Source organism: Apteryx mantelli, chromosome 2 (genome assembly GCF_036417845.1).
Source record: "Apteryx mantelli isolate bAptMan1 chromosome 2, bAptMan1.hap1, whole genome shotgun sequence".
In the NCBI taxonomy this organism is placed as follows: Eukaryota; Metazoa; Chordata; class Aves; order Apterygiformes; family Apterygidae; genus Apteryx; species Apteryx mantelli.
The window spans coordinates 149,625,512-149,913,869 of NC_089979.1; the positions used below are offsets into that span (position 1 = coordinate 149,625,512).

Below are 288,358 nucleotides of genomic sequence, written 5' to 3' on the forward strand. Positions count from 1 at the left end.
TGTTGTGCTTGCAGAGCTATTTGTGTGGCCATGGGTAATGTAGATTGGACAATTGTTATGGCTGTTTTTTTTTGTCTTTCCTCCTCTGAGTCAAGTAACTGTGAATTCTACTAGGAAATCATTCCTCTGCCTTCCCTAGGCACGCTCCTGCCCTGTTCTGTGTTAATACAAGTCATACAAGACTCATCTGCAGCTTCTAATGTCCTGAGTCGGGTGGTGGGGTGTGGGATAGATAGAATTCCAGTCAATTAAAAGTTTGTTTTTCATGATTCTTGGTGTTGTGTGGGAAGTTTTTTTTTGAGGAAATTTACAATAAAATGCCATCAAAAGAATAAGTATGTAAAGTCAAGCACTCAAAAACTAGGAAATGACAGAATGGAGGTTTTCAGTACAAATTAATGTGGGCTTACTGTGGAAGGCTTTTGGTCTATTTTGGTTTTGGGTTTGCATGCCATCTTTGCCACAAGCCTTCTCTTTTATTTCATGCAGAAGATAGACTGTGCCCGCAAGTGAATCAGAGTTGTATTTAAACCACTGTCCTTCCCTTGTGGGCCTGGGCCTCAGGCAGACTGAAATGTTGTGTGATTAATAGGATATAGTAGTGTAGGAAGAGAAATAGTTTGGGCAGCAGATCAGTGCCCTTGAGAACTCAGCTTTGCCTCTCCTGCAGAATTCATCTGTCACCTGGGTAGGTCCCTTAACAGACTTTCCTGAGATGGCCCTTTTGTGTCTATTTCTGGTGCTCAGACTGAGACCTGAGCCAAAAGGGTCTGATTTGGCAAAAGTACTGAGCTTTTATAACTTCTGTTTAAGTCACTGAGAGCTATGCCTTGAATATGTGACTATATAAATGTTAAGATTTCACAAGACCTATTGCTAGATTTTCCAGTTGTGGGATCCAAAACTTTCAGGGCCCTGAGGGTACCTGGGGCCTCCACTGGCCCCCTCTGCGCAGAGGCTCCATTTAAGCTCAGCCCTGGGCCTTCAGTCCCTTCCTGAGCTTCACTGTAAGAGTGCTGGTCTGCAGCTGAGCCACAGCTGTGCCCATGCCTGGCCATGGGCCTTGTTGGTCTGGTCTCTGACCTGTGGACTGACTTCCTGGCCTGACTTCGGATCTGCCTTGTCGCTGTGGCCCTGCCTGGTGATCACTGGACTGTGTCCAGCCCTTGGTACCATCACTGGACCTGATCCTCGTTTGCTGACTTGTGCTCCTGGCTGACCTGCCTCATCACCATGGACTTTCCTGATGATCTGGGCTCTTGGTTGAACCTGGCTACCATCCCAAGGCCTGCCCGGCTCACCTTGGTCGGGGCTGTGGAGTTGGGCCCTAGCTGGACAGCCTCTGCTCTGCCAGCCAGGGCACTCCGTCCATCATGCTCCCTGTCCATCAGGGAGCAGCCAGCCCTTGTTGCTCCCTGACAAAGCTATTTGAGAATTCTAACAATTTGGCTTTAAATTTTGTGTTTTAAAGTCCTATATGTACAACTAAGAGAATAATGCCACCTTGCCTCACAGTGATGTAGTGCAAATAAATTAGTATTTCTAACAAAATAAGATACCAAGGTGGGAAGACCAGAGAAAGACCCACAGGGAAATTAAGCGAGACACTAGAGAGCCCCCACTTGAACATGAAAACAACAGATCTGATCTTAAAGTAATCACGTGGGAATGAAGAACTACCTGTTTCTCTCTTCACTCTTTGCTGTTATCCTAAGCAGCCAAATTGTTTAAAAACTAAGAGGTATTTTGAAAGTTGCTAGGAGTGTTAGCTATTCTGTAGAACTCAAAATAATACTATACACTGTAATATTTTTCAGTGCATAGCCTGTTAGTTCCCTTAGTTCCCTCTCCCAAACTTTTTTTTTTTAAACTAAAGTGGCAGAGATGACATTCTGGCCCTATTGAAGTTAATGGGAATTTTCCACTGACTCCATGAGAGTCAGCATTTCACTTGGCGGGGGTGGTGGTCCACTTCTATGACTCCTTAAATTAAGCCAAGGTCAGTACAGATTTGGTGAGCCATAGGTGCTACAGCAGCTGTTTCCTCAAGCCTGCAGATACTATGACTGTTTTAGGTAAACCAAATTTTGTTTTAAATTCCAATTTCCGTAGCAATCACAGATGTGATAATTACCACCTATGAGTAGGAAACTATATTTGTGTAAATGGGTTAACATGCTGTCAGAGCTTTATCCAGAAAAGTGTTTCATGTTATGGAAACAATATTTAATAGGGAAGTTTGATATTACTTTTGGATTAGATCTTAGTCTTTTAGGAATAGGTATAGTCACTATAGCTTGTGTTATCACTAGTTCACAATCATTCTGCAGAGATATTATTTGCTTTGTATATTATTTGTATTAATAGCATTATTTGTATTAATAATTTAGAATTGCTGTAAACTTGTGCTTAACTATGGGGGGAAAAGTGATTTGGTATGGTACTTATACTGCTGGTAGCATTCCATCTATGAATTTGTAGATATTATTTATTAGCAAATAGAGTTTCATTAGAAAGCATCACTGTGCAAGTATCATCGCCCTTGCCCTTAAGTCAGACTTTGCCTAGGTAGCAACATCAAAACCTGCTGAGGCACGCACCAGGATGGATGAGGAGTGGTGCTGCTTCTGTAGTGCCTGGCATTGTTCTAACAATATGCGAACAGCAAGCAAGCCTCTCTGGCCTTCTCAGTAGCAGGGCAAGGAGTGAGGGTGAGCTCCTAAAGAAAAGAGGACACTTTCCCCGAAAATGTATTTTCTGCACTGGTAGTGACTTTCCCTTGAGTACCTTCCCAAGCAATGAAAAACAGTTAATGAGATGCAGAGATCCATTCTGCCCAAGCATTTGTACCATCTTCATTGCCAGAAGCTAGCCATTACTAGATGTGCTGATGTGCATCCTGAAATCTCAACCCACGCTTTCTTTGGGTTGAAAAAAGCTGTTGTTGTAACAATGCCCTGTTTTATATCAACTTAGAACAGGAAGCCAGGAGAAGTACTGTATCCAGTTGAAACTGCAGGGGGCACAATGTCATTACTAGAGTTGCAGTTGGGCCAGAATAATTAGATGCTGTTAACTTGCCTTCCCTAACAAAAAACTAACGTGGGATGTTTAATGACAGAAATTCATCAAGTCCTGGGTCGATGACTCATCCTTATAAAGATACGGTGGTCTTTAATGCTGGTTTGGTGCGTTAGTTCATTGCCAATCAAAAGAGTGATACGTATTGGAATAACATCTTCACTTCTGGTGGCAGTAGGTCTTTCAAGGCACTCTGCCATCTAGGCGATCCTTTGGCCTCACCTGGTGTAGCACAAGGTGGTGCCACTGCAGATGTGCTAGCAACTGTCACATTGGAGTGGGACTTGAAGTATGGGTCAGCCGGTGCAGACAGACAACATGCTTAATCAACGCAGTGCAGTTCTTCCAGCAACTGAAGCCGGTGATAAACCGAGCTGCAGCTCCACAGCCACCAATGCAAACTGACAGCAAGGCCTGTCAAGAAGCCCCGTGTCACATTAGAAATAGAACTGCTGACATCCTGTAACACAGCATTTGTTCCTCTGCTTGTCAAAAGGAAAACACGATGCAGTGGGATTTGGTAAACACCCAGCACTAAGAATTTGAGGGAATAGGTTCATTTCCCCTTTAAAAAAAATGTTAAAAAGCACTGAATATAAAATAGTTATTGTTGATTATAATCCCTTCTGCTGATAAACAGTACTTTGAAGTATGTTAGTTTGGAAGCTGAATATATTCCATGTTACTTTTGGTGTATTTTTCTTACATTCAGCTGTGAAGAACACATCCTTCTCACCTATTCTGATACAGCAGTGGGAGGGATTTGTGCCTGCTTTCTGTGTGGACATAGATGTGGTCATTCTAATGGTATCTTGTTTTTTCTGCAGAAATACCTTGTACAGCTGATATCACGAGTTCAACAATATATAGTGCTGAATAATTGTAAACATGTTTGTCCTACTTATTCCCCTAGAGGTTTTTTCCACTTAAAATATTTAAAGAGATATGTACTTGCTGTGATGATTGTATATTTCAGAAATACTATAAGATTATACCAATGCTGTAGTTCATAGTTTTGACAATGTTTTTCCCACAATTAAAAACCAAAAAGCTTTGCTTGCGTATAAAGAACTCTTCACCAGTTCAAAATGTTATATTTTTCCAAGCAAAACCATTTTTATTTAAATGGAAAGTTATCATGCAATATTAAACACGTGTGTTAAGAGACTGTTTTATGGTCTTAGAACTGATAAATTAACTTTAGAAACTTTTTGTTCTCAAGAGTCTATCATCAGTGCCTAAAGTACAGCTAGGTAAATGAGCTTGCTGTTGCTTGAGAGCTTGCTTTTTCTATATAATGTGATAGGTTGTAGAAGCCTTTAACTAATATTTCTCTGGATGGATCAGAACTGAAAATAGAGATTTTTTGATGGTTTCTAGGAAAAGAAAAATTGACAAGAGAAAATCACTGAAAATTTTAAATAATAGTAAAATATAAGGATTTCTTGCTCTTGTGTAAGGTTAATATTTATCCTTGGGAATAAAGAAGAAAAGAAAGAGTAAGTGGGAAAATGGTGTTTCCAGACCTGCTGGCAAATGCTGTTAATAGTTTAATAGAATTTAGTGTAACATTTGATAGAGTTTAAAAAAATTATTAAGACAAATATTAAGACAAAGTTAACCTCCTACTTTTGTTTTTGTTTGGTACTAGTGTTGTTTGCAGATTAGTGGTCAAATAAATATCCTAAAAGTGTCATTCAGATAGTTTCCCACAAAGCCAATTCATTAAAGAAGTTCATTAAATATTACCTAAAAAATAATGTTTGTGCCAGTACGGTAATTTGAATAATTTATTCTCCTAGTCCAATAATAGGAAACTTCCATCTATCTATCATTTCTGTAATATTTTACAACAGAATGATACATTTCAGTTGGTAGAGATTTCACATATTTAGGTGGCTAAATTTTAAGTAGTAAACTAGTGAAATAGAGAAGAAACTGCCAAGTACTTGTAGGAGATGGAGATACCTAAAATCTGTTTTTAAACTAGAAAGGTTCCTGTGATGACAGGGAACTGATTAGAGAAGGTATGCATTGGTGATTCCTGCAGGTGAATTGTAGCTTCGAACGCAGAGGAAGATTAACCTTCCCCAAGGTCTCTACCCTCTGACTTGAAAGAAATATCTTACCCCAAATCTGGCAAGCTGTGTAACTGTAAGCGTTTGAGCAGCTGCACTAGGCAGAGACCTGAGGGGATTCTTTGTTCCACCTTGGTTCTGTTCTGTCAGCACCTTTCTACAGCTGTGGCCAATCTCTGGTATTTCTGAGGAAAACCAAAACAAATAATTCTGTTAATCTGACTTTACCAGTTCCAGCACTTTCTACAGCTTTGTGTTTCGTGATTGATTATGAGCCCTCAGTGAAGCTTTGCTATGAATGGGATACTCATGTTGTGCCTTGTTCAGTGCCTAATATTTTGAAGGATCATACTACAACTTTCCCTTGTGCAGGGTGCTTATGGAGTCCCCCTTCTATATGTGAACACCTGTTTCTATGAAAATATGTAGCAGTTTTGTAGCTCCAAGAAATCCGTACTCTGTCAAATTTGGTTGAAGTTGGCCAGAGAATTTGAAGGTTTACCGGGTCATACACTTACACAGACACATGGTGCCTGTGCGTCTTTGTTTCCTTAGGAAACGAAGCTAAAAATGACATCCGTATCTTTTCCTAAGATCAGAAGCCAAATTATTACATCTGTGTGCGTGGAGAAATCTTTTCTTTATGACTCCTGTACTTAGTGGCTGAAAGCTTAAACACAAAACTTGAAAAAATAATAGCTGTCTTAATGGGAAGCTGCAAAACTTATGAGCCTGGCCAGTATCCATAAAGGAACTGGGTTGAAAACCAACTCCAAGATCAAAAAGGACAACAGCTATCCAGCCCAGCCTATCTGTGCATTTGTTCTTTGGCTCAAACTTTTATGAATTGTTTTCCAAATTTTTATCACTTTTGTGGAACTCTCTGTAAGGAAAATGAGAGAATTTTGACAAGTGGACATCGGGAATGAACACGGTAATGGTCTTAGGAATGCGCTGTACTGAGGCAAAATAAATTCACTCAGTATTCCCATTTGGACCTTGTGCCACAAGCTTGTGCTCTGGTGCTTATTCACATCGACACTTCTGCTTCCCACTGAGAAACTGATTTTCAAAGTAGTCTTCCATCCTTCTGACGTTACCTGCATTTCTGATTACCATTTGACTGTTCTGAAACATCTTGTAAGGCTGTGACCATTTAAGACAGTTCATAAGAATAGCATGTTATCTTCATTACTTTCTGCACTCTTTGCTCTTAGTGCCTTCTGCAGACTGTACTGACCAAGATCTTAAGACATGATGTAGATCATTGATAAATACATTAAAAAGCAATAGATTGAGAACTAGTCCCAGAACGTTCACTCAGGAAAGAGTCCGAAACAGACATTTGCTCATTAAACTACATCTTATGTTTTGCTATTTGTCAGTAAGGTGGTTTTTAGTCTGCTTAATGACTGCCTTATTAACTTCACAAAAAGCAAGTTTCAGTTGTTACGTGGTATTGAGTCAGATGCCTGGGAGAGGTCCAACTGTACTGTACCAGTGCAGCTGACTTCTGGTTTCTACTCAGCTGTCTGCTGGTGTCAGGCCAAATGGTTCATAGTTTCCTAGGTGTTTTTCTATGTCTTAAAATACAGAAGCACAATTTGGAATTTTCCAGTGTTGCCCAGGGAATTGGGGCAGTCCAGGCAAAGGGTTTTTGTTGAAAAGCTTGAGCTGAGACCAAGGGCTGTGGGTGGGAAATACGGGCCTGGGCCTGGAACACACTGTGGAGGGAAGGGCAGAAAGGGGGCAAACTTGAGCAGAAAGGGAGGAAGTGTGCATTCATTAGATGACACTTCTGTTCAAAGCAGGGATGGGAGCTAGGGTTCCTAAATCTCACCCTTGTTTTACAATTAGCGGTTAGCTGAGTTCATTGGTGCCTCTCGTTCCTTTCCAGTGTTGGTCCATGTGGATATAACAGCCTACTCTTGCTGTCAGTCACTTTCTTACCTCAAGTGGCGGATGTGTTTGTGGTGGGTTTAAGGATCTCAGCTGCAGTGGTGAGCCTTGTGGGTCGCCACTCTGATACAATTTCTGTTTTTTTTCATCTTGTGTTTTTAACGTAAAAGACTTAATGTGTAAATCATGTATAACCATGCATAAACAGTGTTTGAAAGAGTATTACTAAAACTGTGAAGCAAAGCAGTGGAAAAACTAAGTAACCTCAGAAATGAGGCTAACTGTGCAGGATATTAGTTGGCCATTTTTTGGGTTATTCTCTGTATGTGGCCTTTGATCACATGTTGATATATGACATTTTCCATGAGTCTCATTGAGTGAGGAACCTATTCTAGGGATTAAGCAATGATATACAGTGAAAGGGGCAATGGTCTGCAGTCCAATTTCTTCATTTGCTTTAGAGGTGCTAAAACCATTATTTAATGATTAAGGCAGTTGAATAATGTTTTGGAGAGCTGGATTCTATCCTTGCCTTTGCTACAGAGCTCTGTGTGTTGCTGGGCAGATTACTTAAATCTACGTAATCACTGTTTTCATGTTTGTGAAGTAAGACTTGGGGGAACACTAGTCACTCAAAAGCGAAGCTGTTGTAATGAGAGCTGTGCTTTGAATCTGTGAAGTCCTATATTATGTCAAATACTTTGAAAAAATCAGGCTCTTGGCATCTCAAATTAGTATTTATTTTTTCCCTTAGTCTGTCTCCAGTTCATGGTCTGTAAAATGGGAGTAAAAATGCTCTCTACAATCTCCTAGCCTAAGAGGAAAAAAAAATTAGTGAAGCATTCTGATACAGCGATGAATGCCCATAAGGAAATATGAGATTCTTGTTTTGATACTAGAGTTTTAATAGCATATAACAAATGAAGTCTTGGGTTATACCTTGAGTAACAGGGAGAAAACAAAATGCTAAGTTTCTGTTAACGGAATTTAGTGCTGCCTGCACTGAAGAAGGTAGAGGTCATGTGGAAGAGCAGTATGTGATCATGTTATCAGAGATTGTATATTAAAGTCTGATAAATATGTATGCATCTGGAGGCAAATCAGAGTTGCACAGATACTTAATCCTATTCTTTTCCCCAAATCAGTGTAAGTAATCCACTAATATGTTAAATAATTTCTCCCCAAAAGCTATGTGAATGCTTATTGATCAGAAAAACAATATGAAGAACATCATGAGCTATTTTTTATGTCCATTTCTACTTACTCCCCTCCATGCCTCTTGCCATATACATATCATAAATCCTTTACAATGTTGCTCTTCAAGGAACAGTGCAACTAGTTCATTGTTCATATGTCAGTTTGCATATGCAGATGACACAATGCCGTACATTTGAGCAGCAGAAAAATCTGCTCTGTAACCAGGAAAAGTAGCAATTAATGAGATGGGACTAGGAGGAGATATGAACAGCAGGCTTTTGTACAGTTTCCCTATGACTTTTCCTGTACGTACTTCGTTTTTAATACTGCTCTATAGTTAAGGTAGCCCCTGGTTGTTGTCTTCCTGGTTAATTCTGCCTTCCGAGTGTTCAGCCGTATGTCAACAAGCAATTGAAAGCTCATTGACTTTGAAAATGAATTTAAAGGTGGGGACACTTGATTTGAAAAAATGTGTAACTGAATAGCAAGCTTTTAGAAATCTCATTTCCTCAGCAGATGTGTTGCTCTTCAGGCCGTCTTACAGCTGAAAGAAGGAAAATATGAAACAGCAACAACTGAGGTAGACTTTCACCAGAGGCAAGCATGTGTAAGTGCTGGGAGATGCTGCAGAGAGAACATGAAAAGGAGATGTTGCCTTCTGGAGGTTTGCTCTGCCGTATTATGCCATATATGCTTCTGCATAAACCCTCAATTCTACCATTTTTATCTAATAGCAGTCTACTCCAGTATAAACCAACACATTTTACAAATGCTTCTGGATTGTACCATGCTGTTTAAAAGGAAACACAGATGTTAAAGAACAATTCAGAGAGGAAATGAAAAGAGGAAGAGCATCTGGAGACTGGAGCTCTTGTTTGTTGGTTGATTTAGGACTTCTGGGCCTTCTCAGTCAGATCTGGCTTACTTTTGAGTTGGTGCCCCCAAGTTTTCCCCAGAATATCTGCTTTTTCTTTGGGCATAGTAGAATGCACAATGCAAATTTGAGGATTTGGAGAAAGACAGTTGAATTTCTTTGACATCAACTCCAATTGTAACATTCACAGCCATGCATTTTAGATCCCTTTCTGTTCCTATCAACCTCTTGGTAATACCGGTGTCCAGAACAGCTGTCTGCATTTCGAAAAGTTTGGCAAAGGACAATCATCCAAAGAAAAGGGAGTCTGTGACTCTGTCTACTAAAAAGTTTTGTGTTTCAGTCATTTCTTTGAGTTCAGGTAGAACTGGTATCAAAACCTGCTCCTTTTGTAGATTTAATAGAAATGCTTGAGAGCACCTGTAAAACAAACTGTTTTACCACCTGTGGTGATGATAAATATTTTATTTTCTGCAGAAGCGAAATTGTGTCTTAACAATACTCTTAGTTGTAGTTGTCTGCATGTTTCTGTTTCATTTGTGTATGTTTACGGAGTTCACGTACTATATCTGCACAACTGAACAGGCTTGGTAGAAAATTCTTGCCTTTATTCTGCTTCTCTCAGATGCAGAAATATAGAGTTCAGAGGCAGTTTTGTGTTGGAAATGAAGTAGTGCAATGTTGTCATAATTTCTTGATATTTGGCATGGGTGTTGTTTCCTTAACATTCCAGTATCCCTGTACTTGCCCTCCCACAATTTCTTCTTGTCCTCAGTGAAATATTAGAATTAATGAACTCCGAGGTTTAAATACATAGTAACTCTCTTTTCTAATCTACATTTTACTATTTAAAGAAACATTTTTATATTTTGCACTGTTCCTTTGATTTTGTTAACACGTAGTCCTGGAAATACTATGTGAATTATCTTTTACTATCAGGGATGTAGTTTTATGTCTCCTATTAAGTAATATAGGTGTTGTCTATATTTAATGAAGATATTTTTTCCTTTTCTTGAGCTTTGGTGCTGCATATTGTATGCTGACTAGATCTAGTCAAACTTAAAACCAATATAAAAAGAGAGATGATGGAGATCAGCCTTAAGGTCAGTTCTTTGTTGTATTTGGAGTTTTGACACAAATGGTTTGAAGGAAAAGATACAATCAGTTAGATGGGAAGGTGCATGGATTTTTTTCCCCAGACTTTTTCCAATTTATGTTTAAAGTGATCAAAAAGTTTCATTAGCATAAACCGTAAAGACAGAAGTTTCTTTTCCTTTTTTGGTGTGGTGATTTCTTCCATTTTGCTCTATTAGAGGGATATTTTTTTCTGCTCTGAGATATTGACTGTTATAATCCTCAAAACACACTATTCAAACCTCGGAGGTTTATTCCAATACAGCTTAATTCAGGTTTCTAGGACTGCAGTGAGAGAGAAGTATCAGAATATGTGCAACACTTGTGGAGGGCAAAGGTATGAATGGATTCAGGGGATGGGAGGTCCACTGAGGGCTATTAAACATCATGGTCCAGATGCAATTGTGTTGTGAGCAGAGAGGTGGACTATAGATGCAGAACTGATTGGTTAGATCAGGAGATTTTGAAGTATTATATATTTGGGTTTGAAGATGCTTTTATTTAGTGTATGTCATTTTCTAGATAGCAAAATCATATCTGAACATTGCAAATACATCATTTTTTTCCTTTCTCAAAAGATGGAAATGAAAATGTACCCAGCTGTTTATATTCTTTGTGAAGCTTTCTTTAAATAATATGACATACAGGCATACTATTGCACTTTGCTTTATTGTGCTTCGCAGATATTGCGTTTTTTACAAACTGAAGGTTTGTGACAACCCTGTGTCAAGCAAGTCTGTCGGTGCCATTTTTTCCAACAGCATGTGCTCACTTCATGTCTCTGTCACATTTTGGTAATTCTTGCAATATTTCAAACTTTATTATTATATTTGTTATGGTGATCTGTGATCAGTGATCTTTGATGTTACTATTGTAATTGTTTTGGGGTGCCATGAACCGTGCCCATATAAGATGGCAAACTTAATCAATAAATGTTGTGGGTGTTCTGACTGCTCCACTGACCGGCTGTTCTGCTGTCTCTCTCCCTCTCCTCAGGCCTCCCTATTCCCTGAGACACAACAATATTGAAATTAGGTCAATTAATAACCCTACAGTGGCCTCTAAGTGTTCAAGTGAAAGGAATAGTTGCACATCTCTCACTTTAAATCAGAAGCTAGAAATGATGAAGCTTAGTGAGGAAGGCATGTTGAAAGCCAAGACAGGCCAAAAGCTTGGCCTCTTGTACCAAACAGTTGGCCAAATTGTGAATGCAAAGGAAAAGTTCTTGAAGGAAATTCAAAGTGCTACTCCAGTGAACACACAAATGATAAGAAAGTGAAACAGCCTTATTGCGGATATGGAGAAAGTTTCAGTGATCTGGATAGAAGATCAAACCAGCCACAACATTCCCTTAAGCCAAAGCCTCATCCAGAGCACGGCCCTAACTCTCCTCAATTCTATGAAGGCTGAGAGAGGTGAGGAAGCTGCAGAAGAAGAGTTTGAAGCTAGCAGAAGTTGGTTCATGAGGTTTAAGGAAAGATGCCATTTCCATAACATAAAAGTGCAAGGTGAAGCAACAAGTGCTGATGTAGAAGCTGCAGCAAGTTATCCAGAAGATCTAGCTAAGATAATTGATGAAGTTTGCTACACTAAACAACAGATTTTCAGTGTAGACGAAACAGCTTTCTATTGGAAGAAGATGCCACCTAGGACTTTCATAACTAGACAGGAGAAGTCAATGCCTGGCTTCAAAGGACAGGCTGACTCTCTTGTTAGGGGCCAGTGCAGCTGGTGACTTTAAGTTGAAGCCAGTGCTCACTTACCATTCCGAAAATCCTAGGGCCCTTAAGAATTATGCTACATCTACTCTGCCTGTGCTCTGTAAATGGAACAACAAAGCCTGGATGACAGCACATCTGTTTACAACATGGTTTACTGAATATTTTAAGTCCACTGTTGAGACCTACTGCTCAGAAAAAAAGATTCCTTTCAAAATATTACTGTTCATTGACAATGTACCTGGTGACCCAAGAGCTCTGATGGAGATGTACAACGAGATTAATGTTGTTTTCATGCCTGCTAACACAACATCCATTCTGCAGCCCATGGATCAAGGAGTAATTTCGACTTTCAAGTCTTATTATTTAAGAAATACATTTTGTAAGGGTATAGCTGCCATAGACAGTGATTCCTCTGATGGATCTGGGCAAAGTAAATTGAAAACCTTCTGGAAAGGATTCACCATTCTAGATGCCATTAAGAACATCTGTGATTCATGGGAGGAGGTCAAAATATCAACATTAACAGGAATTTGGAAGAAATTGATTTCAGCCCTCATGGATGACTTTGAAGGGTTCAAGACTTCAGTGGAGGAAGTAACTGCAGATGTGGTGGAAATAGCAAGAGAACTAGAATTAGAAGGGGAGCCTGAAGATGTGACTGAATTGCTGCAATCTCATGATAAAATTTTACTGGATGAGGAGTTGCTCTTATGGATGAGCAAAGAAGGTGGTTTCTTGAGATGGAATCTACTCCTGGTGAAGATGCTGTGAACATTGTTGAAACGACAACAATGGATTTAGAATTTTACATAAACTTAGTTGATAAAGCAGCGGCAGGGTTTGAGAGGATTGACTCCAATTTTGAAAGAAGTTCTATTGTGGGTAAAATGCTATCAAACAGCATCACAGAGAAATCCTTCGTGAAAGGAAGAATCAATCGATGCGGCAAACTTCACTGGTGTCTTATTTTAAGAAATTGCCACAGCCACCCCAACCTTCAGCAACCACCACCCTGATCAGTCAGCAGCCATCAACATCGAGGCAAGACCCTCCATCAGCAAAAGATTACGACTTGCTGAAGGCTCAGATGAGGCTTAGCATTTTTTAGCAATAAAGTATTTTTTAATGTATGTATATTGTTTTTTTAGACATAATGCTATTGCACACTTAACAGACAACAGTATAGTGTAAACATAACTTTTATATGCATTGGGAAACCAAAAAATTTGTGTGACTTGCTTTATTGTGATATTTGCTTTTTTGCGGTGGTCTGGAACCGAACTTGCAATATCTCTGAGGTATGCCTGTACAGGAAAGTGTAATGACTACAGGTTTAGGCAATCTAGACAATGCTCTTTTTTTGAGTGACCTGATACGTTCCTTTTGGAAATCCAGAAGAATTTACTGACCTGAATAGGGATTGAGCCTTAAATGATTAAAACTTAGCAGTACTAAATACATGAAATTTAGATAGACATAGATTATATACATTAAAGAAACTGAACTGAGTATCACTAGCAGAACAAGTAAAGGAGTGTACAGATGGACTATAGGGAGCTCCAGCACTTAGGGGAAAAAATAATGAAAAGAAAGAAGAAAAGCAAGCTGCTTATGGAAATCATTTTCAAGCTATCCTGAGTCATAAATAATTTGTGCCAAAACATGAAGCACTAAAAATATATTTCTTCAATGCAGGTTTGACTTTTCTAGTAATGGACCAAGCAGATATGTTTGAACAACCATTGTGTGCATAGATTGCAGGTTGCATAAATCTTTTTTTTTTAAATTGTTATCCCTTATGCTGTACTGGTATATCTGTCAGCTAGGCCACAGATACAAGTTTGTAGTTTTTAACATTTTACAACAACAAAAAAAGAAACTGCACACACACAAAAAAATCTTAATTTCTTCATAAAACCAAATGACACTGTGGTTTACTCCATGTGAACAAGAACATATGTTTGTGGTTTTTTTTTTTAGCCCGTATCATTGTCTTTTAAAGATAATGCAAGTTTTGATGGTGCCTTTATTTCCCATCATCCTCTACATAATGTGAAAAATGCTTTCATGTTTCTGATAGGGAAATGATAATTTGCAATCTTGAAGAGATTGTCACATAAAGGAGATGATTGCATGTACTCAACTGCATATGCTACACAGATGAGGTAATGTCTGTGGTGCACACTTTAGATCAACCTGGTTGAAGCATAGAATACCATTTTAATGATGAATTAAAAAACAAAGGGGTGTGTGTGTGTGTGTGTGAACATATTACTTTGGGCAAAAAAGGTGAAATCCTTCTCACAGAAGGTTAAGCATGAGAGAAAAAAGCTATGCTGCAGAAATGAGCTGGGGGATTAATGCATTGTCAGGAAGAGTTTGGAGAAAAAGACTATCTCCCCAAGTTGACATATGACTTAATGAGGGGCTGAAGATATTTAGTGGAGGTGTAGAGGGGAAACAGATAAAAATAATTCTAGTTGCCTCTTACCATCAGAATTCCAGCTGTTACGTGTTTTCTTTGCCTCTTGAGTCTAATAAAAGACTTGTGGGAGTCAATGAAAATATTTTTGTCTCTGTGTTCTATTTTTCCCCAATAATAGAAATTTTGAGAAAAAAAATGAAACACCATCGTAGTCCTAAAGGCATTTCTTTAGAAGATGTAGATTGAAAATTATTTCCTTACAGGAAAAGCAGTATAACCCTGTCTCATAGTTCAGCTTTTAAACCAATTTTGATCTGTTTTCACAAAATAAGACTTTAAGAAATTTAATTACCAGATGGTTTCAAAATCTACTTACTATCACATGTGATAATCTATGTTAAAACATACTCATTCAAAAACAATTTAGATATGATCAGTGAATAGACCTGTATATATTACCTGAAAAAAAAGTTTTATATGCAAAATGGGGGAAGAGCATGTTTCATAGATTACTGGGTTGAAGCTTTAGAAATGTGGCACAGTATTGAATATCTGTATCATTTTTAGCAAATGCTGAGAGTTTGTAGCTTAATGACTGAGAGTATTTACATTTTCAAGATGTCAGGAATTTCAGTCTCTGTTGTGCAGAAAACCTTTTTGCTTTAATTATATGCATTTCTTTTAAACTGAAATCGTAAGTTGTTTCACTTTCATGCTCCATTTTCAATTACACAGCATTCTCAAGAGTTGCATCTTCAAGCATAGATTTTTGTAACTGCAGAAGTGAGGAGAAAGGCTGCAAGGTAGTTTTAATAAAGACGGTTAATCTTGTATGGTAAACTTCTTGTGCAGATAAACACAAATCTGAGCAAAACCACAGTTGTCTGCTGATGTACCATTACCATGAGTTATGATGAAATACATTTTTATTAACAATCTGAACAATTATGTTAATATTATAAAAGTCCTAAAATAAAGTCCTAAATTCATAATGATAGAATATCATTCTTGATAGCCAAGTGGAAGAAACACACCTAATTAAACATCTGTATTTAATTTCAATGGTTTTATGCCAGTCAGTGAGAATTCTTTCCTCTGGGAAGATAACTAAAAAATACAAACAAGCCCATGAAGGTTGGTAGATTCTAAATCATGGATTTCTGCTTTTAGTCAAACTGAAACTGTAAGTGAAATCAAAGTGATTTCAATCAATGCACCTTCGTGCAGAATAGCTAAAGAAGTAAGTGAAAGGAGGTATTATTCCTTGTTTTGTTTCATATTACATTTTAGAATACGGATTATTCTCCTTGTGTCTGCCAGGCCCAACACCGTCAGCAAAGCAGCTGCCACTATGTGTTTCGTTTAGCCGCTGAGTGAAGGTTACCACACCATTTTTTGTGTGCAGGGGATTTCCCAGACAGAAATCTCTACACTTTTACTGTGCGTAGCATGTACAATGAGCCTGAGGCTTCTGGGAAGTGTTGGATTTGCTGTAAATGTGCAATAAATTTGGCACTCGGGGGGTGTTTCGGACTTACTGTGAATGTGTGAATCAGCTGTGCAGTGTATGAATGGCAAATTTGAAGCTTCCAGGCAATGTCTTGACTTACTCTGCATGTGTAGTTGATTTGGGGAAGAACTTTAGAAATACACTGGATTTCTGAATGTCAAGTAGCTGGAAAAAGAAGACATGTTTGGGGAAATGTGGACTAGGGTGGCTCAGTGCAGATGTTGTGGAGCAAGTCAGCATCTTCCGGCAGCTGGGGAGGCTTCAGGCTTGTTTGTTGTTCCTCAAAGTGAAACTGGGGCTTGCTGAACTGAAACTTGTATGCTTTACATAGAAAATGCAAACTCCTGTAGAGAGATTAACAGGCTGTATAAAGTCAGAAAGAAATAACCATAGGTGTTTTTTTCAGTATGGCTTTGCATTGCCTTCCTGTATGCTGGTATGACAATGCTGGAGTGCAGAGCCTGGAGCTGTCAGCATGGTCAGGGGCCTGTTTGGGGTGGGCAGGTCTGAGTCCTGTTTGGAGCTAGTTCTCCTTGGGAAAGCCAGTGCGCTGCAGTCTCACTCTGCTTGTGTTTTGCCTGTTCTAATAAATCAGCTATGTAATGGATTTTTTTTTATCTGATTGGGAATCATTTTGCTGCATAGTCTTGAACCCTGAGGCTATTTTTAATTTTAAGAGGATTTCTCTCTTGATGAAATGATAACCTAAAATGGCATGGGAGGATCTGATGCGCCGTGTTCCCATTCAGGGTCTCTGTTTTACAGCCAAGCATAGTGATGGGAAAAGGAAACTTGAAATTTTGATGTTAACGTTATAGAGCTAAATATGTGTTCACTTTTCTGCAAGCGTGTATGTATGGTTTTGAACATTGTACTTCAAATTACATGCCAAGAAATGCTTGGATCTCGTGCTGTCCTCCAGAGCTCAATGGGTTATACATTTTCAGATTCTTATTTTATGTGTATAAATACACATCTTGTATAAAGAGCAGCTCAGGAAAAGCTAGGGAAAACAGCCTGGCAGAGGACAGGCGGGGATTTGAGGGTGGACTCCTAACAAAACACTGAAGGAGATTGGCACTAATTACCAGGCTAAAGCATGAACAAAAGCAAGAGGGCAGAAGGAGTGTCACCACGTTTGGAAATATGCATTGACAGCTAATACTGCTGCTGTGGATGGACGTGGCATGCGCAATAGCGGGTAGCTATCCCAGGAGCAGCACAATTGGTGTTTCTGCCCTACAAACGCCTGATTGTGGGTGGTGAAATTGCTGCTTCCTGGACAAGTCACTCCACTACCATCCTTTTTCTTTCCCATCATCATTTCTGCCTAGAATGACTGACTTCCAGGGGTATGTTTGCTAATACTTCCTTGGATCCTGCACCAAATGTATCTCTTATTTTTTCACTCTGTTTCCAGAACAGCTTCCTACTTCCTTCTTTCTGTTTGCAGTCTCCCCTGAGGACATGATAGTAGGCTGTGAGCTTCTGGAGTCAGGAATCGGTCCCTTAACTACCATAAAAAGCGTAAAAAGAACCTCAGTGAACTTGGGCATATTTTTCTAATTGATGTGAACAAGATGAAAGGGATAGCTGACTTCGTGACCTTTGCAGGATAATTGCGTATCATGTGTTGCTTGAATAAAGAGGAGTGCTGTAGCTGCAAAAATGTGAATTGACACCATTCTACTCTAGCAACAGCCATTGGTGTATATCGTCAAAGTGAATTAACAGCTGTCACCCTTCATTTCTCTTGTGTTCACCTCCCACATACTTAGTTTATTGTATGGTGTGGCTCTGGGGGTTAAAAAGTTTAGTACTTAGAACTGTAGAGACTCTTGCTCCAATTTCTTTTCATTACTGCAAATGTACATTATTATTCTGATACTCCCTCCATCTTTACCAGAGCAAGAGAGCAGAACAGATTCAGCAGAACACCAGGGCAAGGTGTTAAATGTTTTGCTGCATTGAAAGCTGTAGGAGGAATGCACTGACATAGGTCTACATTACAGATAGGCTCTTCAGTGGTGTAAACCACCATGTACATTGCCAGGGTTGAGATCCACCCTCCAGTTTTTTTCAATAAAAATTCTTTGATCTGATTATGTGGTATTTCTTTCTCAATCAAAAATGAGTAATGTTGAAAAAGCTGTGAGCAAAATTGGTTTTATACTTTCACATTTGTGAAAAGTATGCTTTCCATGTTTTGATTTCATTGAAGTTTTTGTCTGGCTTTAAACCAAGCTTCTGCCGTGTCTTACTCCTCATTGAAGTATTTAGAGCAATCCAAGCTGAAATGCATCACCTTAATACATTGCTTCAGTGCATTCAAAGTTGAAATGTTCATGTTTGTGTTTTAAATTATGTATTTAAAACGCTTTATTCTGGAATTGAGAAGAAGATCTAATACAGACAGTATCAGACTTCTCTCCCTTATTAAGTTAAGGTAACAAGTTATCCTGTTGAATAGAGAAGCTGTATGGGACTAATTACACTGTAGGAGAGCTAGCACATATTGTGTGTGTTGGAGCTTGATTTGTTCTGCTCTCATCTGGTCTGTGGGAATTTCTTTGACAGTTGAAGGGATGTCTGAGCTGGCTGTTAAGTACTATGGGAGCATTAGGCAAATGGGGCTGAAGATACTGTTCAAGAGGCCTGTCCAAATATGTGATTGATTGCTAAGTGATTACACTTAATACAGTTGTACCCAGTAAACCTTTTGGTAAGTGATTTGACTCTACTTTTACGGGTGTAATTATGCTGCAAAACCTTTAGTACAGAGACAATCAAATTTGTTATTCTAGTGCAAAGCAGAGTGTACTTCATTAAGGATCCCAAATAAATACTGGAATATGTGTTAGCAATATAAGTACTTTTACCATGATATATCCACATCCATGATAAGAAAGATAGGAAATATGAGTTCATATGCTGGCACTGTTAAAATAGCAACGCCCTTTTAGTTTCACAAGGACTAATTGGTGTGAGTAACGGATAATGAAAATGTTACGCTTGAAGGGTCTGATTCAATACCTATTGTATTTAGATGGAACCTTTCCTGGGCTTTGGATCAAATTTTAATTTCTAACTTAACATATTTGTTGTAAGTTGTTTTGTAAGTTAGAAGATATTTCAAATGCCTCTGGATTTCTTTTGATGTCTTGAATGTGTTCTCAAGTGTAGAATGGCTCAGAGGAATGGCTGGTGCTTGACAGAGTGCAATTCTTGCTTTAGAAATAATACAGTTTACTTTTTAACACTGTAAATCATTGCTTTAGAAAACTCATGGTTAAAACAAACATGATTGTGAATTTGAGGAGGGCAATGCAAGGGAAGTAGGTGGGTACTTTTTCTACTATAGCAATTAAAGAACAGCAGTGCACTTCTGTCTGTAAATTGGTTTGGAAAGGTAACATTTCAATTTGCGGAATAAACAAGAATGGGTTAAAGCACTTATTGTGAGTGGTTTACTTAAAATTAAGCTACATGACAGGTCTGTTTAAAACCACCTTGTTTAACAGAAAAGAAACCATTAGGATTAAACATCTAAAACTAATTTCCCAGCTGTGACTTCACGGTAATATCTGTGTCATGTGAAAGATTTAAAGCTGAACATTAGTCAAAAAATCTAGAAAATATTCAGAAGGGTGTTTGTATGTGATCCTTGGCTTTGAACTAATTGAACTTTTCCACCTTTCATTTCCAGGATCAGCTGTGAAATGTAGCCCTTCAGTTACAGCATGGCTGTGAAATTGTGTTTTCTACTAGCTGGAAAGTCTTACAACAGGCTAGAGGCCAGTTCATGTTCAGACTCTCTTCTTTGGTAGCTCCATGTAATGAGAGGACACATATTTTGGAAACAGCGTATCAGGTTAACATTGGCCTCTTGACTACTCCTTTTCGGCATGTGTCTCAGATGCAGCTTGCAGGGTTTTATTCTACAGCACAGCCCTTGTCTTTATTTAGCCTGTGGCTGCCTTGCAAGAGCTACAGTATGTGCCCTGATGACAACGTGGCTCAGCTAGTGTGAGTCGCTCCTGGCAGGGCTTTCAGCAGGGCTCCTTTTGCTCGCAGCTTGTGCAGAATGCAGCAGCTCATTTACTCCCTGACTTGAGTTACCAGGATCCTATTACATTCCCAATGCACTCTTTACATTGGCTCGCTGTAAAGCATGGATTAATTTAAACTGGTAGTGTTGATTTTTAATAGTGTAAAGTGTTGGCTGTGTTTGAAGATCAACTTCCGCCTTCGCCTTCTGGGCATCTGTGCTTGGCCATGGCTCATTGTTTGATAGTCCCCAGCCTCTTGTGCTGGGTCAGGATGCACACTCATCTTCACCAGGGTGAAACTTGTTCCACCTCTCGTCTTGTTGGAAAAGCTTCCTTTTATTTTTAGTGTGTAATGGAATTTGATTACTGACAGCTCCCTACCTTCTTTCCCTGCTTCTTTCAAGCCATGTTTGACAGGAAAGCCGCAGGTGCTGTCTTGGCATTCTTGCTAATACGTTTTCAGTTGCTCAGCGGTAGGTAGGGCACTGCACCTTTACAGAGCGGGCTGTCAGTCTGTAGAGTGAACCCTGCTCCCCAGCACAGGAACGTAAGAGAGACCAGCTCTTCTTTGGAGGTTCGTAAATTCAGTTCATAAGTAACTCCATTTTGGGTAAGCATTTTGTCTTTAAAACATTTGTGTTTTGTTATTCCAGAATTAGCCATGTGTGCAAAGCATGAGTCTTCAACTGCAGCATACAGAAGTCAGACTGGGTGTCTTCTAGCAGATCAGCCATGATCTGTTCTTTCACTGTAGCAGTAGTTGCATCTACTGGACTGGTGAGATGGATGATGCCTCTTCCCCAGGAAGGCCATTTACAACTTTGCTTAATAACCAAAGGTTGTATTGAGGGTCCTAACCCAACCCCCAGTTCTTGAGAAGGAAGAAACTGCTTCACTGAGGATCTTAGGAGAATAACATCCTTTCACATCAGTGTTGTAATGTGAAGAACTTGGGACTTGCTCTCTGGGGCTATCGTAGCTAGAGCTCCCCTGTCTCTGGCTGGGCAGCAGCTCGCTGTCTGGTTTCATCAGGGGGGCAATGCTGAAGGCTTCAGAGGAAGAAACCCTTTAGCTGGCTCTTATGATCTAACCCTAGGAACAGCATTTTCTCTCTTTCTGCTTGGCTCTACTTATTTCTAATCTTAAGCATTACAGCCCCCTTCACATTATTTCATGTGAAAAAAGCCCTGTTGTTTTATGAAATGGTACTATGGTGTTGTCAACATAATATTTTATCCTTTTCTGTATGCATCATAACTTTTATGGTCCAAGATTTTTCCCTGCTGCTTGAGCAGAAATATTTCCGTGACTTTCCACTCTGACAGTGGATTTGGAGCAGCCGTAGCTAATGCCAAACCTAGGCAGATTCAACAGACCTGCCCCTGCTCAGGGATCTTGTAGCGTGTTCTCAGCAGTCTCTATTTATTTTGTCTTTCTCATTCTCAGCTTTATTTGACTACTGGTCTCAATACTGACTCTTACTTGTTGCTTCAGGAAAGGTTAAAATTTTTGTTTTATGCCCTTCTCTTCCCCTACCCTGCATGCTTACTATTGCAATTTGTAGCATGAATTTATTGCTTGCCCAAGACGTAGATCAATTAGTTCTCATTTCAGACTAGTCCCATTTGATTAGCTCCTCTAGCAAGAAAGAGAGGTGCTCACCACCGGTCATGGCAGAGCCCCAGCTGTGTTTCCTTCCAGAAAGGGTGAGAACTTGAAGCATGCGCTGGGTCTGTCAGGTGGCATCATGTGTGGAGGAGCTGCATGGGCAAGGCAATCGTGTAGGAGCGCAGTAGCGGTCTTCTGCCTCTCCTACGTTTGTCCCTCGCTGCTAGTTGGGGTGGTAGGTCACTGACAGAAAATGGGGGAGCAGGAAGTGTCCCCCCCCCAGTCTTCCTTTCTGTATTATTATTATTTTTTAATATGAATTGAGTCATGGTGGACTAAACTAGGTGATTTTATCCCCTCTAAACTGCAATTTGGTGGAAAAACAAGATAGTTATATTTCTACCTTTAAATGAAAAGGACAGGAACAGGAGAATCCAAACACAGACATAAGCTGCGTGCACGTTTTGCACAACGTGGTTGTGGGGAGTGTGTCTGAGGAAGTGATGAAGTAGCCTGTGGGAGAGAGCAGGCTACGTAGGACATGAGAAAATGTTTAGAAAACATTCAGAAAGCATCTAAATTACAGGTGAAGACCAACTATTTTCTTCCACCTGCCAACACTCGGGGAGCTGCAGTGGCCACCAGTCCTGGGAGCATTGCCAAGCCTCTCCAGCACCAGTGCAGAAGGTACTGTGGGTGCTGTAGGGCAAAACAGTAAGAGGGGAAGGAGGGAGCTGCCTTTTGGTTTGGTCGGATTAGTGGCTAACAGGTGAAGTGCTGCAAGGTGTGATAACAGGACTTTTTTAAGGACAGCACTTAAATCAAGGATGTTTAGAGGGGCAATTTCAAACATTACAGTTCCTTAAGTGACATTAGGTTATACAGAAAGCATGTTTCCCTCCATTCAGATTGGGGTCTCCAGAAGTCCCACTGTGGGTGATACAGCTGAACCTGCTTTTGAAGCTACACTCATTTCCCACCTATACCTTTTCCCCGCTCCTGCCACAGACTCTATCCCAACCCACTCGATTGCATCCTGCAGTGAAACTGCAGATCAGCACAGAGATGGTGCTACTAGCAAAACATGAAACTCAGCTTGGAAACTTCTGTTCTAGAGCACATTACAACATAATCAAATCAATCAATCAGTGTCATTTTTTCTTCCTCAAAGAGCTTTGCTATAACTGAAGCAGTGGAGCAGTATTAAGTAAGTGCTGACATGTTCATCATAGTGTTTAACTAAAAGCAGAGTCTACTGTATCCCTATAAAAAGACGATCATAACTGCATGGTACAATTTAATAGTTTAACACCCCCTCCCAACCCAAATACAAAGTCTTTGATGCAGCAGGTGTATAAGGTCTATTCAAGTCTGACCACTGAAATTAGTGGAAATACTTATCAAGTAAAGCCCTTAAAGACAGAAAACATTTTTTTGTTATGTAATTATACAGTGCAAAGGGTAATAGGGCCCTGATGCTGACTGTAAGTTCGGTTTAGCATGATATGCCTGGTTAAAGACAGCACTAACTAATTGGACCTGCTTGGGCAGAAAAGACTCCTAGGCGTCATTTGAACCCAAGCTGCTGCAATAAGCAGGCTTGTCGTTGGAACATGGGACTCTCAGCCAGAATCAAACATGATCCTTTTAATCCTCAGTTGCTGGAATGGTAAGTATATTTTTAGCAGCCCCGTAACCACAGCTAGCCCTTGCATTTGACTTTGTATGCCAAATATGCTGGAAAGAGACAAGTGATTGCGAAATTCTTATAATTAAATGTTTTTATGGATCCACTTAGAGATATATAAAAAGGAAAAGAAAGTAAAGTGCTCTAGCCTTGGGCTTCTTACACGTAGGCAAGGTAAAATTAGCAGGAATGAAGAAATGTAATGAATTAAATCATTTTCCAGGCTTGCATGAAAGTGACAGACCTCTTCAAAACACACAGTTCTCACAAATTCCATTTATTCCAATAGGATACACATAGCTAAATAAAAATGAGTCAGTATGAATTAATCAGACTGAGTGGGAACAAAGTAGGAGTTCTTTATGAACTCAAAGCATATTGGGTGATAGCTAAAATGTGTACAAATACTCAGAGAACTAGGTAGGAACGAATTCATGCCAACTCACAAACAAGTGTTTCTTTTATCTTAATTACCTGCTACCAAACAATTATTTTATGCCCTGTCACCGTCTTGGAGATGAGCCTAGAAGCTGTGAACAGGGAATATAATTAGGAAACCTAAAATCATAATATCATTTTCTTTGGGAAAAAAGAAAACTAGTTAGTATTTTATTGCCATTATAGCAACTCAACTACCGGTAAGCAGTAGCTGCATGCCTATTTTGAATTCACATTCTGTTCACATGGCAATTATTACAAAACTTCTGGATTAGATTGTAAATGCATCCATTTCCATTAGGAAATTCTCAAACTAGAAATATGTAAATCCATTTATAAAATGTAGCTGAGAATTAAGAAGCACCATTTAATGTGTGAATATTCTTTAAAAAAATTATGCATTACAAAAAAAAAAGGAAAGGTCATTCTTTCTGGCTTAACCGTTTTGATTATTTTGTTAAACAAGGAAAGAGGATATTCAATTTAATATGTGCAAAAGTTAATATTTACATTGTTCAGTACAGGAAAGCAGGATCATACTAAGAAAAACTGAAAGTGGAAGAGAATAAATTGTTCTCAGGGAAGAGAACAAATATTAATGGACTTAAATTGCAGTAATATAGTCAAGCAAGGTATTAGAAAAAATCTTTCTAATGATAAAGCCAGTGAGGCAAGGAAAGAGCAGACGGAAGCTGTGGAACTAGCCTCACTGGAAAAGATTAAACCAATCTTGCCAAAGTTTATCTGCAGTAGAATTAACCCTTTCTTCATGTCCTTTCCAGCCATTTTCTACTGCTGTTAGAAGGCTATAGTTACAGTGTCTTTCATCTCGCACAAGCCTTCCTTGCCACTTGAAGAAGCTTTTCTAAAGCTTTTCCTCAGTCATTTGTTCATGCACATTCCCTTACTGTAGCATAAAACTAGCTCTCTGATTTGTCTCATGCAGGAGTAAACACTCGTCTAAACTGCATTAAAGATGGCACTGGTGTAGCTGCACTGCCTCTGCTCTTCTGCGCCCTGTTGCTTTGTAAAGGTGTGCTGAGTGCCAGACACAAGAGCAGCCTTTGAGAAAGCCAGACGGAAAGGAAGAGACAAAACCAATTTCTCTTCTAAGTTAACTGCTCTCTGTTTTTATTTTTTTCCATTACACTTATGAAAGCTTTGAAAGAAAATGAGAAGAAACAGTGGACAGCACATACAGAACAGACAAACTGGATAAAGGTGGGGAGATGAGAACAGCAGAATGCAATCATTCCACTTGGTGCATGAACTTGCCAACTAGTATTACATTGGAAAAGAAGAGGTAAGATCAAGAAAGGGAGCAGAAACTTCAGATTACACATTTCGGTCATGTAGTTTACATATAATAATATTGTTTCCAAGAATTTTTAATTTAAACCTTTCTTTTGCTGCAGTCTTTGCATTAACAAGCCAATTGAATCTTATACCTTGAATAGAATCACTGTTTTCAGGGTGGTTTTTTTTCAGGTGAGAAGAGAGAAAACATCACAAAAGATACTATTTTCTTATGTATTGTCATAAACATGGTTGTACTAAAGACAAGATCCTTCAACTTGGTAAAGTCAGCAAAGCCTGTCAAACACAACGTACCCTGTAACAAACTCCAGGGAGCAAAACGGCATTTGGCCCTATTGGTGTAGAACTGGCTGGAGGGAAACGTCACCAGCTGCAGTTTGGGGATGCCCCTGCGTTGACAGAGATGGGATGAGGGGGATGCAGTTTGCCCACAGATAGCAGTAGGGTCTTGTAAATCTTAGCCACATACCTGCATGAAGATGACTCAGAGTGACAACTAGAGAACAGTGCTGTAAAAGACTGCAGGAGTAATTCCATGAAACCATCGTGCCAAAAGACAGGGTTGGCTTAAAAATTTGAATGCAGGACACTTTTCAGAAAGTTACATTTGAGAATGTCCAGAAGAAAGAGAGGAAAGGGAAAGCCTCACTTATGTGTTATAAACAACAACTGACACTTCAGTTGCTGAGTAGTTCGTTGGAGCAGGAGAACTGGAGGAGGTTTTCAGATCTGTCACATTCTGCTTGTTTTGTACATTAGAAGCTTTTATTTTATGCTGCGAGGGAAATGGCACTGAGAAATTACCTCCTAACAGCCCATGTATATCCATATTACAAAAGTGGCACAAGAGTTTGGCAGCCTGTTCAATGGGTGCTGTAGCTTGTGAGAGAGGCGTGCACTGAGACCCAGCCAGAGTGCTCGCTGGCCACCGTCGCTGACACGTCCCAGTAAGCTGAGCAGCGCTCCTTGAGCACCACAGGCACACTGAACCCTAAACAGCTGGAGCAGCTGTGTGAAGTGCAGGTTTAGATTAATACTAGAGAAATCATTAAGTAAGTAATGACATTGCTGATTCTCTCCCCTCCCTATCACTTCACCTGTTTTTAGTAGAATGGCAACTCAGCAATCTTCCCTATGGGAAATATTTACATTTTCATTAATTCTATCATGTGGATTTTATAGATCTAAATATTGCTGAAAATATTGTCTTGCTACATCAGTGCAATAATACAAAAAAATTCAAAAGAGAAAAGTGTATTAAGAGAATTAGAAGTTAGAACGAAGGAAAAAGGCCACTTCTCTGCCATTTGCTTGAGATGTGCAGCACAGGCAGTATCATCGTGTCAAAGCCCTGACAATCAAAGCCGTGTAATTCTAGAACAGAAAATCCCCCCCTGCCACCTCCAGAATTACTCTGACTTATTTCTGAAAGTTTTTTTTAATAACTGGTTTGGCTTAAGGTCTTTAGCAAACTTCTGCCAATCTTTCTTTAAATTAACTATTGTGGAAGACCTTCCTTTTTTATAGTAACATTAGGATTTAGTCCATTGAATTGCCAATTACAGATCTCTGTATTTGCTCTCAGAGCACAGCCTACGCACAAAAAACAAAGGCAAAATGTTTCAAGCCACTTAAAATAAGCATGGAAGAAGCAGGATAAAATCTAATGAAAAACTCTTAAGTTTCTTCTTGTTTTTTTTCTTTGCGATACAGGTTACAGGTTCATTTCAGCATCCAAAATTCATCTGTAAGTGATCAAAAACATAGTCGAAACACAGGAACAAAGGATTTACCTAGTGAGTCATCAAAGTGCTTTATTTTATAAAGCCTTGCTCATGTTTGGAGTGTAATCTAAGCACTAAGATATACAATAATGAGTCCTCCTTGCCCTGTCCAAATAAACAGTTTATCAACAGTAACAAATGACAGAAACTGTTACACAGACAAAAAGAATGCTTTGTTGCAAATTTCTAAAATTGTCTAAAAATGTACACTAATCGGCCACAATTAAATATTTACTCAACCTCATTTTTACTTCAGGGTCTCCCTGTGGTCTCATACTTTAAGAAGCCACAGCATACTTCAGAAAATAAAACTTGGGTGATATTGCAGACAGATGGGCAGAGGACAAAAAATATCAAGCCACAGTACCAACTTATTTAAATACAGACAATACAAAAGTGTACACATACATTACAGTGCTGCGGACATCACTAAGTCAAACATAACAAAAAAAAAAAACTCCGTAGGGAAGGTAGGGAAGGGAGAAAAAAATGAATACACAGCAACAGGGACAGTATTGCCTTTGGCCACTGAAGAGAGTGAGATGGGCTGCTATTGTATAGGCTTCTCTGAAGTGAAACACTACCTACGTAATGCACAGTTGCAGGCTGAACAGCACTGACATTAATTATGGAGAAGGCATGCTGGCACTCCTGATTTGTGTTGTAAATGATGATGGGGAGGGTGTGACTTATTTTAAATTGCCTACAAAATCTAACAATTTCAATAAAGAAATTTTAAAGGCACAGCTTTAGCACAGTGTATAAGTAGATAAACTTTAAGCATATGTAAATTTGTCTTTTTCAAGCATGGAATCTTTTGGGGAAAAATACAAGAAGAGAAGAAATACAATGGTGTTTAAAAATTTTAAACAAGTTAAACAAGATCAGCACAGTTTTAGGCAATGTACTATACAATCAAATTTGTGTAAATGATAGGACAGGTCATTTGGATGATAAAAGACGACCTTGGGAAAAATCCCTCTGAAACATCCTTTCTCATTTTATTGTAAAAGATTCTATCAGGGAGGTGAGCGAGACATTCACGTTAGTACACTACTGCACATTACACCTTGGGAGGTGACAAACATTACTTCATTTGTACTTCAAAATAACTTTACATGTAAACTCAAAAATCATATATTGTACACAGCTCTGAAATTCAGAAGTATCCCTGCTTTCCTAATAATGTAAACAGTAAAATTCAGAGTTAATTTTTAAAGGGATAATCCATAATAAAATACCATTGTTTAAACAGTACAACACAAGCATTTAAACTTCAAATTCCCATTAAATTACAGGAGAATGGAATTGCTATCAGTGTGCACATCTTTCAAGGGTGAAAGATGAAGCTACTATTGCCCAAAACTATGCGCTTCCTCAAATAAGCTTTTTTCCACTTGTAACATTATTAGTTCCTATATTGCAAGAATATAAAACAAATTAAAACTTCAGGTAACAAAGTGAAACAAGCAAGGTTTTCCCTTAACATAAGTTTACCGTAGCAAAAATGTACACATAGCATGAAACACTTGTTAGCTCTTTGCAAGGTAAGAGACATTAGCTCTCAGATGTCTGAGAGTCTGAACTTCCTGATGCAATGATGTGCTGAAAAGGAGGAAAAAAATGGGAGAGGGAGAAAAAAGGGAAAAAACCCAACTGCTATGAACCTAACAGGAAAATCCTCTGGCACCAAGGGCTTACTGTGGCAGGTATTTTTTTAAGGAGTGCCAGTGTGCAAGTTGTAAGTGTAACATTCGTAGTAAGTTTTTTATTATTATCATTATCATCATGAATACTGTCATGTATCTTTTAGTTCAAAAAATAAACCGATCCACAGTTTACAATTTGATACCAATATTGTAGATTTAACATGCATTTACTCTTCCCCACCCTCACCTCTTTGCTCATTTATTCCATTTCAGCTGGTAGCATCAGAGTATTACTGTCACAGTGCACTCTGAATAAGCTGATCTATTTAATTTATTTTAATTTTTTGCACACATAAAAGAGTCAGAAATAGCTAGAACTATGCTGGGAATATCAGGCAGCTGTTAAAGCGCGTATTCCACCCCACTTCAGTCATCTTTGCCAGCAGATGTAACAAAGGGGTTGCTTTCTGCAAGATGAGCACTTCTCTGAGTTCCTTTTTTCCCTACACTTGTAGCCACTGCTGCTGTCCCCAGGTCTTGTGTCTGTCCCATGTAACATGATAGGTTACGTCAAGATGTTGGCAATAAAGTCCAAGAAGCGCTTTGAATACTGTTCAGGATTAACAGTTGAAATTTCTGCACCAGCCTATACAGAGAATTGAGGAGGAAGAGAAGGAAGAACCAACATTTTATCTGATGCTTTGGCACTGATAGTGTTATTTACTCAAATTTTATCTGCAGTCTCAGAACCAGATATTATAAACACAAATTATAGTGGCCTTCAAGCAGAACCTTGTCCTTTTAAGACTTCACACAGGTACAGTGATATTCTGTACTCACCAGCCTAACTGTAGGATATCCAGCTTCCCTTTCTGGAAGTATTCTCATTCCTTTCTTTACTTCTCTGTACTTTTCATTGTACTTCAAACTCCTGTATAATTTCTACTACACACTTAACCGTTCTACCCACAGAGTCATCAACAGATTCTGGTCTGTTTAGCAGCAGTGTCTTTGTATAGAGAAGGCTGAATTAGCATAGTCAGATCTGGTGTGTCACTGCTTGTTTAATGTATATTGCTATCTGAATGCTAATCAGCCTGCTTTGGAATATATGGTAATAATGAGTAACATTTTTTCAATATATATACATTTAAATCCTGACTCACTGAATAAGCTGTATAATTGCTATTTTACAATTTCATCCATATTATTATTTGAGGTTTTCAGAGCCTTAGCCACATTTGTATCTATATTTTCCTCATTTAACAAAAGTGAAAAATTGGATGCAATTAAGGAACAAAGTTCAGTTTCAGGTGGCTCAGGATGTTGACAGTGAAATAAATGAAAATGGTTGTACAAAAGTTCAGTAAAAAGATCTAATCACAGTCAGCTTTAATAATCCTAGTTGTTATTTACAACATATTTTTACCCCTTATTTAAGCCAGAACTGTGATTTTTAAGTCTGCTACATTCAAAGTTCCTTAATAACTGCCAGATAATGGCTGCATATGGTCTGCATCAACTTTCAGCTGCTTTGCAAGCAGAGAGAGTAATGAGAGCATTGTTTTGGAGAGACAAAAAATATCTTCCACAAGCCTGTGCAGGGCTTATTGCTGAGAATTCTAAATCACTTCATATTGTAAACTAAAAAGCTCCAAGTTCTTTGGTTAAAAAAAACATAATGGCCTGATCCTTCAGATACTTAGACAGAGAACAGATTTTAGACTCACGAACGATTAAGGTCTTGTTTGAAGAGTTTATGACATTTGAACCCTAAAATCACCGTACAGTGATGATGAAAGATATAATCCTTAACTCCATAAGACTGGGATACTTCACCATGATTTTCTGGTATCTTCTGTTAAGCAGCAATTTCAGTCAAAATAAAGAAATTGATGGCAGTCAAATAGTAGCCTTCACTGAATGGTCTTGAAGTATTTAGTAAGTACATTTTATGCTTAATTTTGCAAGTTGTACTTTTTACAAGTCTTGCAAAGCGAGCTATGTTATATGTCAAGGAATGAATTTTCAGGATGGCTGTACCAAATAATGAAACCATCACTAGGGTCCTGCATGTTAAATCAGATTCACAATAGCTTTCATAGAGCTATATAAGAATCCAAGTATCTGTGAACAACTTTCTTTGTTTCCAAGAATAAGGTACATCTCACAAATTTAGGACAAAGTCCTAAAAAGGCAGCATCTCACTAGCATTCTCTATGGGTATGAACACTGCATACAGCTGAAAAGGGAGCTTTACTCTCAGTATGTAATGTGTAGCAGTTACTCTCTATTTTTGAATTACACGGTAAACTAGAAAAAAATGAAACAAAAATCTGATCTATTTCCTCCTTTCCAAAGATGTCCTGAACTGTGCTACATCAAAGTCCTAAAGAACAAATACGCATAAGTACCAGTGGAATCAGAGTGAAAAAACCAACACAGCTACTTACCCCATGCTTAACCGTTTTTGCAGCATGGGCAGCTTTCTTTTTTGCATCATAATGAGTAAGAATGTCAATAATGGCCATAAAGTATACTTCCTTCCGAGGTGCATCTGCAAAATGCAAATACATGGCAGTAAGAATGACTTTCCAGCAAAGGAAACTTCATAAGGATCTATCAGCAGCTAAGACAGGTTGACATCAGTCAGAATCACAAATATGTAAAGACCACAGGCTCAAGCCCTTTCTAATTGAAAGATTAACTGCATTCATATATAATGCAAATAAAAGTAAATGAGTGTAAAATAAAACACCAGCATAAAGAAATAGGAATTATTGTTCACTAGAAGTAATATGGATTACATGTTTTTTCATGGTTATATATAAGTATAGAAAAACTATGAAGTTTTATATGAAAGGTGGTGCTTCTGTGTCAACAAACAAGATCATATTTTATTTATGAATAAAAACATTCATCTATCAATGTACATACTTATTAAAAAAAAGAGAGATAACATTCCTGGTCCTGAACAGTCGAAGGTACCTAATCATACTTAGTTTTACGCACTAACATCAAACACACTTTCAGACTTCTTTGCAAAAGAGCACTCCTTATAATACTTTCTCTGCTGCAACACAGAACTTGGGCATGAACATACACAAATTTCCAAAAAATAACAACAACAAAAAGTGAAATACAAATTGGAATGCTTCTTGCTAATTTTTTTCTGGAGTGCTTTTAACAGTATTAACTACCTATCAGGAAAAGAACAATTATATACACTAGATTTCCTAAAAGGAATGAAAAAAAAAAAGAATTATCTGAGAATCACTGTGTGTAAATAGCTCAGCCAGTATATGAGTTGCTTGTGTAGTCAGTGAACTACTTGACTGTAACCCCACATCACAATACATAAGAAATACATTCAGCATCAAAGCTGAGCATTATAGGTGTCTTCTGCTTTCTGCTGCACCAAAGAACAACTCATTTCCTCTTCTACAGAGTGAATTATATTGGTCAATTTAACTTTGCTTTTAGGTGGTTACGAAGCCTTTAGGATTCTGAGGTAAGAATCAAAACATCTTAACGTAAGAATATTTATTATTGCTTACTTTCATGGGATTTTATTCCATAAACATCAATAGCTGGATCAAATTCCCCCGGAGCCAAAGGCTGCGAGCTGTTGAGTGTATTTCCTGGGCTGTCTGGAGGTGTTCCAATAGGGTGGGTGCCATCACTCTCGCCTTCCTCTTCTCCATCATTCTCTTCACACTCTACTTCTTCCTGTTCAGCTCTTTCAACATCATGAATCCCAACCAGCAAGCTGTAGTCCATGAGTTTTAGCTGAGCAAGAAACTAGAAAGTGATAATAAGCAATTTATCAATATCACTGAAAAATGTAAGCTCCAGTTACAAATGTGGGAAGTTATGCAAAGATGTCATCAGTCTAAAAAGCCAGACACTTCTAAGAGAGAGCAAAATGGAGGATTAAGTGCTAAATCTAGCAGCAATATACTTTATTAAGATGTATTAACAGCACATGGGTCACTTACAATTTAAGATTATAAAAAGCTGTAGCACACTCTTCCAAAATCCTCAGGGAAACATCGTTTTTCCTGTAATGAGGATCAGTCCTGTGTGAGGCAATCGCTATCGCTCTTGCCTAGGGTTTCACTTAGGGCTATTTTGTTCACTGTGCAATGTCCAGACCAGCCTCTGTGCTATCAGATGGGTTGTGTGCTACGATCTGGCACTAAATCCAGCCCCCCCCCATCCAACCCCCCCCCCCTTGGTAATCCTTATTAAAGAATCATGAAAAAATGTTTAAATATTCTAGCAGTAGTGAAGTTTTATGTTGTGAAGAAATGAAATGATGCCATATTCTCTTCACAGTGAAAGGCTCACAGTTTAAATCAGGTAAGCAAAATGTGAATGTGAACAGATATTTTTGAGAAAAGATTGAAGATGAGAGTTTGAAGAAAAGTGGAAAGTGAATATGCTTGATGTATATACAAAGTGTTATCTGAGTTGAGGGGAACAGGATAAGGCAGAAAGGTAAGAAAGGAAGATGGAAATAAGGGAAGCAGAAAAGAGAGAAGAAGGAATAAACAAACAGTTCAAGGGGATGAGGGGAAGGCAGGGCAGAGCTGCGCTGCAGCTTGAAAGCAATGCTGGGATTTTGAACTTCCTATACAAAGCGCCGTGGAACCAGTGCTTCCGATATGCGTAGAAAGAGACTGAAAGAACGAATCATTTCAGTTTTCAGAGACTCTACAGGGCTATAAAAAAGAAGTTAGAGCAGACCAGAGAAGAAGGAATTTAAGCTAGACTTCCTAACGGATGAAAGAGATGAATATAAAATCACTAGAAAAAGAGAAACAATACAGAGTCTGTCAAAATCCTCTTTGTGAGGAAAGACAGAATTCAGAAATAACAAGACTGTGAATTCAAGTGCTACAAAAGATAACATGAAGAAGGAGAGTGAGAAGAGGTTTTAGGAAGAAAGAAGAAATTGGTTTCTACCAGTTTTAATATAATAAAGCAAAAGACTGTTCACAAGACTAGAATAGATTTAAGTTTGAAGAGACATCAAGGATAGATAGAGCAGCTGACTTGTGATCAGCACGGAGGTAATGAATGACATACAATAAGAACAGATGAGATAGGCCAAAGGCGATGGAGTGGAAAGACTCCAGGCATATCATTAGGTATTTGAGAAATACTGATGGAGGGAGGGAGATAGAGAGAGGGAGAGAGAGAGAGAGGGAGAAAGAGGGAGAGAGAAGGAGAGAGGGAGAGAGCGGGAGAGGGAGAGAGAAGGAATATCTACCAATAATCATAAAGGAAGAATAGTGTGAAAGGGAACAGACCCTTGGGAAAGGAGTGGGCTGCAAATCAGAAGAAAATAGGTCTTGGGAAAAAGTGTGCTGCTGATGACAGCAGAGAGATTTAGGAAAATCAGCACAAAGAAAAGATCATCACATTTAAAGTGGAAAAAAATACCCTTATGTGCTTTTTCTCAGGGCAGTTTCAGTGGAATGAGCAGGCAGGAAAATGAGGCAGGAGAGAACTGAAGATAGTGCTGGACAAGAAGATATCAAAACAGCAGTAATAGATGTTCGTCTGTTTGAACATATGAAAGGAACATAAGACTTGATTATGAGAGAAATACTATACAACAAAAGTTATGTAATGACGAACAAAAACGGATATAAAGCCATATATTTGAGCACATTACTCCAAAATACGTTTAACTATAAATAATGTTTGATAAGAAAATGATATGTTAAGTGCAGTGCATTTTTTTAGATTGCAGTGAAATCTGAGTGCTTAAGCACTGGGTACAAACTGCATACTCTTAGTTATCTAACAAGAGCAGAACAACCAATAAAAGGAAAACACCGTTAAAAACTGGCTTCCCATTATTAAATCGGATGTCACATCACTTCACACTGGTGGTCTATGTGTATACTTAATGATGCTCTGTATAAATTTCAAAACCATAAAAAATAGCCTCTCAGAACATGGTCTGTCACTGTATTTACAATTACACTGTACTTAGAATTTACTGTGATGTAGAAGACAGCACAGAATCCACATGTTGGGGCAACAGAGTATCTCCTACATTCATTGCACATATTTAAAATCTTGTCTGAAACCTACCTACTGTAAAAGTTTTAGTCAGCAACAGCACTACATATTAAAAGAGCACAAAATTTAAGCCCAAATTAGCTTATCTCTAGAACTGTGAGACTGACAGAGCAATTTGCTAGCATAATATATTTGAAATATAAAATAAAGGCACATTGATATTTCACAAAATACTTATGTTTTTATAATTGTCATTCAATTGATGAAAAATTAGCTTTCTTCAAAAGCAAATTATTGGGTAAATTCTAAAGTTACACTACTTTGTGTGACTATGCAGCAGCTTTTGAACAACACTCAGATACACATCTGAAGAACTAACAAGTGAATTCACAGAGTCCTTTTGATATAAATAGCTGAAAGTTTATTAAGCGACAGAGCCATTTGATGTCAGGCCTTGTCCAACAATGAAAATGGATTTTAGGCTTTGAGTATAGGGACTGCACAATATTGTCTTTAGTGTTAATACAGGAGAATTGTGGAACTTGAAGCCAAGTTTTGCGAACTAGTTAGCCCAATATTTAGTTTCCCTTATTTGCTGAGTAGCTGTATCAGTTACAACAAAATATTGTATTAAAATCACATAGTAAAACAACACTTTTTTACTGAGTATTGACTATATTCAATCTATTACAGATTTACAAGGCAAGACTGCATCAAGATAATGAGTGCAACTGCTGTATACAAATTTCTGAAGCACTCCATTAGTGCGATACTAAAGATGATTTAAAACTGGATTACTAATATGAAACAGAGCAGGCACAGCTGTGAGGAGGGGAACCTACACTGTCTGTTACAGTTTACAGTCCACATATGGCCTTAGCTAAGGTCAATAGCTTTGGTGCACCTCAACATTCTCCATCTGTAAAATACCACTAACAATACCTACCTACCCCTCGGGGGCATTTGGATGTACTATGCTTGCAAAGCACTTAATGCTAAGTAGTGCTGTTACCATCATTTTAACACCACATCATCAAGGCTGGGACAACGTACGACAACCAGCTATGGCATCAAGGTTCTTTACCGTGTCAACAAAGCAGCGATCAACTCCTGAAATTTTTAACTGTTTCATTTAAAAGAGTCAATGCTTACAGTCTCATAAACAAGAGTTTTCATTTTATGAATTACAGCTATGAGTTCCTAGGATATCTGTAATTTGCTGCATATTTTAATTACATATAACTGACCAGGTGCATTCTTACCTCAACATCCTTTTTGAGTTTTTCAAGGAACATCTTTTTGTTGTTTTCATCAATATGAATCTTTTGACCATCATTAATAAAATCATTGTCTTTGAACGTTGGCAACTCTTTGGCCTAAAACAAACCAAAACGTACAGTAAGAGTCGGAACACGAGCAGGAGTGCAATGAAATTGCTCGTTCAACCTGGTCCACAGCAAAAGCTCACTCAACCCCACTGGGAGCTACAAGTTCAAAGCTTCCAAAATGCAAAAGGTTCACTAACGCCCAAAAGAGGGCATTAGTGAGCTATCACAGCTGAAAGCCCCACCTCTGCTTTTGCAGTGGAAGCAAATATACCTCCATTGCATGCAGTTCTTCATAACGATAAACAGATATTTGGTTTCTTAGTTTATCCATGCTGTAACTAGCCTTGTAGGTATAAATTTACTGGGAAAGCAGTAAATTCAACTAAGGCAAAATACCAAACCCAATACTTCTGCCATCTACTGCTCAAGTCTGCGCTTCTTCCAAGCTGTCATTTGTCAAAAGTGACTGAAAATAAGCCCAAACACAATCTATACCTCATAACAAAGTGCTATCACATAAAATCTAATAGGCTTTAGATTACATTTTGCATAGCTGTTGTGAAGGTTTATAAGTGCCTAATACCAAATAATTATTAAAAAAAAAAAATCAAGTGAACAGGAATTATGTAATACTGCCCAGAAGTGGTAAATGCCAGAGAAGATTACTGCCTTCTAAATATTCAATTAAATATTCTTGATATTGGAGACTTAGTCGATTATATTCATCTTTAACTCTCCCACGAAGTGAGCTGCAACAGCATTAAGGAAAGTCAGAAAGTTACATGACCGCTGCAGATAAAGTAACCACTGGTTTCAGTACCCAACTTAAGACCCCTGAAATGTGCTGTCTTCAGAGGGCAAGGACTGGAAGTTCACTTTAAAAAGTCAAACAAATAAAGTCCAATAACAAACAAACAAAAAAAACAGTCCCTTCAAGGTATTTGGTCAAGGAACCCAAAAGTAAAGTAGCTTCTGCAATCAGAGTCTTTAATAGCCTTCTCCCTCTCTCTTCCCCACCCCCCCCCCAAACTACTAGGGAAGATAGGGAAGAACAGGTTTTCTTTACAAAGAAAATGTAACACAACAGCTGAGCACTACAGTCCTTGATCCCCAAGAACTAACAGGTACTTTGAGTAAAATCATTTCCTTTTAATATGAAAGTCCTTCCGCTAGGAATAATGGGCAGCTAACATGAGCCTACTGGAATGTCTTCTGTAAGTTTAACTTGCATGACATTGCTTATAACCTTCCTGACGACAATAATTTGAATAACTTTAATTAATTTTATTTAAAAATATTTAAAATATTTAAAATATTTTTTTAAAAAATTAATATTTAAAATTAAAATATTTTAAAAATATTTTTAACTGTTAATATTTTTAACAATTTATTTTCTTCCTGCAAACACAGTAAAGAAGAGAATCTCAGAGGTTCTTCTGTCTTCTCCAAAACTTACTTCTTGAAAAGCACAGAATTAAAATGTGTGATCATGGCAGACCTTTCAATGCCTTTATATATCTTCGCAACAGTCTAAAGCTTTTTGCTCCTGGGCTGCATACAAAGGTGGATGAAATGCTCAGTTCTACAACTGTCCAAATTTATTTTCTTGGACATGGAATCTGTGGCTCAAGAGCCCTCAGTGCTGCATTTGTTTAGGAAAGTGACTCTCTCTTCCAGTAACTGCTCAAAAGCATTTAAACAATTTAATTAGATTTTAATAGTTATGAATCCATCCTAAATTCATTCAATCCTAACACCTAATGAACTTTGGAAAAGGCCAGGTCTGAGTTTGGCAGCTCTGAATTAATTACTGTGTTGTATCTAGAATATTCTTATGTGTTAAGTTACCCTCTAACTTTGCTCCAGAGTCCTACGTTAGTTTAAAAATAAAAGGAAAAACACCCTAAGCAACTCAGATGGAAGGATAACTGCTATCCCTACCAGGATCCCTTCCATGGGGGAAGCGCTCTGCCGATTAACTTAAAGACACAGAGGCAACGTGTTAGACACTGCTTAAAGCGACAATGAACTGTTTACTACAACGCGACAGCAGACTGTGCATCGATTTTCTTTCGGGCCTACTCAGTGAGTGGTTAAGGATGAAAAAGAGTAGAGGAAATATCAGATAAGCATTCCAGAATCACATCTGTAGACAGTATCATACACAATTGAGGAAACCATCCCATGGATGTGGGCTAATTCTGCAGAGGTGGGACTGGGGATAAAAGGATGTTGCCAACCCCAGCGGCTGGAATCCAGTGAGTGGGATGTTTAAGAATGGAGAGGAGACTTGGATGAATTAATTTAAGATGAAACAGTAATGAAAAGAATGCAAGAAACCAAGTTCCCTTCATTCCCAGCAACAAAGTCACTAAAAGTCCTCATCTTAAGATATTTTTATATCTAGTACATCCAAATTATTTATTAAACTAGGCAGAGGTTAGGTGAAACAAACCCATTAACAGCAAAAACCTTTATTAATGCTGTTGAAAATAAAGCAGGGAGGTGGTGGGGAGGCACAGAGGAAGGATGTGCTTGTGGTTAAGACACTGAGATGTAGGTTTATTTCTAGACTCTGCCACAGACTTCCTGTATAACACCAGACCAGCCAATTAGACCTTGTTTGGGTGAGGGGGAAAAAAATGTGTTTTTCCACTTGAGACAGTGGTCTTCTCAATAAAAATAAACTTAAATTGCAGGTGGTGATTTTTTTGGAAGATATGAGAGCTGGTATTCCCGCAGTCCAGGTGCCATATTCCGCTTCAACATTGTCTGCCAATCTATTTTTAATGAACCTGAGCTAGCAAAGCTGACACAGCCACCTTTCTGCCTGTCATCACAAGACCCGAGGGGCGCTCTCAAGGAAATTCAGGGCCGCGAGAAACTCAGCTCTCCCCAAAAGCCAGACTCTTCACTGCCTGGTGTGCAGGCTCCCCCGGTCCTCAGTAGCCTCTGTTCAGTTAGTCACCCAAACACCCACAGCAGTGAAGTTTTTGCAAGTACAGAATTGCACAAATTAAAAGCCAATACTCAGGCATGTAAACAAATAGGAAGCCCTAGAAATAAAAGCAGTGGGTCCAATATAAGAAATCAGAGCTAAAAAGCCATGTTCTAGGGGTTGCCCTCACTACATTTGTGTGATGCTTCCCAGCCTACATTCTTCCCTCTTATTAAGTGTTATTAGACAAAGCTTTTTTGTGCTAGGCAACATCATTCTCCATATTTATATAAAGCTGAATATCACTAGGATACTGTTTCAATCCCAAATGTTACTAACAATAGTCAGTACTAATAGCAATTCACACAGGAATTAATGTCTTAAAAAGTGATTTGGGAGTTTAGGAATTAAAACTAGGAGGGGCTTTAGTAGTCATTTAAAATCTATAATGTATGTGTTCATACTGAAAAATTCTAATGTATACATTTTCATCTTATGTACCTCAGTAAGTAAATACAGAAAAAACATATTGTGGCAGTTTAAACCACCGTATCTGAATGAAAAAATGGAGACTTTGCTTTAATGAAATAATTGATACAATTAATTTTTAATGCAGTCTCAAATATTTCCAATGAAGCAAAATCCTTGTTGGAAAAAGAATCTCCTATAATGTAATTCATTATAATGAACATATTACTATCATTAAAGAACTAAATATTTTAAGAGCTGCACAGGAGATGAACATCTAACTACTTCCACTAAATTAATAATAGATTTTCTTTCTGAACCATCTCCATCACTTTTAATTCCCTACTTAAAGATGCAAGAAAGGCATAGTAGATTTTACAAATAAGTATTTATTTATTTAAAAAAAAGCATATTATTTACACACTTCTGCTTTATGTTCTAAATATTGCCACGGTCACAGAGAATTTTAATGGCAGGAAGATCTCACTGCCTTTGAAAAGGCTGAAAAGTAATAGACGTTTCCTTGACTTAGAAGACAGAATATGTAAGGCCTGTTTCAAGCCTAAAATCACAAAGAATCAGTCCACTGCCTTACTGGAAATGTTTCTGAAAAAGATTTCTTGAAAGATAAGAGCCAGATGTGAAGATTTTTTCTATGTGAACATGAAAATAGTTTTTGCACATTTCTTATACATCTCAATTCAGCATCCTAGCCTAAGTGTTAAAATGAAGATTAGTATTTTTTTTAAAGGGATTTCTGTGCACCATGACCTAAAATAATGGTCATGGTTAACATTAATTTTGCATCTTGGAAGAAGCCTGCTACAATAGCTGTAGCCAGTAAAGTCTCAGGATGAGTCTTAGACTGAAACAGGAAGAAGACTAATTGTCTTCATAACCTGGCAGCAATTTCTCACCTGATAGAGGCAAAAAGAGGTTGTAGGAGAAATGTTGCAGAGCAGTTTTATTGATTGTTTTGGAACTTGACTCATTAGTCAAGTTATTCATGTAGCTAAACACTTGCAAAATTGGGTTTACAGTATATAACCTCTGAAAATGGTATGAAACATCTGCCAACAGTTAAGTTCCACACCCTAGCTTTCTCTTCACAGTGAATGTTTAACATGTACTTTTTTTTTCAAGTTAAATACATTAGACTAACTTTAGACTTCTTGTGCTCACAGCATACATGGAAGGTAGTATTTTTAAAAAAGGGTATTGTGCTACATATAGTTTCCAATAATCTTGCACAGGCAGATTTTGGACTGAATCAAAAGTCTTAAGTCCCTAGTTCTAAAAAGAGGAAGCATAACTAGAATCTGCTTTGGCAATCTGAAGACTGTAGCTCCTTTCCTCCAGCAGTTATGGGAGTTGGGCCCAAGCTTTTGTTGCACCAGTTGCCTTGTCCTAGACAGGGATTTCTAACCCACCTAGGGCCTGCAGCCCCGCTGGGCATCACGAGCTTGTGAATGGCAATGGAAATGGAGCCATAACCGCAGAAGGAGGGGGGGCTGAGAGGAAACGTTGGAACGGCTTTAGTAGGTGCAACTGGGATTTTTGTAGGATTGTGCAGGAAGTTTTAGATGGATTAGGAATTCACACATGGATGAAGCAGCACTAAAATAGTAAGCATACATCTTTTCAATGCTCAGGGAATGCATTTAGAATTACAGCAAGGGTTAATGTTTTCCTGCTGCAAAATGAACATTCTACATATAAAACGCAAGACAAAGATTCCATTTTTATTTTTAAACTTATTTTAACATATGGAAAACAGACTTTTAAACAAAATAAAACAAAGAAGGGGGAAAACCAGAAATTTGTTTTGAAAAACAATAATAGGGTTGGTGTCATAAAAAGGCTAAATACTGAAATAGCAATCTCAACTCTGAATGCCTATTCCTGTTTTTGGTATGTATTGCAGCGTGATGTTTTGAAAGTCATAATCTCTGTATATGTCAGCCTGAGATTCATTTCACAGACATGTTTCACATATCTTGTGTGAGGCATGCATATGAAGCAGACTGCAATCAATAAAGGAAATAAGTAAAAAAGAAATGGAATAAGTAAAAAAATACTGTTCTGGAAATAGAGATTTTAAATTAGCAGGAAGAAATACGCCAGATTTTGGAATAATCAATCTTTAATCAAATTTTACTTACTGACATCAAAAGAAAAAAAAAATTCAAGCCTGAATGAGCTTGCTGCTCTGCTCCTGTACTAAAGTCCTTCTTCCATTAGTTATAATTGAGCTCTCTGAAATCTGGTAAGTTAATTACTATATGTTGTAATGTATAGGGTAAAAAGTAAAGCATAAAGCTAAAAAGTGATTTGTTACATCTAGCAGCATCTTCCAATCTAATTATCAAAGCTAAGCAATTTGCATAATTTTAACTAATATGTAATGTAATAGCTGTCAACAATAACTTTTTTCAAAAAAGAACTCCAATAGAAAATCCTTTGTTCAAATGAATTTACTGTCATTTTTATGTATTTATGTTTATTTATGAAACAACAGATATATCACTGATGTAGCATTTCAACCAGTTACAAACTGACGTAAAACATACGATTATCAAGCTATGAGATTGCTCAAGGAAGATGACACATGGTAGGCTTATGTTCAATTCACTTGGGTTTTATTTTTCCTCTCCAAATTGCCTTCTGAGCTGCTCACTCACTAGCAACATGCTTAAGTTCTTTAGAAGTACCAGCACGCTCAGCTGTAATGGCTAATTTCATGTCATACTGAAAGTATAGCATAACTGTGAACAGAGGGACCACCAGGAGAGTTCTGCATTATCCTTGTTTCACTTAAGAGGGCAAAATTGTCCAAGGAAAGAATAGAAAATGCCCACTATTAATAATAATAGTAATAATAATAATAATAATAAAAGAGAGAACTAAAGACTAAAAAAAAAAATAAAGGAGCAGCTGTCAGAATTTGACAACTGTTGAAACATACTGCTCTTTTTAAATTCAAGACATCTGTAAGTGCATGTTATGATACTTGTTGCCAAGAAAGTGATGCCTTTATTATTAAAATAACACTTATAATGCAAATGAGAGGAATCGTGTGTTAAGGTGAAATATAAGGGATGGAGCTTGTCTCCACACTGATTATCACAAAATATTGAAATGACAGTTTCAGAGCTTATCATCAATATGTTAGGATATTAAACAGTTGAAAACAGTCAAACAGAAGATAAACTGAGAACAGGACAGAAAGTAACATTCTCAAAGTCATTCCAGCCAGCTTTTCTTCCTAGAAACTGATTAAAAAAATGTTTGAACCATAATACCTATTTTACACTACAAAACTAAAGTAGAAAAAGACTCTTTTCTTTCCGATTTGTTATTTTAAGGTCCATTAAATCTTTCTGCATAATTGACTGCCTCTTATTTATTAACAGAGTAAATACCAAAGAGTAGCGGGATAAAAAAAAAGAATTCAAGAACATCATCATTTTAGCCAAGTTTGCCATTTCAAAGTAATTTATGTAAAATTTTCAATCTGCATTAGCAAGTGCTAATGCAAGTGACTGAAAGATTTGCTCTTCTGGTTTCTGAGTTCCACAGCTTTAAATGAAGCTAACATACTATGTTCAGTATTCTGAAAATCATTTGATTAGTTGAATACTGACATTTGAAATTAAAAATTAATTACTTAAGGGCCCATTAAAAAAAAAGCATTACCAGACATTTTAGCCCTATATTTTATCACCCAAAGCTTCGTGCTTTGTATTACTTTTCTGTTTTTCAGATGTGAATAGCAGTGGATGCCTTTAGAATATGTAATTAAATAATGCTGTCATTAATTTGGATTCTATTATTATTAATGTCATTTAGGAGGAAATTAATAAACTGATGATTTAATTTGCCTCTGGCTAAAAATTAGCTAGTAAGTTACCACAGCAGATAAGTATTTGAGATTTTCTGTTTTTGTTAAATCATTCAAAGCAATTTCTTGAGACATGATAAATAGGAGATGTCAAAAGCTCTTGAGAGAGTTTGCTAAAAATGCCTTTTTTCCCCTTATTGAGCTAAAATTTTCCAGGCATTCCAATATCTTCAAGACTGGCATGAAATTCCTACAGAAGACAACATACTAGAACAGAAGAAAAATTTAAAAATAGTGACAGCTACGTAAGACAAAATGAAAGTGAAAAACATGCTACAGAGCTCTTACTTGCCAGGTTTGAATAACGGATCCATCTACATACTTATGTCAAGACAATCCTCAAGGTCCTGAACTTGGTGGCACACATGCATAGATATGTCTCATGATTGCAGGGTTGAAACCCCAGTCTTTATCACTGCTCATATAGTTTCAAGACCAAGCTTTCCTCGCCTATTCATAGAAATACACAAACACTTTTTTATATAAGATTAAAAATTGTGCTTTAGAACTACTTGAAATAGTTTACATAAGTAAACTGCTACAACTCTAATGCCTGTTGCAGGAGAGACTCAGATCACAATGACTATGACTATTCGAAACATCTACAATGAAGACAAATGACAGTGTATCCTGACCTTTTCCAAATCAAGAGAGAAATTCCAAAATTTACACAGAAAACAGGTAATAAGCAAAATATTATTTCCCCCCTCCTTGGAATAATTTACAAAAGTATTTATTAAAGCGTTTGTAAAATACTGTTCCTTCTGCGAAGCTAGTAGTCCATCCAGTTCATTCACTTGCTTCAAAATGTTTATGCTGAATGCTAGCTTTTCCTGTCCTTGGTGCACTGCATTGACTTTTGAGGGGAACTAAGGGTAACAGAAGTCTGTTTTAACAGACTGAGGCTGGCTGCTTACAACACCAGTAGGCTTAATGTGGCTCTGTCTCCAAGAAGTCAAATTCCTTTAACAAGAAAATACTATGTGAGCTGTTAAAATATCAGAAGCTGATTCTAAGGGCAGCAATTTTACATGTTTCTTTCAGATAAGTACTAAAAAATGAAAGCAAAAGTCCTAGATGTGTTGAAGCTCATAGGAATTTTGTCATTGGCTTCAGTAAAGTTATAGTTTCACCTTAAATTTAGAGAAGAATTTTTGTATATAATTCTACAAAACTACAGAATTTTTTTTAAACTTGGCTATAATTAACTTCAATCGTAATTTGCCACTGGCTTGCATGGGAACAGAATTAAGCCTGTGTTCGAGGTTCTCACTCAATAACTATATAATATCAATGTAGTATTCTTCATCTATTTATGATTATGAAACATATTCCTAAAACTCCTCAGAAAGCACAAGCACTGAATATCTGTACAGGATCAGTTATTTTATAGCTGAATATATGTAATATTGTTAAATTTTACGTTACTACTCCAAGTGTTAATGTTGCGATCTGAGCTCTATTCACACTCAAATAATTTGCCTTCCTCATTTATATCAGATTATTCTAGTACTATCAGCAGAGCTTTTTAGTGATACTGGCTATCATTTGTAAGTCACTGAAGGGTTAATCCCTCTGCTTTAAAAACGCTAGTAGCTGTGCTACAAAACAAGAACAAAAATAGACTGTAAGAAAAGAACAAAGACCATTCAAGGCATGATCTTGAGGGGCCTCACACAGTACAGCAAAAGAGAACTAATGCAGATAGATGATTGTAACTTCAGTTGGCATTTGGGACAGGTTAGCTGGATAATGCTGGGAGAAGAATTTACATGTTCAGTCATACCTCAGGAGAAAGTGGGAAAACTTAACCCAAAGCTTTTCACATAGCTAAAACTGTAGCACTGACTGCTACTGCATGTCTCTTACTCCTTAGTGTAGTTGTGGGACTTGTCAAGGATTTAAAGAGGCAGGTATGGTACAACTAATGCTTAAGAAAACAAGTATCATGTGTTGCTAGACTTCACCGAAAATCCTGAAATCTAAGAAGTCTCACATGACAGAGACGATGCCTCATCTTCAATTATCTGTAGCATGTCTAGACAAACATCTTGTAATGTACCACCAGCGTATTTTACTGAAATCTGAGAGAAACGTTTATTTTGAGAATACTAAATTTTCCAAATGAACCAAAATAGGAGATGTAGAAAAACAAAGTGACCAACTTCCTTTTAAAGTAAAACTGCAGCTACAGAATTTGAAGGAGAACCTCTCTCATTATAGCTACATATACATCCAAGTTTGTCACGGGGACAATGGTTTGCTTTTTTGCACATATCTTTATGTACCCGGCAAAGGTTCTCACAAATCAAAGTTCAATTCAACTTTACATTCACATTACAAGTGATGCCATGTCACATCATTCCATTAATTGACATGGAGTATCCATAAATGTCTATTACTAAAAAGCAAGAAAAAGCAAGATGAGAAGCAGGAGGAAAGAGAAGAAAGTTCCCAATGTTTTTCTACCACAGGCAGGTTCTGAAGAAGCTAAGAAGGGAAGAGAAAAAGGGAAAAGGAGGAGGTGGAAGATTGGCTCACTTACCTCTGAACTCTCATCACCATCACAAAACAATATTCAAAGGTCTTCAGTAAACAGAGGAAAGATAAAGCAAGGAAAGAGGCAGAACTCAGGAGGGAGCATATGACAGAAAACAAAGAAAAGGGGCCGACCAGCACTGATTATGCATGTCCTGAGACTAGCTAGCAGTTTAGATAACTGAAAAATAAACAGAAATGCACCATACCTTTTCTTTGTCACTGGCTTCTCGAGCCACAGTAGAGCCCTGAAACAGAAAAAATGAATCTAAAAATGTGCATATCTCAGAAACTAATTTGAAAACTTCTACAATAACGGGTCAAGAAGGAGCTGAACTGTATCCTTCTAAACTTAAGAGCTGTTTTAAAGAAAGGTGATACAGTAGGTAGAATGCCCTGGGCCCTTGAACTGCAATCACTTGAAGAAGATATATCATGAGAGAAGAAAGATGCATTAAATCCTCAAATGCTCTACATCTGTTGTCTCCCCCCACTGCCGGCATTTCTTCCTCACATCTCATCCCAGTTTTGAGAGAATCATCTTGGAGGTTCAGTTTGTTTGGCAGTCTTCTGACCTTTTGGTGCCAGTTTAGCTGCATTGTTATGGAATAGTCTATTTTATATAGTTATTTGGACATGTTTAATACACACTTGAAAATGATATTGCACTATATATATTAATACATAAAAGATCACAAAGTATAAACAAGAAGAAAGCATCTTAAAGCAACACGAAGTCAAAAAAGAGAGATGGGAACAACAGTAGATTTATCAAGATTTTGTCCAGTGTTTGCCAAAGACATTTTGAATGCTTTAAAAGACTTTTTTTTCCCTTCCTTAAAACTAGCAAGCTATATGGTGCTTTCTAAATAAGCTGGAGGTGACAAAAAACACTGTGCATGTTTCTCTGAAAAGGCAGAAATATGCCTTTTCACATACCCAGAGTTTATCCATCACATAGTGGCACTGCAAGAAATAATAACTGTAGTTATACCTTTATAACACAAAAATACAATATGCTAGCCTGAAAGACAGGTAAATTAGCTCTGTATTTTGTTGGAAGGTGAGCATTGGGGAAAGAAGTGCTGGAGTAGAGTTGCACTACTTTAAAGAACTTGAGGAATCCCATACACACCTCAGCACTTCAATGTTTTGTTTTGTTTGCAGAGAGAGACTTAGTTATTCTGTATGGTACAGCAAGCAGGGATTTCATTTCACTGTGAAAATAAAGCTGAAAATGAAGCCTGGTAAAAGTGTTTGATAATTGAGTTCTTTGAGGATGTACATTTTATTTTGTATTGTGTTCTCCTTCTGCTACAATAGACTATTGGGCCTGAAAAAAGGTCTGCAGAAAACTGAACTGAAAGAAAAAGAGGATTTACAATAGTCAAGTTAGGGAGATTGCCGAATTTGATATTTATGCCATTTTAATAAAATGACTCAGTGGCCCAGGACAATACCTGTGAAATCCTATGCTGATCTGTAGTCTCTTGGTATCCATACTCTATTGGCTCTCCTGCCAATAGTACTAAACACCAAGAGGTCAACTCACGATAATCTGGAAATAAGTTCTCAGAAATCAGCTTGAGTCAAATATCTACCAATTTCTAGGTAGATACTTCATAGTAGGAAAAGATGGTGTAATATGTAGCATTACACACCTCTTAATATGGAATGCTAAGTAACCATCTTCAAATGAGCTTGCAGATACATTTACGTAGTTTAACACACAGGAATTAAACATATTAGAAAGAAGTAGGTTTCTCAGGGGAGACTCTACGGAGGAAATACATACAATTCCTTAGGTAGAGAGACTGAGAATATATTTTGGGCATTCATTCTAAATCACTGTATATTAATAATTGGCAAAATTGCAAAGAGGAATTTTGGAACAAAACCTAAACACACTTTATGATAAAAGCAACAAAAATTCTGTATTTTAACATCTATTTTCTTTTTTACTTAAATTTGATGAAGGTTTTGTAGTAATAAGTGAGATGTACTTTGTTAGTAACATTTTATTTGTTTAAACGATGACATTATTTAATCATTATATAAAAGCTCTTTGCCAAATCAGCTGTGGCTCTCCGCAATGTTGATAAAAACATATAGCAAGCAAAGTTGTTATTGTATATGTCTGAATGTTTTTTTACCTTTAACCATTAGTAACATTTAACAAGCATATCTGGTTAAATTGCATTCTTTAAAACATGCACAAGCTACACAATTGTACTGAAATGTACAATTTTAATAAAATCATTCTTCATTTTTGCTAAACCTAAATTTAGAAGTAAACCACCTAATTTTGGTTGTTACATAAAACAACTTAAATTCATTAAAACATTGAGCAATATGCTATTATCAACAGAGTCTAACATTTACATTAGAGATTTTAAACTGCTTTATCAGTTATTTCATTAACAGTTATTTCTCACCTTTAAATCATATTTTCTATAAACAGATAAACGATGGCTGAACACATTTCTTGTAACAATCATATATATTTCAACTCCATCAACAGTAAGCCGGTACATGCCCAAAAACTGGGGAAGAAGTGTATTCCCATGACACTCCACAATAAACTGCAGGAACAAAATAAAAAACAGAAATAAGTGTGTATATATGTATGAATATATATTTCTAAATTTTTTAAAGATAAAACACCTAGAAACAACACATCTATTTGCTGAATACATTTGTGTGGAGACAAACCTTCCAAAAATCATGCCAAAGCAAAACCCTTCATCAGAAGATTGTCCTACTTTCAGGTCAGTGTTAAAAATGAATAAATAAATAAATAAATCTTGAATTTCTTAATTTAAAAGTCTTGGCTTCTGCAGATGATCTCATAGAAAGAGTAGGCTCCTTTTGACAGACCTGTGCACTTTTACGGTCCAAAAGAAAATCAAATGCAGACAGCGTATGTGGTACTGATCTCAAAACCAATAACTATTACTTTTTCAAACATCACACTGCTGTATTTTGTAATCTGTTGTCCTAAATTGTATTTAATTTGAAATTTCTCAGTTCTCAATACTTGTTTATCATAATGAACATTTATGGTGCTATGTCACCAACAAGGGATATTATTTATTATCACCAACTTTCTGCTAGTTCCCATGTGATGCCTACCTTTCAGGGTCAATACAGTTGAGCAGCAAAGTGTATGATACTTGTATTTTTTTTTTTTTTAATTTTACACATCACTGTATTTCCTTAAGGTCTTCTTATTCCATTACAAATGGACTAATAACCTTGAAAAGATTTGCCACCTGCACTGGATGGTTGCCTTTTTTTTTTTTTAAATCACCTGCCCTACAACTAACAGTTCAGAGTACTGCTGAAAGACTACTGGTGGAAGCAGAAAAAGTACACACTACATTGACAACAAGAACTATTGAAGAATGAATATTTAGTCTCAGAATAAAACCCTCCATATTATATTAATCCTAAAACCAACTCTAACATCTCCACTCATATTATATGGAATCAAGAAAAAGTTAAGTGACAACGGTGTAAAACAGAGAAGGAATCAAGAACCTTCCTCTTTCTTTTACTACCAAGTCTCAAACAGAGGAAGTTGGAGCCCTAAACAGGAAATGAAAACACTAACAAACAAACAATTTTAAAGCAGATCAGCTTTCAGTTTTTGCTGAATACTGAAGCTTCTGCTTCTTTTCTGTCAAAATGACCTGGTTATTAAAAGCACATTTTTTTTCTCAAATATAGGTGACTTTAGAACAAGTTAACAGAACAAGCAATTTGAATCCTTTAATAATGTTGCTTAGCGTTTGATAAGAAACAATATCACAAAGCTTTTGGAAATCTGAAGATTTTCCAATTTTGGCTCCTCTGGTAATTTTAAGGAATTCCTCTTAGTCTCACTAACTTTATACTGGAATCTGCACATATCAAATACAGACTTCTCTTTTTTAAACTGCAAAATCAAAAATAGCTTTTAAGAAAGATTTGAGAGTCCTGAAAGCAATCCTGTCCAGCAAGAACCAAAGTGAATGAACAACAAAGCTTGAAACTGTTGACTGTGAATTGAATGAAATTATGACTGACAGCTCTGACAGATGAGCTCTGCTGGTCTCGCTGCAACAGTTTAGGATATTGCACCACCTTCTGCCTGCCCTGTTGCTTTCCTGGAGGTTACAACCCCCCAAGCAGAGAGAGCACATACTCATGCCACAATTGCTCCAGTTCACAGTCCAGCACTTTAAGCTCTAACTGCCTAGGAAGGGGCAGAACACCTTACTTTAAGAAAGAAATAAGTTTATATGCCCCAACATACAAAGAAGCTTGACAGTAAAAGGTCACAAAGGCAAATTCAGGACTGAACAGTGCACAAAGATTGATCATTTTGCATTTGAGAAGCACTTTTGCTTTGTTTTTAACAGACCAAAAAGCTTTTAAATCAGAGTTCTTGGATTAAAGGATTTTTGATCATAGGATGGTTAACAACCTCACAAAGCAGTTATTATGTGTTACAAGATACATAGCTCATTCTGGCCGCCAATAATTTCTCTTAAAGATGTGATCACAAATTGAAAGTAGAACTATGAATGCTGGGGCTGCAGAAAACTTGTTTTTAAAAAAGTAATCCCTATTATTCCAACTGCATTGATTATTTTGTTATAAACATCAAGTACTTGGCATATATTCTAAGGGTAAATATGTTTCTAATACTTTGGAAGGCTGGGAATGTTGTTCTCACAAAAACATTTACTGAATGATTTCCCCTCTAGGATGATTAGTTTCTGCAATGATGATAAAAATGAATCTAGTTTCTGAGTTTAGTGCCACAGAATTTCAAGCCATTCAACTGCTTAAAGGATCCATCTATTTCTAATCTTAAGGCTCTTAACTACAGAATTTGAATGCCTGTGTAGTAAGAGAAATACTATGATTCCCTTTTTCCAGATGGGGAACTGAGACACAGAACTTAGGTGTTTATTCAAAATTACACAGAGTTTGTGCCACATGAAGGAATGGAGCCTAGATATCTTGCCTACCAGACTAATCCCTTACTTGCGCAGTGACCTCTCCTCTCAGTTGCTAGGGCATAGTCGTGACACTTAAATCAGCTCTTCAGCCCTAGCTCTTGCTAACTCTCTGATTTTAACCTTTCTGGTCCTGAGTGTCCCCATCTGTAAAAGAGCAATGGCATTAACACAGAACATGTATAACATACTCACTGTAATTACATTAAAAAAATTCTTTGGTCAGCAGAATGCAACACTCTCCCAAACTATTTTCTATTATGCAACAAGAAAAAAAGGCAATTCCTGAGAATGGCTTAAATCCTAATTATAAATTAGGGTTAGCCATTTGCTAACGCTGTTGTTGCATTTTCATGTTTTGCAAACAAGTCAGTACTACTAGCACAGACCACAGGACATGAGAAGCACTGTTAGTACAGCTCTTCATTTGATAAAAATGGACTTGGCCATGTCACTGCAGACTTCTCTAAGAGGCCTTCTCCAAGTAGTTGATATACTGCAACAATTATTTCCTACTTGGTGCTGACTGTGGAGACTTATGCCATTGCCATTTAAAGAAAACCCCCTAAAATGATTTCAGTGTTTTCCATGACAGTATTTCTTATCCTGATGGGGAGACATAAAGGGAAGAGGGAGGAATGCCACTTGCTTTCAGAATCTACAAGGTTGGTCTAGAGCTTCCTACCTTTGAAACTATCAATCCCCCATATCTGCATCACAGAGGAAGCAAAACGTGTCATCTGTTTGGGTGGGAGTCCAGCAGGACTTGCACTGGTGACTGTGGTTGGCAGATTTTCAATTTGTCCATCTTGATATAAATGAAGTAGCAATTTAGTCACCTCAAGGTGCTTTTTAGGAATGTTTTCCTGAAGTTTCTCACTCACAGCTGGAATAAAAGTGAGCCTAGAAAATAAGCCAGTACATGCTTAACAGGACTGCTAAATGTCAGTGAAAGAAAAGACCTTCGCTCCTTTATGTTACTTCTTTCTAAAAAAGAACATTACAACAATTCTATCAAGCAGCCTTGCTAAATATATCTATAATACTTAGCTAATACATTTACAAGTCCTTATATGCAGAAACAAAATCCATGTTTTTTAAAAGTGTTATAAACACCCTATCATTTTTCCTTGTTAACTCAGATAAACAATTTTGATTTTTCTGCACAGCACAAGGACAATATTACCATTAACAAAATAAAGTATCATCAGCACGTTGACACATTTGATCAGCTGTGCAGCATATAAGCTTTCAAATACATAATTTTCTGAGCTCTCTTGAACCCCATGCTTAAGGTGAAAATTAATAAGAAATTCTTTATGACCTTAAATTCTCAGTAGCTGTTGTATAAATACAGCTTCAAAATTCCTTAATAAAAACAGAACTTCTTCTATCTCATTTTACATTAAAAAAAAGATTCCAGCCTCTTACTTCCCCATGGTAACCCTAGTAAGCTACAAGGAAGACTAAAAGAAAGCATAATGCATATAATTATATGGGCAAACAAACTATTTTTGGCTCTTTTTCGAAAAGCAGAGTATAAAATTTTCCTGTTTCTCCCATTGTTCCTCCCCTTGAAGATAGTCTGGGGAATAAGTTTGACATTAGTGAAGACTAAATCCTGAGTTATATCTATCTCAGTTCTTATGTGAAAACTCAGCACTCCTATTTCTGACAGGTAGCTATTTTGCAAATGTTAATTAGGAAATACACAAAATGCTCACTCTGTTACTCCTTTAAAATAGAGATTCAAGATTTCTATTTCTTCAAGATTTTCTATAACATGATTAAGGCAACACTGAGCTTGACTTATCAAATTCATTAGGACACTTTCATTAAAGAAATTGAACGCCATATGATACAATTACTTAGAAACATTTTTGACATTGTAAAGGACAAGAGGTTGTTACTACTTTTTTGGGCTCAACTTTCACATCCTCTTGCCTGTAATGAGAAAATATCCTCCAATGTGCTGTGTGCGCGTATGTTCACATGTGGAATCACTCCCTAAAAAGGAGATTGAGTAGTTGTCCAAAGAGTTTTGTCAAGTTTCAGAATAATGTGTTCATCTACATTCACTCAAGATTACTGCCATTTTCTCAAGCCCTAGTAATTTCACAGCTAATTATCTATTGGGTACATGTGACCCCCTGAAAGAATTAATTAGCTGAATTAAAAACCACAAAACCAGCATGTTATAACAGCATTAGATGTAGATTTTCAAGGCATATAAAGTTGATTTATTCTAGTAAGTCATGTATGACAAAGTAATTTAATTTAAGGAAGAGTTCAACAAATTCACAGGTTTTAGGATACAAGCCCTGTGATTCACAGCCTGACATTTCCTGTTGTTTCAGACTTGGGCCAATGTTAATTTTACTTCAGCATAATCCAAATGTGACCAGCATGTGCAATTATCTAGGCTGCAGATCATAACACTTGATGCTGCATTTAAATAATAACACATTATATTGTCTTGCTTTACCTACCCTTCCTGTTCTTCCCCTTCCTTCTATGGTACATACAGATGCAAGTCATGAGGAAAGCAAAAAAAAAAAAAAAAAAAAAAAAAGCCTTTGGTAACCCATGACATGGATGGAGGATGTACACAAACTTAAATGCTGCTCTCCTTTAGCAGCCTCCTGGCCTGATGCCAGCCTATCACCGTGCAAATCCCTTGACTTCCTTACTTTCGTTTTCAGAATCTCCTCCAGTTTGTGTTGTCACCACTTCTGTGATAAAATTGCTTTCAGCCTCCAATAATGGTTTTCCACCTACTTGTGATGTTAACCTTTTTTACTACATCTCATTCAATAACCTTGTGCTATTCCTTGATTTCTGAGCAGCCCTGAACCATGCTCTCAGTGCAGTTTCCCTCTTCCCCCCCCATTGTCTGTGCTTTTCCCTTTCATTGTCTTCCTGTTTCTTTTCTATTTTTCCACTCCAGAAGCTAATGTCCTATTCTTGCTGCTTTTGTTTTCTCCTTTCTGCTGTCGTGTTCCTTTTTAGCTCATTTTTGTCTTCTCCATTTCTTTTCTCATTCCCTCGCAGCTGGCTCAGCGCTGGCCGCCCCTGCAAAGCGGGTAGTTTCTGCCTGCTGCCCATGCACTAGGGCTGCCCGTCACCATAGGGATGAGCTGGCAGTGCACTAGGTACTGGCTCTGTGCACAGTCACCTGGGTAAGGAAGGGAGCATGCAGGCAACAGGCACAGCTACCTACAGACCACCTGCAGGGTACCTACACTCGCGAGTGGTTTTATATGGGAAAGCTGGCATACCAAGTCCCTCTCATCCGCTTGCTTTGAGATGGCTTCTCAATTTCCTTTCCTTACAAATGCTAAAGTCTCCTGGCTGTCAGCACCGGGCAATAATAAATCCCCCTTGAAGCCCATTTCAATGAAAAAGAAGAAAGGTGTGCAAAAACTCAAGTTGCCTTTTTTTTTTTAATTTTGATCCAGCCCTTGACCTATTCTCAAAGAGCAGAAGATTCCACTTTTACATCAGTTTACAATAATTTAATCTTTAAAGCAAATTTTACTCACTGGGAAGGACAGGGTGCCTTGGTTCAGAAACGAGAACATTTATCTACAGAATTTCATTCAACTGACACTGATTTCTGCCCTTGAAAATCATATTTTTAGTTTATAAAATATCTAATTTATACTAATATCTGCACAGTATACTCTCTGTTTTATGTAAGCTACTAGATTAACTTTTTCCACAGGACCATACACCCACAGGAGGCACATAAATGTAGCCTGAAAGTATATTGAAAGGAAAAGTTTTCTTTTAGGGAGAAGCAGGGTATTACCTGTTCCTTACATAGAAGGTGAAATCCTGGCAATGTACAAATCATAAAAGATGACCTTGCAGAGTGACATTTTAATCTGAAAACCCCATCTCTAAAACATGCGTTCAGGCTGAAGACACATTACCGTTTGTGTGCACAAGAGACTGCACACACTGCTTCAGTCATTTTAGAACATCCTGTCATTGTGCTCCTTAAAAAACCCCACATTTCTTTTTCTAAAAAAAGACTGTGCAAAGACTGTGTAAAATACTGTATGGGGAATATGTATCTAACATAATACACATGAAGATAATACAAGTTACTAATATAACTTTTTGCATTAAGAGGGTTTTTTTTTAAACTAGCATTAGTATTTTAGAGTTTTTGAAATGGTCTAAAGTTACTGCAGTGTTTGCTCCAGTCACTAAAGTACCAAATGCAAATCTGCATGTTAATAACTTATTAATCAAAACAGCTGTTCACATTTTTCTCCCCTATATTTATGTCAGTAACAAAAAAGTGACATTAAGCTAACACAGCTGTTTGAAGGATGTGTAAGTCTAGTGTTCAGTCCTAAAAGAGGAGAATAATCTCCTTTTCAATGTATTATTAGTGAAATGAGGGAATGATCCAAAGCACTTACTCTGGCACTTACAACAGGACTGAGCCTTCAAACTCAATCCAGCAAAGCAATACATCAGTTCTCCAGGCCGCAGTAACTGCACAGCCTTGAAGATGCCTCCACCCCTACACTTCAGGGAGCAGCGCTCCTCAAATGCCTCACCACAGAGTTGCCCGACTCTGAGCAGCTACGTTCTTATCTTCGCTCTTACAACCCAAAGCAGGAATGATATGCAAATTATCACAAGGATTCAATTCAGAGTGCAACTTGGACCAGAAAGCATGGTAGAAAAGCCCCCATAAATTCTTTAGCCTTGAGATAACACTAACTCTAGAAAATGGAGATACAGATTTGACTCTGCTGAAGCTGCTGAATGCATCTCTAGTGGTTAGAGGCACTGTCCAGGAGCTGTGTCCTGAACCACAGAGGGAACAGGCATTACCTCTGCCAGGAATGTTTTTAAAGAGGTAAGCACTGCTCAGTTAGTTACCTCTCCTCAGAAGAGAAACTTCCCCCACAGGATCTCAAGGAGGTGATGTTTGATGTTGCTCCCTTTCTGTACCAGTTCCAAGGGGAGGCAAGAGATCAGCTTCCCTAAAAACACCACCAAACCTACCACCCACCGTTTCTAGGGGCTCCGTCTGCCCAGCACAAGGGCTTTTTGGACAGACCTTCCCAGGAGCTGAACTCTCCTTTAACAACACCAAAGGGAGCTGTGGGCTTAACTCCAGTTTACTGATCCATCCTCTTGGGGTCAGGAGCATAAGTTTTAAACAATACAGCACCAGATTTGGAGGCATTTGAAACGAATATTTGATTTTGCCCTTGATTACTATTTAAATATACAATAGCAAAAGGTCTATGATTAATAACATTAACATGCTTGATTAATTAAAAATTTTTAAATGTCAAACTGCTTCTGAAAGTAGGTAAGCAAAAGTGCAAAGACTTTTCCAATATTTCAAAGTCTGATTTGAGCATATTGCAATAGGTCTAATGTATTTGACAAGTAAATGATATTCAGCTGAAATAATGTCTGAAGAACAGCTAGAAGAGTTCTACTATTAACTGATAGTGTACCAATAATATAAGCAGTCCAAAACAGTTGCAAGTTATCAACAAGATGTGACTAAAAGCAGCATTTCATACTATGTATCAGAAAATACTATAGCAGTTAAAAACTGGCTAGCATGGAAATACACAGCAGAAAAATTTGTTATGTCATATATATTTGTATTTACCACAGTGTCTAGAAACCTAGCCGGTTCATGACCTAGGTCATTCTGTTTTCAAACGTATATAAAAAGCTGGTGCATGCAATAAGGACTTCATATTCTAGGCATAAATGACAACATCCTTTGTAACTTCAATTATGGAGAGAGACAGACTGGGCAGCATCCATTCCTCCTATTTGTTTAGGCCACAAGTGGTAGGCTTAGATTTTTTTTGAACTTTGCAAGAGAAAATGATGAGCTCTAGTGTTTTTGCTCAGTACTAAAAGCATCAGACTCATCTGATGGGTTGACAGAAAGCGTTCACCATCTGTTTGAGGTTGTAGGCTTGACTGCCACTAAAAAGAGAAAAAGCCGTCACTTCAGACAGGGTAAAGGATGAATGCAACTCACGATTTTGGATAGCAACTATAATTTGCAAGTGTCAGGAGTACTATTTACAATCCTACAGTTTTAATATGGAATTACTATATGTATTTACATACTGTTTCTATAGTAACTTCTCCTGATACTCCTTCAAGTCTGGTTCAGTTTTAGTTATTTACAGATGTTTAATATGAGGCCTTTGATGCTTTGATGTTTTCCTTTATTTTCTGCTACTTTACATAAAGTTCTTAATTTTAAATAGTAGTTACTATTGGGACATCTACCTTGATTACTTTTGAAAAATGCCACACAATACTACAAGAGAACTCTATCCAGAAAGATGAAAGCTATTAACTCAGGCAAAATAAATTCCTTTATTTTTCCCTCCTAGCAAGTTACTAGCCATTTTATTTCCTGCAAGTAACCTGATTTCTCTAACTGTACAGTGCACATGTCCACTGTGACTTTGACTAATTAGAAACCAGGCACTCCAAACTTGATACTTTTAGATCTTCGAGTGTTTATATGCTTTGCACTATTCCTGCTCCTTTTGTAAATACCTAGGTGTACAGATTGTATAACCATAACCTCAGTTCCTTACAGCTTCAAAGAGCAGACATGCTACTACACCTTCAGACAGATGAGAGGAAGGATGGCAAGTATTGGATAGGTTTGTGAACTATCCATCTCCACGACCTGCAGTTACTGATAAAATAACCTTTACTTTTGCTACTGAGCTGTCTTTTTCCTAAGAAATCCCATCTTGGTGGTACTTCTGTGTGTTCCTTAGCAGTTTAGCCTCTTCAGCTGCAGCAACAATTATAAATAAGGAAGACTTTGCATAGTAAGAGTATGTAAATCAACATAGGGAACTTGACATTTACTCTATTGGCAGAAGAGAGTACACCAAAACAGAACTGAACTCAAGAGAACTCGGTTTATTGACAAAGGCTCCCACAGGACAACCAGTGCAGTATCTGAAAAGTCTTGTACTACTTCAATTAACCATCCAGCAGGACCAGAAGGTTATATGTACATTGGTAAATGGGTCTTGGACTGTACTCTCGCATCAATTCTAGTTGGAACAGAATAGCCCACACCAAAATTATTAAATTTTCCTCCTTGAAAACAGGATGGCCATATTCAAACTCCTAATTAGGAACAGGCCTGAGTTATCCTTGAACCTTGCCTAGAATTATTTGGGAAAGTGCTGGCTGGCCCAAAGCAAAACTACAACAGGGACTATTCCAATGATTTATTATAAACAGTTGGGCTTAAGTGCCAGGGGATTTTATGTGGCATTGTATTGTTTACTAGTACAAATGTAGTCTAAGGCCAATCTGTGTGGGAAGACCTAGTCAAGAGAATCATTTAAAGACCTTCACACCAGGGCAATGGGTTCCCTAGACTCTGTCATGCAGAGTAAGATAAGCTTCACTCGTCTGAAAAATGTCTAGAAAAATGAGACAACAAGCTGCTGCACTTAATAATGGCAGGCATTCAATTTCCAGCAACAAATTACAGGACCTGGTATCAGCCATGTCACCAGGGTTAATGGGATTTAATTTAGATTTTCTTTAATTATTAGAACTATTTTGTTCCTTTAAGAGTACATTATTAAAGACACTGAAATAAATTCATTTCATTAAAAGTCCAATTATTAAACTGTCTCTGTACTTGAGTTCCTCAGCATTTACAAAGCTTTGTAAAGTGCTCTGAAGTTCTTAGACAAAAAAACCCACAAGCTGTATCTTTATGAATGTTTTGGAGGCACCACTGAAAGCTATTTGACTTAAGCTATTTAAGATACTAACGTAATAATGTCATAGATGATAAGATACTTAGTATTAAGTAAGTGCATACTTCCATTCTTATAGTGGTATTTTGCTGGTATAAAGTGAAATCAGATGCCTGATACAGATAACTTACAAAACATTATTACTTGTAACCTAACCTATTATGATCCCTGATGCTTTCAAAGCATTAGTGAAAAAAATCCCAACAATGAATTAGAAGTTCATTCATGTCAGCACTATCTTCAGTGACACTCTTGAAAGGACACGACCATTTTGAAAAGCCATATGACTTTTCCACTAGCTTAAACATCTCAAAATCTGAATCATTAATACTAGCTTCTGAATGTCAAATAAGAAATGGACTAAACCTCTAATTTTGCTGCAGTGCTTCACAGATCAAAACTTCTGAGATCAAAGCTAAAATACTAAGTTTGGAAACTCTGATAATAACAACCCCAAAATTAAAATTAGATAATTGTTTAAAATTTCTCTTCAGTAAAACTGTAGTTAAAAGATAGTACTATGGACATTTATGACAGTGACATTACTTATCTACATTAAAATATAAACATGCTAGTCTTACATTTTAATTTAACAGAAGAACAACATGCAGAGACAGACAAGGGTTCATATCTAACTCACTGAATGCTTCACAAGCTACTCTGGATTTGATCAGAAATCACAGATCTCTCTTGAACACAAGAAGAGCAGAGAGGGAGACAGCCGAAAGCATCACAAAGATAGCTGGCAACAGGGTCAATCCCAAGCACCCAAGAATCATGACTTAGCCTCCCTTCTTCCTCCAAAGAAGGCTTTAAAATGGGCTTTACAAATGTTATAATACTAAAAAAAAAAAAAGAAAAAAAAGTGGTCAAGCCCAAGTGGTTTGCGTTCACCGAGTGTTGAGACATAGTTACTTCTAAAATGGAGTTTGAGATTCCTATTGTGTTGGCTGAAACTGTCAGAAAACTACTAAACATTGCAAGACAAAAAAAAAAAACCTGCAAAAAATGGAAACGCTGAATTTTAAATTGCTTGAATCTCCTGAAGTCTCTACTTGAAATTCCAGCCCACAGAAGTGAGCAGAGGTTGGAAGGGAGGAAAAAATCCTCCTTTCAGGAATCATATTTTAGACATTTTTTAGAGGCTTTCCAGGTTTATGCACTTTGATGGCTTATTCAAACAGATTTGAGGCTAAGAAAACTCACACCGATTTTTATTAAGGCTTCTCATATTTCTAAAGTGTCTGCCCTTCTCCCCCCCACCCCCACAACTTTGCCATCCTCACAAAATATACACTGGCACATTGTGACAATTATCAATATTAATTTGAGGGATTTCTACTGTTTGCTCTTGACTTTAACGTGGTTTAACATAAATTCACATTGACAAAACCTGTCCATTTATTAGCAGGTATTTTATGTAAATTATACCCAATTTTTCATTTCTCATACAAGACAACATTGACTATTTGCAATCTGTTGTTGGTGGAATGCACTGAACATTCAGTGACTGGAGGGGCAAGGGTTCATCTGTACCACGCAGATAAATGCATGCAGACATTGCCAAGCTAGGCCAGAATAAACTAGTGTCAAGCCTGGGCACACGCTAGCTGAAATAAAGAGCTTCTTAATAAGCTAAGGAGCTTATGGGCTCCAAATCTGTAACTCTGTATCATGTAGACATATCATTTTGCTTAGATATTTAGAAGAGTGCAGCCTTGTGAACTGTAGATGCATAACAAATTTCTGGTAAAAACGAAAAAAAAAATCTGAAGTGATCCTTTTGCCACAGTTATTAAGTTTTTAACATTCTAAAAGAGATTGGCACCACACCAATAATCCAACATTTCTGCAGCTGATATAGTACACATTTGAAAACACTTTCACTTCATTTATCTCACACACACACACATTTTCCCCTCCTGCCCTTGCATTATAATATTTAAGAGGAGATCCCATACCCTGATAGTAATTACCTGATGGTATTTCTTCAGAATGTTGTGCATTTCTGCTACATCTTCACTTGTTATAGTTTTGATGATATATCTTTTGTCATAAGATGTATGAAAGCGGGCACCACTGCGTGCTTGGGAATCATTGGCAAGTGGTGCACTTCTTGTCAAGGAATTCTGTCAATTAGTTAAAAAAAAAAAAAAAGCATCGTCAGACAAAAATATGCAAGTTTTAACTAAAACAATTATACAACACTTACATTTATTTTTTAATCTTTTTCACAACATCTGCACCTAGCTGAACTCCACCAAAGCACGTATCTCAGATCGACAAATCACTTCAAAAATATTTTCAGAATAAAGGAGTGTTTGGAAGAAGGTATTGACCATCAGTAACTTAAAAATCACTCACAAAGTTGAATGAGTTTACTGCATGAGAGTTACATACATGTTATCATCCTTTTGGGTGAAGCCATGTAGTCATAAAGAAACCCAAAGAAACACCATATTACACCACAATAATTATACATACAGGTTTCATCAGCAGCAACAGTATCATTTTACGACTGAGCAGTGTTTTTCTTGAGCCAGTGTGATTTGGTACGTAACACAAGACAAACAGTTAGATTTCGAGTTCTAGTACCAGAGCTACTCCAACGATTTGATATCTAGCTTATTACTGCACAGTTCCTCCTTTTGTAAAATAGACCCAACTACCTTCCTACAAGCTCAAGAGGGGCAGATTAGTTAATGACTATATGGTAGTTGGAAGAGAAACTACAGACTAGTGGCCATTTTTAGACTGGAACTTGAGGCTACTTGTGCTTCAACAGTAGCAGAAGAAACTTTCTGCATCTTACAGAAAATAATCAGTATTTAGATAAAAATTTTTACAATTAAAATCAGTAAAAAGTAAATTAGACAAAATATAACAACTTGCTTTTGACTGTAAAATCTTTCATTACCATTAATTTCATTACCAATTGTTACATATTTGAAAAACACACTTTTCTTTTTTTTTAAATAAAAACAGCAGTAGCACAGCCATGAGAGAATACAAGTGCATGTGTATTTTCCCATGTGCACTTGCATAAAAATGGACCATACTCTGGAAAGATTAATCAAGTTAAGTATGCACTGCTGGAATATAGTCAGGGACTGTAACACTTCTATGATCATGAAATACACTTGCAGTATCCTGTTAATATATCACTACTGGTAACAGAAAAATCCAGCTCCTACTGTCATTTCTCATTGTGCCATACTGCACAAACATCTGTTGCTAAATTAAAATACACCTCCCCCTTCCTCACTCACATAGCATAATGTCTGCCCCACAGGAAGAAAAGCCATTTTCACAGAAATAAGTTTTAATAAGATTGTGTATGTAGATGTAAGCTTTGCAACTTAAATTTACAGATTCCTAAATAGCAATAGTTGAATTCCAGCAGCAACGGAATAGGATATATTCTTGTGATACTGTGAACAAAGTCACATGACAGATTTACACTGAAAGAACGAGGATATTTTCAGAAAGTAATTACATATAGGCTCAGTCTACCACAACTTGGTACCAAAACCACAAAAGTTTACTTTTGTAGGAGCTGTATCTTATTTGGAAGAGAAGGGTTTTGTTTTTTTTAGTGGACTATTATTTTTGCTACTCCAGATTAAATGCACAATTACTATGTGTAGAAAATGAACTTCAACTATCAACTTTGAAAATACAACTGCAGTTGTTATATCTACTATATAGGACATACACTATAATTATTATAACATTTCTTTTAAAAATTAATATTCATAAACTAAACTTCAAATTAATCAAGGAAGCAGACCACTTTTCTGTACTAATTGAATCACTGAGGAAGAGGTACTTATGTTTTCATTCTCAGCAATGCAGGGAACTGAAGTGTGTTCACAGAAGACCAACACAAGTTCTGCAAACTTAAGCAAGAGTTGAATATGCAGATTCAAGGAAACTGTTCAACTCCAACGTCAGAAGGTTAGTGTTGCAGGCATTTATTATTAAGTAATAACCTCAACTGTGAAATGAGGGCAACCATATAGCTTGAATTTAAGAAGCCACTTGAACATATACAATTACATGTTCGTATTTCAGACTCTTATACTTTTTAATTGTGTACAGGAATCACATTGGCCTCAACAGGCCTTCAGCAAATTTAAATCCTATCATAGCTGTAGGATGCTTTCTTAAATTAGTTTAATATAAGGTAAAAAAACATTTTCCCACAAGGTTTCTTGGTTCAACTGAAATATTCAGGATCAGTAGGAAAAACAGGATCTAAATGTACACAACTTTATAAAGTTTTACTGGAATGAAAAGCCTAATTATGACATTCATGTAAGAGAAACAAATCTTTGCACACTTCTCCCTTTTTATGGCTAGGCTCAAAGAACTAGAGCCATTATTAATGTCCATGATTAAAAGTGATGTCTTCTTCCGCTGTCCTCTCAATTTACTACAGAAAGAAAAGATGTGGATGTTCCCCTAATGCTTGTGAATAACCAGTTCTTCTAGACTCATGAAAACAGAGCTTTTGGGACAAACACTGCAGACTCAGGACCTTCCCTGCACTGGCTTTTGATAGTCAATTTTAACAGATGAGAGTCCTAGTAAGACAGTGACAACCATCCCTTCCAGTCCCAGCCTACCTCCCCCAAAGTTCTCAAAAACCTGGTACAGCATGACTTCACATGCTATTGAAAACACTAGCTATGGGAATTTAAGTATTACTGCAGGTTTCTATTTTCTATTTTGTATCTATTTTCAGATGTTCCTCCTTCAAATTCATTTCCCACTCCTCCACCACTGCAATGTTTTTATATACTGATGAAGTCTACTCAAGAGAGCAGGTATCATAAATGAATCAAATCCTCTTAATGTTACACTTGTTGTCAGTACTCCATTAGTTTGAAAATTGAATTATAGAGTTAGTCTTAGAAAACATCCTTTGTAGAAACTCTCTGGCTTCCAGAGTCAGAACAAGACCTCTTAAGAAGGAATGAAAAAGCAAAGATGATACAGAGGACTCAAGGTAGCATTAAGGTAAGACACATTAACATTCTTCACCAAAAGACTTGTCAGAACTCAGTATGAAGGAAAAAAACTTCAGAATAGTTTCATTACAGTAGAAACATGCTGCTTCCAAACATGTCTCTCTGGAGATCAACAGTGCAAGCAGTGTCTTAACTGAGGTACAACACCCTGGAGATGCTTCTTCTCTGGAGTGTTCTATTGCTGAAACTCAGTTAGTAATTCTGTGGCCATAAAGGGACAAAAACAACCCATTTTTACTTCAAACCCTCCAAATGCTTATGCTCCCACAAGCACAAGCTGCTTTCATCTCATGATTAAAAAAAGAGTATCTAGTATTTAGTATCTAGGCATGTTTATATAGCGACCCATCAAAGACAATATACATTTATTCAAATATTTAATATTTTAGATTTTCATGTTGGAATATGATATTTGATGCATTTAAAAGTGTGGACAGCACAAGCAATAAAAAATTCTGACTTAAAAAGCATGGCAGTTGTTAAAATAAGAATCAACTAATACTCCTTTTACCATGCTTCTTTCATTACAATTCAGGCTACATTAAAAAAGAAACTAGCCAGATTTAAATAGAAATTAATAAAGTTAGTCATATTTTAAATCAACAGGAGGAAACCTTGATATGTCACTGATTTTTCACTGATTCTTGTTTTTTCCAGCCATAGCTGTTTTTCTAATGGAAATGAATTCTGGCTGATTGCTAACTATAATGACAGCTAATTTGCAAATACAGCTATCATACTATATATGCTGCTAACAAGAGAATATAATGCATCTGTAGATAATTATTTAGCACGCATTTAGTACTCTTTCTTAATGCTTTAACAGGTTAGAAATGGTGATGCATTTATTTTTGAGTAGATGGCTATATTATTATTAGTTATCTATATCAAGCTTAATAGGAATTCACAGAACATTTTACCATATAAATAACTAATTTCTTAGGAAAAAATCAATCTTATGCTAAGCAGTGCTATTATATTCATGCACAGGTAATCCAAATGCCCTCTCTGCAATACTCTGACTTTAGTAATAATTAGAGTTTAAGATGGGATGTTAAACATTAAATGTGTTTAAGATAAAAATAATCTCTAATTTAAATCTTTGATATTTTGTCTTTACTAACCCTCCATCCCTGTGATAACTCTCTCAATATGATTCTCTCTTGAGATACAGAATATAGTTGCTTTAAACTTTGAAAGAAGTTGGAAGGTAGAAAATATTGTCTGTACTACTGCTGTTTGCTGTACTTTATTTTCATACTTGCGTAAGTTTATTAAATAAGCACATTTTAAAAAGTTGAAAAATAACTGAATTTCATCAAACTGTGCTGATTGCTAGTAATTGTCTATTTGAGAAATGTTATCACTTTCTGGTGCTGCTAATGTACGGCTGTGTTCTGCCTGTGGACAGTTTTATTTGTGACAGTTAATCCTCGTTTCTGCGAGCGGAGGAAAATTCAAGTATCTTCTCAGGGAAAGCTTCTATGTACCATGCAAAATATCTTATTTCTTGACTATACTAGTTATAATCCTTTGTATTTAAAAACCTCTAAATATAAATTCAATAAAATACATTATACTGTTATCTGATCATGACAACAATCAATCTTTAAACAGAAAGATGACAAAAATTGGCCTGCACTGGATAGGTCATTATTAGCAAGTAAGATCAAAAATAACTTTACTGAAAGAATCAAACTGGAAGAGTTTAGTAAATTCAAAGTAGAAACAATATGCCTATTAAAAATAATTTAATAATATTATGATACTTTCCTTCTGATGTAGGGGAAGATAACTTAAATGTTTAACCTAATACTGCGAGTATAAACCAAAGCAGTTTGCGCCCTACAAATTCAGCTATGCCAAATACTAAAAAATAAATGGTACATACACAGGAAATGGAAGAGATTCTTTGTTGGAAAGTGTGTCTTTTGGAAGCTAACGCACAAAATAGCCAAAAATATCCTATGTAAGCCTCTTTGAAACACAGCTACCAGTAAACCTACAACTAGCAAGAAATCTCAGTCTAAAATACCAGTAATACCACATGCGACATCCAATTTGCATTGTATACCACACGGATCATGAAAAGTTTATGGAGTTTTCTCTGTTAAGATTAGATATTAGGCCCATAACATGTCTAAATAAGGACAAAAGTGTTACTTATTCTGGGTTTAAGACAACCATCTTTTTCTTAACATAGACAATTATAAAAAGGTTATGTAGTAGTGGTCAGACAACAGACTGAGAATATGCATTTATTTAATTGTAGTTCAGACTATTAACAGGCTTAATGTATAGACTTGTTTTTTACTATCAAATGCAGTACAGCTTTGTGAGACAGCATATGTTAAAATACTCCTATAATCAAGATGACTTTTGCCACAACATAAGCATAAACTTCAGTGATAATTTGTACAAAAAGTGAGCAAAACAGGATAATAAGATGTACTTTAGACACCTGGGCACAAACACAGTGGGAGGAAAGCTGACTCAACCTGCTCAAAGACAGCATCACAGGTCTCTTTCTCTCCTCTTGTGCTCAGCAGTAAACTCAGCCAAACAAGGCCAATCCCAGTGCCCAGCTGCAATAGCTCCTCCTTTGGTGGGGCTTTTGTAAGGGATTGGGAAAGAAATAAAGAATGAAACTCAAATATATTCCTTTTCTCAAGAATTTCCAAATACACAGCAGGTTAAAAAAGGAACAAGAGAAAGTATATAGGCAAGGTTGAGGGAGGGGGAAAAGGGACACAGAAAGAGACACATCGTGGCAAATACCAGATTGAATTCCCTCTGGCTCTGCTTCTTAATCAGGGGCAGGCTACGCAGAGCATGAACAGATGGGAGAGAAGCCACTCCTCACTTAGAACAGATCTATGAGCCACCCAGGATATCTTTCAGATACAGAAGAAAGCTTATCCTCTCGAGAAGATACAGGCTTGATGTTCTAACAAGCCTTTTATCACCACTTACTGCTAATACCTAACACTTTCATATTGCGTGAGGAAACTGGAGAATTTATCCAGATCTAAGATGTTGCAGCCTTAGTCATAGTAAGTTAACAAACATCACCAGTTTATACTATATTGCCAGTGAGTACAAAATTCAAAAGCAAACTAGAGAAGAGGGTCACAGAATCTGTCCACTGCAGATTGCCACAGCCGTCTCAACTTGACCACGGCATGCCTCAGCCCCCTCTCACAACACAACATCTGCCAGCCACACACACATACTCTGTTCCACTTAACAGCTTTACTTAGCAACTCACTTGAAGTCTACCGCTCTGAGTGCTAGTGTTCTGTCAATTCCCCATTCACTTCTAATTTGTGAAGTTTTAATCTTGTGCCTGCTGCTTTTTTTTTGTCTTGGGAGAATGAAAAGGTTTTGTACTTTTTAAGTGTGAATACTTCTATGAGGTCATTTAAAGACTATGCTAAATTATTTGTGTAATTACTGACACAACTGAAGACACATTTAACGTGCCAAGCTCAGAGATACCTCTAATGGATAAATTTCTCTTTTATATACCTCTCCTCCTCTCCCAGACTGTTTCCCTCTGAGAAATCACTGGCTGAAAGTGTCATTGCCCTTACACAGGCCAATATAAAAAGGATCACCTGCATTTGCACTGAGTAGCAGGCAATCAGAAATACTCATCCGATCTTCAGTGCTGACAGGCTATGAATCGCAGAGAATTTGCCCCCTATCACAGAATTAATTACTGATAAAATAATCTACCTATAGCTTTAAATATAAATGGGTGAAAGCTACACTACTTATTAGGATTTCATTTCCCAAAGTGTTCTTGATACAGAAAGTTAATCGGCACCCCTAAATTAGAAGTCATCATTTCACCTATGATAGGAACATGTTCTTCAGCAAATTAACGGAAAGATCATTTAGTTTTACTATAGATCCCTCTATTCCCTCCAAAACTATTTCCCAAATTCTTAATAATCTGTGTAGATTTTTATCTTATTTCCTATGGTAAAATTTTATTAGGTAAGGAAAAAGTTTTTTCCCCTGGGTCCCAATCCAAAATTCTTTGAAGTTTGCAGGAGCTTTTTTAAAGCTTTCAATAAAATTTAATAAATTATAATTAACTCAACTGCCACACATCACAGGTCATTTAATTTTTTCCTCAGTTATTCCTCAACTGAACTCCAAATCTTTCTTTTGGTTAAGGCATAACTTCCAGAAAGATGGTCTTGATTTTCCAGCTTCAAAATACAAAGATTCACCACCGTATTTATTCTAGTTTTTAAAAATTTGCATTGATGAAAAGGTAGGTCTAATTTTGAATTTGAATGATTTCTTTTTCCCATCATTCTTATTTATTCTTTCCTAAAGCATCTAGTATTGTTTTTCTGCAAGGATATTTATATACTACTTCTCAATTGTAATCACACTTTGTGATTTGGACAGGTTTTGTATCTTCTGCGAGTTTTTATCACTACACAAAACGTCAGCTGCTTATTGACAATTAAATTTTGATCACTGCCATATAACAATCTCTTTATTATTTACACATATTCATTTTAAACAATAATTAGCATTTTAAAAATCAGAAAGTCACGCACTATTAAGCCAAATACTTTATAATAGGCATACTCAAGAGTCTCTACAACTTAGCTAAGAACACCAACTAATTTTTTATCTTTTGGAAGCCTATCTTTACCTTTTACATTGGTCAATAAAAATAGCAGCCTATTGTAATTAAGTAATAGTAATAACATTATTAATAGTGCTAGTTATACCAATACTAGTTATCAGAGAAAGCAAACTGATTTTGAAAGAGACTTTGGTTGTTTCTAACAGCAAGTTAAGCTCTTTGGAGCTATTTGTTTTGAATGAAACAATATTTGTGAGCGAACACATGGAGCAGAGCCATAGGTCCTGCCACTAAAGTTCAGAAGAGGTTTGCCCCCCTCCATAATTGAAAGCTATATTGCTGACTGGGGAAGTATTGTCTTCACTTTTAAAGACAAACTGCTGGTTAGGCTCTTCCTCTTCTGCCCACTTTGCTTAAAATGTTCACAGCAAGAATATTTATCTCCACAGTGGGAGGCCAAGGATTAGCCACAGCCTCCAAGAGGGTGGAGAGATTTAAAGGTCAATTTAATTAACTCATTCTAATCTTTCACACATCTCATGTAAATGTCACTGTTTCTTTAGCAGACAAGATTATATTTTAGAAACTTTATACATTTGTACTGTGTTGGATATAATACAAATACTTAATTTAATTAATCTAAAAAGGAAGCCTAATAAAAGTTGTTTTTGAGACAGAGCTTCTTCTAAAAAAGAGAAAAGGGCAATAGAAGAATTCTGGTGACAAAGTATGGAGAGATTTAGAAGAACAGTAATCTTTCCAACTGACTGGCTAAACAGCTTCTCACAGATCTAAATCTTTCACATTTTGCAAAGTCTGGACAAAAGGAGAACTGCAGTTTCTGGTACTGTGATCTCATTCAAGAGTTGCAGAACACTAAAATGAACTTCACAAAACATTCTGCTACTATTTCAATGACATACCCCAAAGCAAAATCAGATCAAATCCCAAGATACTTGAAGAGTGCCTTTGGGGAAACTCTGCATGAATGAATAGGCAAAAACAAGCACACAGAAGTGCTCTGTGACAACTAAAATTATAGTTCAGTGGAAAAGTCTGGCAGTGGTTCATGGCTGTTAGGAGGATTACGTGCACATGATCTGGCTGTTCTCCTGTGAGAGCAGTTACAGTGGCACTGCCTGGCTCATGCACAGCTTCTTATGAAGACAGGCTTGCAGCTTTCCCGAACTTTTTTTTTTTTTTTTTTTTAAGAGCCCAGGAATTATGGATATGAATGAATAGGTGTATATTAGTCCTGGATCACTAGTTAAGAAGCATATTTGAAAGAAACGGTGTCATACAACTGGACATAGAACCTCCAAGACTTTTTGTTGTAATTTGAAAGAAACATCCCACTTCTGGGAAGGTGTTCAGGCTGGTGTTTGGCTGGTGATTTCCAGAACTAGTGTTATAATGTAAAAACAGAAGGACCAATCCCAGAGATCACAGAATCACAGAATGGTTGAGGTTGGAAGGGACCTCTGGAGATCATCTAGTCCAACCCCCCTGCTCAAGCAGGGTCACCTAGAGCACATTGCACAGGATCACGTCCAGGCGTGTTTTGAATATCTCCAGAGAAGGAGACTCCACCACCTCTCTGGGCAACCTGTTCCAGTGCTCTGTCACCCTCACAGTGAAGAAGTTTTCCCTCATGTTCAGATGGAACTGTCTGTGTTTCAGTTTGTGCCCTTTGCCTCGTGTCCTGTCGCTGGGCACCACTGAAAAGAGTCTGGCTCCATCCTCTTGGCGCCCTCCCTTAAGATACTTGTACACGTTGATAAGATCTCCTCTCAGCCTTCTCTCCTCCAGGCTAAACAGGCCCAGCTCTCTCAGCCTTTCCTCATAAGAGAGACGCTCCAGTCCCCTAATCATCTTTGTAGCCCTTCGCTGGACTTGCTCCAGTAGTGCCACATCCCTCTTGTACTGGGGAGCCCAGAACTGGATGCAGTACTCCAGATGTGGCCTCACCAGGGCTGAGTAGAGGGGGAGAATCACCTCCCTCGACCTGCTGGCAACACTCTTCCTGATGCAGCCCAGCATCCCATTGGCCTTTTTGGCCACAAGGGCACATTGCTGCCTCATGCTTAACTTGGTGTCCACCAGCACTCCCAGGTCCTTCTCCGCAGAGCTGCTTTCCAGCAGGTCAACCCCCAACCTGTACTGGTGCATGGGGTTATTCCTCCCCAGCTGCAGGACCCTGCACTTCCCTTTGTTGAACTTCATGAGGTTCCTCTCCGCCCACCTCTCCAGCCTGTCCAGGTCTCTCTGAATGGCAGCACAGCCCCCTGGTGTATCGGCCACTCCTCCCAGTTTTGTATCATCGGCAAACTTGCTGAGGGTGCACTCTGTCCCTTCATCCAGGTCATTGATGAAGAAGTTGAACAAGACTGGACCCAGTACTGACCCCCGGGGGACACCGCTAGCTACAGGCCTCCAACTAGACTCTGCGTCGCTGATCACAACCCTCTGAGCTCTGCCATTCAGCCAGTTCTCAATCCACCTCACTGTCCACTCATCTAACCCACACTTCCTGAGCTTGTCTACGAGGATGTTCTGGGAGACAGTGTCAAAAGCCTTGCTGAAGTCAAGGGAGACAACATCCACTGCTCTCCCCTCATCTACCCAGCCAGTCATTCCATCATAGAAGGCTATCAGAGTGGTTAGGCATGATTTCCCCTTGGTGAAGCCATGCTGACTACTCCTGATCACCTTCTTGTCCTCCACATGCTTGGAGATGGCCTCCAGGATGAGCTGCTCCATCACCTTCCCAGGGATGGAGGTGAGGCTGACTGGCCTGTAGTTCCCTGGGTCCTCCTCCTTGCCCTTTTTGAAGACTGGGGTGACATGGGCTTTCTTCCAGTCTTCAGGCACCTCTCCTGTTCTCCATGACCTTTCAAAGATGATGGAGAGCGGCTTAGCAATAACGTCCGCCAGCTCCCTCAGCACTCGTGGGTGCATCCCATCAGGGCCCATGGATTTGTGGGTGTCAAGTTTGCTTAAATGATCTCTAACCCAATCCTCCTTGACCAAGGGAAAGTCTTCCTTTCTCCAGACTTTCCCTCTTGCCTCCAGGGTCTGGGGTTCCTGAGGGCTGGCCTGAGCAGTAAAGACTGAAGCAAAGAAGGCATTCAGTAACTCTGCCTTCTCTGCATCCTTCGTCACCAGGGCACCCACCCCATTCAGCAAAGGCCCCACATTTTCCCTAGTCTTCCTCTTGCTGCTGATGTATTTGAAGAAGCCCTTCTTGCTGTCCTTGACATCTCTCGCCAGATTTAATTCCAAACGGGCCTTAGCCTTCCTCGTCGCATCCCTGCATACTCTGACAACGTTCCTATATTCCTCCCAAGTGGCCTGTCCCCCTTTCCGCTTTCTGTATACTTCCTTCTTCTGGTTGAGTTTTGCCAGGAGCTCCTTGCTCATCCGTGCAGGTCTCCTACCTCCTTTGCTTGACTTCCTACTCATAGGGATGCACCGCTCTTGAGCCTGGAGGAAGTGATGTTTGAATATCAACCAGCTCTCTTGAACGCCCCTTCCTTCTAGGGCCCTAACCCATGGGATTCCTCCAAGTAGGTCCCTGAAGAGGCCAAAGTTTGCTCTCCTGAAGTCTAGGGTTGTGATCCTACTTAGTGCCCTGCTGCCTCCTTGCAGGATCCTGAACTCCACGATCTCATGGTCACTGCAGCCAAGGCTGCCCCTGACCTTCACATCTTCCACCAGTCCTTCTTTGTTTGTTAGTACGAGGTCCAGCAGCACATCTCTCCTTGTTGGCTCCTCCACCACCTGCGTCAAGAAGTTATCATCAATGCTCTGCAGGAACCTCCAGGACTGTTTGTGCCTAGCTGTGTTGTCTTTCCAGCAGATATCAGGGTGGTTGAAGTCCCCCATGAGAACCAGGGCCTGGGATCGTGAGGCTACTTCCAGCTGTCTGTAGAAGGCCTCATCAACTTCCTCTTCCTGATCAGGTGGCCTGTAGTAAACACCCACAACAGTGTCACCCATGCTAGCCTGCCCTTTAATCCTTACCCATAAGCTCTCAACTTGCTCTTCATCCACCCCTAGGCACAGCTCAATACATTCCAGTTGCTCTCTCACATAAAGATGTCTGGCTTTGTCATACAGGGAAGGATAGAGAAGACTTTTAGGTTTATTTTGTATGTCAGCATAGAGTGTTATACCATTCCCATTGAGCATTTTCATGTCTGCAGTATGATGGCACAACAGAAGGTGCTTCACATTAAATAGGCTTTGTTAAATAGCCTAATATATATATGTTTTAGAAGAATGGCTTTATAGGAAGACATTTGTCTCATAACTCTTAAATTGTCATGTTAGGGGGTGGGAAAATTAAGTGGGAAAATTGTTATTACCAGAGCTTTTGCTGATAAAAATTCTGGAAAGCATACTCCATTACATCTGCAGGTTGAATCTGTCTGACAGTCTAGCAAGAAAATCTTCAAGGAATTATGATGACCCAAAACACTGATCTCAGACACTCACATGGGTTGAAAAAGTCTAGCATGCAGCAACGCGTGCCTGACCAGGAACATAAGCTACATGTACATTTGGTGGTATGACCTCCCCTTGCCATGTGCAGCTGTATGAATCACAGTGCAGTACTGTACGGCTCTCACAAGGACTATGGTGAATGTCATGGGGCCCCCGAAGATGAGAACAGGACACGACTGACAGTAGGATAGACCTGTCAAAAATATCAGGTGCCTTCTGTGATCTTACTAAGATGTGGATGTGCACATTCTGAACACCTATGGACATTTATAAGCAAACTGTATTCAGCGAATGATTACTGAGGTGAAAGACATCAAGAAGAACTTTGACAGAGAAAGGCAAGAGACACAACCCCCTTTCTTCTTTTCAGCACAGAGCTATTCTTCCATCAGGAAGGTTACAGGTTCCTTGACTTGGTTTAATAAGAGTTTAATCAATAACATACAAAAGACTTTCCTACCACAAGTTATGCTTTCCAGGCTATAGGTGCCTGGATTTGCAGCTGTCAGTTTAAGGCATGCACTTGCTTTGGAAAGAGTTAGGGTTCTCTTTTTCCTTCTGCCTTGCAAAGGTTGGCTTGCTGCCTCATTTTCAAGGGCTATCTTCAAGGACTATCTTCATTAAGAATAGCTTGGGGAGCTACTGTTAGCTTGTTTTTTTGATGTTGCTGTAATTGAAGCCACTACATGCTAAATTATTTCTTTCTAGTTTGAACAGTCAATTGTGAATGATATTTAGTGTAGGCAAGACATTCCTGAAGACAAGGCAAAACAAAAAAATGTTTTCTCTGGGGGAGACTAGGAGAAGCTGGAAGTTAAAATTTCTGGAGAGTTGCTATGCTTACAAAGGTTTGGACCCACAGTCTTGGGAGCCTAAATTCTTACATGGGCTCACTTAAGGCACCAAGTCCTAGAACATAATATTCAGATTGTGAACTTGATTTTTTTCATGCTGATAAGACGACAAATGCCACAGTCTTTGCCAGTACAGCTGGCTCAATGCTTTACTTCCACAACTGCATATGCCCATCTCAAACAAGATGTCAGCAGTTCTAAACATTGTGGTGCCGATGTCCATTTGGGATCTAGAAATCATGCCAAACAACAAGTCCCTTGTTTGACACATGCACTCAAGAATTTCTCATGCACTGGCAGATTTACCACGATAAAATAACTGGCACAAGAACTTCCTTTCAGACAGTTCTTGCTTCCAGGATTATTTATGCATTTCAATAAACATTTAGTGAAAGGGTTGTAACTTAGGAAAAAGGTCCAAGTCCTAACCTAGTTGGTGCTGAGATATTTATTGCTGACCGAATTGTCTGTAGTTTGATACTAGAACTGGCTTGCCCCTTCCCAAACCAAGGGCCAATAAATGGAGGCATGAATTTCAGTGTGGAAGCACCAGTATGGAGTAGAAGCATCTTCTACTTTAAGGCTTCTAAGGAAATGAGCCAGGGATGGAAAAAACTAAAAGAGGATTTATGTTCCTCCTGATCATGCTACCATTTAAAAGCCCCTCTCTCTTGCGGGGGAAGAGTGAAATTTTTAAAATGCATCTTGGGCACTCGCAACTGATTTGATTTCTCTATCCAAGATCTAGTGTGACTTTCACAGTATTTCCAAAGAGAGTCATGTAAGATCACTCCTTACTACGTGTTTTTTTTGAAGAAGCAACTGACAATTAGAAAGGTAGGGCTACTGAATAATGCTTAATCACTGATGGCAGCAGTTGTACCCACCATCCAGAGGTACTGCACAGGATCTTAAATATTGCGACTTAGAGGCAGTCACTTCTATTGAGGGGTAGGCCGGTGTAAAGAAGGTTATATATACAGTTTTTGAACATGAAAGTTTCATTTTTTTCTTTTCTTTCTTTTTTATTTTTTTAATTCAAGACAGTAGCTACCAATAGGCAGAATAAGATTACTAAATTCACTTTTCCTAACTGGAATAGGTAAGTCACACCACCCTTTCAAGGAGCAAGGAACAGGCACTGCAGTGTTCCATTTAGAGCCGTGGGAGACTAAAGAAACAGAAAGCATTTTGAGAAAGCAACTACGCTGTCCTTCGTGCCTTCATCCACAGGGAGCAGTCACTCAGGATACTGCCTTAACAGATCTCACTGCTCACACAGCCTGAATTTGTGTGCACTGAGTGTGCCTGTGCACACACATGGAAGAGGGAATCTCTGTAGAAAAAACATTAGTGTGTTTCAAAAAGCATATCACTACTGAGGAATATTCGTTTGTCTGAACAGACCAACATATCACCTTACAAAGTAGAATAGCTTGTAAAAATCTGAATATGCTATCTTATGATTGGAAAAGTCACACAAAATGAGCAAAAATATTCACAGGTTGAAGGTTTCAAGAATTTTGGTGATCTGAAGTTTAGATACTTAAACAGAAAATGAATATTAAAGGTTGATTCTGAAGAATGAACCTAGAATTTGCAGTACTTGCCTGATACCATATTAGAGATTGGACTATAAAATACTTCAAGAAATCCTTCTGTATAAAAAGCTATGAGAGCTATCAAAAGGTGAAGAGAGAACCACATCAGAAGAAGTGAAAAATACCAAGTTCATATGGTTCTCTATTAAGGAAATTGCTTAAAAGCAGGGATCATCAATTTTCATTTTAGATTTCAAGCTTTTACAAGAAAAAATTCACATATAGAAATAACAAGCATCTCTAAATTAAAATGAACTTATAGACCATCTGCCACAAGTTCTTTATGAACTTTTTATCCTATACAGACAACTTCTACAAATTGCTCCCACAAACAGCCAAAGTCAGATGTGAGTGTTTCTCCTGTTACACTAAATACTAAAACTTTAAGGAAAATCAGTTCTGTTCTCTCTCATCCCCAGTAAAAGGATCGTTAGTTACACTGGGACATTGATGCCCTCTTGTACAAGGAATTCTATTTTACTGGGCAAGAACCTACGCTCCCTCTGTTGAGCCTAGTAGAATCCAGATGTATGTATTCTTTAAGCAAGAACATATGTGCTGGAGGGTAGTAAATTAAGTTACCCTTTCCAGAGCAACAGGAGCAGAAGCATTTGTAACAGTAGTAGATTCAACTTTTCTAAACTTGGTTTGGGGGAAAAAAGTTTCTTCATTTAGCTGCTAACTTTTAATCTCTCATAATTTTGCAGTTTACAGAAATTAGTCCTGTAATTCTCCCAACAGAATTGTACTCTTGGACTTTGTAAGATAAGAAATTATGTTTATCAAGTTTAAAGGAAACTCAAAGTTGTCACAGCTACCCCAAATATTTTGACAGGAAAAAGAGCCCTTTCTGTACAATAAACTTTGCAAAATCACTGTCTACAGCTGGGGCAGAATATAGAAATTAAAAATTAAGTTACAACTGTAGTGTGCAATTTACTTTACTACATCTGTTTTCTACTCCACTTCTTTCTATTCTACTGGAAGCAGTTAATGTTCTGGTATTTTCTCGTCAATGTTAGGACAATCTTAAGAGTTAGGGATTCCTTTTTGATGAAACAGAAGACACTAACAAAAACACAAGTTCATGATAATTTACCATATCAAGGTAAAATTTTTCATTTTTTAATGGTCTGAGTTGTGGAATTGCTTTGACAGTTAAAATTATCTTGGGTAAGAGATCCATATACATACTAGTACCATACAACAGCACAAAGAAAAACAATAATCTCCTTCCTATTGATAATTTATACTATATTAAAGTGTACTTCTTTTCAAGAAAAGCAGCCAGAGCATTTTTTAAATTTAATTTTTAATTTTAATTTTAATATTTAATAAATATCTTAGTAATATGTGATCAATAAGAAGGACGATTAGGGTCTAATAAAGCATTTTTTGACATAGGAAATAAGTTTCTTATCCTAACTTGAAGATTTAATTTGTCATAATGGGTATATATAAGCAAACTTCGACTACAACTCAAGGTTTAGCTACTTCATACTATATTTTCTGCATTGCTGTACACAATAAAGAAAAAATAACCAAAAAACCACTCAATTTTATCAACTAAGCATGTATCTCCAGGAAACTTTAATCCCAGCTCAGTATTAATCAAACCATCTTTCAGAGATGCACAACTAGCTATGAAAGATAGACAAATTTGGATAGATTACTGAAGATACCTCAAGAAAAGGAGGTGGTTTACATCATGTGAAAGGAGGGAGTCCATAACAGGGATCCTGGACCCTCAATTTTTAATCACCTCATTACTAGAAATGGCTTCCTGGAAGGCATGAACTGCAACTCAAGGGGAATTTGCCTGACTTTGACATTGGATTGCATGCAGGAAAAACTGGACTTTGAGACTTAAATCTCTTTTCAAAGATAAGAGGGGATTCTCTATATTAATGAACTAAACCTGTCTATGTATTAATTCACAAAACTACCGTACGAAGTGAATAACACAATGTCAAGCATTAAAATGAATATAGCTCAGTAATTAGAGTGTACACTACCAAATTTTTTCATGAGGTAGAGTTTTTGTCTTTCCTTATGAGTAAGCGCTATCTGACCTCTGGAACAACTCATCAAGGATATCTGCAGAATACTCTGAAAACAAAAACATTTGGGAAGAACATTCTCTTTAATTATACTGATGTGTCTGACTAATGAACAAGGTAATCAGGCTTATTTATCTACACTAATCCTACCTTGATCAATAAAGGGAATGACACTGTTCACAACTGATTAGGACTCTTTTTCTGAAAACCATTTTATAAATAATAAACTATCTGGAAGAAGTTATTTACCAGCTGTTCCATAAGCTTCCCTCAGTCAGTACTGCTTTTTCCGATTCATTTTTGGTTCTGAGTATAGACTATCATTTTAACCAACATTCATTGGAATAATTTCCTGATCACAAAGATTATCTAAAATATATATATATATACAGTCAGCTTGCCTTTGTCAAATCAGATTCCCTTTTTAAATCACAGGGAATGCAACATCAAAACGAAAGCAACTTCTGCTTTTAATGGGGAAATCCCTATCTTACATATGATGCCAAGTTTACTTGAATTTTCATTTTTGTGTATTTATTTTAAAATTATTTGGAATTTCAAAAGTGTATTCAAAATTTATTACTATTTTCAGTATTTTTTTAATTTTATCAGAACAGTCCAACAGAATAGGAATTCAGAGTGATAAACTGACTGGAATGAAGAAAAAGACTAGTAAGGACAGACAGCATCTTCCCTTAGGTCAAAATTAATATCATCTAACTTCTGTGTTTCAATACATATACTTGAAATACTTAATAGCATTGAATTTTTTTTTCTGTAACTAAATGTAAGTGTTGAATCAAAAACTGTTACATTTACACCAAGATGTGGTTATGTTTTCTTCTTTTGGGTTGTTGTTCAGTTACATTGTCTAAAAATCCCAAACTACTTAGATACAAAAAAAGTATTTTTGTTTTTGATCTGAAAACGTGCATTTTATTTAGTGACAGTCCATAACATTGTTTATCATTGTCATCATTAATAAATTCAAAGAGCAGTATAATATAGTTACAACACAGGAATTGCTGAACTAACTAACAGAAGCACAGATGAAAACATTCCACAATGCAATTTTAATTATGCTAAGTTTGCCAATTTTAACTAATGACAGCATCTTAAGTCTTCTAACATACACATACTGAAATTTAACCTTGATTGCCTACTAATGTCATCATCCCATCTTCTAAAAGATTTCAAGCATTAGCTGACACCATAATTTTAAGTTTAGGAGCAATTACATCTCTCTTCTCTTTGACACACTGACCCTTTTCCTTTGTCAAGGAGAAGGAAACCTTCATATAAAGGAGTCAAATATCTTCCCAAACAAAAAGTTCCTCTTTGATCCATCAGAAAAATTCAACCCAGGAATGCAATTTGGTATTTTGGGCCCAACTGTTATAACTGTTAGTGGCTTGACTGTAATAACAGCTGAGTCTTGGTGTATTTCCTCTTCAGTAAAAAGGATAGTGAAGAATTATGCAATATGATCACAACAGCTCCACCAAAACAAAAAAAAAACAAACGAAAAAACTTCTCCACCTGCTGGCAGAAAGTCTTACCAAAGTTACAGTGGCCATATACTGAGACTTCATAACCTAGTCTTCACATACACTCCTGCAAGCACGTTTTAGCAATCTATGCACTCGTAACACACTGCTTGATACTGAAAAGGGAAAAGTTGATGAAGAGGATAATTGAAAGAATTAGATTTAGATTTAGGCTGCAGCATTCAGTCCGTTCTAAGTAATAAGAATAGGAATATTATGACAAATGCATTTTGCACAATCTGTTTAGCTACTTGAAACCTTATATTAAATATCTTCTAATATTTCTTAGTCACAGGCTACAGCTTTGGCCCACATCAAAATAGTTTAGAAGAGCAAAAGAACACGACAGAAGTGGGCACTGGGTTTACAGTGAATGTTATATAGGACAGGACGAGATGTCTAGCAGTGTAACTGCAGATGGAATTATTGCTATAATTGAAATGATGTATATTAGGAATAATTAATGATAAAGAAATGGCAGTGAGTATGAGCAAATAAGACTGAAGCAGAGTTCAAGAATTTTCTTTTCTGACTGCAAGAAACAATACTGCCAACTCAAGAGCAATTTCCTGTTTTGCTGTATCTCCTCTATGCGACTTATTTGTTCCCACATCCCTTTAACAATGGGAAAAGGAGATGAAATGCAGCAGTATGAAGTTGGCTGGCCATACATCACACTTCTAAACGAAAAAAGCAGGAAGAAACCAGAAGGCTATGGTCTTTTCTGAAACTACATCTCACATAGGCACGTCAGTAAAGCAAGTGTTACTCAAGCGACTCAGCTGAATACAGCATCTCTTGTCAGAATTGTCCAGACATTATTTTTTCTCCTATCACAAGAGGCATCACCTTGCAGCTTTAATAGCATGGCTTATGACTGGGAGGTGCTCTAATGGGAAATAAGGAGGACTGTACTAAGGACAGTAAAAAGGTAAGAAGCAAAAGACAGCTGGGACAGGCTGTTTTGGCTGCTGGTGGGGGAAAGACTAGAAAGTGCATCTTCTTTCTCTCTTAGTTTTCTCCAACTAACACATAAATAAAAGCACTTTGTTTCAGCACGTTGAATTGTTCATTCACAACTACAGCATTGCTAACCTTTAAAAACTGTTTACGTCACTGGTTTAGGTATTTTGAAAGCAAACTTACCTGAAAGTCTTGATCATCAATTCCAAATCTCTCTCTTAGATTACGGAAAACCATTGGACAATATTCCTTAAATTTGAAATGACTTGGCATGTTTTCTCTGAAAGAATATAACACCAAATCAACTTCCTTCACCTGCATATGCAATTAAGTAACTCTGGAGTATTCTGTCCCAATTCTGTTCATACAAAGCAAAGAATAAGGAGATTTACAATTTCTCTTCTAACGCGTTCAAAAAAAAGAATCAGATTTGGTCTCAGTGTGTTCTTTTCTTTCTCTTTACCATATTTTATAAATTTATATATACATATATTTATTTGTCTCTAACAAGCTATATCAGATCTGGATGAAATAGATACAAACTGCATTTTGATAGCTTTTGCACCTGGACTCAAAAGCAGAAAAGAATATTTTCCTTTGCCCTGAAAGTCTTCCAAAGGTGAAAAAATAGATTGGACTATAGAAGAATTACATCATGTGTGACACCATAAAGTACTGACAGTATCAAAGCTTCAAGAAAATTGGTTTCATTGAATATCGGACTGATTTTCATATCCTATTGTTAATTTCAGATATTAAACTTGAGAAAAGTATTTTTGAACTTTGCCATAGAATAAAAGACACAAAGTAACAGAGTTCTTCCTTTTTACAGGTATATTCTTAACCTGAATTTCATTTATACACAAAACAGTATTAACAGTTTTGTACATCTGCATACACCTTTGTGGTGCACCTTTATTTTTAAGAGATGTGGATATTACACTAAATCATCCTAATACTTTTTGAGCTCATCTATGATTGATATGATTTTCTACTACAGAATATAAAAAGTTGTACATTATTCAGCTTTGATATATGATTTAAATTCCCATTCTTACTCAAATATTTCATTTAAAATATTAAAAATATTTGTATGTGAATTTATGTTTTAAAAAATACTTAAATAAGTATGTATATCAGCCACAAATAATCACTGAGTGGTTCACTTTTAATATAAAAGATATTCATAAGGCAATAATATACCATATGGAAAAAGAGTACTACCCAGCAGCCCCTCCTGTTGCTTTTTAGAACAGCACAGATGGTTATGTTTAACACAGGATTAAATTAATCATCAAAATTTCAGTCCCATCAACTGAAAAATAACATCCACTACCCACTTCTACAAAGAACTGTTACTTGTACTTACTTGTTGAAAAGGTGATTGTCCACCTTTATCTTTGAGTATGCTTTGAAATCATCTGGCATCAACATAACAGGGATTTGAACATGGCTCAGTTCATTAATCTAGAGAAAACAGAATATATTTTAGTTGCTGATGTCTTTGCAAAGACGCTGCATGTGACTTAACTGTGAAGAAATTACTTGGCCTACTATTTCCTTTTTTGTGTGTTCTGGAATCAAGGTAAGAGAAAGAACAGAAAAGCAGATTGCTCTTTCCAAATTAAATGCATTCACAAGATCAACAGTATGGAAGAGAAGAAATAGCATTCCATATTTATACTAGTTTCAGGGAAGAAGTGTTTCAGAGCACTCCTAGAAAGTACTATTTATGAAAGGTCAATAAGGATGTCAGCAAAACAGTCTTTAATCTTAAAACACTCTTCCCATTTAGTCAGTTGAGCTACATTTTCTCTAGCAAATTCAAATTCTGTATTCCAGTGACTTAACCTTCACAGTTTACAAACTAGTCTTAAACTGAAATTTTACTTACATGTGAATGCACACATTGTGGACTTAATAAGCAGAGACTAGTTTCTTATATAAGTGCAGAGCTCAGCTGAGTTTTCATAAGTTACAGCATTAAGGCTTTTTTTTGAACATTCAAGTTTAATTAGTTTAATTTTTCCTTAAAGTGGTTGGAGAAATAAATTCTAAGTGTTTCCTTGATTTCTTATGTTTATGCATGCCATTTATTTTTTCTAGCTTTGAAATAAATATTGTCAGTCTTCTCAAGACTAGGATTTTACAAATAAAGTATCCACTTATTTTCAGAAGCATCCACTTATCTTCATGTCTTTATGATAAAATGTAGACAAGTTCACAGTGCAGGCCTGTTTTTTATTATTGCATGCATTAATCTACAATTATTTTAGAAAATGTTAACTACAACATGATAAACATAACAGCCAGCATTGTTAGCTTGCAACAGTTCTTTCAGATCACTAACAAGATATCCATTACAACAAGAGTCACCAAATACCCACTGAGTATGTTTTACCTATGCTCTTGCAGTGTTCTGGACCCTGGTCATGCATCTTGATTTACATGATCAAACCTTTCTGCTCCTGCAGAGCACATTTTGCTTTAGCAAAATGCGAACTCTTGCTATATGAATACAAATGCACAATAGAGATGGTTATAGCCAAATAGGGGTGACCCTGTGCTGCTCTTAGCAATGGTTGTGCTTATCCAACAACGCTTTCCAACTAGGAAGTTGTTAGTCCCCTGTAAATGCTATACTGCTTAAGAGAGGCTTTTTGAGATGCCTTCACTGAAACAGCTACAGGTTATAATATGGGAGGAAAAATGCTCTTGCTAATAGCAAGTAGGAGCTTTTACTGAATGATCTTCTGTAGAACTGAAGTAAAAAAAAATATAAAAACAATGAGGAGCTTTTTCACTTTTAAACAGAGCAAAGAAACCAATGCAAGCAGGTAAGTCAGACAGCCTCAACACTTTTCAGTATTTTTAAGTTTCAATACAGCCCCTCTAGCCATGTTTCATATTCAGATCCCTGCAGCCCACAGTAAAACAGATAAAAATCTGTTGGATTTACTTTATGAAGTACTTCTTTGGAAAGCCCTTAAAAGCTCTGCAGTTACTTAACAGAGACCAGAAATGAAATATGAAGATATTTGAGATGGGCTGAGCAACATGCTCTTCTCCTTGAAGTTCTAGGGAGAGTGCTCCTTCCTCCTTCCAAAGGGAGAGAAAGAAGGAACTTCAGTAAATTTGTGCAAACACAGCTGTACAAGCTTAATAAATCATGCTGACACCTCATTAACTATGACATAAAATAACAAAACATTGATCGAACATCACTAGATCTAACATACATACTCGTTACTACAGTCGGTATCACTGTACATCAATCTCACCCTACAACCACAGGACACTTCATGGGTCTGCAGAACCAGTCTAACTGTTGTACAAAAACACTAGAGACAAGTAGATATATTACACAAGGAAACAGAGATATGAAGCTTTAGATGTGCTTATACAGAATTACCTACTCTTTTATATTGCCAGATAGTACAACAAATTCCATACTTGAAAAAGGGATAACAAAGGCCTGCATGCATTTCCATTCCAGCCAGAAGTGATCCCAAGAACATGTTCACTTGAATACTGTTAATTATGCTGATTATTAAATTTGTGCTATAATGGCACAGTTTCAATTGTACCTGTAAGTCTTACAAATGCCATCTATATAACTGAATCACATACCCAAATGTACTTATATTTACATTTTTTTTTCTAAACAAGAATTCTAAAATACTTCTCCCAGGAGGTTCTCTATCAGATGTGAAGGTAACCCCCTGCCACCACACACACCACGCACACCCCATCACCAGGCAAAAAATGGAGTCGAACAGAAGTTTTTGTTGAACTTCAGTCTTTTTGTAGGAGATTCACCCAACTCTGAAGTATGTGAAAGTAATTTCTCTAATGTTTTAGGCAATTCCTCCCTAGCAGGAGAGGAAAAAAAAAACCCCAGATGATAGACAGATAGTAGAAGTGACCTCTGGTATAGTGTACCAGCTGAGTAATGGCATCTCCCGGCAGCACAGGCCATCAATTAATTTAAACCTCTCAAGTGTAAGGTCTGGTTCTTTGTGCAATAAACACTGTTACAACAGATCTGAGCAGCCCAGGGTTGTAAGCCTGCGCAACATGGGAAGGAAGACCCTGTCATTACATCTTGGTGGAAACGAGAACCACACAGGGTGGGGGTGGCGGTGGCGGAATGACAACAATAACAACAAAACAAAACAAAACAAAGCGAGCCTTGAAAAGCTAAGAAAAAAGGGAAAGGTCAAAGGGATCAGTTCTTCACTTTGGCATCGCTACGTAAATAAACCATCATGTTAAAATGCACAGAAAACATCCTGAGCCTTCTAAGATCAAATTTTTGCTTCTCTGTGCTTTAAGGTCATGTGTCACAGAATTTTAAATAAAATGCATGTGATAGCAGTACCAAGCATTTTGTGCTTCTCTTCAGTTACCAGTTAAACACAACTAGCTCCCTTAATAAGAGCAAATGAAATGTGATTGTGAGGGTAAAAGTTCAGTATTCCCAATTACAACAAAATTGTATTACAATAGCTATAATAATACCAGAAGAAATCAGAAATATCCATTTTCCTCTAATTCTTCCAAATGTGAATTTCATTGTGAAATTGTGAATTTCATTGTGAAATTGTGAATTTCATTGTGAATTGTGAATTTTCCACAAAAGATAATCAAGATGCATAAATGAAGCAGAAAGGGCTCGCTGGAGAGAAGACTGACCTGTTGCTGAGAATTCGGGACCAAACATTCACTTAATTAAAATTACTTCTAAGAGAAACCACATCTATAGCATCTCTACAATAAATGCATATGCCTCATATTGAAATATAAATAGTCCCTTCAATCTTGCAACTTAAATCCTTTAATAGCACTGTGATTTTTTTGGCAATACAAAATTTTGCTGCAGTTTCTCTCATTAATTTGTAACAGACAATGCTTACTAGATCTTTGAGGAATTTAAATCCCATGTAATAGTCTTGGAGAGGGATTATTTTAAAAGATGAATGACTAAGATTTGAGTTGCACAGTAGCTATGTATATAAATACCTCATGTCTACTAATAACATTTGTAAATACTCATACATAAGATAATAAGTAACCCAGAAACCTCCCTTGAACTGATTTGTTCAAATATCTTCTGTGATATTGGTATAAAGCTAGGTGGTTATGTGTGTGACAGAGACATCCCCCATGACTCACAGACTTTTAAGAAAGACAATTTTTAAACCTTTAGATGGACATTGCCCCTTTAAACACATGATACAAAAGATGCTGCCTGCACAGAGCTGCTCAGACCCGCGCTTCAGTCAGGGCGGGTGTGGGGGAGCACACAGGGAAACGAGGCTTTCAGGCAAAAATCTACTGTTTGCAACTCATTTTGCTCCTGCAGGTTTAGGATGGAATTCATACTGTCAGGAAAACAGAGGTTGTAATTAAACTGCAAATAAGGGAATAATAAAAGCCTACTGGACATTGAATAAATAGTAAGACTCAGCTGGTAATGATTCTGAAATTAGCACACAGAGAGGTGCTCCCACAAAGTCATCTTATATTGGTGACATTTCAAATAAGCTTCTCTAATTTATATCATTTGAAATCAAGCAATGAATATATCATAAATTGTTAGGCATTATTAATGGCCCTTATTTAATTCAGATACATTCACCCTAAACACCACATTATTAGGGCAATGCATAATTAAACATTAGTTTTCATTCTGTCAGAACATAAGCAGCAATAAATTGCTTGTATGCAAAGCAGACAATGAGATTTTTAACCAGCATATAATAAAGGCAATTTACAGCATATATTGCATGTTTAGCTGGAGGAGACAGAACAACGATCCTGTTCTCCAACAGATACAGCCTGATGCCTATCAGTATGATGCTGCAGCAAGAAACCTGCATAACACACTACAGCTGGTATTGTTGATAAAAACATTGATAAAACATAAAAAACGGAAGAAGCCAGGTACTCCGATGCCTAAATTTTCATCCCAAGCATCTCACAAATCCCACGTAGACTATTAGCAATACCTAATGGTTGCTTCAGAAAATCTCTTTCTATTTAAAGTCTTCATTCTATATGTGGTATCTTGTATTTAGTATCTCAGCTTTAATATACAGTGTAGATACCTTTTCCCTTTAATTTAAAATATCAGTCAACCAGACTCACCCTGAATCATGGAGGGATTAGGTGTTTTCATGCTCAACAGCTTGACAAAACATGTTAAATCACAGTTATGGCTCTCAGCAGTTTCAAATATAGCAAAGTCCCTGTTCCTTCTGACGGTGTGTGTGGCTAAACTTGAGGAAGTGCTACTTTCTTTTCAGATCTATTTATCTTTTAACTCTGTTTCTGAATGAAAAGCCATTTCTCAGCAGTTTGACCTACCAAGACCAACAAGCTACAATTGTTTTATTAGTCTGAAAATCAGATGCATTTTTCAATAATTCATGTATTTTTAAAACAGAGTTTGGAAGAAGTGGGGGTGGGAGAGAGTTCAGAAGAAAGAAGTAATTGAGGCCTAAAAATAGAAATGAACTTTTAACACCAACAGCAGATCTCTCTGAGATTTCTATGTTCATCATTTACTTTCTGCACATCTTACTTTCTTCTTCAGCATAGGAACCAGTACAGACTTCTGAAGACAGGAATATTAGACAGTGTTTTCCATTAAGACACAGGGCCACCATTTTGCAGTATCAATCCAGACATATGCTTCTTCAAAGGCATAGTTAATTCATTTGCTTGTAAGTTAATCCTTATAAAAGCAAGCTTATTGGCTTCTAATGGATTACTCTTACAAAGCAAGGCTACAGAGCTGAAGAATATGAATAGAAAAGAGGAAACCTCTCAGGGGGTATATATAACATTTCAGATTTAGGAGACTATTATGCTTCATTCTTCTGGCACCTTTTTCATAACTGAAAACCAGGCAGGCTTTATGAAATAGAGGGTTTTCCTGATCACTAGAGCATCATCATGTAGAAAATAAAGTTTCTTGATGTTATTCATTCTATTATCCTGTAAAAAGACATTTCTATTGCTGTCTCTCTTCTGCCAGGAGCAGCAGTTTGGGTTAACACAGATCGGGCGCAGCGGTGACAGGCACAGCTAGGCAGGCTTCCAACAGCCAGATGTGGAGCAAGCTGCAGTATCGCTACTGGGACAGTAAATGCTTTGTATTGAAGTATAAACTGAAAGCAAAATGATTATTTTACAACTCTGAAATCTACCTTGAAGGATCTGAAAAGGGTGGAAGAGGTCAGCAGCTAATCAAGTTTTGTGGAAGACATTTGTCTGTTAGAGGGCAAAACCATCATTTGATAAATGTCATTTGACAGTTTAAATTACATCAATGCTATTCTTGCAAGAGAAATAAAAGGTTAAGCTAAGTTATGCTGTAGCAAAATAAATCAGTTCAGCAACATACTCTTTAATTTGTTTTAAATGAGGTTTTCATAGTTTCAGTCGTACAAAAATTCATCTCTATTTTTTTCCTAAAAGGACAAGGTAAAAAATATCTATCCAGACATTTGTTATTAACTTCAAAATGTGCTAGGACTTTAAATGCCACAGGAGACAATATATAAGTAATTCCTAGTTAGCTATTCAGAAACAGGTCTTGAACTCAAAGCAATTATTTGACTAAGAAGAAAACATAGGGTAAAGTATTTAATATTCTCTGAATCTTTAGGATCGTTTTCATTTAAGGTATATGAAGAGAAAGAAAAAACAAGCCAGTATAAAAGACCACCTAGCTGCCAGAATAATATGCTTTGAAGTTTCACGTGTCTGAAGAACATCCACCAGGAATCACTAATGTTTTTATAGTTCAGGCGATATCCATCACTAGATTGTCAGCTTTCAATTAAATTGAATAATCTAACACTAGAAAAGTAAGCCCAATTGAGCCAAATATTTTTCAAATCACATTAATTCATAAAGGCATACTTTTGCCAATGTGCTAACCACAGAACACCCAAAATCCTTTGCAAAATTATCAAATATACTTTGTGGTTTTAAAAATTCTGAGAAATAAACACATCAGTTAAAGGTTATTTACTTTTGATCAAAAAAGTAGCAAGACTTTTCTGAAGTCTTATGATCTGACTTTAAAATAAAAAAACCCAAAGACCTATTAGCTTCACAGTAAAAAAAAAAAAACAAAAACAGATGTCTTCATGAGACTTTTTAGTTGCAGTTTTCAGCAGTACAATGAAATACGTTTGGTGAGGGAGAGCCTGTAGTTTTCGCATCCATTCGGAAAACAGGATACTGTGACATACCCGAGAAAGTCCCAAACCGGATATTGTGACATACCAGAGAAAGTCCCAAAATAGAGGAAAAAAGGCTTTGCAGAGCATTCATTTCTTGGTGTTTATCTTTAAATTAGGCGATTGTCATTCATGCTCAGATTGTTTGGAGTGACAGTGTTTAAAGAACACCTACAAGGAAAGCTTCAAAGTCATATTCCCTTTATAAATGTTTTGATGCAAGATTTTAAACTCTTTTAAGTCTCTTGGATACTTTCACAGTCTAGAAAATCCAGAACATCTGCTGTATACTATCAGACAAGTGTAAAGCCACATTTCTACAGATTTGCTTAAACTTTCTGTGAATCTGCTTGCACCTTTCAATGAGTGCAAAAATTAACACCTTATAATGTGCCAAATAATCAGAGTCCAAACATAAATTAATCAGCTCAGATACAATGACTGTCATGATAATCCCTCATAATTCTAAAAAGCCAGGAGAAACATGAAAGTGTGTATAAATATACTAGTGTGTATTAATGAAATGGAAAATAGAATAAAAGAAAGATGGTTTATTTACAGTGGAGATTTTTGACATGCAAAACAGTTTGAGTAGCAAAAGGCATATTAAAAAAAATGCAGTCTCAATGGAAAAGGAAACTGTAAAGCAGTCAAAGTCCTTCAGATTAGGATGAGCAGCGATGCACACAATACAGATGAGCTCATCATTGTTTTCTAATGTAATGGTTAAAAAGAAAATAAGGCAAAGCATACAGCTCAGGCAACTTGGCAATTTGCTATTAGCTAAACCTATTAGCTAGTGAACATGCCACAAAATTGATAAAAGAATGCTTTACTGTTTGAGCAGAAATATCAGAACCCATCTTTTTTTAAACTCTAATTTATGTGCTGAAAAGTTAATGCACTATACTGCATTTCTTTCATAGCAGTTGGTATCTTCAGCTATTGTTTGAAATAGTTGTTTAAAATACACATACTTGTCAGAAGGACTGATAGCCATCCAGCCAGTAGCTTTCTGATTAAAGAACAAAATTCTTATCTGGCAAGGGATAAACTTAGTTTACTTGGCTTGGTCCTGAAAGCTTCATAAGAAAACACCCCAAAAGATGGAGATACAAAGAGGCATTAAGTATTTATCTATGATACAGGAAAAGGTTGGTTTAGAATATACCATATTGCAGAGGATCACACAACGGAAGCAGGCACATTTAACCAAAGTAAGTTGAATTCTATATACAAAATAATACACTTAACTCTCAAACCAAACAAATGTTCTGCTGTTTTCCTAAATGATCTGTGGTGAATTCCGGAAGAAGAGTTCAACAAAAAGGAGTAAAATGAAGTAAAATTACACCAAAGGACCTGAAGTATCATATTCCAGGAATCATGTTACTTATATTTGAAAAGAACAGGCTTAAAGAAGCCTATTAAATAATTCTATCTTTCCTAATAGCTTTTAAGAACATATTTGTCAAGTATAACTTTTCTCAACAGGAAAATGAATCTGTGCAATCGAACACAAAACTCCAGCAAACAGCTGAACAAATACACAGATGCTATAGTCTTACCTGAAAGCTGTAATTGTAAAGTGAAATTCAATTGAAAAAAAATCTATCCAACAAAGAAAGCCAAAGAATAATGGGAAAATAAACTATGGAACCATTTCACAGATAATACATGCAAACCAGCTGCTAAGATAGAGGAAGGCTTTAAGAGCATCCTGCTTACAAATAACAAACCTGGATGGCTGCAGAATGAATACCACAAAGCAATAATCTAAAGCATTAGCTGGGCTTCATTATTGTGGAGAAGCAATAAGGGATGGAAAAAAAACAAATATTTTGGTTATTTTTACGGTGTCAAAGTCTTTCAACAGTAATGGAGCTAACATTTTTTTAGGGGGAAGGAAGACTGACTAGTGAATAGCCTTTGGTAATACAGATCTTAGGACTTCAGACAGTTTAACATGCTGTCACAGATTCCACTGTCAGAAATATGTTATTACTCAAAGAATTGTGACTTGTGAAAAGATGACATTAAAACATAATCCCTTCCAGTCATTTGTGATTGTTGGTCATGTGCAGGCTGAAGAACAAGGCAAATTTTCCAAAAACAGAAGCAATACTATTTTCCTAACTTTTTGTTAGCTCTCAACCTATATCATCCAGTAGAAGTAACAATTTTCTGTGCAGCACTATAAAAAAATTTTGTACTAGAAGTCCAAATGGATGAGAAGTTTTGCATTTTCTCTCTTTAGAGAAATCCCTTAGTTTATCTTCCTGAAGCTTCTTTATATCATTTGTTGCACTGCATTCCTCTGTATTTACCAACCATCTAGTTTTTTTTACTTTGAAATTTTCTGTAATGCCTTGCCTACAGTTGAGGTCAGACTAACAGATCTGTAGTCACCTGGAGAGGATTACCATTCTTCCCGATTCTATCATGATGCCAATGAGAAAAATTTTTACTAAATGAAGCTACTGTATGGGCTCTGTTTATAAAATTTGTGTCCAGCCAAAAGCAGTCATTCCTAGCCATGACAGCAGGCAGCCATGCCGGCCACCGGGAATGTTAAGGTCCAAGGAAACCAAAAAAGGCTCGAGTCAGTTGGCAACTTCAGAACAGGCTCTGAGGTTGATTAAGTGTTGTTTTAGCACTTTCCAGTCCATCTCTTCTGTGATTGTCAGGGTAGGAATGCTTATTTGCTCTCTCAAATATAGTTTCTAAACATGCATTACACTCTCCTCCCAATAGATACATTAAAAATCCTTGCTACAGAAGCCATGATTTTATGTGCCAGCTGTTTAGAATCTGGGAAAGAACAATATCCTGTTGTGCTTACTCGAACACAATGAACTGGCTCTTGCTTCTGCCCTGGATACCCTTTTTCCACACAGAATTCCAATTTCCATTAGTTTGAAGAAAAATAAGCCAAGCATTTATTTTGGCAGTAATGTTATGTACAAAATTTCATGCATTTATTATCATTACTTATTGGATATTAAGTGCCTAGATATAATAACTGCAATATTCATTTTGCTGCAGGCCAAGTATTTAAACCACTGTATGGTATTTCATGACTTGAAAAAGCCTTTCTGACCTTGTAGAACAAAAGACTGTTTTCAGAGTAGTTAAGAAGTAGTCAACTGATTTGGGGGGGAGAGAGTGTACACAGAGGAGCAGCTTGGGGGGACTCACTGATGCTGAAGCCTCATCACACTCAAAGTCTGCTTAAATTGAAAGTTAAAATGATTACACAACTCAAGGTAAACATCTTTTTATCCCTTGATAAAAAATAATATATATATATTTTTAAAGTCACATAATATAATTGCACAACCTTTTCCCTAAGTTTACAGGTCAGACTTCTGTTACTACAGGATTTCATGAGTTTACTGGATCTACATGGACATGTTCAGTAGGCAAGAGCGCATAAATCCTCTTTCTATTTATATTTGTCATAGTCTATAAATAAGAAGCAACTCTAGTGATTTTAATGCTGTTAATCTGAACATGCACTGGTGTAACGGTGGCTCTCTGAAGGGAGATCAAATAGAGATCACCAAACTGTCATTCAAAAAAGACAGCAACAATACAACATTGCTTTTACTGTAAAGATAAGAAATTTTCATTATAAAACTTCATAACATACTCTAAACAGTATTCCATATGCACAGCTTTTATCCCAAAGTCTCAACTATAACTTAATTTTGCCTTCAGTTGTGACTGTGAGCTGGCCAAGGCACACCTTCTGCTTTTCCTGAAGTATCCCATGAGAAAATTTCCTAATTTTTCTAGTGTTCCTGGAACCAAGGTAATCATCCCGGAGGTTTACCTGGACTAGGATGTTGCATAAGATGGCATTAGAGGAGCCCTGAAAGCAAGAAGATCCGAGTGTGCCAAAGTAAGAGTTCCACCCCAGGGGCAGGAGACAGCCACTTTGCAGAACCCAGGTCCCCCTTTCCACAATGCAATTTAGCCACGATCTGGCCACATTAATTAGTGGCTTCTATATGCTATCAACGTATACTTATTAGACACAAAGTAAATGACACACTATTAACAAGTGCATAGAGAAGCAGGATGAAAAAGAATGCTTTTAGTAAAAGAATTTGGTTTACAGGTTGGGGAAACTATGAATTAGCTAACACTACAATAGTAGTGGACAGCAGTATCTTGTTTACAATCACATTACTTTCTATTATGCTATCCATTGTTATACTGTTTCAAAACTAGTCAAAAACACATTTTCCCACGATAATGTGGGTGATGCCACTGTCTGATCAGCTGTCACTCATTTCCTCTCCTCAACATTAAAATCACAGTCTCAAGACCTGGATAGCAGAATTAGTCTACAAAAACTCTCATCACTATCATTTGTCTCAAGGTTTGTATTACTGACGAATGGTTTGAGAAAGGAAATTTGTCTGCCTTTCAGATTATTTCCATACTTGAAAATCCAAATTAAAAACATCTAACAGATTTAATTTATCCCTTAAGCAAGAACTTCATATACAGATATATATATTCTATACATGCACCTGTCTGCATACACATAGAGATATAAATTTTTTAAAAATTTAAAAATCCTGAACTACTAACATGCATTTTCAGCCATAAGCACTAACCTTAACATAGGAAATTCTTCAACACAAATTAAAAAAATAAGACCATTTAAGACTTCGGACTAAGGGACCCACAGTAGGTACAACATTGCATTTTTAAAGATTTGAAGCTCTGTAGTATCAAACCAAGTGTTATTTTTAGGACCAGAGGCATGAGCACACTGCCTGTGCAGCACACTGGCTAGCTAACTTGACTCACAGCTGCTTTGCATCACCATCCCAGCAGAAACGGTCTGGAATGTGCACTCTTATGCCCTCCACATTCCTCTAGGCACAGATACTCATTTTTCCAGCATCAGGCTTTTATAAGAAGTAATTTTTGAAAAACAGTGTTAAAAAGGAAATATTAACCTTAGCTTTAATTGTAATATAAACCAAAAGAACGGAAAAAAATTCTTGGAGAGAAGCTCACAGTAAAAGCTATTGCCATCAAATATTTTTCTGAAGGAGGTGGGGACCAAAAGCTGCCATTGTTAAAGACAGCCCTTAATTCCTACTGTTCCCAGTGGAGGAGAAGACGCCGGGCCCCGCGGTAAGGTGCTGGCCCTCCAGCCCTGCAGGCGTCAGAGGGAGGCACACCTACCGCAAATGAAGGAACATGCTTGTCGCTTTTCTGCCATCAGGAAAGATAGAAACGCTACGATGGACAGAAAGTACTTACTTCAAACTTGTAAGCTCAGGCCCCTTTTCTCATAAATATTTGGTATTTTTTTTCCAGTTCTATGTGGGAGCATATATGATCTTTTACAACTTGTGACTGAAAATGCAATCAATACCAGAGTATTTTTCAGGAAATCCAGTACGGACACCTCTGGCTAGTTAGAAGAAAGGGCTCAAGAGAGATTCAGCGAGTCACAGATAAAGCATAGCAGGCCTGTGCTTCAAACAAGTCAGCTTCCCCAGCATTACTCCTGGAAACAGCACTCCCGAGCTTCCCTGCTTGTTCCTGCTCTCAAGCCATTGTTATTCCTCTGCTGCCGTGTGTGTGTGTGTGTGTGTGTGGGGGGGGGGGTCCTGTGATGAACCAATGCTAAAAATCAACCTGGCTGTAAACGAGCCGAATAAAAAGAATTTTGTTCATTTGGATCAGTTTGCCAGTCCTGTGCGCTGTGAGGTCACACGAGAGGGAAGGCGGCAGGAACATGCTTCTCTCTGCAATTTGTTAGCTTAAAACATTCAGACTACTAGCTAAAAACCGCAAGGTGAAAAGTGTTGTGTGCCGTCCCAGATTCGATTATTAGAAAGTGCATAAAAGTTCATTAGAAATTTGTTGAAATTTAAATGAAATTTTATTTCAACTTCAATACACTGTAAAATAAAGTGAGAAATAATGATAACTTGTACTAATGACTGAACCTACCGCACACAAAAAATTTTTGCCATTTGTTTTTGCTGCCAACATTTAAGTACTTGAAATTAGAGTTTGCTGAAGTGCAAAACTGGCTTTGGAAAACTAACTTCTTTTGAGGCGCAGGAAGAACATTTTCTTCATTTCTGTTGATGCAGCTAGCAGAGCTGAATAGATAGGTCATACAGAGTTGAGAAACCAACTGGGAGTCAAAAAAGCAGAAAGACTCGTTTTCCTTTTCTGGTCCACTAATAAAAAAATGTTATGGAAGATGAGATCTAGTTTTGAAATTTTAAGGCATTTTAATGAGTTGAACTGACAATAGTCTTCAGATAATATTTCCTTTGTTTAAAAATATTACTGCATTAAATATGAAACTTGCTTTTATTAACTTATTTTTCCACTTTGTGTATCCAGGATATTTAAGGTTGTTTTGTTTAACTTCGGGAAAAAAATACTGGGTTAGTGCATTGCTTCTCAATTTACCAGAGCTTGACAAACGTGATTTAAAAAATGGTCCTTCCAATTAAAAATCATACCCTTGCCTGCCAGTCTATTCTCAGGAACCTTCAGAGAGGTGTATACAGTGTACCTTCCTACTTAGAAAGGCAATACCTACATTACAAATGCAAAAAGGGATTAAAATCAGTTATATATAAAAAATGAGTTGCTTGCTTACCAGTGTAAATTTTAATTAACCAATTTTCATTTAAATCATTCCATCCAAATTTATAGTATGGCATGCAGAAGTAGAACGGAAAAAGGATAGAAATAGATTCATTTTCTAATGTCACAAATTTTTCAGTCATTTTCAGACATAAGGGTTTTCACATATTGCTTAAAATTGGGATTAAAGTTAAGTCAACTGGAGAAGAAACACACAACATTCTCTACCTCGTCCACCCAAAAAACGCAAGCATGTAAGTACTTTATCTCAGGATGGCCGTTTTCATTTATGCCTCAAAGGCCTGCCTTAAAACTCAGTATACTTATACGCCTCAGCTCTTCAGGTTTGCTGAAAGAGAGCCTAGTTGGTCATATTTTTGGCTCATGCAACCTTTCAGATGTCTCAATGGATGAGATTTCTCTAATTCCCAAGTAAACAGAATTTTATTTATTCACAGCAAAAATGCACATGACTGCTAAATAAGTATGGAAGAAAACTAAATAATCTAGACTGTTTGGCTAAGAACTGCCATGCCTAAGCCTGAACAAGACTGAAAGTATACATCCTTGAAAAGAAAAGCAATCCTATTTCTTTTTATGACTGAAGTCTGGTACCACAAGCTTTCCAATATTTATACATTTTTCCCAGGTAAATTTACTTGCCAACGCAAAGACACACCTACCAAGTTTTGCATTATTTATCAAATGCAAAACAGAGGTATCCTATCTCAGACACCCAGATATAAGAAAATAAAATACATTTACTCTAGTGACTCTAAATATAAAAAGACTCAACACTAGGTTTGTAGAATTTCAAAGCTAAAAACAATGAATAAATTCTGAAGTATATCTTGGGCTAAGCTTACACTTACAGTTAAGAATTTGATGATGATCTGAAGGTCAAGCCTATCAGCCAACCCTTTATATTGCAAACGCCAAAACTTGAATTCAGATAGTGGTAAACTAAAAGCACTACTGAACTTTCAAGAATGAAGTTATCCTTCCAATGCTTGTCTGTACTTCTCTTCCTTAGACTGAAGACTTCTTTGCAGGCTTCAAACACAGGAAGTCTGCCAGCAGTGTACATAACTTCTTCTCGTCTTTGGACCTTCTGTTTGTCTCCCTCCCACTTCTGCTATCTAGTAGTGGATAAGCCCAGAAGGCAAGACAACTCAACTAAAGCCAGTTTTCTGGAGAGCTGCACATAGCACAACATGAAGAATATGTTGTTCTTCTAGGTCATACTGAAGAAAAAGAATGGAGTAAAAAGCAATGTTATTACACCACAATATGTAAACTCAACAGGATATGGATTATTTGTACAGACCTGGTTGATTCAAGTGACCTCAGATACCAACAGATACCTTCAAAAGGAAAACTAAATTAATAAACACTCTAAAATCACATACCATCTATCTGTCAGTACTAAAAATAGCCTAGTATTAAACTGTTAAAATATTGAAGATGGATAAACAGATACCGTTGTAGTGCGATTACTGTCTGTCAGCTGAGTAGTACATATGCCTAACAGTATTTATCTGACTGAAAGATCTAGAAGCAAGGACTAATATTTTGTTTCATGTTTGTATACCACCTAGCAGAGGAAAGGTCCCCCACTTCTTCCAAGACAAGGCCTCCCAAGCACCACCTGCAACGCAAACAGTCAGTCATGACGCAAGCTCTAGTCAGCCCAATTCAAAGGCCCATGCAAACAACTGAGATGACTTATCCCTCTCCCGAGAGCCAGTCCTTGTTTCTCAACAGCTCAGTAATGAACTAAAACATACATCATGCTCACAGTAGGTGAAAAAATTTATAGGAGGGAAAAGACTGCAAGACACATTTCATTGGATCTGTGGGAAATCAGAATGAAGACAGTTGCCTTCACTGCTCTGCAGGACAGGCCACCTTTCTATGACATACAAAGACATGATACTCCTTGGGTGTTTTAAAACCTGTGTATTATCCCATCTGAAACCAGCCCACTTTGGCTTGCACGGCTACCTCTACTTCAGTGCGTTCAGAATACTACAGTATGGCTCATCCTTGAATAGATTTGCTAATGGATTATTTACAAGCAGTTTGTTATCTAAAGCTGAACTGTGAATTTGTTCAAATACCAGCAGAATTTGACATTCTTTAGTTCTAAACAGCTGTTAAACTATATAATGGTCATATGCATTCAGACTTGCTTTCCTCTACCTCCTTTTTATAAACAAAAGGACATGCTGTAAGGTGCTACTGTGAAACACCAGTATTAAGCACTGCAATGGAACTGAATTTTTGATATACCTATGCCAAAAAATTGGTCCTGCTTATATTCTCTGATAATTTAATTCAGTATCTCCATTCAGAAAACAGATATAAATATACAGGCACTATCAAAAGACCATAAGCTCCTTGTGATGGGTAATATAAATAAAATTTTGTAGGGTTTATATACTCTGACTCTGAAACTCCATAATTCAATCATTTTATCTAGTGCTCCTTTCATATTGTATTTAAACTTACACTATAAAGTTCTCATGGCCAGAATTTGCTATTATTTAAACTATACTGCACTACATAGCTTTATGCTGTTTACAATCCTTACCATTTGGTATAGGAATATATTGAAACTTTTATTTCAAATATGGTAATTTTGTTTATAGAGATTTTTTGCATGCATCTCTTTCCACATTTTAAGTTTTCTGTGTAGAAAAAGGAGACTGAACAGAACATATCAGAAACTAAAGTTTGATCTATTCCCATTGAAAGTTTTCATTAATTAGACTGGACTTAAAGAGCAGGTATTTAACTCTGAAGTACAGCATAATAACCTGTGCTACCTGCAGAATGCAGCCAATTCAGGGTTCTACAGCAGTAAGTACTGTACAAACAGAAGCAACAGGTTATTGTTGCAAAAATGTTGTAGGTCAAATGATTTCCATGATTTCCAAGTCTCACACTGATACTTAATTTTAACATCTTCTTTTAGTTTCTTCCTTAGATACAATGTATACATCTCATTCTACAAATAGCAAGCTTGGGATCCCTTTGTCTAATTCAGATGTCTAAAATCAGTTCAAAGCCTGTCTCAGAAGAAGAAATCTAAACCTGAAGAAACAAATCAACTGACTATATTTACTGGACTGCTATTGATTATAAATGAGAACTGAATATGACTAGTTTAGACGAATCCCACATGGAGAGTAGCTAAATTTCCTCAATGGTGAGGTGGAATTAAGGACAACATTAGAGGTACTTTTAAATTTTTAGTACACCTGAATATTATACATATGGAACACTAAATTCTGATAGTATATCACTTTGTTTCAGCATCTGAAAGTTAATAGTTTTATCAGGTCCTAATGAAGTTAAAGCTAGCTTTGCACTTGAAAAGTGTTACCAGTAAAACACAATGTAGGTCTAATTTATGTCAGCAAAAACTTGCACTTTTGCCATTGTAGCTTACTTCAGCTCTCATTAAATGGAGATATTGGTACAGGCTGTTTTGGAAGGAGTATGGTTTTGCCAGTTAACTGAAAACAGTAGGCACTTCTGTCTATCAAATATGCTGACTGGAAATCAGTTCCCATTAGAACCAAGCCTTGTACACCTGGGTCTTCAGTACCCGACCTTCCACAGATTTTTGGGTGCCCACTTTACTGTATTTCTGGTCTGATTTTCAGATGTGCTCAACAGAAGCACCTCCCATTGACTTTTGTTCCATTTGGGAAAGTCAATACTCCCAAGGACTAGGTAGAAGATATTTCTGATTGGGCACTTGAATATGAAGGTAAATCTTATCAACGGCCATCACCAGAAGTTTATTTAGGTCAGACTTTTCAAACTGAAGTAGTATTAATTGATGTTGAAATCTTTTTCCTATGGAAACCCTGTCAGTAAGTCAAAATAAAAATCCACAACATATGTATTAGGCAAATACTTCTGTAAATAAGTCAGCATTAAATGATGAATTTATAGTTGACTAGTGTTACCCTGTAAGCCAATAATCTTGTTTTCCTATATAACATATATAGGTCAAATTGCAGCCTAAGGAAAGTATTAAAAGTATTAAAAAGCCAGTGACAAAAACCAGCAACAACTTTAACTTTAGAAAGTATGAATTTTGATATTTAAAGAATCTTTGGATATAACAAATGCTAAAGAGAGCCTGACAATTATACTATAAACACTATTGCCCAATTTCCCTTTCAGAACCTCTGGCCCACTAACTGTGACCAGCTGTAAGTTTTGTTGAAAAAAGGAACGATTTGCTAAAACTAGTGTCACTGCAATAATCCTCTTTTCAGTTCATGAGGTCATCTCAGCAAACCAGACATTTGTACTCTGAGTTCCTTGGAGGAAATGAAAAGTCCAGACCACAAGAAGAACTTAATGCTCCACTCAGAACAAAAAAAGCAATACATTTTCAGTGAAATTACTGAAGTGCTCATGTGGCTCTTCAACAGCATCTATTCCATCTTTATAAAACTGGTCATTCAAAATTTTTTTGTAGAATTTTTTTTAAAAGGAGAGTCCTTAAAATAAAAATGTTTTAGAACTCATAAATTACTGTATTTACTGTTTTATAAAAGCTATGGACAATTACAAGTATAATTTACCATTAAAGCATCCACTTCATTGTTAACACTTCAAAAGTATATCGAAAGCATTTGATGCAATAAAGAGGAAAAAATAATATCCGAAACATTAAGTAAATTATTTCAGCAAACAAATTTATATGAACTTGCAACATTTCTACCTTATTACTAATTACAGATTGCCTTCTTTCCTTATGGCACTAATGTATCTGAATAGCCAATTGAATTTGGCAACCAAGGGCATTCTAACAGCGTGTGTAAGTATCCTCCTTACATCAATGTCTCGCGGCAAGCAGCAATACCAAAAGCAAATCTGGCACTAACTAGCTGAGACGGGGGTGGGGAGTGGATTTTCATATGTGTTTTTACAAAAAAAAGAAAGAACACACCCACCAAGCAACCTGAAGACACTTCACTGGCATCTACTTACCTTTCAAATTGGTTGCTGTTTCAGCTGCCGCCAAAGCAACTCCCATTCACAAGCATATTGGTAAATAAAATCCAAAATCCAAACTGCTGGAGTCTGTTACCAGATCGTATTTATAACTTAACCAAGAAGCATCTGGAGTTTTTACACTGAGTTGTCAATAGCTTCTTAACCTCCTCTCCTCTTAATCCACTTTAACCTGAAATCAGCCTTTAAAAACTCCCCCTTTACAGGAAACAAGGTAGATGCCTAAGCATTTTCTCACTCTCTTCATTCTCCTCCCTCCTTAAGAAAACTTTGGTCTTCCCCAAACAAAAATTGCATTGATTGGAGGATTTAGCTTTAGGCTGCCTTAAGATTTAAGGCAATTCTTGATGTTGTAAATAGTTTTTACAACTATTAATAAAGCATCAGAGCAGCAGTACTTGCATAGGATGGGATTCATCTGACTAAAGAGGGGCCTACATCTAAGCCTAATGCCTCAGCTCATCTAACCGTCATGGAGATCTAGTCAAAAACAGACTGAGTCTAGAACAATCTCATCTGAGTTGAGCGTTTAAAAAAGGTCGTAAGATAATGCCCTTAAAGCACCCTTTTTCTCTCCAGTAACTCTAAATGGAGCTGAGAGTGACTAGTTCATCTCTAGGCTTCTATTATTGCAGAGGCAGGGTTGATTTCACTTATAATTCTTTCACTACTCCACTAACCAAATATTTGCAGAGCACCCACTTACTGAGAACTATCCACTGTGTAGTATGAATAATTTCTGGAGACTGCATAAGAGTCAGCAGTCTTTATCTTCAAAATATATTCTACCTAGCAGAGAATATAAATACAGATAGCCACATGAGTAAATACCAAAAAAGCATGTGCAAAGGTGCTAGAAAAAAACATCAGTCCTGGAAATACCCACAATAAGTAGAAGGCCTGTGAGCAACTGCTCTTTTCGCAAGAACTAAACCTACACAATGGCTTTGAACTAGTAGTAATGTTCACTGCGGGCTGATGAGGGGGAAGAGAAGGAAGAAAGAAAAAAGATAAAAAATGCAAAGCCTCAGTTTTGGTCTGTTATACTTAACTTGATGTGACTTTTATATGTAAGCATATATCTGTCAACACACTTCAATATGAAATATGCAGTGTTACTGACAGACGTCTTCATGGCACTAAATCTACATCTGAATTATCAGTCATTTATACTGTAAATAGCTTGAGACATGGTCTCTTTTTAAAGCAGCATATTATGCTTCCTGAACATCTTTCTGAAGTTTTAAAAATGTATTTTATAATCAGTCACAGATTGTTATCTAGTTTCTTCATAGAAGGACAGGTAGTGAAAAAGAAAAAAAAAAGCCATTAGCCAAAATAATGCTAGATTGGAAAGAGCAACTAGCAAACACATTTATACCACTGACAAAGTATTTCTTTACTTCTGAAGTCCTAACCATCCCAGACGACTTTCCATCCCATGTGAAAAGAGTCTGTTTTATTACTACATACTTATTACCATACATCATTCCCATGCAAGATCTTTTCTATTTCATGCACTAATTCAAACCCACTCCCACTATAATTTTAAGAAGGCTCCCAAATATTTTGCATATGAAATTCCAGCCATGCTATTTAACCTAAAATCACATCCACAAATTGAATTTAGTGAGATTTTTATGTTCATTAGTCAGGAAAGCTGAGTTGCAAAAAACAGTGTTGCCATTCAAGGAGAAACCAAGTTTTTCTTAGCTGTCATTGTCTGGGTGAAAATGTTTGTTTGCAGCAGGAGTGTTAACCACGAGAAATGGTTAACGAACTGACGGAACTGAACCACCTCCTTAGGAAAAACTTGACAGGGCTTGGATCAACTCTTACAGAAAGCAACACAAACATCTCTAAGAGCACAAAGGCAAAAAGCTGCTGTCGCGTTTGTGAGGGAACATTTAGCTAGATGGTGATGAACAGCAACGTGGAGAGCAGGCTTGTGCAAAAAAAACAACTAATATTTTCTTTTTCTGGAAAAAAACCCACTACACTCAGCCTCCAGAAGCAGAGATATAAATTAACAGAAAAGTAAGTATGTAACAGTGCTAAAGTTCTAAAAATAGTTTCTATGTGCTATGCGAATAATTACCTGATTATGGGTTGGATTTCCTCTTTGAAGAGACAAGAGCAATCTCAGAAGAAAGAGGGAATTCTGTTCATAATGCAGGATTGCTTATGGTACAGTTCCAAAAAAGATTGATGCCTTCGGACAAAGTGGGATTCAAATTCAAATACTTTGATTTCCTCCTCCCACTCCCTCCCAAATTCTATTCCGCAGAAAGCCTCAGCTTGGCTGTGATATATAAATATGTGGTTATGGAACGCATAATCAAGATCAGTGAGCAATATTATGAAAAGTGCAAAGGCTACAGGCAGAAAAAAGATTCCTCACAGTTGCTTTTTGGCATTCAGGAATTGTGACTAATTGAGATTGTGTCTTTTTTAAATACATGTCAGGGTCTCTTCCAAAATAATCTTTTGCTTTTCTGCTGAAATACCACTAATCAGAAAAAGAACAGATTAAACTAATGTCACAACAGTTTTTTGTGGATAGCCTTCCCTTTGCTCATAAATACTACACCAAGACATTGGAATCAAGACAAAAAAGACAGAACTTTCAGAATAGAAAGAAAAAACCCAAAACAATGTTTTTATCTATTAGAAAAAAGATTTACTGTTTTTTGCACAATAGAACTGGTGTCAATTTCAATATTCAGTTTAAGGCTAAACTAAAGATCATACAAAACGCACGGTGTAAGTTATTTTAAGGACAGGACGTTCTAAGCAAAGGATTAGTTTGCCTTTGAATAGAATCAGAAATTAGGTACTCAGGCATGTAATAGTTATTAAGACACCATTACTGTTTCTGAATTTGAAGTAACTAGACCTGTGGGTGTCACAGCCAAAATATAGCAGACCATTGTGTCCTTTGGACAGGTGAGGAAGGAAAGCATTTAAACGTCAGCTTTGCTACCATAACAATACATCTTAACAAGCGATTCTCAAAACAAGAGATCTGCAAAACCTTTATACTGTCTTTTAGTTAGCATTTTGTCATGGAAATGTGAAAAACACAGTGTATTCCGAAAAGAACTTTAACATATTTGAAAAAAGCTCTTCCAACAAAAGGGAATATGATATGAAAAAATTTGGAGCAGACAAAGAAGCTTTTCCTTTTTTTGGTTTACAGCCAACATCTATATCCACAGGGGAAAGGACTGCATTAGCTACATGAAATAAGAAGATGGACTACACGAGCTGAAGGACATGAAAAGGTTTGCCATGTCTCCTGATAACAGCCAGTAGTACAAGAAAGAATGCCTGGTCTTTATGTTACAAGCCGCTGCTGAGATTTACGGGGCTTGACTGCCCTCTCATTTGAAACACTGTGAATCAAAAATGTCTTCACTGATGTCTGTGGAGTTGCCTCATAAAACCACTGAAATAGGGAGTTAAACTCACAGCGTTTATCCTCTCTGTATCCAAGAAAATAAGATCTAAGCTGCAATATTTAAACTACTGTAACTTAATGGAAATTCCCACTGACTTTGACAAGTTAACAGAAAGAAAAGCCAACTACAAATAAATTAAATGTTGGAGAGAGAAACTTAGAGATAGGAGGGAGGCTAGCCAAAGAAAATCCAGGGAAAAAACAATGCATCAGTGGGACACTCAACCTGAAACATCTATTTCTGGAGTTACAAGTTGTTCTGGGTAAAACATCTGCCCAAGTATCTTTGTAGTCTTGCATATGCCTCTAACATTAATGGAAAAAAAAAAAAAAAGCTTATGTATTCTTTCCTACAGTAATTTTAAAGGAAACAAAAGGAGACTGACCAAAAATACAGGTACAGTAATTCTAGACTGTAAATAAAGCACTGTCAAATTCAACAAAAAAGAGCATTATTCTTGCTCCAGTCTTTTTTGAAATAAATCTTATTATTGCAAGGAATAGCTAAGTCAGCTGCTTTCTGCAAATTAAATTTAACTGCTTTTGTATAAGTTAAAGAACTAAAATCCAAAAGTCTAAATAGGAGGAAATGGTAGAGGGCTCTCACAAAGGTTTGCCATATTTTTCCTGAAAATCATTTGCCATATAACTCACTTGCTATGTGGGTATCCCAGGTTTTTCTGAGCTACTAGCAGTCCCAACATACTTTGAGTAACAGTTCCCCTGAAGCATAGCTCAGTGCAGCGGAAGCTAGTCACAAGTCTCTGAAAGTCAGCAATCAAGAGGATCTTATAGGCTATTTAGAATTTGAGCAACCTCTTTCTAGGGAGAAAGCACAATTTTCCAGGTCTCTAAGATTACTACAGATGAGACTGTTGTTCTTACTACACTATTCATGACAAGGAAAATACAGTGGCTTGGACAACTAATGTGAGTCTGGTGGGTGATGGCAGTTTTGTGAGATTAACTGCATAATTTAAAAGAAAAAGCTACCACAGTGGGAATGACATGACATTTCTTAGGAAGATGGTTGTGCTCATGTGGGATTTCTAAACTTCATTAATCCTACAGACCTCGCTCTATTTATTACAACCTTAGCCTGCAAACCATAAAAATAAAGACGTACTTTGTGTGCTCCAGTGCCTGAACAAACCATCATGTTTTCTAAGCAGTTATATGAAAAAGTTCAGAATATTAAGATTTTAAGGACTACTGCCCAGTTTTCTTCAAACCTATATACTTACTAGCACGCAACAGCAAGATTCGTATGCCCCAGTGTTTCACCTTTCATCCTTGGAGGCTCTGCTTACCCTCTATAGCCAGGTAACCAAAGAAATCTCTTTACTGGTTATTTGTATCACAGAAAGTAACTAACTTTTACAGGCTGTGACACAAATCCATAGAAGACCAACAATATATGACAAGCAACTGGGAGGCTTGAAACTCCTGAGCGATACCTGCTTTGAATTATAACTGCACATTATCTCAAACGTTTCATAGCATATAAAAAAGGGAAAACCTTAAGGAGGATTAAATAGGTGAAGGGGTAAAGATTAAACTGTCAAGCAATGAAACACCACCTACTAAAATATAAACTACCACTACTGAGTGAATTCACTTTCAGGACAGCAAGTTCACTCTTAAAACATCTACTGCCAAAAATAGGAAAGGTATCCTTTTTCATTTACATCCTCTGTCTCAACATCCACTACTCTTAGGAAGAACAGGGGACTACATGGATCTTTGGGACACAGCAGTTTTCATGCTAAAGCTCTGATTTGCCTTTGCTCCTTAAACACAGTTACTGCATCATTAATAAATTCTAACTTATTTGGGTTTGCAGAACACTAAGGTTATTAGTTATTACACACTATTATACACCTAGAGAAGCAAAAAAGTCCATTGTGTTAAGAAAATGAAAAGTAGGATTGAGGCCACACAAGTGTATAAATAATGCCGGGAAGGAGGAAAAAAGAGGGGAAGCACGATCAGCAAACTTTTCTCTTCCTCATTGCATCCCATGTTTTATTATCTGGCAGGAGACCTGTGGTGAATAACAGGGAAATGAAGAAAGGAAAGGTATTTACAGAAGGAACAGTTGCACATATAGAAGCGAAGTTCAGGCAAACAGAATAACAAATTGAATTTTTTTCTGACATCACATGAGAAGAAAAAGTGTGTAAAACTTTTAAACTCTTCACTTACAAGCTTTATAAGGAAGGAAAAAGCAGCACAGATTACATCATTACTGTGATATACCATTTGGTTAACTAGCATTTCTAACCCCTAAGGAAATGGTAAAAGTGGGAAATGCATGCTATTTCAAGTGAAAAGGAAGAACTATGCAGTAGGTTTTTCTTAGGTGTTCTTTGCTCAGTTATCTCCATCTCCAAGACAGAGATGCTTAAAAGCATGAGAAACCCTTTTTGTACAGGTAATTTAGAAGTTAAAAGGTAGTCACAACCAGCCATCAGAACAAATATTTACATTCCTTTTTTGATTACAATGGATATTGAGGATAGAGTTCATAAACTTAATATGCAGTTAGCATGAATAAGGATTGCATCTTGACCTACTCACTGGGATATTTCACGTGAGCAAAGACTTTTTGATTCATGAAAGTTTCCACAGCAAGACGCTCATCTGGCAACAGCTTGTTCTTTTCTTTTTGGGGGTGATGGAGGGGACAGATGAGGGAGAGAAAAATATAATTTAATGTGATCTCCTGTGCAATAATCAGAAATCTTCAATAACACTCCCAAGCGTGCTCTCATGGCAGTATCAATTTCTGCTGCAAGAATCCATGCTATTGTACTACAGAAAACATATTTTATTTACTAAAGGACAAAATCCATCAATCGATACAATCAATTGACTGAACAGTTGATAACCAGTGCTCTGCTCCAGTTCTATCAGTTCTATTCAAATCTCAACAAGCTATTTAACTTGGAATTTAGTATTCCCTATGGTTTTGGGTTTAAGTTTCCACAGAAACTTGTAAACAAATCACTTAATTCTGAACAACTATTAACGTACTAAGTAAAGCTTATGCCACAGCTGACTCATTGTCTGTGAGTCTCAATATTTAGGGTTTTAAATGAGATTTCAATGCAAATTATTGTCGGTTAGAATTCTTGCATGAAAAGCTTCAAACACCTCCTTACACAAGGATGTTTTATCATTGTAACAGGATCTGTGCTAGTCATTCCTGTCTTGGGAGGAACATGGTGTCATTAACAGTCACACACAGCACTGAGGCTGCATAAACAGTCATGCTTGTCCAGTTTCTGCTCTTTTTCCATCACTGCAGAAACAACTCTGGCATCTAGGCTAATTTACATGTTAAAAATATTTTAAGTGCTGCTTTGTAAACTAGCTGTCTTCAAATTCTCCTATCACAGAGGGATATTCTTCAGAATATTCATCACTTGTACAAAAGCACTTAACGGAGTCACAAGAAAGTTGTTATAGCTTTTATTTATGCTCTGTTTAAAACTCTGCCACAATATTATTTTAATCCAAATTGTTCACCATAAAAAAAAATTGAAGATCGGCTTCTTCTTAATGGCTCATAAAACCCACACTATAAACAATCAGTAACAAAATTAGATTAAAATGCTTTAAGGGCAAACATACAGAACTCTAATTCTCCCATTCAAGATAGCAAATTCCAGTATAAAGTGGACTACAATTTAAAATATAACCATGGTACAGTCTGACCCTTTTCCACTTAAAGGAAAAAAAAAAACCAACAACCCAAACTTTGAGTCAGATGCTGTCATAAGAACTATCCTGTATGGACAATAAATTCCCAGTAAAAATCAGCTGAGAAAATACAACAGAATGTGATGCTTTTGTTACGATGTAAAATTTCTGTTAAAAAAAGACAATACTGATCAATGAGCACTGCCAAAACAAGTTAAACCTTCTGCACATGGACTAAAACATACACCTAATGAGAACTAGTGATACTGGACACCACCACCACCCAGTCTGCACCCTCAGAGGCTCCTTTCCCCTAGACAGAGGGAAAGTGGCTAACCCATGCTTGTGCATTAGTATATTGAACTGAACTACAGTGGTTGCCACAAATCTGGCTTCATCTTTAAACTAAAAGATCTACTGAATAGCTGTAGTATGAGCATGAAAGCTCTTCCAACAAAGGTGACAAGTCTTAAGCCTGCTGCAGTTAGTTTGACAAACTAGCTCTGCAAGAAGCCATGGGTCTTTCACATTCTTGAAGTATCTTATTAGTAAGAAGAAATGGAAAATAAAACTTTCCTAATCAACACCTGGGGTTCTACAGAGCAATGTCTGATTGTTTTGTTAGAGTACTTTGGCTTTCACTTCCCTCCCCCCTCTTCTCAGTCATGAAGAAGAGAAACTGAAATAAGAATTAGCTATGCTCATCACTGTGCTTTGCCTATTGACACCAAAATTTTTGGGTCATTTCAAAAGTATAACACTTAGAGAAGACGCAAGAGCCCTCAAATGCTTTGCTGCAAATTGTTTCCTGGAGTTCAGAAAAAGGCTTGCAAAGAATACCAACTTTAATACTTCTTTTCTTCCAAATCTAGTAGACAGAAGCGGAGTCCACTGACTCATTTCAAATGTTACTAAATGATTATTATCAGAGACATAAGGCTGGTCTGAATTTCAAATGGTAAGTATAAGACACTATGCTCATGATTCAGTTCTGCTTTTCTTGATTAGTGGTTTTTCAGCAGGAGATTGGATAAAGGAACTACATACTAACCATCTTAACACACTTATTACCCTGTTCTAGCAATATGAGCATTTTTGGTTCTGCTGAAATATTAAATATTGGTCAGTGCTTTGTGTTTTTGCAAGTCACTTGTAAGTGACTCATAAGTGTCAAGCATTTTTAGCAAGGGAAGAAAAGATTATTCCTTAGGAAGAGATACAGCTTTCCTTTCTCCCTATCTTTATATAGGGCCATATATGTCTTAGAAACACAGATCCACAGTTTGTGTTTGCTCACAGTCCATCAAGAACTGCCCCTGCCCTCCTTCCTCCAAATTAGAGTATGTATTTTTGGGTTTGGAGGTTCCTGCGTGTGCTTCAATTATTTTGCAGTTTAATGTGGCAGCTTCACACACCAATACATCAGCTATGTCTTTATTATGCCCTTTGATATTCATCATTGCTTTTAGTAGGCTTGTGTAATGCTACAACCACAAGAACAAAAGTATACCACTTAGAGAAGACGCAAGAGCCCTCAAACACTTTACTGCAAATTTTTCTCCAGAGATCTTTCAGAACTAACGTAATCAGGCAACAATTTAGATGCTCTTAACCTTAGCCATGTTCTTAGCTGATCATTGCAAATGCTGCTAAGAAATTCTGAAAGTTCAACAAGATTCACTGGGAACATTAGAATAGCCCATCCCTAGACAAGAAAGGTGGAGAAGATGCAACAAGAAGGATGAAGGTCATGAATACTTACAATATGTTATCAATAGGAATATTTTTAAAAGTCCCAGAGGAAATACTAGCTTCTCCTACAGGACACGTAGTACCCTGCAATAAGTATTATCAGCATGACTAAGAGTCCCAAACGTAAGATAATTTTCTTTTTTGTGTAATAAAGCCCACACAGTTCTTATTCTTCTGTATACCTCCCTGCTTGCAGAAAGTAGGTTTTCATAAATAAAGATACTTGGACTAGAAAACCCTTCCCTTGACAAGAATGGGGGTCTTAAACTATTTTTTAAAACTTCAATTTCACTGACAACTTCACCTGTCAACAATAAAGGAGAGGCAAGTTACACGTTCACCATCTTCCAGAAAGCTTCTGTAGGGAAATTAGCAATATATGGCTCAACCCAAGTTCTAATGGAAGGGGTAAGAGTTAAAAAAGCAAGCAAGCAAGCGAGCAAACAAACAAACCAAGTTGATTTTATGCCTTCACACTCTCAGATTTCATTCACTCACCCCCACATACTCCCAAGCAACATGACACTGTGTCCATCAAGTCATTTGGCCACAGACGGAGACCTTCTGTTTTATCCTCCTCATGTTTCTGGGGTTCTTGATTGGTGATAAAAAATGGATTTTGGACAGATCTTTCATATCCTTTAGGAATGATAAGGTGTTATAGGGAGGTCCCTTTGCCTCAAAGTCATTCTGATCTGAGCTTCTGTAAGTGCTAGCTCAGGCTGCTTGCCTGTTGTCTCGTTTTCCTTGTTTGGAATATGCGTTTGCTTTCCTCCTTGGCTAACAGGAAAAGGACTAGCATATGTGATATCTTGCAGCTTTCTTACAATCCTCCTGGTGTTAGGATGCAGGGTCGTCCAACCACCAGTCATCTGGGCTATAGGCTTATCAGGGAACAGGCCTTTTGATCTTGTCATAAACAACACATTCTTTAATTTTACGGCCAGGAGTGCTGCCCTTTGTTATCAACACAGGTCTTTTTTTTTTACCCTTTGTTCTGCTGTTTTCTCTGGTGCTTACCACACACATTTCTATTCAGATTGCATTCATATCAATCTTAGTAATTTTGTTACACATTTCCGCACTTCCATAGCTTTTTCAAAAGGCATGACTACAAAGTTCATACCTAGTTGAGCTTAAAGGCTTTTAAGTCTCTAAGACAACATCAAGCTTCTCTGTGAACTAATTTTGATACAGCAGGGAGACAGAAAAACAAAACACCTTGTTTTTTCTCCTCTTGTCTCTGCCTCTAAAATCCCCATAATACATATACACACTACTTCAATCTGAAAACCATATTTGGGATTTCACAACAACCACCTGAAGTTCTGAAGCTCATTAGCTGGTAATAAAACAGTAACAGATGAGAGAAAGAGACTGTCTCAGAACAGGAAGCCCTGAAGTCCTAAGCAGGACTCCGGAGTCAGCACTATTTCAGGAACTGAAATTACATAATTCCTTTCATACTACAGTTTCATCCTAAACCTAGCTAGGTTGTTGCACAAAAAATAAAAAAAAGACCACAGGTCACAGCATTTTTTTTATTTTTTATTTTTATCAGAAGCAGTTTTTTTAAATTCAGAATTTGTGTAATGTACATTTGATGGAAACTGAAAACAGTTTAAAAGTGAATAAACCCACCAGCTAAAGATAACTGCTTAAGCAATCTTGGTTGTACTTTAATAACTTAAAAAAAAGTATTTACTTTTAAAGTCATCTGTGCCTTGCTATCCAAACTGGTTCCTTTTCATCATGATCTCTCAGGATTCTAGAGGCAGCAATTTTCACTCTCATACCTCAGATTTATTCACCTACGGAGCAACAAAGAAAAACTCTTCTCAACTCTGAATTACCTAGTTGAATAAGTTTAAAAAAGAAAAAACACAAAAGAGTCCTCTTAACACCTATTTTGAATTTTAATTACTGCAGCTACCATATTGTATGGGAGATGCCTGTTTCCTTGAGTCACTGACTGGGGTGAAGGCAATAGGTGATGCCTGTATTGAAATTTCCTTCTGAAGATGCATCTGGCTCCTCCAAAAATTACTTTTAAAGCTTTGGGCAAAACCTGTTTTTTTCTTTCTCTACCACACATTCACCTCCCCAGATACTACAAAAACTTCCCCCTTCTGTGGGGGGAGCCCTAGCAAGCAGTAGATCTTAAAGTGGCTGGATTACAGAGTCCTAATTGCAAAGGCAGGTGGCAGTCAAGAGGGATGCACGCCTGGGAAGTGCCTTCACATCTACACTTTAAATAAAGCAAACGCACATCCAAGCCACACTTTGCTCCAACGCACTCTCATGTCATGTCAGATCCAAACTCTGGGTCCAGACAAAGCAGCTAATTGTCTGTTTGGCAGCACAGACAGATCTGGGACAAGAAGGTAGTGCTAGAAATCATTTTTATACAGAGCTAGGAGGAAAAAACCAAGTCCCTTGTGTTCCCATACCCATCAGCAAATGTGCTGAATGAGAATCAAAACTCCATTAGGATCTGTTAGCCCTACTGATTTAACTGGAAACTAGATCAAGCCTTCAATATCGGATTCTATAACTAATGCTTTCTATCACTTCAGTCCCAACCATGGCTTGTTTTATATAAAAGCCATAGTACATATTGTCATAGTAAGCATCATTTTGCTGTTTTTGAAGTTCTCACTATATTTATATCCAATAATGGCAAACACATGTCAAATGGGAATATAAATCTATCAGAGAAAATAGGACATACTTACACTCCGGCCACACACTTCATTCTCCTACTCCGACATGAAATTACATGATCATTTACATAAAGTGAAGAAATTTGCATTTCACTGCAAAATGACAATACTGCTGTAACTTCATTCACAGCAAGAAATACAGGCAAAAGATTAAAGTCCTCAAATACGAAATGGGAAAATGTTCAAAAATTAGGATATTATGCTTTTAATATTAATAGCTTGGATTCTACTTTTACACTTTCAAGCTGATAGGGCATGCTGCTAGAAAGACACAGGCATCGCTGACAATCAGGCTAACGTGCACATTCTGCCAAAAATCTTATTTAAATCTATGACAAACCAAAGACAAAGACAACCATCGCTTGCTGCATTTCATTTCCCTGTTGTTGTACTGTGAGCACTTATCTCACTGTTTGTTTTATTCAATCTTCCCTTGATACATAAGTATCTAAAATGGTATAGTTGCAAGAGTTTAAAAGTTTGTATTATCTTCAAAACACAAGAGTATGTCCCCCGTCCCCCCCCACCTTCTCAAGACAACTAAATAACTTCCTTCTGTTATTGTGGAAACCTACAGAAAGAACCCACCATTGTTACACACACTACATAAAATCCTTACCGGTTCCAGCAACGTAAGAAAAGCTGCTACTATTGAATTTTAAAGGACAGCTACATCGGGTTAAAGTAACTAACTCCCACTATTTTATGACAAGCCTTATTGTATTAGAAAGTTCCAGTTTCTAGGATCACTGTGAGAATCTGTTTTTACATAAAGAGCAAAGGTAAAATGTCTAATCCACACATTTGCAGAATGAAGTCCTATTATATAATCCATAGAGGTTTGAAGCTAGAAACAGTCTCCAAATGAGTCTTAATTCTTTTCCCAGGTCTTATTTTCATACATCTGGGAACCAACAGTGTCACTCTTACTGTTTCATTTTTACATTTTTCAAATGGAAGCAGGCGCTCAGTGCTATGCAGGCAGTACGAACCCGAAGGCAGCTTAACAGTGTGATGATTTCCTTCCATGTTTCGAAGAAACACTTGTTTAAAAACTGCTCCATTTCACTTTTCAAACAATCTCCTTTATCATTTGTAATGTAGTCTTTTCAAATGACCCAACTTTCTGGCTGCATTTGCCTTGTGCATTCAAATAATTTTCTAGATATAAGATTAATTCAGATCCTTAAAAAAGCATAAGTAGGTTTTAATGTTTAATATTTTTAGCTTTAGGGAAAAGGATGTCTGCAAGAGGAGTATCCCCCCCAACCCTACTTTATGTAAAATCATTAAGATTTCTTCAAATTGGCCCTTAGAAACACAGTTGGGGGGGTGTTGTTTTTTGCAAGATATAGGGTAGGAGGAAGAGAAGGGTAGGAGGAGCAAGAAGAAACTTGTTTTGTTGCTTGTTTGTTTTTAAATCAAAGTCAAACAGTTCTGCTGGGCAAGTATTAGTGCAGCCACAAGTAACGTGCAATAGATGAGACCTCTTAATATATTTTTCATTCCATATGCTTAAAATCTCTGCGCTATGAACAGTATTGTTATCTAAGCATTTCCAAATTTAGTTCACATGATCTCCAAAAATGGAAACAAGCCATCTGAATACTTTATCCATCTAGTAAATTGAACGGGTGTCTTCTGTTCAGGTTTTAGGTAAAGACTGGAAAGCATTTTTTGAGAGTAGAGGCTAGTCTTTTAATGAACTCTGTTTTCTTTGAGGTGTTTGAACCACGAGTCACTGCCCCGAGCTCTTACACGTGCCTCTCAGGTGTGAAAGTGGCATTACTCAGCTTTGGATCAAAGAAATGAAAAAACCATACAACACAAAACACAGCAAACAAACTGCACAGCAATAAGGAAGGAGAGGAGCTGAACCATTGCTTTTATTGTGAAAGATGTTATGCTAGTCAATCTAAGTCTGTAAATACAATCTAAATTGCTAAACCTAATGGAGTTATCCATTCTATCTAGAGCAAACCAAAGGCAAATGATGTACATTTACAGCATTACAATTTTTCTTCTCAATACAAAAATGGCATCTATATTCAAGTGATGGGAGCAGTACAAGGGTAATGCAAGCTATTCTTGGTTGCTAGCATTAATTTAAAATTTTTACCACAATATATTTTTCCACTCTTTCTACTGGCAGTATATGTATATATACACACATTTTTTTCTATTAAGAAAGGGCAAAACAGTCCATTTCAGACAGGTACAGATTATACAGTCTTCATCACACAACTTACCAGAAGATTTTATTTTTTTTTAATTTGGACATTTCCTTCATACTCTTCAGTTTGCTTGCTGCATTAGAATGTGTAAAATAAAGATACTTCAAAAAAAAAAAAGAGAGAGAGAAAGTGAAGAATTCCATCAGCAGATTTAGCAATTACTATTTGCTATAGTACAGTGAACAGTTAGAGACAACTGAATGGCAAATAAATAAAGTGCATGAAGTTTATCTGCCCTGGATAGGGTAGCTAATCTACCTTGAAACTACCTTACTTGCAATTTCAATAGAAGAGAATAAGGTTGTATCACTGCAAAACAATAAGGGGGAAACGCTTAATCATCAACAAAATTTCAATGTGAAAATATTTTTAGATACACATTCAGATTTCAACCTCACTTTAAATTGTGTGTGTGTGAAGGAGGAAGACAGTAACTTAACTTCATTAATTATCTGAACTTCATTTTGCAGCTTTTTCTAAAAGTTTGTGGCTTCCATTAATTTGAGTCCAACTTGACCTTTCTCATCCATTTCAATGAACTGAACCTTTTCAACACACAGCATTTTAGAAACTGAAGCACATTCCCATCCCCACCCCAAGCACATACTAATCAGTAACTAATATCTGAGGACATAATCCGAGTAATTTTACACAGAAAAATCTTGCAGAATGCAAGCACAGCCTTTTCTTTTCTCAGACTTAACGGACACATTTATACTTATTTCAAGCCTCTTAAAATGTTTCTAAGGTCCAAAAACACTTGCTCCTTAACTGGGTCAGTTCTATCAGGGATTAAGAATCTTGCAGCACCCATTCCCTCACCTGTTAACCACCATCCAAGTGAGCACAGTCTGCCTTATCCAGTACTGTTATATGAAATTAAGCTTGTATTCCTCTACAGAGAAGCCGTCAGACAAGGAGATGTGAACAAGTTATTTCCTTTCACTTTTGAGTATGATAAATAAAGCTACACTAGAAAATTTTCCTTTAATTTATCAAAATAAATTAGAACTGGAATGTATATGGTTTTCAGACTCAACAGTTACTAGATGACTGCGGATCAACTTCGTCCAGACAAGATTCTCTACTCAGGTGCCTTAAGGAACACTTTAAAGCCCTTCAGCACAGGACACACATATAAGACACAGTGAAGAAGCTGGATAACTGTTTACATTGCGAGTATGGCATCCTTCCAGTTCTGTGGCCTAGACTACAAAAAAAAAAAAGTAAATAAAGTAAATGATGAAAATTTTCTGCCTCTTTTTAAAAATATTGATCTGCTTTAGAGACAGTGGCACGCACAAACAAAAAATTTGTTTCTTTCCAAAGAATGCTTGTATGCCCAAGAGAATGGAATAAACTTTTCCATAAATACTTCTAATTCTCATCAGTTTCAGTGATCAATAACAAGAGTTTAAGATTCCTGCCTTCTTCAAGGAGAGTTTTGCTTCCTGTCCCTATTGTAATTTTAAAATTTCCTGATCATGGAAAGCTACATCTGGTTAAGGTAGCAGGCTAACCTAACAAGCAGCAACAAGAGTAATTTCCAGATAGCTATGCAGGACAACAGCAGCCAAAGCATTAAGTACAGACATTGCACTTTTCCAGGATAAGGCAACATACAAAAGGGACTACGCTGTGCATTCTCCTGGCCTTGCCATTGATTTTTGGAGGCTCTACAGTGAATACAATCAGAACAGTATTTTCATTGCTTTTGCTGTTCAGATGTTCACCAGGGTTCCAGCATATGAACCTCACTAATTTTTTCCTCTTAGGGATTAATGATAATCTCAGTTGTGGATGTTTTGCAAAAATAAATATGGAACTTTTTTCTGGCTGTTCCCAACTGAAAAGCTGCTGTCTAGATCCTCAAAACAAACACCTATTTTTAAAGTAAGGAATTTTCAACTTTCTCTGAAACAGCTGGGAGTTCCTTCCATCATACTGTGTTACAACAGTTTCATTTTCTTCCCTCTTCCAATCTCCTGCACTTACACATGGAAAAAGAACAAGAAAGTTGAACTTCTTTGTTAAAAAGATGGGTGCCTGGTTTTGAATTTTAGCAACAGCTTAAGTTCAGACTTCAGAAGGTGTTAAATTCTTTAAAAATTATATAGATTTTAAGAGTATGGCTCATTGCATCTTATGGAACCCTAATTACAGCTGAGTTGTGCCAAAAATGGAAGTTCCTGCTGCCTCCTGCCACCTGCTTCCAGCCCTGCACCCCGGCTCAGCTCTCCTGCCTTTGGCCAGCTCAGCCCCTAGGTAGATCTCCCCAGGAGCTGCTTTAATTTGCAAATGGTGAGGAGCAACATGATAGTTTTCTGCCATGCTAAAGGGTTTGAGCAGCTAGCGGGAGCCTATCCCTTTTTAAGCACCATCAGTTTGGTTAGCAATCCAACTTGAAGTCATAAGATTCAGTTACAACTCCTCAAATTTTATTCTAATACTGAAGTTTTATGTTTTTATGGGAACCTGGGAATAACAAATCCTGCTCTAGTCACAGCTAAATTGCTCTCAGTAATTCAACTTCACCTCATCTAGTACAGACATTATTCATCATCCATGTATAAAAATATATAAAACAAACGTGCCTTTGTAGAAAGCTAAACTCTAGCACAGCAAACATTACAGCATACAAGTATTCTAGCTATCTAGTTCGCAGATTACTTCCATGAGACACAGATACCAAATTTAAAGTCAAAAATCTAATTCTGTATCTGAAAAGCCCTTGCAGATTCCTCTTAGCTCTATGAAAGATGCGTCTTGAGATAAGCCAGAGAAAAAGCTGAAGACATTTTATTAAAATCACCTTCTGTTTTAGATTTTTTTTTATTTGGTAAAAATGTAAGAATAAATACTAAATTCGGGAGAGAAAAATAAAGCTATATGCATTTACATTTACTGGGAACGTAAGGTCCGGTCATGGAACTGTGGATAAAGTAATGAATGATGAATATTAGCTAAAGAAAAGGAGAGGGTATGAGGTAGTAGATATTAGACCAAAAGACTTATAAATAAGGGTGGGAGGGAGGGTTGAGATATTTGGGTTTACCAGTTTCAGTTTCCCCTCCCACATGCACTGGCACTCAGCAGTGAAGAAAATCTAGCTTCCTCTCCTGCTGTTACGGTACGGCTAACTCAGGACAGCCAATTGTTTCACAGTGACTACTTAAAAGATGACAAAACTAATTATCCCATCTCCCGGGAATAATTTTCCTCCTTGGAGATATATATGGATAACAACCAATTTTTTTTTTTTTTTGAAATGGACATTTACAGTCTTTATTCAAGGATAACCAAATTAAGTTATGTAACAAGAGCTATCAAAAGGTGTCTTTAATAATAAAAATGTTATAGATGTCTAATAATCTCTTAAAACAAAACAAAATGATTGCAAGTCAATACAGCTGCCTTCTGACCCTCTTCTAATGATCCTGGCCAACAAATACTGCTCTTCTTGATCCTGAATTACTAAAACTTTTCTTTTTCTCTCTCTTTTTTTTTTTTTTGAGTTTGGAAACCTGTATATAAACGATTATAAACACATTTGTTACTGGACCTAACAAGACACTTTAGGTTGCAAGTGAGTAAACTACAGATACTGCAGATTAGAACTCTAGCCTGGCTTCTCTTTTATACACTTCAAAGCCTTAAAAGTAATTTAGAATAGAAAATAAAAAATGACCAGCTATGTTCTAGTATAACATAGCAACCCTCTGAGTGGAATGGGTGTTGTACAAACATAAATAAATGGCTTTAGAGTAGGAAGTATGCATTCAGGACAAGGGCAAGGGATAGGGATGAACCTATTATGACCCTAAAACACCTTAAAAACTGCAAATAAAACTATGTATTTGAAGTCTCCTGATACAGACAGGATTTTTTTCAGGACCACTAAATAGAACTGTTTTTGCCCATTGTATTATCGAAACAGGACACCATCTCTTAAAAGAATAAAACAAACAAACTACTTCACATTAGCGAAACCTGATGTTTGCTAAGTCACAGAAGCAACTGATGCCTTTGGTAGTCCTGATGTGCCAGGAACTGCTCCATTCACTGCTACAGATAGGGAAGATGTAAAGTCAATCAAATGCTGCTTTTATATGTTTAGTTGATTCAAGTTGACTAAACAAAAGTAAAAGCAATGTGTCTTAATTTCAATTTGCAATACAGCATACTTTGTAAAGCATGAATGAGAACTTGTTTTTTAGCTCATTCCTTCTTTACAAATTCTATCTTGGACTTGTTTTACTGGTCAAAAATATCCCATGCACAAGAAACCAGAAACAGACTAAAGGATTCAGAGAGAAAGAGAAAAGATGAATTCCTACCAGCCTTTTCTCCCCCCAAAAGTGGTATACAAATCATCTGAACACATGGGTTGTGTGACAGGAGACAGACCATGGACATAGAAACACAAGTCAAAGAGCAACATTTCACAAACTAAGGGTCACAAGTTTGGAATGTAGCTGGAAATAGAGTTAAGGAAGAATTTAGGAATTGCCTCCTCATACTAGAAGAATCAAACTATTATCAAGTATCACATGCTACCAAACAAGAACACTTCCACTAAGTACAGAATCTACACTCTCTATTTAAAATAAAATATAGAAACAAACAAAAAAAATTAAAACATAGGTTTAAAGAAACTGGTATAAACCCTCATGGCAGCTTTCCATTTAATTTTATATTTACATAATTCAATTCCAAACCAGAATATACTGTTCAGTACAACTTTTATTTACAACAATTTTATTTTTATTTATTTACAACAGAATGCTTGCTCACAGAAACTGACCCTAAAAAGCAAAATCATAGGGGCAAAAAAAAAAAGAAAAAAACAACCCAAACATATAGAGATGTCATAATATGATAGGATCATAGTTCCTCGATGTGTAGGTAACATGCCTGAATTTCAAATAAACAAAATAATAATGAAGTAACACAGAAAAAGGGAGCAGTTATCAGAAAGGAAAACAAAGTACATTTTCATCCTCTCTCCGACATAGCAACTAAAGTGACAGACTGTTGAGAATACATGGAAGGTTATTTATAACTGATACCACATATGGAAAGACTAGTGAGGTTTAAGAGTTTTTATACTGAGAAGTATGTCTGGTTTCCAGCAATATCAATTACTAGTTTTTCAAGTCATCTTTTCCATAAGCAATTGAATAGTGAGAAACCAAAGCTTCTTTATTCCAAGCCAATTGGTTCCTAAAATATAGGGTTCCCCATCCCCCTTAAGATTTTAGGGCCCAATCTAACTGAGCAATTTTGATAATAAAGATTTACACAGGACATAAGATGTTCTTTATGATAGGCGGACAACAGAATCTGATCACACACCATTCAGAGACTTCAAGTTCACCATAAAACATCCCTTTACATGCAAAGCATGTAAAGTTTACACCATCATATGAAAGTCTGTTTTGTTTATTAAAATATTGCTATGAGTACTAAAGAAAAAGACTGCCACATAAATAACAACAAGAAAAGAGTACAATAACCAGGAAGCCTTAACTGTACACATTACATATTATACAGAAGTAGGTAGGTAAACATCAGTTATTTTTCCTTAATACTTTGATGTTTTATGTCACAAAAAACAGACTAGTAACTGTGCAAATCTTGTTGTGGCCTAATTAAAAACATCAAAGCAGTGTGTTTTTGTTAGACAGTGTAACGAGATTACATAGTGTCCAGCTCTGACCACTCATTGTAATTCCTTTATTACACTTAAGCCTTACATTCTTTCCATTAAGTCTCAAATAGAACAAGTGGCAGCTTTGGACTTTGATATTAAAGAGCATATACTAATCTGAATAAAAGGTCACTTCTCATAATTTTGCAATTTATTCATCTCCTCAGATAAAAACTGTAGAAAAAAATAAAATTGCAGCTCATTCTTATGTATCTCTTAACACAAAAAGTAAATAATGGTGATATCAGTCCATGCAAGATTAGATTTTAGTTAACATTTCAGAAAAGAGAATGAGATGGAGCATAGTACCAAAAATATATATACCAAAGCAAGCCAGTGGTCCATATAAGCAAGCTTCCAGTCACTTCTGAATGATGCAGCACTTGAGACAAAGGTGTGAAACTCTTTGGCTATAAAAATTCAGTGTTGGGGAGGGGGGAGGGCTGTTAACCTAGCAGCTGATTATATTACTTGAATCAAAGAGACAGAATCTTTAATTTTAGCTGAGATGGCATGGCAAGGACAAGGGCAAGATTTATTCTTGCAATAAACTCTTCGACAGAGCTTTCCATATGTCTGTTCTAGACCGATTTACAAAGCAAAGCAAGATGCATCATTTCCATCATCCAGATGAATAACTGAAAGCACCAAGATTAGATGGCAAAGCAGGGACTAAGCACTGGTCTTGATTATCGGTTGCCTCTCTTGCTCACTCTCAGTGATGAATCGTTCGTAGACTATCTCACACAAAATTTATTCAAGTCTCACAGGTTAAATTGATGAAGGAAGTGTTAAATTGCATCAGAGTAATACCCCAGAGTGAGCTCATGAGTAACTTCTTAAAATATTTCTTCATCAGTAGTATTTTTATGTAGACTATTTTAGTAATGAATATAAAACTTATAACCAAACTGCAAAGAATTAGTCAGGAATGCCTTTAAGGTAAGCAAAAGAAACACAATAAAAACAATGCAAGCATCACTTTTGGATTTATTTGAAATTTACTACAGCAAAACCATTAGAATTCAATTAAGTTTCCATTGCACTGTAAGAAGTCATTATAATTTGAAGTTGAAGAAATAATATATAAAATATACATTAATTATGAACTGGAGTAGCAACAACTAGTCATTGACAATGCAGACATCTATCACCTTGATAGTTTAAAATTCAGTTACTCTTCTTGTAAATGTAGACAGCAATGAAGTCTATAGTATGTCACAATGATTTGTAATCAAAGATTATTGTTAGCTTACATATCTAAAACATCAAATGACACCTCTCCTAAAGTCATGATAAGAGTACCTTATTCAACAGATAAATTTTAATTAAATAAACTTCAATTATGTAGTCCAAAGGCAAAAGGTTCTATAAAACTTCTTCCATATCTACCTTTTAAAGTGAAGTAAAACCATATCAAAGTAACAGCCTTGAGTTACTGCAGTGTCAAAGGCACAGTCTTGCAGTACTTAGCAGTCCTGTTTGAGACACAACACAAGGTCACACTGCAACAAGAACACAACGTAAGAACAGATGTAGAGGTTTAACTAAAAGTCAGTCTAGTTCAGACTTCAGTATGGAAGTAACTGGAAGGAAATATCCCTGGGAACAGTATAAGAACTAAACACACATGAAATTTTCCCCAGTTTTCAAATAGCACAGAATATAGTTTCTACTGAGTAACCCTCAGTGGGTCAGTCCTCCTAATGCTCATCCATTATAGCCTAGAGCTAATGTAAGTTTTTAGTATCCACAATGCCCTTTAGCAATGAACTCATCTACTTGCTGCATGAAGAATCACGTTTGTTTTGAACCTGGCCCCTACTTCTAGTATGGGAAGAGGCAAAAATTGCTTCCTATTCAACTCTCAATTTAACTTCGGATTTTTCAGACATCCTGTATCTCCTTCAGTCATCTTTTTTTCCAATCTGAAGACTCTCAGCTAACTCAGTCATTCTTCACATTAAAGCTGTTCCCTATTTTTGATCATCCTTGTTGCCCTTATCTGAGCTTTAAGCCCTCCTTGGCTGGAGGAGGGGACTGCAAATAGCATTCAAGATGTGGATGCAAGGTGGATTTTTCTAGTTTATTCTTTATTCCTCTTCCAATAATTCACAACAATTGCTTTTTTGACTGCTACTGAACACTGACACAATACTAAGATTTCACTCCGGAATGGTTATAGACAGCTTAGCATCTGCTACCTTGTATGAAACTGGGGCTGGCCTGCTCAGTGCATCACTTTTAGTTAGCTACCTTGACCAATGATAAAAAGGTAAAGGAAATTCAGTCACCGAACTTCTTCTGTAGTTACTTGCAGTTGGACCTCAGCCTTATTATCCTGAATGATTTCATATCATCAACAAACTTTCCTCCCCGCTGCTCACCAGGCTCTTCCAGGATTACGTACAAGAGTCATATTGACTCTTCCTAAGCAGCAACTGTAATAAAGAAGTGGTGGATACCTATCTAAATAACTACTAATTCGACCAATTTAGACATTAGGATTACAGCAGTTTCTAGTCTCCCCTTTCTAAACTTTGGCATCACATCTGCCATTCTGTATACCTCTGGCATCAAGGTAGTTTTAGGCAAAAAGTTATATACCACTATTATAAATTCAGCTATTTCATCTGTGAGTTTTTAAGAACTCCAGTGAACACCACCCCGTTCTGGTACTTTGCTGTTGACTAGGTTGTCAGTTATCTCCATAAATTTTTTCTCCAGCCTTCTGCTATGTTAAACCTGTGAGTTGAGGAGTCTCTCACAAAGAAAAGTTCTGAAACACAGTTTCTTCCACAATGAACAAAGATGCAAATAGTTCATTTCCTCTGTAAAGGCCTTATTTACTATGAGTGCTCCTTTTACACCCAGACCATTTTTTTTTCCTATAGGCAATCTGTAGACCTTCTATTCCTGATGTGCAAGAAAAGCATCATCTTGTTTGATGCCTTTTGCTAACTGCAGTAAATTTAAATGTAGAAACTCTCCAACGCCAGTAAGTTTACTACACTTATGAGCCTTACTTAATTCATTTGGACATTTCTTCTCTCTCTCTATTTTTTTTAATTTTTTTTAAAGGCAGTCCTCTTGCTTCCAGAATCATGGAATAGTTGGGCTAGAAGGCACCTCTGAAGATCATCTAATCCAACCCTCCTGCTCAAACAGGGTCAGCCAGAGCAGGTTGACCAGGACCACGTCCAGTTGGATTTTGAACATCTCCAGGGACCGAGACTCCGTAACCTCTCTGGGCAGTCTATTTCAGTGCTTGACCACCTTCACAGTAACATGTTTTCCTCAGGCTCAGATGGAATTTCCTGTGTTTCATTTTGTGCTCAATGTCTCTCGCCCTGTCACTGTACAGCACTGAGAAAAGTCTGGCTCTTGACACCCTCCCATCAGATATTTATAAACATTGATAAGATTCCCCCCAGATCTTCTCTTCTCTAGGCTAAGCAGTCCCAGCTCTCTCAGACTCTCCTCTTATGACATATGCTCCGATCCCTTAACCATCTTTGTTGCTGGACTCACTCAAGTAAATTCATGTCTCTCTTGCACTGAGGAGCCCAGACCTGTATACAGCACTCCAGGCATGGTCTCACCAAGGGAGGTGATCCTTTCCCTCTACTCAACCTTGACCTGCTGGCAGCACTCTGCCTAATGCAGCCCAGGAGGCTGCTGGCCTTCTTTGCCACAAGGGCGCATCGCTGGCCCATGTTCAACTAGTCCACCAGGACTCCCAGGGTCTTATCTGCAAAGCTGTTCTCTAGCTGGGCAGCCTCCAGCCTGTATTAGGGTATAGGATTATTCCTCACCAGATGCAGAACTTTGCACTTCCCTTTGCTGAACTTCATGAGGTTCCCCCTTGCCCATTTCTCCAGGCTATTGAGGTTCATCTGAATGGCAGCACAACCATCTGGTGTCAGCCACTCCTCTCAGTTTTGTATTGTTTGCAAACTTGCTGCGTGTGCATTTGGTGCCATCATCCAGGTCATTAACGATTAATTGCTCCATCACCTTCCCAGGGATTGAGGGGAGGCTGACCGGTTCCCTGGATCCTCCCCTTCTTAAAGACAGGAGTGATATTTGCTTTTTTCCAGTCTTCTGAAACCTCTCCCACTTGCCATGACCTTTCAAAGATGATAGTGGCTTCACAATGACATTGTCCAGCTCCCTCAGCACTTGTGAATGCATCAGGGTCCACAGACTTGTGTATGTTCAGTTTAAGTGTTCCCTAATCTGATCCTCCTCCACTGTCTCCAGTCTTCACTATTCCAGACTTCCCCTCTGGAAGTGGGGGCTTGGGTCTCCTGAAGGCCAGTCTTATCAGTAAAGACTAAGGCAAAAAAGGCATTCAGTACCTTCGCCTTTTTTGCACCTTTTGTCACCAGGGCCTTTGCCTCATTTAGTAGTGGACACACATTTTTCCCTAGCCTTCATTTTGCTGCTTATGAACTTGCAGAAGCCTTTCTTGTTGCCTTTCACATCCCTTGCCAGTTCCAACTGCAGGAGGGCTGTAGCTCTCCTAACCTCATCCCTACATGCTCAGACAGGGACTCTCTATTCCTCCTAGATCACCTGATCCTGCTTCCACCTCTTGTACACTTCCTTTTTATGTCTGAGTTTTGTCAGGAGCTCCCTGTTCAGGCAGGCCTCCTGCTGCCTCTGCTTTATTTCATGTTTCTTCGGATGGACCATTCTTGAGCTTGGAAGAAGCAACCCTTGAACATCAGCCAACTCTTCTGGACACCTCTTCCCCCCAGGGCCATACCTCATGGGATTCTTCCAAGCAGGTCCCTGAACAGACTGAATTTTGCTCTCCTGAAGTCCAGGGTTACGATCCTGCTTTTTGCCCTACTCTCTCCTTGCAGGATCCTGAACTCCACTCATGGTCGATGCCACCAAGCTTGCCTCCAACTTTCACATCTTCAGCCAGTTCTTCGTTGTTTTTAAGTATGAGGTCCAGCAGAGTGCGTTTCCTCATTGGCTCCTCAGTCATCTGTGTTAGGAAGTTTCCATCAATGCACTCCAGAAGCCTTCTGGATTGCTTGTGCCATGCTGTGCTGTCCCTCCAGCAGATATGGTGGGAAGTCCTCCATGAGAACCAGCATGTGTGGGTTTTTTTTTTATAGCATCTTTTTTTTTTTTTGAATGAGATAGACTTTGATGCTGTATGCAAGATTAGAAATCCTTACATCTTTCTTTAAAGAATGCAAACTAGTCTACTATCACCTACTATTTCTTTGAACCATTCTGTGTGATGACAACTGTATAGCGAGCACAGCTGGTCCACAGTACTGGTGGATATAGTGTTATGCAAGCAGACACACTGCCACTGATTCCTAAACTATTTCCTTCAGCTCCACTCCCCCTCCACCTCCCCCAAAAGAGAGAGAGAGAGAGAGAGAGAGAGAGAGAGAGAAAGAAAAAGGCAACAAAAAACAATAAAACACCAAAACACTCAGACACAAACATGTTTATGACAAAGTTAGATTTATGGCTCTTAAAACAAAAATTCTGGCAGTGATTTAAGTGGTAGCTGAACTTTGTTGGCCAACCCCCTCCCTCACTGCAATACACCAGCATCAGAATAAATCCAGTCTTCTCGGAAGTAATTTATATGCAAATCTCAAAAAACCCCCAAAACAAGAACAAAAAACCCTTTATCATCCAAGCAGGAGTGGTTCAATGAAAGTCAATAAGTTCAAACAGAGGTTGATGTATCTTTGTAGACAGGGTCCATGTGGATTACTGACATACTACACAAAACAATTCACAATAAAAATATTTTACTTTGTTTATAAATCCAGACTATTATCACGAAGTGCATGGCTTTACTTTGTTTCTTGTGAACTACTCTCAGAGAGACATTGCCATCACATTGATCATACATAGTACACATACTAACTCAAGATAAGGTTTAGAAGGTTTCAAAAGGCTTTATTCAACAGAAGTTGACCTAGGAAACATGTTTTCAAACAAGAGAACAGTGTGTTTGTGCTCAAAGATGTGATCAGTTGCAAGCATCAACACTACCTATGTATCTCACTGCTATCATTTTGTTTTAAAAGTCCTTTGCAGATGGCTAAATACATGCCTATTTTTAAAATACTGATGAATTTACACTTGTAGGATAAGATACAGCAGCACTACCACATATTTTCATTTCAAGTGTTTGATAGCTGAGAAATCTCCCTGTGCAAGTGAACAAGATACTTATTTTCCACTCTGTTCATTAAAGATGTAGCTTTTGAGGAAGCCAGTATCAGGGTCCCCCTTAGAAGTAGAGCAAAAGCATAGCCTAGATAGCAACAAACATGTTGAGGAATTATCCTTGTGTATAAAGTTTCATATATAGAAACAAGGGCGGGGGGCAGCACAAGAGAGTCAAGCTCCTGCTTGCTTTATGAATTCTGGAGAAGATTTTAAATACCTGGAGAAGTTTTTAAATATCCAGAAGAGCTTTAAAATAAAGAGTTAAGGACTTCTGAGTACACCAGTCAAAAGCACAGTAACAGAATCATTCTTTTCAAGCTTCTGAAATAAAGGCACGAAAAATACCTCCATAATACTCTGCTTTGATTGCTGTTATGTCTGAACTCTAATGTAAAAAGGAGAAGCAAAAACAAAGAAAAAGAAAAGGGAAAAAACCCTACAGAACAAAGCCTATGCCTACACAGGCTGCAACACATCATAAGATATCAGAGCTAGTGCTAAATTAGTAGCTTGCACTAGAAGCAATCAGTGCACAGCAACTCAAGCTCAGGTGAGCTGCTTACCTTAATTATTTGCTGATAGTCAAGTACAGCAGTCAAACTATTTGTGACCATTACACCATAGCTCCTGAGACCCAGATCATCTCTCTGGCAGTATGAGAATCTCATTCTCCTCCCCAGGTAAGTCTACCTTTTAACGGCATTCCTGCTGTTGTTCAGAGGGCCACAAATCCTAGAAAGGCAGGATTGGCCTGTACTCTGCAGCCATGCATTCACTAGCCAAGCCTCAAACGGAGAGGACTCAGTCTCAGCATTGTACAACAGCAGACAAATTGTCTAATGAAAAAAATCAAGGAGCAGACTATTAAGACCATTTTCAGCACTTATTTGCTGTACTTAACTCTGGAGATCAGATTTATACAGATTCTGAGCCGAAGCATCTCCTAAAGCAACTAATAACTGCTGATCTTTTACATGCATTGTCCCATATACACGAGGGCCTCAACTGCAAAACCATGCATCTCACAGGGATTTTTGCTAGCCAGGCTTATAACATTACTCTTAATATACCCACTGATCATGGGTGACAGTAACATAAGTACATAATATGAAGCTGTTTTGCAACTAAAACTGATGATACTTAAAATTACCTGACATTTTTGTTTTGGTGAGATATACACACTGAATAACTGGATGTGGGCAACAGGAAGTAAATTTAATGGATACAGGTGATACTACTGTACACTTACCTGGGATAATTCACACAATGCAAAGAGTTTTACAGCTATATTGATAAAAATATATAGCCCAACATTTCATTTTCCAGTTCAATTCTTCTCAAGTCTCATTTAAGATGCCTTATAAAGCAAACATTATTACTTTTGACTGCCATGTTCCACACACATCACATCAGACAAGTGTGTTTTGTTAAGTCTTTTTGGATCGTACTAGCTATTTCAACTCAGCAGGTAGAAGCTCAACATGTATTGCAGAGTGCCTATTTCAATGCAGCTATGGATGTCAGAGTTCTCGCAAGTCTAATGTCTGGAAACACCTATAGACTCCAGCACAGAGGGGAAAAAAAGTCAACCCTTTATTACAGAACATTCACAAGGTCAGAGATTATTTAGTGCATGAGGAAACAAACTAGCAAAAGCTAAAGCAAACTTGTAGCTTATGGCTAAAGTGTTTAAGAAGCTGCTTCATATCAGTTTGTTTGTTTGTTTATGGAACAGAAGTCAGCCAAATGCCCAAAACTTCATTTTTAACTACAGTACTTTATTTTCGATAAAACACATCTTCTTCCATGGTTGCTTAAAGGTGGGATGGGAAAGAGAATGAAATTGAAATTAATAAAAATCCAGTCTGAAGACTCCACTTACCTAAGTATCGGAACACACATTTTCATTATTTACAGACACTGTTCCTATTTGTAACTCTTATCATGCTTAATTCAATACAATTTGGAGTAAGAGTAGCTAAGTAAGAGTAGCTAGATCCACATAACTACACTATAGACACTATGCCACTTCTTGCTAAGTATCATCTTCCTTCCACTACATTTTCCATCCTCAGTTTCACCTTCCTTTCATTTTACATCAATGAAAAAATAGTTGCAGTAAGTGTCCTTTAGAAAATGAATGCCCTGATCAGACTAAAGGCAACTTAAACAATCTTTCAAAATTATAAGCGATACTGTAGAGAAAACGCTGCAAATACCAACATATTAGAAGTAAGTATTTCTCTATCAAGCCTGCTTCCGCTGACTACCACTGTAAATAAGTGTTCTCTAGTGTTCTAGGTACTAATAAAAAACAGAAGTCAGACCAGGATCTGGGCACGGTACTATTCTTTTTGGTGCTTTCTGTGAGAGGAAAGAGTAGAACAAGCCAAATAACTACTGGCTTGCATGAAGCAAAGTGAGTTTCTGAAAGGTACTGGACTATACACACATTGGAAGATATTGCTTCACAGATATTTTATGGATAGAACACATAAGAACAGAGCAAGTTCCACAAGTTGAAGTGATCACTGTCTCCAATCTTGGTGAAGTAAAAATTCTATTTCTTAGGTTTGTGCTAAAAAGGGGGGGGGGGGAAGAAGGTGATATTTGGAAAACAAGAGTTAAAACCAGGATTAAAAAGGGGGGAAAAAATAGGGAAAAAGGTTATCTAAACAAGTATCAGATACATATTAAGAAACTGCATTTATTTAAGAAGCACTAAATCATCCTAAATATGTGCTTGCTGCTCCTTCACAATACTATCTTGATACAGGAGTGCTTTGCGTTATCAACTCAGGGACCTGTTAAATATCATGATAGCTTCAAAAAGATCAGTTCTGATTTGTCAGGTAGGTAAAACTCTCCTCTAAAAATTAACACATCAGCTACATACAAGAACAACTGTTCTTTCCACCCTGTTTCAGGTGTCAGTTTACGTATACCAGGCATGCACACTGTAGTGACAAGTAACTATCATCTTTTGTACAGAAAGCCCTTACATAAGAAAGAAAAACTGTGAGGTCAGTTGCATTCAGACTAAAAACTTGCACTGAAAAACAGTTAAATCAAGTCTTCAAGAGCTAGAAAGGCCTGAACAATGCCCTGCAGTCTTAATATTGTCTACTTTTTCCCCCACAGGCTGCAAACTGTGCATCACTTCTTATGCAAAAGAGGGATATGTATATAGTTCACTCCATAACATTAAATTTGCATTAGCTATAGAATTAGTTTTCTCACCAGTTTCTAGATTAATAATGTTTACAATAAGGATAACGCATTTCAAAACAGTTTACCTTATAGTTCCAGGGTACAAAGACAGGACATTGATTTATCCACAAGGTGCAAAGGAGGTTCAGGAATATTAAGAACAAATTCAATTTTTATTTCTTTAGTCTTCCTCAAAAAATTCAATGCTTAAAATAAGGTGATTTTTGTATTTGGCAGATTTAATATTCACTAACATTCACTCTTGAATTCCAAGAATTCAGTATTTCTTCAGACTAGAAGAGTGGCTTTAAAACACACCAAAATTATCCTATATATAATGCCCAACACAATGATACTGATCGAGTCAGTTAACCTTATGTTTTTTAATCAGGGATAGAATGCAACTCCCTAGTTTTACATACAATTGCCTTAGCCTCAAGATCTTCTTTCTCCCCTCTGCACAACACACACGCCCATTTCTGGGACAGTCAAGGCATGATTCTGCCCAGAACAGCCTTCCTTCACTATACAGTCTTGATTCACCTCCTGAGCATAAAAAAAACGCATAGCAAAGACAAAGGACTCCTGTTTGAAGATTTAATGTATTAAATATGGCTGTAGTCTCATCTGTTATACAGTAAAGTTTAACAGGAACTTAGAAGCCTTATTACACAGGAATAAACTTTTGCCTATGCATTTCCAACACTTCCTTGCAAAAGAGCTGGTACAGCTGACTTGAAAATGAATTTTACTAACTGGTGTAAGGACCAAAAGTAAGACTGGAGAGAGAAATGCAATAATGAATCACAGACAGAGATAACTTCTTCATGAAGGAAAAAAAAAAAGAAGTGATTATTTAAAGCTCACAGACCTCTATGATAAGGTAACACAGCATATAATTGCATTAAAAACACTGCAAATTTTATTGCAGAATTTAACAAAACTAATGGCATGACAAGGGCAGTTCACTGAAACTTAAACCCTTCTATACAAAATAGAGAACATCAGTAACATAACTGCAGTGATGGTACAGTTATATGCTAATAACTGGGAACAAAACACAACTGTGCAAGAACCAAGAACCAGGAGAGTTTCTGAAATTAAATCATTCAGATAGAAATAAAAGTCTCCTTTTAAAGCTACAGCCTTATTTGAAGACTTACCACCAACACTTGTACTCAGAAGAAGTTTACCAAGGCATATCTGTTTATTTTTGCAGACAGTTAGGTAGCGGTGTTTTCACATCGATTATCGGTTTAAGCTGTTTTCCAGAAGAAAGCATTACCTCACCTTTTATTGCTCCTGAGCAAAATTAGACTGACTCCTTAACCTGACAATCCATTAATACAAAAGCTTCTAATGTGTTTCTATGTTGAGAGCTGAACTACTCCAACATATAGCCACCTACTCCTTATGATCATACCAGCACTCACACAAATGCTACAGTAATCTACTTGCCCCTTCTCCCAAACTAGTTATGGTATCAAGGTAAAAGCACTTGGATAAGTACTTTAACAGGAACTCATTTGCAGAACTACACCTGTCTTTCACGTTTGCCTAGCAATTCCTAATTATTTATTCTTTGGTATCTGAAACTTGAATTTTTCATTTCTTGTAAATCAAACTAAAAGAATAACCTCATCATATTACCTTGCTTTAATACATTCTTCTTCCCTGCACTGATGGATCTTGAAGTATGAAGGATCACATTATCAACCCATTTCTTTGCAGCAATTTGACCAGTAGTAAAACGGATGAGCAGATAATTGATCCAGCGGCTTGTGTCCAAACTACAAGCCTTAAGTCTTGTCAAAGGCTCCGTACACCAGACCACAATTCTGCTATATTAGATTTTTTTTTTTCCCTGAACAGTTCATTAAGTCAACAATAGAACAGACTTCATATAACTAAAGCGGTAGTTTTTCTTGGGAGGACTTGAAGCTGCCAAAACAAAAAAATATTTCAAGGCTTTTAGAATGTCTAGTTTTGTTTTCATAGCATAGCCCTCGAAAACGTAATGCAGTAGACTGCATTCTCTCACTCATTTAACACTGATGTTTCAGCCCCTGCTATGCTTGGCATATAGGAGATCCACATCATGAAGATTCTGTATGCCCTTGAGCATTAAAATAGTATTTTAAGTAAAATATTAATACTTAGAAAAAACATGCATTTTAACACTTACAAAAAGATGAAGACCAAGACTCACTGGCCATAGTCAAATTCAATCAAAATACACATGCTCCATTAGCACCTGGAAGTTTTCCAGAAGCCTCCTGTGTCCTTGGCTGCAAGCCAAGATAGCTGTATTCAAGTCCACTGAAATTACAATGTTGTATTTGAAAACATCAGTCCCTACTTTTGGTACAGTATTTACAATTTTCTTTTGTTGCACATATAAAATGTAGCTACCTAACCACTACTACATTTGTGCTTTACAGACATATGCAGATAGATATACCTAATGTCACCTAAATTTCAAATGGTTAGTAGCAGCTTTGCAAAATGTGCTAAATATTACATTTCCAAACTTCTTGAACCATAGAAAAATAAGGCACTAGTCGCACCTAACATGAACATATTATAGCTAGCATCCAAGATTTTAACTCAGGTAAGAAATATCACCTATGGAGAATGAATGAAAGCTCTCAGGAAATTCATAAACCAGTATTTCCTGGATTAGCTAGCGCTTTCTACAAGAACGCCAAGGCCCAGCACCAGAGTTCTCCAAGAGCTGTGTTCAGGCTTCTTGCTTGTCAGAGTCAGGACATGCACTAAGAGAGAGCTGCTACCATACCATTGTGTGAGAAACACTGGAAGGAGGAGAAAGTGTTGAACTAATCAAAATAACTCAAAGTCCTTATGATACAGCATCAGAATGAGATAAGCTAGTTCAGCCATATCCTAAGAAAGTTGAGGAGTGTTACATCTCCATGCGCATGTAGTTAAAATTCTCTCTGGAGACCTTCAGATGATAGTATTTTATTAATCTAAGATATCAGAGAACATCCAGGATATGAAAGAAAAAAAAAAAAAGAGGTAGACAGCTCTGACTCAAACAACTTGCAAAAGCAATGGTAGACAAGGAAGTTAATTCTGGCAGTCCTTGACTTTAAATAGAGACTTTGAAGTCTCAGGATTTGATATTTTCAAGGAGTTAGTTGTGTGCAGATGCATGCACTTTCACATTTCTCTATTTTTTTTAAGCAGCTTGCTGAAAACATCCTAGTAATAACAACTGCTTCTCTGAACTGAGCCAGATTCAGTGGTTTGGTCCTCTCAAAGACTGTTTGCAAGTGTTTTGGCAATGCCATGATCAAGGAGGGCAAGTGAGGTCAAATCTTGCTAATGGATTAGTTTTGCTTTCAGTATTGAAAGACAGACTGATATTCAGTAGTAACATTGGTAACTGGCTCACAAACTTGACATTTGATTACATGTGGCAGCAGGATCCTTATATTCCTCTGTTCTGTCCCCAGAAACAAAGAGAAAATATACCACACGGTCTACTTTCCTTCCACAACAAGGGAGGAATAACCTGGAGGTTATTATAGATTTTCAGGTAATGCATGTACATGTTTGCACATGATCACACAGATGTTCTGTAAGTTCATGTTATTAACCAGAAAAATCAAATATGTTTTATATCAAGTGATGTTCAAAAAGCAATCACCATAATTAAATTCAAAGTAGTGTCACTGAAGCTTCATGTAAAGAAGAGAGGAACCTGTGGGAACACATAAGTAGTATTTCTTATCTACTGGAGGCTAAGACTGATCCAAAGACAATCAATAACAGAATTAAGAGAACTACTCTCAGAAGCACAAGAATATCCATATAAGGTTAGACTAAGAAATCTTACTGGAAATGAATAGGGAGAAGAAGGAAAAAGGCAAACACGTAGCAATGTTCCCCCGATACTTTCCTAACCTTCAACAATTTGCAGCACAAAACTTTGAATCAGAGGTGCTGTCCACAGCAAACGAGAGGACTTCTCTTTTTAAACTGCCTAGGTTGGTAGCAAAGCCACTCGGTCCCTGCTTTAAATAGCAGGAGAGGAGGAAAAGGAGGGGGTGGGGGGAGAGGAAGAGAGAGAGAATACTGCGTAATCTGGAACTGTTAGATGGGTAAGTCTTGTGTGGAGTTAATTCAGCCTCCAAGAATTCACTAGCCAAACTAAGACTTGCTGTTGTTAAAGAAAAATAACTAGAACAACTGTACAAAGCGGATGCATTGCAACTCATGCATAGTCTAGAACCTGGGGTTGAAAGTACACTAGTACTGAAGTATTGACAAGGATCAGGTTTGATGTAAGGAAGCCTAACAGTGTAAGAAAATGAAAATACTCCTTGTCAGAGTAACTACTTGAAACACAAAAGACTTGACCACGCAACACACCACAGTCCTACAGTGTTAACTTTGCTCATCTTTTCCTCTGGCTGCAGATCCATGGCAGCCTAAGTCAACCTGAATGCCAGATCCTGCGCTCCTACACTGCCCGGCATTTGACAGCCCTTTGGTTGAGCTAGGTTAGTGAAGACTGACCTGACAGGAAGAAGATAAATGGAGACAGGACCATAGTAGCCAGCAGTTAGATCAGCTCAGGTTGCCGTTTTACAGCCTTTTGCTTCATGGCTGAGCTAAATTAAATAGCTTGCTGCTTGGCAAGTGGGAACAGTCTCACTTCCTCTTCCCCTCCCCTTATCATCCCCATTCAATCACAAAGCAAGCTGACTCAACCCACTAACTCAGGAAAAACAAGAACAAAAAGCAAAAGCCAAAATCAGATTTTTCTGCCAGATTAGTTTCTGGTCTTTCAGCAAGCTTCATAGATTTACTGGATGATCAGACAAATACTAGAGCCAGCATAACAGGCAGTAGTAACTGGGCCTCTTTTTAAGAGCACCACAGTCTCAGCTGAGAAGGGCTTGTCCAGAATTTTTATTCTTTGAACTTATACCACAGGTAGTGCTGTTATCTGCTGTAACTTCCCTGTACTGACTGGATCCAGTTTAGTAGAAAGTCTTCATAAAAAAAGATTAGCTACAAAAAGGTCACTCAGGAGAGAAGTCACTTGAATTTGAAGCATGACTTACTAGAGTGGCAGGGAGAATAGACTTATGTCAGTCTGAACAGAAACAAGTTAAAATGGTGTGTTGAGCAGTCGAGGTGTAGAAGACAATTTTTCTAGTAAGCAAGTTAATTGGTAGATATACTGTATAAAACACGTACCAGTGCACTGCAACTGCACAGGAAAATTCGTATTACTTCAACTAAAGTCCTCTTACATTTTTGTCCATGTAAATTATATGTGTTTGCATAAGACAATTAGAGAAATGCTATTATGAGAGTTTGCAAGTATGCCCTATATGAAGGAAGTTAAAATTGAATAGAGTGAGGCTGAAATTACACAAGATACTAAACCAAACTAACAGCTTGCTCCTATTGCAAGGGGGAAGGACTCATTTCCCAGCTACTCCTAGCACCCAGCCATGCCATTCTGACTATTCCTTTTGTACTGGCTCTGGTATTTGCCAGATACCATCAGAAGCCAATTACTTAATTTCCTAAAACTCCTCTCCCTTGCCAAAGGATATTTTTCCTTCTGAATTAGTAAGTTAAACAGCTCAGCCAAGGGTACCAAAAGGAAGGAAAGAACAGGACTAAGACCAACACCCCCTGCTGTTGAAAGGAGGTAAGATCGAAGTTACACAAGGCAACTGAACCACAAGTTAAAGATATCCATTCTGAGACTCCTATTGAGAAATCAGCATATACTCAGGTTCCCTAAACAATTATAAACGCATACAAGCTAATATAGTATGATCTACTTGGCAAACGGTTACATCTTTTCCCACAAGTAATGCTTTGTGCTTACCCTAAGACACAATCCCAGGCTGGAATGGGACACAGCAACAGAACTGTTAAATGATGCACATTCAAAAACAGAAGGCAGGAGACACTAGTAGCACGGAGGAAACAAAAAAAATTCCTTTTCTGTAAAGATGACTTTCCACCTTACAGACTGCCAAGGAGTCTCATATCAAAACACCAACTGAAAAAAGGTAAGTATTCTCCAGTTTCTTGACAAAGATGCAGAACAGTTTGTTGAGGTTTCTGTACTACACTGCACATAAAATGCGGCATTAAATGCAGAATACTGCATTTAAGATGGATTAAGTTTAATACATTAATTTTCAGGTTCAACAATGAGTGTCAGTGACACCAACCTAAACCTATTGTGACAAATGAGAAGTGTTTCCAGGATTTAAGAAAATTGCTGTGTATTTGGACTATCTGTATTCCAAACAGTTAAAAAAAAAAAATTCCACACAAAGATTGCACTTTCTTTTATATGCTTGTTGGTTAGCATTTACAGCAAAGAAAAAAATCTGAAAAACAATTCCACTAAGAGGCTGATTTTTAACTGGAAATATCAGAGTCACTGCATTTTATTGCTTCTTTCCATGACACAAAGTACAAGCATGATTAAATGTTAAGAAGGGTGAAACTAATTAAGAAGATACTTGATCAGATAGAATTTGTCTTTTATTTCTAGAGGACAACAAGCTCAAAATGGCTTATTAGGGTAAGTCTGTTTGTAAGACCTAAAATGGCAGAAATATGTAGAAACATTTTTAAAAAGCAGCTGATGTTAAGAAATTTCAACTTTTCTTCTATTGCTCATCCTGTTACTCGTCATCCATATTAACACTTTCAGGTTTTGAAAACACTAGCCTCTATGCGAGGAAGAAACTATCATATCCCAGAACAGTTAGAGGGGACTGTTTCACAACTGGCTTAGACTGAGGCTGATGCAGAGAAGAATAACACAGCCTGCACTCTCATATTCTTTAGCCTCCTATGTCCTAGCACTACCACTTAAAAGATCATGAGGAGAACTAAGTCAATTTGCTACTTAAAAAAATCAACTCACATTGCATACCTGTCCTCTCTCTGCCCCCGCTGCCCCCCTGCCCCTTTTTCACCCAAGGTTAGTCTCCTGCTGGACACATGGCTGCCCTGGCTGACCGCGTGGGGACACTCCTGCTGGCAGAAGGGCTCTCCCACACCTGGGAGAACTACTGCAAAGGTTCAGGCAGGACCATCCCTTTGCGCTGCAGTTCAGTTACATTAGCTCACTCTGACTATGAAGCCATATCTTTATTTAACAAATGCAGCCAGAAATCTGAGAAGCATAAATCTGTTCCAAAACATGTAACCTCTCCCCTCCCCCACAACTCCCCTTTGTCCTTGAACACACTCCCTTCCCCTCTTCAGTGGGGACAGGGAAGATGCAATACTAACTTTAGAGTTTGGAGATCTTTGACAGTGGAGTGATCATACTGAGGGGCTTTATTGGCTTCAGGTTACACGTTTTGTGCTTCCTGAGCTCAAATACCTTGGGTGGGATTGGGGGGGGGGGAAGGGGGCACTTGAAATAATTCATTAGTAAGTCACTGTATAAAGTTAACAAGATGCATTAAATGCTTTTAGTTCCATAGCATTAGAATTCACAGTGACATTTTCCTTGTCATTTACATAAAAGTTGTGTATATTCACACATGAAATATATGTGATATTTCTAAAAAAAGCAATGCAACTATTCTGCAACCATAGCCTGGATAATTAAAGATGATAAATGATGTTCTGGAGAATGTTTATTGGTCATTAGCTTAACTCAGCCTCTAAGCAACTTAATATTTTTTTTTGTTTCTTTCACATTTTGCATAGGAATTATCTTTCCAAAATTTCAGACATCCACCCAGTAAGCATCTCCACCTGATTCTGCCTATATACTGAGCCAGTGTGACTAGCCTAGGTGCAGAGATCTATTTAGGGTTTGTTCTACTAGGTGGTATACATATCTACCACTGTTTCATTTAATATGCCTTTACAATGGAACTGCAAGGCTGTCTACTCAGAGGGAGCTGTGAAAGTAGCAGCTCATTCAACAGTGAATCCTGCCAACTCTACCAGAAGCCCCAACCAAGTTGCTCTCCAGAGCACTTTCCTATGTACATTACTTAAGCAGAAATAGGCAAGTGGAGAGGAACTTGAGGCTTTAGAAGGCACTTCACAAAGTGATAGGCTAATCAGGCAGACCATCAGCTGTTCTGTCCTGGAGGATACAATAAAATTCAGCAATACCAGCCTTCTGACTAGCCTATTTCTAGAAAATTTTGCAAGCTACCCTCAGTTATGCAGTGGTAGTGCTGTGACTCACATCATATTGTTCACTTTATGTTCCAATAGTCTAAAAGCCGAGCAGTTTTATTCCTGTTTTGTAAGGCTTGTTCAGAAAAGGTCTCTGAAGTTTTAGTTTTTAAGAGCAGTTATGACAAAACAATCCCAAACAACATTAAATACGGAGGGTGACACTGTAGGCCTTTATCCACCCTTCCATAAGTTTTAAGACATTAGATATGTCTGAAAACTCACCTAATACTGGAAGTTAGTTTTATAAAAGACATGCATGTTTTTAAAAGCATGACAGGATTTAGCCTTCCACAACTAAATACATTTCAGCAACCAAGAAATCATTTCATAAACTATCCTCTATGGTTACAACTTGCAGAATTATATTTAAAATATTTGGCACATCATGTACACGAGGAGAAGAAAAGCATGACTACCCAGATAACTATTATCAGCCCATTTTTCAATCTAGTATCAAAAAAAATAGGGTGCATGTAAATCATGGGGCAAAGTTTCAGATATACCTTGTAGTACCTGGAAAGCTATGTATTTGCATTCCTTAGCAGTTCTGCATGTCACAGCCCAGTTGAAGTAGTGTACAAAACCATCCACACAAAGCATTTCCTGCTCTTCACAAACTTTGAAGCTGCTTGTGAACAGAAGCTCCCTATGATTTCATCTGACAGCACTGTTATGTTCATTTATAGACTTCTGGCCTGGGGGTTTTATGATACTTAAAGTCCTAATTCTCTCCCAGAAGCTTGAGTTTTCTCTTTTTAAACATGTTGTAGTTCAATTTATTGGTTATACCAATATAATATAAACATCCCCAATGCATACCAATATGACTCATATATACAACACTAACTGACATTCCACAAAAGTGGTTAAAACAATATTATCCAGAGAAGCATTAAAACAGATGCAATATCAAATTTCATTTTGAGGCAAACTACAGTTCCTTTTCTGTCCAGTGAAACTGGATTAAAAAAGGGAAAGCTCTCATGAACAATTCTTGAAGATATGAATTAGTGGAAAAAAAAATTAGTGAAGATTTGTGTTTGTGCTGGAAGACATAGTGATCAGCCTCTAACCAACATGTCAATACCAATGCAAATAAAATGCAGAACAAAGAGTGGTGGAAGATGACAGCTAAAGCAGAGAATTTTGATTATTGAGTCCAACTTCTGTAGAATCCCTGCCTCAAATGTCATCTATGGTATTTATGGAATGTCTTGTAGAAGATCTACTCAGGTAAAAATACACCTATATCTACACAAGTAGATAGCTGAGCTACAGTAAGATTATCCCCTCCCCCTAATTTCTGTTTATAAGCCCAGCTCACTTAAATGGTCCATCTCACACAACTCTTTTCATAACAGTCTAATGACAACTTCCATTTCTAAAAGCCTATTTTCTCTCTCTTCCCTTTGCCTGTAAGATACACAGGTCTAAAAATTACCTCTCTCCATACATTTTGCCTGATAAACAATGTTTTTCTGGAGATGACAACATTCTTTATGGACCTTTACTATAGTACATGCAAAATACTTAAAGCTTTCTTCAAAGTATTTGAACTATGAAGTTATTAAGCTGCCAAGATTTAAACATAACTCGGGAGAAATGGAGGGGAAAGAGAGGTGACACGCAACAGTAACTTATGAGAAAAGCTTATTTGACCAGCTGAGGAATTGAACCCTAAAAGAGCAGGGGGGGAGGAGGAAGGCACAAAACCAAGCTAGTAGGAATATGACAAACCAGTTCAGAGCTCAGACTAATTTGTCAGCTAGGGCAGTCATGGTAAGTAATGGAGTACATATAGCTCAATAATCATGCTTTACTATCTCAGTCCTTTGTTACTTCTTTCAACTACTTAAAGATGTAGTATTAAACTTCTTCCAAGTGAACCATGTCAGCTAGCATAAGTATTTGAGCCAGTTTTCAGCAGCAGGTGAAGAAAAGCAGGGAAGTCTTTGCAGTGAAAAAGAAAAAAAATTTGATTAATAGCTATACAAGTTCACTCTTGAGAATTCTATCCAACCAAATCTACATTTATCCTTTAATTAAGGGCCTAGGCAATTTTAATTTAAACAGTGCCTGACATTTCAGAAAAAAAGTTAGATTAGTTTCCCAAGTTAACTATTTTCGAACGTTTTGACCAGGAAGCCCAAGCTTCATGTAACAAATCAAAAACCATTTGTTTTGAGGATTAGGCTACACATTAAGAGTGTATAAACTAGACACAGAAGGTCCAGTTTCCTTTTGTTTTTGATTAGCAGAAAGCTTAGATTTGTCAGAATGAGATTGACTGAAGAGCAAACAACACTTCAAACAGTACTGAAATATTGGTTATATGTTTGTAAGTGATAATTTTCTAGTTGATCTCTTCAGTTCAGAAAGAGGTCCTATGTCCCCCTGAATAAAAACAAGCAAGTTATTTCAGCTTAAGGTGTTGCTTCCCACCAGCCAAGTACAAGGAAGTACATGCCCTTGGTCAATTCCACTGCAAGAAGTAACGCACATTGGCTTAACCTGGCACATTTTAACCCTGCTTTGCAAACTAAGTAATGCATGTTGCCTTAAATCACAAAGGCAGTTTTGAAATGACTGTTATAGTCTTGCTATTGAGGCAAACATATGCACATAGCTACAGCTGCTTAAGTGACTGAATTAGTGTTCGCCAGCTAACCATATTTCTATACCCGTAGAATCCTTCTGTTCTTAATTTAACAGCATTTCTAGCGCATACTTTTGTTCAGCATTGTGCTGCCACAAGGATAGCAAGGTATCTTAGGACAAAGCCAAAGAACAGGAATTTTTTTCCTGCCTCTAATAACTCTTAAGACATGCAGATAAACTAGCATTTTTACCTACCAAGTAACATAACACAAGGATGGCTTATGCAGTTCAGCAGCATAAGGACACCCTCAAACTACCTGTCATTACATATATTCTATTCCAAAATGGTTAGAAATATGGTTTTCCAGGAAAAAACTGTTTTCGCATTTTGAAGGGCTTTTATCATCAAGTGGACAAGACCTGAAATAGAATATCACTCCCCATTAGTTAGCAAGAAAAAGCCTGTTTTAAGAGTCACAGCACACATTGCCATGGACATTATCCCTCAAAGGGCATAACTCATTCAAATGAATGACACTGCTGGCCAAAAGCTCTGTAACTTGCATTCTAAGAACCTTTTGCCCACTTCTCTGTAGCTGCAGTGAGTTCCTGATAGAGCAATTTCTCCAGCTGTTGTTTTGGTCTTAGTTGAGTCAACAATCAAATATATACACTTGTCAACACACACTAAGATTTTGTTTCTGTAAATTAGTTTTTCCCCCAGTCTGTAGATGATGAGTGGTAACGTCTAGGAAGCTTTTTTGTTTGTTTGTTTGGTTCTGTCCACTGTGCAAGAACAGGAAAAGCCTGGCTGGTTTACTCATCACAGATCAGTAACAAACTGCAAGTAAAGAATCAGCCAGACTGAGAGATCACCACTCTCATTCTGATTAAGACCAAAAAGAATAATTATGCCAGAAAAAGCTCTTCAGTCCTCCTATACTAACCCACCATCACAAGAGGGGAGAAGAGGTGAGTAAAGCAGAAGTAGCAAGACTCCCATTTACATCAGCCACAAACTGCTCTCTGAAAAGGGTGGCGCTAAGCTACAGCACTCCAGTGAGTCTGTCTGATACCACGTTTCAGTTTGAATGAGTCATTTCTTAGTCCTCCAGTTAGAAATTTGCAGCACTTGCAGCGGAGAAGGTTGCCTACAGGCTTTCCAGTGAAGTAAGCTGGTTTAAGAGTGCTATCTTTCCCAGAAAGACAACCAACTACTTTGAATAGCCAACTGGGACTGAATAGGTTGAATAAATACTTCCTCAAGGTCTTACTGTAAAAATAAAATTATTTCAGCTATGAGTTTTTAAACATAACTACTTGGACCAAGCAGTCTCAAATATATATTTTACGCTTATATTTTATGTTTTCATGTCAACTGAATCTACCCACTTTTGCTCAGCTACAGGCAACCATAACACATCAGATTTGCAGGCAACAGGATAAAGTGCCCTGAAAATTACATATTTAAACATTTATTTTCTTTAAATTCCTGTCTAGAAGTTATTTTGTTATAATCATCAAGAGCCCAACTCATGATGGGGCCACACTATAGTGGAATATCAACAAGTAGTCTCTACCTACAGGCAACTTGAAATGCAGGTGTGAGAGAGAAAACAAGTACGGAACAGAACAGATAGAAGCAGAACCAGTAACATTGCAACGTTGGCACCAATTGTACTAAACAATGTTTCTGGTACCCAAAGTAGACCCAAAGCAAGGATCTACAAAACACTGGGTAACATGACCAAAAGAGAGCTAAACACTGCAAAACAGCTTCAAAACTACCTTGTAACAGGACATGCCTCCCACACATGAAGGAGATTGTAGTAGAATTATTAGCTTAGTAGCAGTTATTGAGGCTTGGCATCACAAGATAATCAGGTACTGCTCAGTTTCAGTTCAGTATGATAAATTCTTGCTAAGCTGCTTTGTTTTGACCGGTCTTAGGCTAACCAAGTTGGGTATTTTCCTTTCTTCACCCAAAGTGGGGTAAGGGGGATACAAGGGTGTGGGTGATGGCTACAGTTACAGGCTTGATATCCCACAAGAGAACAATTAAGGTAGGATTCTCAAGAGTTAGTATTGTTTGAAAGGTCTTCCAAATGTTGCCATTTACATCTAAAAGCAACTTCAAAAATTGCATCCCCTAGGAAGCCACTGCAGCTTATCTGAAGACATCTACCCTCTACCTACGTGGGCAAATTGAAAGGTCACATTTCAGAATGTTCCATAAGACCAAGACTGAAAAGATGATAAAATAAAGCAATATAGGAAACTGACAGGTATATTATAGATGGCTAAGTCTCTTAAAAATTACATGACTATTTTAAAAGGTTAAAAAATTTCAGAAAGTTCTCCATGTTGAGGAGTACAGAACCCATAGTAAAAATATTTGTGTAGAGAATGTCACTGTGGGCAACAGTACAACCCCAAGCTACCAAGAAATTGAACGGTAGATATGAAATCACTAGTCAGTTGAAGAGTACAAACCCAAGCTAATTTGGAGTCCCTCCGATTGTATGAAACAACTAGGAAAGTGCACCTTAAAATTAGTAAGGCCAACCTCTCCCCTCCACTATCCCCAGAGAGTGCTTGTGGCTCCTTTTTTAAGCTAGGACAATTACTTTTGGATATGACCTATTGTAGTTTAAGAAAACTACACTATTCATTCTTTTGTGGTATTACTTTTTCCTCTAGTGCATCTCCCCAAATGAACTCACCACAGGACCAGATCAGTGCCAGAAAAAGAGCAGAAACAAATACAGCAGCCCTAGCTTTGGCTGGTTTAAATATTATGGAGCTTGTGGTTTGACTAACCTTATGCTAGCATAAATTGGCACTTCCTCCCAAAGAAGCTATTTTGCCCAACCTTTTCTGCTTACTCTTGCACCAATTTCAGATTCCTTGTGCTAGCACAACTGTTTGCATGGTTGGACAGTGAACTTCAGTGAAGTATGGTCCATTAAAATTTTTCAAGATATATTATTTTTGCTGGATTATTAGTTTGGAACTGGGTAATTACTGATAAAGAAAACAGATATGGCTGAGCTTGTTAACCAGGAAAACTGTAAGAGCAAAGACTTGATTGATAAGATGCAAACACAGGAATAGCAGGATTACGTGAGAGAAGAGATAGAACATAACTGTGAGACACCACAAGTGAGAGTAGGAAAAGTGAAAGATTAAGCCTGTCAGCTCAAGTGGCTGCAAGGTGGTTCTGTAAATTAGCCCTAATGAGGAGCTTCTCTGCTTTTCTAATAATGCCACATAAGTGAATTTTTTGGGGGGTTTTCTTTTAGAATCTAAAAGGATCATGCATGCATGCACAACTGTGTTAAGAATATTAAGGTTGCCTTGGGAACTTAAAAATATGCAAAGCAGCTGGATTAGACTAATTACTTTGTCTTGTGCATGAAGCAGTTGTTCACTAAGTCTCATAAAAAAAAAAAAGCACTCCAAAAGGTGTATGGCCATGTTTGTACTGCAAAGTATTCAAACTTACTCTTTGAAGTGAAAGCTACTATCTTCATTTCAGTTTTGTGACATTCATCACTACAGCATTCAGTTACTTCAAACAATTTTTAGAATACCCTAGTTAAGCAATCTTTCAGCACAAAACTAATTAACTTACTATAGAACAAGCCAGGCTGTAGGAGGATAAGACAGATGTTCACATAGCAAATCAGATGCAAGAAGTTACTGTCTCAACTATTCAAAGCTAACTCATTTCACTACATACCTGGATGTAGACCATCAAAACTAATGAGGTTTGTCATTACCATCCCATAGCTGAGGCAGCAATTTCTTAGACTGCTTCAGCTATTTTGCAAGGTAACATCTACTTTACCCACAATGAAAAGGGAAGAAGAGAGATCAGGGTTTTTGATAGCTATCGAAATAGCAAGCATCAAATACAAAAAGCTGAAAAACACAGAAATAGGACTAAGGAGTAAACATAAAATAATTAATTCATACTGGAGTCAATGACCCACAACAGCACTCATAATCACTTAAAAAAACAGAAGAAAAGAAGAGTGAGGTGTACCTCTTTCAAGACTTTAAAACCTCATAGTTCAACAACAACCACCACAGACTAACCTTTCTACAAGTCAGGATATCTTTAAGCAGCATGGCTACAACTCTGATTGAGCTTTCAGCTCTGACAGGATTAAACTGAAGACCAGTAAATAACAGGCAGCTTCACCTCAATCTAAAGTATCATGAACTTGCATAATTTACAGATAGCCTCTGAAACTCTGTGGCAGGAGATGTATTCAAGGAAGAGCAGAAAACAGGACTAGACAGCAGAAACTGCATGATGGGGTGAGTCAGTTGTATTAAAGTTTGTCACCATAAAAGTATAGGAGGAAAATAAACATCTATCAGTTTCTAGCCAGTGGGCACAATGGTGCAGGATACTCAAAATAAGTTAGGTTGTTAAAACAAATTTGTTTTGCCTGTTTGTGGTGCTGAACACTGTCCAGTGCTCCCTGTTGTGGTTAATGAAATTCAGTTTCAAAAATATATAGGCAAAACTGCCCAGCCTTTGTACCACTTCATTCTGCAGATGGGAGGAAACTACAGAAAGTAGCTTTGAAACCACTGTTAGCTCTATTTTCATAGCTCTTCCTGTCTTGTCCCTATCAGAAGCTTTGTACGTTCCCCTTTCAATAGTTCAGAGAAAGACACTCACATGAAACACCACTCCCATTTTATTTCTTGTAGGAACATGTACTACCTTTCATTCAATCACAATAAACATTTACAATTTGTATTTTTACTAGAGTCTGTCCACCTGCACAGAAAAGCAGTATGAAATTAATTTCTACAGCACAGAGCTTAACACCTGCCCTCCCTCCCCAAAGAACCCTTTAAGTTTTTAATACATAGCTTTTCCTCTTCTGTTTCCTCCTATAAACAAACAACAGGGCTGAACACACAGATGATTTTTAAGTAGTTTTAATTGCTTTATTATCTGCTTTTCTATAATCAATGCTTTTTAGTGTTGTTTCTTTCAGCTTCTTCGAAAGAGCCTTCTCTCTACTACCATCTACACTACACAATTAGTAAGGAGCTTTTTCAAGTCCACAGTTAACACATTTTGAGTTCACTCATAAATATCAATAATTTTAGTTTTACTTTGTCTCACTTATTTTGAAAAGCCACTATTAGAGCACACTTGCCGTAGTGATGTTCTGTGTTAATGTAAACACTAGCAACGCAGTTGACAATACAACTGATGACCAGTCCTGCCCTTCTCAGATAGTTTCCAACCAGCCTGTTGTGCTGACAACAGCTAATGCCATGAATCAACATTATAGAGTCATTATGATTAAACATGTATCAAATATGGGCCCAGAAGAAATCAACTCCTGTAACTTATGAAGATATATTGTTTGCAGTAAGTGCTGTTTTTTGTTGTTGTTGGTTTTTAAGGAAACTGATCATAAATATAAGCCAATAGTTTTTATCCGAGAGGGCATAACCTAGCTTCTAATCAATTTAGTCAGCATCTTTTCAGTGATTTACCCAACAAGCTCCTTTCAGTGTCATCTTCCTAAATGTAAATTTGTTCAGGATAGGAAACTCTTAAGAGAGAAGATAGGTAGGTCAGTACTAGGAAATATTATTTATGCCTCAAACTAAGAGGGTACACATTTACTTAACAAGCTCTCTGCTGTCCTATTAAAACATAAGAACAAGCATAAATAAGGCAGCTATTTTTGTGTATTTGTCTGAATAAAAGTTTGCAATGGGAAAAACAAGTGTGCTAACACAAGCTGATTCTGAACTAGCTGGGGAAAAAATAAAACCCTGAAAACTGACAAGAACACACAGATTTTATACCTCTGTAGAAATATAAAAGCTTTCCTAATGTGATCAAATATATCCTAATATATATAACAGGGAAAAAAGTTGCATTTACTAGTCACACTGTTTTTTCCCCCCCTCATTTCTAGGTGTAATGGTAACTGAATCCAGGAGTTTCACTGGCAGATAGAAGAGCTCCACAGCTTTCACTCCTTTGACTATTTATTATACTTGTGTTGTTCCACTTTTGTTAAAAAGATCAAGCCAGATTACAGCTGAGTGTGCAACAGCAGCATCAGGCTTACAGTGCCTCATATAAGCAGCTGAAGGAGGTTTTTGAGTTTATAATCTCTTGAATTCTTCACCCACAGAAAATGCATACTTTTTGAAGTATTCTACAAATATGTTGGAAAAAAAAACAACAAAAAAATCACTTGATTCATGCGTTGTTATTGTTTCACTCGCTTATTAGGTGGCAAGTGCCACTGAGAAGACAGGTACTGATAAATTTTTAGATCAGCTTGTAACCATCCAAGAAACAGATGGCGATTACAGATTTTAGAGGCCAAGTTGTCTGGATTTATTTATTTATTTTTTAAATTTCTACAGTATGCTCGAGAACTGCGTTGGGGAGTCATTCTCTTCTCCTAAATTTAATGATTGATGCATTAGGCGAGGTCCATTCTTTACCTCAAAGTACTTACCAAAACAAAACAAAAAACCCACACTTCTATTACTTTTCTTCTACATTCTTGGATGATATTTTGAAGGACCAAGCCTACTCCTCTACACACTCCCAGCTTTCTTAACAAACTTTTAACAGAAATAGGCTATTAACTGGGACTGAACAGACTCATTGTCAATGTAAACTCACCTGGGGCAATCAGTAATAGTAATAATCAGTAAAACCTGAACATGTATTCTTGCCTTCATTTTTTGGCAGAGAATACAAGGAGGGAAGAATTATTCCCAAAAGCATTAGACAAAAAAATTATTTGCCATCCTCTTTCCCCTGCTTCCTTCCCCCAGTTGCTGGAAATCCACCAACGGTGACAATACAGAGGTGAGAATAAGGATGTTATTTACCATGCCAGTGGTAATGGACTGCTCTGAAAATACAGTTATTGCAATTGCGTTAACTAGCTAGAAATATAGCTTTAAGTCACAAAAACTGCTGAGTTCAAATATTTGCTTCAGTAGCACAGACAGCTTATCTCTGACATACAGTATAACCTCCCCCCCCCATGATAAGATCAATTCTTAATGATGCAGATGCCTGCAAGATTCAAATACGCCAACAGTTAGTCTTTCCTACTACGGCAGTCATCACAGCACTAGAATTTCATCTAAGAAATGGGACACAATTTCTTTCCCTTTCACTTAGCAGAAAGTTTTAATCGGAAGCACATTTGAGCATACCAGGAAACTAGTTTACTGCTTTGAAAATGAGCACACATTATCATCTTAAGAAGTCTGGATACTGCTTATATGTTGTTTCCCCCTCACATACAGTCAAATATAATAATAAATTTGAAGGGTATTGCCAAGTAGGAATTTGCATTAGATGTCTCTCTACTTCTGACTAAAAAAAATTGAGACCACCAAAAAATTTCCTAACACCTTGTTACTGGGAAGCTGAGAGAGAGGTTGGTTTTTAAGAACTTTAGGTAACAGACATCTCCCTGCAGATATTTTTTCTCATTAAGAATTCACACATTTCCTATAAGCCTTATTGCAGCTTACCCTTGCTAGATTCCCCTTTCTAGGGTCATATTTCCTTCTAGGAGATGACAGCTCAAGAAAGTTACGAGAACTCTACTCTTACATGGAGTTTTGTCACATATTCAGTTTAGAATTTGAAAGTCCTCCAAAATCCAGCTATGAAGTATGGTGGTATTCTGTCCCATGCTCAAAAACTTAAAAAGTCTGGAGAAAAGTCTGCTTTTCTTTTATATCTTCACCAAGTGCTCTTCTCCATTATATGCCATATTGTGCCAAAAATATGGGAACTGCATATCAGATTTGGCTTTTCAATATATGCTTATTTCCCAGATCACTTTGTAGGATTCTGACTGTTACTTACTTGTTAGTTGATAAGCACAGCACCAGAAAGCAATCTTCAATAAGTTTTTTTCAGTTGACTACTATGCTCTAAGTTTATTGAATTACTGTCATCATGAACTATGTTTGTGCTTATTTCCTAGTCCAACATTTTATGGATTTCTGTTTATTCTGCTAAGAAAATGTAAGTATCCTTAACCCCCATTGTTAATCAATCCACGCATGTACTTTGCATTTCTCCTATGAGAAATTCTTATTTGTGATAACAGAGCCTGCTGCAATTAGACTAACTGCTCATTTTCATTTGCTGGACAAACCCTGAAGTGTCTGCACATCAGACATTACATGCCTGAAATGCCTACACATCAGGCATTGCAAACCAACAGTGTAAGCATCTTTTTTCTAAGAGAGGAGCCTGCAACACTTAAATGTTGCATTCTTGGCTAACAAGAGATATTTAGATTTTGAGGCATCAGATTGAAACAGAGCACATGAAAAATAAGTTAGAGGGATTTTGCTTCAATGGTGCCCAAAGTATTATTCATGATTACACCTTGCAGCAGGGTAAAGAAATCAAAGAACATCTGTAAAACACATAGTGCATATTCAAATTTACAACGATTTTCTTTTTATAATACAAAATTGCATTTAACTGAACCTACGTTATTACTAAGCTTTCTCTTTGACCCCCCATCAGAATTTTAGTTTACCATTTTTAGTTTTACGTGCATGAACCAATTTGCTTCTTTCTTACACTTGAATTGGAACAGCTATCTACTCCTTAGTAGCATATGAGCTTAGGAGTTACTACAGTATCGTGTTCATTACTATTTACTTTATTAGGCACAGTACCCTGTAAAGGGCACAGGCCTTCCCTCTAAAAGTTGCCATATTTCCAGAACGAACATTATGTAGCAACTAGCTGTTGCAACAGGTAGATCTATTCCTGTCAGAGAGGTTCTCTTCTCTACTTCCCCTGTCCCCCAGAGAGACCACTGATAGCTTGCTCACTGTTCAAGACCTAGCTTTACATTATCCATCAGAAGCATCTTTCCCTGTAATTATTAGGTTGCTTACTTTCACTGAAGAAACCTATTCTGCAGTTTTTATATGAAGAATGCTAGTCATTAAGCTCCTTTCTCTGTCCCACTAAAGAAGCAGCAGCAGCAGAAGCTTGTGCATTTAAGCCCAGTTCTGGCAAACAGCATATCATAGACTTCCACAGTTAGAGAATTTTTTGTTTAGTAGATAAATATCTAGTCTCTTATCAGCTCATGACACAGAATGTCACTGGTTACAACTAATCTACAGGAAACCTCGAAACAAATTCTGTGTCACAATCTTCGACTGACTTACAGGGCTACCTTAAGCAGACTCTTTAACCTCTCTAGGACTTCTTTTCTGTCACTGATACCACATTGACACCTACAGCTAAAGTATTTCCCCCTAGATCATTACTTCAGGTATTGTGTAGCCTCACACAGATCTAACAGTGATTAGACTTGATGTAGGACTTCAGGTTTTGGGCCAAAACTACTAAAATGTACACAAAGAAAAACAAACAGGATTCAGACGTGTAGGAAACAAAATGAATATTGAGTTTGATGCCAAGGACTACTTTGCCTATTTTATGAAGCTGTCAAAAAAATTGTAGTCTAAAATTGCAAGTGACAATTATTCTTAGATGCTCTTCAGAACCAACTGCAACCAACACTACTAATGTAGAAAACAACATTTGGAAGCGCAGACTTTGCACTATCAAGAGACCAGAAGCAGTTTTTGGTTTTACTGCCCTGATATCTGATTTTAGGCGATCTTTGGGCTCTACACTTTTAACCTACTATGGTAGCTATTTAAAGATGTAAAGCTGTGACTTGAGCCTCATAATGCCCCAGTCATGTGACACCTTCATTACCAGGCTCCTAATTTAACACTTACCAGCAACAGTTCGATGTTGCTGCATCTAGTTAAATTGAAGCCTTTGAAGTTATAGCAGCACATCATCTGCAGAGTGATATAGCACTCAGCAAAGGTTGCAATTCTGTTGTAATTCTGCTGTTTTACCACATCAAAAAGCAGCCCTCTTCCCCTCCCCCAAACGCACAAAACCATCAAGAGACACTTGCTTAAACAAACTGCACTGAAGAAGACAGTAAAAACTTCCGTAGTTAAGCGCTAATAATGTTTTTTTCTTTTTTTTCCCCCAACCGCAGTACATGTCTGCAAGGCTCGCGGTGCCCGCTCCCGGGTTGCTAGAGGAGCAGAGCCGAGCCGAGCTCGGCGAGCAGCACCGTGCCGTGACGGACACCACCCGCACGCGCTTCGCCGGCTGTTTAACAACCGGCACCGCCGATCAATAGGACGGCGGCTGCCGCGGGCGCTCGGGTCCGCCGCACCGCTGCCTCGCCGCAGCCGGGCGAGCCCCGGGGCCAGGCCCCCTCCGCGCCGAGCCGCGCAGCGCCGCCGCAGGGGACACAAACTTCCCGGGTCCGGCCGCCGCCGCGCCCCGGCACGCGCGGGTAACGGCCGCCATGCCCCCGCGGGGAACGGCCGCGCTGCCCGCCCCTCCCCGCCCGGTGACATTCGCCGCCGCTCAGCGCCGCGACCCCCCCGACCCCCGCGGCGGGCGGCGGCTACCGGCGAGCGGCCCCCGCGCCTCACGCAGCGCCCGGCCGCGGCGGGCGGGGGGCCGCGCTCCGCCGGCGGCGCTTACCGAGTGGTTGACCCCCCACATGAGGACGCTGAGCAGCGGGTCGCTAGCCCGGAACAACTTCACTTTTTGCGCCACGAAGTGCTTTTTCTTGGTCTTGGTTTTACTCGCCATGACGGGCACGACGTTGCTGGGGGCCGCCATGGCGCAGCCGGCGGGGCGGGGGGAGGCTGGGGGCAGAGCAGCGAGGGAGGTAGAGAAAGAAAGGGGCGAGTCAGCGCCCCAGCCGCGCGGGGAGGAGCAGGCGGGCGGGGAGGGAGGCAGGCAGGCGGCGGCGCGAGGAGGCGGCGGGCGCGCGCGCTGCCGCGGGATGCCGCGCGCATCCCGGCCTGGCCGCCTGCGCCGCGCGCTGAAACGGCCCCGCTCGCGCGCGGCGGCCCCGCCCCCCCCCGCGGGGGAGCCACCGCCTGCCCGCCACGCACCACACCGCCACGCACCGCCCCCCGAGCCGGTGCGGGAACGCGGCTGGCTTTCTGTGCGGTGGCGCCACTGCGCATGCCCCGCCGGTGGGGGCGGGGTGAGGGGCTCGCGCCTGCGCGCCCGCCGCCGCGAAGTCGGCGCCCTCACTTCGGCCGCACCGCCCTGACGGGGGTCGAGCAGCAGGGAAAGGGGCGGAGAGGGGGAAAATAGAAATAACGGGAGGATGGGAGACAGGAAGTGGGATGAGTGCGAAAGGAGAAAGAGGACACGGGGATGAGGTGGGGAAGGGCGAGGAAGGAGGGAGTGAGGGAGGGCTGGACCGTCCCTGCCCCCCGCTGAGGGGAGAGGGGGCCGTTGGAGCGGGAGCCCCCGAGAAACGCCTGATGCCAAGGCCTGACGCGGTGCCGGGGGGAAAAGGCGGCTCTGCTCCCTGCTGCTTCCTTCCCGTGGGGAAGTCTCAACACTCAAAGTTAGCCAACTCTCTTGTCTCACTGTTACCTCCACATCCACTTGGAAACAAAACCTGGGATCTTCTTAATCTTTATCTAGCTGATCATACACATTGTTACTCTGTGCAGTTTTTGCAATGTTCACTCAAGTTTCAAATTTTTTGTCAGACATCTAGGAGTGAAAAGGGCATTCTGCAGCAGAACATTGCCAGCTGTTTCATGACCTAGCTCCAACCTATGAACTGAGATGTATCATTTTTAGTCAGTGTTCAACAAAAACTGAAAACTCAGTCTCCTGGACTCCATGCTGAAGTTTCATTGTTCTTTAAAGATATTACACCCATATAAGCTATGCTCACCTAATCATACCCGAGGGAAAAAAATTTAGAACATTTCATAACTGCCTCTATGACCACAGAGGATGTGGTCAGTGACAGACTGACATCCTGCCAAGGCACATCTGCCCAACTTATGAAGAAATGTTACACACGAAATACACTTTTCTTTATTGTATAACAGAGAGCCTTAATGACAACTCCAGTCACTATTCAGAGTCAATACAAACAGATAACACAGTACATATATCATCTGCACATAAATCATCCATCAACTTCTGAATCATACAGACTGACCTGACTGTTGTAGATCTTGCTTTGTTCACTGGCTGATCATTCAGCAAAGTGAGCAGATCTTGAGGGAGCAGCAAGAGCAAGGCTTGCTCTGTGAGGGAGGATGAACCAGGAGTCGAAGATGACCCCAGTGCAGGCTGTGCCCTCACCGACAGGGCACAACCCCACAGGGCCTGGACACCATAGGCACAGCCAGCTGCTGGTAACAGCACCCATCAAGAGTCCCAGACAAGGTGATGCGATGGACCAGGTCCAGGGTCCATCCACAGAGTCTAGTTAGGAGCAGAAGGAGCCAGGAGCAGAGATAAAGCTACAACAGAGATACAAGATCCAGGAGACAGCAGGGCCAGAGACAGGACTGGAGAGAAGCTACCTACAACATAGGTCCAAGGTGCACCCAGGAGACAGGACTGGAGACAGGTACACCTACAGCATAGCTCAGGCAAGGACCTGAACTTAGCCCAAATCCTGAACTCAGCCCAGTCCTGAATGTAAGTGGAGCTCCTGGGCCCATGAGCAGAGGGTGTGAATGGGGATCCCAGATGAGGCTGGTTAGGGCAATTAACATGCACTCAGAACCATGACACAGACTTACACAGGTGCTCATAAATTTAGAGACTTGTTGCACCATTTTGAGTGTATCATCCTCTGTTTCTTTGTGGCCTCTGTGATCTCAATAGGAAAGTTATCTATCATGCTGGAATCCAAATCTTTCATGTTTACTCCTCTCCCTTCTGCACAGAAGTGGTTATTAGAATTTATTACATAGTATGTTTTCTGCATCTTATGGAGAGTGGGGGAGAGACAGAGATGATATGTTTCATTCCCTGTGTTTTTTTCTTTATTTTTAAAGCAAGGAGTTATCTAGGAGTTACAGAGAGCTTCTCAACTGTAATTTTTGTTCTTGAAAAAAGATTCAGCAACAAGAAAAATTCCAATATTTCTACTGCAGTCAATGGAAGCAGCTGAATACACAGCACCTCTGAATAAAAGCAGGTTGCTTAGATGCCTAAATATAGATTTGAAGTCAGATTTTCAGAATAGATCACTACCCATTTTATTCCTTACATTATGCTTAGAACATAACGTCTGAGCATGTTAAAATGGTGCACACATCAACATGACTAACATCTGTCACATGTTTGTCTTTTATCTTCTTTCTAGAAGAAATCCATATAGTGAAGCATTTGGGTTTATAAATACATGATATACAATAAGCATTTTGGTAGGTTTATTATAGAGAAGGCAAAGCTGAAGAAGGAAAATGCTCTTTTTTTTCCAGAGGGCTTTCTTGTCATCCTGGCCTAGATTCTAAAGAGCTCCTTCCTGCAGTTATGAAGCCCTAGCAGGGAGGGTTCTGTTTTATCAGAGGAACAGAAGATGTTGACCATAACTTTTACTGCAGAGTTAAAATAAATCAATGGCCTGGGCTGTCTTCAAGACAAGGTCTGAGGCACAGATCATCATCTCCAATTTTAGGCACCTGATACTCAAGTTAGAAGCCTGATCAATCTGGCCTTCTTTTACAGTCAGTGGAGAAATCAGGATTTCTGATTTCTGTGGCCACAGATTTGAGGAATGCAGTATGGAGCCTAAGTTTGCCAGGCCATTATAAATGGCCAGCTCCTGGCATAGCATTGTGTTGGCACAGTCTCCTCAAACCTGTGAGGACAGGATGGCTCCCTGTACCTGTATATACCTCAGGGACCGCTGTCCCAGGGCTTCCACTGATGCCATGATGTACCTGCAGCTGGACAGAATGGCCACTAGCAGAGAAAAAAGCTGATTACACTCGCAGCTTACACTTCTCTTTGGCAACCCCTTTCTGGCCATGCTCCAATTGAAGCTCCACGGCCTCTCTTTTCCCTCAACCATAACCATAATCCTTCCCCTCCCAGAGGCTGAGTGTGGGACCAGAAAGCCCCCAGCCCATGCCCTCACCAAAAGGTCTTGCAGCTGAGTTCTCTTTGCAGCCCAGCCTTTTCTTTGGCAGCCCCTTCCCAGCCCCCCTCCAACTGAAGCTCTAGGTTGTCTCTATCTCTGAACACTAATCTTAACTCTAGCCATATTCTGAGCCTTAGGCCAGGATCCCCAAGCAGTGCCCACAATAAAATCTCTCTGCCACTAACCCTAACTTTAACTGGTGACTGAACCTCAGACCCCACCCCTAGCCTGTGTCCATAGCAAAAATTTCCCCTTGCAACCTAGCCTTTCCCTTCAAAGTCTCTTTCTAGCTCCCCTCCAACTGGAGCTCTACACTCCCTCTTTCTCCAGCCCTAACAATGAACCTAGCAATATCTTGACCCTTTTCCTGTCCCCCCTTTCAGTGGCCACACCAAAAAGTTCTGTGAGCCAAGTTCTCCTTGCAGCTCGCCCTTTCCTTTGGCAACCCCTTCCTAGCCCCATGTCCACTGGAGCTCTAGTCTCTCTTTTTTCTTAACTCTAACCTTTACCCTAACCCTAAAAACAAACCTAACCAAAGACTGAGCCTTGTTCCAGGTCTCACCAGGCAGTCCCTACACCAAAAAGTTCTGGCAGCCAAGTCTCCTTTGCAGTCTACACTTACAATTAGCAGTTCCTTCCCAGTCCCACTGCAGCTGGAGCTTCTGACTCTCTCAGTCCTAACCCTAACCGTCCCCACAACAAAAAGTTCTCAAAACCAAGTTATCCCTGCACCTCACCCTTTCTCTTCAAAGCACCTCTCTAGCCTTACTCCAGTTGCATCACTGGGCTCTTTCTTTCTCTCAGCCCTAACCTTAAACTTAACTGGTGGCTCAGCCTTCTCCCAGGACCTCAACCAGTGCCCACACCAAGTTCCTGCTGCCAAGTTCTCCTTGCTTCCTACACCCTTCAAAGCCCCTTTCTAGCCTCACTCCAACTGCATCTCTAGGCTCTCTCTTCTTCCCAACCCTAACAAGAAACCTAACTGAAGACAGAGCCTTGGGCCACACCTTCCCAGGCAGGGCCTGCACCAAAATATTTTCATAGCCACGTTCTTGTAGCCTACACTTCCAATTAGTAGGAGTTTCCCAGTTCCTCTCCAAAGCTCTAGGCTTTGTTTTTCCCTTAGTCTTAACCCCATCCCTAACCACATGCTGAATCTCAGACCAGGACACCCAGGCAATGCTCACAATAAAGTGTTCTCTCTGCGATGTTTTTACACCACACACTTTTCTTTGGGAGTCCCTTTCAAGGTTGCCTCCAACTGGAGCTCTTGGCTCTCTCTTTTTCTCAACCTTAACCCTAAACATAACCACAGGGTGAGCCTCATATCAGGACACTGAGCCAATGCCCACCCCAAAAATTTTCCCCTGCTGATTTCTCTCTGCAGCCCACCCTTTCTTTCGGAAGCCCCTTTCTATCCCCGCTCCAGCTGCAGCAATAGGCTTTCTCTTTCTCTGCACCCTAATTCTAACTGAAGCCTAATCCTTACTAGAGGCTGAGCCTTGGACATGGGCCCCTAGCCAGTGCCCACACCAAAAAGCTTTTACAGCCAAGTTTGCCTCACAGCCTACACTTCCCTGTGATAGTCCCCTTCTAGCCCTGCTGCAAGCGGAGCTCTAGGCTCTCTTTCTGTCAACCCTAATCCTAACCATATGCAGAGCCTCAGACTAGGCCCACATCCAGTGCTCACACCAAAATATTCTTGCAGACAAGTTCTTTTTATAGACACGCTTTCCTTTTGCAGTCCCTTTCAAATCTCCTCCAACTGCATCTCTTGGTCTCTCTTTCTCTCAAGCCTAACCCTAACCAGAGGCAGAGCCTCAGACCAGGACCCCCAAGCAGTATATACAACAAAATGTTCTCGCAGCCAAGCTCTCCCTGCACCACATCTTTTCTCTTCCCAGCCCATTTCTAGCCTTAATCCAACTGCAGCTCTAGGTTCTGTCTTTCTCTCTTCCATAAACCTAACCCTAATGGAAAGTTGGGCCTTATTTCCCCCAGACAGCGCCCTAACTGAAAGTATCTTGCAGGAAAGTTGTCTTTGCAATCCCTTTCTAGTCCTAGTCCAATGGGAGCTCTTCAGTCTTTCTCTCAACTCTAACCCTAACCATAAGAAGAAACCTCAGGCTGAGCCTTGCCCAAGTGCGTGCACTCAGTACCCAAACCAGAATGATCTTGTCACCAACTACTCTTTGCAGCCTACCACTTCTCTTTGGCAGCCCATTTCCACCCCTTCTCCAAGAGGAGCTTTCGGCTCTCTCTTTCTATATATCAACCCTAACAATAAATCTAACCGTAGCATGAACCTTAGACCAGGCCTCCCAGGCAGTGCCAAGGCCAGAAAGATCTTCCAGCCAGATTGTATTTGCAGGCTGTACTTCCCTTCCAGCTCTAGGCTTGCTCTTTCTCTCAACTGTAACCATAACCACAGGCTGAGCCTTACACAAGGCCCTGCAGCCACAGTAAAAAGTTCTTGCAGCCAAGTTCTCTTGACATCCTACCATTTCCCTTTGGGATCCCCTTTCCAGACTCACCCCAACTGGAGCTCTTGGCACTCTCTTTTTGTCAACCCTAACTCTAACCCTAAAAATAAACCTGACTGTAGGCTGAGCCTCAGAAAAGGCCATCCACCAAAAGGTTCTCATAGCCACGTTCTCTTTTCAGCCTTCCCTTTGGCAGCCCCTTTCCAGTCTCACTCCAGCAGAAGATCTAGGCTCTATCTTTCTCCCAACTAACCCTAACTGAACTGTAAGCATATGCTGAGCCTTCCAGTGCTGACACCAAAAAGTTCTCTCTGTAGCCATGTCATCTTGGCAGCCTACCCTTTCCTTTGGCAGCCTCTTTGTAAATCCACTTTAACTGCAACTTCTCATTTTAGCCATTTCTTCTCAGCAGCCTACTCTTTTCTGTCAACCCTTTTTCACTCCATCTGCAGATCTAGGCTCTCTCTTTCAACCCTAACAAGAAAACCCGAACCACATGCTGAGCCTTAGGCAGGGCCCCAGGTCAGTGACCAGACCAAAAAGGTCTCACAGCCTCATTCTGTTGGCATCCTACTTTCTCCTTTGTCAGCTCCTTTCCAGCTGCCTTCCGAGTGCAGTTCCAGATACTCTCTCTCTCAGCCCTAACCATGTGGGGAACAGTATGTAGACCAGGCTGCCCTCTAGACAGCATCCAGACTAAAGGTTTCTCCCCACTCTAACACAGACTGACTGCGTTTGGAGAGCATAGCTGTCAGCCTGGGCCTCCTCTTTCTTCCTCTATGGTTTATAGACATTTGTCTGTGTGTAAGGGAGGTTTTTATTCATACAGCCTGCCATGACATGAAGGATGCGTTCTAGTTCCTTGAGACAGTTTTTTTTTTGTTTTTAATAGCATGACACTGAATATATGTTGCAGATCTGAGTTCATGTTGCATGGACATTTATAGTGTTGGAATATCAAAGACCTTCTGAGGTAGTGTTGAAAAACTTCAGAGCTGAAACCAAACCTGAAACAATGCTGTTTGTAATACCTTCAGGGAGAGATCTCTCAGGCAACATATCTCTACGCTGCATTCACATTTCATCACAGGGGAAACTGCTTGATTCACTTAACCTGTGAGCAAACCAACTTAAAAGCTGTGAGGACAGTCCTGGAACTGACAGGAAATTGAAGGTCCAAATTATGACAGTACAGCATCTTCTGAGATTACAGTTGGTTGTTAGCTAGCTCTTGGAAGTCTGCTCAGAATCTGTAGGTTACAGTGTTGGTAAGAACAGTACTTGAAAAAAGAGGAGGAGATTCATTCTCTGAATTACTGCACATATCAAGTCCTGAGTGGCACTTCCTGCTTGACTTTAAAGAAACTCACCCCCCATGGATTTACAAGTTTTTGAGACTCCATTAGCATGTCCAGAATTTTTTGGTGGCTGAATACAAAGCTCTTGAAGTGCACATGGACTGAATAGCTGAGCACAGTCAGGGTCAACTTACAGTGCTTGGAAACTTTTTAAAATATGTGCAATATCACCAGTGGACTAAGCTGATCTTTTTGCAAGCACAGAATGTGCTCAGCCTCCAGTGAAGTAGTCTACTATTCTTAGTAGCACTGAGTGGTATTTAGCAGCTTCAGTAGAGAATGAAAGGAAGATCCTCTTGGCTTGTAACAAGTCTCAGAATAGGTTTGGGGGAAACCTTTTTTTTTTTGTCCTGTCTGCATCAGTTTTTTTCTGCCATTGGTATTAAAATTTCTGCTTCTTCCCACATCTGGTGAAAGATGCTCTCAGCTAGGAGTTGATGGACAGGGGAGAAGGAAGAAAGAGTATGATCTAACAAGACTGTGCTAAGGAACGACTGTCCTTGACTGACCTCATCAATAGTTAGACTAAATTGGAACAAGGGAGGAAGCTCTCATCTTGCCTTTCAAGAAAAGACTGTGATTAACCATGACTAGCAAACTTGCTTTTAAAAGTTATTTGCTCCTATTGACACTTGCTATAAAGTTTTGTTTAGCATTATTCAGTGTAACACTTTAATTTGATACATTTTTTTCTGTATGTATATGAATGACTTAATTTTTGTTTCACTGGTCATCAAGAGCAATTGAACTGGTGAGTTAGGGTCTCTGCATTTAAGGAAAGGGACATCACATAGTTTGTAAGTAAGTTTTAGCCTAGCTACTGGAAGGTAACATTTCCCTTTACAATTATTTTCTGCAGCTGCAAAGAACAGAAGGCCTACAGTTTCCCTGGGCCAACTGCCATAGAAACTAATTTCAGCTAAGGCAGACTCATAAATTGTTCCATTACTCTATAAATTGGTCTGGGCACATGTCACTTCAAGCCAAGCTGGGTTACTTTAAATCTAGCCTGTAGTTCTAAAATACTGGTTTTTTTTGTTTGTTTGTTTTGTTTTAAGAACACATCTTAAAGACATGATAAAAATAAATCATATCTGAAGTTAATTTTCTACAAGAGCATGAAACCTACAAGGATAACAAATTATTAACTTTAAAAATATATAAGACCATATTTTGAAGACAAAGAATTCCCTTCATTTATAAAGCAGAAAAGGAGGAATAGAAAACCAGTATCTCCAAGTACTTAAAAATGCAGAGTTAATTGCTCTGTATTCAGAAGGACAAATACAGTCTGTATGTGGAAAGGATTACTAACTACATATGTTTACAGGCAAAAAGCATTGCCTGCCAGTTTTCAGATGTGCCATTAAGAGTTACAGGATTCACAGTATTTTATATCATTACAGAGGATTTCAGGCAATCTCTGGAACATAATTTAAACAACAAAATTTAAATTGTTAGAATTTACAGAACTAGTATGCAAAAAGTCAATGTAATAACTTTTTAAGCAGAAATAATTCTGACATTTCATTTTAAGCATTACTAATTTCCTTTTGTTCCTCAACAAGAAGGATAGTCCATAATTGAAGGCCAGCAAAAAGACTTATCAGCCCCACTTGGAGATTATGTTTAAAATTTAAGTGGTTTTTTTTTTTGAATGCAGAAAAGTCAAAAAATCTACTCCAATCTAAGCTTAGGAAATTAGTACTACCAGCAGTAGTTTCTTTAGTCAGAATTCTAAACGCAGTGGAAGCCAGGACAGATTCTTTTCACCTTGCTCAACTCTCCATAAACCAGCCAACTAAAAGACTAACTGTGATCAGTGTCTAGCAGTAGCAAGGTCCATTTTAGTTCAAATGGAGTAAATTTCCCCTAGCCAGGGAAACACTAAAGCACAACTATCCCACTCCCTCTGGGGCCCTCTGCTTCCCTTTTATGACTTCCCCACTTAGGCAGCACAGCTGTCAGTTCCACCTCCCAGCAGTTTAACAAGCCACAACTGCCAGCTTTTGCAGCTTATATAGTCTTTAAGGGCTAACCTCTTCCTTTTTCTCTAGTGAAGACTTTTAACCCTTTCTAGGTTTGCAATGACTACAGTTCAAATTTGCAAGTTGCTTATATGCAGCTTCCCAGAGTAAGTGAGATTTTTCTAAAGTCTTTCTATGGATCCAAATTCCTGTTATATCAGATGTAATCAGCTATGAACTTGCAGACCTGTTCCTGTGTACCTTTTCTCCAGCCTGAGGTTTGGGGGAGGGTAGGGAAAAGCATTCTCAGCTCTTCACAGGATATTTTGGAGAGTCTGTTTATCTAATCTTTGCTCATAGTAGAAGAAACTAGACCTTAAACAATATGCTTCTAGTGAAGAGATCTAAATTAATAGATTTCACTATAAAAGTGTGATATGTTATCAAGGCTATCAAATACATGTCATTTCAAGGAGGACATTCTGCATGTCCATCTTGTTTATTCTTCAGTCTCAAAGGTATTTCAACCAACATCAGATAATAAATGTCACTTTGAATAATCTGTTAATTACTTTTGTGCCTGTCTAAAAGCTGATCTTTTTCAAAATAAGCTCTTTTTCTTATTGAAAAGATTTTTGGTTTCCTGAATCTGGTTTTATTAATCTTTAAAACATAAAAGGACACACATTTTGATAATAGATTAAGAAATAAAATACAGCATTTACTTTCTTTAATTCCACATCTTTAAGTTTGGTGGAGAGCTCATCTTATCTGGTAAAAATTATTTTAAGTTCATTTTCCCTAAGTGTATTCTGATTATTTGTAAAATTTCAGAGCAATTTTCCTTCCTGCTTCAGCTCTTGAGCAGCCTTTTCAAGTTCTAGCTCAGCAATACAACTTCCTTAGTGCATACCATTTTAGAGTTTCTGGCTTACTGTGGTTAATCACAGGAACTACGATAGCTGAAGAACTGTTAAAGAACTACCGTAGTTCCCACATGTTCTAATTTAGACTGTTGCCACTGTTGCTAGGGGTTTTGTTTTAAGAGAAGGTTATATTTTTGTTCTCATTCTGTTTTGCTATATGAATTTCTAGCATTTTTATTCTGGACACATTGAAGAGTTCCACTAATGTCAGTTAGGTTAACCCTAGAAAAGGCTTGTGAAAGTCATGGAAAAATGAAATACTGAGTTTTCAATGCTCAATTTACTAAAGCATCCTTTAATATTGAATGACTCCATTTTGAACAGAAAACAGTGGGTATCTAGACTTTAAGCACTGACAACTACCAGAATTTTGAAGCTCTAGTCACACAGTACTTCTGAAAATAAGGTCTCACATGCTTCTATATGGCATCTAAAAGTAGTAATATTTTTTAAAATCTGGCCCTATGTATGTTAAAGAGCTCATATGGTCACCATTTCACCACACATTTTATGGGGGACAATGAAACGCCTTTGGATAGGATTGTAGAAATAGGAATGACATGACAGTTGCCTACCACCCTTAGAAGGAAAAACTGATTTCCATTTTTCCAAGTTCCTGCAAGCTTTATGTACTCAAATAAGCAAGGTGAAAAGACAAATTTTCTTTGTATTCTTCCAGTTTCTCTTTTCCTACTTATACATTAATCACTGTGAACTGAAAACAGACTTATACATTTTAATTATAACCAGTGTTTCATAGAATAATTTTCCTTGGAAAGGACCTCTGAAGGCCATCTAGTCCAACCCCTTGCTCAAAGGAGGTCCAACTAGATCCATTTACTTCAGACCTTGTTCAGTCAAGTTCCAAAATCTCCAAGGATGGAAATTCTGCAACCATTCCAGTATTTGGCCACTCCCATGGGGAAAACATTTTTCCAAATATCAAATAGGAATTTCCCATGTTCCAGCCTGTGTCTGTTGCTGCTTGTCCTATCACTGGGCACCTCCGAGAAGAAGCTGGTTCTGTCTTCTCTAGGCCTTCTCATTAGGCAGCTGGAGCCATCAGTAAGATCTCCCCTTAGCCTGCTGAAAAGTGCAGGTCTCTCAGCCTCTCCTCAGTTAATCTGGCCCCATAACCATCCTGGTGGCCATCCACTGGACTCAATCCTGTTTGTCAATGCCTTTCTTGTACTAGGGAGCCCAAAACTGTATGCAGCGCTCCAGATATGGCATCACAAGTGCTGAATGGAGGGGAATAAACACTTCCCTCAACCAGCTGGCTACACTCTTGCTAATACAGCCCACTTATTCCATCCTAGATATAGGATCCTAGATCTCATTTGCCTTTGCTGAACTTCATGAGGTTCCTGTCAGACCACTTCTCCAGCCTGTCCAGATTCCTCTGAATAGCAGCCCTGTCCTCCAGCATAACAGCTGCTCCCTCCAATTTCATTTTGTCTGTGAAGTTGCTGAGAGTGCACTCTATACAATCATCCAGGTCATTAATAAAGACATAAAACAGTATTAGCCCCACTATCAATCCCTGAGGGGTGCCACTTGTACAACTGGTCGCCAGTTCTGCTTCATACTGCTGATTACAACCCTTTGAGCCCAGTGGTCCAGCCAATTTTCTACCTGTTATCATCCACTTACACAGTCCATACCTCACTGAATTCGCTCTAAGGCTATAATGGGGGACAGTATCAAAAGGCTTTCCAGAGTTAAGGTATATCACATTCCCTGCTCCTCCCTTAACCACAGAGCAAGGTGTCTCAGAACGGCTTTTTTCACATAAAGCAATCAGGTTGGTCAGGCACAATTTGCCCTTGATAAATCTGTGCTGGCTCTTCCCAAACACCTTCATATCCTTCCTGCTCGTGGAAATGGCTTGCAGAAGAATTTGCATAACCTTCATAACCTTCTCAGGGGCTGCAGTTAGACTGACCAGCCTGTAGTTCTCCAGATTCTCTTTCTTGTCCTTCTTGAAGATGGATGTGAAGTTTGCTTGCTTTCTTCTTTATGGCTCGTTTGTAATGTGTATGAATCAATATAGTCAATCCATATAAAATTGGCAAATGTGACCCTAATATACCACAAGAGGGTTAGAATCTATCAGGTCTCTCCTTTTAAAGAAATTTTATCTTTTAATGTAAAAACTTGCAATATTTAGGTTTCAGTAAATTATGATAGAGTTCTGCTAGAGGAATTTTACCCTAATTAAAACCAATCTTGCCTCAGGTTCTTTTAATTTGCATGACAAATACACATTTTTCAAGAAATACTCTTCCAATGAGAAAATGGAAATTAGGCAAAGTCACTTCCTTATATCTATTTTAATTACTAAAAATCTTTCCTGATGTCAATAGACATTTAAAATATTATTGTCCATACAATAAATGCAAATAATCAGCTTGGTAAACACCAGAATAAGAAAGGGGGAAATGAAACAGTATGAAGAAAAATGTGTTCACCTTAATTACTTTGTAAGTACTATGTAAAAACTTAAAGGACTTCAGAGAAAATGAAACTCACTTTTCATGAGAGCAGTAGAAGCAGGAATGCTGTAATAGGTAATTAGACACAAGGCTGAAAGAGGTTCTAGTGACATAAAAGGCTTTTGCTATATGGTAATGTGATGTTAACCTGTGCCTGGACTCATGGCTGATAAGATTAGGCTGCTGAAAGCTGCAAGACCAGTGTATTTTATGTGAAGCAGTGGTAATGGGTGGGTTCAGTTTACTAAAACTGTTCCCTCATGTAAATGTTTGTTTGAAAATACATATGTATCAGGCCTGGTCTATACAATTCTTGTTTGTTAATGGTAGCAATAATTGAATTAGGAAGGTAATTTCTAACCTAAGTAGACATACAAGTGCAAGGGTGACTGCAGTTGTTTATACTAAACAATTATACCAGCAAGGTAGGTTATTTCCTGTTCTTATCAGAAGAAGCTACACCATTGGTGCACCTTTGTACAAATATGACATCCTCTGCCCTAAGAGTATTGTAGTGTTTTGCCCGTTCTGGTGTTAAAAAGAAGGTTAAACAAAATAATCATCGCCATTCCAGAGCTGAGGAGTCACCTCCTTGTGTGAGCTGTCTTCTCTGGTAAGTGTTAGGAGTGAGGAGGCATTTCCTGGTGATCGTCGGGATGGTAAGATACTGCTGAGTCTGCACATGTCATTTGGTGTCAGTAACCAGAGTCCTGGTATGAGATGAATTAGTAGGGATTATAGTGTTGTTAAAGCAATGTCACCAGTGTGCAGACAAAGCTTTGATCATAATACAATGTCACTGAAAACTTCATACCAGTCTTCAGCAACACATCTCATACATTTGTTATCAGAGCTAACAAGCTTTAGGTTCTCTCAGTTTCACTAGAGAAGCATGAAAAGTTCTAGGAATTCAGCTTTGGAGAATTCCAGAAGTTGCATAGTGAAAAAAGAACTATTCTAGGCAGGAGCCTGATCAGCTTGCTCCAAATTGATCATGTTATGTCACTACAAAAAATTATTGGTTGTGTGGTGGAGGACTGGTGAGGAGGACTATGGCGAGGGCTAGGGCCAGCACCATTTATACTGCAGATAGTGTGTTTTCAAGATTTTTCTTTTACTCTGCAGGTCACTCACAGATGGTGCCTGAACATGGACTTAAATCTAAAAATTTGGATATCAGGTGATTTTGGGTACAAGGAAGGTCTAAGACACAATACATGCACCATAAAAATAGCCATAGAACAAATATGGTTTACTGCGTGCTGCTGAACCATTGCACTTCATGGATGTTCACAAAACAACAGACACACTTCAAATATTATCTTCTTCATTTTTTTGAAAAAAAAAAAAAAAGCCTTCAGTCTTGCTAAAGACATTAACTCTCATTAGGTCAGTCATTTCCAAGTGCTAAAGCACTTGAAAAATACTGTAAATGAAGGGAGTTTCTCGTATTTTTTTCTAGACAGTAAAAATATGGACATACAGTACAAACCATTTTAAATTTAGATAAGTGACACATCTAAGTAGTGATTTATAATAGCTTCTAATTGGTTATTAGTGTGTTCCACATTGGTTTTAGCTACTTTTTGTTTGAAAACAGGTAAGAAATATTCAAGATTCCGTTGTATATCACTAACATACTGTGCCAGTAAAAGCATGTGATTTATTTTGCAGGAGAGCCAAATCCAGCAGAGAGTGGACGTACAGGTGACATAACACAGATGAAGGCAGGGTATACAATTATTTATGCAAATTACTATAAGCAAAAGGGAATGCCCTTTCTAAGCATAAAACACATCTTAGCCCCAGCTAATTCCTTTTCTTACACAAAAGCCATAACTCTTTTAAATCAAATAAGTTACAGTAATTAATACCAGGAGAGCATCTTGTCTGTGTTTACATATAAAATAGGCTTGGAAATTAATTCATTAGTGGAGAAAAAGGACTAGAGTCATAGATAAACAACTGATACAGGCCCAAAGCTCTCTACCGAGTGTAGTTTTACATGGGCAAGGTGGGTAGGATTAGAGTGACATAAAATTGAAGCAAAGGAAGACACACCACAAACCACAGCTAATTTGGCCAGCAACTTTCTTATGCTGTGACTGTTTCTACATTTGCAGATGAAGTTGCAGCCCCATTTCCTCTGCAAAGCAGGCAGACAGGGCAGCTTAGAGCTTGCAAAATGCAGAGGAAGTGCAGCACTACAGGAGTTTCGATATCACTGTAAATGGCAATTCTTTGACGCTATATACTGCACAGTCCTGCAGAAATTAAGACAGAGTTCCCATTCTATATGGAAGAATACAAGGAGGAAGCCAAGAGGTTTTGTTTTGCTTTGAAGCAAAGATGAATAGAGACCGTCTACAGATGAAATATTCATGCATTCCAGTGTGTTTTTCAGTTCCTTGAAAAACTGTATTTTGGTTTGAGCTCAAGTTTAAGAAAAGTCTTATACAACTACCCCACAGTATGGAAAGGCTTCAAGGACTAAAGGCTATGTTGAATATAGAATCAAAGTATGGGTGGCATTGAAGCAGCACAAAACTTACCATCACAGACCCTGCTTTTCAGTTTAGAATAAATATTTACCACTGAAAATGGCCAAAATAAAAATAAAACCCAGACATGCTTAAATATTTGTTATGGAGAAGGAAACCATTTCCATGCTGCTCACAGTCTGCAGACCATTGCACATGGTTTCTCTTCAGGTTCCTGCAGGGAAGTAGGGAAGGAAAACACCTATGGCAGACTGTGTGGTCTCTTCTATTTTTAAAGCAGAGAAATTTCCACTAAACATAACCATGTAACCTTATATTTGTGTGTCCTTTTCCCTATTACTCTTGGATGCTAAATACTACAAAGAAAATGTTTTAGCTGTTCTCATACATGGCAAACAGGTCACTTCTTTTCTCTAATTGGCAGACAGGATCTCACTACCAAAGAATAGCATGAAGACACCACTTTATTTTACAAAAAAAAAGAAGAAAAAATCTCTTCCTTTGTCATTTCTTGCTTATACAAATATGCAGACACACATACACAGGCCAGAAAGAAGAAAAATTGTTGCAGGAAAGAGCTGACAAAAAGGGAAATGAAGGACAGAGGCTAAGAAACAAGCAAATAATACAATAAAAAGGAAGGGAGGGAGGAAGGAGTGGGTGTTTTCTTTCCTCTTCTACACACTCTTTGTGACAATAAAATTACTTCGGAGGTTTAGGCATTAGATAAATGCTAAAAAGGCATAACAGACAAATGTGAGACAGATCTTTTAAAACAAACATTACCTTATAAACGGAATCAAATAGCTTCTGCTAGAACAGTAGGTCTCACGAAGTATGCCATCAAAGTGACCTAGTCTGTCAGATATCAAGTCATGTTTTATTTCCCCCTTCACTCAGGCAAAGAAACAATTTGTATGACTTAACACTTCATTATTTTATTCATTTACTTCTTCATCCGTTACGGGGATATTTCCTATCAGTTACCAGGTTTCCCCTGTCTCTGTCCTCAGTCATGTTCACTGGCAGAAGGTCATATTAGCTTGAAAAAAATCTCATGAAAGATGTGTTTCACCAGGCATCTCAATAAGTTTGCAATTTTCTTACTTCTAAGAGTTTCTAAGGAAAAGGAGGAAAATCGTGAAATCTGAGTAAGTTCTGCATGAGGAACTATTTAAAAAATGCGTGTCATCTTTTATATATCAATCTGGTTTCTCTGAGGAAAATAATATTTGAAAGCCAGAGAGCACAGAATCTTGTATAGTGATGGCCCATGCTGTGGCTAGCCCTAGCAAGCTGGATGCAATCCCCTCTCTTCCACACATGGAAAGCTACACTGGCCATCTCTTCCTATATTTTAGGAATATCACAGAGATCATGGCCAAGGCACAGTTCCCTGACAGTACATGCTGTCTGGTTTTAGACTATCCCAGCTGGTACACAAGGAAATATATTCCATTACATTCTTAATGTTCTTTCAACTACCATACTCCTTGTTAATTAATCTTAGTAGTAATACTTAAATATTAAATAGTACTTACTAATATAGTAATATTTAAAACTGCGAATGTAAGAAAAATCATTACTAAAACAGTTAGCAATTTATAGGAGAAAGTAAGGTAATTTCTTTGTACTGCAACCCTGAGATTATGCTCACATTTAGGTGTTTTAAGAACTATGCCTTAAAAATTAGACAACAGTCTAACAAAGTGAATAAAATAAATTTAAGATAAGATGAATGTAGGATGTAGATGAAAATTTACATCCATGTATTAGGTCTTAACACAGGAATATAAGTGGCATATAAGGTTGATGACTGAATTATTTAAAAGCTCTAGTTTCTAGCTCCATCACAGTCCTGGAGAGTTTCATAATTGATTTCTACAGGAGCAGAGTTGGACTAAATTTTGGATTTTAAAATCTCATCCTGAAAATTGTCCATAAATATATAGTCATATTTTCCATGATTTCCAGGTGAAGTTTGTCAAGTTTGCAATTAATCATTAATCCCAGAACGCAACCTTGAATTTGAAGGCCAGGCTAGATTTTTTATTTTGCATCTATTATCTCTGGTACTAAAAGTTCAGCAGGATAAATTATGTCCTCATTGATTTCACTGGGTCAACAGCCTGGGTTGGACCACAGTAAAGAGTTCTCTTTGTCACACACAAAGTCTTTACAGAAGGGTTAGCTCTGCAGTGCAGATAATAGTGAAGTGCTGTAACAGTATTTTAACCACTTCAGTAAAGAGTCATTGCACCAAATGTATGCAAAGGAGGGAACTGAGGAATAAGAAAGTGTCATTTATGATATATTTATCACCAGAGTAGAAGTGCACTTGAAAAAACATTCAGATAAAAAGAACTACCTGAAAAATAGCTATCCTATGGTAAAACTACTTCAGGCTGGTATCTAGAGAAAAGAAAATGTGAATAACGACATCTAACTGAGTATTGGTTCTTCTGATTTTCACTCAGGAGAACAAATCTATTTGAAGAGAATTTTGCCTAAAGAAACATGAGGCCTCTTGAGTGACTTGGAATCTACTGGTACTGGCCTTGGTGAAAACATTTTTGCCTTGGAAATGAAAATGATTTGTTTAAAGGAAAGGCCATAACCAAAAGGAAGGGAGTACTGGAATCAGATACAGCTGGATCTCAGTGCACAGCAGAAGGTGACATAATAGGAACTATTTGGAAGAGGGAAAAGGGAGAAAGCTGCAGGCAAGCTTTATGTCTGAAATTAATGAATCCATGCACCTCCTGCTTCAAAAGCTAGAAACATCTACTTTGGGCATTGCTAATTCCTTGGTAGGGAGAAATTTCCAACATTTGTCCCTTTCTAAAATGGACATTTTGCTTCCAAAGCCTTGTTCTCCTGGGAGAAATTTTATATTTTAGCTAACAGGACACCCTTGTCCTTTGCTAGGCAAAACCTATTATTATATTAGGAAAAGTTTTATAAAGTATACCAAAGGACGTTACTAGTATTATTTGATATGGATATACCATATTAGCTTTTTAAAGCATAGAACGAGTTATAGTTGATTTGTTAATTAACTGCTTTTCAGCAGATGGAGAAAACAGACATTGAGAGGTTACAATAAATTGGCCATACAAGCTAATGGCAGTCAGGAATATGAGTCAGTATCTTCTGGCAAACAGGGCACAAATCTTTGCCAGCTGTGCCACTGTGACAATATGGGCTTATCATGTGCTTTCTCTCCACATTTGTCTCCTGCCAGAGGGGCACTACAGAGACTGCCAGGAGAGTCCTTCTCCTGCCCTGTGAGATGGCCATCGCCAGGCACTGCCCTACCCCAGCCCTTTACTCACTGAGGAGTCCTAATTTTCATGCACAGAAAAGTCAACTGCTGACTTTTCAAGGCTTTATTTCAAGCTTCTTTCTTCACATCATTGTCATAAGCCTTGCAGACTTGATCCACAGCAATTAGGTTTACTAATGCATTTTAATCTTCACCCTTTTTAGTCATGTTCTAAAAAGTCATCCAGTTTATGAGGAGATCTACATGATTCAAACTATTAATTTTTTGAGGTCTCTGAGTTTCAAACAAGACACTACTGTTCAACACAGCCATCTTAAATAGTTTATAATCCATGACTCATTCTGCTATCATTTTGTTAAAACCTGTCAAAGTTTTGCCTTACTGTCTGGACTCAGACAAACCATTTTGCATGTCTCAGTGAATGATACATAACCTTTGAAGACAGGTTAAAAACTCCCTGATGCACTCTCCTCTGTAGAAAAGGCACATTTCATTGAAACCTGTGGATGCCAACAGCAAGACCTACCCTACGAGGAGGGCTGTTGTTTTGCAAGGTCAGCCCCTTGGGCTTGGTTTCTGCTCAGTACCTGCTGAGTATGGTACCTGCTGGGACAATTGCTGGGGTTAGAGAAGGTCTGGATTTAGGGTTCCTGACCACTGATGTCTGGATTAAGGTCTAGACCCTTGGAAGAAGTTTTCCTGCATACTTCCTTTAGGTAGTTCTTTCCATCTTTCCATCTGCTTGCCAGTGTTCCCAGTGACTGCTTTGTTCTGATGTTGCAGCTCAAATGCCCTAGTTTTCTTTATCACTGTGCTCCCTGTTGCCTTGTTTTTCTGACCAGTGGCAAACAAAACGACAGCAAAAAGATTGAAAAAAACTCTCAAAAATTGCTATTGCCGTCTTGCTTTGATGGGAATAAAGCACGACTCAGGTTAATTGGCAATATGGCACAAATGGTTGCTTAGTATATCCCTATGCCAGTATAGGTTTATGCCATGTCACTGCCCCTTCCTAGACTGCCATCTGCCCATGAAGAAAGACTTCTCTTCTGGCACATAGTGTTATCAGTACTCCAGGCATCTTTTCCATGTGATGGGAAACCTGACTTCTGAGATTGCCATACCTGCGTTGTTCTGCAGGCAGTCACAGCATTTCTCCCTTCAGACCCAGTGGCTGCACTCATTCCTTTCAGGGAAGCAACATGCCATGTATCTGTCAGCTTCACAGGAGTTCACTTTACCACTAGAAAGCTTAAAATGCAAATAAGATTTTATTCTTGACACAATTACTAAAGAAAAGCAAATTGCAAACATAAAATATACCAGTTTCAATTTTTTGTCTTAATTTTCACTTATGTTACAGTTTCATCTTAATTTACCTACTCGCCACCCTTCATCCCTACCTGTCTGTTCCCATTTCCCTCCTTTGTGCTAGCACTGATGCTTGTCTCATCCTGGAGTAATCCAGTTTAAGAAAATAGCAATTATTCTGATTGTTTAAGTCCATGAACTGGTATACTGTGGATCAGATGAGTTCCAATACCAGCACAAGAGAACGGAGAGGAGGCAGGCCTGAAGCACATATATAGAGCTTCAGAGAATGTTTTAAGAACCCCTGATTTCTCTAAACCTCTGTATTTCTCTGCTTCCTAATTTCTCTCATTATGCTGAAGGTATGGATTAATTGCTCAACATGTGTGAGAATGAAATGGAATATCCTGAATTTTTCTTGACATTGCCTCTCCTGTGAAGCGCAGACTTCTGGTTCTTCCCCTCCTTTGTCTTAGGAAGTGAAATGTCAGGCATATTTCACTGTACTGTTTTAAAAATCACATATCACAGAAATGTTTTTACTGCATGGAAATTTCAGTTACCTTTTGGTTTAGTAGCATTTTATATATACCACACGTCATGTTAACAACACACATTTTTAGTTTCAGAGGTCATTATGTTGTGCTGCCTGTATGTCCTGTGCCTGTTTGAATCAGTACTGCTTTTTTAACACTTTCAGAAGCTTGAAAGCATCCCCACTTGCAGAAGACCAGACCGCAGCACCTCATTCTTCAAACATTGCTATTAAAATAAAAAGGCGCTAATGACTAAATAAGATACTACTCAATATTACTAAATGAATGAGAATCTAGCCCCCAATTCTTTCAACACAGGAACCTGCTACAGTGTTCAGGTGCAAAGACATCAAAAGAAAAGATACTCACAAAACCTGAAAATTGTATCACTTCATAACTAATCAGAATCCTATTTAGCCACAACAAAACAAAGCATCTTTTTCATGTCTTATTTTAAAGAAATTGTTTACAGGACCATGAAGAACCTCTGCCCTGCCACACACACAGTAATATTACGTTGTACCTGTTCTGAAGGTTTTGCAAAAAAGAGCAAATGATGAGGTATTAACAGCAATACTGGTAATGTATATGTTGCATTTGAAGTGCCTGCTTACAGTGCAGATATTCAGACAAGCACACACCAATGGCACTGCAGAGCTATGCTAACTATGCTTTTCAGTTCATATTATCCTGTGTGCTGGTCTTTAGCACTTAAATCATACTTCATCCTTTTGCTCTGTTCAAATCTGACCCCACTTTTTAAATGGAAAAATATATTAAGAGAGTTATAACCATAATGTTCCCTCTGGTTCCATTAGTTTCAGAAGAACTGTGTTTCATACATTATATGTGACCAAATTAAAAGGCTCAAGATTTCGGTGTGCAATTTGTGGCTTATAGAGGCTAGGTATAATTATTTCTTCCGGAGTATTGCATTATACTATAATTTGCACAATGGTCCAAAAGCTTTCTAGCGTACAGCAGGGTCAAAAATCCCACCCCTTTGCAGGCAAGTGCACAGCCTCTGCTTTACTTGTTTCAGCATGGGTAGACAATTAGGTAATTAGGGTAGAATTAACCCCCTCATCCACAAATTAGGGGCTGTATTAATATATAAAAAGAAACACTGAGTTTGGAACATAAACATATTGATCTCATATCATCAAAAATCACAAATGATACTAAGTTACTTATGAATTAATTATTTTAAAATATGCTACTTGAAACACTGAAGAGGTTCTACATAAGATCTTCATACTGGGTTTCATAAAACTTATTCCTCTGCAACCTGTGAAAACAGAAACTATCCATCTTGTTCTGTACATGTAAAACTATGTACCATTGAGCCACAACCGTCTCAGTGGACAGAAATAATTTTTATTATGACCAAAAGTACCCTTATATAAAGCATTTTAGTAATGTCACAATTTCAGACAAGAGCTGACATTCAACTTGCCTGGACAGTTTTTTATAAGGTGACTTCAGTGACATTTCTGTAGTTTAACTAATGAACCTGAATAGTCAATGGATGATAGCTGAGATCAAACCCAAGCATCTGAAGCACATCTTGACCATACATTTATGTTATATTAGAATTTGCTATGAGAGTTTCAAGATTCTAAATAATTTTGTAGTCTGTTCAAATCTTGAGTGGATAATGGATATCACAAAAGCAAAAATTACAAAGTAAAAGTCTTATCAAATCACTGTAGAATTTGTGCAGCTAGGCTCACCATTTACTTCTTACAAATTGAGATATCTTCTTGTTCTTCATTTTTGAATAGATTCACTATAAAGTTCTCTGGTGTGTCTGCTCCCAGATTAAATTGTGCTGTCCTCAGATTGGATGAATTCAGTGAATTGCCATTTTCATGAGATTGGTTGAAATGGAAAAGATTTTGACAAATAACTATTATGAAATAGTACCAAAGAAAAATATCAAAAAAGAAAGTTTAACTTTTTTCCTTGAATTGTCAAACCAATTTTTTAAGCTTTCATTTCAGGAATTTTTGATGCAATTTCAGGGTTTCCCAAGATATTCAGAAACTGATGCCAATTATTCTGCACTATTACTTTTTGTTGGATGTGGAAAATAAGTGCTTAGTGAAGCATATAATACTTCATATTTCATTTCCTGAAATACATAATTTCATTATTTTCTATTAAAGTTATGATTTCATATAGTACTTATGATGTGAGTATCATTTTAAGGATGTCATGACATGCAAAATTGAAGCATGTCATTGCAAAGATTTGCTGTCACTCACTCTTCCTCTTATTATAGTATGACTGCCACCAACACTACAAGTCATTATATGTATACTCTTGAATATATTTATTCAGATCTTCCTATTTTCTTTCCTTTGGAAGTGTTGAAAGCTAAACATATCACTTACCATTCTAGTCTTTTAAATAAATTCAGTCACTTTTGGTGATGCAAAGATACGCATCTCTCCAGCACTTGCCTCAAGCTCTTTGTCTTCTTTTTTTTTCAGGAAATTTTGATTCTGTAAAAAGTTCACTTTTCTGCTTAGGAGCACTTTGTTTCTAAAATCTGTAGAATGGCAGAAAACAAGTAGATTTTCACCAAAGTAAACAGAGAAGTCTTCTTCATCTGAACTAGACAGCTAGAATCCCTTCTAAGCATCAGAAGATCCAGTGATCCCATCCTAAAGCAGGCCATGAAGGTGCCTATTTCTCTCAGCTGAATATATAAGGAGGTCAGGATGACTTGGTCTGATGGAGGTCTCTTGCTGTAGCCATCCAAAATTAGGGGAGATGAATCCCACCCAAAGTCTCTATCTGTATATAAGTCATAAAAGAGCCACTTAAAACTGTCAGCTCAGGATGTGAAGAAAGATCAGCCTGCTTAAACAAATACACAGGGAAAGATTTGTTTCTGATGAGGTGGCCTAGGAACAGTAACATTATCAGGCGATCGGCATTTGGTTCCTATTACAGGGAACAGTAAGGACAGGTCAATGCTCTAACCAAGAGAAATTAATTTCCTTACAGGAAGTGTACTCGCTGTCTTTTTAATTCCTTCTGTTTCAAATGCTTTCATTTTATGACGCTGAAAATATGCACTTCATTTTTATACTTCATGGGTGATTATGTGCCTACCAAGAGTGGCAAGACTCAAGATGGAAAAAACCCAAATCTCACAGGGTTTTGGTAAACTGAAAGCTGAGGGGTTTTTTTGATTCATATCGTTATCCTTTGTCATTCTGTCTTTATGGGGACAGAATTTACGATATCACCCTCAGCTCAATTTGGATGATTATACTGGAAGGTATCTGCTTTTATGAAGCTGTCGCGGTCCGCGGGAGTGACGGGAAAGAATCATACGCACTCACAGAATGCAGATTCAATTCCAACTTTATTCGGCAATTTGCCCATCTTATATATGTTTGTGCAGTCGTACACTTTGCTAGGCCAATCACCATGCAGATTATGTCACAGGGAGCCAATCATGGCACCGATCACGCACGCAGCGATCATGCCTTGTACCTTGCTACTTGTTTAGCAAAGCTATCTCACCCTTAACCTTGGTTCCCACTGGCTTCTGCTAGTTTATCTGTACTTTCTCAGGATGTATCATTTCCAGCTGCACCAGCGTCCTTGGTGGACTACTTCAAAGCACGTAGCAGCGGCTATAGCCTGAGGCCTAAGGCTTCAGCAAATTTAGCTACTAATGCTAAGCAAGTTGTGCTAAGCAATTAATCCTAAACAGTGTTAGTTCCATGCTCTATATCTCATATAGATTATTGTTCTGAAGCACCGCAAGGGCCCCAACACCTCCCCCTCTTCTTTCAAATAATAGATCAACCATTTTCTGTACCCGAGCTAGGATGCATTGCAGTATGCAAGGCCCACAAATCAATAGGAGCATACCCACGACACCTACGGTAATCAGCTGTTTTAGTCCCGTCGCCAACCAGGGCCCTATAGCAAGCATATTCAACCAATCAAACAGTCCCCACAAGTTTTCACCATTGTCTTCTTGCAGTTGTTTTGTTAACTCCTTCAATTTTGCAATGCTTGTATGTACTGACTCAGAATGATCACTCAGGTTCATACAACACATTCCCTCAAAGTCTTGACAGCCATGGCCTTGGGCTAATAGCAAAAAGTCAATTGCAGCCCAATTTTGTAAGGTGGCATATCTAATTGAATCTACGTCTGTTAATAAGGCGCTTAAAGCAGTACTAGTAGCATTTGCTTCTTTTGCAAGCCAGCATCCTAATCTGTTAAGCTGTGATAAAGCATGAGCAGTCCCTATTCCTGCAAAAATACTACTCAAGATACGTTCTGCTGGATTCCAAAATTCTACGTTACTATCGCAACCTGACGTAAAGCCGTGGGTGGACTGCTTTGTTCGAGTGTGGACAGTTCCATTAACTAAGAATTTTTTGGGATGAAACATCGTCAAAAGTCCAAAGATACATGGTCCCCCCACAGCTTTACCTGGTATGCCTTTCCAGGCTCTCTGACCACAAATTAAGAATATCTTAGCAGCCAACCCTATGGGTTGTGGTCCAGGTGTTATTTGACCTGAGGTGGTGTGATTACACCATACAGGTGTATTGGCATAAATGCCTGAGGGAGATACATCAACGTCACCCTCTTTGGTAGGTGCCCTTGCAGTATAATTTAGATAAAAGCAGACTGCAGCCTGTGTAATTCCCAATAAGTCAAGTTCTTGTGGCTGCAGTGGCAAGGCAGGAAAATTGTGTACATTGTGCATATTGTCATACCATGTGGAAATATTCCATTCCTGTGTCTCCATTCTGCATCGCACCACCATTTGGGCTGAAGTGTACCTGGCGCACTACAATTTGTTAACACAGTATCATTGTAAAGAGACCCCATGCGCTGTATATCAAGAGGAAGTCCGGTCAAGCAAGTGTGGAAAGGGTCTGATGGCATCGTCATTGATAAACAAGGTGTCCGTATTGGTTACATTCGCAAGAGTCACCCAGATGTTGCCACGTTTCCAGGTGCCTGGTCCGACGGGCGTGCTTGTTGCTCCGAGGATGAGGCAACATAAGGTCATACACGTCGCGACGGCACCCATCGTAACCGAGTTCCTGTAGAAACACAAGCATTTCCCCTCCCCCAAGTTATCAGTTCCATTGGTCCCACCCATTGGCCGGAAACCAAGTCTTTGACCAAAACTGGGGGCTTTTGTATTGATCTCATGTCTGTGGCTTGCTGACATTAGAAATTATTATGACCTGTTTCATCACAATTCAAAAAATTAAGGACATATAACGCTTTGTGTAGTCATTCTTGTGGGGTGAGCAGTGTCTCCCCCCTTTTTTTTGTTGTTTTTGTAGCATGTCTTTCAGGCTGCGGTGTGACCGCTCAACAATGGCTTGGCTGGTTGGGGAGTGGGGTATGCCTGTTACATGAGAGATGCTCCATGTATTGAGGAATTGACGTACACGGCCTGAGCAATAGGCTGGGCTGTTGTCCGTTTTGATGGTTGTTGGCACCCCCAAGACTGCAAAGCAGGCAAGCCAATGGCGAGTCACATCCCTAGCCTTTTCACCAGTGTGGGCGGTGGCCCACAAAAATCGAGAATGGGTGTCGACTGTGACATGTACATATTTAAGATGACCAAATTCTAAAACATACGTAACGTCTGTTTGCCATAATTCATTAGCCTTTAAAATTCTAGGGTTCGCCCCTTCCTTTGAAGGCATTGGGGCAAACTACTGACAGTCTGAACAAGACAAAAATAATGTCTCTGGCCTGCTGGATGGGTAGCTGAAACTGCCTCTTCAGCGAGCAGGCGTTTTGATGAAAGGAGGAGTGAGACAGTCTGGCTTGTTCCAGAAGGTTGGGTACCACCGCTGGCATGGCTGCAGCATCAGCGCGTCGATTTCCCTCAGCGATGGGTCCGGCCAGGTCCGTGTGTGAGCGTACATGTAAAACATAAAAGTCATGCTTTCTGTGATTAATAAGAGTCCAAAGAGCATAAAGTTCTGCAAAGAGCAATGGATTGGAGATCTCACGGAGAAAGGAGGCCTCTAACCTTTGCACAAGGCCTGCGGCATAACAGGAATCAGTAACAACATTTACAGGTTCATTGGCACAAAGTTCAAAAGCCATACGGACGGCCACCATCTCCAGTACCTGTACTGACCCTCGTTCCTGTGTACGTACTGTTGTTTTCCATTGTTGGGGGAGGAGCGGGAGGGGGAGGCGGGGAGGCCGGGCAGCAGCTCGGTGCTGGTGCTGGCGCTGAGGGGTGGCCACCGTGTCGCGCCCCCCCCAGCGTGGTGCTGCCCCACAACGGGAACATCCTTTTTTTTTTTTTCTTTTTTGTTCCCCCTTGCTCGTACATCTGAGCCGCCAGTGCAGCGGCAAGGGATTCAGTGCTGTGGTGTTTAGAGCCTACATTTTGACAAGCCCGCACCATCTCTGCAATAGTGCAAGCTGCTCGGTTCTTAATCGCCTGCAAGGCTCTCGCACAGTCAGCATTCACATTCTCAAAAGCAAGCTGCCTCAGCAACAGTGCCTGAGCCTCCTCATTCTCAATCTGCCGCTCAGTTGCTGCATATAACCAATCAACAAATGCAGGGTACAGTTCTGTAGGTCCCTGTAATACTTTTGCAAATGACAAACTTGAATCAGCGTTTGTACCTGTCAGTCCGCACAAGGCTTGTAAAACGAACTTTGCAATCCTCTCATATGTTTCTCTATTATATTCCATCTGGGTTGCTGGATTCGCATGCAGCCCCTCTCCAGCCAATTGGTTATAGCCTACTCCTTGTCCGTTATTCAAGTTATCAACCACCTGTACGGGACATTTGTCTCGAAAGTCCGAAAGCCACACAGCATACTGAGTGTTAGTCAAATCCATTTTCATTAACGCTTTCCAGTCACAGGGAGTCATCATATACGTAGTAGAAAGCGCTTCTAGGAATGTGATAGTATGAGTAGATTGAACTCCGCTTTCTTTTACCAATTTCTGCAGTTCCTGCCACTTATTCAAAAACACCAGCAAAGAGGTGGGCCCCAAAATCAGTTCGGCAAGGGCGCGAATGTCGCTTGGCACCAAGTTTTGATATTTCACCAGGGCTCTCAGCTGCGCTTGCACTTGGTGGTTGTTTATCCCGTACTGCATTACCAGCTGTTGCAGCTTTGTTACCACTTGCCAATCCAGAGGCTCCCACCTCGTCTGTCCCTGACCGTGGTCACCACCGGGGCTACTATAGGGAAAAACTGCATGTCCCCAACCAGTTCAGCATTCTGAATGATCCTGCGCCACCTTTTTGCCATGTCAAAGTCAGGGTCCCTAGGTGGCAGGGTTTTCTCCGGTGCTCTCGGTAAACGGTCCAAAATCGTTCGATACTCCTTTTGTGTTAAAGGGTTTTTTTTCCAGGCTTGCAGATGCTGCTCCGCCTGCTCAAGGGACCACGTCCCTTTGAGTACGTTGGTAATCACCCAGTCTCTGGGGGCGATCTCTTGGTTCTCCTGGGATCCGCCGGCAGGATCCCCGGAGAACCGTTCCTCAACCGCTTTCAGGCCGTCCACAATGGCCTGATGCGCCTTCTTATCCGCCTCCCTCACATGCGCCTTTTTCGACCCCCTATCCAACCTCCTCATTTCCTCCAACAGTTCCTCCATTTGTTTTGAATATTCAGTCAGATCAACGCTTTCCTCCTCAGGTAATGGCACAGCGGCCGGATCCACTTCCATGGGGGGAGCGGACGGCTCAGGGGGGGCGGCAAAGGCATCAGCAACGTCCCCTTTCTTGTACGGTGGCAAGTCCTCATATCCTGTGCCAGTCCCCCAAGCCTCCCGCTCTAGCTTAGAGAGAGGTGCCGCACATGGCGGGGAGGGCTCATCTGTCACCGAGGGCCCCCCCGAGGATGGTGTATCAAAGACGGGCACCGCGTACTCCGCTCCCTCGTCCTCATTCCCCGGCGAAAGTGCCGCCGCAGAGGGCTCCGCCTGCAGCGCCCTCCGTATGGCGGCGGTCGCCTGTGCCTCCCCGTGCAGCTGTTCGATCATGAGCCGCACGTCTCGATATGTTTTGGCCAGACGCCTGGCCTCTTTTTCTCCATTCTGGATGGATTCCCACAGTTCCTTCCCAACCTTCTTCCAGGCTTCCGCGCTAAAGACCTGGCTGGACTCCCGTAACAAACCGCGCCGCCTTCTCCACCACAGCAAGTCCACCAGCGCCTGGCGCTCCACCTGTCGCTCTGTTTGTGCTGCCACTTGTAACAATTTTTCCAACGTGGCCTTTTCTACCGCTGATACAGCGTTTCCCATACCGCCCGCCGCCTCACAAGGGCGCCTGACTCACCGGTCAGAAGAGTTGCGTAGCTACGACTTTTCTTTTTCCCGTCTTTCTTCGGACGGCCAGGCTCGTTTTCCCCGGGCACGAGCCTCCCGGGCGGTATCCACTCCCGTTACTCGAACTCTTAGCAAAGCCAGCTTCTCCTCCGCAGTATCACGTCGGGGTCACCAGATGTCACGGTCCGCGGGAGTGACGGGAAAGAATCATACGCACTCACAGAATGCAGATTCAATTCCAACTTTATTCGGCAATTTGCCCATCTTATATATGTTTGTGCAGTCGTACACTTTGCTAGGCCAATCACCATGCAGATTATGTCACAGGGAGCCAATCATGGCACCGATCACACACGCAGCGATCATGCCTTGTACCTTGCTACTTGTTTAGCAAAGCTATCTCACCCTTAACCTTGGTTCCCACTGGCTTCTGCTAGTTTATCTGTACTTTCTCAGGATGTATCATTTCCAGCTGCACCAGTGTCCTTGGTGGACTACTTCAAAGCACGTAGCAGCGGCTATAGCCTGAGGCCTAAGGCTTCAGCAAATTTAGCTACTAATGCTAAGCAAGTTGTGCTAAGCAATTAATCCTAAACAGTGTTAGTTCCATACTCTATATTTCATATAGATTATTGTTCTGAAGCACCGCAAGGGCCCCAACATGAAGCCACTTTCCTTCCTCTTATACTCAAGTTCTCTGGTAAGGAAAAGACTACAGAAAGCATTGCAGTCAGAAAAAATTACAAATAATATGAAACTTATGAGAGGTGATGAAGCAAGAAAGAAAATGTAACAATAATTGGGGACATTTAAAGTTAGTCACAAAGGTTCATTAGCCTCAACCTACTAGAACTACACAGAAAGAAAGCCTTGCACAAAGGGAAGAGGAGGCTCAAAAGTCCTCATGATTATAAATCACCAGAATTTTCATGTTTTACTTGCAGAACTTTCTCCTTACTTTTCCACTGGGAATATTATTTATAGGGCTGATTGGGGATTTTCTGAATATTCTGTTTTGCCATGAAATACTTATTAGTCAAGAAAGAAAGCCTTTTTCAGGAATATTTGTATCACTTTAGACAAGAATGAAATTTCTGACCAAAACCACATGGCCATCTCTCCCAATAAGCCAACAGCCTAGTAGTGACAGCTTTCTGGTGGCATGTAGGAAACTATAGTTCAAATCTCTACTCTGCTTATTGCTGACCAACACCTCTGCTGCCGTCCCAGCTCCCTTGTGCCTGCCCTGTCTCCAGGTCTTGTGGCTTTTGCGGGAAGCGTGTCTCATTCTCTCCTGTTGCAGTCTTTCCATTTTATATAAATAGTTAATTGGTTATTGAAGCAGGTACTTGAGCCTTGACGCCCACAACTCAGGTGAACATTGTAACAGTCAGGCTACAGAGCCAGTTTCTGACCCAATGAATATTCCATTTATACAAGGTGAAACAGCCCCAGCAGGAAAGAACAACAGAGACAGAGACTGAAATGTTGCTCATTACTTGAACATCATCCATCCTAGGCTCATAACAATAAAGCTTTTTTCTGAAGAACATGATACATAATAACAAAATTAAAGATTGACCACAATGTACATGTATGGAAGAGGAAGAGGGCAGGATAAATTCAATTTAATTCTAGCTTTGAAAGACTGGCAATTTAAACTAAAAAGAAAATTGGTTTTGTTTTAAAATTGTAACAGTACAAGTTTAGAAAAGTATTGGGAAAAGCTGGAAGTTCCACCAGTTTCTTATTAGGCCCATGGTGAATCAGTGGGGAGTTATAATTTACATCTAGTCCACAGACACCTGCCATTTAAGCTAGTGGAATAATTTGCAGCCATAAGTTGTTTTTCTCTGCATGGACTGATACCAGAGTGTATAGGATGAGACACACACATTTGTATGGATATCATTGATTTTTGTTGGCAGTGACAAATAAGGAGAATTAAAAATCTTGTATTCTTTTACAGACTCTGAAAAGGCAGTGTCATTTAATGGGAACCTCCTCCTATTCCTCCCAGCTCTGACCTCTTTTCTGCTGTCCCCTCAGTTTGTTCCTAGCCCAGCACTGTCTCTTCTCTACTTCTTATTCCCCATTCTCCTCTACAAGTCACTGCTCCACAAGCTTCTGAGACTCTTTGCACCACAAATCCTCACGTCATTGCTTTGGACTGCCAGTCTCCTGTTTGGCAGCTTTTTTGTCCATGCTCTCCTGTTCCACTGTGCTTTTCTGGCTTGTTATCTCAGCCTCTTTGTTCATTCATTCTCAGTTCTCCTGCTACTTTCTGGGCCTTTGCTACATCTGTCTGTTGTCCAGTCTCCCTACTTTTCTCACTGGCCTCTGAATAAGGCCAAACCCAGTCATTTCTGTCAGTAGATTCCCTCTCCTGAACTACTTCATTCTCCTTTTCCTAGAGTGCCCTAGGTTTGACTTGTGTCCCTGCTGCATGTGAACAAATTTGCTTTCTCTTTCTTGCTTTCCAGGTGCCAGTACAGGAGGGAACTGAAGAAGCATAAGAATATACAAATGACTATACTGGCTCAAAAGGTCTCTTTAGCCTCGGGTCTCCTTTCTGACAAAAGCCAACACTAGATACCTGGAAACAGTAAAAGCACGAGGCAAGCTTGTAGGGTTGCTTCCCGATAATACTCTCAGCCCTCAATACTTTGCAGCCCAGAATTCCAGGTGTCTTGTTATTTTTTAGATACCAATGGATTTCATATAGGGCAGGATCAGCTTCAAGCTCAGCCTCACCTCTGTGCAAGGTGGAAATTAGTCATTGCAAAGGAAGTTCAGCTGTGTCCCTGTTTCCTCAGGTTGGAAAGAAGATACTTTGTGGAGATAGCTCTTGTGTAGTCTTGGCAGTCTTAGGAGCTGTCAGACACTTGAACATGCTAGAGAAAGTGGAATCTTGAATTTTTTTGCTTTTAAAATCCAGAATTCTCTAATGAGCATGAGGAAGCTGTCATTTTTCAGTCTTATAAGAAGGACAAATTTTAGTGTATTTTCATAGAAATGGAAAAAGAGGCATTTCTACCACAAAGACCAAGTCTCTGCTGACTTAAGTCCTACTTCTAACATGCAGAGTCTAGAACTTTTCAAAGGTAGGATACCAGCATTATTGTGAAGATGGATAGTGCAAACTTGTTCACTTGTATTAGTTCTGAAACTGGCTTTTTGTCCATGCAGGATGGACAATTTCAGCCCAACTGATGATACATCTTCTGGGGAAAAAAAAAGTTTCAGTAATGGTTTTCATCACCAGTTTTGCAAATCTACTCTCCCAGTTTTCTGGAGAGTTTTCTCTATCTTGCTTTCATCCTTCACATCCCTGCATTAGCTCAATTAATCTTTTTGTAAAACCCTATATTTTCAACAAAAGCCTGTTTCTACTAGTATACCAAGTATCACTGTTTATAGCAACCTACATATCAAAACCATACAGCTAAATAGAATACTTGCTTTTAGCCCTCCTCCTCATCACATGATTCACTGCATTGCATGTGGAGAAGCAATAATCTAAGGACTCAATGCATTTGTGTCTACTTTTACAGAAGCATTCACAGCTAGCTTGTAAACTGAAAGCTTTAATCTGCGTATGATTTGTTTGTATGCATCACTCTGGCAATCTTTAGAATGTATGTTTATCACAATGGAAAATCAAAATAAAATAAATTGCTAACGGTTTGAAAACCCATTTGCAATCCAGGGGCTGATAATATTCTATTTGATTCAAAAGAAAAAATAAAACAGCTCTAAAGAGTAAGCCAAATTCACCCAATAGCTCAGTGGGTCTCAGCTTCAGACTTACAATCAGTGACATTCAACCACGGGAGACTATGGCGCACTGCTATAATTTTGTTTGATATTAGCAGTTAGCTGGTATAATACTCCATATGAAATGATATTGTTTACATAAATACAAATATGTTGGGAAAAGAGAGAGAGAAAGAGAAATGATGATGAAAATAAGTTAGGCTCTATCTTTCAGAGGTGAACAATCTTCTTGGTTAAAAGTTAGGAAAAATACAACCCAGAGCACTTGTTTTTCAGATTAGGACAGTGATGGCTCACCACATTTATGAATAATTCCTTATAGTTCTCTATCTCCTTCTACCCCAGAAGCTAAATTAGTTTTATAACTATTAATTGAATTGTCTAACTTCACTACACTCAGTGAGATAGAAAGGATTAACTCCACTTTACAGATAAGGAAACTGAGACAGGGAGAGGAAATGATTAGCTGGAGGTCACACAGGGAATCAGAGACAGATAATTCCAGACCTCCCAGTCCAATGCATTAAGTGCTGATGACGGTTCCTTCTCCATGCAAATAGCCACCACAAATGAGATGCCTTTCAAATAGAAAGTAACATTTCATCAAAGGTAAAAGCTTCTGAAATTCATCCTATGCTGGTTATCCCAAACATTGTTCTCTTTTGTCTCCAGCCCATTGTTTTAAGTGCAGATTATCCTTCCTTTCTCCACCACTAGACTAGCACATGCAACACATGCTCTTGCATCACTTCATATAGTCATGCCGCCCTTCTGGAAATATCTGCCCTACCTACATACTGCGTAGTGTTTTGTATGCTTGTCATCACTGTTTCCATTTTCAGTAAGTGCAAAAATTGATCACTCCCTTAGCACTAATGATATGTGAAGTAATAGCTCTCTCTCCAAAGTGACCAGTCTTTACATTATACAGATGCATGATGTTTTTTCTTTTGAGAAGGTAATGGGCACTTCACGGATAAACTGAGCAGGCCTTAACTCTGAGAGCACAGGGGATTAACAATACAGCAAATATCTCATACTTTTGAAAGTTGTTTCCTGGTCAAGCCCCCTCGTTTGCACTACTTATTTTATTTTGTATTTCAAAATAATCTACATTCACATTCTGGCTATTTAGGAAACCTTTAGCCTATCTACCTTGAGTAATACATTTACAATTTCAGCTATCACCATTCTCCATAAGATATTTGATTAAACTAATTAAAGTAGTGTTTATTAGCTGGCAGCCGTTAATAAGTGAGCTAGTTAAGCAGTTCCTACAGTGTATCAATCAACAGAGTAGAATTTCCTTTGCTTTACTTTAAACCTATGCGTTTTGGCTATAATTATCTCATTTCTGAGATTTAATCCTGAATTTCTTTTAATCAGCAGAAGTTTGCCATTAACTTCAACGAGAAAAACATCAGAATATCTATGAAAACTGTTTTTTAAAGCACTGTACACAAGCGAATGAGGTCCCTATAATATCTTGGTTTTGAAAAAAAATAGTTCCTGGCTTTAGCATTTCTCTGCATATTTCTATCTCTACTGAATACTTGTACACAAATCATTTGCCCCATTTCTAACATAGTGAATGAGGTCTCATGACTTCATTTTGATGGAACAGATCTATACGGCTAAAAAAGAAAACAGAATTAACTTTATATCAAGCATTAAGGCAGAAGTGCAGATTCATATAAAACAAAATAAAATGCTTCAAATGGCAGCAATAATTACTGCAGAAAACTTCTTTGAGCTATAACATTTTCACTATTAAAATCTTTCTCAGATTTTCTTTATAATATGACTTTTAAAGAGTATCCAAGAAGTTGTAATACGTGTTTTGTCTTCTTGAAGGCAGCTATAATAGCCTTTCTTAAGCACAAAACTGCATGTTTAAACTACAACTGTAGGCCATGAAACACTGTGACCTTTGCCCATGAGCTGCTGAAGATCTTTGAAAATGACACTTTACCTAATGGCAACTGTGCAGTCAAAAAAAAAAAAAAAAAAAAAAAAAGACCCTGGAATGAAACACTGCCCCCTTTTTGACCTTACCTTCCAGACTGGAGAGAGGAACATTGGCTCAGGAGCCCAGGGAAGCTTTTCTGCTGGTGGTATTCTGGTATGTAGCAAGCAAATTTGCTTGGTTTATGATCCCTTCAAATGTCTAGGGTTGTGTAAGGGTACAGGATTGTCAGTGCCACTTGGATGTCATGTCTCCACACAGATTAATTTTCAAACCCACACCCAGAAATTCTTCTAATACTAATCTTTGCCCTCTGAGACCTAGTTTAGATGCCATGGTCTGCTTTGTTTCCCTTGCAGATGCCAAGAAGAACTGAATGTTCTGTTACAAAATAGAGATTACAACTCTGTCTACACTAGTGCTTTGTTTTGAAGCAAGGCAAGTCCTGACAGTCCTCATTTACTATCCATTATTTCAGTTTGCAGTGTTTATGTGCACTAACTAGATTTCCTTTCAGGGGAATCTAACTTGATGGCTGCACTCCTCATGGCCATTGCATTCAATCCCTAATGGAGACACATGAGTCTGAAACAATGATTGCTGCTTCAGGGTACGCCTACATCAGTGTTGGTTAGTTCAGATCACAAATATGCTTTTGAAGCAGATCTCCCAGCTGTCCCACTTACTCTTTGGTTCATATCGCAGAGAGGTCTCAGAGAGCCTAAGCTGGATTCCTTGCAGGTGAAACTAAACAGGACAACGTACTCCATGGTTATCCCCTAATGCTCTTCAGCTACTAATGGACATAAAGTGCATAGGACCAGACAAGATCTGGTTTGAAGTAAACCCTCTGAAACACATATGATGTGGATGTTAGGTCCTCAGCACCAACTGTTTCACTCCACAGACCTGCTCCTCTTGCAACACACTACTTTCTAACCCAAACATAACCTCAGATAGCTCCAAAGCACATGTGCGATGGTGACATACTGTTCAGAGGACCAGATTAAATCTAGTCCACAGTAAAAACCCTGACCTGCACATAATGTAGATGTACAGGGCTCAGTACTGATTACTTTATTGACTGTTCCTTTTTATTGCACCAAATTACTTGCTAACGTGGACATAGCCTAATGCTCTTTGCCATTAGACGGTGGTGTGATGGTGTGCTCCCCAGCCCCCCAACCTGACCTTTCACTTGTAACCCTGCTCAAGACCTGACTCCCCCCCCGCCGCTCAGGCGATAACCACCATTAGCAGTCATGATGGCTGCATCCAGTCATGATGGCTGCATCCTGCTCAAATTGGACTCTGGGGAGACAGATAACAGCACAATAGCCAAGAGCTAATTGAGGATGCACCAACCAAGATACGTCTGGTATGCAAACATGACTATGAGTCAATCATCTTACCCCATAAATAGGGGACAGCCCAGAGTCCGTTGAGCTCTCCTGCCTGGCAGTGGGCTGCATGCCAGGATCTCCCCTTGAGTAGGGACGCCTCTCAAGGTTACTCCTCGAGGTCGAGAGATTCCTTACCTGCAACAGATCCTTGGTAAGTGACTAATAGCATGCTGAAACTTTGCAAACTTTGCTAAGTTGCATCTCAGACTGATTGTGCACATAATCCTTTAGACATAAACCGCTGACCAAGTCTGGGACTAAGACTGGATCCAGCCACACCCAGACTCCTCTGAGAAGGAGCTGGGAAAGCAAGGGGGTGTACTCTGAACCTCACAACTCAATGGGAGGGTCTTGAGGATTCTGACCCTGTCCTCTATGCAGTAAATAACTGAGTGTACCTTGCCCTTGAATCTTGTTAAACCTTCTTACTTACCATTGATCTCAATAAAACATATTGCTGCTTCTCTCTTACAAGTGAAGTGCATCACTCATCTGCGACAGGTGGCTTCTGATGCTTAGCCATGCCAACCAGAAGACAGATATTTTAGCCCCTTTAAAAAGATAGTTTTCTCACAAATGAACACTTAGGCTCATCTTGCTGTTGTTTTAACTCTACAGCTTTACCAATGGAGAGGCTGCAAGTATCCAGACTATGTTCTTACCTCATTACATTAGTTTCTACAGGACTTCCTTAACTAGAAAGTTTGTTTCCTGCCTTGGTTTGCCACATACTGGAGACAGAGACCCTCACAGCACATTGCTGAGGCAGCCTGTTCTCGCATGCTTTCCTGAAGGAAAGAGGGAGACAGCAGCGAGGGGTGGATGCCACCACAAAGACCCTGAAATGGGCTGAAAAGGGCTGTCAGTTTACATAGCTCTGCCTGTTTAAGATTTAAATTCCATTGTACAGCTTTTACTGATGGTTTATTTAAATCCCGTAAATGCAGTTTTATTTTATTAATGTGCTTTATATCCGATTAAATTTTGTGCATTTTTTTATCTCTGTATACCACCTAACATTAAAAGTAGATTCACTGGAATAAAAATAAATACATAAGCGAACTCAAATCCACCATATTTCTACAGTCTGATTCTGATTTCATGCTAGCATCACTGAGAAAAAATCACTGAGAAAATCAGAACCATTTACTTCCAGAGTTTATATTAGTGCACTTGATAGTGTCAGAATGTAGTCCTCTAACAGCACAGCAGCATATTCAAGTATCAAGTTGCAGCTTCTGCTACTGCAGATTGTAAGTACTACAATAAAGAGGAAATAATGATAGAGTTTAAAATTAATCTGATACAGAGCCAGACACATATGCTCTATGGTCCTTGTCAAAAGGGAACACAAAAGATTTGACCAAATGTTATTGGTCAGAATTAAAGAAGTGGAAATGATGGTTACCACATATTTCCTAAGTTCTGCCTCATGATTTGAGTCTGCAATAGAATTAACCAACAAAAGAAAATAAATTGTGGCAGGACTACAGATACAGATACAGATCAAGGCTGTTTTAGATTAAGTTCTCTGTATATATCATGGTTGCTGTGCCATCGATTTTGTATTGAAAAGGAATAATATTTTAAGCACATTTATTACAATATATTAAGAATCTTAAGCTCACATATTCCTTTAAAATATGTATTGAAATTAAACACAAAGTCCTACAATGGAAACTGAGTGTTCTCAGCATCTTTCAAGAGGCATTTAACAATTTCATGATTGAACTGTAAATGAAAAACATGTCTAATATACATGATTGTTGCCTGCCTGCTGTAAAAATCATCACCATTACTTATACTGCACTAACAAATTTTACATGCCTATACTGTAAACTACAGAGAATAAACTTTGATCATAATATATGCTGACGAATTTCTGTTATACAATTACATCTATGGAGAATTTTATAAAAAGAACTTGAGTATTTGTTCCTTTCTAGTCATGGATGGATCTGCTTAATTTTATTATACTATACTTCAGGTAAACTGGATTTAAAATACATATAGCTTTTTATTTATGCACTGGATATGAAATTCTTGCAGTTTTTGTTGGTGTTGTACAACTTTTCCCTTATTGTTTAGATTTCACAATGTCTTTGCATCGTACACTTCAGTGAATTCATTATTTTTGTCTTTTATTTGCAAATAAAAATCTTGATGAACAACCACACGTTATCCTTGAGCACTACAGTTACACCTTCCTTTATACAATTTTGGATATTCACCCATACTAGGGAAACTCTCAACTCTTTATTTAAACTAGTTATTCAACCTCATGATAGATATAAAAGGGCCTTAATGGGATTTTGGGATTTTTTAATGATACGTAGAATCTGGAGTTACAAAGACCCCTTCTGCACACATTCCCCATTATCTGGCTCTGAAAATCAGAGCAGCAGCAGCAGCAGCAGCAGCAGCAGCAGCAGCAGCAGCAGCAGCAGCAGCAGCAGCAGCAGCAACGCTAGCTGCACACTGCACTACTGTAGCAGGAATGTGGCCAGCTGGCCGACAGAAGTGATTCTCATCGGCCCTCGTGTCCCATTTTGGCAACACTGGTACAAGAAAGATGTGGACATACTGCAGCAAGTCCAGCAGAGAGCCACCAGGATGTTTAGGGGCCTGGGGCACACAACATGCAAGGAGAGGCTGCGGTAGCTGGGGCTGTTCAGCTTGGAGAAGAGATGGCTGAGTGGGGATCCAGTTGCTGTTTTCAACTGCCTAATTGGGGCTTATAGAGAGGATGGAGCCAGACTCATCTCAGAGGTACACAAGGAAAGGACGAGAGACTACAGTCACAAGTTGCAACAAAGGAAATTCTGAGTGGACATAGAAAAAAACCCTCCCAGTGGGGGTGCTTAAGCACTGGGACAGGTTACCCAAAGGGGTGAAGAACCCATCCTTAAAGATATTCAGAATTCAACTGAACAAGGCCCATTGCAGCTTGGAAACTTATCCCTGCTTTGAGCAGGGCTGCTGCGTTTGATGACATCCAGAAGTCCCTTCCAACTAAATTATTTTATGATTCTAAGCCTGTGTGCATAGGTTGCTACTATTTCCACTGTAATACTTTTCTCCATCTAAACACTAAATCTGTCATCTAGATCCTCATAATCTTGCATTCTGATTAATTCAAAACTGCTGTTTTCTGGCCATCTGTTACGCATATCCCCTCTTAACCAAGTATACACAAAATGCAGTGGCTATCATATTCCCTGACCACAGTTCTGACGTTACTGCCTTTTGTGTCTCATCACAGCATTGCTTATCTCCACCACACCACAGCAAATTTGTTTGCCCATTTGTTAAATTTTGCCACTGGGATCTGCCTGCATTCTTGCATGGCAAATCATATGCAGTGAGCAGTGCTTCTGAACTAGTGCATATAAGCCTTCTAGCCTTCTATATTCTCCCAGAGTTCATTTTTTGTGATTTTTCCAAGAACCTGTCAAATATCGTCTCCCTAGAAGAAATAAAAATATCATTGATTTAGGTGTGCCCTCTTTTGGCATATCTATCCTGCCTAGGTGATTTTCAAAGTCCTCCCCAGGAATCAATCTACAACTTCAGCTAAATAAGTCTTGAAAATTTGGCTTTTAACATGACATGAGAACAACAACAACAACAATAAAAATACTACACAGGGTCATAATTAATCTTCAAGCTGTTTTTCAGTCTAGTATTCTTTAGGACTTTTTCTGAATATGGAAATTAAAGGGAAAATGAAAGGGAAATCCCTGAAATTATTATGGCCCTTTTTCTATCCTCTGGATTGTTTCTCTTTGATAAATTCAGCTGTGGTAGAAATTGAAATGATAGTGAACACACTACAGGAGGACATGAGCAAACCGGAAAGTAACCATGAGCAATAAAAGAAGTTGTGAGTAATGAGGGTGAACTAAATCCCAACAAAAATAAAGCACTACACCTTGAAAAAACAAGTACACAGCACAGAGACAAAATAAGCAAACACAGCCAAGCAGCTCTAGTCATCACAGTAATGTATGCTTATTTTCACCAGAGTACCCTACAAAGGTTTTATACTGGTGATGGAGCCATTGTATAGCTCCATTGTCTTAAATTTAGTGAGTATGTGAATTATGTATCACTGTGTGCATTTTAGAGATATTCTTATGGCAAATTTTAGTATCATACAGCTGATCTTCCCAACCCCAACTGTAGACAGTGACAGAGATAGGTTCCTCTACCCAGCAGTTCAGAGCAGGAGGCTAACGGGAGCTGCTGTAATTGTTCTCTGGAAAAGCCTGACTCTGACCCTCAATTAACCTATACCTAGACTGTGAACACCAGGGTGAGATTCAGCCTGCATATTAATACACCTAAATGTAGGTGTCTACATGTAAATATCCATGTAGGTTAGATGCCAAAGCTTCCCTTTTGTAATGGAGATCTAGTCACACCTGCTGGTGGAGTCTATAGAACTATTCAGCTGAGCAAATGAAGGCGTGGGATCAACTACACCTGCATCAGACATTGGAACAGATTCACCTAGTATCGTCTCATACCTGGCCTCCTGCTGCTGCCCCAGAAAAATATTGATCTCCCACAAATCTGGCTTCACATCTGCCAGCCCTGGGTGAGCATCTTGCACACTGCAGGGCATCTCTGATGGTGTTAGACCCCTGTGTTAAGGGAAATGAATCCAGCTCTAGGTGCTTATTTCAGGATGAGTTGAATAGTGTTCTCACCTCCACTGGCTGTAGTGACTAGATTGCCACTGAGCATGACAGCTCCACTGAGAATAACGACACTTAGCTCATATGCAGATATCTCTGTGTAGATACATAAGTCTGCAAACAAAGTCCCTGTGGAAGGTTGGATTCACTTACTCATACATAGGCACCTGGTGATTGCACATGAGATGTCCTAGTGTCCTGTATCCCCCGTGGCCTCTAGCTGTCACTATAAAAAGAAAGCAGGTGTATCTCAGGTCCTATGTCACTTCTGCCAGCTACCTGAGGATGTCTCAGATCTTCTAGGACATCTGCAAAGACAGTGGGTGCCTTTATATGCAGGTGACTAAGTTGGAGCCCCTACACTCTAGTTCGTATGTAACCTGTAAAATAATAAAATAAAAATAACAAAGAAATTAATCCTATAAAATATGCTAAAATGATTAAAAGAAAATCATAATAAATCCAGAGGAACAGGACAATCATTAAGCATTCAGTTTCAGATGTTAAGTGAATCAGTACTGGGAACACGGGAGTGGAAAGAGCGGCCAGTGTTAGTGAATCCAACCCCTGCCATCATTGGCACAACATCCTATAATCCTCTTCATAAACACAGGTTTCGTCCTTGAGCAGAAATGACCTACTGCTCTTCCAAGTAATAGCCAAATATATTATTTGACTGTTATTTGACAGCTAAATCAGTTATAGTCCCATAGATACATATGATAGTTATACATATGAGGAATATTTCACTGGAAAGGTCTGCATTTTGATTGTTTCTCATATTCTTTCTAATTTTTTGGAACATGTTTAGACCATGATTTCAAAGTATTGTATCAGTTAACATGAGTTCACTGCCAGTCAAGCTGGATGTCAAACTGCAAGTTATGGGATTTCTGTCTTACAACCTTGTTAGGGAAAGTGGAAGCACTTACTAGACACAACTTTGCATTTTCCAGGTTTTCAGTACAAAAACCGCAAATAATGACATGTTCTTTTGCACTGCCTCTGTCCATTTTAGAATGATAATCAGCATTTTAGACTGATAATTGTCAAAAACCTGATAATTTTGCTTATCTTATGCAAAATAAAAAGAGAAGAAATAAATGCAGGAATGATATCTCAATACAGAAAAAAAAAATCCTTATTTTCAAAGTGGTTTAACAAACCATAGCTTCAGTAAGGGAAGTTAGTATCAAAACTAACAAATTAGCTCTGTACTGGATTGTCTGCCTAATGGGAAGTCAGAAATGTTTGTGGCTGGACCTCAAACTACTCAGTCAGCAGAACTTATACCTACTGACCAGAACTGAGATAGGGATTTGGTTTAATTTCAAAGGAAGTGAGTGCTGATCACTTCCTAGATCTCTGGTCATTTTTGGCTTAAAATTCTTTACTGGAAATTTCAAAAAAAAAAAGGTAGAGCAGAGGAATACGAATACAAACTTTGTGTTAAAATTTCAGTGGGATGTATTTGGAAAAACAATGTAGTGTATCATAATTATAGAAGGTTTTGCCTCCCAGCAGACTAAGAGGTGCTAGATCATAAGTGACTGAGTAACTCTGTGTGAAAATAACCACTGGCAACATTTCAAATAATACTGTCTACATCAGTTAAAATATCTGCGTACCAGCCTCATCAGAATACCCCCCAATGCATCCGCGTAATCAGTATTTAGCACAACATATTAATCACAGATTGAACTTGACAGCTATGACCAGCTTCATAAAAGCACTCCAAAATACAGTTTAAACCTTGATTGTACTTATGGTAAAGGATTCTTTTCCATTTTTAGGTCACTTCTTATAACAGTCTCTATCTTTTTTGGAATATTATTACCATATTCTATTCTCTATTAGTAAAGATTCTGAAAACACCCAACAGTTCTAGACCTGTTTCCCTCTTTGTTGCTCCCCGCCTAGTCACTGCCGCAAGCACAAAGTGGGCATAGCCTTCTTGTTTTCATCTGAAAGATGTGAGTGGTTGTACAAGATGTTAGCCTGTGACCATCAGGTCCACTGCAGCATTAAATTTAGGCTGCAGACCTGCCAAGCGCTGCATGCTGCTTGCAGAGCTCATAGTTGGCTCCCGCCTGGCTTTCTCCTGCAGCTGGGCATCCAACACACACATTTATTCAGCATTTACATAAATCCTTTGATTTGGTGCATGAGATCATGGAGGAGGGATGAAGCTGTAGTGTGTCCATGCGATCCCAGCAGAGCCCCCTTGTTCGCAGAGGTCTTGCTCAGTGACGTACCCTCCAGATGCAGCCTGGTCCCCAGCCCCATGTCAGCACCTCTCTCCATGCTCCCTCTGCCCCTGGCCTAGCACAGCATTCTCACAAGTACTGAAATAAATGAGACTTGAGAGCACTGATATCTGATACCACAGAATGCACCGAATTTGTAGTTTATAATAAGGCAGACTGCAATAAATCCCCCAGCCTTATATTTAGTAATGCTATCATTTGTGTCATTCAGGAAAGTGAACTTGATAGTTTTGCAAAACCCCACAGCTTTGAATAAATCTCTTCCATAGTGAAGTATTTGACTGATGAGACATTAACTGTCCTATAGTGAGAAAATTACTCAGACTGTGAAGATGACAGGTTCAGAGCACAAAAAACAATAAGCCTTAGAGAAGCTAGAAAGAACAGCATGTACAAAAGACCAAAGGGCAATTGTCACTATCCCCAAATAATGACCACAACAACAGGTGCTAAAACATACAATACAACTACATAGTACCAGCCAATTTCTAAACTGGCAGGAAGCTCAATAGCCAAGTGAAACCCTTTAGAAGCAAGAGAGTCTCATTAGCACAATGAATGGGACACACAAAAATTGGTAGAAGGTCTCATTTGCAATGCCTGTTACAGTTGCCTGCAATTTGAAAAAGCTTCGTGTTTTCTATTTTCATTCGACCTCCCTAAGCTATAGCTATTATAGCAGTTGCCAGGTGGAACAATAAGTAGAGTCTTAAGTTAGAATGGCCTACCGCCTCAAAATTGTTGTAATTTCTTTCCTTATCTTTCTTTCCAACAAAATTCCTGTCTTAACAAGTAAAGTATATAATTGTTCCAATTTTTCCTCATGGAGATATTTATCATTTCTTATGTAGCCTGCCTGTCATATCTTGTTATAATTTATAGAAATCTGAGATATGCTATTCTGATAAACCTGTCAGAATGATAACAGAAATACATATAGATCATCATTGTGATAGGGTTTCCACATTATTTTGAGAAAGACAGAAGTAAATAGCATGAATAACACTGAATATAATTTATATAAAGAAATAGTATTTCTTGCTAGTATTTTCTGTTTACTATCAATCTCAAAATCTTATCAGATATTAATTGCTAGTAAGCGTGATTCAGTGTGATTTATCGTGCACATATTTACTCTTCCTGATACTGAAATAAGCAGCCTGAAGTTGGAATGGGGTATTCCTGAAGACAATAATAATAAAAAAAGTTTTAATTACTATAGGCCTGCGAAATATGACATAATGCTTGGTTTAAAGAATGTCAGTATTTCTGTGGTGGTCTTCAGTACCTATGCTACTGTGAGTCCTTTTTAGTATAAATTTACAAAGACTTTACAGAAGAAAATATGGGAAATCTAACATTATGAAGCATAGCTGAGGTAGGTAGAGATATGAGGTGGTATCAAACCGTCATTTGGGGAAACAGTGTGTCCAGCTATGTTAGGTCCAGACAGGGAGTCGTGAAGGGAAATTTAGCTGAATCTCCTCCCTTTCTAATTGCTAATGACTTCAGTGTTAAATTCAAGAGTTCCGAGAAGAAGAAAACAAACCCCAGAGAAGGATTTTTTGTTTGAAAGGCACATTAGCTTTAATTGTAAGTATATGTCCCTGCCACCTGCATGAATGCAGGAAAATCCAACAGAACAAGCAATGCCATGCTCTGATTTATTTCTCTGACTGCTCATGCTTCAGCTTTGTCATCAAGTGATCCAATTTCAGACTCAACTGTGCACCTCACATCTCTTTTCTTTTTGCTGCTTTTCATTGCAGCTATTCTTGCTGCTGTTGCCTCCCCAGTCATGTGCAAAGAGATTTAGGCATGAACATTTAATGACAGAGGCCTTCGAAAATTATAGATCAAAATTAAAAAATATATTTTTTGCCTGGGTGATAGCTTGCAGCAACAAACCAAGCAGAATCATTAATGGTTTAGTGTAATAAGATCAAAGATGGACAGCTGTGAAGCAGAATTCTTTATTCTGCTTTCACTGTCAAAAGTAATTGTTTCTAATTGAACAAGTTTGTTTAATAGTAATATAACTCGAGAGAACATAACCTGAGCTGCTGGAAATAGATCTGGTTCTGCTGAAGTCAGCTATGCTAATCTGTACCAACCAAGCAACTGTCACAAGGAGTTAAATAGTTAACCCATTGCTTAACTCCATGGGCTGCACCTCCAGCTATTACAACTGAAATGCACTTCTCAAAACTTGGTCTGGTCAAGAAAAAATGAATATAGTGTTCTCTGCCTACTTCTGTGTGAGTAGCTATCAGTAGATGAGGAAATGTCCGACAGAATTTGATGAAGGTAAAAATTAAATATGTTGGAAGAACTGCAAGAAGAAACTAGCCCTCATTTTCTAGCTGCCTTTAGCAACTGATTTCCCTTTGCAAGAAAGCAAGCTTCTCTCTTCCCTACCCAAGCTTAACATGCCACTACAATCAACCAGTAGAAAGCACAGTTCTAGTGTATGGATTGAAATCTTTAGAAATTAAATAATCACAAACTCAGCACTTCTTCAAATCAGGCTCTTTTGTAAGAAGAGGTCAGAATAAAGTGTGGGTCTACCTGCCACTTTTTAAATTCTGGCCCAGTGTATGGAAAAAAACAAGCAATCAACTAAACTGACTTCCTGTAATAGTAAATCAGTTAGAGCTTTAAGATACAGGTCTGTTAAACACATCACACCAGCTTTGATTATCAACAGTAAAATTATAAACAAGCAATGTTTTCTGAGGTAGCAGTGCACATTACAAATGAAACCGTGTAATTTAGGGAGAGATCAAAAAACAATTGCAAATTAAACAGAAATTTTATTTATTTCAGAAGCAGAATCTCCTTCACTCCACTAAGTTAGGAAAGTTTACAAATATCTCCAGTAAAAACTCAACTTGTTTCCTATTTTGTGATTCATTTGCTTCTATTTTATTAGATTTTGCAGTAATTCACAGCTATAATGGAATACCAGTGCAATACTGAACTGCTGTGCAGAACATCAAGTAAATCCCAGTGTTTAAGAGTCTGTATTATTGAGACTGTTGCAGATGCCAACTGTAGAGAGCTGGACTGGTGCAGCTACGTGCTGTATCACAGGCAGAATGGCACACTGCATATAGGGCACTAAGCACTCCATTTGCCCGCCCCTCCCCCCCCAAACCAACACTATTTTCTTGTGATGCTTCTTTCACTATTATTATTGTTGTTGCTTATCACTTACTTTCTATCCTTTTGCTTGTGTAATTCTAACTCTCCAGCCATTACCTTTAGCTCTTATTACCCTACTTTTACACTATCCAAAAAAAAAATCTATAAACCACTGAAGAAACTAACACACTATGAAAAGAGCTTGTTAAAATTCACTCATTTAAGTTCATGGGCATGACAGATGCTGCTCATTCAGCATACATGTAAGAAGTCACTAAGTCCCTTTTTTGGAGTAAGAGACTTTCCAAAAATAAGAAGCAGTAAAAGCCATTGCCAGAAATATAGGACACAGCTAGATCCTACCAAGGACTGGGCTATGTGGGTACCAGGCACTGGGACTAGATGCAGATGCCAGTATGAAGGATTGTTCAGTGGAGAAACAGATTGAGGATCCAAAGCAGGTACAGGAAGTAGCAGGAAAGCGGGTATGTAGAAAGTAATAATGTGGCCCTGGACTAACAGTTTTTGGGAGAAGACTGTCTGGAGAGAGGCTTGGAACTACGAGCAAAGAAACTTCTCCTGCTGTTGTGGAAAGAGGCTCTTGTATACGCTGTCTCTAAATAAACAAGATTATAATTAAAAAAGTGTGACTCTGTTTTGATTATAGCATAGAGTACCTGAACATTAGCTAACTGAACATGTTACAAGGCAAGACAATATATAAAATATACGAACAGAATAATGGAAAAGGAGACAGTACCACCTGGCCTCAAAGAAGCTTTAGATACAGAATTGCTTGTTTGCTGATGGCTTCCTGGATTGGTTAGTGAAAACCTGAGGTGCACATTATGGAAATACATATAATTTCTATATTTATCTTTGTAGTTCATATCAGATTACTTGCAAAAGGTTGCAGGCTGAGATGCAATGCCATGATGAACACACTGTCTGACTGTAAAAGACATAATCTGTTAAGAGTACGTCATGTAAAGAAGTTACTCAAAATGATCACCAGAACGCCCGGACATGATATGCTAGTAGGTAACTTATCAGACCCTGGTCTAAGCTGCTGTTAAAGAATGCTGCACAGCACCAAACTGCCAAGAACAAAAGTCTTGGGGGTCTGTTCAGAACCAAACCCGCTTTGGCTTAAAACAGCAGGCCCAGGAGGGCTTCCAAGCTCCCTGCTCTGAGAGCACTCAACTGCATGTGTCCTGCATCAGGGACGAAACCCACATGGCACACCAGTTCCCATCTTTCCCCTTCTCACCCCATGCTTTGGTTTCTGCCAGAAGGCCCCTCAGTCACGCTGGTGAAGGGAACAAGATTGCGGGGTGTACCACAAAGGCAGCCCTCACTCAGTCTGGGTACAGCCGGTTGTGTGTCTACCTAATTATAATGAAGGGAACCAAAACATAATTATATGCTCTAAAAGCCTTTTCAACACCTTTGACCTCTGCATTAGAAGTACACCCCCAGGTTGTTGTCCCATGGTCTGTCAATGCTTGGAAAGTTTTTGCTGTGTTCATATAATCCACCAATGAACCATGTAAAGCAACTGAACACAAATTATTGCTACTCTGGACAGCAGTGATTTTGCAAAACCACACAGCATTTGGCCCCGTTCTGATGTAAGCATAGCGAAACATTTATTAGTACATATTGACTCAGAAAAGAGGACTGGGCAAGTACAAAAAGCATACTTCTACTAGGGACAAAAGGAGTGCAAGATTCAACAAGCTCTGTAACTGAACGGAGAAAAGCAGAGAAAAAAGGAGGGCTGTGTTGCAGAAGGTCCTAGTTAAAGGGACAAGCTGGCTGAGAGCAGCAGAATGAGTGACTGTCCTGGCATATTAAAAGAGGGAAAGGTGGTCAATAGCAGCTGACAATTAAATGCAATCTATTGGAAAAAAACAATGCTCATTCAACAACACAGGCATAATCAATAAAGTAGAAACAGTCCTAAAATATTCCAGGATGACTCACTTGAAAGAAAAGTTAAAAAAAAAAACTGTTCAAGAGCATCTTACTCAGCATCCTAACCTAACTACAGAGCTAAGACAATTCTGTGCAGGTGCCCTACTGAACACTCCTGAATGCACTCTGCCAGACACCTAAAATGACTGGGCTGGTGACCAATTTCTTCGCATCCAGACAAAGGTAACATTTTGGTAGGCTGGTGATATGCCAAGGTAATTTTCAATACAAATAATGCCAAAACAAGTACTGGACAGTAATCAAGCTAGGAAACATAGCTGAAATTAAAAATAATTTCAGGTTAAAACCTGAAACTTGCCATGCAGTTTCAAGATCACTGTGCTAAAGCACAGCTCATCTCATTTCTTATGCTCATCTTCCACATCGTCTAGCTTTTCTAGGAGCAAAAATACGAGAAGAGCTTGGCTGATAGGGCAGGATCTATATTCAAGCTGTGAGTTACATTTTTCTAACAACAAGGTCTGGCACTGCAAACTGGCTTCAAAGGCAGCAGTGTTGGCATCTCTGAAGGTACCCCTGGGCTCATTAAGTAATTGGCCGGGAGGATGCTGGATTTTCATATCTAGTCTGAGTCTGACAAATACACTCCAAAATAAGTGCTTCCTTAAAAAATAGTAGGGTGTTGGGGCAAATAGATGCTCTGATTTTTACAAACAATCCCCAAACTAATTATCAGGGAGAAGAGAAGAAAACAATTTGAAGATGCTGAGATACTCCTACATGCTTTTATCTGACTTAAAAATATTTCAGTAATAACAGGGTACTATGCACCCTCACAGCTAAACATCAGAAAGAGGTATCTCAGATTAGGTTAAAAAAATGTGATAAATAATATCACTTTATTTAAAAGCAATATAGGAACTGATAATTTAAAAAACTTTTACATACTTTTTTTTCACCTCTGAACCCATTTTCTGGACCTAAAGGGCTTTTTCAGTTAAAAAAAATTCACAGGAACAAATGGCCTTTCATCTAAACTAGTATCTTTTTCAGGAATATTATTTGTATGACTTTTGTGTCTTTAACCTCAAACTTAAAAGCATTTACTTTTCTTTTCTGATTTCCAAACTCAGAAAAATCCTCACATGAAGGATTTCTTCTCTCTCTCTCTCTGCTGCACATCTATTTTTCTTCAACCTTTAAAAAGTTACACAGTAAGCAAAAGGAAAATGAAACTCTGTACTCTGTACTTTTTTCAGATTTGAGGAAATTATGTAAATTACAGAGCAAATTAATGAATAGGAACTGAAGAAAAGCGAAGAAAATTGCTCAGTTTCCCCTCAAAACAAGAAAGAAACACAGCGAGGAAAAGAAAGGAAGCAAAACCTAAAAATCTGAGAATTCACAATCTGTGATTAAAAGAACAAAGACTTCAACCACGAAAATTTTTCATTTTGAATGCTGCAAAATTGAGACGACTTAAAAATATTCATTAAACTATTTTCTGTTTCTTGTGACTCTAACCTTAACACTTTCACTGCTGAACCATCTGTCCTCTTCTGAGTCTCTCTGAAGATATTAAATACATACCGATATACACATGCACTGGTGTTACGTACCACTGTCAGCAGCCAGAGATCTAGGCTATAGATCTGGATACAGGCTGTGGCTGCAAGACATCAATTTCTAAATGGTAGTGCTATAAAATCTGCCATTTGCAATCTATGATTAATCTATTCTTAAAAATAGCCATCCATTAACTTAGTTTGACTGTAGTACAGAAGAAAATCCGACTGGAGAATACAACTGCAATGGGAGGACATTTTCAGTACTCCCAGCCCGTACACTTGGCGCAGCCAGGGTGCCTGCAAAGAAAGGAGACTTAGAAGTTTCACTCGCAAGCCAAAAGAATGAAAGGCTTGTTCATTAATTTGATTTCCATTTCTTCTCTGGAGAAAGAGGTCCATTTACATTGATACTGGGTATTTTAATGTGTGAAGTAATATACCAAGCTGAAATGCCAAGATGGTATGTCGTAAATTCATTATTTTCATAAGCCAGCTGCTTCTTGTGAGAAAATTCCTTTTGACTGACTTTTGAGGCTGATATTAAACAAGTTATATGACAAGACTGTATGTACTGTATATCATCAGGTATTTCTTAAAGCATAAAATATGACTGCTGTTTTTCAGAATGGAAGAAAGAAATATTTCAGACAAGCAATCCAGCAAATAATAATTCCACTTCTGATGTTTCAGGAAAAGAGAAGTGACTCCCCCACTGGTGCTTTCAGTAACAATCGAAAGATAATTTCAAACACCTCAATCTTAAAAATATTGTTCCACAATATTCTTTCAAATGTATTTTTAATCTGCATTTGATTTATTTTTGCAGAAGTCTTAATTTAATCAAATTGGAAGGATATTTGGCCCTGTTCCTTAATAGTCATTTTTAGAAAGCATAAAAATTCTATAGTGGCTTTGTCAAAAGCTAAGTCATCAAAAGAAATTTCATTAAGATGCATAGTTAGTAAAGTCCCTATTCACTATATTAAATATTTGGTCTCTAGAAAGTTCTTTAATTTCATAATCTCCTTCTATCTTTAATACAATTTGTATTATTCTGTTTGTACATTTTTTAGTGTTAGAATAAATTATATTTTAATATAATATTTCTGTCATTTATGAATATTTGTCAGAGTTGTGAATACTCACGACATTTTGTAACTGTTCTCATTAGTCCTCTTCCTTTGTAAGCTTATTAGTGTGCTGTAACTTAAGGACAACCTAAGAATATTTTCACAAAATTAAATTAAATTAATATATTTTTCTTGATATATTTGCATGATTGTGCCAAAACATAATAAAAATACTGCAATTATATGGCTTTCATGCAGTGCTTGATTGTCTCTACCCACAGCAAACACAGATAAAAATAAAGACAGAAAAGATAATGTCTGCAAAATTCCTTTCTAGGGAATGGGGACACCACATTTAGACTATGGAGTGTGTAGGTGCCCACAATGTGCCTATAGTCCTCATCTTCCAGTCACACAACTGAGCGGAAAACAACAGTGGAAACCAAGGCACAGAGAAGGGACTTGCCAAATCTCATCTGACATGAAATCAAAATGCAGCAGGAGCACACGCCTGGGGGTGCTTCTGGGTCCTGAAGGTTAGACATGTAAGCATGGCATGAATGACAGAGCTGTGGAAGGAAATAGATGTTTGTGTTTCTCCAGATCATCTACTGTTGTCCCTCTTCCTTACCATCTACTTCACAACAAAGATGCTTTACACTTCACAAAATTTGTGAGAAGATACTGGCAATGAGTCTGAGACCACCACTCTTCTCATATCTGTTTGAGGCACCTTAATCTTCAAGGATAACCGAACCCATTGTTCTGGGAACATACTGAAACACTCGGTGATCTTGCACCTAATTACCATGTCCCTCTTCTTTCACATGGAGTCTACATTGTCAAATGTCTCTTATGGCTTGTGACTATCTATATGGAAATAAAGAAAAGAAGTAACCAACTGAAGATTGGCCAGAATTACATTTGAAATAGCCATAAGATTTACCATCACTGAAGACAAGAAAAGCTAGTCACAAAAATTGTTGCATTAAAAACAAAATCCTTGCTTTCAATACCTACATTGATCTCATTATGTTTCTATTATCTGCCCACCACTGCAGTGCCTAAGTCTGTTTAGAGGAATAAAGATCCACATAGAAGTTTGTGAAGCAGATTTCTTGTGTCTACCATGTTACTGAAAACAGTTTCCCTGCCAATACAAGCCTCTAATACCCACCGCCATCCTTAGAGATCAGCAAGACTTCATGAAGTGTCAATCAGAAACTCGCCTTAGAAGTTCAGTATGATTTCTCATGTCTGATGGGATACAGATCAGTATAAATGGTTCTGATTTGTCATTGCAGTTGCTTTCATTAATACCACTGAAGGTAATTATAAATCTGTATTTCCTATGGGAGTGATAATGTTAAAAGTGGAATGGGACACAATCTCATATGTGGCTTGTTTACACCTAAAGATGACCCACCAACTCTTTTGTTATGACTGTAATCACATTTATTACAGTGCAAACCAATAAGCCCAGGACCTATTTGTGCTATGATCTCTACAGATTGATATGGGTTATAAAAATAGAACTGAATTTATACTTGCAGTGCAGTGTTATAAGAAATCTGGGGAGAGAGCAATGAGATTTGTGATGAGAAGGAATCACAGGAGAGAATTAATAGCAGCTGTAATTTCTTTACTTATTATTACCTGGCTTTGAGGTACACAAAATGATTATATTTGCCTGTTCCCACTTGCTTGCACAGTTGCTGATAGCAATTAAACTGCTTTTGAAGGTAGGAAATGTTATTTGATTTCAGAATTTGGCTTAGTATTCATTCAAAAATAGCCTTAGCTGGCAAAAGAGAACACTACAATGAATTATTATTCTGAAAATAGCACAATTATCTGTACAGCATGGCTTTCTCCACCATCAACCCCGAGCTGATAATAGAAAGGAGGTAACTCTTCCAGCCGACTGACAAAATTCCTTGCTGATGTCTTAACAACGGAGCCACAAAAGGTGATCTCCAGTAGAGATTTGCCTGTGTTTTGTGTTTCCTTCCATTGCTCTAAGTAGCATAACTGTTGTTTTCTGTTTGCTGCCAAGAACTAATGGCTATTTCTTTTTTTTCTTGAATGCACTGAAAATAGCTAGTGAAACAGGAACAACAAGAAAAAAACAAAAGGAAGGAGTGATCAGGACAACCTCTGAATTTTAAACAGACTGTATACGTTTATTAATTTTAAGAAATATTCTTTGGGCGAGAAAATAGCCTTTTCCTCTAACTTAGAGAAATTACTGATTTAGTTTTTCATCAGTATCCCAGCTTATCCGTAGTAATGATTTAACCCTTCCCCGAAAAAGGTTTGCTACTTGCACTTTGGAGTTGGGATAAACTGTGAAGGAATGGATTATTGTGTGTGCCATGGTGCCATCATTCACTAAATACTCGGAAATTCATATTAAACTCTTCCACAAACTTCCCAGGTCGCTTTGGGCAAACAACTTAGAGTGAGATCAAGAAAGCCTGCTTTGATACCTAAAACAGAATTGAAGTGGTGTACTGGTATCCAAATCAAAAAAATAATCCAGAAAGCTCTGGATGTTGGACCTTGTCATTTTTTTAATCTCACGACTGTCTAAAGTAGGGTAGGTCAGTCCTGGGAGCAGAAACAGGATCTCAGCCCCACCTTCAGCTGAGCTTTTAGCTACTGTGGTAATCGCAGCTCTCCCCAATGTCGGGCTCCCCTACGGCTCGCGTTCCCAGGCGCTCGGCCGCCCCCAGCACGCGCAGTTGGCTGGGCTTGCCTCCTCCGGGACCGGCTGGGGGGAAGGCTCCCAGCCTCATCTCCTGCTTTTGGGGGGAATGACCAAAGTAATTACGATATGTAAACATGTTTCCCATTTGCTGTGTCCAAAAGAGCTGTTTTAGTGAGTTCACCCAGTTAACTGCCTTTCCTTGGCTGCATCGGGGTGGTGATAGGAGATACTCGCTACGTGCGCGGGCTGCAAATCCTGCCCTCCCTGCCGCGTTTCCTTGTGTTTCTCTTAGATGAGGGGGCTTTCATTGCCGTTTGTGAGTTTTCTGGCCCCCCAGCCAGAATCTCGTAACTCTCCGGGTCTTTCCAGGTTCTTTGCTGCTGCTGGCAGGGCCCTGCAACCACCAGTACGAGGCCCGGTGGCCAGCATTTGGGCACCGCAGCGTCTGAACGGGAAGCGCCGAAGTGACTGCTTTGGTCCAGGCCCATCCTCGGTGGCCGTGTGAAAGGGGAACAGCGCTCCTCTTGCGCGGGGACCTCGGGAGAGGAATTCTGCAGAGTTCACGAGGCTCTTAAACACGGTGGGAAACAAAGCGCGCAAGCACAGCGCTGGGCCAGGAATGAGCAGACCCTGCCGCACCACCGTCCTCACCCAGCCCCTGCACCCCAGGCCCCGGGAGGGGCGGCTAACAAACACCGTTTCCGTGGCTGGGGGCTCGGCATTCCGCCCGGGCAGCGGAGGGGGGAGGAAGGGAAACGGACACGACGGGGCAATAGAGGGGGCGCGCCTCTGGGGGAAGGCAGGGTCCCGGCGCAGGTAGCTGCGAGAGGGCAACACGCCGGCGGCGGCCGCGGCCCGCCCCAGCAGGCCCCGCCCCCGCACGGCGCCCAGCGCATGCGCAACAGACCCCACCGGCGTCTCCTAGCAACCAGGAAACAACGGCGCGGGCGGCTGCAGCGTGATCGCCCCCGGGCGGGCGCCTGGCGGCGGCGGCGGGTGAGTGAGGCGCGCGCCGGTCCCGCCGCCCCCGCCCCGCCCCGGCTGCCGGGGGGGCCGCGGGGAAGGGGCGCCGGGGAGCGAGCGGCGGCCCGCGGTGGGTCCTGGGGCCCGGGGCCCGGGGTCCGGGCCGGCGCCTCCCTGCGTGGGCCGAGGGCTCGGAGGCGCGGCGGCGAGCGGCGGCCGCAGTCAGCAGCCAGCAGCGTAACCCGTTCTCGGCACCTGGAGGCTCGTGCTGAGGCAGAAGTGGTCTTGCCAGCTCCGTGCTGGGTCGAGCGCGGTGATCGCCGTTAACGAGCCTGCAGAGCCCCGGCTGGTTAATCGTTAATGCTATCTTCAGGTCAACTTTTTAGTTTCTTTCTCTCTTCCTGACATGCTTTGGTTATCAGTTTATGATAAGAACCGTGTAACTGTGGGCTGTCAAAGGTCCCAATCAAAGCTAAAAAACAATCTTGAGGTTTTCTTGATTTTTTTAAGGTGACGTTGTAAGGTTTTTTCTCCAACCACAGCCCCCCCCCCCGAAAAAAAAAAAAAACTTAGCGTCTGCTTGATGACAGCATCTACACCTTTAAGAAAAGCAGCAACAGTGGCAAGGTTAATAATAAAATCATAAGGCTTGGCAACAGTGGGAACTACTGAAGTGTGTGAGAATGAACATAATTAAAATTTAATTAAAATTTAAAACTACAAAATGCAAGGTCCTGCACTTAGGGGCTAAGGACAGTATTTCCTACTAGAAGCTGCTAGCTTAGAAATTGGTGTCAACAAAGGCAGGGAAAGACACAAGTGAACTCGTTGATCACAGGGTAACTGTGACCAATATTTTCAGATGTGAGCTGGCAAGCAAGAAACCTCCATGGACCTACCCTAAGGAAGTCCGTATGGTAGACAAAAAGAATTTGGTTTAAAACCTTCAACAGGTAATATGAATAAAGAAGAAACAGTGCAATACAGATAAGATAAACAGAATTGATATGTGACAGTAACATGAAAGGTGTGGTACCTAAAAATGTATGGATAAGAGAGGGGAGAAGAAGGAAAAAGAGAGAACAAAAATTTAAATACAGAAGTTCTACCCTAAAGAACACTAACAGGTGCCTAGGCTGTTAGGGAAGAAATTTCACCTAATTTATTGATGTTTTAAAGGTCTGGGGGCATCTGCAGACAGGAATTTTAGCCTGAAGAATGGCTTTGCTAGCAGAGGAACCTCATCTGTAGAACAGAGCTCTTCTTTTATAATCTTATTGCTAATATGAAATGATCTTCGTCTGTGTAATATAAAATGATCTTCATCTATATGAGGTAGCCTAATATAGTATTATCTTAGCCTATGTAAGATAAACACATATCTGTTGTTCGTTGTTTGTTGGCTGCTTGTGAGCAATCTGACTTTCTCACCTTTGTTGATGAAAGCATCAGCTCATTTCATTTTTATGAATTTTATCGCTGCTGTCATTTTCTGATCATCTAGTGTTTTGCTGCCATGATGAGTGCCAAGATGGGCCTCTGTGTCCTATAGTTCCTACTTATATCTGCAAACCTGCTCTGTGTATTTTTATCCTAAACTATAACAAATGCCTTTTTTTACTGTTAGCATGTTAAAGCCTAATAAATGAGGAGTTAAGATTAAATGATAGGTCTACCCCAGCAGCATGATGTAACCATAAACATCACAAATATGATTGTGACGGAGTTGAGATATTTCCAAGGTAGACAGAGAAGTATGAGTACAGTTTTGTACAAGACAGGAGAGACTTCATCTGGGAAGCTGTGCCGAGCTGAGGTCATCTGAGTTTTCAAGAGATTAATTTAGAAGAGGAAGGGTATGAGGATGATGTGGAGAATAAAGAATCAATTTTCTTGGAGAATATTAAGAGTCCTCTAACCTAACAAAATGAAGGTTGAGTGGGGATATGACTATCTTTAAATATATTTTGATGAATGCCAGCAAAGGAAAAGAAGTACTAAAGTAATTGACAAAAGTTGGAACAGGACACAGGCACAGTAAATTGGTCATAAATAAATGTAGACTGAAAAATTAAAAAAGGTTCCTAGCCACTTAAGCAATCAGCTTGTGGAACAGCTTTTCAGGGAGACAAGTGGGAACAAAATACCTAACAGTTTTTAAAATAGAGTGTGATAGGTTTCTGGTGGGAATAATGTGAAGTTTTGCATGTGATAGGAGAGGATTGGATGTAGTCATTCAGAATGTTGCTTTGAGCCCTATATGCCTGTGAAATTGGAATATGGGACACTCATTTTAAGACACGTAGATTGCCACAATTGCTTAAAAACTTAAGAACATCTTTAATTTATACTCGTCTTTAAAATATCTGTCTTTCTATGGCAGACCATCTTTGGCTTCTATATGAAAAGTATCCTGCTATTATTCTACATAAAATGGTTGCGTAACTACTATCTCTCACTTATTATAGATTAATATTAAGCTAATTTTTCTTAGTCTCTCATGGGATGAAGGATTTCACTATGTGTCTCAGTGAGACATTTAAAATCTTACACATAATTTCTAAAAATCTCCTTCATTCAGATTGTCACAGCTTGGATTCTCCAAGGATATATCCAAAGTCAGATGTTATTTAATATGTTCATTAATAATTTGAAAATGAGAAGTAACATAGAGAAAGCAAAATTTGCTGATGAGATAAAATGATTTAGATTAATCAAGACTAAGGAAGATTATTAGAAACTCCTGAGAGACATTCTGCAGTTAGGTGAACTGGTAACACCATGACAGATAAAATTCGCTGTTGACAAATGAAATGTAATTTACATCAAAAGGAATATTTGAAACAATATACTCTTCAGTAGTGAACCTAAATCAACTATAATCAACTGGAGAATGACCTGTTTACAATGTGTGGATAGCTTGGTAAAAATCTTTGCTGAAGAAATTAGGTAAAAAATTAATAGTCAAAAAGCTATAATGTCACTAATAAATCAGTAGTGTTCTAAAACTGCATACAGTATTTCATGTTAGTTTAATCATATCTCAGAAAGATTTAACAGTCATAGAGGGGCTCTGAAGCAAGAAACATGTATGTCTGCAAAAGCTGTATGGAAAAAATAAGTTTAGAAAGGTGATAAATCAGAATGAACAGGGAGTTATAAAAGAAAGCAGAAAAGATCAAATTAGGACTTCTTTTAACTAAATTTTTAATACAAGAACAAGGAAATATTGTGTAGAATTAAACATTTAAACCATTTACATATTTTTAAAACCTAAAGAGCAGTTGTTTATAAAGTATACTTAACATTTGGACCTGTGCCATAGCATGTCACAAGCTAAGAAAAAGATTAAGCATTTATGTAGACAGTAAAAATAACTACTATTGTTGGGAAGAACATAAAAACTTCAGGAGATCTAAACTTTCATACTTTAGTGAAATAGAAAACCTGGAACAGATGGAGGATGGGTTTCATGCATTTGTCAGAAGCATTTGGTTCTTATCACTCTAGAGGCAGGATACTGGCCTAGTGTGGGACAGTCCTTATTCAGTACAGCAGGTTTTTTGTGCTGAGGCATCTCAGTTGCTCTGTGACTGGGAAAGAACATTATCATGTTCTTCAATTCCTGTTACTTCATTTTTTTAATGAAGTAACATACCATCTTTTACACAGTACAAATTAGAAAAATATGTTGTGCCTCTATAGCTTAGAATCTCAACAGGACTTGATTTAAATGTTTTAGCATATCATTTACAGAGAGCAACTTGTCTACTTGTCTCTGTGGCCTTCGTTAGAAATCTGACTTTCAGTTCTTGTTGCTTTTGATGATTTATCTGAAAGGAATTAGTAGATTTAATTAACTCTGTTTGACAGATATCGAGGCAGGGTATCAGAATCATCCAAATCAGCATCTCTGTTGACAGGACTTCAGCGGGCATGGAGACTGAAATACCCTCTTACTAGGTATACTAAGCAATTCACCTTCAGCAGCTGAATATGGTCCCTGGGACACATGAAAAAGGCACTGCTATCAATCAGAGACTGTGTCTTTCAAAATTTTTATTACAATCTCACATATTTTTTGTAGTCTTAGGTCCTGGAATCTTATAAATACCTGAGAATCTCAGCTTTTATTGAAAATATAACTGTTTAACTCTTGGGTTTTTTGAAAATAACACTCAACTGAATGTTAATGTAATATATCAGAGTGCAAATAAAAAGTACCAACCTATCTTATAAGTTCTGAAATTTTAAATAAATAATTGTATTATTTTTAGCTCACCTAAAAACCTCACCATTTCATCTAACTACAAGCTAATTATATTTTTAAGGGTATGTCTGTAGAGTACTCCTCTCTCTCAATATTTTGTTAATTTTTTTTTGTGATTTTTTGGGGGTCTGTATGATTTATAGACAGATCACTTGAAAAAATGGAATCTTTCAGTGAGTTCTCAGAATAATCAGGGTATATTTAGTCTTTTTTCTGGAATGGGATTGACTTCGTACAGCTGAGTTAAAATAGAAGATGTTACTTTGTATCTAGGAACAGATTCTTGTCAAGTTCAGTTAGTTAACATGCGTTACATGATAGCCGATGCTTGACTTAATCCTGATCATTTTTTTGCCTAACATAGGCACGGGCACAGATAAAACAGAATGAGCAGGCAGATTCAAAGGTGTTGACTTAATTGGTCTCACTTATAATGTATTATTTTCATACAGCATAAATCTTCAGGAACTGAATATTAATTTGGACCAGACATCTCTTTTTTAGTTCTCCTATGAAGCCAAGTTTTTATAATATATTAATGTTTAGAGGTTTCACAGAAGACAATTTAAGGAGTAGGAAAGAAGAAAGCCCAAACAGGAGTGTGGGGGAAAGAAATAAGGGAGTTTCAAGACTATTCCCCATTGTTCTCTTAATTATGACAAAGCTACATGGACTCAAGAAAGGAGTGAGAACGTTTGTTAAGATTAGAATTACAATTTTAGCATCTTCCTTTTGGTTGCACCGGAAGGTGGCAGTGGGAGAACTGGAGTGTCCAAACAGAAAGCAATTGAAATAATCAAAGATGACCAGTTTGGAAACAATCATTTTGGCTGTTATCACAGAAAAAATGTCTGAATTTCTGTGAGACAGGAAGAAACAGGAATACTTTACTAAAACTAGCTAGACTAAATTAAGATTACCTAATTATCACCTGAAAGGGAAAAAGAATCTCCCTTGTGCAACATTTTTGGGAGGTACCTGAAAATCAAGGCAAGGTTGTAGTCACACAGCTTCAGACTTTCTTAAAGCATGGTACTCTCAACTCCCAAAGTGGATCATGTAATAAATAACTGGTTAGAAGCTATTCTTAAATACTTCTCTTTGCACTGCTTTTTCACTGGAAGTAATTGCTCTCAGAAGAAACCTTTGATTCCATGACTAAGAGGTAAGTTCCACATTTGGCTGTGTCCTTAACTTACTCCTTTACTTTGTCTCATGTCTCACTCAACATTCAGTATTTGCAAGATCTTAGATTGTTCTATCTGTTATTTAAGGTTTTAGAAAATAGAAGTGGGAATGGAACAGATAATGTTTTTTAAATGCATTATCTGACTTGGAGACCACATTATATTGTGCTTTTAAGGATATGCAAAAGGACTGTCTCCTGAGATTGGTATTATAGATATACAACCTGTACTGTAAAGGAACTGTTCATAAGTTTTTGTTAGTTGAACAGCGTAACCACCAAAGCACTTTCCTCATACTTCAAAGTATGATTTACAGATTTATTTTTTTTTGATTAAAGGTCCCTTGCTAGCCATCATCTTGTTTTATTTATTTATTTATTTTTAAGAAAGGAAACCTGTCTGCACACTCATTAGTCAACAAACATATGAGGAAAAATGTGTTGAAAAGCCAGTGCCAGGCTTCTCTAAATAAAAATTAAAAGTCAGCTGTCATAGAATATAAAACAAATACTCGGCAAATCCAGTCAAGCCTTTGGGTATCTGCAGTTAAAAGCAGCAATGCTGAATGTCTCACTGCTTCTAACCAAAGAAGTCCAAAGTCTCATTCTTTGTACAGTGACTAGAAATAGGTGGATATCTCAGATTTGCAATCTAAGAAACTATACACACGGGGTAGAAAGGTTCTTAGAAAAAGCCAATAAAGTGAAGAAAGCACCATGATCATGGGCATCATTATCTTAAGGTCCATCCAGTACTTGGAATCAGCCATTCTGCAACCATTCTTTCAAAAAACTAAATAAATTTTGCTTATTTTACTTGAAGTGGCAGAAATGCCTGTTTTTGATATAACAGCCAAGAGGTTAGAGGGATCTACTCTTGAACTGAAAGGTCCACATTCAAGACCTTCCTCAAAGAAACATGGTTATATTTATCTTACTAACTTTAGATATCAACAGTGTAGATGTCAATATACGAGCTAGCTGCTCTAAACTCCTTTTTTCATCAGTGGTAAAAATAGTAATTTTTAATGTGCAAGTCACCTGACTTATTTTAGATACCTGCTTTAGGATGAATCTGCCTTAAGAGCCATTTAATGTATTGACCACCTCTCCACTTCTTTTAAAGGAAGGTGACTAATTTATATTCTGCTACCTAATTTAGTTGAGTGGATCCCACCCAGATTTTCTGGATACTGATCAAACTGAACTGAGCAGACTGCTCAGACTGAGGTATTTCTGGTGTTATGGAAAAGCTGGAGCCTCTAATGAAGTTCAGTGTGAAATAAAGAAGTGTCTACTGATCTTAGGCAGCAAGATTGGCCAGAAACTGTAATTTTGGAATGAGGATGTATTTAGATGTAATGACTGTCCTGTTGGCTGAGAAACAACACCTGATCATATCACTGCCCTGAAACAGAGTTGGAGCAAAATAAAATAGGCTAATTTGTCTGCCACTGAAAGTGGTAAGTTCCAGCTGAAGGACCATAAGTAGCATAGGATGATAAATTCATAGATTGCTTGACTGTGTGTTGACTGCATCGGTTATGTCAAAGTTTTTTATTACCTCTAGCCCTGCCTGATTTTAAAAAATCAACCCTTTAATATCAAAAAATATATGTGAAGTATCCTGTGATACAGTCCTGTGATTCTAAAAACTTACAGAACACAAAGGAGAGAATATTCCTAAAATGAGAATATTCTTTATTTGATCTTAAAGATTTAATTAATTACACTTAATTACTTAATAGTAGAGAGTTTTATTTTTAAATGAAAATTTTCAGATAACATAGACCCAGCATTTAATCAAATTTAAAATATAAATCCCACTCAATTTTGTTTGAATTCTAAATATTTAGAATAATAAAAGTTTTCATACATTCTAATCCTAAAAGAGCCTTACCTCAATTAGCAAAGCAACACTATGTAAAAGTTCTCTCTTCCTCAACAAGGGATTCCTCTCAGAACTAATCTAGGTAATTTATAGCTAATTTACACTGGTTCAAATTGTGGTCAGAAATAGTTTTAGAAACAATGAAAATACAGTAAAGTGACAGACTATACTCTGAGTTTTCCAAAATATGACGGGAGTGTATGCATACATGTGGAATTCTTAGGCTTATCCTTCAGAGTGAATGCTAGTGGGATCAGAGAGGATAAGGCTGAAAAATAGAAGAGTTTGTTATGGACATATGGCAGAGAACAGTGGGAACTGAGAACCAAAGATGTAGACATACTGAGAAAAACATGACACACAGTTATGGAGAGAAAGAGATTTGAATAAGCAGTTCACTTATGGGTCAGTAGCCATTCAATACCTGTGCACATTGATTGTCTGAGATGATTAAAATTCAATACACAAGACACATTTTTAATTATCAGTAAGCCAAAGAGATCCATGTGCATCATTGCCTCAAGTCAGAGAATGATTGCTGAATACAGAGCGCTTTATGGGGACCAAGCTGACAACACTATCTGATGACAGAAGGCATTGAAATCCAGAAGAGTCACTGCAGTAAAAAAGCAGACTGAGGGGCATAATCCACAGTAAAGTAATTGTCCACAGTTCTCTGTGATTGCTGCTACAGATCACACTGGTTTTTTATACTACCAAGGAACCAAATGTTTCTGAACATGTAGAAAAATATGTATGTTTCTTGAAAATAGACTCAAAAGCTAAATGCATTTATATTGTGAAGAAACATTTATGATTTAAGGCTTTGGTTATCTTGGAATATGTATAATTATTTGAATCTGCGCACGTTAAATGTACAACATTATGAATACCTTTACTTGAATTAACTTTTAAAATGGTTTGGTTTAAACCTTATTAAACCCATTCAGAATTAAAATTCTAATGGTTTTAGCTTAATTCATATCTAAAATGAATTAAGGTGAACTGATTTGAGGCTATGTTAATTCTGAATAAGTGTGCATGTGTCCCTACCAGGATTTAACACAGTTTAAATAATCCAGTTTTCCTGAATGCCTTTGTATAAGCAAACCTTATTAAATTTAATTTATTTAATATTGATGCTTACTTTGTACAATGACTGCATAAGTAAGAGGGTAGTATGTCCATCATTTTTGCTGAATACACCTTCAGTAGTTTGTCCTCTACTTTTTCTCTTATATAAAGTTAAGTGTTCCTTTGCCAAAGCTGCACTTCCTGATGCAGTGAGTGCTAGTGTGTGTGTTCATATGTATGCATGTATATATGTGCAAGGGTAAAGCAGATGGGGCTGAAGAATCTCTGATTATGCGGTTATTCCTCTTAAAACTAAAGTATTTAGTGACTTGCCTATGAAGTTTTAAACTTCAGATCCGTAGGAAGACTTTACATGCTGCTTCATGAGTGAGCTTATCAAGTGGTTTCACTGCTGCTGTGTGTTACAGTTTCTTGGGATTATGGATAGGAGAACAGTACCTGAAAGAATTCAGAGAACTCAAGAACAGCTCCAAATTTTATTGAACACAACAAACAACAGTCCTGAATTTTGTATTTGCCCAGTCTGCAGCTCATATTGAACTAGATAATAATCTCTTAAATGACAGGGAGGCTGTAAAAAGTTGTCCTAGCTGAGGACCAAAATACCCTAACAGGACCTTTGTATTCATGTCTGATTTATACATGCAAATAAAACTGACTTATAGAAATACATGTCCGATATATTTTTACAACATTATAGCTTGAGCCTGTGATGTCTTACATCCTTCTTTTTAGAAATTTATTTTGTCGGTAGATGTATTTTACCAATTGTGTTCAAGTGTTAGGAAGTTTGTTTTGTGGCACAAATGAAGCCTTACTGTTTAAAAAGGAACAACTTTCTGCAAAGAAATTGTTATGCCAAAGAATTTGTCAAATTTGTCTAGACTGATTGGATGGGTCAAACAAATGAGAAAGTCTGTCTTACAAGCTTTCCTAAATCACCGTTAAGCTGATTCCTAAAACACAGAATGGAGTTTGTTTGTCTACTTTTATATTTTTGTTTGTTTGTTTTTAGAATGGGTAAAAAAGTAAAGAAGGAAGTAGAGTCTCCACCCAAGGATGTGGTAAGTTAATAAACTTCTATGTGCTATAAAATAAACATTACACAATTATAGGCCCAGCTCTACCATCCTTACATAGTTCCTTACTCCACTAGCTTACCCACATAATTCTAAAAATGTCTTTTAAAGATGATTCTGTTTCTGCTTTTTTTGGACAGCATGCAAACCAGAGTGACTGGGCATGTATAGTTCTTTGTGGAGATTGTTGTCTTTGGCAGGCTTTGCAAGTAGTAATGTATGAAACAATCCAGGCTTCTTTTTATTGGGAGAACAGTATTAGCCTTTCACTTGTAAAAATCAAAGGAGAGAAAGGAGAAACATGAAAAAAATAAGAGACGAGATGCATCTGCAGAGTTTTTTACTGAATGCAAAGTTTTACAAATATTTAAAATGACAACACTATGTATTTTGGATCTTTTGCAAAGATACAAATTCACTAGCAGCAGTTCAAGTTCTTCCAGTATCATTGGGAGTTCCACAGTGAGAAGTAGTGGAGCTGAAGCCAACTACAGAATAATGGTGGTATATGACTCTAGAGGTTGAAGGTCTAGGACTAATTTATACGTACTTTTTGAGAGTTTCTGCAAAGCCATGAGGTAGAGGGAGACCCAAATAATGGTAGCAATTCAAAATATAGACATTTTAAGAGTCTAATTGCTTTATTCAGGAAGAAGTAGAGGAAATAAGCCTGAAACATTGAACAGAGTATAATATGAATTCTTCACCAGATGATGACTAAGTTGATGAGGAAGCAGGATCTTAACCAGCCTATCAAAAGTCAGTCATTCCGGTTCAACTCCATATCCAAAGTCATGACATCACTGAGGCTTAGCAGTTGATATCTGTTCTTGCCCAACTGTTCTGTGGAAAGATGAGTATTAAAAATGTAAGTTATAAGCTGTAGTCACCAATGAATCCTCATGAAAGGAGACTTGAGATAAAACTGTTAAAGAAACATGAGAGGGTAAATCAAAACATTCCTTTTCTGCATGGAATGACCTAAAAAACAAGGAGGAAACACAAAGAAGTTGTCTGTGCATAAGACTCCATAAAACAGACCTGAAGAATTAAAACAAAGTATCTTTGCAGCCTAAGAAAAAAATTGAAAGGTATGATAGTACCAAAAATTGATAGGTATGATAGAATTAAGACATAGAGATGAGCTAACCCCCTCCACAGTAATAAAAAGAGACCATTTCAGTAAATATCTAGAAAGTCAGTAGAAGCAGAACCACAGTTTCTAGATCCAAAAGATGCCATCAGATTTTCTGGAGAAAAGTATGGTACCGCCTACTAACTACTACAATAATCTGTGAATAATGTTATAAAAGATATTTAACAACTGGAAAAATTAAACAAACTTGCAAAAGTGGTCAATAGAACCATTAAAAAATAAAGAATTGGAAAGAGTGAAGTCCAGATGGCATCTGCAGTTTTTGGCTTAAATACTTAACATTATTGTGCTTCAGACTAGCACATTCCCTCTAGTAGTCCTATCAGGAGAAAACAACTGAATGTTGCATAGCAAAACTATTAAATATGAAAATAGATTATTGATTAGCTGTAACTAGCAACCAAACAGATATTCTAGCCATTTGAATATTGTTATCAGTGATCTTGTAAAATCAGATTTCAGACCTCTAAATTTGGCTTGGCTATTTCAGATGGCAGAAAATGCAGACAAAATACAAGCTATATTAGCTGTTATCTTCTGATTAATAAACTGTTTATGAAAACTGTCAAGTCCAAGAAAAGAAGCCTCGAGATAATGTGGACAGACTGTAAGAGGGCCTTTGTGCATGTAGAATGCACTGAGAATATATGGTACTGCAGATGACCACTGATTTTTACAGATTTCTAGAAACAGGTGTAAAACCTGTTCTCAGCCTAGCCACTGTTTATATGTATCAGAGAGTATTTCTGAGGACTCTGTTGTCCCTGCCTTTCATAATTTCTCTTTTACTATTATCTTTTCTTCTGAGGACTGGACTTCTCCAGGAAAAATACTGCTTTCAGCTTGCTTCTTTGTATGGATAACCTTAAACTATATTTCAGACAGATAAAATATGGTAGCTTTGACATAGATTATAGGAACTTTTCATATGATATCTTCATTAAGTTTGGTCTAGAAGTTTTTACTATTTGTCCATCAATTAGGGCATAGATATAAAAGTAGAAGTCTAAGCTCACCACTAGAGAAAGTACTGAGGCATTAGCCCTGAAAGAAGACTATAAATATCTGAATATTTTTGAAAATGGCTTCATTCACAACACTGATGTTAAAAAGGAAGCTATGCTGGAATACAGGAAGTGGTGCTGTCAACTCCTGAAATTCAGTCTCCACAGAAACACCTTCTTTTGGTCAATTAATACCTAAATGTTAATTTGACTTGAGTTTAGTAAGGCTTTTGATACTATCTCCTGTAACATTCTCATAGACAAACTGGTGAAGTATGGGCTAGGTAAATGGACTAGCTTTCAGGAAGACTGAAAACTGGCTGAACTGCCAGGCTGAAAGGGTTATGATTGGTAGCATGAATTCCAGCTGGAGGCCAGTCACTAATGGTGACCCCAGGGGCCAATGCTGTTTATACTCTTCATTAATTATGTGGATGATGGGACAGAGTGCACCTTGAGCAAGTTTGCAGTCATTACAAAACTGGGAGGAGTGGTTAATACACCAGATGGTTATTCTGCCATTTAGAGAGACCTCGACAGATGGGAGAAATGGACTGAGAGGAATCTCATGAAGTTCAACAAAGTCCTGCATCTGGAGAGGAATAATCCTATGGCCCGGTGCAGGCTGGGGGCTGACCAGCTGCAAAAAGCTTTGTAGAAAAGTACTTGGGGGTGCTGGTGGACAACAAATTGAACATGAGCCAACAATGTGCCCTTACAGCAAAGATGACCAACAGCCTCCTGGGCTGCATTAGGAAGAGCACTGCCAGCAGGTCAAGGGACCTGATCCTTTCCCTCTACTCAGCACTGGTGAGTACTGTGGAGTATTGTGTCCAGTTCTGGGCTCCCCAGTACGAGACAGACATGGACATTCTGGAGCAGGTCCAGTGAAGGGCCATGAAGATGATTAAGGGATTGGAGCATCTGTCATAGGAAGAGAGGCTGAGAGAGCTGGAACTGTTCAGCTTGGAGAAGAGAAGACTCAGGGGGATCTTATCCATGTGTATGAATACCTGATGGGAGGTGTAAAGAAGATGGAGTCAGACTCTTCTCAGTGATATCCAGTGAAAAAACAACAGGCAAAGGGTACAAATGGAAATACAGGAATTATGTTTAAAACAAGAAAAAAGCTTTTTTACTGTGAGGCTGGTTGAACACTGGAACAGGTTGCCCAGAGAGGTTGTGGAGCCTGCATCCTCGAAGATATTCAAAACCAGACTAGGAATGGTCCTGAGCAATGCGCTCTAGCTGACTGTGCTTTGAGCAGGACGGTTGAACTAGCTGATCTCCAGAGGTGCCTTCCAACCTCAACTATTCTGTGATACTCTGGGATATCTCAGAAACTGAAACAATTAGCGTGACTAGGAAGTGGCTTCTAAACTATGGCACATACACCCAGGTATGTTAACGGTATTTTTCTAGGTAAAGGAAGAGGGATTGAAGAATATCAAAGATATTACTGCTTGTAAGTGGTCTATGAAAAGTACAAGCATAAAGCAGATGTGTAATCAGTCAGTTTAAAAAATACTTCAAAAGGATATTAAAAAAAAAGCCAACATATATAAACAATAGAATAGCGGGAGGCTATTAGAACTGAAGACATTCTTCAGAAAGTGGATTCTGAATCTAAATGAGAAAAAGAGTGCTAAAATAAATTAAAAGTAAAACCACAATGATGCAAAATATTTTGCAAGAGACCTAATGAAGATATCATAACTACTACTAAAGCTTTTTCAAAATCGCTAGATGCAAGAAGCTTCGCAGAATGAAACTTTCTGCTAATCTAGGTGTAATATGAAGATTACAGCCATAAAAGAAAAGCAAAATGAATTATTTTTGTGCCAAAAGAAGAAGCTATGTAACAAATCACTAAAACAAATGTAAATAAATTTCCCAAATGTGAATTAATAGTATTTGCCTAGATATTGTTCTAACTGTAAAATAATTAAAATATGAAATTGCAGTACTGTTACTTATGGTATTTAATATGTATCCTTTGTACTAGAGGAATGGAGGGTAGAAAATAATTTTATTTTTAAAAAGAAATATCTGCGTAATTACAGGACAGATAGTTTGTCTTCTACACTGGTTTAATTTGTAGGAATGATTAAAAAACTTAAATATGTATGTGAGTAGATACAGTAATAGTGGGGCAGAATCAACATTACTTGTGTAGAGAAAAATCTTACCTTAAAAATCTATTCAAATTGTTTAGAGAAGTCAGTGAGCAAGAGGATAATGGTGATCTGGTTGGTACTGTTATTTAGATTTTTCAGGTCTTTAAACCAGACTCTTCATTCACATAAATGCTGACAGGTAAAGAGAAAGTCCTCTTATGGCTATAATATCTGGTTGTAAAATAGAAAGCAAAGGTTAGAAAACAAATTAGAATTCAGTTTATGTAATGGAGAGAGATTATCAGTGGAATGTCATGGGGATTTTTTCTGAAACCTGTGTCATCCAGCCTATGAGAATTAATGGGCTATCTTCATGAAAGTGTCAGTCAGTCAGCAGTCAAAAAAATGAATACATTTCAAATTATTAACAAAAAAATAAAAGGCAAAACACTGTACCACTAACAATTCCATTAGACACTCATATGTTGAATGCCATCAACAGTGGTGATTCCTGCATCTCAAAAAGGATAAAGTTGAACTGGAAAAGTGCTCAACAAGAATAATCAAAGAGTATCTTTTGTACTGGGAAAGATCAAATAGAGTAGGATTCTTCATCCCCAAAAGGAAATGACTGTGAAAAGGAATATGATAGAAGCCTAGAAAATTATGCATGTACAGAGAAGGCAAACAGGTATCATTTATTTCACTTTCTCACAGTGAAAGAACTTTGGGGAGGAGGGGAACAAATAGAGTTATCAGGTGATAAATTAATACAAAGAAAAGGCACTACTATTTACTTAAGACATTGTTAAACTGTGATACTTGTGCCTCAGAATATTAAAGATAGCTAAAGTACAGATGTCTTCAAAAATTATTTACCTAATTAACTGGCGAAAAAATTCTCTTGGCCTTTTTTAACACAGAGATAAAACCTCTAGCTTACCAGGTCTCTAAGTTGCAGACTGCTGGAGTTTGGGAGGGAATGTAAGCAAAGTTTAATAGTCTGCTGCACACACCAGTTACTGGCCTTTGTCAGAGATGGGATGCTGGGCTAGATGGACCTTTAGTCTGACTGAAAACATTTTATATTACCTTCGATTTAGCGTTTCAAATGAATGGGTTGATGGAAGCCAAAAAAGTAGATACTCAGCAGATTCCAACAGCCTCAAAGTCAAATGCACACAAAAATCATGGTCAGAGACATATAGGAGTTTTGAATTATAGCATTTTTTCATTTATTTTATTTTTCTTAATACAAACTAAGTGTTGGGAATGTTATTGCTCATTAAACCAGATAGATTTCTGTGTTTATTTCAAGGTCATGTGTGACTTCAAGATTATTATTGTAGCACTTAATCTGGCCTATATGTACCATAGGGGAAAGTCTACATTTTGGAGCAAATCTTGATAACAAAACAATGAACCCTAGCTATGCTGGCATTATGATAAGGAAATGTTACATCCAGTTCTGTGATATTTTTGACTGAAAATATTACTTCCCAGCAAATCAATGCCCTGCTCAGGCCTCTTAATTTTTAAACTTATGTTCATTTCAGTGACTCTTCTTATTATGTTTTAAGTCAAAAATACTGCTAATAGGAAGCTGACCATTAAATATTTCAGACAGTAGCAGTGAATCTGATGTCTATATAAATGAGTAGAGACTAGATCAATTCACTCTGCTCATGCTCCAACCTGTGATAAAGCTTAGGAATTGTCAGTGAATTGTGTTTTATACAATTACTTGTGAGTAGTAGAGAGGCAAAGGAAATGGAGCAACATAATAGTGTCTTTGGTATTTAATCAATATAAATAAATTACTGAGACTGAAAACTCTTATTTCATATTTCATTTCTTATTAAACTTTATCTGAGGGCAATCCTTTTGTTTAATTTATTTTTCTCTGAAGGACTAACAGCATTTACTAAAAATTACAATTTCATCCCAAAACCATGCATTTGGCCAGACTCAGCCGTGCTGTTGGCAGTGGAGTTTCTGCAGGGTTGGATTTGACTCTGCCTCTTTAACTATAAATCACCTTTCATTCAAGGCCTAATGTAATTAAAATGTCTGCAATAGATTTTGACATCTATTAGGAATCCATTTTGAATTTCGGTAGAGAAAATGTAGATTGTAATTTATTCTTTTATTATTTATATTCTTACTTTATAGCAGAATGTGTTATTAATGGAGGCTCACAATCAGTATGGGTGGAGAACATCTTCAGGGCTGGGTGGAGGAAGGACGTTTGAGGTGTGGTAAGAATTCTGCTCTGCTGCAGCCACCTTTGGGAATGCTCAGATGGCAGCCTCAGCATGTGAGGTGCTGTACCAGAGGTGCCCTTGAGGAGCAGCTGCAAGGGAGCAAAGGATTGTATTTAGGAAAAAAGTTTTCCTTTTGCTAGAATAAAAAGTGCCCTGACAAGCTCATACTCAATACCTGCGTAAAGATTTTTGACAATATAGCTGCATTGGTCTTAGAGAAGTAATCTGTGTTCAGCCGAGCTGCAGAACACCTTACAACAGACATAATTACGGTGTCAAAGTAGTATGATTTCTATTGCCTCCTTAGGTTGTTTTCCTATATTGGAACAAAGTGCATTTTCATAGGTTTAACTATATCCACATTAGGTGCAAAACTGCAGATACAGTGTACCCATACTGATAAAGCAGTCACAGTTTAAACATAGTTCTAGTGTTCTCTACTAATCAAAAAGCTAAATGCAACAAAAATATTTCTAGATATGGGGGTACACTCTTCCCCTCTTGTGCTGGAGAGCAGATCTACCTAGTCACAAAGGAAGTTGTATGCTGGCTGCAGCCTATAAAGAATTGTCAGAAGTGATTTCCTTTTCTCCTTGCCAAAATCTGTTTTCCCCACTTGCTGTGACCCATGTGCTAAAAGTTCTCAATTTGCAAAATATTTGGAAAATAGCATGTGTACATCTGGGTTTGGTTAGTGACTCTGTCACATCTGTTTAGTATTCATGTAATACTAATGATAATTTAAATTTGCAGTATATAGGGCTCTGAACTTGTTACCTGAAGGGTCATGAACATTTTACAAGCTGAAATTTAAATACATTTTTTGCATAATGTCATGTCATATCTCTTACTTCTATCTACCATTGCCTCCAAGGGACTGATCCAGTAATAGGCTAGAGTGGACTGGGATACTTTTTTTCCCAGAGAAACATTATGTCTCTGCTTACATCATAGCACTTATATGGAGGATCTTCTTCTGTCCCTGCAAGGTACAGAAGAAGTGTGAATGTGACAAAAGGAACTTTCAATCATATCTTAGTAATTCTTGCATACTCCTCTCCTATGGATAGGATGAACCAACAAAAAGGGCTTTTGCTGTGGTAAGCTGTAAGTACAGGCTGTGACCTGAGTTTTCTGCCTCCTTATGATCTGAAGAGAGGACTCCCATAAAGGATTCCAGCATTGTAGGCCCATCACTAGGATGTAAATTGGACCACTGTGCCACTATTTGGTTTGATTCTTGTTGCCAAGTTGTTATTGAGCAAAACGACCTGTGGTGTGATAAGCTGCTTATAGTTTCTTTACAAACAAGCTTTGTTCCACAACTTGTCCCATGTCTCCTACTTGTCACAGCAAGCATCAAGTTGGAAAGGGTCTTCAGGTTTTTTTTTGAAGGCAGGGAAACCAATTAGTCACATTAGCTAGGCAACCTTTTAACTATCACAGAAACTGATCTTGCAGACTCTAATTTGTGTGAAATGCCTCATGGAAGATAATGAAATTGCTTTGATTTGAGAACCCATCAAAAATGCACATTGAGAAGACTGGGCATTAACATCATATTTTGCCTTATTTTTGAACAAGTTCAGGAGGAGAAAAAGCTTCCTGTTTCTTCATTTTCTTTCCAGCACACTCATAACTTTGATGAAGATTTGCTCCAAATAATTTCCTTGATTGACAAGAGACATATGTAAATCTCCATGCCCTTGTTGTTCAGCAACACGTCTCTGATGTAGCTATTAGAAGGTTTTAAAATGAAGTAAAACAAATAATAGATATTTTAAGGTATACACAGTATTAATATATATTGTAACAGCAATGCAAATTATTTTAATATACTATCTTAAATGGTTAATCTGCTGTATTTTGAAGATAAATACATTGATATTGAGAGACTGTGTATGACTCCAGTATTTTAGTAGCTCCTGTATGTAACACACGTACTTTGTGGCCATTGAGTGTGACAAGAGTGGGACAGAAGAGAGTTTTCATATATAAAAATTGTATTTTAAACCCAAATAAGATTAAAACTTTTTTATGGGTAAAATTTTCATAAATTCTTGAGTCTTACTAAAGAACAAAAGGCTTTTTTAAAAGAGTGCCCTTTCTCAAAATATCTGAGTCCCAAAGAGTCTATTAAGAGGGTCAAAGCAGCTGGATTTCCTGGAAGATTTCTTTCTGTATGAGAGAGGTCAGAAATGGAAATGAACACTTTGTATCACTTCCAGCTGACTGAGCTGGGATCGTATCATCAAAATGTTTCAGCTAGTACAGGATCATGGTAAGCTAGTGTTTGACAAATGAACTGAGTTGAAGAAGGCACAGGAAAGGTCACTGTATATTTTTTTGAAACTATCACAAAATAGTAATGACACTGAAGAACCACATCCTTTTTCTCATGCAGCATCTAAGTTCATAGGTTCTGTGCACGGCTGCTTGTCAGAAATGTTTTTCCACAGGTTGTTCCGTGTTTGGTTCTGATGCCTCAGGATGCTTCTCTTTCATATGTAGCAGCATTTCATAGTCTCTTGCCTTCACAGCGCCCTACATGTACAGGAAATTACCAAGGTTTCCCCAAATTTTCATACAAGATGAAATCATGATTCAGTTTTGAAGTCAATTATTCTTTCTTGTTTTTCAGCAACACCTCAAATTGTTGTTAAAAATTTGAATTTCTCTAGGTATATAGAAACCCATGATAACATTTCTAATTCACTGTAGATCTCAAACTATTTTTTTTAATGAAATGTGAGAGTCTACTGAGCCTTACAGTGTGCTGTGGTATAAACTCAGACTGTTCTTTCCTTTTTTGTTTGTAGTTTGATCCTTTATTAATTGAAAGCAAAACAGCAGCAACAGTTGTGCTAATGCTTAGTTCTCCTGAAGAGGAAGTTTTGGCCAAAGCATGTGATGCCATATATAAATTTGCATCAAAAGGTTAGTCTTTTTTTGGTAAGCTTTTCTCTGCCTTGCTTACATTTTGATAGTTGTTCAGAATTTTTTAGTTTATTAGTGCTAACATCTTTGTTTAATGTCAAAGGTTTCTTTCAAGGTTTTGGGGGTTTTCTGAAATATCTGTCGCACCTATAGTTGCAGTTATAAAGAAGTCCTGTGATTTACATGAAGTAAATATTTAATGCTTGGTTTTACAATTGTATAGATGTTCTCTTTTTAATGGAGCTTTGTTTAAATACAATCTAGATCTGTTTTGCCATTAGCAACACACTAGCATCTTGGATAAGATTCTAATTTTTATGTTAAACTTTGAAATTCTTGTACTAGTAAATAGTTGAAAATGGAAAAATAGTTATTTCAAGGTTCTTGTATTTTGATAGGTTGTGTATTGTGAATGAAAATTACTTTTTAGTCTGTTTATGTTAGTTTTTCATTTTTCTCTGTGTCAGTACTTCTGTGATATATAATTTACCAGTGATCTGTCAGCCTCCATTATCTAGCTTATTTCTGCATGTATTGAAAATCTAACAAGTCTCTAAGATACAAATCCTCTAAGGTCCCTGTATGAATTACATATAATTAAGCATCATGTTCTGGGTGCCCATTAGACAACTGTTTAACAAAGGCTCAAAATTGTGAAGCACCTAATTTCCTAAGCTGTATCCTACTCATTCCACACCACCCACTCCAGTCAAACTGGCATACACTAGTAGCATTCTTGGTATAATTCATCTATTTTTGTATTAATTGCCATTTAATTTATGTTCCCTTAAAAGATTATGGTTTTGTATGCTGATTATTGTGCTGATAGTAATTATCAGCACTGCTGAAGTTATGAGAGAAAAGCTGGAGGCTTTGACAGTTGTCTAGGGATTATTTGGGTTCTGAAAAATGTTTAAGTTCAGCTTAAAAAGGCAAGTTTGGCTGAGGACATGCAAACAATTTGTGAATATGTGAAGAGAGAACTTGAAATGTTGGGAGACAGCTATGAATCGCCTGCTATAAACTCTTTTCTGGCTCCTCCCCTAGTGTCCACAGTAACATATGGAACACAATAAGATGACAGACATTTTATTTTGCTGTTTCTACTAAATGAATACTCCTTTAAATTATTAATGTAGGTATTCTTGTAATCTTCCAGAAGACTAGACTATAACTTTTTGCAGTACTGTGCAAGGGAAGGGGTTGTTTTCACATCAAAATTAATTCATGGATATTGCTAGTAATTTAAGTCCCACTCCTCAATAAAAAGTTGTTCTTGTCTTTTAATTGACTGGGTTTTAGCCTGAGAATGAGCATAGTTCTCTGGTTTCTTCTCACATTGCCTCCTTGTACCCTGAAAGGGTAGGGAGCTTTTCCCACTGTTCACTAGAGGATAAATTATAAGGTTGGTGTGGGAACAAAGGAAATAAGCAGGTTTTGGCTTTTGTTTCATGGGGTGGGTTTTTTTTTTTGAGTGAGAAGAAACAGAAGGCTCTAATCATGCAAAACACTCCTGTTTATTGCTTACCCAGAGCATATTCAGCTACGAAGTTGTCCATTCTCGGGTGGTAGAAAACTCGGGTTTTAATGATCCAAATCTTGGAAATTGCTTCAGTTGAGGGGTAGTGCAGATCCATAGAATGAATTATCTGTTTTATTTTTCAGGAAAATAAAATAGGCAGGTAAGAAAAGAGGAAAATAAAATGAGGTTCTTTATAGTAGCATTCACCTCTACTTCCCCAAATAGGAAACTATCCTTTGTACTACTCCTGCAGTCTTCAGTTAATGAGGTGGGTGTCCAACAGACAGAAGCATCCTTTTATTATACAAACGTGAATTAATCCTAGAGCACTGTTCCTGTGCTACATCGCAAGGAAATTTTAGCAGGTGATGGTGTTTTTAAAGACTATCTATTATACACATTAAGAAGGGCATATTTTAATTTGAATAGTCAACTCTAGTACTGGAATTTTTGGCTTTTGAGTGCTTGACTTTTCTCTCATTAATGTTTCTTAAAGTAATTATTTTCATCATATGTATCTGAAATATCCAGGTTGAGGTGAGCTCTCTTGTAACTGGTAGATTTTTAAAGACACGTCCAGAGATGGATTAAAGGAATCAATGACCTTAGATACCTGATGGTGCTGAGCCAAACTATAACCTTCCTCACAGCTTGTGATGGTTCTTCCTTACCATCACAAGGTAAGGACAGGTTCTTCCTGACTCCTGTTCAAATCTGTCAAAAGGTCACCCCTGGAGATCTCTTGTGTTATAGTATGACCCATCTAGTTATTATCCCACTGAAATGCCCAGCTTTATGAGCAATTGTTTTGGATTATCTGTAAATTCAGTTAATAGCAGGCATCACTGCATCTATTAGAGGTAGTCCATGTTGTCAGGTAGCAGCAAGGGCAGGCTGCCCTACAGAGAAAGGGGACCCAGGAGCCAAGGATGACAGCAAGGTCAGCATGGGGCAGCGAACATCCTGGCAAGGGCAAGGCGAGGAAAACAGGTCTGCTGATGGTACCCAGGCTTGGCCAACAGTCCACTGATTGCCAAGCAAGTCCGTCGTAATGAGGCAGGTCTCAGGTCAAGCCAGAAAGTCCAGTCCATGGGGCAGGGGCAGGGTCTGGATCAACGAGGACATGATCAGGCCTGGCACCAAAGGCGAGGGCTTCTTTGATTCTGTAGTCCAAAAAAAGATTGGTAACTACTGGTAACTTTGTTACATGAGAGCTGTTGGCTTGTTGTTGCATTTATACCAGACTTTTAACCTAATTACTGTTCAGGTGATGAAAACAAAGTGACACTTCTTGGTCTTGGAGCAGTGGAACCTCTATATAAACTCATTTCACATGAAGATCCAATTGTACGCAGAAATGCTGTTATGGTATTTGGGATCATGGCTTCTAATCGTAAGAGTCTCCATTTCTTAATATTTTTCAATGTGTAAGAGTGTAAATGTTAAAGGAATAGGTGGCCCATGTGAAAAATTCCTGTATTAACTGCCCAAAACACAGGAACAAGTTTGTGAGGTCTGCTGATTTTGAAAAAAAATTACAGGAGAAGTGAATTTCCCTCCAACCCTTATTTTTGATATGACAGGGCCAAATTGAAACAGTTTATTTCTGGAATTCTGTCTGTCTGGAAAAGCCTGACTATATAAGTGGACATAGCACATTCTCGTCTTTTACAAAAGTTGGAAGAAAAGGAAAAAAAAGTATTTATCATCTACAGAAAATGCTGTGGTTAAATATCAGTTGTTACTGAAGGCATATATTGCAGATGCTGTATAGCTGCAGTGATAAGGGAGAAAAGATGAGTTAGATTTAAAGTAACTAACTCAGGTATTGATAGCAATCTAAGTACTGAAATATCCAGCACTGGCATGCATATTTGCTCAGCTTCTTTGGCAGGTCAGTGCTGATGTAGATGTTTTATCAGTATCCGAGCTAGTGAAATTCAGCCTGTCTTGAGCATCTCTTGGAGACATTGCATTCGCAGCAGTGTAGTGTATCTAGTGTAGCCATAACATTATTAGATGATTCAACCACAGTATATGCAGATTTTCCTGTACCTTTTTATAAGGTGAGAATGTATTACATACATGCTAGGTGAGTGAGAGTGCCAAATGGTGAAGCTGGTGTGTAGATGTACCTGGAGATGATGAAGAAATAAGGAAGATAAGCTTGAGTTTCAGTGGCTGTTACTTTTACGTTGCTTTATAAAGTTACACCTAGCTAATAACATCTTATTTTGGTAGATAATCTGCCCAACTGTTTTCCATGGTGATGTCCTAAGTCCTATTTAAGTCTTTTTCACCAACTGCTGCCTGCTTTTCTTGTTGCATTGGACCTTATGCCCTTTACCCTACCTTCAGCTTGACACTAGTGTACAATTATTCCCTTCAGACCTTGGCATCCTCTGCTACTGCACAAATATGGGTCTGAATGATTCCAGATCTTCCATTTATGTTCACAACTTTATTTTTTCTCCCTTTAAAAATATATTCACTTCATACCTTTTCTCTTGCATGTTAACACTCTGATGTGTTGACAGTAACAACACAGCCCTTAAGATCACATGAAATCTGTCACAAAAAGTGTATTTCATTTTTTCTATCCAGTTATCATATTTTTGCTAGTTTGCTATTGACAACAATAAAAATGCTTTCTGAAAGTCGTTACTGAGGTTTCAATACGACTAATATAATTTATGTTTTCAATTTGCAATGTGGGCTGTGTTAGCAGAAAATTAGAAAATGATGGCTTTAAAATTAAATAATGGAAGGATTGTTTTTAGTTCAATAAAAAGTCTTAATACCTACAAATAATCTTAATTATTGGGGCATGACTTTTTTTGACAACTAAAACTGTGCAATATTTAATAAGAACTAACTAGATGCAGGTATTCTGAATGAAGTTTTAATGAAGGATTGGGGAATTTTCTATATATCAAACAGCATAGAATATGTTGTCTGGTGCTTGAGAATCTCCTGCATATGTTTTCTGAGCCCATTACGATCTTGCTGTAACTTGAACTGTGTGTCACTCCCAGTCAGATCTTTTTCTTGCTCAGGGAGTAAACCTAAGCACCTTTCATTTGGAGCAGAAGACCTGTTTCTTTACTCAGTTCAGCTAGCCAAACAAAAGACCTCATATTTGTGTTTATTTCATTGTAGATGATGTAAGGAAATTATTGAGAGAAATGGATGTCACAAATTCACTTATATCACGGCTGGCACCGGAAGGTAACTTGTAGTATTCCTTTCTTGTATAAGAATACTGTCAGAAATAATTTACTATTGCCATTTGATCGGACAATTTAATAAAATCTTCCTTATAACTTATGATTTGCCATAATACATATTAAATAGGTAATTGCTTTTATAGGCACAGCTCAGCTATTCAGTGAGTAGTATTTTATGTTGGACAGATGGAACAACATGTTTATGGAAAAGTAAGGTATGATTAACGCTAATGTTTATTGACTTTAAATAATACTTTAAAGTACCATATTAGTGAACATATACTGTGTTGAATAAAACTTAATTAAAATATTTGTTTCTTTTCCCCATAGAAGACGTAGTCATCCATGAATTTGCTACTCTATGTCTAGCACATATGGCTGCTGAATATACTAGTAAACTACAAATGTTTGAGCAAGGCGGACTAGAACCACTTATCAGACTGCTAGGTAGCCCTGATCCTGATGTTAACAAGAATTCAGTTGAATGTATCTATCTCCTGGTGCAGGTAAAGGCTTTTTTTTTTTTTTTTTTTTAATTACAGAGGCAGATAAGCTCTCTCCCCTCATGCCCTGTAGGGTTAATCATTTAAAAATATTTCATTCTTTTACTGTCCTGTGTACATGAATGTATTTGAAATCCCTATACCCAAATCTTTGATTGTCACATGAATATAGCTTGTTTGACTCTAATTTTGTTGAACTTAATGCACTTATCCTTGCTGTACAGCAATGTAAGTGAGATCAGAATCAAATTCAGATGTGGTTTTAATTAAATATGAATTTGTTTTCTTATTTGGAAAATGTTAATCTCAGTAATCAGAGGATAACCTGTCTATCCAAAAGATAGGAATAATCCTGTAAATTAAAGAACTAGAATTTGCATTCTGCCTTGTTTTGGCCAACAAGTCCCATAGTCATGATTTTAAACAACTTTCTAATGATAGGTGAATGTTGTCAACAACTACTTTCCATATTGGAAGGAATAGATTTGTTATTGGCTTCTTTCACACTCAGCACTAATGTCATCCATATGCTGCTTAGCAAAAGAATGATGCATTTGTATGGCAGTTCTCTTCCAAGGCTTAAGCGAATCAATTCAATAATGAATTCAGTTTATAACTCTATCTCTTTTGGGGCATCAGAGCATGTCTATTCAGAATCACATTTTACTCTTTCCCCTTTCTTACTATCTCGCTGTCTTTGTTGCAGGGTATATCTGGATAACTGCACCTGGTGCTTGCTTATATTGATAAGGGTAATTGCATGCTGCACATGTGCAATAAGCTATTTAAAAGCAAATTGTAATTTATTTATATTTTTTCTATTTTAGTGTAATCTACTACTGTTCTTTATTAAGCAGCATATATGCTGTTTAAAGTTAAATTTTAAATTGTCATTTTATAGCTATTGAAACAAAAGAAGATGCAACCAGGCAACCACAGTAGAGTATGAAAACTATCTTTTCCCTCCAAATGAAGTAAATCAAAATGATCAAACTAAATTTAAAAAACTTTCTCAAAGAAATGTGTGTACGTTGAGATAAACATGGCAAAACCAAAAATAAATAGGTTTCTTTAGCCATAATGAGATACTGTAATCTATACTTCACTCATGAAAAATATTTGGATTTTATGTTTTGGGGGAGTTTTTTAAATATATTCAGTTTGATTCTTACCTGAAAAGAAAGAAATCTTCAGAACTGGAAGTTCCAGAGTATTGACTCACTGTTGTGTGTTTGAAATCAGATTTTCCCTGTTCTTTCTGTAAAGTCAGGAATTGATGTGCTGTTATGTTCTCTATCACTTACACTCTTCCTTTGAATATTTTACTGCAGGATTTTCAAAGCCGTGCTGCAGTTCGTGAACTGAATGTAATTCCACCCTTGCTGGAACTACTGAAATCTGAATACCCAGTTATTCAGTTGTTAGCCCTCAAAACCTTAGAAGTAATTAGCAATGACAGAGAAACCAGGGTAATACTGACAGAACATCAAGGATTAGATTATCTCCTTAAGATACTAGAAACCAAGGTACAGTTTACTTGCCTTAGAAGTTTTTGTTCCTGCTGCTAATGTTTGTATTACTGATCAGAAATATTATTCATGTATGGGAGAATGATAACAAAAGAAAGAACTCCTTACATATTAAACAATTAGAAGAAGCATACAGATTTGGTTTGGTTTCTCAGATTTTCACTTCACCATACTGCAGTATGTCAGATAAAATTATGTAGCATTAACAATAGATAGGGAACAAAGGGATTCACCCAAATGTATATTTTATTGGCTTATTGCTATTAGTAATATTGTTTTGCATTTCCTGTCCATTTCTCAAGCTGTTGTAAATATCAGAAAAAATCACCACGTAACTATTTATACAATGTTTTCCCAAAATTGCTGCTTGTATGTTGAACTCTGCTTGGTGGTCATTCCTAGTTTGAAAGCCAGTCTTGTTTTCTGAATTTACTTTGATATAATGGCTTTAAATATAATTTCTTACCTTGGAAATTTCATTGTTTATGTTATTATGAAACTCACTTTAGTGCTTCTTGCCTTCAGATGTCACTATTTATTACCAATATTTATTTCATCTCATGGGAAATATGATTCATAGTGAAATTGGTAAAATATTTGAAATACTTTGAAAAGTTTAATATTTTTCTGAGTACCTGCCTAACCCACTTGGAAATAAATGGTAACCTCTCTGTTTTTCCACTGTTTTAGACAAGTTGTGTTGCATCTTAAGGCACATTAAGGAAATTTCATAAACAACACGAACATGAAAAGATGCACTTTGTAATATAAGCAAACTGTCCAAAAGACAGTTATGCCAATTATCCTACAAAGGTAAAAGCTAAAGATATTTTAATGCTGATTTGAAGATTATTTGTTTGGGGTTTTTTCCTTATTAGGAATTCAGTGATCTACATGTGGAAGCACTTGCAGTAGTGGGAAATTGTCTTGAAGATGTGGATACTATGCCATGGATTCAGCGGACAGGAGGCCTTAAAAAGCTGCTTTCATTTATAGGAGTTTCTACTGTTCCTGATGTTCAGAAGAATGCAGCAAAGGCAATTGCCAAAGCAGCTTATGACTGTATGTGACTTTTTAAAAATCTATGCATATTATTTAGTGAATTTGTTTATGAAGTAAATTTTCATCCAGAATGAGGCTGTATTATCTGGTTGAGGGTAGTAATTGTGCTGAGGAAAACATTGGCAAGAATGAATTACAGTGATGAATCTTGGCAATCAGAGCAGCAAGGGGATACTTCGTTGTACATATAAGCATTTTAAGATTTTCCCTCAATTCATTTGTAAGTGTAATGTATTCTTGCAAAATGCTCTCCTCAAAAAGGGCAATGGGCCTCAGAAACTGGTCTTTGTCTTTTATTTAGTAATGCCAGATAACTGGCATCTTAAACCTTCTCTGCCAACACTATTTCTCATTGGTATTGGTTAAGGCTTAACGGCAAGCTTACTTTCTTTTGCATACAACTCCTCATCTAAATGTCAGGCTATTTCAAATACAAATTCCTTTAACGGGGACATTAGAAAAACCTTTCAAATGGCTTACAGATTAATATTCCCGGTGGAGTTAAATAGTTTCATTGTCATCTTTTTATAATTATTCATCCTATGGTTCTTTTTTATAGAGTTTTCTTTAATTCACCAAGGAATTCTGAATTAGGCAGAACGTGTTCATCATTTTTGCCCACAAAGATGCTCTTTAAATAAATCTACATTTGAAATTCCTTCCATACATTGGTTTCCGAGTTGCAACATATGCCTCGTACTGCTATATAGCAAAATGCAATGTAGGAAAGAATATACTTCTGTCTATAAAAGATTTTGATTCTGTCAAGGGATTTTAATGACAGTAACTATGACAGTAGAGCTTAAATATTTTGTTCATATTTCCATCATCTCATGGCTGAATCATGGCTTTAATTTATGTGTATTTTACAAATATGTTATCTAATTGAATACATGGCTAAAAAAACTCTCCCTTTCTACAGTATTTCAGACCTCCTTTCTTCTTTCCTCATCTTATCTGTCCAATTCTTTTGTCACCTTCCTTCGTTTGGCATCCAGAATATTTGTAACTATTTGGATTGCAAATAATATATGAAAAGAGCAGAAGCTACCTTTCCTAGTATTTTGTGGGTTTCTGCATGCTTCATCATTATCCCTTGGAAGTTTACATGTCACTGAAAATTATTTGCATTAATGTTTAGGTATCAAAGATTGGAAGGCTCCTACTTATGCCAATATTTTCTTTGTGTATTTTTCCTGTATTATTATTTTACTATGCTACTTAGAATGGTCAGTATCATTTTTATAGTCCTGTGACAGACTTGGAAGTAGTGTGCTAAGCAGATTTATATTTGTTCCTACTACTTTCTACTGCATGTTACTCCATTTTCATATTTATTTTCACATAAGCATAGCCTTCTTTCCCTCTCTTGTTCACCTTTTTTGGTTTTGGTGGCCTAATATTTTAGCAGCTGTTAGTGAAAGCATGTCTGAACACAACATTTTTAAAGCACATGATGGCAAGAACTAAACATAATATATTACAGTGCTGCATATGATCTTATATCATTGGATGTTACTGTCAGTGATGATGCATCTTCTTGTCACTTTTCTTTACAAATAGAGTCAATGTGGTTTTATTATAAAGGTTTGCTCTCTTCTTCAGCCTGTGACAGTTGGTATGGATGTAGCAAGTTGGGAAAATAGATCAAAAAGAAGATTTAAAATATTTGCTTCAAAGCTGTAGAATTTTGATGACAACCTGTTAGATAAATGGCAACATGTTGTAGTGGTACAGTGGAAAACACAGTCCAGTAAACTTGCTGCTCAATATGGCCCCTGGAAATATTGAATTTATTTCAGATACCCAGAGCTACTGGTCTAAAGTCAGGCTTTCAGTGTAGAGAAAGGTGGCATGGGGGTCATTATAAGGAATAGTGCAAGGACAGAAAGAAGACAGAAATATTTGCCACAGTATGCAATTATGTGTTTTGATCCTGGTTGTAAGTATACTGAACAGCCAATCCAGTCTACAATGCTACAGTTATGCTAATTAGTAAATCTATTAATTAATGCTTGACTTGATGTAGAATCCAATGTAATATGACAGAGCTCTCAGTTCCTATATGACTTTTTCATTAAATTTGCAATAGCCATACAGTAGCCTGTACTCTTCAGGTTTGATAAACATAGCTGTATTTTAAGAACATTTCCTGCATATCTGAGAAAAAAAATTGCTGCTTTTCATTAAAATGAAAAACTGAACCACTGCTGTGATGGAACATGTATCTGGTTTTTTACTCCCACAGCCGAATATACAGCAGTGTCCATTTTTGAAATGTTTATTCTTGACAGATGGCTTTTTTTTTTCCTGATAGGTGTGATTATAGCAAACAGTTTTGTGCCCTTTGGAAAGGGACTCCTGTAACTTTTTTTTTTCTTCTGTTAGAAGACAGATTATTCCTTGAGAGCTATTCTCAATATCAGAATAACTTACGTGGCACAAACACTACATTCAATTTTAAATTGAATGCATCTTTAGCATGCTGCTCTGTTTAAGTAAGGTAAAATTGATCATATTTCTATACATAATCGTTATCCCTTTTACATGGAAAAATTATTTCGTTCTGCAGCATAATTCTGAATTTAATTCTGAATTAATTCATCAATAGTTTTATTTTGTATGCTCAGAATTATAGTGGTGATTTTTATTCTGATTCCCTCCTTTTCCAGCAAATAAAACAGTAATTCCAGAGCGCAAATTACACTGTAATGCTATCAGTTATTGAATATCTGGAAGTGGATTCTCTGGACTGGTGATTAAGTAAGGCCTGACTTTTCCCTGACAGTGCTAGCTGCAACAACAACAACAACAAAATGCTGTGGAGAAAGCGATGATTAAGCTCACTCGAGTTTGGCCCCACTCTGCCAAACTTCTGATCTGAAGCTCTCCCAGTTCTTTACATGTATCTAATTGCCAATCTTTTCAAAAGGGAGCATATTAAAATGCTCTGTAGCCTGATTAATATATGCTTTTTATAATACAGGTTTTTTATTTATCTGGGTTATTTCAGCTCAAGGTTAGTGGGAGTTCACAATACCATTTAGCGTAATCTTTTCTTCATTCAAAATTGGTATAAATAATTCTGTAAGGTCATGACAGTGAGCTGAATGGATAATGAGTAGAACTCTTTGACTGTGATTTTGGGGCAAGAAGGGGAAACAGGAAAATATATTGAAAAACAAAGGTCAGCTCATGATGGGGTATGTCAATACATGAAAAACTGCACAGAAATGTTAGTACTCCAGACTCTCTTGGTAGGGTGTGCCTGAGTATTTTGCTTAGTGTTAAATCAAATGACTTAGGGGTCAAGAAATTCATCCCTGTAAAAATGGTGTTGGCACTGAATATGAGAAGTGCTGAAGTGCAAAGGATGCTCTAGTAAGGCCAAAGGGAACGACTCATGCAAACATAGAGAAGATCTGCAAAAAGTATTTATCCCTTAAATAGAATTGGCACCTGGATCTTAAAATATTAATAATTTTCATCTATCTGTCTAACTAGCTATATATATGCATACTGTTACAGTAAACTCAAATCCAAAATCAATTCTTCTAGATTACTGAAAAAAATAATTTTTTGTTTAAAATAGTTTAAATTACTATTTTCAGCAGTTCAAAGGAATTTTATCATATTATAAGTTTTTCATTTGGATTTTATATAGGCATAAAATATCTTCAAAATGGAATGTTTACCCATCATCATAAATATCTGTCTAGTTATTTATTACTACTGTAATAAACTACTGAAACTTGCTGTATCAAAAACACATCAGTGAGGCATGAAGAATCTCTGTAGATCATTATTAGGGATTATGGACTAGTTTGGCAAGCAACAGGCCAGAGACATATTTGATTACTTGTCAAAGTGGTCTGTAATCCCAATTAAGGGCTTCTCTGGAGAGCTGGCTGATACACATCAGTGTTGTGTCCAAGGTTATGCTCTTGCTTAAAATCCTTTCCTTTCTGTTCTTTTTGTTGCATGTTTTACTTTGTGATTTCAGTTGTATATTTCCGATAATTCTAAAAATATTTAAAACTGAGCTAGAGAGGAGAAGACATCTAGTCTTCCCATGATATGCATTGAGTCATTTCTGTTGTAACTAGATTTTCAATCAAATCTCCTTTTCATTAGCTTTGTTGACTTTTATTCACTTCAGATTCAGTTTTATTTAAAAGAATACTTACAATATTTTCTTTCCTGTTTTTATCCATTAGACAACATGCCAAGGACTTGATCCCTCAAAGCATTAGTAAGCACTGGCAAAATTTCCAAATGTGTCAAAGTCCTACTGGCTGTTACTGAATTTCTTTGATACATTGGAAAATTTTACCACATAGATATAGCTTTGAACACACAATTAGCCCTTCTAAAATTATACATGTGGTTAAATACTTTTTGAACCTAGTAAGTGTAGAGCTTATTTGCTGTCCAGTCCCTTTCTGCCTAAAACCAGCAGACTCGGACAAGGCTATCTGTAACAAATACCTTGGGAGAGCAGGGAGTTTGGATGTGCCTTCCCAACTTCTGATCTCACCCATTTGGGGATGAGTGAGTCTATTAGTGCAGTTGTCAGACACCTGGGGAGAGACTCTGTGGTGTTACTTGTGCAGAGGAGAGGGACGTCTGTGTCCTTTCCTAACTGCTGTGTATGATTGCAGTGCAGGTCAGCAGTGACCCCTGTGCCACCAGGCTAAAATACGAAATTGAAATCCTCTGCAAACTATGCACTAATGAAGAAGTGCAAGTGGTACAGGACTTAAAATGCAATTTTTAATTCACCTTGCCTTTTTGATTCTTGTATTTTAACTGGTGCTTCACTAAGTTTGGTTTTACATGTTATATGCTTGATTTTTTGTTAGGGTAGACTGAAGGAAGGATACATTCCTGAGTAAATATGATTCTGAATGGAAAAAACTGTTTTCATCAAGCCTGTATACATTATGTGGTTTTAAGTCTCATGGAGAACAAACTTTGCATTTTACTGGGCCATGTATATTTAATAGGCATGTGTATTTAATAGGCATCTTTTGGGCTTGATTCAGAGCTCAGTGAAGTCTAATGGGTTTTGGATCAGGTCCTTTGTGCATGTTTCTTAATTACTGGTGCCTCTGTTACCAAAATATTTTCATTTACATGGTATCAAAAGCAAGTGTTATGATAGAAACAAATATGATATCAAATTCATGTCCTTTTGTCCAGTTGTCTTTAAGGCCCATTTGGTGCTTATGAGTCGTCTGGAATAGGTTGCTTCTCATCAGTGTTACAACAGTTGCGTTATCTCTACTGACTGATTTGGAAAATGAGTGAAGATTAACGCTATTGTTCTTTTTTGTTTAAAGCTGAAAATAGAAAAATCTTAAATGAGCATGAGGTTGAGAAGTGTCTCATAAACCTTTTGGGAAATGATAACGATGGAGTTAAAGCTGCTGCTTCCCAAGCAATTTCTGCCATGTGTGAGAATTTAGCTAGCAAACGAGCATTTGGACCCCAGGGTAAGTAAGGTGGGAAGAGATGAACTGAGAATCTGTGCTTTTCCTTTTGTAAGGAAGTATATTATAATTTTGCAGATTGTCTTGGTTTATTTAAAGCTTCATGTATACGACTATTTTTTTTTCCAAAGGGATTCCCCAGCTAGTACAGTTGCTAAGCAGTGACAATGAAGAAGTAAAAGAAGCTGCAGTCATAGCTTTAGCTAATTTGACAGCAGCCAGTCCTAGTAATGCCAGGTGAGTCTGTAATAATTAAATGATTATTTCAAACACTAATCTGAACACAAATGATAATATCTTGATTTTTAAAAGAAACCCCATGTTGTCTTCATCCTACAGTCAGGTCTATTTGAATTTGTCTGTAAGGGCCGTTTTGGTGCTTATGAGTCATCTGGAATAGGTTGCTTCTCATCAGTGTTACAACAGTTACGCTTTCTCTGCTAACGCTTGCTTTATCAGGGAAAGGTATGAAGCAGATGTAATGGAAGCAGAGATATAAATCATGATTTGAAGAGAACACGTGAGGAAAATATGTTTCATAATCTAAGTCACTTGATGTTGGATATTTTTTGAAAATCCAAAATCAGTAAGATGTTCTTTAAAATTTGATGTTTCATACAAATTTTTGAATGATTTACACCCATTCTTTGATTGTGATAACTCTCAAATATTCTGAATATCAGCACTGTCCTTCTCTTTTTCTTTTTTATAATTTTCCAGGTAATAGAGAATGCTAATAGTACATTCCCTAAAAATAAAAAATGTGTAACTTCAGTTTCCAAAATAATTAACAAAGGAAAGTTATTTGACCATAACTGTATCAACTAAATTCTGCTGTCAGTTGCAGAGTTCTGTTATCTCAACTCTATTAAAAGTTCTGTTCAGGGAAAAGAAACAGAGCAGTCTGACATATATGAGCAATCACATGTAACTAACAAACCATAAAATAAAATTCCTTAAAAGTTTCCTGGCATATTCTCAAGGAAGTTGTAATCCATTCGTAGGCATTCTTTGAAGTGAAAAAGTAAAATAACTCACCAAATAAATTATTTGTTTCAAAGTATTGATTCAGCTCTAATAGTCACTAGTATTCACTTAATGTTACCAGATGGAGCCATAATTTGTCACAAGAGAATAATATTCTGTTCTCAGATTCACATAGTAGATTTTTTGTCTGATATTCTGCTCTCCTCATGCGCATGACTCTCCAGTTGGTGTCAGTGGGAGTTATACACACATAAAAAGAGAACAGTCCTGGAGTCCAGGGGTCAAACTTTCAGCTCTGCTACAGCTGGTTTTCTTAGTGCAGCCCTTTGAGGTTTCACATTGTGAAAAGGGAATCTCTGGAGAGTTTTGAGCTGGTATAGCAGCTTATGCCAACTCATTCAGTTTCTTTTGCCAAGGAGATAGTCAGAATGTTGTTTAGCTCAACTGCTAGAACAATTCTCTGAGACCTCAGGCAGGGAAATAGCTGTCTCCGTCCCTCTGGATTATAATGGATGCTGCAGTTGTTTCTTGCTAGGCAAGGAGTCAGGAAATTGTAAGGGTAGCTTACATATACTTTTCCCTCTTCGCAGCCCTGCTTGAAGTACAATATGGATGTACCAGATAATCTAATCACAGGTCTTCTGTGAAGATCAGGAAGCAGTAATTTACATTAAATATGTATATTGGATGAATGCCATGTGACTATGTAATTACTTCAAAGCTTCATTTCTAAATCAAAACCATTACTAAGTAATAGATGAGTCCAAGTGTGACTTGGACCTATAAATTAATATATAGAGTTGAACCCTCAGCTGATACAAATTGGTGTAGTTCCAGCTCACTGGCTGAGTATCTGGCACTTATTTATTTTACATTCACATAATTGAGAAAAAAAATAGTTTGGAGAAAATGCGTTCCAGATTGAGTTACCATAATCATATTTAATTTTGGAAATTTTTCTCTGTGTGTCTTGTAAACCACTGAAAACAAGTGTGTATATAATGAAGATGCTGATATACTTTCATAATGATATGACTTCTCTGTGTAATTATGTTGACAATATTCTAATCCCAAATGGGACTAGTGAGACTAGAACCATTTTATTGGTTATGTATTAGATTCTTGTTATAAGCTGTCCAAGAATATTAAATCATAAAGCTAGTAGTAGCATATAAACCTTATGTGACAAGAACGGCAAAATGGCTACATTAAAGGCGAAAGACTAGAGTTACTACAAATATATTTTTTCACTATTTACTGGCCAGCCAGATCACAAAACTAGATCTTGTTGGACTCATATACCTGCATTCTGCCATATTCATATTGAGTATTTTTGCATGTATTATACTGATTGAAGGATGTGTAACTTGTCCTTTCAGTGTGTACAGTATATATTACAGAATGTAAACAGAGGGCAAGACATTGCACTTTTGCTGGAGGTCATTGTTCTTATTAGGGATATTTGATCAAGCAGTATTGCTTGACATTAAAAAACATAGAAATTAAAACATACTGTGTGATTAAGGCTCCCTTGGTAGCTTGCTCAGAAGGATAAAGTGTCCCATTGATTTATAACACAAGAACAGCCCAGGCAATGGGCAATACTGCCCCCCACTAATGTATATTAACCTTGACCTTTGGGGACCTCCCACAACAAGGACAGGCCGCTCCCCTGCCCCTACCCCAGCAGTCCTTTGTTTCCCAACTGAGCCAGCTAATAAAGGTGTCAGATACAGTGGAGGCTTTGTAATTAGAGCACCTGTTCACGATGAACTGGACAGAGACCAGCTTGTCATTTCACACAGGTCCCCAAACAACTGTTATTTGGCAAAAATAAAGAAATAAATCAAACACTTTGGCTTCTGTAGGATTTTGACCAAAAATCTTGAGTGTAAGAGCTCATGATTCTAGTGCTCTGAGTTTTGTGATTTACTGTGAAACACAGATTTGCAATCTGATCTCAACCAGAATACATAAAAATTATTGTAAATAACTTTAAAGAAATTCTAGCTTTTAAGCATGTGCTGCATATCTGAAGTTGTGTGATGCTTCAATAACACAATGCTCTCCATTCACAGAAATGGAGTAGTGTAGGAAGAATATAGCGGTCAAATGCCTCATTAATTTAAAGATTCACACTCTCAAGTGGTGCTTTTATCAGAATTTTATCATAAAGTAATGCTAATATTTTAGTGGTACTCTATACTGATGACAAAGTCAGTGTAAACTTGGAAATAATTGGGCTAAATAAAAATAAAATTGCAAATTATACTGCTGTTTAGAATCCCATGTACTTATTCTAACACATTTTGATTATAAGGAAATGATTTTGTGATGTTACTATGAGTATCTATAGCTCCTAAGACATTCTTGATTTATGTGTCAGAATTTGTTTCCATGTGTCTGCTTCTGGGAAAAAGGGAATTATGTTCAACTGGGAATTTGTGTCCACACAGCATTTTTTTAATCCACAAGACTAATTTCTTATTGAAAACTGTATATAGTTATTTGGACAGCAGAATGCCATTTTAAAGCGTGTGTGAAATCTGTCTTCTTTTGATGTGTCCAAGTGTCAGGAAATGTAGGCACAATCACTTCAGTAATGTATATTATGCAGAAATTGAAAAATTACACACAAATAAAGAAACAGCAGTGCCATCTATTGGACAGAAAAAGAAATTATTCTATGCTTTACAACTAGCTACAGAACAATCTACTTTGGCCTTTGTTTATGTTTTCCTTTTTAAAGTATAAGCAATTATTTTTGCCTTTCATGTATTTAGGATAACTTAATCATGTTAAATATATTTATAAAATGATATTAATTAGAAGTAACATATAGAAATAAGAGCTCAAATGTAAAAGTTAGTCAGGCATTAGCTGATTTGACCAGTTCTTTTCTTCAGTGTTGTATTAGCACAAATGCTGTTTCTAATAACTGTCTTCATAAATCTGGAAAAGTATGAATTCTGGGCATCTGTGAGAGTTACCAATAAAGAAAAACATGTACTCTGTAATTTAGAGCTTTGTACTGGACATGAAAACCATTTAACAGTCTCTATAATACTTGTCATGAATTGTTTGTTTTAAATACAAAATTTGTAGCGTGCAGATAGAGTTTGGTTTGGGGGAAGACAGAAAGGGATGGTTTTGTTCAGCTGTACCAAGGACTGCAGGAAATTGTGGTACCTGATGAACTGATGATCTGGGCAGAATTTTTCTCCTGGGATTGATATGATAGTGTCATGTTACTTATTTCTAAGTAACATATCAGGATTCAAGATATTAAAATATCATTCCCAAAAGTATGAAGTTAGCAAGCTTGATGGTATATAATTTTCTGATTCTTGAATTCTTCACAGGACTCAGTGTACCTAGGCACATCAGCAAAATTATGTCCATGTAGGTAGTCCTAGGCATCATGACAACACCTGAATGTGTGTTTGCGTCTGCTCATGTGTATAAAGATTTGCAAGATTTGGACTTTTGGGGCTTGGGACTCATTGCTTATGGGCAGTGCCCAGTGAGGAGAAAGCAAGTTGTTCCATTGACTTCAGTGAGTGTTGCATCTGTTTCAAACTGAAATTCATATACTGATCTAATGACCCAAAATACATCCTCAGTCTATTCTGTGTGAATAACGCTCACCTTTAATGAGAGTCTAACTCTCCTTCTTAAAGGGAGATTTTCACCACCCAGCAGTGATTTTTATTATTTTTAAGGAGGGTTCTGCTGTCAAGGAATAAATTTTAAAGAACATCCTGTTTTCTTACATTTTGGATTTTGTTATTATCACTAGGCAGTAGTGGCCTGTCCCTACATTTAGTAACAGATAAAACTAGGTCAGTTTTACTTCAGTGTTTTGTTAAAGTGACAGTATCTGTCAGAAACAGGAAAACTTAAACGTAGCTCTTCCCTTTCAAGACTTAGGTGGAATCTAATTCATACGAATGTATCAACACTGAAGAGTCAGTACTATGTAAGATATTTGCATGAACATATATGTATGTGAGAATAGATACAAAAATGTCTAGTATGTGAGTGCTAAATTTAAAAACAGAAATAGTAATAATTTGTAATATAGGTTTTATCTTTTTTCTGATTTAATAGTTCTTCTTTTTAACAGAAGTTTCTGTCCCTGAAGCAGGGAATTAAGAATAGAATTCCACTAGCAATATTGTACAAAGGTAATGTGTCTTAATACTGACCCCTAGTGACAGAATTAATTATATTTTTGAGCTACTATTCTGCAAGGTAAAGGGATTTGGTTGGTTTTTGTGGTTTGTATTGTTATTTTTTACATCACCACCCATTCTGCAAAGCCCTGTACATATACAAACAGTTAATTCCTGCTATGAGTAGATTCCTGTTTTGACTTTCACTTACTATGTATCTGTAATGTGACAGATGCTTTCCAAAGAGAAAAGACAACATGGTCATTACCCAAGAGCCGCAAGCTTATCTTAACACCATGCTAGTAGTTTATAGTTTACATTTTATTTATTTTTGAACAAGAAAATTATAAAAACAGTCACAGTAAACTGTAAGTTACATAATGACTTCCATTAAAAACTGCAAAATGTGTTACAATAAATTTCTCCCTTGAAAAATGGCAGAAAAGCTGGATCAAAGTCTAATGTTGTAATGTTGTTCAGAAATGTGTCAGCACTATGACTTTAACATCACCTCAAATGACTGACACACAACTTATGGACAGTATCCTAAATCATCCCCTGCTGGCAGGTACAAAATATTTCACTCAACCAGTTGCTGTTCTTCTGTCCTTGATTTGTGAAGGTGTGGCTATATGGAAGAGTACTTCTTTAGACTCAGTCACTGTAACTGCATTTTGTTGCCAGTGCAGCTTTTCTTTTACAAAAAAAATTCTTTATTCAATTTTCCTGTGTTTTTTTTTTTAACTGTGATGCCTATCAAGAGGTATATTGAAGACAGAGACCAATATAATGTATTCATCCCTATCTGTTTAACACAAATTTCATGTCACAGTATCCTAAGGTGCATGAGGACTTAAATGTATCCAAAATAGTTTTAGACAGAAAATAGAATACTTCTAAATTGTGACAATGTTAATTGTATGGAAGTCCTACTCAGTGGAATATAGTAAAATCTTTTGAGCTGTTGCACCCTCAAACTCTTGCAGTATGATCACTATTTTTCTTAGTTGTGGAAGTCTGGAATTTCATTCAGAGCACGTGTGTTGTCACCTGTAACTTCCCAGGGTGGATTTCTGTGGGATCAGATGAGACGTTTCCTCTCTTGGATGGCAACTGGTAAGCCTGGGAAAGAAAGCTGTATTTTACATAGAGGTGCAAGTACCCTGATTTCTCTTGACTGTGCCCCCTAGAATGACATTCAGTGGTATGCACTGAGGCGAATTATATGTTTTCATGAATTAAAGGTGGCAAAGTTTATTTTACATTTTAGGAGAATTCAGAAAAAAATTATTGCTGCTTTTACATGTATGTTTCATTTGTAGCACATTTCCATTATGAATATAATTAAATACATGTTATTTAAGGATACATTTTAACTTAATTTAGTATAGTGTAAGTTATGTATTCTGAGTATATATAAGGAAATGGCAGATTTATGGTTGTTCATACAAGCTCAGTTCTGTGCTGCTGTGAATCTAATCTGTGCACTGACAGGTTAGACACACTGATCTGCACGTTACCTAATTAGAGGCTGTCATATGCACAAGGGGATAAAATTAGGCTTTAAGTAACTTTAAACCTTAAGAGTTGCAACCTCAGTAATGTTATCTTAATGTAGTACTGTGTGTGAACTTCCTTAGAGATTTAATTTTTAAGGGATAAAATTATGCAGCAGTTTCACCACTCTGAATCATTGTAAGAGCCTGAATCTTTAGCAGGGCAAACGGGATTGCTGTCATTTGAGATAAGTTAACAGTTGTCAGGAAAAGACTCATTCAAAAGTGAAAGATGGGATCCAACTTCACGGTGTGAGTAGTATTTGCAGAGTGACTGGCTCAGGACAATTTAGTTGTCCTTCCTCATCTGGTACTTCCAAAGCAGAAGCGGAGCCGCTGGAGAAATCCCTGTGTTCAGCGGAGCTGTTGCAGGGACCTCACGTTGGCTCTTTCCTTTCTTTCATTACACCTCCACAAAAGCTGCTCCGGCAGCTCCCGAATGTTCTCTGTTATTTTGCTTTCATAACAATGTGGATTCCAGACTCTCAACATTTGTGCTGGATTATTGATTTTTTGCATGCATTATTTTTTGGATCAGCAGAAAAGAGAAAAGGGCATAGTGGTTTTTTTCATGAGCTTATCTTAGGTGAAACTAAATGGAATTTTAAGGGACAAAAAGGCTTTCTTCTTGGTGAATTTCAAGCTTTTCTGCTGACAGTGAAAGTGTCAGAACTTCTTCATAAAGGTTGCAAATAGACTTAGATTTCATGAATAGATAGTTCATTACCAACGCCCCTGTAATATTTTAAATTAGGTAAACTACAGTTTTATAATTGAGATCTTTGTAACTCTGTCAGATAAATTCAATGACAGACAATCAGAAATGTCAGCATATCTCTAAACAAGAGTCAGCTATTACAGTCTCTGCCAATCCAGACAGTTTAACATTTGATTGCTTTCAGACCATGAGATTTATTGAGTTTTGGGTTTGCTGATGTTTTAAGAGGGTACTTGTCATTAGAAAATAGGAGTAGAGGGTTCTGTTCTTGAAATGAAGAATGAAATGGTTTGTTGATATAATCAATATTTTTACTGTAGCACAAAGGAGCCCCAAATTGTAGATCAGAGTCCCTTGTGCTAGATTCTGTTACTCAAAATAATCAAATTAACATTAATTTCCATTGCATAGTGAAAAAACGGAAATGATGCGAGTCATTAACTAAAATACAAGTGGCTATATACAATAGTCAGTTGCCTTTGAAAGTAATTAAATCCCAAAGTGAAATTTTTGGTAAATGCAGAAGACATTTATTGGATGTGATTATTCTGATGGTATAACAAGGTAAATGAAAAATTAACAAACTAATATATTTAAGGGATAAAAAGGAATATACTTCATGAGGTTTTCAAACTTCTGGTTATGATGTTCTAGTTTTGGTCTTTGAAGTTGCTTTACAGTCAGAAATTATGTAATTGAGCAGGATCAAAAGTGCCTTGTGTGAAAATGAAGTCATACAATTTAACACAGATAAAGCTTGATTTAAAAAAAGTGTGTGTAATTAGATGCATAATTCTTATGCATAATTTACATGCAATTATGTATGAAAATGAGATATGCACATGCATAAATGGCTAGCTAAGCACCTCACACACAATCACAGTAATTTTCACACAAATTAAACATGCAGTTGCAAATACATTTGGAAAATGAAGTCCATAAGGAGTCCAGTGGCCTTTGTGAGGAGGTAGAATTTGATTTTTTGCGCGGGGGGGGGAAGAAATTATGTTAAATTCTTCTCAATGAGAAAGGGGAAATAAACAGCATAGAATAGGCTCAAAAATAGAATTTAATATAAATCAATTTTCGTTCAGTAGTTTTGGAGGGAGCACAAAAGAACATACTTTATCATTTGTATAAAGTGTCAATCTTGCAAGTGTTAATTAAGCACAAATCAGCGTAAACAGTGGTGTGAAGCTGCACCACTCCTCTTCCCCTCTGACCTCCCCTCCATGTGAGGTTGCTTAGGCTTAACTTGAGCAGGTTAAAAAGGATTTTGAGGAGCAATCTCAATGGTTTCTATCAGATCTTCGAACAGTGACGCTTGTTTCCTCCACTATGCTGAACCTTCCTTTCAGGAAAAAAAGCTAGCTGGACCATTCCCTATGCACTATTTAAGAAAGTAAATAATTCATTATCTATCTTGCCAAGGCTAGGAGGCTTTGTTAAGGACCAGAGCTATTAAGCTTGATGTGATGCCAACAGAGATGTGGTTCTTGCCCCAGAAAGCTTACAGTCCTAATAAAAGGAGTTTTTATCTGACTTCTACTGATGATTGATTGTTTTCACAACACTCTCAACCTATGTTTGAGCTTCCCTGTTGCACCCTAGACAATTAAAGTAATCAAATATTCAGTTAGATGAAATGCATATGCACCTCCACCTTAACCACTTAAAAAATGTTCTTCTATGAAACTTTTGGTAACAGTTTTATTGTCAGCTTTGAATATAATTTTGCAGTAAAGACAGTGGTTCTTTGCTATGGATGAAGAAAACATTTGTTTTCCCCAAACTTCAGTGTGTATTCTTTGAGTCCTGAGCAATCTTTTAGAGAATTTTCAGGTAAATATCTTAATAACTTCTAAGTTAAAATGTATGTTTAAAATTAAACCTTTAAAATTAAATATTTAATATCAGGCCATTTAATGCTTGCCTTTCCAGTGACACGTGATAAAAATATTTTAGATATTCTTGAATTATAGACAGTTTAAGCAATTCAAATATAATCAGAATTGTACTGTTTCACTATGAGGAATGGTTTAGGTCATGAGGCTGCCTTAACCATGTACATCTGTATCATTACGTATTTGAATTATTTTAACTTTATTTTGAGCTCTTTATTTTCTAGACCTATGTTGTTTGGGGTTTCTTGTTTGTTTGTTTCAGCCTCCATTTTTCAAAGGAACGTAGTGATGTTTTGCAAATGTAACATCCTTTTTATTCTTTGTCTTTTTTTCTTTTTGCCTAATCTTTTCCCTCCATGATTAGGGAACTTGATGTGTTTTGGAGCTGTACACAACATGAAGGAAAAAAGCTATGGATTTATATAATTTACTCCTTTTCCACATGAAGAAGAGTATACCTTTTCCAGCCAAACCAAGGCTTCCTTGTTCCTTGAGGATGTAGCCCTGACTGGGAGCACTAATGAAATACATCGTCCCTGTAGGTGGTGTCTGAAGTGGAAAGGGTGTGTCCTGGAGGTTGGAGAGAGCTAGCACTGATCTACATTAGGCAAAGTCAGTGCTGGTAAAAGCCTCTTCCTTGGACTTCTGTTTCCTTGTAACAAAAAAATACACAGTGACTATATAGTTGCATATCTCTGTATAAGATTGAAGGGGACAAGACCTCCATACTTAGGTCTTAATACTGTATATTCTAATATCCTAATATCTAATATCCTTAATATGTTAAGTATATTCCTTCTTTTAACTCTCTTTTGTGGTTGGGCACTACTGTGTCTTTGTAGCAGCTGGAGCTCTGTGGCCCAGGCAGGCTATGAGATAGGAATGAACGGAACTATGGATTGTCCATTCTTCCTTTTTCTCTCATAACCTCTTCTGTACTTATTTCTGTTAGCAGGATGCAGTCTTGCCCTTAGGTGTTCTAGCCCCTCTTAAAATCTGATCCTCCAATATATTGATTACCTTCAACTGTCATTACCTGCTTTTGTGATTTTTAACATGAATTCTTTTAGGCTTGAGATCCGTTGTGTTACTTGATGAAGCTATAGTAATGAAACCATGATTCAATATGAATCTGCACTAAAGTAGAATACAGGATTAAAATAAATATGTATGATCTTCTAAATCAGTGGTTCTCAACCTTTTTGAAGCTGAGTGGCACTTGAGAAAATTGGCTGTGCTCTGTTCCTTGCTGAGGTCAGCTCTGAACACAAGGAGCTGGAACCTTGTTCTTTTGTTACGTATTTGTATACTTGCTGGGTTTGATGCAGATTATAGTAAATCTGCTTATAATGTAATTGGCTACATCTTTCAATTCTGTGTATCATCCCGGAATCAGTCTGTTAAGAGCTATGTATTTATAAGGATAGCCTAAGGAGGCATACATGTGTTATCAGGGGTAGCATAGGAGTAGTAAGTCCAACTTTTGCGGAAGTGTTGGATATGCTACACCTGTGAGGTGCAGTGATGCAATTCATGTTTGCGGGTCTGTCCCATAAATCCTGGAGGAACTGGAATTCATTCCCATATATCCACTGTACAGGAAAAACTATTGTGTTTTTTTTTCCCTCAGTTAAGCTATGCGTCTATATACTGTGTAATGCTGTAAATCTGATGCCTTATGGACATGGCTTACTGTACGTGGCTGTGTGCATGTATGGTGAGTCTCTCTCATACTTTGCCAGGAGGTATATCATATCATTGTTACATATGTGCTGTGAATCTGATATTTTCCTGAAAACCTGTGGTACAGATGCTGTACAACTGATCCTTACATGTGCAATCAATGTGTCCAGGATCTCTTCATACCCAGCAGCCTGGACAGCCTTCCTGGAGCTGTAAATCTGGTTTAAATTCTCATGGGGCAGGAGGGGGGGACAATGAGCCAGAGAACTCAGAAATACAGTGGCCTTACACACAAAAGTTACATTTTCAGCTGTTCTCCTTTATCTGGTCAAGGAGGGCAGGGCAGGGAGGACATTCAGGTAAGGGGTAATCCAGCAAATCACTGGCGCTCTGAGGAGTGCATTGCAGAGGGACAACTGAAAGCATGGAATTCACTTCTGTGCAGATACTGAAGTGCTTGCATTAAAGTTACTAGTGTTTCAGGAGGATTAATTATTTTAGGTGCAGAACAACACTAAATGAGCCCCTATACCTTTATGCCACACCCAAGCTAATAAACTGAATCACTTTCGGTGTGTAGATTGTTGCCTTTTCCCCAGTTTTCCAAACTGAGGACTATGGCCTGCCCAACAGCCTTCATTACACCCATGCCCTAGCACTACCTGTGAGCTGCCATCACCTTATAGTTGAGGCGTAGAGATCAGGCTACAAACCCAGTCAATCTCTGCTGATTCATTCCAGGTCTACTCAGGTATATCTGCATTCCCCCCCCCCCCAAAAAAAAAAAAAAAGTGGTTCAGAAATGCTTACACTAACTTTGCAGTAAGCTCTGCACCATATTGCCCACACGTTGTGATTATGTGCTACAGGCTGGCATGTATCCTGCTGCTTTGTATCCTATTTGCACCAGAGAGCGATCATAAGCATTCCTGAGGTTTCATGCTTTTATGGATGCCTTGGCAGTCTTTCATAGCATAACTGTTTCCTGCTTATGTAATACTTGTAAGCTTGTGGCTGTTTTGTAATTGTAAAAGTTACCAAAAGATTGGTTAGATTTTTGGTAAGAAGCTATAAAAGTAAGATTTGCAAATCCAGATTTCTGTTATTAATGTGTTGACAGAAAGTTATCAAAACTTATAAAAACAATATGCTCTTCTATTGCTGAAGTGCTTAGTTATGCTTGTATAGAAGTGGGAGAGTTTGTTATGCTTTTGATATAGAAAATGTTTTAAAGTGAAGATATAAAAAAGTGGTTGCAAGGAAAATTTACATTGCCATCTGCGCTTTTCCTCTGCTAACAATATTGCCAACTTTTGTTTAACAAACAGATGAGCCCAAAATAAAATTACTAAGAACAGATAGTAAGTTGGACATATGCCTCAAATCATTTGATCAAATATTATACGCAGACTCATAAGGAAGAAAATTCAATTTTTATATGTGGTGGTGTGTAACAATGTTGGAAAAAGTAACACTGAAATGAATGATAAGACAATGGCAAATATATATTAGACGCAGAAATTAGTGCCCATTGTTTAGTAGAAAGCAAAGTCTTGGCAAGAAGGCAAACAAACATCTTAAGTTATGGAATACCTTATGGTATCTGAAGAATGTAAACTACATTTGTGTTAGCTGTTTTTTTTGCCTAGGGCAAAGAATACCTGAGGAGCTGGTAACCCAGAACTGTATGCCTTTCCAATATGTGAGATTCTGGTTTGTTAGAGCATTGTAGAGTCCCCTCAGCCAATCCAAGTTCTCTCTTCAGGGTCTGCATCAGCTGTAGCTGAGAGTTTACTATCATTATAAGCAATGTCACCAGCTGCTTTCAAATATATACTTTATTCCAGACATTAAATAGGAAATTGATTTTTTTCTTTTTAAGGCACTGTCCAGTTGAGTACTGGAAGCAGAATAGCAGTGTTAGGATGGAGCTCTCATAGGCTGGTTTCTTCTGCTGTGACTGAGATGAAGTCCCACGTTACTGTTAGTTTGGCAGCACATCTGATTCAAGTCATTTCCAAATGTCCCCAGTAGTACAGCAGCCGGTACCTCCAGCTGTCTCCTGCCTGAAGTTACTGTTTCCTCAGCACTGCTGCTTCAGCTGTTTTGTTTGTCTGTTCTCTAACCTCGATCTATGAAGTGATCCTTGAGCCCCCCTTCAATGATCTTCCCTCAGTTTTGTTTGTAAACAGGTGGTTTGCAAGTCGGACTTAGACCATGGCCACCCTAAGAGTTGGCTTGGCCCTGCTGAGGGGCAGCAGCCCTCAGCAGCATGCTGCAATGACCATCTGGGAGCAGAGGGAATATTTAAAGTGGATCTGCTGCTGATAGCCTAGTAATGTGGAACCATGGCCATAGCCAGCCCAGAGCTGTGTGCTGATGTGTCTGCTGTACTCATGCTATCTACATCAGTTCATGTGGAGCTGCACTGCACTGAACTGCACCACGCAGACTTGCTCAGTAAGAATGGCAGAAGTTGCTACATGAGGTTTGTGCCACCCAGGTATCCTAACACAGAAATTTAAGGAAACAGCACAAAGAGCAGAAGTGTGATGCTCTCTGCACTATAATCCTCATCTAAAAAATGTTAGAATGATTTTGGGGAGAGGTAATAAGCTTCTGCAGAGGCATTTGACTGGAAGTAAAGATGCAGAAATTCTGCTTCTTTGAAAAGATGCAAGATTTAATTCACTTGTTTAAAAGAAAGAAAGAATTGATGTCCTAACAAGTTAAAGAATCCAGAAGTCCGTGACTTGTTTCATTTGCTTAGGTTGTGTCTCTTGAGCTTCACAGTGTGAGTCAAACCAACCCATTTATGGCATCAGAAAGAAGGGTTTTCACATTTCAACTTTTAGTTTCAATTTCATACTACAGAGTATATACATCAGCCTTCCAACTTACTTCAGATAAGCTATATTTTATGAATGTTCTTCTTGAAGTATAATACTGATTTAGTTGGTAAATATAACACATCAAGAAAAAAAATGGTTCGAAAATAACTGAGATTTTTTTCCCTCTCCTTCCTTTTACTAGTGCCATTGCTGAGGCTGAAGGAATTGAGCCATTAATAAATACTTTGAGTGCTGAGAGAGATGGAGCCATTGCTAATGCTGCTACAGTACTAACAAACATGGCCATGCAAGAGCCATTCCGTCTAAATATTCTTAGTCACAGAATTATGAGTGCGCTTGTAGGACCACTGCGCTCTACCAACAGCCAAGTGCAGAGCAAAGCAGCATTCACTGTGGCTGCGTTTGGTTGTGATGCTGATGCAAGAACTGAGGTAAAACTACTCTATAAGGTTGTGGTTATTTATAGCATTTCTAAATCCTGAGGTTTGCATTATACTTACCTAGGTTATTTGTATTTTGTACGTCTGTCTTAAATTCCGTTTGTTTTTAGATAGTAATTAATTTTGTGCTTTCATCATAGGCTTGTTCAGCTGAACTTAGCTCAGTTTGTCATGAGATGTGGAAAGGGTTTTCTTTAATTTTTATTTTTGCTGCTGTATTTGCTTTCACTCCGTTCATCTTTTATGGCTTTCCAGTGGCTTCAATGAGCTTTAACCGGGGCTATATCTGAATCCCCATGTTTATGGATATTAAGCATTAAGATTTCCTTCAACTGGGACCATCAATTGTATTTTGAAGATGTTCTATCCTGTTCACCTTCCCTCAGTGTTGTTTTACTGTCCATTTTCAATGCCTGAGTGGCAATGTCTGACTGATTTATCAGATACTGGATGTGACTGGAGTAAATAAAAATATATAATTAATCCCTTGGTCAGTAGCATCTAGCAAGTTGAATTTAGACCTGTTTATCAATGGTCATGGTATTTTCTCTTCATAACGAAGGATGATGCCATCTACATTCACAGACCATAAACTGCAGATTTCTCAAGCATCAAGGCTGTTAATTAGGACATGAATAAGGGGCATAAATAGTCTACCTTTTTCAGTGTCCTTGAAAAGTATTGCTCTGCAAAAATCCAGATGACCAATATTTCCTCCAGCATTTAGGAAAGATGTTGTAGCATAGAAGAGAAAGGATGTTAATAAGATTGTCATACATACAGTACAGTACAAATTCAAATATATTGTGATGTAAATTAGTTGCTAGGAGGCAACAGAACACAGAGCAAGCTGCATACCTCTGCACGGCAGCTGCGGGATGGATGGTCTGTTCAGAAGACAGGTGTGCATTGGACCAGTCTGAAGCTCTCTTTGGCTCCAGCCTCCTTAGAGTTCACAGAAGGAGAAAATCCCCATAAATGGCCATTCTACCAGCCCAGCATAGCTTGTCTACAGGGCTTAAATGTTTCAGAAGAAGAATTTCATAGACTGTTCTTGTTGGGATAAAGGAAATCTGTCAGCAGCAATGTTGTCTTTTTTCTTCTTCTTTATTTTTTTTAATAGTTAAGAAATGCAAGTGGACTGGGACCACTTGTTGAATTGCTGCATTCTAAGAATGAAGAAGTCAGAAGAAATGCCTGTTGGGCTGTTATGGTTTGTGCAAGTGATGAACTAACAGCTGTTGAGCTGTGTAGGCTAGGGTGAGTAGATACAGTATCAAGGGGCAGAGGGAAGATTTTGATGAAAGAACTCTTTCAAAGTTGATCTTTACATATTTATAGCAGAATAACAAAGTTAAGATATGCTTTTTTTTGTAAGCAGGAATTACTTTTGCACCACAGATGTTACAGATGAAATGGTATTGGTTTTAAGTAACAGAAGTATGAAGAAAAATTGCTAGCCTGAAGAGAGAGCTGTCTGTCTGGAATTATAAAAATATATCGTTTCTGTGACTGAACTAGGTTTTACATTGAAGATATGCATATGTCAGTCAAAATTAGGGACTACAATGCCACAGACAAATGAAATTGAAATTAAAGTTTCAGTATAAGTTCAACATACAGTGAATTGCACTTTTTATACAGGGGCTGAATTTGGTTTACAAGCTCTAGTTAACTGTGAGTTAATTGTTGAAGTGTCACATAGAGGAGACTATTTTATTCTTTCTTAGAAACTCTAAGCTTCATATATTAATATCTGAATTAGAAAAGCTATCTTAGATTGTAAGAATTATGTCACAGGGCTCTTGTACGGGGTGACTCTTTTAGTTATTGTTAAATATGTGTAATTGCCCTGCTCCCTCTGCTGGACGCTTCTCAGGTTACTGCATACATACATTTAAACTATCTGCGGCAGGTTCTGCAGGGTCAGAATCTTAGAAATGTAGGTCTGGACGGGACCTTAAAGGTGATGCTGTAAGACTGAATCAGCTATGCTGATGTATTTATATTTGTTGAGTGTGTTTGTAAATACCAGTTCTGAGCAGATTTCACAACTTTCTGAGGTAACCTATTTGAGTGCTTAAGTAGAAATTAGAAGGGTTTTCAGGTTCTAGATGTCCCTTACAATAAATCAATCCAATTACATATTGTCCTACTTTCAGTGGGATTGAATAACCACCTTTTTTATAACAGTTTAGGTTTTTTAAGCTATTGAATTTTCTCATGGTCCACGTTCCTTTCTCATTTTCCCTTTTACGACAAAGTAAAAGCATTGTTAAACTTTTCATTGTTTTGAACTCTTGTATAGTTTTGTCACAGTGTCTGAATTTCTTTCATTTATTTATTGCATTTTTAAGTGCAATCTCCCAACCTGGATGAGATACTTCAGTTGAGGTCATACCACCATCAAACACAGCTCAGGAATTATTTTCCATATCTTGTATATAGCACTGTTCATATTTAATCCCTTCTTTGTGACAATATCAAAGTAGGACTCTAATTTATGTATCCTTCCAGTTTGACAGCATATTATTGATAATAATGCATTAAGCATAGTTTTTCAACCAGTCAGGCACTACTTCATGTTATTTTCATGTAGATCATATTTCCCTGACTTGCTCATGAGTATTCAAGTAGGAATATGTGAAAAGACATATTAAAGTCAAAACATATCTCAAAGTCAAGACATATCTCACATCTACTGCTTCTGCCTATACATTACATCAGTTACTCTATCACAGAAAGAATTAGATTGGCTTTACATGATTTATTCTTGACAAATACATAATGGCTATTTCTTACCATCTTATCTCTTGCATGCTTACAAACTGATTGTTTCATAATTTGATCTAACGTCCTTTGGACACTGAAATTTGGCTGAATGATCTCTGTTATTTCCTGGTTTTTCCTTTTTAAATGTAGATAATATGTTTGCCCTTCTCCACTCTTCTGGGACCCAGTCTGTCCTCCCTGAAATTTCAAAGATAATTATAAGTAGTTCAGAGGTTGCTTTTGCCCATTCATAGAGTCTTCTGGGGTAAGTTTCCTCAAACACTGCCAACTTTGTCTCCTCAGACTTATTCTAGATTTATTAAGCCTACTGTTTCTACTTCCTTGTTAATATTAGTTAGGCATCTACTTTCAACCTTTTTATGAAAACTAAAGCAAAAAAAGGCACCAAACATTTAAGTCTTTTCCGTGCCATCTTTTACGACTTTTCTTCACACATTGACTTATAGGCCTGTATTTCCTCTCCTACTTGTAGCATAGGAAACATTTCTTTCTTTTCAGCCCCTGAATAGTTGTATCTTGCTTCGTTTGTGGGTCTTTTGGGTCTTCACTGACAAAAGCACGTCCACGTTCCCATTTCTGTATGATTCTTTTTTTGGTTTTCGGTCCTTTGAGAACTTTTGATGCAGCCATATTTGTCCCTTCCTTTTCTGCCTGTCTTTCCTTGACATTAGGATAACGTGCCATTGTGCCTCCAGTGTTATCTCTATTACTGTACTCATTAGACTTGCCTGCACTCATTTTCCCCATTAAAATTCTTCCACTTATCATCTTACTTGCTAATTTCCTGAGCTTGTTGAAGTATGCTTTCTGACAAATAACCTGCAAACCTGAATAGAACCTGAAATAATCTGTTCCACTATTTTCTCCCATTGCTATCTTCTTAAAGAGAAGGCTGTCACTTGCCTATCTGAAAAGCTTGTTCTCTGGAATTCCCTTGACCTGCCTTCAGAGGTCTGCATTGTCAATGCCCACAGCTGAGCTTCCCCGTGTAGTTCACAGAGGGAAATGGGCACTCTAGAGGCACAGTTCACCCCCCCCACACACGTACATACATATATGTGTGTGTGTATATATATGTATGTCTATATATGTATATGTGTGTGTATTTTATAACCATATGTACTTTATAACCAGATATAGATACATATTTTTATATATAATTTTATGTTTACATTATATATCTACATTTATACAAATATGATAAGTGTGTGTGTGTGTGTGCATATATATATATGTATATATATAAAAATCAGTTGCTTACAATGTGAAGAATCGTGCCTTAGATTCCATGACTAAACCACTACTAACTACATAGACCTTTTATGGGTGGGGTGGGTGTTTGCATGTGTGTATACACACACACACACACACACACACACACTTGCATATGTACACATACACACGTGCACCTGCACACACATATAAAATCTCCCTCTTTTTTCTGTCTTTCAATTACTAAACAGCTCCAAAGCAGCAGCATGCAGTGCCTCATTATTCTTTCCTCCTGATTCAGTTTCCGTTATTTTCTTAGTGAGCTTCTCCCAGGTTTCTCAGCTCAGAAGTTATCATGGGTTTCAGCACCAAGAACAGCTTGAGTAATTCCTGTCATTCCGTGTCCCCACATAATTATCTGCTTTGCCCTCCATGCTGCAAAAGTGCTGCCGTCCTGGTCATGCTGACACAACTGTTGGGGTGGCCGTGCTATTCCAAGTTTAGCAAATCTTTGCCAGCTGCCCCTCCCCCATGGCCAGTAACAGTCATAAAACAGGAAGATTCACACATTTCATAATACAAAACTGGAACTGGTAAACTGCATTATAAGCTGGAGAGAGAGATATTCCCTGAATTGTACCATACGGTTAGCTCTGACATTATTCCTTTACTCTGCTTTTATATTCTCCTTATTCTCAAGTTCTCTGTAGTAGCTAACATCTTTCTGATAAAAGGTTGGCTGTGGCAACCTGTCAGATCCTTTATGTAACTAACTGTTTAACTGTCTAAAGGAATTGCTTTTGCTTTGGAGCACTGCAAGGCATTTTTTCTCCTCTAGAGAAAGAATTGTAGGTAGCATAGTCAGCTCCTTGCTGGCCCAGGGGGCAAGAGGCTAGGACTTGGAAATGAATCTGTGTCTTGGGCTCAGTAATGCTGAAAACCAGCTCTGAACTGTGTAATAACAATTAGCTGGTACTTAATGATGACTTAGCCTTTGTGTTTTGTTGAATAGGGCTTTAGAGATCCTAGAAGAAATTAATCTGTCAACAGGGCACAAAAATAACTTTAGTGAAGGAGCTCTGGAAAAGCTACTTGATAACAATCTCTCCCAAAAGTACAGCCAGATGGGTTATTTATCATCAAGTAATATTATTACTGATGGATTCTATGACTGTGGTCAGGTAAGCTACTTTCAATAAATTATTTTACTTAGAAGGAATAAAATTTTCTTACTAGTTTCCTTTGATTATCTTTTCCCATGGGGGTGAAACCTCGTCATCTTCATGCTATCCCACAGTCGGGACCTTCTTCCCAACCTATGTAAGCTTTGCAACTCTCCTTTCCATTTTTGGATCCTTCCTCTTCTGGTCTCTTTCACTGTAGTACACTTAATACTAACCTGACACTTAATGGCCCATGGGCTTTTTGTTGTGTGTTTTTTTTTGTTTTTTTTTTTTTACATAAAGAAGTAAAGAGCTCATATTTTCACCTTTGTCACAACCCTTTCTCTCACAAAGCAGTATTTATATAAAGACTGACTCCACTGTGTGCTGTGTTTGATTTAAATTGGAGAAGGCATTTTCAAAATGCCCAAATGAATGGGAAATACCAGTCTTATTGAAAATCAGTAAAATACGTGCTACTAAAGCATTTGGTTGCTTTTGAAAATTCCATTCTAGATTGTAAAGTCTTCAGAGGCAGGAACATTTCTTTATTCTAGATCTAAGATGACATATTAACAATAATTAAAAAATAAATTATTTATAAACCATCTTCCTTAAGCAAATTAATGAAGAAGTAACTGATTTCATATATTTTGAATGTTTTTAAAAGTTCTTGTATATACTATTCTGTTAAAGATTTGGAATTTTAAATAACGCTTTAAATATCTTTTAAAGAATGTATTTTCTGTCCAACTTTAGAAGAACAGAACAACTGATCTTTTATTGTGATTTTCTTGTAGGTACAACCTGGAGTGAAATTTTTATCTTTGGAGGAACTGAGTAAACAAGAACTTACTGACCGTCGGGCCATAATCTTCATTAATGCTAAACCACAGAGCATGTGAGTCACAGTTGATCTGGCAATTTTCATTGCAATAGCTCACCTTTTTCATCTTTCCACCTTTTCCACTCTACCCACTTTTCAAATAATACAAAATTACTGTGACGTTTGTATTGTGAGAGATATATTTTAATCCCAGCACAGTGCTTCATGTCCCAGGAGACAAGAGATTTGTATTTTATGAAATAAGAATTTTGATAATTACTTTTTCTCTAGATAGAAAAGATTTATTCGGCTGAGTTGGTTTTCTTGGAAAACTTAGCCATTAAGTCTCATTCATATAACAACCTTTATTCTGGATGGTGGGACATCCAGTGTTTTATTAGTTATAACAAAAGTTAAGAAAGGTTCATCTAAACTGGCTGTCAGTATGAATGTCAATGAAAACTCTGATTTGATGAACTTCTTGTACTGACAAATACATGGAATTTTAAGCAAATCATCCCAAGAAGCAGGACAAAGCCAAGCATCAAGCTTTCAGGCTGCTTTCAGTATTTGTAGTACAGTAATATAAAGAACCTATGTGCATTTCTTCTCTATTTAAGTTGAAGCCAGCCTAACAAATCTTAGATTTGAATGCAGGAAGTTGGTATTTGGCTTGTTTAACTAGAAGTCATTTCCTCTAAACAGTCTTACAGATCAAAGAATGTTCTACCAGTATTTTGCAAGTCCAAAACCTTCTTCTCTGTCAACACATCACATATTTGGTTTACGATATCATTAGCTTCCCTTTTAAGATTGTACATGACACTGTAAAGATGTCTGAGAACATCTATGACAAATTAACAATCCACACTCTTTGTTGATTCCTAAAGTTGTCTTTTACTATCAAGTTTTCTTTCTTTGACTTTGATACAGCTTCTTGCCTTTGTACCTTGTCAGCAGTCTTACTGCCCAGTTACTTAGGTATCCATCATTGGTAGCCCATACTTCATTTTTGACCCCTGAATGAATTTCAAGTTTACTAGTTGCTATGTTATTTCTTACACTCCTGGCTTTCTTACAAATATATTTACTGTCCTTTAAAATTAGAAGTCTATTTGCTTAGCTTAATATTCAAATACTTATTTCTGCAAATAATATGTAAAAATATCTTGTTCCATTTCAGTGTGCCTGTAGTAGAGGAAAAGGCACAAGATGCATTTTACGAACACACTAACTTGTCATCTTCTATTTTAAGACGAGGCAGTAGAGAAAAAGCCAGGTATGGTCTGGAGATTATACTGAACGTCAATGCTCTATTATTGTACTAACATCAGAAATAGAATTCTGATTGAAAATAGCGATAGATAGTTTCCATACTGAGTAAAATTGCTCAAATATAGTGTTAAACATATTTTCAGAGTCTTTCACCTCCTAATTGCAATAAACTTCCTCTGTCTATCTTAGTAGTTATTTGTCTGCCCTCCCCATGCTGTATTTGATCATCTCACAATTATTTAGCTGTTTCTCCTTTCAGTATCCCTAGGAACCAGGGAAATGCTGTTATTGTACATCTTGAGAACGAAGACATAGGGAAATTAGGGTAGAATTTTTTCAGTTTAGAACCTAGGCCCACAAAACTTCCTGTGCTGCCTACATGTATCCTTATTTCTAGATTAAACTTCTGCCAGTAAAATTCCATAAGTGACTAAAAGCTGAGAAGGGCATGCCCAGAACGGACTCAATTTTGACAATGCTCAGTCTAAAAATGCCTGGCTCATGAAGAACTCCCTCTGATCCATACATTAGATACAATCCTACTTGTCCTTTTCATGCCTATCTCATGCCATGAGATCACATGGGCATGTTTGCCCATGCCACATATGTCAGAATCGTTAAGGCTGTGGGAATTTCATTTCCTTCTTTTACAGAAACAGGATTTGAGCCTGCCCCTCCCACCTGCATGTAGCTGATCACATGATATTCAGCGTATAGCTGTCTTACTCTCTTTTGTTGTAGCTATTCACTAATGAAGAGATACAAGGAACAGAGCATTCTGCTTCAGCTGCTAGGGCACTTCTCTGAGAGGGTGGAAACCTAAGTTCTAGTCCTGGCCGTGACGACTGTTAATATAAAATACTTAAACCTTAGTTTGTTAAACTGAACCATGGTCTTCCAATTGAACCAGTAAGTCTTTATGCAAAACAGTAGCACAATCATGACCACAACCAGGCCTTTCAGAGAAGACTGGAATTCCAGGGGGAACATTCAGGATTTTGAATCCAGTCCAAATAGAGCCTCCTTGCAATCAATGGGATGGTGCCTAATCCTTGATAGGAACATAACCTACAACCTCTCCTCAGTATTTCTGTTAGCTAACTTAAGGAGTTTACCATTTGTCATGCTGGTTTCCGTGGATCCCAGTCCTGGCTTCCTAATTTTCCTTGTCTTATGGTATAGGAGGCCTTGGCCACACCTCAGGGCTGTGAATTCTAGTCAGTGATGGGTGTTACAAAAGGCTAAGTGCTACAGGACTTGAAAAAGGGGAGAGACTGGATCCTTGTTGTAGAGGCTGAGGTACTATGTTTTCAGTTTTTAGCTTGGAGCTCATCCATGAACTATGATACACTACCCTCTGTACAGGCATTCTGTTGATAGAGATAGTTGTTGATTTCTTACACTGCTTTTATATTTGCCTGTGCATACATATGTGTGTGTGCTTGAGAGATTAAATTTGCAGTAAGAAAGAAAAGAGAAAATTGGAACCTGTTTTGTGATTTCAATAGTTTAATGGCATCTCCAGTGGAAGAAAAACAGGAATTATCTGGACGAAGGTCTTCACTCAACAAAGGCAGCACTAGAGAGAATGGCTTAAGGTATTATATTATGAATTATGTACCTATAGGTTCATTTAGAACTGAAATGCAAATTGTTGACAGATGATAGCTACTGAAATTGTTGACAGATGATGGCTACTGACTAGGAGGATCTGAATTTCTGACTTAATTCAGGACCCAAATTGTAAGTTTAATCTCCCTAAAAGTTATAAACTTACAAGGCAGTCATCTACCTTTTGTTAGTTATTTAGACTGCAAGCACTTCTGGAATTCAATTTAAATAATTTTATATTAGAAATGGATCATGTGAATCACATCATTGTTTCTTACAGTGTGAGGTGAAGATACCCTTGAACAGTTGCTTTTTAATGTAATTTATGTCAATTACACAGTAAATGACTGCACTGTTAGGAACCATAACTTTTGGAAAGCAAAAAAAATTGTATTTGGAAAAAACAAAAGCCTGGCTCAATTTCCCCAAAGAAAATTTGCAAGGATACAAAGACATCTTTCTTCAAGTATGAAATAATTGCTTTTGAATGTCATGATCAAGTTGTATGATTTATAACCCCATTGTCATTCATTTTGAATCCATAATTCATATATCATTATTGCTACTAATTTGTGAGATATATGGGAGTTACTTGAAGGTCAGTAGCTGACTCCAAGTCTCAAAAATGCTTAGACTTTTTCCTAAATGCTTTTTTCCTTTGATTGTATGTTTCTGTTTATCACTATTTTGCAAAGTACCACTGAACACGCAGTTTAAAACCATTGTTTTTGAAAAGTGATACTAGTTTATGTAAACTGAAGTTGAAAGCTAAGAAAAGGACAGTTATAATAGTCTGCTGGAAAAGTTTGAAATAGATGTAGAGGAAGTGCCTAGTAGATAGTTTGACATATATTTGCATAGACAGATAGCATACTTTTGATCAAAGAGTTGCATATCTGATATATACATTGCCTGGGCTAAAAGATAATCTTTAATGTGGACTGATGAACATGCATTCCTTCTGTGCTATGTTCTGATAGACCATTTAAGGAAATACTTTCCAGTGCTCATTTACTCCTTTTCTAAAGATGGCCAAGATATTAAGTTATGCAAAAAGGAAACAAAATAGGTGTCATAGCGGGCACTATGACAGCAAGTTCACGGTTCCTTACGAGATAAATATGAGACAGACATGATGGATTGAAGAGTTGAGCAGTAGGGTAGGAACAAGTGTGGAAGACAATCTTATAACAGCCATTCCACCAAGGAGCAGAACACAGTCATACCTCAGAGAAACAAGAAGCAAAAACCAGAAAATCATTCTTCGGACCTACCCTTCTCAAGTTTTTTTTCTTCCTAAACACTGCAAAGAAATAGAATAAGAGTGGTTCAACAGTAATTTGAGTAGACAGAACTAGAGAACACATTTTCCTGACGTAGCGCAATGATTGAACAGTGCACTTTTCATAGGGAAAAGAAAGTATTGGGAGGATAAAAGGGAAAAGCAGCAGAGAAAGAGGGAAAATGATCAAAGAACAAGTATTATAACATTTGCAGAAGTCTGTTGTTTTGAAAACCTGTTAAGTGAGACACCAGAAATGCAGAAAGGGTTCTTTTTTTTTAACAGGTTATTCTCAACCATGATGTATAAGAGTTTAAATGTGGAAGTAGGTAGCTGTTTAAACTAACATTATAAGGTTCCCTAGTTCAAAGCTATAGTTAATAGATTCAAATTAGATAAAGAAAATTGTTTGTCTGCTGTTTTAAGTTAACTAATAACTGGAACAATTTATTTAAGAGAGTGGTGAATTTTCCATAATTTGAATATTAAATCTAAATTGGTTGATCTCCTAAAATGTGCTTTATGAAATCTATGAAAAGGGCTTTTGGTGAATGTGACAAATCTCAATAAGGTAAAAGAAAAGTTTGCAAAGTATTCTGAAGACAAATTGCTTGAATTAAACTACTGATAATGCCATATGTCCTTCTGCTCCCAATTATGCTTTTAGTCCTCAGAGTGCTGAAATGTGTTAATTGTAAAAAAATTAAGAATAAATTGAAGAGCATAAAATAATGATAATGTGCCCTGAAACTATGTTCTCTGGTGGTCTTTTTTCTTTTTTTTTTCCTTCCAAGAATGCCAGAAGTATTATGGATTTTAAAAAATAAGCCAGACCTGTTAGAGAAAGGGAAGAAGATATTTTGTTGTATTTCAAAGTAGAATTATTCAGGACCTATACTGAAAAGGCCTATGAAATCTATTCAGGGTCACAGTCATCTTTCAAATCCTGAGCTTTAGTGGAAAATGTAATATGTACAGCAAAAAAAAGTCAGGAAAACATAGATTTCTTATAAAATCTTTATCTGATAAGCCATGCTGAGTTTGCAAAATACATGGACTTATAACTACATGGACTATTGCTTGGTATGTCTTGTCAATATTTCAGCCATGGTGTTGATAACAGTTTTTCCTTTATTTGAAGTCGAGATTTCTATCAAGTAAAAACTCATGGTAATTTGTTATTTTTAACTCTTGACTGTATGCAAACTGTAACAGTCTAAAAATGTTTCCTATATACTCTCTAAAAGCTTGTTGCAATTATTATGTAGCTGTACTTAGGTAAGTGTCTTCTAATGTAGATAATTCATATATGGGAGAGGCATATCAGAACCATAGACAAACGTCAAAAGAGAATTAACAGGAGTATTAATATGGAGATAGTGTCAAGTGGTTCCTAACCATCTCTTCCTTAAGTATTCTCTAAAGCTTTGTAGATTTTGGAGTATTCAATATCAGGAGAAAAAAGTTCCCATACCTTTCCCTCCAAAATCAGTTTGTCTAAAATGTCCTGGTGGAGAACTACTCTGTTAGAATCCGGACTTCAGAGACTACAGTATTCTAAAAAAGGGTATATTGTTTTCTATGTAAGAAAATGGAAGGGGAAAAAAGAAGAGGAAAAAGTGAAAGAAGATGATGTTCAGAGTACATTTGAAGTCCAGGATGAAGTAAATCTTGAAAATTCACATTGGTTGCCACCACCTGACTTCATTTTATTGGATTACATTAATGATGCTTCCAAAACAATTCTACCACTAACAACTACCTGGAAACAGGTTGTGGCTCTTGCACAGTGAGTACTGAATTGTATTTTCATAACTAATGCAAATAAGTTGAATTGGTAAAGGAACAATTTTCTTAACCTAGGACAACATTTTCAGATTTGTTATTTTTCCTATCCTCAGTTGGAATCCAAACCAGATTCAGTCCAGAATTTTGACATCATTTTAGATTTTAAGCTTGGTGTTTCTGATTTTATTGCAATTAGTTTAAATTTTTAAACAAAGCATCACTTGTGACAACAGGGTGTGAATTGCTCATTTTGAAAATATTCATATAGATGATTTCAGTTTTTTTGACATTTTCAGAATGAGAAATTTATCTGTACTGATCCTTTTCAAAGAATATTTCTGATAAACCAGCTTTTCTAGCATTTTTATTGTAAAATTCCTTGTTATTTCTACAAATGAATATATAGTGAAGACTATCTTTAAAGTATTTTAAATATTTTTGTTGTGTTAATTTTTGGGTTTTTTTAGAGCAGTTGTTTCATGAAACATGCCCCTCCCACTCCTGCTCACATTCCATCTATTTTGTGATAATACAGGTTGCCTTTATTCTTGCTAGTGATCTTGGCAGTGATAATGCCCTGAATATTGCTGAACAGCAATCAGTCATTAGGAAAATAATTAATACTTCTTTTCCCCTGAATTTTAAAACAAATGACTAGGGGGAAACAAAGTCATTGCTTTGTTACTGCTATTGCTGTATGTCCCAGTCAGAAAATGGGTGCTGTGAGTCAGTCTTTCTGTTGACTCCACTGGCTTTTGTTTGAGGATCTAAAAACTGACCCCAAATGCCAAAATTCTCTACTCTACTGGGTAGAAAGTTCAAATTCCCAGGAGATGCCTTTTTAATTCCATGCACATGGAATTTTGTACAATTTGTCACTGGCTATGTGCATGCCCAGTTGTGTAATGTAGTAAGTGAAATACACCAGGTTATAATAAACTAAACATTGTCAGCGAAGAAAAAGGTGCTGTATTAGAAGATAATAAAATTCAAACACTTAATGCAGTATGTGTTTGTTTCTAGTCAGCAGTGTGATCTTCAGGTGTTGAGAGAACTTTGTGACCTTCTGACTGGACCTTTCCTGCCCTGTGCAGATTGCTTGTTTCCTCTCCACCTCTTCCTTCTTGCACCTTCACAGGCATTTCGCTTCAGCTTCGTGCAGTGCCTGTCCCTCCTGCTCCCCAGCCCCTTCACATTCATTCCCCCTCAAGGTCTCCACTCCTTCCCTTTCTTTAAGCTTCATACTGGGGCATGTGGCTGGCATACTGGGCCCCTAGGTGGGGAAGCAGCTGGAGGGCTAAGCCCCACCTGGGGCTCTGGCACACAGCAGGTTTCTTTTGAGCACAGGACTCCTGTGCAGGGAGGTGGCAAGCCCCAGCTGAGGCACAAAGCCATAGTGTTTCCTTTGCCCCATGACCCTGCATACCCCGTGTACCTGACTGCTGATCAGCTGCACATGGTATGTATATAATCAAGGAATAGGAGAGGCCCAGGCACTGCAGAGCCTAAATGCACGAGATGAAACCCTAGCCTAAGACTTGATGGTGTTGCGGCTTTTGTGTATTATATCCTTTCCCTCTCTTATGATCTTTCTTGCTTAGCTGGTTTTAGTACCCCTCAGGACAAGAACTCTTTTGTATTTGATCTTTATATAGTGCCAAAAGCATGAGACATTTTTCCAATTTAGTTTTTAGGTGCTACTATGATTAACATCCTGATATTTAATAGTGCCAGAACATCAAATTGATGTGTGGTATAATGTGATATGTGTACAGACTATTGTTATCAATGTGGGATTCATTAGTTACATTGACTGCTCAGTCTGGGCACCAGTCACTGTCATCTCCAAGAAGTGTGTCAGCTTTCATCTTCTCCTTAGTTTAACCTTTACTTACTATTTTAGCAGTTTTCTGGTTGGCTCCTCCATCTGGGGAGTTTGGTGTCAGATCCTGCTGAGTCTTACAAAACTTGTTTGTTCTGCTAACCCTCATTTTTAATAAAGTGGTCTACTTCACTGTGAGGAATGACTTTTCTGTTGATTGCAAAATTTGACAAGACAGGTCTTCATCTTTAACTGTTCAGCTGCGTATAAATCATGCCACCTTTCTGAAGGTGGAATCCATAAAATACTATTTCAAATCCACTCTTCAAACACACCAATGAAATCTTTGCAAACACATAATCCAGTGAAACAATCATAAAAAACTTAAGTAGGAATGCTTTCTGTGGGATTTTATATATATGTTCCATCTTAAGCTGCTGCCAGAATAGTGTGTGTTGAATATAAAGGGAAGGAGGAGGCAGTTGCAGGAGTCCTCGGGAGCCTGGAGGCTTAAACAGCATTTCTGCCATGATCCCAAGGGAGAGAGCCTGCGTAGATTAGGAAACACATAATAGTGCTGGCTGCATCTCCTTTTAAACAAACCCAGCACATCTTTGCACACATACTGGAGACGTATGCATGTTGGCTCAAGAAACTTTGCTCTCTTTATTGGGGGCTGCCTCCAGGCACAAGCAGCACAAGTGAGTACTTGGAGCCACCCCACTTCTTCAGGCTCACCCAGTAGTTCCCATCTTCAAGATGCTGTGCCTTGCCTGCTCTGGGATAACTCCCTGTGCCCGTGCTTTTGCTACCAGTAATTCCTTCGGCCCTAGATACTGAGAAATAAAGCCCCTGAAATTGCCTTGCAGGTACTGTGAGGGCAGAACCTGTTTGTAGAGAGTGATGCAGGAGGTGATACTGAATTTTGCTCCCTGCCTGAGGCAGTGGTTTATGGCTCCAACCTCAGCTCTGCAACACTCTGTGCAGTGCTACAGCCCTCAATAACACCTGTGCCTTTGGCTGGGGACACTGTGAGGGACCAAGGTATTTACATATAGGGGCCATGTAAAATATTGGCTTTGACATGCGAAAGTTGAAGTACCTTTTCTGGATGCAGTTGCTTCCATGAGTTGGGATTATTACCTATGGCTTTATTTTTGTCATCTATACTTTCATTGGCCTTTATTATTATTTCAAAAAACTGATAGGACTGCATATCGTAATAAATAGCTCATGTAATCTGTTAGCTGTAAAGATGGATGTTAGCTTCTGAACTACTTCTTCATTAAGTTGACTTTTTATTGATAATTTTCTACGAGTGCTTGGTACTTGCATTGCTCCTCTCCAGAGTTTCTGCTAACAGCTGGTACACCTTAAGACTGACAAATCTGAATGACCTGAATCATGGCTATCTATATTTAATAGTGAGCATATTTAAAGTACTAGTTATTAAATTAAAAAAAATAAAGCACACATAACAAAAGTATTATGGTTTTATAAGTCATTCACTTATTGATTCTATACATTTCATTTTGCTGATATATTTTTGTGATAAATACAAGAGGAATTATAGATTTAATTGATCTTGGTATAAACTGGAACAGGTTTGTCGCAAACAAGATGGGTGGCCCAATTGAAAGAGACAGACTATATGACTTCAGCTGGGAACTTCACATAAGTGAAATAGAATTTGAACTGAAATGCAATACTGTGCCTATTGGGAAAGTCAAAAAAGGAACATTCTACCACAGGGCTTTGCTTTTCAAGGTATATTAACATTTATTTTGCAACATAACACTACCTTATTTTTGTTAAATGGATAGTATAAACTAAAGTACACTTGCATCAGTATAATATAATATTTATATTCACGTAAAATCTTTTGTATACATTTAAGTCATTTTTCACTGGCAAAATTGATTTCCCAGTCAATGAAAGCCAGCATTGCTGCTTTCTGTAAAAATCCTTGTTGTCATTAAATTGTCTTAAGTGATATCAGCAGAATACTTGATAAATGGCAAAAAGCCAAAATATTTGATTGGGAGTCAAAACATTTTACATTTTCTGTAAACTGTAAAATATTGAATTATGCAGTTTCCTTCTTTTCATGCTGCAAATGTAAACTTGTTGGGACAATTTCTAGTCGGTATCTATCTAGTATTCTTTGAGAGCATATTACAGCTTTCATTCCGTAGTTTCATAGCCTGGGAAGCTTCAGTCCTTCTTCTCTCTTCATGTGTAGATGAACTGATGCAAGCTGCTTATCTGTCCCATCCTTTTTCCTTGGCTGTTGGGTAGCTTGGCTTTTTTCCACCCTTCTTGGGTGGAAAGGTGTCGCAAAAGGAGTGATGCACTTCACTTGTAAGAGGGAAGCAGCACTACATTTATTGCAGTAAGACAGCGACTTAACAAAGTTCAATCGTGAATAAGAACGATTTAATGAGGTTTGATTGGCAAGATTCACTCAGTTATTCACTGCATGAAGGACAGGGTCAGATGCGTGCGCAATGGAGACCCTCCTGTTGAGTCACGAGGTTCAGACTGGACCCCCTTGCTTTCTAAACTCCTGCAGAGAGGAGCCTGTGTGCGGCTGAGTCTGGTCCTAGTCTCTGACTTGGTCAACGGTTTATGTCTAAGGGATTATGTGCACAATTAGTCAGAGATATAACTCAGCAAAGTTTCGCAAAGTTCGCAAAAGTTCAGCATGCTATTAATCACTTACCGAGGATCTGTCGCAGGTAAGGAATCTCTCAGCCTTGAGGAGTAACCTTGAGAGGCGTCCCTGCTCAAGAGGAGGTTCTGCAGTGCAGCCCGCTGCCATGCAGGAGCGCTCAATGGGCTCTGGGCTGCCCCCTATTTACGGGGGGGAGATGATTGACTCATAGTCATATCTGCATACTAGACAGGCCTTAGCTGATGCATGCTCAACTAGCCACTACATATGTGCTGTTTACAGGGAGGTCATGTTGAGGAGGAGAGAGCACATCGGTGTGGGGGGAAAGGAGCACACGGTCACAAAAGGAAAAGAGAAGTAAGGCCTATGGCATTAAGCATGATGGACCTAGGAAAGAGCACACAGGAGCTCAGAAAAAGAGCACAATCCTAAATTTATGATATCCATGGGGGGAGAAAGTTCCTGACTTACTTTGTGGCTGATACACTTAATTTGTGGAGGGAGTGAATTAATTTTACTGAAGCAACCTCAATATTCCCTTCCCCACCACTGCCCTCTCACCATAATGTCTCACAAGAAGCCTTTGTAGGGATTGTCTCTCTAAAGCCACAACAATCTAAGCAAGGGATATACTTGTGCATTTGTAACATGTTAAAAAACTGATTTCATTCCTTCACAGCAGAAGCGTTCTGAGAAAGCGATTTTGTAGCTGGAAACCATTATAATTGTGTCAGTGATCCTGCAGCACGCAGGAACTGCAGGTGTTCCATCTAGCAGACATTTGCCACATGTTTCATTGCTTCACACATCAGCAAGGCTGAAAAGCAAGCGGTATGCTTCAGAGTCAAGCAGCAACCCTAAACTTATACTGATAAAAATGTTACATTTTAACACTTAATATTTCATACTCAGTATGTGTGTGCAATGTACCTAACCTTGTTGCTTGTATGGACAGTTCTTTAGAACATTATTCAGAAATGAGTCTTCCAACTAGAAAAAACATTGCGGGGTACTGTGGGTGCTGCAGTTCATTTGAGATCTGAAGGAGTGGCTGATACACAAATGTATCAGTTTCTGAAAAGAGTTAAAATGAATATTTTTTATGCTGTACATAGAATATGGTAGAAATAATATTTAAAAGCCTACAATTTCTAAGCTGAACTGGCAATAAAAATTTGCAGTTTGGGACACCTTAGAGATTTACAAAGTCTCTTTCAAGAAAGCCCTTGGCCTTTCAGGTATTTATTTTCTTTTTAAGCATCTCCTGACCTTGCTGTATATTGTAAAGGCAAAGTATATTAACTGTGATTAACTCCCTTTTCTTTCTTTTTTAGGTGATAGCAGACAGAATTGGCATTGGCTGCAGTTTAGTTCGTGGCGAGTATAACAGAGCTTGGAATGAAGTTAAGTTGGTTGATGACTCTCCTCAAGGAATAGCTGGACTTCTGCTTCCTCCTCAAGAGTATATTGTAGATCTAATGTTTGAGCCAGGCTATTTGATGAAACAAGGAAGTGCGGAGGCAGATCACTACAAATGTATTTAATCATCATGCCAATTTCTTTTAAAGATGATTTCAGTGGTAATATTTATGAAACACATGTTTTTTGGGGGGGCGTAGCTATAAAAAAGAAGTATATATTTCTATATTCACTTGCTGAAAGGTGTTCTTCAGTTTCTAAGAACTCAGTATAGGTATCTGCTTCTGGTATGTGGTCCTAAATGTTGAATTAAACAACATATTTTAGGTCTCCAACTTCAACACTTTGGAAGTTCTGCTCATTTTGTGATACTGTATTAAGATTAAACTGTAAAAATATAGAATAAAAATTGGTAGACCAATAATATTTAGTATGTGTTAACATTATAATACTTATTAAATAGGTTTGAATTATTTCCAAAATACGGTTTATTCTGTTTTTCTTACGTTCCTTCAGCTCCCATGTACATTTATGGGACTTACACGTCCAGGAAGAGAGACTGACATCTTGTAAAATAATAAGTCACCTAAAAGCAATTACACATTTTTTTGTGTGAAATAATCCAAGAACTGAGAATCAGACCTAAGGTAATAGTGTACCTTCAGCCTCTGTAGAAACATCTCACTTATGTTTCTTAGAACTTGATGCAATTGATAATTATGGATAATAATATACTCTGGGTGAAGGTAAATAGTTTGTTTGGCTCAGAAAAGATAGATGCCTGTTAAGTTATTGCTTGCTAGCTCCCTTTAAATTCTTCACTTTTCACTTGAAGATAAAACGGGGTCTGAGAAGGAAGCAGTTTCAGACAAGGTATGTACGTGTGTTTCTTAGAGCTTTTGGTAACAAGGTGTTGCCACAGTGTGGTGGTGTATCTAAGAGAGGTAAAACACTAGCTAGAACACTCCAGTAAATCCTTTCTGGTGAAAGATTCAGAAATGTACTGAAAAAGCAGAGTATTTCAGGGAGTACCGTTATCAAGTGAGTTTAATGTAGAAAACTGACAAAAAATCCTGTACAAGTTAGGGCAATGAAGGCAACATTGTGAATAAGTGAATTTCAGATGACCAGAACAACAACGTTACATTTACTTCCTGCCCACCAAAAATGTGATAATGAAGTTGGGGCTCTGTGTTCATTTCGTTTTTAATGTTTATGTAATCAAGGTCACTTCTATATACTGCTTTGGTTTCAAGAGGTTTATATCTGTTGTATTCATTACTGCTTATGAGCAAGATCCCACTGCTCCCTTTCCTTCCTCCATTGACAAGCAGCATGATTTCCTGGTAGCCCTTTGGGGAACATTTTATCTTCTTTTGTTGTAAATTGACTTATATGGCCTCATGTTCAATTTTTAACCTTGTGTTCAGCAATACTCTGGACATCAGAATGGAAAAGAACTCTGGAAACAGAATGCACAAGACACTGGCAGAAGTAGGTGACAGGCTCAGGATGTATTTCTTATCATTGCTATTTAGCTAGTAGAGGACTGATGAAAAGCGATATGTTCTCACTGACAGGTATGATGGGATATAGAAACCTGCAACTTTGAAAGTGCAGTAAATGGAAATAAAACATGAATTCATTTCCTACTCACTATCATTTTGTATAGTTTTCCCTACCTTAGAATTTCATTATTTTGTATTGGAACCATAATGATGAGGTGTGACTTAGTCTTTTTATTTGAGGAGGTCTTGAAAAACAAAGCTATTTCAGTTGTTTCTGATAAAAGTCAAGGCAAAAAAAAAAGACAAAATGTAAGTTTCTTCAGAATAAAAAAGTGGAAAATGCCATTTTAGACATATAAGCTCATTTAACATAAAATGATTAGCTAAACAAATGAAAAAATAGTACACAGCCTTGTATAATGCAGACTTTGATGATCCATAATGTTGGATGGGGATAGTTTTGTCTTTCACAGTTTTTAGCTTTGTATTAGCTGAGTCCTTCCACTTCAAAATTGTCGTGGACTTGGGTGCCAGAAATGAGATCTAGATAGAATTTAAGCACTTTAATCCCAAGTTGTTGTTTTGAAAACTGCAGTTCAGTTGCCAAATAACTCAAGAGACACCATACTTTTGTATTTGATGCTTTCCAGGCACTTGCAGCTGTGCCCCTGCCCTGGTCCAGAATTCCCCCAGCCTTGACAAGAGCAGCCCAGCTCACATTCATTCCAGATCTGGATTGAAAAACAAGATGTTCTAAAGGTTTTGCAGGGCTTAGCTGGGTAAATATTTCCAGAACATGCCCAGCATGCATCATTTGGCTTGGGCTATGTATAAATGAGGTGATTGCCCACCTTCTTTTAAAAAACAGATGAAAGAGGGTCTCATATTTCCTTTTATATAACAGTTCAATGGGCAGGTCGGTCACTCAGGAAATAGGAGGACTTAGGTTCAATGCCCTCTTGAGCATGAGCAAATCTGACTGAGCCTACCTAACTGCAGGTTGTATTCTAGCCACTAGGCACTCTTCATCCCTCTTGCTGAAGCTCTGCTATCACGTAGAAAATACATAGTACAGGATTAACAGGACTACAGAAAAAGAAAAGCAGAGCAACCTCCTCAACCTAATGTTATGGGTGATAATTAGTTTTTTTCTTTGGGAAAGAGAGTCCTGGTTTCCAGTGCCTGCTGCCAGAAGTGTTCTTGTAGTTTTTTGAGTGTCTACTGTAATATGTAGAAACTGTACCCTACCTAAAACACCTTCCTGGTTAGGCACTCTCCCGAGAGGGGAAAGGCTCCTTTATGCTAAGACAGGAACTGAAACGAGGTCCCTTCTCCCTCTACTGGGCACTTACATGAAAGTAGGCATCAAGTTCAGCTGTGCAGAATAAAAACCAAATAAAACTTACTCAATTTCTTGAAATACAGGATACAGACACCTTACAAAAGGACTGCATTCTACTGTGGAGTGCACCTGCCTGTTTTGTTTAAGTCTGTTATTGGATATATCCCTAAATGTTTGATTTTATATCATAGGAGAGCCAAGAGAAACTCAGAGGGGACAAATGCTGTTCTGGAATGCAGTACAGTCACATGCATGCATGCACCTGCAATTCATTATGATAGAAATGAATGTTGTTTTTAATTTGACATGGAAAAACACAATGTTTAATATATAGCAAATTTGCATATCATGAAATACAAAATTGGGCTGTGTTTATGAAAGGTCAGACGTGATTTTTACCTTTCTAAGCAATATGAACTGGCAAAGCAGTAGACTGAAATTGGTGGTGCTGTAAATGTGATTTCACACTGCACTAAAGCTTTGGGTATGAAAGAGTCTAATGCTTTGACCCTGCACACATCCCTGTGTTTGCTTGTTCTGTGCATGCAGAGACCCATTATGGCAAACGGGGTTCTAAATGGGTAAATTTAGGCTTTTCAGATCAGTTTTCTGGCTGAGATCATTTCTGAGGGGTGCTTTTAGTAAACAGAGGCACAATAGCTAGCTGCGGAAATGTTAGCTTTTTACACACTCCTTTTTTATTTCTTTGATGGTGATTATAATGCATTTCAGCTGTATGATGGAAATGGCATCCTCTGTTTTTCCCCAGAGCAGGTGCAGAGACTGTACAGGTTGCTGGCAGCAGTGGTACCAGCATTTCTGTGCTTCCCCTGCATTGCCTGTGATCCTGATCTGTATGAGCATTCAAGTTAGCTCATGCTTATTTTATCTTTACTTTAGCAGGGAACAACTGCTGTGTAATTTATAGAGTTGATACATTTCAAATACTTTCTGATTACTCTAGCTAAACTACAGCAATGGCAGAAAACTGCCAGTATGTCACTCCCTCAAACTGTGTGCTCCCTTGCATAGTAGAAATTGAAACGAACTTTCTCCAGTAAATCTCTATATTGCCAATAACATGGTATTCTGAGAAGAATCCAGGGCCTTAAAGCAAACAGATGTTTCTTTTCAGATCCAAGAGGAACTTTCTTCTATTTTTTTTGACATCCTAAGTTGGACTTCAGGGAAAAACAGACAAACAAAACCTCCTTTGTAAGTAAATACAAGTTTTGAATGGTGACATATTATTTCATCCATAGCTCCTTTGCCTGAGTTTGCACCTCTTCTTTTACATGATTCATTTCTCCATAAATTGAGGACCCTATCAGTGCAGGGTGTCCAAATGTAGGCTGGGCAGAGGCAGTAGACTTTCACTGGCTAACATGGCAACTCAGTTAAGATAGAAAAGTGCATATTCATTATATTCATAGCTCTCCCTCTGGTTTATACAAGGTTTCTCCCCAACAAGTCATGGCAGTATCTCTCTTCCTTCAGTAGACTGAAAATAAACAAAAGCAGCCCCGTGTACTTGAAGCCCAAAGACAGCGTATATTGAAACCTTTGTACACTCCATCACAGCGAGGTGGAAGAATAAAGCATAAGAATGGCCATACAGGCTGAGGCCAAGGGTCTGTCTAACCAAGTAGCCTGTCTCCAACAGTGGCCAATACAGCAAATGTTAAGAACGTGGCACACACACATCTCCAGGATACTCTGTTAAGGCCAACAACTTGCAGTTTAGGGATTTTCTATGTGTCTATGTGTTTAATAGCTCTTCAAGTTTTCTGCCTTCACTACAGTTCTGCAAAGAAGCATCTCCTTTTATTTATTCTGAACTTGTCATCTGCTGGTTTCATCTAATGCCTCTTCATTTTTCTGCCAGAAGAGACAGTGAACATTCATTCCTTAACTTAGCTTCACCATGACTTGTGATCTGATGGCTCTCCACCCTATCTTCCTTCAGTGTACTTTCTGGGATGCGAAGTATATTTAATCACTCCTTGTACAGACTCTCGCCCATACCTTTGGTCATTGTACTGTTGCTTATGTGTACCTCTTTTAGTTCTACTGTATATTTTTAGAGATGAGACTAGACCTGCTACAGTATTCAAAAGTTTGTGTTGTATTCTCTATTCTTCTTCTAAGAGTTCCTAATAATCCATTTACAATTGACAATTACTGAACATTTAACTACATCCCTAGAATGAAGGGAAATGAAGGAGCAGGGATAGCTCATTTCAAGAATCTTGCTATGCAAGGTTTAATATGTCTTTAAATGTTCTCCAGACTACTGCAAAGTCAGTGGGTATGGTGAGAAGCCCAATCTGTTGACCCTCTAGGATCAATATCCACAGCTCAGAATGTTCTGTCCAGCTCTGTGGTCCTCCTGAGCACCAACATGAGGCAAGTGTCCCCTATAACTCCATGACATAACTCCATTGCCATACGCTAGGTGACCAAGCAGGAGGTACCAAATTGACTCATCATTGTGCAAAAGAAGTTTGTCTCTGGAAGCCTCAGCATGGGGTTGTGGTTCATCCTCCAGGCCTTCAACATACACTGGTGGATCGTCTTGGCAGGCTTTTCTCACAGTGCTTTCCTTATACAACAAAGGATTTGGTCATTATGCCCTTGTGCCATCCTGAGCTGCTAAACACAACAGTAAATGACAGCTCTTATGCTCCACTAGGTTGAAGGTCCAGATTTCCAGGAGATGCCTTTTTGACTCTGTGGTTTAGCTGATTTCATGTATATACTCTGTTACTTTTGATCTTACAGAAAGATCAAAGAAGACACACCAGAGAAAGAGGCTTGAACAACAGCATGTATTCAATAAAGGTAAGCCCCAAATTCACGACTTTTAGGCAAGAATAATAAATACACAGCTCTTTTATGCCTGGTATTTTCCTCAGTCAATCAGAACGCATCTGCCAAGCCTTGTCTTCGTTCCCATGGTGTGAGGACTGTCCACCTAGCAAACTGGGGAAGAAAGTGCTCCAGAGTACTCTTGAATATTTTGGTTTATAGGGCCCCACAAGCTCTGGCAGGCGTTCTCCAGTTACTCATCCTCCTCTGTGCTCGAGGGATGACTATGACAAGGGCATTTCTAATCCTGCACCAGTTCTTGGTGCTACAGAGCTTTGTACAGCAGAATGGAAATTTAGTGACAGCTTTGTTTAAAAATTTAAGGATTTCATTGATAAATGAAAATGAGCAGTCAGCACAGTAATTATTATTGATTTAGTCATTCAGATCAATTTATTTTATCCTACCAATGTTTTCATTCTTAATAAGCCGTGCAGGTTTTTCTGTAACAATAGACAGCTACATAACAGCTATATACAGCAGGGAGGTGATGGTTCAGGCAGAGATAGAGGATTTTGGCCCCTGGGCTCTTTGGAACTACAGGATGAAATATTGGCTAAAAACTTCTGCTGTAATGATCAGTTGTCAGGGCCTGAGTGCACGAACAGGCCTCACTGTCCCTGTCCACTGCCTTGGGCCTCCCCCACCCCAAGCCCCCAGCCCAGCCCTGCCCGGGGCCATCAGTCCCTGCCCCGTGATGCCATGGCAGTGCTGGCTCCAGACTCGCCGGACCATCCCCTCCTGCCCTGTGGGTGACTGCCCAGCCGTCTGGCCCCATGGCGGTGCCCAAAGCCTGGCGCTGGAGCTGCCCCCGCTGTCCCGCTGCCCTGCTCCCTCAGGGCGGTGGGGTCCTGTAGCAGGAACCGCAGCCTGGCAGCATACGCAAGGCTCTGCTGAGAGTTAAACAAGGAACAGGCATGTCCTCTTTGGTGACAGCTGTCACAGAAGAACAGGGCACAAACTGAAGTGACAGCCTCCGTAGAAGGTGAAATGTCACTTGTTTCAAGCCATAGGTAATGGAGAAAAGCATTTTCATATCTATTTTATGTACCCATTATTATTTATCCTGATAATGTGAATAATGATGCTGCATGTTACAGAAGCTTTTTTTTTTTTGACAGTTGAGTAGAATTAGTAAAGGGTTTGAGATCTTTCTCTTTCCTTAAAAAAAAAAAAAAAAATTGCTCAGTGGCAAAGACCTGGGGCTTCCTGGCATGAAGTGCCAGGCAGTGCAGTTCCCCATGCACTGTGCCTGCTGCAACATGAAGCGCACATGCCTGCTACACCACCAGCTGTCAGACCACCCAAACCAAACCAGCAGGGAAAACAGAAAAGCATCACACTTGCTGAAAACTGTAGTTCTGAGACAGTCAAGATGTCTGCAAGAAGTTATTATTTACAGAATAAAAGTGCTCTCAAAGATGACCAATAAATATGCATCATATCAGCCTATTTAACAGTATTATCTGGCTCTTAACCTGGTTTGTCCTTTCTTTCCTTCACGGTCACTCCTTTTTGTTTTAACTCTCTTGTTGCATCTTCCTTTGAGGAAGAGGCTGAACTGCAGGAGCATGTGACCTGAGCACTCTGCTAGCTGCATGCTTGTTCCCCATGTTGCTCTTGCATGTGTTTATACTGGGCTTTTGAGGCACGTCTATTCAACGAGCCATCTGTGGGGATGTGCTGGGGTGCCAGGAGCTGCACCCGGGGTCACACTGCTCCGCAGTGTCCGGGCTGGCTGTGGGATCCCGCTGGGGCTGGAGGGACAGGAGAGTGGATGGGCGGGTAGATGCAAGTTCCTGGGTCCTTCCTCTGAGACCCCCGATGCGTGTGGGTGCCTCTTTGCCCTCACTCTGCCCCAGCCTCCCCAGACCAGAGGTGCTGCACAGAGGGTTTCGCCTCCTCTCCAGCAGCTGGGCCAGGAGGTGACTGCACTGCTGGCATTCGGATGGTGCCTGGGGCGCTCTGGGGCTGGTCAGCAGCCGAGAGGCCGAGCCCGGAGTGATGTCCCACTGCATGGGGCAGCAGTGAGGGAAGGAGCCTGAGCTCAGGCCTGCTGGACAGGAAACGCATCTGTGCAGTCACTGATGTGACTTGATTTTTCTGAAACATAATTAAGTCAACCCGATTCTGTGGTTTCATCTTTTCACAGCAGGGAAAAAAATATGCTGATTAACATTAGTTTGCGTGGGGGCCAAGGAAATTATAAACCACAGGCATGGCTTTGCAGAAAAACACTCCAAGACCTACAGCCAGTCTCTCCTCAACAAACATTCCTGATAGTGCAGCAATGGAAAACCCTTGCAATACCTTGATGAAAGACCTCTTTCTCCCTGTGTAGCTAAACTATTTCCCTGAACAGCAGCAGCTAACAAAGAACTCTCTCACCACTGTACATTGCATCCGTGTGAGGCATTTGCCATTTCCAGCCCTAAAAGGCAGACTCCAAGCACCGAGAGGTGGGGCCGGCCATGTGGTGAGCTCCTGAAGGCACGATGATGTTCCCAGTTCCAGGGGGTTTCTACCCCAGGGAAACGAGCGGTCTGCTCAAATGTGTTAACTGCTGAGTGTTAATCAACACATCCACGGCACTGGGATGCACTACATCCAGATGAAAGCACATAATCCAGCACAGATGCACATGTACAGACACATACCGGCACATCTCGAGGCAGAACCGTTCCCCCGCAGCTGTGCCAGTGTCGCTCCTGCCCTCCCAGGGACCCACTGGTCCCGCTGCATCTCACCCCGAATGTCACATGGGGAAATAACCAAAGGACTCAGCCCCGGCATTTTGCTGCAGGCTTTGCAGCGTAGCCGTGTGGACCTGGGGGCATCGTTCTTTCACACTCTTAACCAGTACAGCTATTACAGCACAACTTTGCAGATAAATTAAAAGCTCTTTAGCCCTCTTAATGAGCTGATTATTTTTCTATTAAGCAAATGCTGGCTCTGACACTGAAAGATATCGGGAATATTGGAATGACTTTATCTAGCCTTCCTTGTCCACTGTTAACCAGGCAGAATTTACATTTCAGACATAGATAGAGTATATGCAAAAATGCCAGAATCACAGGAAGAAAGACATACACACATACGTGTCTTTGACCTATAAAAATGTTATTTGTAGGACATGGCAGAAGCCAGTGTATTGGAGACACAGTGAGCTAGTTAAAGCTTTTCTCTCACTAAGGAGTGTACTTATTTGCATGCTAATTAACCAGCTTGTTCTTCCAGCTCATTGATGTTTCACTGACATGCTGAGATGTCATCTATGGAAACCATGTGTGAAGCATAATTGAAGCCAGCTCTTGCTTGAAGCTGGATAAACACTTGGGGGAAATACAGCCAGATGAGAAAAACAATCATACCAAAATACGCAACAGATCCTCTCTTACCCTACCTGTGCTCGCACAGCCCCTTCGCCCGGGCAATACGTGCCTACCCATTGCTGCTGGTAGCCGGCTGCTCTCATCCAGTTCCACTGTCAGTCCTTGGCGAGTGAGCACCACCAGGGGTTTCCTTGGCTCTGCCTCCTGGAGGTCCTCAGGCTTGACCTATGCTGCATTGCTTTGCTAGTGTATTTAAGCCAAAATCATATCCCCCTAAACCGGACAGCCATGCTGGCCAAAAACTAAGAGACAAAAATTACCCTTCGGTGATACTGGTTATTCGTTTTCTAGAAAGTACAGTGCCATGAGGGCTTGCTGCGGAGCTCTGGAGACCTGTGAGCAAACCTCTTCCAGCCTACATGAAGCTTTAGAGCTGTGCACTGCTGTCTGCCGCTCCCTCACCTGGCTGTATAAAACCAACAAAAATAAAAAACTCTGGTGTGGACTCACAATGTGCAATGTCTTTCCCTCTTGTGGTGCCAGAAACTGCTGCAGAAGCAGTTCCCCCTTCCATTACAGGGAGGGCGAGCTAAGCAGCCCATCCGACATCTCAGCACAGGCTGGCCCACGTTTAACCTCCAGCTCCGAGGCTCAGGCTTCCCTGTTTATGTCTTTCTTTTTCTTGCTGTTTGCAGATGTCCCTACAGACATCTACAGATCAGCAATGCTTCCTATTTATAAAAAGGATATGAAAAACAGAAAATACAGTTATAATAGCCACAGTGTGTTTTTAATTCATTTTTAAATTTAAACTTCTCTAAAGAAAATGTTTTTAGAGAGAGAGCGTTTTGAAAGAAGATTCCTTAAAGGGCAGGTGTCAAAAGGATATTCAAGAGTCAAAAGGATTTTGAAAATGTCAAGTCATTAATTTTAATTGCCATTAGGGAACAAATTATGAAAGGGATTTAGATAGAGTTCTGCTCAATGTCCCAAGTGTAAGAGATTCAGATAATGACATCTAATTTTCCAAAATGGCAACTTAGAGGAGTGTTCTCTGACAAATGGGCACTTTTAAGACACAGTTTATCTATGGTAGATTGCTACTATAGTAGCAGAAGACTCACCTGCTTAAAGTGCCAATTGCTTTTCATTACACTGTATTTACACTGTAAAGTTCTTATATAAGTGAGTCGAATCCTACCTCCACCAGCTCTTAATGGGAGATGCAGTACTTAAAAGAGATGACTAAATGCTTTTGTAGAGCTGGCCCTTAGGTCCAAGTATACAAGAAAAGCCAGAGACCACAATACTAAACATTGAATGTTCTTAGAAATATTCAGGTATTAAATTCCTTTAGAAGTTCTCAATGACAGACAGCTAAATACCAGGACTGAACCAGGTCTGGGGCTTTGCAGCACTGGACCAAGTAATATATTGGGTGTAAATATTTGTAGCAGCATCCACAAGCCAAATGCTCGTGGAGCACGTGGTATCCTCCACAAGTTTGTATTGTCTAAAATACAAATAACACAAAATAAAGGGTGAGTTCAGGACGCAGTGTTACACGTACCGAGAACTCCCCAAGAATAGCTGCTGCGTTGGCTAGGTGCTTTCTTCAGAGCAAAACCTCTGTCTTGGAAATCCGCAGTGATTTGCTCAGTCTGTAGCTTTTCTTACCTTGGGATGGAGGAGGAATAAGAAAGGGGCTGCCATCCATATAGTATGTTATTGCCACTTGCTGACTATGGAAATAAAATAGCAAATCTGAGCACAGATTCCAGTCAGGTCCATGCTCATTTTTGGTACTAAAATGCCACTGAACACGGGGGTATGCTGGAAAGGGGTCCTTGTTTACCACTCATAAATTAAATCAATGCGTGCTAACGAACATGTCAGCAATACATGATTTACCAGTACTCTTCCCTGAACTGTGCTGTTAGATTAATGGAAAAAAGCGGTCTGTGTCCAAACCTCCTAGAGCCTGCTCTGCTCCTTCCTACCCTGTCTTCATATAGCAAATACAGACTAAAACACTTATAGAGACAGCATCGATCAGTACACTCTTTCCTTTAAAAGGATCCTAACCTAAAGTTCCCATATGGTGGTGGTGGTGGTAGCTTTCCTTACAAAGCTGTCTAGTCCTAGCATCCTGTAAGGCTGCAGTAAAGCTTTTGCTCAATGCTGCCCTTGCCTGGGCTGTCTCTGGAGAGGCAAGCACAGTTCCCATGTCCGTGGGAGCAGGGTGCGTGCAGAGCCAGGCCGGCACCAGCGACAGCCCTGTCTGGCTGTCCTGGGGCTGATGTGGAGGTGGGCGGTTGCAGCTGTTACGGTTCCTCCCTGGCTACTTGCTTCTGGGAGTGACATTTGAAATGGTGCCCATTTTCTACAGCTCATGCTCAATATCAAGACCCAAGAAGTCCCTCATGGCTATTTGGGGTCTTACAGAGAGACCACACATGCCCTGACTCCCTTGCGTGTTTGTGAAGCTGCAGTCATGGTCCCTTTCTCACTGAGCTGAAGCCGACACTGCGAAACCGGACTCCGCACTAGCAAACGCAACTGCTGGAAGTGGGGAGGCATCGTGACCATTACTTTTGGGGAGAACAAAATATCATGAGGTATGCTTATTTTGTCTTTTATAATGGTGATTAGACCTGAGGAAGTGTTTCAATAAAACTCCACAAATATTCTGCTTTGTTTAACACCTTCCCTTTTCATGGTATTCCCTCTCCTTTGTGCTTGTTTGCCATGGAAGCGTCAAATGTGCAGAGTATTTGTGCAAGGCAACCTGTGAATAAATAATAACAAATTACACCCCAAATTTTCATTCAAAGGGTCATGGAATGGACACTGTGCATCCCACATGCCCTGTCAGAAACAGCTCATACCTTGAGGCCAGAACGCTAGTATTCTTGACACAGGTGGTGGAGGAGCCAACAAGGAGAGGTGTGCTGCTGGACCTCGTACTAACAAACAAAGAAGGACTGGTGGAAGATGTGAAGGTCGGGGGCTGTCTTGGCTGCAGTGACCATGAGATGGTGGAGTTCAGGATCCTGCGAGGAGGCAGCAAGGCACTAAGTAGGATCGCAACCCTAGACTTCAGGAGAGCAAACTTTGGCCTCTTCAGGGACCTACTTGGAGGAATCCCATGGGTTAGGGCCCTATAAGGAAGGGGGGGTCCAAGAGAGCTGGTTAATATTCAAACATCACTTCCTCCAGGCTCAAGAGCGGTGTGTCCCTATGAGTAGGAAGTCAAGCAAAGGAGGTAGGAGACCTGCATGGATGAGCAAGGAGCTCCTGGCAAAACTCAACCAGAAGAAGGAAGTATACAGAAAGTGGAAAGGGGGACAGGCCACTTGGGAGGAATATAGGAACGTTGTCAGAGTATGCAGGGATGCGACGAGGAAGGCTAAGGTCCGTTTGGAATTAAATCTGGCTAGAGATGTCAAGGACAGCAAGAAGGGCTTCTTCAAATACATCAGCAGCAAGAGGAAGACTAGGGAAAATGTGGGCCCTTTGCTGAATGGGGTGGGTGCCCTGGTGACGAAGGATGCAGAGAAGGCAGAGTTACTGAATGCCGCCTTTGCTTCAGTCTTTACTGCTCAGGCCAGCCCTCAGGAATCCCAGACCCTGGAGGCAAGAGAGAAAGTCTGGAGAGAGGAAGACTTTCCCTTGGTGGAGGAGGAGTGGGTTAGAGATCATTTAAGCAAACTTGACACCCACAAATCCATGGGCCCTGATGGGATGCACCCACGAGTGCTGAGGGAGCTGGCGGACATTACTGCTAAGCCGCTCTCCATCATCTCTGAAAGGTCATGGAGAACAGGAGAGGTGCCTGAGGACTGGAAGAAAGCCAATGTCACCCCAGTCTTCAAAAAGGGCAAGAAGGAGGACCCAGGGAACTACAGGCCAGTCAGCCTCACCTCCATCCCTGGAAAGGTGATGGAGCAGCTCATCCTGGAAGCCATCTCCAAGCATGTGGAGGAAAAGAAGGTGATCAGGAGTAGTCAGCATGGCTTCACCAAGGGGAAATCATGCCTAACCAATCTGATAGCCTTCTATGATGGAATGACTGGCTGGGTAGATGAGGGGAGAGCAGCGGATGTTGTCTACCTAGACTTCAGCAAGGCTTTTGACACTGTCTCCCATAGCATCCTCATAGACAAGCTCAGGAAGTGTGGGTTAGATGAGTGGACAGTGAGGTGGATTGAGAACTGGCTGAATGGCAGAGCTCAGAGAGTTGTGATCAGTGGCACAGAGTCTAGTTGGAGGCCTGTAGCTAGCGGTGTCCCCCAGGGGTCAGTACTGGGTCCAGTCTTGTTCAACTTCTTCATCAATGACCTGGATGAAGGGACAGAGTGCACCCTCAGCAAGTTTGCTGACGATACCAAACTGGGAGGAGTGGCCGATACACCAGGGGGCTGTGCTGCCATTCAGAGAGACCTGGACAGGCTGGAGAGGTGGGCGGAGAGGAACCTCACGAAGTTCAACAAAGGGAAGTGCAGGGTCCTGCAGCTGGGGAGGAATAACCCCATGCACCAGTACAGGTTGGGGGTTGACCTGCTGGAAAGCAGCTCTGCGGAGAAGGACCTGGGAGTGCTGGTGGACACCAAGTTAAGCATGAGGCAGCAATGTGCCCTTGTGGCCAAGAAGGCCAATGGTATCCTGGGGTGCATCAGGAAGAGTGTTGCCAGCAGGTCGAGGGAGGTGATTCTCCCCCTCTACTCAGCCCTGGTGAGGCCACATCTGGAGTACTGCGTCCAGTTCTGGGCTCCCCAGTACAAGAGGGATGTGGCACTACTGGAGCAAGTCCAGCGAAGGGCCACAAAGATGATTAGGGGACTGGAGCATCTCTCTTATGAGGAAAGGCTGAGAGAGCTGGGCCTGTTTAGCTTGCAGAAGAGAAGGCTGAGAGGAGATCTTATCAACGTGTACAAGTATCTGAAGGGAGGGTGTCGAGAGGATGGGACCAGACTCTTTTCAGTGGTGCCGAGCGACAGGACGCGAGGCAATGGGCACAAACTGAAACACAGACAGTTCCATCTGAACATGAGGAAAAACTTTTTCACTGTGAGGGTGACAGAGCACTGGAACAGGTTGCCCCGAGAGGTGGTGGAGTCTCCTTCTCTGGAGATATTCAAAACGCGCCTGGATGCAATCCTGTGCAATGTGCTCTAGGTGACCCTGCTTGAGCAGGGGGGTTGGACTAGATGATCTCCAGAGGTCCCTTCCAACCTCAGCGATTCTGTGATTCTGTGATTCTATTCCCAATAAATAACTTGTGAGCCCACTGGAGATCAAGGATTATAAGAAAATCACAAACTACTGCTAAAAGAGTAAGTTTAAGGAAGGCAATTACATATGGCAAATCAGAACTGCACACTGTACTTCTGTGAATCCCTCAGGCAAGTTTTCTAATTAGAGGGATCTCTTGCACTGCTTCCACTCGACTACATGTTTTTTAATTCTTCAAATAACATATGCAGTTGAGGAAATCACAATCTGTTTCTACATAACTGCAAGGAAAAAAAAAAGAAATCCAAAAACCCAGATGCCGAATGATACATTCGGAGTTATTTGCCCCCATCTGCTATCCATCTACTTTACCTGCCCTGTTTATTTCTCTGTAATTCTTACTTGAGCGAGCTGGGTAGGGAGAATCTAGCCTCTCTTTCCCAGCCACACAAGACAGGCATTTGGGTGCGGAGAGCCTGCAGAGTGTCCAACTGCTCCATCGAAGTTTGCTTGCGATCCAGGCCACAGCCTTTAAGGCTGATAACAGCTCTGCTGAAACTGCTGCCAAGCCAGGGCAGAGCTTGTTCTGCCGGGAAGAGGGACTTGGACCATGAGGATTTAGCCTGTAAGAGATAAGGAGGACTGAGGTACTGCTTTATGGTCCCTCAACTTAACTTGCTCAGTTGCACCCATTTTTGGTATAAGATTTCCAGAGGACAGAAAGGACAGTCATTGCCACAGGAGTCCTAAAAAAGAATTTAAAGTAATTCCTAAATAGCTGGGCATGCACACTCACCCCCTGCCACCATGAAGATCAGCTACCAGCAGAACATCAGGGGACAACTCTGATTTAAGTCAGCAGCAACACTAAACATGGCTTCATCAGAGCAAAAGGGCAGTTTTGCAGTGAGATGGAGGGACGTGCAGAGTTTTAGTGTATTTTTAAGCATTATGGTTTTATGCTTCTCCTGATTAGAAGATGCATTAAAAATACCACAGTCCATCTTTTTGGACTCATCTAAGAGAGAACAAAAAAAAGGATCATAACTGCACTTATGTGAATCCCTATTACCTATTTAAAAATACATCTAAGATAAATGAGCAGGAATAAAACCTGTTCTGGTGAGCCCTGTTCCTCAGGAATTCCTGTTTGCCAGGGAAGAGGCAAACTCTGTTATCAGGGAAATCAGTCTGTTGAGGGGAGAGCAATTTCCCCCAATCAGAGTGTGAAGCATGACATACCCCACTATTAAATCATTTATATTTTCCTTTTTTATGATGCAGTCGTGAATTAGCTCTTTCTATATTTGTAATTAGAGGATAGAACAGATGGCCAGGGCTTAGTTCAGGGTGATAAATCCATTAAAATAACCTACAGGAAGCTGCTGCTACTGCAGTTGCTGCCAAATAATTGTTCATTCAATGCTTTGTTCAGGGTTTGGGCACTGGGTGGAAGAAGAACCATGACAATTCTTCACTACCTGGAGGTACAAGGGACAAGAAATCCCACAGAAGTTTGGGGAATGCATTATTACTATCCATGTGGTTCACAAAACTTGCATTACATGAGATATGATACACCTGGGGCAACCCAGGCAAATAGCCTGGAATTGCCACTTCACACTAGTTGCCTGTGCAGATACACCTGTCCCATACCAGAGAGCATGCTTGCTTCTTTTCAAAGTGGATGAAATTTATCCACACAAGTCGTCTTATTGCAGGGTAAGACCGTCTATCAAGGAGTGATTGCAAAATATCCACTGTACTTTGAATTCCAGTCTTCACATATTTTGCAAGAAATTTCTCAAAGCATTTAGAATCCTGGAATAATTCAGGCTGGGCAGGAGGTCAGGAGGGCATTTGAGCCAACCCCTTTGCTCAAAGCAGCGCAAAGCCTTTCTCACAGTGGACCAAATTCCAGCCTTAGATTCTGGCAGAGGTCTCCCGCTTAAGCTAGTCCACAGATATGACCTAATTTTTTAAAAAACAGAAGTTAGGATAATTTTGTATCCTAGAGCTTATGACTAGCAAAAAGAGATATTAAACCACAAAACCAAACACAATGGAAAAGGCTGTGTGCTTGTTAATTCTAATGGTATTTTTGATCTGAATCATATTGGTCTACTCCATAAATTAATCTCAGCAGATTCCGTGGGCCAGTTTCAGGGAGTTTGGGATCCGCCTAAGTCTCTCAGCGTCCCTGGAAATCTGCAATACCTTTAGCACTTGTGCTTCTAGTCTCAGCTATAGCCCAGGATAAAGAAGCACAAAAGCATTTCCAAAATATTTTTCACTGAAATCCTTTGTCAGCATTGGAATTCAGTGCTGGAACATGAACGCACATCTTTGGATAGCATTTTCATGTGGGAACAGTATCTCCATATATCAGAAGTTCGGATTTTCATGATGTCTGAGGGTCTGGAAACTAGATGTGGAGTTGTATCAAGATGGCTGGTGGAGCAGGAACACTCTCTACTGATTCCTGTGACGATCTTCCACAAAAGCAGTGAGGATTTCTGCGACAAAAATGGAGCTAGCCACAGATACAACCTACCCACCAAGGTGGGTGGATGGACCGCCCACCATGCTGGTCCCCCTTTCTTCCTTTTCTGGGGACCTGGGCACAAAGTATCACTGCATATGACAGGTCCAATCCAAATTCTTGCATGCTGAGCTCCCATAAGTTTCAATGGGAACTTCCCATAGGAGGGGACATACAACAGATATGACAAAATGAGCAGAGGAAAACTGATCACACAGAAATGCATAGGAAATAAAAACACTACTATTTAAATAGTTTTCCATATGTAGTAATGCTGAGAGATTTTATTTACAAAAGCTGCTTAAGCAGTGGTTTGAATTTGAAAAGGGTTCATTTGATTTCTGCACCTCACTGCTTCCTGGCTGACTGCTCAGTATCTGCCAGCGTAGGCATTATGCGATGCTCTGCTTGTCCCCAAAGCTGTCAGTCAAGACAGAGCCTGGGCTGGGAAATGGTTAGAGACCGAATAAATATTAGCAGAAGTCTGGACCATGACCGCTTCCCTCCTACTCTTGTCTTCACCCGCCTACACACATGCTGCTGCTTCTGCTTCAGCACGAAGTAACACTACAGGAAAAGCTGAGGAGCTTCTCCCCCCATATACACATATTTAATAAGACATTGCGCTTTTGATGAGTGACCCTTCCCTGGATGCAGCTTGTATGTGTGCTGAAGTCAGATGACATTTTAACAATAAACTAGCTGAATTACAATTCAGACAGAATTTACTTTAAAATTTATATAATGTAGCTAGGGGAGACTTTTAACTGCTTCCTCTTGTGCTTCGGGGGGGGGGGGAGAGGAAAATTAAGTAACAGTCTAATTGGCTTTTATAACAGTCTATGGGGAGAAATGCAGGCCGGTTCTCTGCCTAGCTACGAAGCTTGGTATGTGCTGTAACCATGGGAGGCAATATTACAGGTATGACAGGACAATGATTTTGTTTTTCAGCATTAAAGATCTGAAAAATGAAATACCTCCAACTGGGGGGTTTTGTTTTCTGCTTGAGGAAGACTTGTCATGCTGGTTCAGAGGACTACAGGTCAGCCCTTCGCTGGAAAGAATCTGCCTGATGAACAAATGGAGGATCTCATCTGCCACTGCCTCCACTTACCTGCACTCTGGGCACTTAAAAATGTACTAGCGAGCCAAAGAGGTGTGCAATGGTGTCATTTGGCCAGGATAGCATTCTGCAGCAATTTTGCTATGAAGTGAATAACTCCACGCCATGCAGCGTAATAGAGCGTTGAGCGTAGGCCCTCAGATGCGGGTCATGGATGTTGGCATGAACCAGATTTGTGTGTGGTACCAGTGTGTTCATTTTAATCAAGGAGCGGCCTGCAGCAAACTGGACAACAGAGCGATGAAGTCAGGGCTGAGGCACCCAGCGCTTTCTCCTCTTCCTTCCCTGCTCTGCACGGCCAGCGTGCCTGGACTCCTCCTCCAGAGCACGAGGAAGATGGCAAAGCAATTGATCTTTGTTGTTTAATTTCCTACTGCCGAGAAATTGCTGCATTCTGGAATAGTACCAATGACAGAAAGCTGCAAGAAAGATACTGACAGTTCATTTTTTATTGAATTGTGTCTTTAAAAAAACAGCAGTTAAATCAATGTCAGTTACATTAAAACATACAAATTTCAGGACTAATCACTTTGTCTTACCCTCCTTCATTTCCAGCATACTTAAGGGAGAACTCCATTGATTACCTGATCTACCTCAGGGACAAATGCTGCCTGAGAACAAGGCCAGCGACAGCATGGAAATGCCTCACTGCTGTGGTTGAACTGCAGCTACTGGCAGTGAGCTCCATCTCCTGCCAAAGCTTTTCAGCTCTAAGCCATTTGCCAGAACTGGAGGAGTGTCAAACTGGATATCTCACCTCCAAAGACCAGCTAACATGTCCAATTCCCTCCCAAACTATGGCTAAATTATTGTTACATGATGTCACTTTAGCAGTAAACTAGAAGGATATTGGAAAGATCTTTCTTCAATCTACATTTCCTCAAATGGCTGAACATGGAAAAGTTTTGTCCTTCTGCCCAGAACATAAATGCTGCCTCTGACAGCACTGCGAGCCCTGGCCTGAGCCCTCTCCTTACTGTCCAGCAGTGCTGCCTTCCTGCCAATATGAAACAGCCGTCCTAAAGACTCCTGGGCATCACGTCTCCAGGATTTTTATTGCGGTACTCTGGCTTCACTCCACCATGTCTTATTACATAGAACAAAGCCATTAATCAACTGTGTGCCCCCCTCTCTCCTGCTGCCACAGACAGCGAATGTGATCGTGTATGAGCCCTACTGCTATCTGTCTTTCTGTGCATGGCTTCATGAATCTGAGCAGAGGATTCGATTACAGCTGTGGCACTGATAATATGATGTGCTGGATGTCCTCAGCTGCCATTGAACTTACCATCTTACGCAATGCCTGGTTCAATGATAAGGGTTTGTATGAACAGGACTGAACACGCAGCAATGTCTTCTAGCCTTGATTTAAAATTTACACTAGAAGGACTAGTCTAAAAAGAATGTTATCTTTTATTAAACACTATCATTAGCTTTTTTATCTGACGCAAAACAGTTCCAATCCAATCAAAATAGTTGTTTTCATATCATTCAGTAACAATTAACTAATTCCAAATCAGAAACAGAGTAATCGGAAACAAAGACAACAGTATTAAGGTTTAAACTGGCAAAACAACTTGGATTTAGTTTTACATTTTAAGAACATGATGCCAAGCTGAAATACAGGTACTGTTAGAGATGTATTTATAGGCAAAGACAAATCACTTGTGATTGGAAATCACAGTGTAAACAAGTAGCCAATTAGCTGTTTAGGTAGCACATCACCTTTGCAAATGCTCTGTCAATACCACTGAGAGCAATGCCATCATATGTGCA

At 38.4% G+C, this 288,358-nt stretch overlaps 2 protein-coding genes across 4 annotated transcripts; one reads left to right on the top strand and one right to left on the bottom strand.

The window, feature by feature from the left end:
* Positions 1 to 26,815: 26,815 nt before the first annotated feature.
* PIP4K2A (phosphatidylinositol-5-phosphate 4-kinase type 2 alpha) lies at positions 26,816 to 150,145 on the bottom strand. 3 transcript variants are annotated; one of them, XM_067291784.1, is made up of 10 exons: positions 150,001 to 150,145; positions 81,020 to 81,117; positions 79,834 to 79,930; positions 60,451 to 60,603; positions 48,096 to 48,242; positions 45,870 to 45,908; positions 35,750 to 35,863; positions 32,009 to 32,252; positions 30,905 to 31,008; positions 26,816 to 29,097 (listed from the first exon to the last, which is right to left on the bottom strand). In XM_067291784.1, the coding sequence occupies exons 1-10, from the start codon at positions 150,139 to 150,141 to the stop codon at positions 29,017 to 29,019; spliced, it is 1,218 nt and encodes a 405-aa protein (XP_067147885.1). In that variant the 5' UTR covers positions 150,142 to 150,145; the 3' UTR covers positions 26,816 to 29,016. The 3 variants fall into 3 exon arrangements, with proteins under 3 accessions (XP_067147885.1, XP_013804798.1, XP_067147886.1); XM_013949344.1 differs by lacking the exon at positions 150,001 to 150,145 and adding an exon at positions 101,683 to 101,745; XM_067291785.1 differs by lacking the exons at positions 79,834 to 79,930; positions 81,020 to 81,117.
* Positions 150,146 to 204,127: 53,982 nt separating this feature from the next.
* ARMC3 (armadillo repeat containing 3) lies at positions 204,128 to 269,060 on the top strand. Its single transcript, XM_067292514.1, has 19 exons — positions 204,128 to 204,151; positions 213,576 to 213,624; positions 223,000 to 223,117; positions 225,907 to 226,032; positions 227,799 to 227,867; positions 228,197 to 228,372; positions 229,701 to 229,895; positions 230,777 to 230,960; positions 236,303 to 236,455; positions 236,584 to 236,689; positions 250,509 to 250,758; positions 251,891 to 252,027; positions 255,785 to 255,953; positions 256,736 to 256,836; positions 257,945 to 258,040; positions 259,545 to 259,634; positions 262,518 to 262,718; positions 266,144 to 266,306; positions 268,548 to 269,060. The coding sequence occupies exons 2-19, from the start codon at positions 213,577 to 213,579 to the stop codon at positions 268,755 to 268,757; spliced, it is 2,592 nt and encodes an 863-aa protein (XP_067148615.1). The 5' UTR covers positions 204,128 to 204,151; position 213,576; the 3' UTR covers positions 268,758 to 269,060.
* The last annotated feature ends 19,298 nt before the right edge of the window (positions 269,061 to 288,358 follow it).

Coding starts and splice junctions, on each gene's coding strand:
- PIP4K2A (XM_067291784.1), bottom strand. CDS start 150,141: ATGGCGGCCCCCAGCAACGTCGTGCCCGTCATGGCGAGTAAAACCAAG. Junction 81,118..150,000: donor TGTGGGGGGTCAACCACTCG/GTAAGCGCCGCC, acceptor TGTTTTCTCTAG/ATTAATGAACTGAGCCATGT. Junction 48,243..60,450: donor TTCTGAAGAAATACCATCAG/GTAATTACTATC, acceptor TTGTTCCTGCAG/TTTATTGTGGAGTGTCATGG.
- ARMC3 (XM_067292514.1), top strand. CDS start 213,577: ATGGGTAAAAAAGTAAAGAAGGAAGTAGAGTCTCCACCCAAGGATGTG. Junction 252,028..255,784: donor GTTGAGCTGTGTAGGCTAGG/GTGAGTAGATAC, acceptor TTTGTTGAATAG/GGCTTTAGAGATCCTAGAAG. Junction 255,954..256,735: donor GATTCTATGACTGTGGTCAG/GTAAGCTACTTT, acceptor ATTTTCTTGTAG/GTACAACCTGGAGTGAAATT.